The sequence below is a fragment of the Falco cherrug genome, chromosome 13, assembly GCF_023634085.1.
Source record: "Falco cherrug isolate bFalChe1 chromosome 13, bFalChe1.pri, whole genome shotgun sequence".
NCBI lineage: Eukaryota > Metazoa > Chordata > Aves > Falconiformes > Falconidae > Falco > Falco cherrug.
Genome location: NC_073709.1, coordinates 15,903,828 through 16,192,185, shown reverse-complemented (window position 1 = coordinate 16,192,185; position 288,358 = coordinate 15,903,828). Strand labels below are relative to the sequence as shown.

Below are 288,358 nucleotides of genomic sequence, written 5' to 3'. Positions count from 1 at the left end.
AAAACATTTAGTAGAAGCAGACATTTCAAACTGCTTTCACCGATAGGCCAAGATCAGAGGAACTTTCCAGGATTTCAGTTTCACCTCACCCTGGGAATAACATTTTCTGTATTTAAAACAAACTGCACTATAATACAATGACAAAAATTAGAAACACTCTGAAAAGGGAGGAAATGCTTTTTCCTCCCTAATACTATTTCAGAGTAAATTCACCTGTGGTTTCCTTCATTTCTTTCATCTGGAGCTAGATGGCTTTGTCCCATCATCATATTTTTGCAGTACCTAATGAGGCAGAAATCGTTGTTACGCTGGCAGAGGCACACAGGGTGGATGAGAACCCTTTTTGGCCCTCTGTGACCATTTCGTAAAACACAATCAGTAAACCCAATTAAATGTGGCCCTGGAACTGCAGAAGCATCCAGTTACTGAAATAATTATAACATCTGACTAAAGATCAAGTTTTCTGCTTTATAAGCACAATTTACTGTGGTGTGTTCAGAACAATAGTTGGATTTTTATCTTCATGTAACATTTTTGCATTTTTCAAAGGTTATGGGGCTTCCTTCTATATTTGTGTGCTTGGAAGAGCATGGCCCCTTCTCCTGGGCATTGGCAGTACTGCCAACACTTACTTACACTTAGTCTTACTACTTACACCTCACTTCAGGTGAAAATAGTTTACAGCTTAAGTTAATTTGAAAGCTTAAACTTGGGTGGCACTGATGTGCTTGTTCTTTCACAAAATACCAGCTTTCACTGGCAAAACCACAAGCTACATTTAGGCCTGCATTATACGGGTCATTGCCCCTTTGCTATACCTTTCTGATCTAACTGTGGATTGTGAACAGCTTTCAGCTGGAGCAATCTTGGCTTGAAAGAGGAAGATCTGGGAGTCTGCAGTTGATGCATACAACTTGCTCTGGAAGGGTCCTTAAAAAAATATTTTTTGTTTCTTTTTTCCCCTCCCTGGTGTTTAGTGGTAATGAAGGCAAAAACCAAAGATGCTGAGATAGTCTAAGGTTTCATCTGCATATCTTTAGGGTTTGTTGAATAGATTTTTTTTTTTCAAATGCTGCTCTAAAAAAACCTGGGTTTTTTGATCCTAAAGCTGCCTGAGGAGATGTTTCTTACTTAAACTTGCAGATAGAATTAGTTTATATGTAAAAATAAGTCTTTTTATATTGCCAGAGTTCAATCCTAGCGCTGTGTGCCCACCAGTCATTCCATTCCAAAAATTAACCATGCTATTCCTTTGAACTCAAGTTCTGGGTGACTGTTTTTTCCTGACCCTTGGCGTACAGCATACCATCGTCTTGCAATGTATCTTGCCGAAGAAAGCTTGGGATGGAGTTAAATGTTATGTTGGTCAGTGAATAAACCAAGCTTTTCCCAACAATTATTTTTTTCCTCTGGTAATCACTAGTGACTTTATAAAAACAAACTGTGTTTGGATTCAAAAGACCAGCTCTCAGAGGAGTTAGTGTAATGGCCATGTTGCAGAAGGCCAAGTGTTCTTTCCTACTTTAGTCCTTGCTTAACTGCTTTCTTCAAAGCCGAGTACACTTGGATGTATTCTTTGGTATTTGAATGTTAGGAAATGGAAAATTAAAAATAATAATGGAGGAAATTCCCATCTGGGAAATCTGTTGTGTATTCAAAGCACCTTTAGTTGCAAGCTTGCACTTTGTGGCCTTGACGCATATTGTACCTAGAGATCAAGCTTGGATTTGAGCTTTCCCAAGGTTTTTAGTCAGAGGGCAGGAGGCCTGGAAGGGGAGTAATTCAGCTCTGCCTAACTGCATCGCTCTCAGTAGTTCTGGTGCCTGGTCTGTGTCCAGATGTTTCTTTTTCCAAAGGAAAGGGAACACAGACTTGCCCTGACTTTAGATTCAAGCCCAAGACCAGGATTGTCCCTTTGACTCCTGGGCAGAAAATAACCATAGCAGTAAGCAACGGTGAAAAATGGATGGTTCTCTGCCTTGTCTTGTAGCTGATCATCAGAAATGGCCTGTGACCTGGGGGAGGGCATGAATAGAGTCCGTGGAAAAATCAGTGGTAGGAGTTTAGGTGAAACTTTCCTGATAAGTGTAAGAAAGCTATTTGGCTCTCTTCTGGCATAGATAAAGTAACAAGCACCCTTGTCCAATGTATAAGTCTCATGGAAAGCTCAATGACATTGTGAGCTGTGTAGGCAGAATTTATGAGCAGCCAAATAAAAACCGAAACTGATGCCGATTTTCCTGTAGAAGTGTGGGTCTGGGAGAGCAACAGCCAAGGAGAGTCTACAGAAACATCAGCAGATTTATTTGAAGCATGAAGTTGAGAGAAAGAAGGAGCTTTCAGGGTTCAGCTAGCTGGAAGGAGCATCATGAGCAAAGTGCTTCCTCTAGTGCTCAGTAGTGCTCTGCTTATGTATTTTTTAAATAAATGCATATAACAGAAAGAAAGGAAATTAGTAGTGGTATAAAGTTTGTGTAGGGGCAGGGTGGTGTAAAAGCCTTCTCTCTTGGCTAATTAACAGGATAGGTAGTAGGGTGCATTTGTAGTATGCTCCTCTCATAAGCCAGGTGTCCAAGAAGAAGAGGTTCTGCTTTCCTGGCTTCCTGGATGGCAGTGTCATAGTCTGTGCTATAACCCAACCAACCTGGGGCAGCAGTTACAGCAGATCGGTTCTCATAGTCGCTTGTCTGCAGGTCATGAAGAGCTGGGAGTCTGAGTTCACCTGAAAGCAATCCTTTTAGGTAATATTTTACTCCTTTCCCCTGTGATGCCATGCAGTCCAGAAGCAGGTCATAATTCAAGAAGAAGCGAAAATCTTAGCTTTGGCTCTTCTCAACCTTAAGTTCATTTTGTTCAATAATTCTTTGGTATGTCCTTGACCTGCTGCAGGCCAAAGACTTACACTTTTCCCTGAGACCACTGTAAGCGTGTGCACGTGTTTGAAGCTAGTTAAACCCTTTTACAGGCAACATGTCACTTCAGTCTTATGAATTTGTATACCTAAAAGAAAAAAGCCAACAACCAACCAATAAAAAAATTATGCAATTAATCTTGTTCTTACTTCTGCACTGTCAGTCATGGCAGCAGGCCTTCTGGTGGTAGCCAGCAGCCATGAAAGAGCAGTGCAGATTGCAGGCCAGTTTTCAGTACGGTGAGTGTTTTGCTGTTTCTTGTGTTACATTTGGCAATTTTAAACTTCTTTTTCCAAGCCATCACTAGGGTTTTGCCCTCACATTTCTGTGAATTCCTATGACCTTCAGTTTTTCTGTTTCTCCTGCTTGTCAGGTCTTCCCAATTATCAGGCACTTCTTGGATCTGTGCCTTCACATCCCTGTGGGTCTCGTTAAAGTTTGTAAGATCTCTGAGATCAGACACTTTGCCTTTTACCTTCCTCAGAACTATTGAAAATGGACTTGTGCTCTCCTTGAGACTTCCAAGTCATGAACTGTATCCTCCATTCAAACAAAATGATACAATTTCATCAAAATAAATGCTTCATCTGAGGCAAAGTGGTGCCAATCTAACTTTCCCCATTCCCGAAATTATCTTGCAGAGCTGCTCTCAGGGTTCTTGGGCTTCTGGGAGCGGGCTGCTGCTGCTGTTTTCCAGCTGCATGATTCCAGTGATGCTGTCCCTCCTTCCACCCGCAGCCCGCCTGCCAAACCTCAGGCGGAGGCGTTGAATGTCAGTCCAGAGGCCACTGCAGAAAGCTGGCTGGCTTCTTGTCGGCTTTGGGGTTTTGTTTCTGAATAGGGGTGTCTTTTTGGAGCTGGAGTAAATGTGTTCCCTTCATACTAACAAAAACATGCCTTTGTTTCTCGGGGCTTGTCACCTTTTGATTGTCACGCGTTTTAAACATAATGAACTGTTCTGGGGCTGACCCAGGAAACCCATGGATCTATTTCTCTGACTTACAAAAGTCCTACTTCTGCTACCTGAGGTAGAGCTTTGGGTGTGTTCTCTATCACTGCCAAGCTGTTGTCTCTGCTGTCAAAGCATTGAGCAATATCCTGATAGTGGGTTTGGGGAGGGGGGGTGGGGTGGGGGATGGATTTTTACTTTTTTAAAATCTTGAAACAAGTGTACGTTTTCTTCCTTTGTAGTTGAGTACCATAGAATCATAGAATGGTTTGGCTTGGAAGGGGCCTTTAAAGATCATCTAGTCTCAACCCCCTGCAGTGAGCCGGACTAGACCAGGTTGCTCAGAGCCCCATCCAACCTGACCTTGAGTGTTTCCAGGGATGGGGCATCTACAGCCTCTCCGGGCAACCTGTGCCAGTGTTTCAGCACCGTTGTAAAAAATTTCTTCCTTATATCTAGTCTAAATCTACCCTCTCTTAGTTTAAAACCATTGACCTTTGTCCTACTGCAACAGGCCCTACAAAAAAGTCTGTCCCATCTTTCTTATAAGCCCCCTTTAAGTATTGAAAAACCTCAATAAGGTCTCCTCATAGCCTTCTCTTCTCCAGGCTGAACAACGTCAGCTCCCTCAGCCTTTCCCCACAGGAGATGTGTTCTATCTATCCGATCGTTTTTGTGGCCCTCCTCTGGACCCACTCCAACAGATCTGTGTCTTTCCTGTGCTGAGGGCTCCAGAGCTGAATGCCAAACTCCAGGTGGGGTCTCACTTATCTGTAGGCAAAAGTTATTCCCTGTTAATTGTTTTGCATGCAAAGCTACATGAATATTTCCCTTTCAATTTACATGTAACCACAAGTATCTGTAGGTATAGGACTATTGAGAGAGTTAATTCCTTATGGCAGGGGAGTACTGCATTTCTGCAATACCTGTCTTGTGAAATAATTCATAAACCCAGTGTGCTAATCCCACTTCTTGTTTTAAGAAAGTGGCGCAGAATACAATGTGTATCTCACAAGCCCTGTGGTGGGGGCAGAAGGAGCACAACCACCATCCTCTGCAGTGAACCACCTTGCTTGTACTGACTGCTGGCTTTTGAAACCAGAACGTAGGAGAAAAAAAGAGAAGAATACAACCGTTAATCAAATTTTTGGATGTCTACAAGCAACCAGTGTGAAGCCGCAGTGAAAGGCCTAATGTGCTTTTAGGGCACACTAAGCGAGATGTTTTTTGTAGAGGTATCCAAGCCATTTTCTATGACAATGACAGAGTTTCATGTACAGCTGAGATCACCTGGCTTTAACAAAGTTTACCGTGAATTTGGACAGGTGCAGATGAGGATTAGTAGGTTGGTTGGAAGAATGGGATGGATTAAACCTCTTCCTGTTATTCTTTACAAAGAGATAATAGTGCCTTGATTTGTTTCGCTTAGTTGGCAGACACTTCTAAAGGGATAGGACAATCATTTGGAAATGGACTGGAGAATTTTCTATCAAGGATGGAAAAAATCCTCTATGAGAGGATAATATCAACCCCAGATCAAGTGTTTATTATCTGGTTAATTTAGGCTGGAAACTGGAGGGTTCCTGTACGCTTGTAGAGTAAAGCTCCAAACAGGACTGGAGGGAGTGAGAAGTTTAAGTTGTTGGGAGACTGAGCACAATAAATCCAGTGGAAGGGACTGTGTAACTAATTTGGAGAATTCCTGAAGATAAGAATTAATGTGTATCTGTGAGGTTCAAAAGGAAACCAGATCACTGCTTACACTGTATTTATTTTTTTGTAATCCTGTGCTAAGACATCTGCCCCTTTCTTGTAGGGATCAGCAGGGATTTGTCCCCCTAAACCATTCAACAAATTTTGTTTAACCATTTTCTTGCTTCTTGCAGGGATCTAGCACATCAGTGGTGCCTTCAGCTTCTCTTTTGCTGATTGCTGTCTACAACTGTTTTGTCTGAGCTGTTAGTTAGGTCCTTGTGTGGCAGAGGGTACCTGGCCATCTGTCTTGTGCTTTTCTGAGGCTGCAGGAAGCCTGGCTGCAGGGCCTGCATCCCAGCTCCCCACTCCTGCTAAAGGGAGAGCTACCGATTTCTTTTTCCCTCAGAAGGTGCTGGTAATCCAGTAGTGTTCCCCCACCCTCTGTTTATACAGACAGTTTGTGTCTTTAAAGACTATTTATTTTTTTGCTTTGAACATTTCATGAGACACATCACTGTTTATTCAAGCAAAGGCCTGGAGTACAACTGAGTGCTTGTCACGCTGTACTGACTGAATCCAAATTTATTTTGCTTCTGTTATTCATCCTTTCTGGTGCATCATGGGAGAGAAGCACTCTCTGGATTCCTTAAATATTCCTTGTGTCCCAGTGTTATGGCAGAGCTCTGTATGTAACTGTAATGACAGCAGGAGTGATCCTCCTCCTTAGAATGCACAGGCAAGCACAGTTATTTACCTTTTTTCTCTGATGGCTTTTGCACAGGTGAAATACGAAATTTCTGAGTACCCGTCAGACCTTAATCTGCCGGTTTACTTTGCTCAGTAGTTCATAGTTAATTTTTCCTGTAGAGATCACTGTTCAAAAGCACTTGCTGTGTAGCCAACTACTGCGTATGTTTTCACTGATACTGCGTATGTTTTCACTGAGGAACAAAGACATGCTGCCAGCTACAAGGTCTTGCTGCTGTACTTTTCCCTGCAACCTAACAAATTCAGAACATTGTTATTGTGCATAGAGTCCAGCAAGGCTATAATCACCATTAAAGAGGGTGGTTGGTTTATGTTTAGTTTGGGTTTCACTATTTTAGGACAGACGGGAAAAATATTTATGTAATTTTTTTTAGGACAGGAGTAATCTTCTCTGTTTACATTTGTGGACTGAGCACAGCCAGGTCAGTTCAGTGACTGGGACTGTATTTGTGTTATTTCTTTCCTTATTCCCCATCACATTGATCAGTGGATAAGCAGGTTTCATCTGATTGCGTGAGATGCCTAAGTAGTCAGGAACCACTGCAGTAATAAGAAACTATTTTTCTTCTGGTCAGCAGAAATCAAGTTCCCCCAAGTCTTGCATCCTACATCCCAACTTTCTGCCAGTAAAAAAAATTAATAAAATATTTTTTAAAGAAACCTCCAGATTTAACTGTTGTACCTCTTCTGAGCCCCCCACCAATATGTTTCTTCCCTTTTCAGTGTTCCCTGCTTTCTGCTCCCTGCATACATACTCTAATCTTCCTCCAAACTACCGCATGGGCACAAGGCAGTGTGCGCGCTGCCTTGTTCTGAGCTGCATGGGTCCTCTGTACTCGGCTCAGCAGGGAGCTGCTGATCCCCTCTTGCAGCCTTTCCCTCAACAGGGGCGTTTGCTGGTATCTTCTATCCTCATGCAGATCTTCCACAGCATTACAGGAATTTGGGATCTCCTTACCCCATCCGTCACATGTGGCTAAAACTGCCTGTTGTGTTCAGAAGCCATGAGGAAATGCAAGGCAGGACAGATGCACAGCACGTTGTATAAAGTCCATTTAATCAGAAAAGCACCTTAAGACGACTGGATTTCTAATTGCAATATACACAGACAGATATGCATTCCTACCCAGATATGTAACATTAGCTCTGAAGATGTGCTACTACATGCATTCTGCAAATAGATAATTGGAGGGGGAGCAGGAGGAAAGAGGGGGGATGTTTGTATCATCTCACGGCAGGTAACAATGTCATAGCACACCTGGGTGCTGTTGACCTTGTCTCTCATACAAGTGCTAATGAAATATTTTGTGGGTTAAAAAAAAAAAAAAAAAGAGAGAGAGAGAGTTTGGAAAGCCAGTATCCAAAGAGTTTCAAAACTTTATTGTATGTGCCAAATATTCCCAGCTGTTATTGCCTTCCACTTATTTCCCACAGCATCTTGGCCTGAGTCTGCTAGTGATCTTTCTTCGTTGATGGCATGAGATGTTAGCTGAGCCAATGTTTATGCTGCTTAGAAGGATATTCCTCAAGCCTTACTTAATTAATGAATTTAAAGCTTGTTAACCTGTTTATCTTCAAAGGATGGAAGCTTTTAATGCTAAATAATTTGGACAGCATTTATATAGATTTTGATAATGAGTACAATTGGATATCAGACTCCAGTCTGTGTTATAAACTAGGAGCCACCACACATACCTCAGTTGCCTCCTGCTGCAAAGAGTGAGATCAGACTGCATACAGGGGTACCTTAAGCAGCATTCCATCTAACTCCAACCCACCGAGTGTTTCTAATGTATAGCTTCTCCAAAAAAAACCAATTGCTAAGATGTTTGATAGTGGAAAATCTGAGGATGGTTTACTATAGTTTCTGGATCATCCACGGTTGCCTTGTGGGACAGCAAAATCTTGTGAGTGGTTTAATTTAATTAAATCTAGAGCAATAGGGGATATCTTGGATACTGTGGGATCAGCTGCTTTCTATCATGAGACTTTACAAAGTTGTGTATGTAAAGCATTTGCAAAGTCTGTTTAAATTTTCTTACATATCAGCCTACAGTGGTTTCTTAGAGAGTTGATGTCAAGCTACTCAGGTTACTCAAAACCACAGCCTGGTTGATTGACTGCTTTTTGTTGTTGTTTTGGCTTTCAAACATTCATTAGAATGGAAGGAAGTTTTTGCTTTAATTTTATTTTCCACCATTCACATTGGTGTTGCTTGCATTTTACATTTCTTTTTGTTTTGGTGATGAAAACATCCTACTTGGTTGTTAATTGTTGTAAACATTTACTTAGCACTTTGCAGTCACTAATGAATTAATCTCTCTAATGCCGGTAAGCGTTAATGCGCATTTTAGAGCTCAGAAGATGAGACATACCTAAGGCCATAAAGTCTGTCAGTAGTGCAGATGAAGACTTAATTTGAGAACCTTTCTGTGACTCACTATAGTTAATGTGCTGGTAGTGTCAGTCTGTGGGTTTGTGTACGAGCCAGGATTTCAGTGTTATAGAGATTACATCTTCCTTATTGTTTTGCAGCAGCTCTTTCAGGTTGTGTTCGTTTTCCTTTGAGAAGTGGGTATTTTTGAAAGCTTGCTTCTATGTAACTGAAATGGTAACTTTACTTGAAAGGAAGTCTGATTTGCAGCTAAAGCAAAATACTAACTGTGTCAACATCAGCCCTAGAAAGGTGAAAATCCCCTCTCCTTTGCCCAGTGGCTGGGCATAGAGACACAGCCTGTTCTCTTTTCCACTTGCCTGTCTGCAGGGACCTCTGTAACCAATTGTGTTGCTGAACCCCAGAGATGCTCCCCAGTATTGCATGGCAGAGCTATGGGTAGCACAGTCAGGAGGAACCCCTCATCCCATCCTGTGTGTGGTAACGCAGATGCAGATCAAATGGACTCAGGGCTGAGCAGATTCTGGGAGCCAGCACGGACAGACTCTGCCCCAAAGGCCTCTTTGCACTCTAACTCACAATGGTAGCACCTTGCTGCTTCTGCAAAGATGAGGAAAAAACCCCTTCCTTTTATTCCAAAAATAAACAGAAACTCCATGCAAAGGAGATGTCACTTGCTTTGTTACCAGTGGCTCAGAGCTGGTAGAACAGAACATAAGGCACTGCTGTAGCACTGGCCTGTTGGAGGAGCAGCTCACAGGGGTATAAGGTGCTATTATTTCATGTTTGCATTCCAGAGTTGTGTTTCTGTTATTTAAGCTTCCTGACCTCGGTATACCACTGAGTCTACACTCACAGCCTGGACTTTACCACTTAAGTACATGTGACTATGGCATGGGGATTTTGTTTCTGGTTGGGTTTTTTTTTTTCTTTTTTTTTTCTTTCTTTTTCCCCAATGCACTTGATATTGCTTCAGTCTCTCTTTCAGAATTCAAGGTAGAACTAGAAATTCCCTGAAAGAGATACCTGGGGTGTGGGGGGGGAAATAATTTTCCAATCACAGTTACTTTTTCCTCCATTTTTGCCTCACCACCTTTCCTAGAAGTTGCTAAATGAAACTTAGAGCTCAAAAATACAGAGGTGGGTTTTTGTAGGTGAACACCTCGTCCAAAGGCTATTTATTTGAGTGAAGTAACAATGCCAACTAGTGGTCAGATCCTTCATAGAGAAGAGACTGGCCAAAAAAATATTATTTTAATAAAAAATGTATGTAAATCATAACAGCTTTTATGAAAATCCCACTAGTCAGCTTTCTGATAAGGAAAAGATTGGGTTTCTTGATTTATTTTTTTTTTAATAAGGCATTGCAATTAGTAATATAACAAGTATATAATTATATTAATAGTGTGTTGTCCTTTGACCATGCATTAATACACTATTATGCTTTTCTTTTCCTCAGAATTAATTCATCCCACTTTTAATCTGATCACTAATGATCCCAAAACCAAAGAAAAGAGTATATATTATCTCCACCTTATTTCACAATAGTACCTGAATTCTCCTTTCGTAAACTATAGATGTGCAGTGGGGCTTGAATAACTCACTCTGGCTCCTGTTTGAAAGTCCATGGTTATTCTAACAACAAGGGCTGTTCTTCCAACATCACTGAAAGTTTTTTTTTTATCCCCCCTCCCTTCAGTATTAGTTTTAAATATATATCACCATGTCAAAGTCATCACGTGCTGTGCCACAAGTTGCTTTTTTTTTTAACTCACGTTGCTTAAGGACTCTTTTTGTATCAAAATAGTTGGATTTTGGGATGCATATGTAAATATTACTGCCTGTAATCTGTATACCAGTATCTACATTTAAATATAATATTTATGTATTAAAGGGGTAAAACTGTGAAGTAGCTATTTTGATTTTTCTTTTTTTTGGGTTTTGTTTTGGTTTAGTTTTTGGAGCGGTTTTGGAGTCAGTTTTTTTCCCCATCAAAACTGTATCCTTCCTATAGTGTTCACCTAGTACTTAATTGTTTTAGCACACTCGTGCTGGTTAACAAGGAGATTTCACTAGATGATACAGGGAAATGCACAGATCAGGAAGACAGCTCTCCGAGTTCTACAAACTGGGTGAAGTTAGGGTACCTTTTTACTCTGCATCAGCTAGATGTTTTGAGAGTCTGCAGGTGCTGTTTCTTCAGTATCTACAGTTCTTTTGATGCACAGGATTTCTAGCAGCAGTCTGATGTTGGGGTACTCTATTCTTCTAGTGTTAAACTATGTGAGACATTCCCTGGACTTTCTCCTAGAAACTGGCCTGACTACCTACCTGCCTGACTTCCAAAAAGCGAGCTACCTACATGTTATCAGGTACTTGTAATTATTAATTTTGCATTCCTAACAACTTTGAGCATATCTATGCTATTCATTGTGTTTTATGGCTTCTTGAAATGCCAGTGACCTTTTATGTTCTGTGAAGTCAGCTAGTTTGTGTGCGCCTCCTATTCCTGATTAATGCAAGTCACCTGTATTTTATTGTACCCAAAGGCAAGCCCAATTCACTTCTCTGATGCCTAGTGAACTTTGGATCAACACCTTAATCTCATGTGTTTTGCTGTGATGCTGAGATTAGGAGCTCTGATTCACTTTGAGCCTCAAAAAACTGTGGACCACTTACAGGAAATATTTTGGGCTCTATTTGCACTAAAGCTCCAAATTCTTCTTCCCCTTCAGGCAGGCTTCTGTAAATGCTGTCCCTTTCCACTGTGGAATAACGGGGACAGAAGCCCCCCTCTCCTTCCTGCAGCACCAGGAATTGCATCCTGCTCTCTGTGGCTGTGAAGTTGTCCAGTGACTGCTTATGGCACTGCTGAGTGTCAGCCTTGTATGAGCACCCTTATCCAATGTGGTCCTTCAGCTCTGCTTTCACCTCCCTGACAGAGAAATACTGAGCTTCAATGTTCAGTGCTTCAGATCACCATATACTCCAAGGCAATCCTGAAGTTTCCCATGTGTTTTGGAGGAGTGTGGGGATACACCACATTCTGCACCATCACAGGGTTTCTGGCTTTTTCTGTCCTTCTCCTGACTCCATACCCTGGGGTCTTGATTTTTTTCCTCCTACCTTACTTGTTTGGTGCTATGCCTATAGCACCCACAGCTCATTAATTTATTTTTTAATCTGTAAATATTTTGAAGGTCATTTACTAACAACCTTCACAGAACCTACTTCTTAGCATTAGTTCTGAATTTGGAAGTTCTCCATGTTACTAGTTGCTCAGCTATCTTCAGACCCTTTTTTGCTTCTTCTCCCCTTGACTCCAAGCTCCATGGTTTGCACATTGCTTTTATTCTTCACATTTTTTATTTTTTTTTTTTAGCTCAGAGACATCAAACACTAACTGCATTTCTGGATATATGTATTCCTTGCTTTCTTGCCCTTTGTAGCCTGAAGGCAGCCTAAGTTCATAATTAAACTACAGGCAAGATGGGAAAAGAGAACTGTTTGCTCCATGTACTCAGCAGCATTAACCATTAACTATGCCTCTGTTTATTTATTTTTAACAAAGAAAGAAATGGAAACATTACTAACATCTGTCTCTCACCTGTGCTGATACATGGGGTTTATGGAGGTGGGAAGCTAGAGGAGAGAGAAAGTTGCAGCCATTGCTTTCTGTGATCTTTTCTACTTCTACTCCTGGAGAAAGGATTGCAGAACTTATTTCCCCCTACCCTAGTTTCTCCTCTCTTTCTTTCTGCCCTCTCCCCTGACCTTGCATTACCAGCAAGTTTAAAGAGAAGGAAGAGGGAGTAGAAAGATGAAGCAGTTCTCAATCTACCCTTCTTCTCCCCATTGCAGCCTTTCCTCTTCCCTTCCTGGCAGAAGAATGCCGCTTTCTTGCTTTTGGGGTTTCTCAGTTGCTAGGAATTAAAAATATTTGTGGCTTTTTTAAAAAATGAGTTTGGAAATTGCGTCAGTGCTGAGGCCCTGGGGCTGGAAATGCCAAGTGTTACCTAAGTGGAATACTTGGCAGCCCAGCATGGCACTGTGTGATGGGAGACAAACCTGGGGCAAGAGGAGCCAAGCGCCAAGGGTAGAAGGGCCCCCAGGCATTTCTGAGTCAGAGTCAGGCAGAGGAGCGGTGCCCTGATTGCAGAGGGTCAGTTGGCTGCTGCTGGAGCTGAACATTCATCCTTCACAAGAAGCAGCCCACACACAGACCTTGGTGGCAGAGGGAAACCAGAGACTCCACGGAGAGGTGAGCAGATAAGGTGCAGAAGCATTTGCTTGGTAGGAGGAAAGGAGTTTCCTGAAGAAGGACCAAAGCTCAGGGAGACCCAACTAGCCTTAACCTGTCATGCTTCCTCCTTTCCAGTTGCTGTTTGCCACAGGAGACTGGGCAAATGCAATTCCTTTTTTTCCCTCCCCTGTACAAAACTGTCCTACCTAGCAGACTCTGAAATGAATGATGAGCACCCCCAGGACACAAAAAGACTTGTCACAGGAGTCTGTGGACAAAGAGCTCCTCACTGGGAAATAAATGGAAAAAACCAGAGGAGTCGTCCCTCCCTCACATTGGCGTAACATGCAACTCTGTGGAGTAACACACAAACCAAGGGAATCCTGCCATCTCTAGGGAAGGCTTAAGATGTTAAAATTCCTGTTTTCTTTGGCATGTGGGGAAATATTGTTTGTTGTTTTAAAACTGATATTTCAGTAATGCCAGCACAAGAATTTGCAAATCACATGTACAATAATGAGGAGGGAAGTGTCTGTGCACGTGACATCTATGAGAAAGAATCTGGTGTGTTCTGAGTATGTCCTAGCCATTTGCTGTAAATACATTAAGTTTGTTAGTGTAGTGCTCTTTACAATATCTTGATTGTTTGGCTGTTTTGTTTCGTCAGAATTTGGATGCCTGTTGTCAGCAGAAATCACTCCTCTTCAGTCATAGTGAGGAGCCCCTTTCTTCTCTAAGGAACGAATTTTACGTTGTCAAGAAATTCTACTCAAGCAGAAGGAAAACAGGTTTTCTTTCTGTTTTTTTTCCCCCTCATGCCAGCTGTCCTTGCTAACAGTGCTAACAGCTACACTGTAGTTCATGCAGTGGTCCCACTGCTTTGCTCCTCAGCACTGCCTGGCATTCTGAGAAAGTTTGGCTAAACCTGCACAGGATTAGTCACTTTCAGTGGTGGAAAAATGTTCAAGGATATGCTCATAAATATTGCTCAGTACCATTTTGCAACAATATACATGAAGGAATTCTCCAATTGCCATCATAAAGTCCTACAACTAACACTAGGCTGCTGCAGTGCAGTTGTTCATACATAGCTCTGGGGAAATTTTTATGGCCTGTGTTGCAAACTTCTCAAAATCCAAACCAGAAATTCCCCCTGTTGGTTCTGTTACGTCCCCGATGGCTTGCTTCATTCTATTCCCAAGGACTTGGGGGTCCAGGGCCCCATTTCCTTCTGTCCAGAGACAGGGTTGACACGTGATACATGTAGGACAGCTTGAGCTGTGATTCTCTGGATGCCTTGGAGAACACAAGTGTAACACAGACTTGAGGGAGACGGAGATGTCCTGCTCTGACCCCTTCTACCCTTCCAGGGATTTGCTTAGGGGAATGCTGACCTGCCCAAAGCTTTCTGCCCTACTTCTTCCCCTAGGTAAATTCCCTTCTCCAGTCTCCATTCCTATGATGAATTAGGGACAGATACCTGGACTACAGAGACTTTTCTTGATAAATACGACTACCCTACATCCTCTATCTCACCTCACTGTTTTCTTTTGAAAACTGTTTTGTTCTTGTTGACATCTGTAAGTGCAGACTGAGCTTTTGAAATCCTGGATAAAGGAGGAGCTCTGATTCCTTCCTTTTATCCTGCAAGGACAGCCAGGAAAGGGGAAGGCTTTAGCTGACCACCCAGCTACAGGGGAAGAGCATAGCGGATGGGCACATCACCAAAGCTGAGCAAGAACAACTAAAAAGCCGCAGTGGGTTTGGTGATCTGAGGCAAGTGCGTAGGCAGGAAAGGAGTTGCAGATAAAAGAGTGTGTATAGGGTGGGGAGTGAGCTGGAAGAGAATTTGGGAGCAGGATAGAGGACTGGGGGTGATGGGAGGAGTGAGAAAAGGGTGGTAAGAAGCTCCTGGGTGGGTTGCAGGGTCAGGACTAAGAATTTGAAACAGAAGAGGGTTAAGTGAGGAGATGCTTCTGAACTGGAGAAGCTGAGGGCACTGTGATTAACTTACAGGACATTTGAGAGAAGGGGAAGTGGGGTATTTGAAACTGGAGTGGGGAGAACTGGGATTGGAGGAAAGCTGGAAGGAGAGAGGGTGATGAAGACAAAGGAAAGAGTTGCAGAGTGAATGCAGTTAGGTCATTTGAGCTCTTAGTGGGTCACTGCAGTGCAGGGAGGTGAGGGATGGGGCATCTGGGTCAGAAGAGGAAAAGTTTTTGGGGCTTGGAGTGTGGGTCAGAAGCAGGATAGGTTAAGAGGATGCTTAAGGCTGCAGGGACCTCTGGCTTAGCAGGGACTCTGAGTACCAACTGGCAATTCTTGTCCCCACCCTCCTCTCTCAGACACTTTGACATAGGAATCAGGAACAAAAGACACTCAGACCCACTTTCTTGTCTCTCCTCTCTGCCCCTTCCACTTGCTCTAGACTAGCAGAAGCCACCTGTGAAACCCTCCCACCGTCCTTGCCTTCTCTTCTACTTCCATACAGCATAGAGGCTGCACACCAAGCGACGCAGCAGAACCTCAAACTCATGGAGTGCAAAGTTCTTGGTGCTTCCTGCTCCCTGCAAGGGGAGTGTTTGATCTTGGTCTGACTGCTTCTTTTAGGTAAACTTTGCCTTTGAACACATGTTCAAACATGCAGAGCACAGTTCAGAATTACAACAATGGCCTTGGTCATGATTTCTTGTTTCTAAATATAAACCATGGGTAGTGGGAGATAAGAACAAATTCATGCTGGTTTCTGTACATTCCCATATTGTTTGCCATTGCTGCAGGTGCAACGCTACATCAGAAGCCATCACACTTCTATTTTCAGAGTAAATGTTTTTTATTAACAAAGTCTGAGTGTGTTTTAATAAGTCTGTAAAATGCATTCTACAGAAATTACTAAACGCCAAATGAAAGGCATTGCAAACACCGCCTACTAATTTGCTATCAGGTAACATGGGAAAGTATCATCATGCCCTTGCTACTAATATATGATAATTCCTTTAAACTATTATATGTATGTTACAATCAGAAACGAGCACTATGCTTTGTTTTGAATGAACCTGTATTCTTCTTCAATAGGGTGATTTGTTAGAAACATTTATGAAAAGTTGGATAGGATGAAATGTCAGTGTATATGCATCCCCCAGCACATATCAACTCTTCTTGAAAAATAATGTTTATCTTGTTGGAGGGCTAGACAGTTCCCATGTAGGCTGTATGTACAGATATTGCTGTGACTATATCCTTAGGCCAGTTTTAATATTTCTGTTTTGTTTCAATTGTTTCACATTTCAATACTGGCAATTTAAAATAGATAATTTGTAAAAGTAAAGCAAGAAAGTGAACAAAACATGAAATCTTTTGTTTGAGAAGCTCAGCCTGTGAATGCGCCCCGTAAGCAAGCAGCTGTGGAGTTGTTGGTGTTGTATAAAGAGGAATACAAACTCCCGGGCAGAATGTTGATGAAAAATTACTGGTTTACGTGACCTCAGTAAAGTACATCTGCAAGTAAAGTAATATAAAAAATATTGCAATCTTGTTTCCAGGACTCAGAGCACAAAAATAAAGGTTTGCCTTCAGGTGGTATGCAATTACCAGATATGGAGTAAGAAACTCTTTGATGGGACTGAATTAATACAGCAGCCTAAGGTCTATCTTGTTGATCTTACAACAGTTTTCTAAAAAACTGTTAAGGTTCAGGTAACCTCTTGGCCTTGGTTACTTGCCCTAACTGATGCTGTTAAATAAAATGGTGTCCAGAACTGAAAAAATTTGAAGGTGATATTGTGCTCATACCTATGACATACAATTTAGCTACCCAAAAAACTGAGGCAAGACACCTACTTTTCTGTTTGTTTGTTTTAGAATAAAGAGCAAAACTATGGATATTATATTGCTTAGAATGGAGAATTTATCGAATTAATGCAGTGGTAAATAAAATCAGGGAAAACGAAAAATTTCACCTGCAGATGAATTTCAAGACTTACTTGTCTCTCTTCAGTGGATGTCCTCTTGCCTACCCAGCACAGTCAGGCTCATGTTTTATAGTAAATTCATTCCCTGCATTAAGCCCAGCATAATGGAGGATAGCATGGTACTAATTAATCTTCTGTTGCCTTTTTATAAGATCTTCCAATTCAAGATCATTGTGTTAGTGTAGCAATTGTTTGTGTTCCAGTGTCCCACAGTAAGCTGTTGCTAGAATCCAGACCAAGGGACTGAAGCTCTTGATCCAACTCTTGTTATATGGCAAAATTAGTGAATGTTTTTATGAGTGTAACTACCCAAACCCATATTGTTCCATTTACCTTCCAAATATTTGAAAAGCAACCAAGCTCAGGTCTGCAGCTAAGTGAACGCTCAAAGTTGGGGCCCTGAAAGTCCCCGGAAAACACTCACTGACTTCACGCGTCCTAATCTCCTAAGAAATACCCATCTGGATAGCAATTTTGGGATAGCAGATCCAAGTGAAAACATGCACCACTAAGGTAATAAACATCTCTGCTCTAGTGAGAAATGTGGATTAGGAAAAATCTTTCCTTCTTTTTCTATTTTTAAGTTTCCGGAAAGTAAAGCATGGAAAAACTTAAGCTTTTGTTGCCAAATTCTGTCCTGATATGTACAAACATGACTTTCACTGACCTTTTGAGGGAGGGCTATGGACTTCACCGAGCACAGCCCTGAACAGCTTAGGTTTGGAGTGGGAAAGTTAACTAATAGGGGCGTCCAGATATTTATTACCAAGTCAGTAGTACTTGATGAGCAAAAAATGGCCAGTTATCTCAACGTTGGGGTGTGGAGCAGATAAACACAAAGTAAAAAATATAAATCAGCAGGATCAATGCAACATCACAAAGCCAAAGAAATAGGAAAATTATGGAAAAAGCTCAACAAAACCAGAAATGTCAGGAAGGTAACAAAAAATGTGACAAAAAAGGCTTGAAGACTGTGAAGACAAAGCAGGACTTTTATAATTATGTCAGGAACAAAAGGTCTGTGAGAGACTGCTTGAGCCAAGGGGAAGTTGTTCATGGATGTGCTAGATAGTGCTGGGAAACAGAGCAGTTTCTTCACCTCAGCATTTGCCAGGAAGAAAAGAGAGAAACCTGCCAGAACCAAGAAGACGTTTTTGTAGAGCAAAACATGGAAAATTCCTGAACACTATTGTCTGCCCACTGCAGCTGACAGAAGAGTATAATGGCTCGGCAGAGTGGTCCCATGGCAGCTGGCAACCTCCTTTGTTCCCTCAAAAAGGTAAAGATGGCAAGCAGTGACAGGAGGGCTGGCAAGAGCCAACTGCACTATCTGTATTGCCCCAGCACAGTATGGGTCATACCCAAAGAGCAGCTCTTTCTTCCCTGTCTCCGTGCATGGTATGTATGGGTTTTGGTAGAGTCTTTCTTTGGTTTGTGTGTGGGTGGTTGGTTTCTCTGTGTGTGTGCAAAGCCTTTGGATTTAACTTTAAGTCCTCCTGCTTGCTCTCCTTATGGTTTCCCTTTTGGTTAGGATGTCTGCTTGCCCCTACTCTCAGTAACAGCAGCACAGTGTGCTCAGAAAATGTTGGACTTTATGCTCAGGGCCAGCATCCCCATTTGTCCAGGCTCTGTGCTCACCCAAAGGCTCTGGGGCTCAGATAAACAAGGTCATGTTACATTTATAAATAAAACTGTGCATGACTAACTTGTGCACCTGATAGGAGAAAATGAGGTGACACTTCATGTTGCAAGGCTCATAGTCACAAATTGAACAAGGTTAATGAAATTGCACAGGGCAAGAGAGTTTATTAGTACTGCCGCTCCTGGACAATCACCCATGAAGAACATGATAATAGAATACTCTATTTAAACATGGGGTAGGTATGGTTTGGGAATGCAAAAAGGGAACCTTTTTTTCTGCTTGTATGCCAATGCTGGTTTCAAGAAAGCACTGGTAGGCATCAGGACAGAGGCAAACAACTATGACGTGACAAGGGGATGCTGTAGTCACTAGCTCCTTGTTAGCAGGAGGTAAAGCAAAGGTATTAAAGCTTCCATTAGCATGACACCTGCAGCACGTGCTTCTGGTCACTGAATACCCTCACCCTGACAAAACGTAAAGTCTGCTAAATCTGTAAGATACTTAATTGCATGACTTACTGAAAAAGTTCACTTTATTTCATAACTGAGCTGATCGTCTAACTTTAGTTTTTGGTTATTAACTCTTTGGCAAGCAAGGCCAATCCAACTTCAAAAAAAAGGGGCCAAATGGTCTCCTATGCTTTCTAATTTCCCTGGAAATTAGATCAAGATCCTTCAACTCTTGCAATCTAAATTGCTGCTCTTTGACATTTGTTTGGCAACTGAAAAGGGCAGGATTCAAAACAGCATCTTAGAGGTGAAAGGCTACATATCCTGTCAGTGGGAAAACTTTCATCTACAAAAGCAATGGTATTTGTTAAGAGGCTAGAGAATATCTGACATCAGGAAAAGCCTTTGTGATGTCCACCATAGTAACAGAAATGTATTCACCTTGATTTAAAGCATTCTTTTTATGGTGAAATCTAAAAATGGAGCAAGACTGGGTTATAACTTAAATGCAGGAACTGTGATAAATAACAATTTATATGAGGAAATGGAGGTGCCACAGGGATTGGGTTCCAAGGTAAATTTGTCTTGTGAAAAGGATGTGAAGTTAAGTAACAGTCAAATAAGCCAGGGCTATTTCTTTTGGGTTTTAATACTGCTTTTTTAAAAAGAAAAGAAAATAAAAGATAAATTGCAGAAGGGCTGCCTGTCATTCAAGAAAGGCTTGCTTGTGATTAATATACTGAAGAAATTGCTGAACAGTTTATCCCTGTGAAAGTACTACCTCTAGAATGTTGCTAAGATCAAGAAAAAATGTGGATTATTGATTACCTTGCCTGTGAATCAAACCTGCAGGAATGCAGGAATGAAAAGGTAATATAACTGGTCCTGTTTGACTTGGGACATTTTCTGGATTTTTGCTCTTGAACCAATTAATTTTTAATAAAGAGATACTGGATTTGTTCTGTTTGTGGTTTTTTTTTCCTTGCTCTGCTTTTCTCTTGCAGGACAGTAAGAACTCAACTAAATTGCAGTCTGGTGAGGATTTCTCTCAAAAATTTCAAGCTGCTGCAGTTTAAACACTGTAAAGCTGAATAATGGAAAACCTGCATCCTTTCCAGTGCTACTTGGTGGGTACCAAACTGCTGCACAGTTGTTCTGCTACCCTTTCTACTAGGCTCCAGCAATAGTTGTATGTGCACAAGAGGAGGTCAGGCAATATGCTGAGCTTTGCTTTTTCACTCTGGCCTTCCTGCTCCCTTGTACAGAGATGGTCAGGAGTTCCTGGAGCAATTTTCCAAATAAAAGATGCTTTTTTTGTAATCCAAATATATTGCAAGAATGTTTCAGCAGAAGATGTTTCCTGTAGTGTGGTAATTCAGATTAACATGCTGAGAGAGACCTGCAAAGCAGCAGAGGCTGGGCAGAGACAGACCGCATCACTCTGTCCCATGAGGTGACCCAGCAGCACTACCGTAGAGGTCACCATCTCTGGTAAAGTTGCCCTTTGGAATCAAGTGCTTGCCCTGTATCAAACAGGGCTGGGATTTGAATGAGGTATCTTTCTTGGTTTATTTTCTTTCTTTTTTCCATGTAAATACCCCTAAGGTACTTCTTTTGATTTGTTTTCACCAAAAAAAAATTCTCATCTTTTATTTAAAAAATATGAGTTTTTCCCCATATGGAAAACTTCCATGCGATCAGAAGTTTCATAATTTTTCACTAAGCTCCAGTACGAGCAGTGTTACAGATGTGGAGCAGGAGGAGATCAATGTTTGGGTCTTTAAGGTTGTGCCTGCATTGTCATCCCAACAGATAGTTCAGTTAATTTATTAATTGTAGGTATTTTTAAATGAAGTAATAATGTCATCAGAACACCATGAACTGCCTTGCTCCCCTCTTTGACCTCTAGTGCTTTCTCTAGGGTTGGCCTAGGGAATGTATATGTGGCATACCCTATATGTATATATATGTATATGTAGCATACCCTGAAGAAACGAGCTGAACATGGAAAGCTCCACACATTTGACAGCTTGTGTGTGGCCAGCACTGCACCAGAGCGTTCCTTTGCAGGTTTTGGGGCTGCTTTCATGGCCAAAAACCCCAAGCACTCCCTTCTTCCCATATTGTAATTCTGAAAAAGCAAAAATATTTGCTGCAATTTGCCTGCCTTGAATTTTCCTGATGTTTGAGAAGCATTGACTTTTCAGCAAATTCATAGCCCAGGGTCCGTAGACCGCAGCTCTTCAGGGCTCCCCCCAGCCACCCGCCAGGAGCAGCAGCCCGCCTCTCTCCCCCAACGACGCCTTTTTGCTACCATCTAGCGGGGACAAGCACGTGTGATAAAACGCTTTCGAAGGGAGGTGGATGTCAGTGACAGGGAAGGAGCCTGGACAGCTGCGTACAGACATTTCCCCCGATCCCGCGGTGCCGTTCCTGGGCCCTGACCCCGCTGGTGGTCCTGCCGGCCCAGGCAGCTGTGGCATGCTCTTACCTGACATCTGCCTGCCATGACCCTGCAGCTCCTTCAGCTGGTGCTCCCAGGTGCCCGGTGCTTGCTTGTGCTTGGCTGCTTTGAGGTGATGCGTGCTGTCAAACTGCCTGAGACCCCAACGATGTCCCCAGCACTGCTTATATTAAAGGAAAGACCACAGCTGTCTTCTGACCCCGCACTGGGTTTCCTCAGGAGATCAGAGGAAACTTTGCTGAATGTCCTGGACCATGATGAGTGCCACATCACAGGAGGTGTCAGCCGGCAACAGCAAAACACCATAGCAATTTCTCCGAAGGCCAGAGAAGTGTATGTCACATCAAGAACCTTGATTTACGTGCTGTGAAAGGTGGCCTTGGCCTGAAGAGATTACCACCTACCAAAGGGAGAGAATATTTCTGTCTTTGCATGCATACACCAAAACTGCAAGTGCCGCAAAGCATTAGCAGGAGCAGTTACGATGAAGTACTGAAGCACCATTAGATGGAAGTGGCCTTGGACACCTTATGGCCCAGCTGCGTGTTGAGGAGGGAGAACAGAGGCCGTGACCTGTGAACGTGGATTCCACTCTTCTGCAGTCAGCCAAGAGTGGAGAATACAACAGAACAACAGGAGAGGGAACCAACGTGCTTGTGAATTGAGGCTGCAGTGGTAATACGGCAACTACAGCCAGACCCAAACTGTGATAGGTCTGGAGGTACAGCACGAGTTCTTTTGGCCACGTAGTCTGCAGGTAACGATGCACAGTCAATACAACTGTAGAGCAAATGCCATTTTGTTCAATCTCCTGGGACTTTATTTGCAGAAATAAACACAGACACTGAATTGAGCCAACCATATGAGCCTTAGCATTAGGCCTGTACTTTCCATGAGGAATATTGGGCCAGATACTCACTACTCTATGTGTATGCAGCACTAGTGATTTTTACGCACCAGCTGATATCTGCTGAGAACCTAGTTGGTTCTGCCCCATTGGTTTTGTCATTTTACTGCATGCTAGCAAATCTCAGCAATGACATGGAGCAAAAGCAATGCTGGGATAATTACGTGTTTGTTCTCTCTTACTAAAAATTCTATTATTTCATTTATATGATCAGTAGTTACTTGCCATTTCTTAAAATCACTTTTGTTCAAGAATGTGGAAGAGTACTGATACCCAAAGTTTTAGAACCACTACCAGCAGAACAGCTTCTTTTAATGAATACAGGAGAATCTTTCCTAGCACTTCAATATAAAATGTTGATGCTGAACATTAAAAAAGAAAGAAAGAGGACAGAATACCAGAATTCCTCCAGAAAGAAAAAGCAATAATTGGAAAACCTGAAATTGAACTCTGAAATCCATTTAATGAAACAGACGTTACATATAGAGGAAGACTTGATCCATTTCTGGCTCAATACACCACAGAAAGTTTCTAAAGAAAAGGATTTTCTTGGAATTGGCCCAGAGGTCCCTCTTCAGCATCCCACAGTCTGGAGACACAGATGCTTTTGTGTACATCACAATAGTATAAATCCAATATATTTAACTCTGTTCCTGCGTGTAAGTGAATGCAAAACAACTTGAGATCCATCAGATAAATTCTACAGCAAGTATGTCTGCCTCCATAAATACCTAATGAAGGGATCTCTGCATATGTGAGTTTACTTTTATATTAGAACTTATTTACCTCAGAACCACAAACATATGTCCATCACAGAAGGGAAACAGGAATTAGAGAGCAAGGGAGTGTACATTCATCTACTGTAATGTAAATTGTACTTCAATCCCTAATCCTGGAATTAAATCCCTTCAGGCATCTGCAGTAAATCCACAAATATATTTTGGGGAGATCAGCATCTGAATTGGCGGTGTCTGCAGCAGGGAAAAGGGAAATGTAAACTCAACTTGTATTGTGCAGCTTTCCAATGTTAGCTGAATGAATTACAGAAGTGAAGACTAAAGCTGTCTAGTTCTTGGGCTTGTCAGTCTGAGAGTGAGTTTTAGAAAATGTATGCTTAAATTCAGTGTGCACGTGATAAAAAACACACTTACTGAAAGAGAAGGTATATTTTGAAGGGTGAATCCTACCTCACATAAGCAGATGGCATAGATTTCAGATTTCAATTCTATTTAGATCCCAAAAGATAAACTGATATGAATTGTGGAATATTACAGTCATTTACAGAACAATAAAAGAGAAATAGATCACAAGGCAGTCACAGTCTTTCTAACATGAACTAAAAATTATGAACAAAATACTCTGGCAGCTTTTACTGAGGTTAATACAGAAATCTTTAAGGTAATATTTGAAAATGACAGCAGAGGGTGCTATCATTTCTCCTTCAGTTCATGGCGTCGCGACGGGCTCTTACCCCTCCTGTTGCTACTCTCAAGAATCTTGAAAAAACAAACTCTGACATTCAGAATTCAGTGGAAGCTACCCAGAAGGGAGCCAGACCACGGGTGGAGGAAGTACATATACACGGTACGTATTTAGGGCCAGAACTCAACTTCTAAATGTGAAGGCTCTGCAACAAGCACTTTGATTTTACAAAACTAAAATGTAGACATTTTTGCCATTGTCTGTTCTCTTTTGTCTAGAAACATATATGTCAGAATTTGTAATCTGTAAATACTTCTCCCTCATGAATTCATACCTCATCTGCCACAGATAGTTGTCCTTGCTGAAGTGTTCAAACAGAAATAATCGAATAAAATTGCTAAATATTCACAAGGTCCTGCCTATGAAAGCCACTTAGTCATTCTCTGGAAGAACTGACAAAAGAACGTCTTGCATCTTTTGCTGCCCTCTGAGATAAATGAATGACCAGGAAACAGTCCTCAGCCTTTTCTGCCATCTGAAATCTCTGCTTAACCAGCACATATGAAGCATGGTTTCCTTGGATTTGGGTTTTCCCCCCTCCATTTTGAAACCTGATTGCTGATGGCCTGTGAGGCCCCAGACAAGCGAAGTACTTCAACTCTGGGTTGAGTCTGACTGCAGAGACAGCCCAGGCGTGAAGTTACTTGCTGAGCCTGCTGCAACACCGATGCCGAGTGTCCTTCAGGGTCAGCCCCAAAATGCCAAAACACAGCCTGTGGTTTCTAAACCCACTAGAGGCAGGATGCGTACTCCACATTCTCTGATTGCGCTAGAATCAGCCAGATCCAGTTTTGAACTTTACTTGTCCTAAACAAGACAGCCACATTCCAGGTTGTCTTTACAATTCGATGTGTAAGAAGCTGACCTTATTTAGGTCTTCATTGTCCTCCTCATGTAATTTATCTTATTTTAAAAGACTGTATGCATAAGGTGCGAGATTTGTGGGGAGTACTTACAGTATAATAAATAGAATAAATTAACCGGATTTGTCGCAGTAAAAAAAACCAAAACCCAACAACAACAAAAAAAACCCCAAAACCCCCAAACAACAAAAAAAACCTCAAAAACACACCAAAAAAATGTTACCAAGTTTTTGTTATTGTGTTGGCTTGCTTTTCAGGGAAATAATGTGATGGAATTTTGTGTGAGGCCCACAGTTCTCATCAAGCAGAATGTGAGGTATGAGCTCTGTTTGGTCCATCAGGGGATGTAATCCCAACCCCAGTGCAGCGCTGGCAAAGTTCCCACTGACTTCAGCAGGGTCAGGATTTCACATTGCAGGGTCTCACCAGTATCTGAAGAGCTGAGGGTCTGGCTTGGTTTCTCCATTTCTTTCAGATCCACTGGAGTGTCTCCATCTTCACTTCTGCTGTTCTCACGTGAATTCCCTTGCTCTTCTCTCCTACCTATGTGTTCATCTAGTCCCACCTTACTCACAAAATAGATTTACACTTGAGATACTATGTCTTCATCACCAACCAGAGGAGACTGCTGCTGAGTCGCTGCTTGAAATGGTGTTTGCTATGGTTCTGCAAAGACTTGGGTATTCTCTGGGCTCACAGTCAGCTCTATGCCATGGAAATAACTTCAAGAGACAGTGGTAACTGGTGGAAGACTAAGGATTTTCCACTTTTGTCGATGTCAGAGGTAGGCTTCTGCATTATGTATTGGATTGTGGAGTGTTGAGTAGATTTTTTTGGAAGTCAGGGTTGGCAATGTGTTTAAGCCAAAGACTTATTAATCTGTTTCAATAGGCAAAGTTGCTTTTTATTAGCTTTCAGCAGTTAGTAGCGGGTGTGTTCTGTGAGTCTTTTGTGGATTTGAGACATACTTAGTTCTTGCTTCTCTTTCCCATTTTGCTTCACATAGGTTTGCTTCTGGATCTTTATTCCATTTATTAGAATAAATACTGGCATGACAAATACTCTGTCTGTGAATTACAACCCTACTAAATTTCACCTGCAAAGCAAGGAACTCAGACTCCTAAAAGCTCTGTACCACTATTCCCCCTTTTATTCTAGTTGTATCTACTTGAGTTCCTGTGTTTTCTTTACAATCATGAAGATAAATTCATTGGTATTTTGTTAATGAATTAAAAGTCAACATCTGGGGTGTAAGATCCAAAATAGCAGGTAATTACCTAGAGTGGGGCCAAAACCTCCACTAGACCTTTAAACATAGATCAGTTGCACTCCGGACTCTGACTCAATCCATAATGACAGTTATGAGATGCTAGATGAAGAGCAGATGCAGTCACCTAAACATGGGTGAGGGACTTGGACAGAATTTAGATTGCATGCCTGAAATCCAAAGCAGTCATGTACAAAGTCTTTGCCCTGATGATTAGCTAGGCTTTGTCCAGAAAGCTTTCTTGTGTGCTCCTGTGTGTCTACAGAGTGCTGTCATTTTAACTGAGCAGAGGATCCTCGTGTCCTATTTTCTATAAAATTAATCTGGGATTATCAAACTGCTCATCCCTAGGTGTAGTATGTTGCACTGGTACATAGCTGGGATACCTGACAGCTCTGGATTCAGCACAGAGCATTAAAAAGTAATCACCACTTCCATTAGAAAATGAACGAGCACGTGGGGAACTTCGTACTGGTGGTGATGCCCACTTTTTGTACTGTGGTATAACAGCTGGAGTATTTCCCCACTGAACACTAGGTTTTTCACAGCTGATTCTGATGATGCCCCAGTTGATGCCCACAGCTGATTCTGATGACGCTCATTGCATTGCTGGGATACAAAGCTTTCTGCTCCTGCCTTCCTCCCAGGCTTCACAAGCCCATAAAAATTCTTTCCATAACTGGCAGATTAATTTAGGGATTAAGTTCATTACTGGTGTACCTGGTTTTTATTTGTGTGCGTGTGCACGCGCTGTCCACCATCTTTCACTGGTGCACCTACACACAACTTTTGTGCGTCACTGAGGGCAGCTTAGAGCTCAAACATTCTGTTGCAATGACAATCAGCTTTTTGTGCTATTCTGTAGCAGAGTTTGGAAAGGAGTATTTGGTATATTGTATGTTTAAATAGTGATTTGGGGAAAAGTGTTTCTGTAGGTCATGCAGAAAGGCTAAAGTTCTCTGTGTGGATTGGCTAGTTTATTCCTGTCTTTGAAAAGACTCGGGGAGGTCTTATCCTTTGTCACTTGTTGGCTGTGATCTGACTGAGCAGTTTCACTTCATGTGGCAATCATCAAAAATAGTCCAAAATCCAGTGTAGGTGTTGGTGTTAAGAGGAGATGATACCAAACCAGCAAAAAGAGTAAACTGATAGTATTTCCATACAATTGTCAGAAGTAATTTTTCCTGTGGATTACATGGAGACATGCATATCAAATGATTTTATTTTAGGTAAGCTTATTTCTTCCACGTAAAGCTGAGGAGGAATAAGACCGCCATGATATCTCCCGCCTTCACCTTCTGTTCTGCTGACTAATCTATGTGAATTAAATAACACTAAGCCCCAATGCCCGGTATACCTATTTCAGGGGTGCAGGTGCAGTCTCACCCCCATTTGGATTCTTTACAGGCAAAAAATTATCAGCAAGAGCCTGAGGCTCCAGCTAGCTGGCTGGAATGCACGTTGCCAACTGTTAAGACAGCTCAGTGCTTCTCGATGATGATTTGCCTCATTGCATACAGCAGAGATATGAAGGTATGAGAAAAGGTTGTTGCAAAACCTTTCTGGGCATTCTGCTCCTAGAAAATGAAACCAGTCAGTGCTCTGCCACCCTCTGCATTATTGTGGAAGTGGCTGTATAAAACCGGTACTCAATGTGAACCTTAAAGTTTATGGTGCTTCTGAAGACCGAGTATGTATGTCTGTAAGGGGGTAATGTCTTCCTCACTCTTTATTCCCCTTCTGGCATACAGTATTTTCTATATTTTAAACTCCAATGGATTTGAAGGAAGTAGATGTGGAACCAGAACTCAGATCTAGAATGGGTTTTAAGATGTTCACTGACATTCTCTTTACTTCATTATCCCTGTCTGTAACATGGGGGAAATGCTGCTACAGCACCTAGTTAGACTGTTGTGGTTAAACACTATGCAAACCTAGAAATAAAAAATACTGATTTCAAGCCCAAAGAGCCTTATGTATGTCCAGTCTCACAAAAGTGTTTTGACGGTTAACTTACAAAGTAATTTTTTTAAGAAGTTTTGAGAAGAGTGGACTGGTTGAACCCAACTTAACAACGCTGACAGCCAGGAGAGATGAATCAGGCTTCCTTTCACTTACGTTATAGTGAGTTTCAGGTGGCAGCTGCATTTTTTTTCCTCACTCTATGATAAAAACCAAAAGGCAGTATTCTGATCTTTTGAAGTTTTAGAACAGTTTTAAAAACTTTAACTTTTGAGTCAGATTAAAGTTATGAATATGGCAAAACAATCCTAGCTAGAACTCTTATGGAGTGTTATCTTCTAAATGTACTAAAATAGCTTATCTTCCTTTTCTGTTACAATGATTTCGCTAAATAACTGACATTTACAGCTGACGCTGTACTAGTAAGGGATATTTACTGTTTTCTTTTCCTCAAATGGAAGTTTGCCATGAAATGATAAGGAATGTTTCAGAGTTGTGACAGAAATAACAATTCTGCTTTGCCCATCTTTTAATGTTTTTAGACCATTTCAGAATATAAAGCAGTATCATTTTAGCATGCATTGCTGAATATACAAATGTACACATTTTGAAACCACACAGATGTGAAAATTTGCAATTCAGAACTTAAACTAGTCCAATGAAAAGACAGACAAAATCCTTTATGTCCACAGCCAAAATACCCTGCTATTTTGGGAAGGAAAATTAATGATAGTTTTTTACAAAGGAAACAGCTCAGAACTGATTAGTAAATGCATATGCAGAAAGCTCTGTATGGAATTAGACAAGTGTGAGTCTGTGCACTTCAATCTATTTTGTAAATGTTCTCCAAGACCTCAACAACTAAAGCTAATGCTCCCTCAGCTCCATTGAACTAATTAAGCTAGGCCATTATATTAATAATGGGTTGCCCTTCTGTCTGCATTTATGGCACTTAGCAAGTCAGTGTGTGTGTGTGTGTATGCTTATCTCATGAAGGAGAAAGCTCCTGTCAATGAATTAGATTAATCCATCAAGAGAATTAATGTGGCTTGATTACTGTTGATATCTGAAAAAGCTGGCGTGCATGATCAGATATCTGCAGCTGTAGGAAGTAAGCAACAACACTCCGAACCACTGAGCGAAGGCCCTGAGCCTGTACTATTGAATAAAGAGGTTGCTGATGCCAAGACGTGGTGATGGGCTGCTGGTGGGATAAATGCAAAGGGTGGCACAGGATCCGAATGTTGCTATCAATGCTTGCTTTAACTCTGGCTGGTATTTTGCCACCATAGTTCTAATGCCTTCTGTCACGTAAAAATATTTCCCCAAATCAGTTTTCAGTTCTCTTGCTTCCTTAAGGAGCATGAAAGAGCAGAGACACTTGAAAATGAATTAAGAACATAAAGGTGTGGAATTGCCCAGCACTTCTTGGAGGAGCTGTTCTTGTCAGCAGTAGTACAAGAGGAAGAAAGAAACCACCCGAAATAAAATAATGTCCCGTGCAGGCTATCTTAAAACATTTTTTACTGTTATTTCAAAATCAAATTTCCACAAATAAAGAGAAAAATGTTGTTCATTGTGGCACTTTTTGCAAAGTCGGAAGGTTAAAAGAAAGTTATTTTGTAACCAAGCATAAAATAGGCATTTGAAAAATGATTTAGCTGGAAAAAACACAATTTTTTCCACATTAAGATAACTTAAGAACACCCAAATTGATTTTTATTAGACTTCTCATATTCGCTTCTGAGCTGACACATGCATGAGATATTCAGCCCTAAAGGTCACTTCTGAGAAAGCTATAAGTAACTGGAAACAGCACTGCAGGATGAAACGATGTTTCATTGCTAACTGTTACTGCTGGAGAGTGATAAATCTCTTACTCCTGAGGCTAAAGAGCCAGCTCCTGTAAATAAATTTCTATTTCTCAGCTGTACCACCAGCTGAAAGATGATGTGACAGAGCTGGTTTCCCCGATTTCTAATTTTTGTTTCAAGAGCAGGCGGGACAGACCAGGCCGATTGCAGCAGACACTGGTGCTGAGGGACACCGGCAAGGCCCGTGGCCTGCCTGGGCGGGAGCCCACTGCCCTTCCCTGCGGCCGCCAGCCGCTGGCACTGGGCAGGTCGCAGCTCCTCTTGCCCCGCAGAGCACAGGCCACGCTAGCCGTGCCTGCCACGGGTGCCCTCGCCGCCATGCTGCCCTTCCCTGGCCACTCAGCGCTTTTCTAAAATGGCCGCCCCACTGCCTCACACAAACGCCTATTCACCCCAGCTGCTAACACCTCACTCCCGTCTCCAGGCTTAGGTCACCCCGCCTTTTACTCTCTCCCTCTCCTTTTCTTTCTTGTGTCAACATTAGCCATTAAGGTTTAAATATGAAAAAAACCCAGCCCCAGAACAAGGGCAGGCCTTTGTCGATTCTCTAGAGCTTTTCTCCAGAGCTAATGGGCAGGCTTTGCTATCAGCTCAGGACAGGCGGGGGGCACCCGGCTGTCTGCTGCTCCCTACGCGGGGGCTACGCCTGTGCGCGCCTCCCCAACTCGGGGCTCGGGCGGCCCCGGCCCCTCGCCCCTTCCTTCGCCCCGTCCCGCCGCCCGCTCGGGCCAGACCGCAGCGCGCTCCGCCTCCCGCCAGCGGCTGCCCCGGAGGCGGGGCCCGCCCCTCGCCCCGCCCCTCGCCCCGCCCCTCGCCGCGCCGTCACAGACGCGCCGCCGCTGCCGCGTCGCCCTTGCGCAGGCGCGGGGCGGCCATGTCGGCCGCGGTGGAGCGGCGGCTAGCCCGGTTCCGCGCCACCCGTGGCAGCACCGCCGCCGCGCCGCGCCCCGCGGAGCCGCCGGGAAGGGCCGCGGCTCCACCAGAGGCCGCCGAGGGACAGCGGGCCGTCGCGGCAGGCCCGGGCGGCGGCGCTCAGGTGAGCGCCGGGGCGGGCGGGATGGGGGCGTGTGGCGGCGGGTCGGTGCCTGACGCCGCGTCTCGCTGCCGCCTCCAGGCCCGTCCCGGCGGGGTGGCGGCGCCGGTGTGGGCGCGCCCGCTGCTGCTGAAGGTGCTGCTGTGGGCCGTGCTGCTGGCGCTGTTCGCGGAGCTGGAGCTGGGGCTGCCCTACTTGGTCCTCTCCGGGCTGTACTGGATGTACGCCGGCACCCGCGGCCCGGCCGAGCGGCGGCGGGGCGAGCTGAGCGCCTACTCCGTCTTCAACCCCGGCTGCGCCGCCATCGCCGGGACGCTGACGGCCGAGCAGCTGGAGCGGGAGCTGCATTACCGGCCCGCCGCCGGCAGGTAGCCACCGGCCCGGCGGCGGGGCGAGCCGCGTTGCTGGGCCGGCCCCGCTGCCCCTCGCCCCACGGCCCCGGGGGTGTGCCTGCGCAGAACGCCGCCTGCGCCGGACTGGGGGCCGGGTTCCCCGGGCGCGGTGGTCCCGAATAAAGTCGTAGCAAAGCATGTGCTCTGGTCTCCTTTCCTGGGGGGGCCAGGCAGCAGCCCCCGCGGCCGGTTTGCCGAGGGGCAGCAGGGCCCTTGCGCTGCTGTAGCTTTCGGCCCGGCGGGGGTCAGCTCCCTCAGACCTGGGCACTGGTGACGGGAAGGCTGGCGCTTGATGGCACCTGTAGTACAATGACGAAGTGCTTCTCTTCCCAGCACTGGCCAGGACCCTCTTTTTGAAGAAATGGCGTGAAGTGTGCCTAAAACAGGCTGCTGCCTCTGTTTGGCACTCATCTGCCGCAAATAGCTGATCTTAAAATGGGGAACTTGTATTGCTTCATATTACAGCTTCCATCTCTTGTAATGGAAGCAAAAAGGACTTCTATTTCCTGGCAGGTAAAACATATTTTTCTTTAACTGTCATGTTAAAAAACCCCAGGGTGAGTGTGTAGCTGACATGGGAATGCAAGAGGCCTTCAGGTGGCAGGGGCTTTGCCCGATCAATGGGTACAGTCCTCTTAGCACAGCACAGCTGATGGTGTATCTCACCACCATCCCCTAGATGTCAATGGACTTCTTGTATGATCCACCTATATTTTTAGTCTATAGGTCATTGTAATAAAATAAATCATCATTATTAAGTCATAGTGAAGAGCAGCTGGTAGAACTTGTGCCTCTGAGGTGAGAAGAAAAGTCACAGACTGGTCTTTCAAATCCGGTTTTGTTACACCTTTTGTAATGTAACAGTTACAGTGCTCAGGTTTGACTTGCCACAAGTTTTGTCATTGGTTGGGGAAACATAAGGAACTGTTGGCTTGAATTTAATTGCTGTGGTAAGAGAATCATAGATTGAAGCACAAGTAATATGTTTAACACTACTAAGCGTCTTTCAGTAGCTCTCCGCAGCACTCTCTTGGCTTCTGTATTGGTCTGCTGTATAAATTCCAAATGCTGCTATTTAAAGGCGAGGACAGGATTTTGGGATTTTCCGGTATTTCACCATCCTCTGGTAAAAAGCCTTCAGAGTTTGCATTATTCTTACTGAGTCCTTCCGACTTTAGACAAATAACGTGCTGCATTTTGGTTTTGATTAACATAGCCTCTGCAGGTTCAAAGGCCTCTTTGTAGTGGACATGAGTTGTAAATAAAAAGCTTTGTTACCTTGGAAGAACCATGAACTGTGAGTCTTTCCGTTTTTAAAAAGTATTCTAATTACAGAGTAAGAAGTAGTCAGGTGATACTTAAAGTAAATACACCAGTAAGTGATAGGATTTTGAGAGTTGAAACTTTATTCACAAGGATAAAAATAAACATCAGCATGGTGTTTATGGGGAGTTGATAATCTGACATCTCAGTTTGATTCTGTGGGTTTTAAAACAAGGAAGTACATGCAAATAAATATTAAATATCAGGTGACATCCATGAAATTATAAAACTTTATAGCAGCAGTGCTGGAAGTAAAGTTTTCATTTGCTATAAACTCTAGTTACATTATGTCCAGGTGAATTTATAGGCTTCTATTTTCTATTTAATGCTTCATGAAACAAGTTACCACAGTAAGTGAGCATGAAGCTGAAAGGCACAGGAAAAAAAATCACGCGGTTTGTATGTTCCAGGGCTTTGTGTTGGTTTGCTTATTTCATGCTACTCAAATAAATGCACATTATAAATTCTGAAGTAGAGCTGGCATGAATAATAAAGGCTTGTAAAAGGTTTTACTGAAGGAGATGAAGTGCGATGGGGAAATTGGTGATTAGGCCTTGCCAAAACTATTTCCCACAATACACAATTACTGTAATTCTGCTTTGGTGGCACTTGCTTTCACTGAGATTTTCCCTCAGTACTTAGAGGGGATTTAACAAGGTTTGAAGAAGTGAGAGCTTAATCAGAGAGAGAGAGAAAAAAGTTCCACCACAACCCTCTGCTTGGCTAAGATCTCACTTTGTCATCTTATTTTTCTCTTGTATTCTAACAAGGCAGAAGTTACCAAGGTAAGTTTGACACCTGGTGTTAGAGCTATTCTTGTGCACCAAGAGCCCTCAGTTCTTAGGAGGGACAAGAGCCTAGTAACTCAAAAGCGTGTCAAACTGTTGAAAGAATCTTGTGACAGCAACTAAATACAGGTTTGTTATATGTGTGTAAATACCTTCTATTCCTGCGTCGGTCCTCTTTCATTTGTTACATATACTTTTTCCAGCATAATAGTGATTTAAAACAGTTCTGTAACTTCTTATTGTCATAGCAAAACTCAGCTTGCTGACAGCTGTGCAAGTAGCAGAAACTTTTTTTTTTCCAGGTTTGCACACAACTAAGTAGAGCCCTGGAAACTAGCACCCGCTCTTGAATATTCATAAGTTAAATTATTCCCTCCAGTGTGCATTATCATACGGCTATAAATTTCATCTGTCATCATGCTGCCCTTTCACCTACCAGTGACTAACTTCATCAGTCTTTTCCTATTCAGAGCACTTAAGGGTAGATGTTAAATAGAAACATCAAGCATACTCTACATACAGGAAGCTAATTAATTAAATTATAGGACAGCAGTTAACATATGGGTGTAGTAGTCGGGTGGTGTATTCATGGTCACACAACATAGAAGCTAGTTGTTAAATTTACAGAAGAACCTGAGGTGCTTTATTCCAAGGTCAGCTCTGCAGCTGTTAGAAGTAAAAGCCTGGAAACGGCCTGCACAGAAGCCAGCATGCTAAACGTACGTAAGCCAGCCTGAGAACTGTGGTGGATTTCTAAAACACATCTGACTTTCCCACCTCCCCCTGGAGCTCAATTATAAGCATTATAGCAGAAGAAGGTAACACATCCTCTCTTGATTCAATTCTAACCTGATGATTGCAAAACTAATCCAGCCTGTTGGCAATTTGGATTCTAATACAATGATTAAATAATCCCATGCAAAGCAATCTAGCTTCAGGCAGGGAAGATGTTGAATGACAGAATATCCAGTCCACTTTCTTGGCAATGGGGCTGTGGATATAAGTGCAAAGAGAGACTTGAAAATCGGGGGTGGTGGTGGTAATGTCTGCTGAGTAGTCTTCACTGCTATGCCATGGAAGTTACTTATTACAAGAAATGTATGGAGAGGGCTATTCTCAGAGCTAGCCTTTGGCACCTTGCCTCTTTGTTGTAAAGGGAGGCTGAGTAAAAGCTGAGTAAAGAGATGTAAAGCTTGTTACTAAGTGATGCAGTGGATCATGTCCTGCTTGTAAAGGTACTTAAGGTTTTTTTCCTCAGCAACTCTTGTGAGCATCAGGGAGGGTAACGCAATTAGCAGCGCAGATGCATTCACTGCAGGAGCCCTGGCACTTTTAAACAGACCAAAGCCAGCTGAGCTCAGGGCGGTTTGGGGGATGTTGGGGGTCCCGCTGCCGGCAGGCTGGGGGGGCGGGCGGGGTCCGGGAGCTGTCCCGCGTGCTGAACCGCAGCGCCCGCCGCCCGGGGAGACGGCGCAGGGCGGGAGCAGCAGCGGGAGCAGCAGCGAGCCCGCGCTGCCGCCTGCCCAAGCTTTTCCAAGCAGGTGAAAGCCCAAGACCACCTATGGCTGCAAGCTGACTTCTGCATGTTTGCACCCACAAGCAGCAGAGTACAGCTTGGAAAGAAAATGTCCTCTTGAGGCACAAGTCGTTGTTCTGTCCCTGTTATCACCTGTGTGCCAGCTCCAGCTGGAGAGGCAGAGTACCACAAAAACGGAAGGGCTGTGCCTTCAGGGGATATTTCCATCCGTGTTGATATAATGCATACTTACTAATAACGGAAGAGGCCCCTACCATATACTGTTTTTGGTTCTTTCAAGTGAAGCTTAAAGAGCATGAAATGTACACCACCCTACCTGCTGTATTGATAGACCTTCAGGATGCTGTTCTTCACCTACCCAGAAAACAGGTAAGCATATTTTCAACTTTAGCTTTGGGAAACTACTACTACAAAACTGATTCTTCCCTAAAATGCAAGTTGTGCCTCACTAAGTGTTTTTTTTCTAAAACTGGTTTTACCTCACCCTATCTCCATAAAGGTCTAAGTCTACTTTTTGGCAATAATGATATTCTGTATCCTTGTAATTCAATCGGTCGATCAGTCAGCTCACCCACTCAACAATAATAAGCCATTGACCCTGTGGTTTCAGACCGGATCAATGCTATGCTTAGGTTTTGGATACCTGGAGGCCTTGTGTGCAAATAGGAAGAAACTCTTTTAACTTACTTTAGACATGATCAATTTTTCCTCTGATGTGTTGATTACATTAGCAGATTGCTTTCCCTAGAAACCTTTGTCCAACAGCCTGCAGGCAATGAGCAGCATATGCTTAAGTTTCTTGCTGGAGATGGCATACTTAAGCCACTTGCTTGGGTATTTGAGGGTTTCCAGGTATATTATACAGTTCATTGCTCTCAGTCTGATTCACCTGCAGAAACCTTAGCTGAATGTGGCCTGACAAGTGGCAGCGTAGACACTACTGCCTACCGTGCCTCCACTACTGATGCTGTTGGCTGGACACTTCAGAGGTTTCATACTGCTGTCTCTCTGAACATAGAAATGTTCCAATTTCCAGCGCTCCCAGCTTTTTCGAAACTCCATCTGAACCTAACAGAAGCAAAGAAGGAAACAAAAGGAATTAATGTAGAACTAATCAGATCTTTAAAATGACTCCATTAGAAAAGAGCAAGGCAAAAATAAAGATACCATACTTCTGAGAAAAGCTGGCAGTGCTTTAAACTTGTGATATTACTGCTTCAAATTATCCAGTTATCTCATTAGTCCATTGTAAGGTATTCGCTATTTAAAATAACGACAGCATTCTCTTTCCCTTGCAGAAATAAAGCTCTTTGATGCACCAGGAAATCTTACCTTCATTATTTTATTCTAAATTGTATTCAGCTGCAATACTAAATGTACTCTATGCCCTAGCAGTACTAACAATTAAGTTGATTTTGCTTATCAGCCATGAAATGATGGAAAAGACTGGCTTCCTGCTCAATACTGTCTTAAGATGTTCTTAACAGTTCTGTTTTAACTTCTGGTTTGGTTTAAACAGTATCATGTCTTGAACTATCTTTGTTCTTTGAATATTTTTAAAAAAAATTGTAATTACATAGAAAAATGAAGATTTATTCAGAATAGCAAAAACAACAATTAAGCACGTTAAAGACTGTACTTCTCTCCCCCCCCCCTTTTTTTTTTTAAATAGAAATTACAATATCTTATTCCAGATACTAGCTTTTTCTAAAGCTAGGGAATATGCTCACCCAGTGAGAGGTTCTGGGTTAAACTGTGTAACCTCTACTCATTCGGAAATTTATCCAGGGTCTTGTAACTGCTAAACAAGAACAGCATTTAGATCTGCCTGTTCCATGGGCAAAGTTGACTGAAGTAAGAACCTCCATTAGCTTTTAACACATAAGGCAGAGGACACAAAATTGAACAAAATTGAAATGATCAATTCATTCTAGTGTGTTCTTCAGCCTGGAAGTAAATTCACTATAGGTGTGTCACTCAAGTGAGCCTTTTCTGGAGAGCTCTTTTTTTGTTTCCTTTTAGGGCTGGTACTGGGTCCAGTGCTGATGACCAAGAAACTAAATAGGTTGATGGCAGTTCCAGTACAGGCTTGTCATCATACCCGGGCTGCTAGAACCTCCATACTCTGAGGAAAACTTGCTAGGGAACCAGCTGCTGTACGTCTGTCTTCCCTGCTTGTTCATTGTGAAATACTGAGTCTGGGAGACAGCCCTAAAAAACCACAAGCAAAACCTTGTATAATAACCAATTGTCTTCCCTTGGTGGTTAAGATTCCCTAGAAATAAGGTATACAGGGAAAACGGAACCAGGAACAAAGCTCCCATGAGGAAGGAGAAGAAGGAAAAATTTTTGTGTAGAGTATTTTGAAAGAGAAGAGGTATGGGAACTTTGAAAAGATGGTTGTAGAGGTTAAAGGTGGAGAAGACAGACAGCAGCTGATTGAGCTTAATGCAGCTAATGGGCGAGGATGCTGAGAGTGCAGCAATGAATCTGGAATCTGATTACAAAAAAGTTACACCAGCAAAAAGAAAATCTCAACAAATCATAGTGAAAGGAATGTAGCTCTGAAATGGGATGGGATGGAGCTGGTGGAAAAGTTCAGTGGATAGTCTGCGTAGAGAATGATAAGAAATGAAAAAGGGAAGACTGGGCAGTAATTAGAATTCCGGAGCCCTATAGTTCAGGACATACTCTTTAACGTAGAAAAGAAGTGTACTTCCATTGTGATAGGAAGGAGGAAAAAGAAGAAGCAAGACTACAGAAAATGAAACCTGAACCAGCTTAAACTAGTTCTGGTGGAAAGAGGCAACATCTCTGTGGTTTAGAATATTTCTTACAAAAAGCAACTGCAGAAAAACTGGTCATATGTATGCCCAGCTCATTTTCCAAAGAACACCGGTGATAACAGGCAATCTCATGAGACCCTGCTGTTAGCTTCAAAGCAATATCAGAGCAAATCCAGGATCTTTCAGTTGAAATATGACTGAAACATGAACATATTTTAATAGTTTTCCCTAAGCAGATTCTAGAAGAGGACATTAATTTAGCTTCTAGCATCATTTCTACTCTTGATCTGGCATCAGGACTGGCAAAAAAAACTTACATTCTGTATGGTTAAGGCAAAAGAAAAGGAGTCAATGAGTCACAGATAAAAATATAGACCGGATTGCAAAAAAGGATAGTCTTCAGGTACGTATTGTCTGTCAGAAGAAAAACAGTTTCTCACTTAGTTTAGGAAAAATTCCGTGTGTAGTTTAGGAAAGAAATAGAAGAGACTTGACCTAATCAAACTTTTTACATGGATTTATTTTATGGATACTGATGACTGGGCTTGACAAAATCCTACTCCCTTCTTTTAACATGAGTTAGAACAAGCAAAATAATTCATCCTAAATTGTCTGTCAGCTTTCTGTGAAGCTGAGCACATTGTGGTTGAATTTTGTCAATTATATTACAGGGGCAAGAGAGCTATAGCAACAAGAGATTTGGAGGACCTCTAAGAAATGCAGGTAGGCTACTTCACAGTAAGTTCCCTCAAATGAAACAGGCCTATCTGTTTCAGGGTTTGTAATAAAGTTTGGGCTGTGATGTAACTTTGCCCATGTATCACATGGAGGAAATTACTGGGCATTCCTCATGAGAGGCCTGGCTGCGGCTGCACAGGGGGTCTATGAGCAAAGGCCCCAGTGAATCAGAAGAAATACATATGTACCAGCAGACGGTGCTGCCTTTCAGGATGAAAGTACACCTGCAAAGCTGTACAAGGGATTTGAAACAAATGTTCTCTAACTCATGCTTGAGCAAAGCCTGCTGCTACTACCTTTGACTTTCGTAAGCAGTACAATTAACAAATTCACTTCAACAAAATCTTACCCACAAGCTACAAAAGTGAACAGTCTCCTGCAGGGCTTAATTCAGGATGCCTGCTGCTTGTCTGTTGACTCCAGCCTGGCCATAACGACACAAGTAGAACATTTTCTATTTATTCCAATTCCTCTATGAGGTCTATCTCTAAATTGCTCTTGATTTACCGTGTCATGTTTAAAAGTAGATTTAGCATGACTGTAAAACACATTGATGTGCATTAAACGTAATAATGTACTGCCAAATTAGTAGTCTTTGCTTCCCTTGCAAACCTGGCTGCTGAATGAATGAATAATCACTTAGGTGACATGAGAGATTCCTGCAATACTGAAACAAAAAAACACCCTCTCCCACAACAGGGCTGCGATTCAGCAGAAGACACAGAGGATGGTACCTGCGATCAATTAACTAAAAGCCCTTGCTACGTTTCTTCTGGGTTTGTGGGAGAGGTTGCCACTCCATGAAGGTCAGCCTGAATGAGAGAGAGGTGATGTCTTCAGGTAGCTGGGCCACAGGGAAACCAAACAAAACCAAACTGTACAGGCATTAGCCAAGAGGACTCTCCAACCTCACCAGCCAGCTGAGCTGAGTTTCTCAGAATAAAATGGGCTCTACTCCCACATTCACCAAAACAAGGAAATAAGCTGCACTGTGAGACAGATTAAGAGCATCAGCTGTAATTCTTAATAAAAGAAAAGCTCCAGCAGTGCAAACTATATATAATTGTGAGCAAGGCAACTTGCAAGATTTCATGTCTACAAATAGTGGCCATAAATTATACTGCCTGAATTCCTTCCAACAACATTTGTCTGAGGAGTTATCCTGTATAGCTGTACAGAGGAGGGTCTGTAAAAAAAAAAAAAGTAACAATCCTGAAGAAGGATAATTCAGCATTTCAAGACCATTTTCAATTTTCTTTTCCTACAGTGGATGCTGATAAGGCAAATTGGAAGAACTAGTGTCTCTCTTACCTCATTATTGATGAAACAGTAGAGAATTGCAACCATCAGCCCCTGATAGAAAAATAAGAAACAGAAACAAACAGAAAAGCAGTGAGCAGAGCAGTTTCCTTGCTTTGCCAGACAAACTTGCAGAGGGCTAAAGTCTCCACACTGGCATGTCCCATATAAGACTGAAAGGTGGAGACACCCTGTGGTCCCTTCTCAGCTCTGATGGCAGAGGAGAGATCTGACCAAACTATGTCTCAAAGCACACAGTCTTAGGAGAAAGGTGATACTCTTTTCTTTAACCTGTTTGGTTTTTTTTTCTAGATTCCTTTCCCCTTCTTTTTCCTTACCTGATTTCAAGTTACAAACACTTCCGAAGAGAATGATTCACAGTAATCTTAAATACAGCTCTGTTCATGATAAACAAGGGAATGAGTTGGTAGGCAGGGAAACTAGAAAAATAATTATTCCATTCCCTTAGACAAGGAGACTCTTTTGAAATGGGCAACAGCTACAAAAATCACAGTAAACCTACATCCTCCTCACGTGCAGTTACAGCTGTAGACAGCTACCTCTCACAGCCCAGATTTTCCAAGGAGTATCAGAAACACTGGAGAAACCACAAAATTTGCTTTCAGCAGTGCCACAATACAATTACAGGAAATCACAGTTAATTTCATTATTGCCTTGAAGTGTCCCAGAGGAAGTAGATATTGATACATGGATAGGAATACCGGTTTATTGTGGTAAATTTAAGACTTTGAAAATAAGAGTATGTGATACTAACATCTAAGTAGGCTGTTAAAAATTAGTCCTTATACTTTCCCTTCCACAATCATAATGCTGTAATATCCACGCTAAATTAAGAAATATAAAGAACAGGGAACATGCAATGAATGCAAGAGAAAGCAGGTCCCCAACAAGAAGTTTAAAAACTTCTTAGGGACAGGGGCACAGTGCAAGTGCTACCTGGAAAGAAGCAAAGGAGAGTTCAGTAAAAAGCTTCACAAAGCGCAGCATCCCTCTGGCATGCTCATCAGTAATAAAGGCAAAGATGACCTCATGGGTCCCCAGCAGCGGGATCAGAGTCAACGTAGACTTGGCCAGCCTAAGATCACAAAGAAAGAAAAAAAGCAATGCCACTGAGTAGATCATTGTTGATCCCAATGATCACTGGGAGTCACTGTTTCTGCATTCTGCTTCTGTCACAAATGGCAGCTTTGGTAAGTCACTGCACCACTTTGTGTCGCAGGGTCCTCCTTCAGAGGTTACAGAAAAAAAACCCCACAAAAAAGATCCTCAAAATAAACTTAGCAGATATCCATATGTTTTAACTGCCCCTCCCAGTCCACTGCAGACTGTTTCCTGCTGAAAGCAAAACACTCTCTTCAGCTGCTGGCTGTATTTCACCTGGAAAATCTTCCAAACTCGGGAGGAAGCCATGAGCTTTCTTGTACCTGGGATGTCATCTTGTGTGTGTATCCTTTTTCCCCATCTGTAAGCGGGAAAGATGACCAAAACCTACCTTGCTGATGGCCTGAAAAAAATAATCTATCAGTAATTTTTAAAATACATAAAAAATTATATAATTATATATATATGCACACACACAAAACATATAAAATAACGGAATTTTTAAAAAAATATCTTGGCAAAGGAAGGAGTACTTGCCATTCCTTCTCACTGCTGTAGTGTGTTAAATCTCCAAAACATCAAAACTAACCGTAACTGCAGATGACTTTGTAAAAGCAGTTAAACTGTCTTAAAGTGAGTGATGTCTCCATGATATAAACGGCAAGTTCAAAGACACAGCTAGGAAAGGAAAAAAGACAAACTGACCTGAAATAAAACATGTTTCACCTGTGCAAGAGCAATGCTCAGGGATAGAACCACAGGAAAACATTCACAAGAATCATCCTGAACTCTCTTGATAGACATACAAGCTAGCCACCCAGCAGGATAACGAAAGATGCTTGAGCCTCAGACAGGAGTTTATAGGGCTATCCTGGGCCACAGAACCTATCAATGCCTCACAACAACCTTGTCTTGAGATAATTGAGCAGATACAAAATCACTCAATTTTCAGGGCTGTCAGTACTTAGCAGGTCTTGCGTGCCCTAGGGCTGTTGGCTGCTGTTCTGAATCATGTAATCATCCAGGTTGGAAGGGACCTCTGGAAGTCTTTGGTCCAACTCCAGTTCACAGCAGGTTACTTGGCTGTGTCCAGCCAAGATTTGAATGTCTCCAAGCTCCTCCACAGCCCCTCTGGGCCCCTCTTCCAGCATCAGAGCACTCTCACTCTGCATTTTTTTTTTCCACCTCTGACAAGTAATGAGAATTTCTCTTGCTATAACTTATGAACTCTGCCACTTGTGCCCTTTGACTGTGCACCTTTGACAAGACTCCAGCTCCACTCTCGGTATAACCACCGTTGGGTAGCTGAAGACTGCAATTAAATCCTTGCTTAGTCTTCAGTTCTCCAGACTGAATAAACCTAGTTTTCAGCACCTCCACCTATGTCACCTGGTCCAGGCCCTGAACTAGCTTGGTGCAAAACTGATGCAAGTCCCATGGGGCTGGAGGGACAGGACACAGTGTCTTCCTTCTACTGGGGTGCCTCAGCCTGGACACCAGAGGCAGTCTCACAAGTGCTGAATAGAGGGGATCGGTCACTTCCCTTGACCTTCTGGTTATGCTCTTGCTAGTGCAGCCCAGTATGCAGTCAGCCTACGCTGTCCTAAGGGCACACTACTGAATCATGTTCGACATGTGGTCCTCAACATCCCTGGGTCTTCTCTAAAGTTGCTTTCTCCCCCACCAGTGCCCATCCTGTATTGTTACACAACAAATGCAAGGCTCCTGTCAGCCCATCCACTGGCCTGCCAATGTCCTTGATACACAAGGACCGAGGAATGGTGAATCAAAGCAACTATTGAAATTAAATAAATAAAAAAAGTTATACATACAGGTAAACATAAATGCAGACCTCTAGTGGATGTAGGCAGACCACTGCATTAGGGGATAGGAGGCTTGTTTAAATGAGCAGCTTATCAGCAAGTCTTGTGATGAAGGCTCTGCTCCACCACCACCTGCCTGAAGCTGATGCTGCAGACACCGCCTGGGTAAAGAGACCGGAGTTGTGTAGGTGTACAGCAGTCCCCTAGCTTATTTAGTGAATGCTGGTTGTTCTGGATGGGACATTTGGAGAGCTCTGCCTTGAACAGGAAGCCATGCAAAGTCCAACGAAAAGGCTTCCTGGGTAATTAAGACCTCCCTAAAGAAAATCCTTTCCCTGAGCAAGGGGAGAAGTTTCTCCACAATTCGAGATTTTCTGTAGAGAAAAGGGATTTGCTGCCATACTGAACAGTTAGCTCTCTCTTTGTCAAATGAATGGGCAACAGGAGAGAGGTGAAGGGAAGGCTGGCCTGAGAGCAAACCACTCTTTTTTCCTTTCCGTACACAAGCGTACCTAAGCTAGTGACTTTATAGGGCACCTAGACTAGTCCTTGTTTAAAATAACATATTTCGACGTAGCAGTTCTATCTTCCCTCCTTCCAAAATCTTTTCTAGTGTCCTTGAGCAGAAAATAAGGCTGAGAGAGGGGGGTGGGAATTCTGATACAGGAATCTCTGGTTACTGGTCTTGTTATCATCAGAAACATATCAGTGCACTGAACTCTTCTGGGGAAAAAATCTCCCCAAAGCTTATGGCTATAACCACCAACTCCAGATGGACCACCAAGACCATAGACTTCATCAGTGAAAAAGACTCTGTTGCTAGGCAAATCCTTTTCTGATAAAGTTTTGCTGTTTACACAGCAGATTTTTTAACACACAACACAAAGAAATGAATGAACGTGCACCTCTCAGATATGGCTCAACTGCATCAAACCTTCCTGTTGCTTGCAGAAGCCATGAGGGCAAGGGATTTCTCCCTTGACAGGGTAAATTTACAGTCAGGCTTTTAAATAGCTTCAAGCCATCACAATTTTACCCTGGCAAATAGAGGTCACATATATTAAAAAAAACAGTAGGCATGAAAGCAAAGCCTACAGGTTATTAAAATGAGTCCTTTTCTCTGTTTGAAGCTCTAAACACGCATTAGGATTTCCAAAAATCTCACGTGAGGTAAAAAAGGTAGGCAACATAGAAAGCAACACTATACTCTGACGAGAATGCATCAAAATACATGCTGTGTCTAGCTTAGAAGGCTGCAGCATTGAAATATCCAACTTCAGACTAAGTCAACTGCCAGGAGCAGTCCAGCCACCACAGCATGTAGCTCCACACTAGTTAATTCAATAGCTAACTTGTTAGATCTACTTATTTTTCAGACTGCAATACAAAAGTATTCTCCAAGATGCAGAAATGAAGAATGTGACCATGATTCTTAGCAAGGTGATTAAATAACAGGAATAATACAGACACAGACAGGGTGAAGCCTGCAAAACAAAAATTGAACATTTCTCTGATAACCCTGACATCTTTCTTGGAACATCCTATGCATTCAAGATTGAAAGCTTGTCTCGATAAAATTAGCAAGAAGAATAAGGAGCAGCACTCTAAATGAACCCTATCTTGATCTTCATTGAAGCAAAATTTTTTATTTCTATTACTCATATTATTTTTTTCAAATTAGACTAGACTAGAATAGAATAGACTGTTTCAGTTGGAAGGGACCTACAATGATTGTGTAGTCCAACTGCCTGACTGACTCAGGGCCGGCCAAAACTTAAAGCATGTTATTAAGAGCATTGTCCAAATGCCTCTTAAGCACTGACAGGCTTGGGGCATTGACAGCCTCTCTAGGAAGCCTGTTCCAGTGTTTGTCCACCCTCTTAGTAAAGAAATGCTTCCTAATGTCCTGTCTGAATCCACCCTGGTGCAGCTTTGAACCATTCCCATGAATCCTGTCACTGGATCCTATCCTATTCTGATCTTATCACTGGATTCCAGGGAGAAGAGATCAGGACCTCTTTCTCCACTTCCCCTCCCCAGGAAACTGTGGAGGGCGAAGAGGTCACCCCTCAGCCTCCTTCTTAGCTGCTCCTCATAGGATGTGCCTTCCAGCCCTTCCACCTTTTGTCCAACTCTGGACACATTCAAGGACCTTCACATCCAGTACTTGCATATGCTGCAAGTATTTAAAAAATATATGCTTAATTAATATTCATCCAATATTACGGAAAACTGTAAAGTAACGAACTCAGAGATCAACCCTTCTGTTAATCTGTAACACAGGTGTACACCTGCCCTGGCTTTAACCAGGAGGCTTTTGCTTTTCTGGAGACTGACTGTCCAAGTAGTCATAATAATGCACGACACCACACCTGGGCATTACTCGAGGTTTGTGATCTTCAACCACCTTTGTCAATCCACTCAAGTACCTCCTTGTCTACTTCCATTTTGATGAGCATGAAAAGTCTCAGATCATACGACATACCTGCATTTTATGTCAGTTTTGCACATCAAATTAGCCTGTAGTTTGGAGATGATGATGCATATAACTCTGATAAAGATCAGGAAATTTACCTGGAGAAATGAAAGAAGGATTTATATCATCATCAAGAAACACATGTGCATAAGTCTTCAAAAAAGCTGGGCTGTGTATGCACGTGTAGGTCCCTGTGCATGCTGCTGCTGTGCAGCTGCAGAATTTGCCATGGATCTCAACTCCTTGCTAAGGAACTGTGCTCTAAATACATCCTTTGTGAATGCACCAGCCAACTTGGAAAACACAGGCAGTTCACCGAAAGCAGAGGAAGTCACCTACGTCTCTGGGGAGGGAACACAGTAAAGGTGTGAGTTGTCTTTCTGACTCATCTGGAGGCATGACTGACATGGTATTGTGTGGCTGCAGAATGTAGCATTTCTCCACAATGAATGCCACGCAATTTGATGCTCTTCTGTAGCTCAGTACCTGGAATATTACCTCCCTGTACTACGTTTCTGCACACAGGGGTGTTAAATTGGATTGCTGTGGCATGCTGTTTTGTTATCGTGTGCTGCCACTACAACATGACAGCATGTGGGCAAATTAAACAAGCAAAACACTAGTTGGGAATTCCAGTGACAGAAACCCATTCGGTTTCATAAAAATCACATTTCTGAGTGAAAATGTCAATCCCTTCAAAGGTTATTCCTTTGGACATGGCACAACAGCCATGCCCACATCTGGTCTTTGTACTGCGTCATGTCCCGTTCTCATGGAAACCTGCCAGCTCGCTGCACACGTGCCATACTCACCCCAATGGCAATGAGAATGGGCAGCCTGATGATCAACCAGTAATTCATGTTATAGTTTCTGGTCCAGCAGCTAGGAAGATGGCAAAAAGAAGGAGACAGAAGAAAAACTCTCAGTCCACTACTAAAATCTCCTGTTTTTCATTCTGTCACAACAATGCAAATGGAAAACACTACTGAGGACTAGATACCAGGAAAGCATATCATGCTGACATAGAAACAGATGCAGTTGCTTCTTAGAAACACTGAATGCTTTGTACTATTGCAGCTATTAATCCAACTGGATACTACTTGCTGGCTTTTCTTGCTCACTAATGGCCAGCTCTCCCCCACATATTGCTATGAATTATCATCACTTAATTATGAATATTTTCTCCATTAAAACCAAGGTCAAATTTGTCATGTGGCTGAAAGGAGAAGGGGGGGAATCTGTTTGAGTCATACCTCGCCTTCATGATTCCTATCCTTCTCTTTCTGCATTATTTTTTATTACTCTTCGGCCTTCACTGTCAGGTTATCTTATTATTTAACTGTTTGTTAGTTCCTTATCCCATTACCTACCATCACTTTCCTTGCATCAGTATTTAGATCAGTCATCTATTTTATTTGTCCTTATTTTCAAAAAGGACCTACTAATTTCAACCAGGAGATAGCAATTAAGGCAGCAAACTCCAGTTTCTTCAGTATATATGTACAGGTTTCAGGCCCAAAGGGAGTTTTAAAGGTTATAAGCAAGTAAAATCAAAGATGGGAGCAATAGTTCCCAACTTTTGTTGGCCAGCTAGTCCTTTGCCAAGTAACATGCTGCAGGCAATATAATACTTAATTCTCCCCATAAGTCTCATTTTAGCTTTTTAAATTCCTATGTCCTTGAGCAACATTCGAGAAAAATCACATGAAAAATGATGCCTGAAAGCCACGGTTTGGGGTCACTGGTTTGAAGTGAACTTTACTCTCGGGCGCTTGTACATCTAGTTCTTTTAGGTCGCACTCCGGCCCCAGCCAGCCACCCCTGACTGTGATGGGCTGTGTGAGTGCACAGTGCCCATGTGTTAGGGCAGTGTTTACATGCCACTTCACTTGCCGCTGCAGTGACAGCATTCTTAATATTTCTATGAAATAACTTTTGTTAGCCTCCTGCCATATTGCTAAGCATTACTCAAAAGCAACAGTCAGTAAAGCAAGCAGGTTTCTGAGCTACACAGGCTGTGAAACATAAACTATGAAACAGCACTGCAGAAAACAGGTTCCTTCACAAAACACGTTTCTCCATCTCCAAATCTCATCCGCCCAAACATATATATGCTCAATTTTCCTTAAGTTTTCTTAACAGGTCTATGAAACTTCAGCATGGGCGATGCTGGCAGAAAGCAAACCCTCCCCAACCTTGTAATGGGACAGTCAACTTGAGAGAAACTAGCAAACCGTGCAGCACGTGGTAGGGATCCACGCTACAACAACACACCCACGTGCCCTCACATACTAGAGAGGAAAGTGGAACAGCTTGGAGGTGGCAATTCTATATTCCTTTGCAGATACTGCAAGCCCAAGAAGGTCTCAGGATTTCATTTTTCCTTGCAATTTCAGTTTAATGCATATAACAAGCATATTATTGCAACCAGCAACTCCGCAACCTACAGTTCAATTGTATTTTAGATACTGGAGAAAAAAGTGTGTGTACTGTGTGCAGTCAGTGTACCTGAGCTGGAACCTGAGTAACAGAAGAACTTCTTAATTGGTACGTGTGACTGGCAGCCAGCTTCATGGAGCCTTTACAATTAATTTTATTTGAACTCCTCAAGACCGGCAGGATAATAGGCATGGCTAGAAGTGCAGTTCTAATTTTCTGACTAGCTGCAGTGGAAGCAGAGGCAATTTTAGAATTTCCTGATAATGATGGAGGCTGAAAAATGATTCTTTACATTAACTCAGCTACATTTCTGTGTGTATTAATTTACTTCCTGTGGCACAGAGCAGTTTAACTACTTTTAAATTTATACAAATATGTGCAATAAAAATGTCATTACAGCTCAAATTGTCACAGCCATTAAAGTGTCCAGAAAATAAAATTGATAGATCTGTGCCTGATTTCTTGTCCATTTGTGCTTTCTGGGATTGCCACACTGATAAATACATCACCCTCTAGTGTGTTTAGGGTCTGTCCCTGCAGTTTGCTCAGCGCCACTCAGAAGATGCTTGGCCTAACTAACAGCCTCAGAGCCACAAACGGAGAACTGGCCCAGTGAAACAAATGTACTGGGAAGTTTCTGCCTTTGCTTACCGATCTGGTATTCTTTTTCTAAAAATGAAAACACTGAATTTTTACCTTAAAGATGTACAGCTGTATGACTCCATTTTTTTTTTTTTAAAAGGACTGTAGGCTTGCTATCTTGCTCCCATAATTAATTGCGGATAGAAACAAAGATGTCTAAGTATCAGCTCTTTAGGCACAGTCTAATAACTAAGAAGCACAGCTTACCTTTAATTTTATTTTTAATCCAGACAAAGTCTTTTTCAGTAGCCCACTTTTTAAAACAGCAGCTCCTTTGTAAGCCACACTTGCATGTGTAAGGAAAGGAGCCAGCCTGCAAGTATGTCTTGCAGGCTTCAGTGTTTTATCCAAAAAGCTACGTAGCGTTCACAGGACTCCCACAAATTTCCAGTCCTGACCACATTTACTTCCCATTATTCCTCATAGTCAGGGAAGTAGTTAAGTCACAAATTAAATTTACAGCCCACTGCACATCCATGGTGACAGTGCTATGACAAACAGCATGAAAGATATCCCTGGCTGCTCCAGCAAATGCCCGCCCAAGGCACAGAAATCTTGCCTTTCAGAGAAGCTGCTGCACGTGGTTATTTATGGGCTGTATTTTACAAATATTTATACAAGATTTAGAAAATTCAATAAGGTGCAAAATTACCCCTTTTTAAGGTCCGCTGAAGGCAGTGAGTGACAGTTTTCCTTAATAGAAAATATAAATCAGCTCTGAGCACTGCGTAATGTAGGAGGCTCAGCATGAGCACTTTGAATACATTTTCTGCATCAATGGGAAGATATGCCCATGGAACATCGCCTGTTCAGAGGCTGCGTGTTCTCTATACCTAGTCTGATAATTTCAACAAAACTTGCAATACATCAGTATGGCCCCAATCTTGCTACAGAATATTATCAAGTCAACCTTGAAAAGGAAAGTCAGAAAATCCTAGCATTGCTTAAGCCAGAAAAGGCATCTTTGACTGAACTGGTTCAGTATTATGAAAGACACTTTAAAAAAAGACATTTCTTAATACTCATGAACATCAGGAAAAAAATCTGGAGGTGGCTCTGACTACACTGAATTTTCACATTGCAGCATCTCTCCAGCAAGGATTGTGTCTGGGTGGGGAAGAGGAAAGGACCCTCTACAAAAGTGCTGGCTGGGTTGTTTGGAAACCAAGTAAGAGGAAGACCCCATAAATAGTACACTTAGAGTAAAAAGGAAATAGAATAAAGTTATTTATTTCATCACAAAGAAAGTTACCCGAATTTCCAGGCAGTCACTGTCACTGAGAAGAGGAAGCCACTTTGCTCCCTTTTGCTTAAAAGAACAAAAACAAACAAAACCCCACAACAAACTACAACGCTATTTGGTACATTAAGCATATATAAAGGCAATTTTTCAGAACAGCCACTATTGTAAAAGTGGATGAAAAGTATTTTGAGTTTTGCCAGTCTTGTGCGTGGTACAGTTGACCAGCAAGACTAACGTAAGCAGGCAGAGAACTTGCCTTTGTTTTAAGAAGATCTAAATAATGGAAACTTAAACAAGAACAGGCAGTCACGTCTCCGCTGCTAGGCATAAGCTAGTCACTACAAATCGCAGGCAGAATCCTGTGGGAGGTTTTTGCCTTCCTCTGAAGCATAACTGTAAAGGCTACTGCCAAAGGCATAGTATCAGGAGTGGTCTTGGTTGGGTATGTTGACTTCTACTGTTGATACTGTAACTACAGAAAAACAAAACATACCTTTCCTTGACCTGCAAAATGATAGATTCATTCAGACATGCAGAAAATTCTGATCAGAAAGAAACATATGCTCCTTTCTGAAATGTTATGCAAGACCTTCAAACAAAACAGAAGCAATTACGTGAAGTTTCAGCACATTGCCAAAGCAAACCACACCGAACGCAAAGCAAACAATGACCTGCTGGCGCACACATACAGCACAAACGAAATCGCTAGAAAAATCAGAACTAAACCAACCCCTCATCTTCATAAAGGTACTTGACAATTCCCCAGAGGATAACAAACAGCATTGGCACACCTGGGAAGAGAGGAGACAAGGTTGACACTGACATTAAGAGACAGGGAAAGGCAGAAAGGAGGATAAACCCCCCACATAATGATGAGCAACATAATTGTCTGGTGACAGGGTTGCAGCTCCTACCCAGCACAGATGGCTGTCAATGGTGGGATGAGAAATCCAGCCTGCAAGTAACTCATAAATCTAACTCATTTTGCCTGGGTCCCCATCTAGCTCCTAACAAGCATGAAAAATGAACACCAGACCATCACCACCATACTCTGTATATACCAGCTTTTCTGTAGAAAGTTTTACAGAGGTGACAAGGGAATGAAATTCCTGGAAACTCTACTAGCCTCTATATTCACACGAGAGAGGAGCACACTGCGCTCTGACCTGAACATTTGCATCCACATTTCTGCTTGTGGGTCAGCCACACTGTGTTGGGCAGCACCAAGCTCAGGCTGTCTGTTGGCACACTGAGCCCCATGTACCCCCAATGGCCAAGGGGACTGTGGGCGCACGACACAGAGCAAGTGTGCCCAGCACCCGCCCCACCCCCCCCCCACCCCCCCGAGATGTCCCAAGTTTGCGCTGTGGCGCTACATGGACCTGAGTGGCTGCAGCAATGACAGCAGATACATCTGGTCTTGAGAACAGGCTTGCTCCTATGCTTACCTGACTGCATGTGCTACAGCTGGTCAGTTTTTCTGGGGTGTAAAGGGAAGACAGAAAAGCCACATAAACTGTCAGTATTACTTGCTTTACAATGTCAAAGGCTCTCAAAGTAATTTCTTTCATTTATGAAATGCTTAGGTCTTGCAAAATAATTTTAAAGTGCATCTACCAAGCAATACTTAGCACAGGGAATGCCAAAAAATCCCACCGTGAAGGAGAGCAGGTTTGAGACTCAGCGAGCAGGATGAGGAATTTCTGCCTAAGGATGGATCAGGATGTTCTAACTCATATATATGTACGTCCTTGGACAGTGCCCGATGCTGTATGGACATTGTATAGGAAAGGCAACATTTAATGTGCTTTGTTATTGCATTTTTAAGAACCAGTATGGAAAGGGACCATAAGAACATCAGCGTGCAGCAGTAAGCACTGCACAGGGCACACATGCAGCTCCACAGGGAATCTGTGATGTCTTCCAGTCTAAGCACTATCTATAGTGGATATTATCAGCAAAAACCTTCTCTCTTGTTGTACCGTATTCTTCTCCTGTCAGAACAGCTAAATACTACAGACCCAAAAGACCAATTATTCTCCTTAATTAGTTAAAAAAAAAAAAAGATAACAGAGAGCAGCAAGAAGAAAAACCCAACAGTCAGAATAACAGCAAAGATAATGAATTGAGTAAAGATTATTGGGGCAAGTAGTTGAACATGTTCTATGGATGTACCTGATATGTAAAGTATACAATATTTTGGGAGCAAAGTTACCGAGAGCTCCATGCTGCTTTGATAGCAGCATAACGGATTAAGAACAGGCTCATTGCAAATCCCCTCCAAATGCAAATGAGCCTTTGATTCATAGAAACGAAATATAGTTTGAATCATTCCTCTCTCGACTTTTCTGAGAATTAAGACTTCTTAATATGAAATTTACAGGATAAGACATGAACACTGAGAGCACAAAGGGTGCATGTCAGTGGAGGGAACTGATGTATCAAGTGATTACAATGATGATTTTCAGATATCTCCATCTTCTGGATATATCAGAAATATCCCCATATTTAATCACATTACCTGACATTTGAAATGTGAATCAGTTATTAACATTATATTTCAAAAGAGCCTGGATAGAAAGAGGCCAGTATTATTGAACTGCACCAGCATCCTGCTATGCAAATATTTTACAAATTGATAGGTAACATGTACAAGGTGACTTGTTCAATACCTTCTGCCCACTCCCACTTGTAACACAGGCCCCTGGTGCCTTAGTGTTGCAACACTCAGTCACGTTATTTTCCATGCTAGCAATACACATTTTAATATGGCATACAAAGATTTAACAGTGCAACACATACACGTCAGCTTTGAACATCATCGCATATTCTACGTGGACAGCATCTGACATCTACCAAACTGACAAAGCCTTGCCCTGAGAAACGGGTGGCTCTGAAAACTGTCTGGGACACAGTCTCAGCAAATGAGAATGCATCCAGTTTTCCAAAGCCCTAGTCAAGATCTAAAGAGCAGACTGCCCCAGGAAAATTCCCTAACCCACCTCGAGTCTGCAGAAGTCATTCACAACAGCAAAAGACACATCTCTGCAGTAGCTGTAGTTTGCAAGGATCACTGAGGCTCTCCACAGATTAATTTACAATCTTGATACCTAATCAACCTGCATTAACTGACACAAATACAAGTATTATTCTGGTTACTTCACTCAGTCAAGAAAAATACGGCTGGCTTGAGCAGGCAGTGGAAATGAACTGTATACAGCTCCTTGAATAAACTATAGGTGACTACCATTCATTAATAGAATCAGCACTGTAATCCAGTCCTGGGCTCCCAACACGCAGCTCTTTTGGTGCATTTGAGTTTCAGTCCTACACCTCTTTCACTTGCTGCTGCTATTGAAAGAATATCAGCTATCTGAGAAAAAAACTGCACCCACTTATAGGATGCGCTTATTTAAGATACAGGCTGAACTCTTTCTAGTTTTGCCTTTTGTCATACAGAAAGCTCCAAAGTTGATCATTTCCCAAATTAACTGACCACAGAAAGGTCTCTGAATTCTGGAAAAGGTAACATCTACACTTTTGTCTGTACTGTATTACTGCTGAAGATGCAGAAACTGCAACAGCCTGCTCGTAATAGTCTGCCATGTTAATTCTTGCAGGCTGACAACTGACCAAAAATCTTTGAACACTACATAGTGATTATGAAATCTGTCAAGTGTATTAGGAAATAAGCATGCTGACAGCTCAGCTAATAAAGTTCAACTTCAAATGACAGAGGACAGGGCACCTGAATTTATAGGCTGCAATAATAATATATATATTAGACGATGAGAAAGTAATGGAACTGCCAAATCAACATCTTAACACCCCACGGCATAAATAAGCAGCATGTCCTACTTATTTTCACTCTAGCTTATATATTCTACACCTGACCAGGTGTCTTCATACCAAGAAAAAAGAAGTTGGAAAACCAGGCATTATCCAGAAGGATAATGGGATGGGATACGTCAGAGAAGAAAGCTGTGAGAAATTCTGCACAGGAACCACCATTTGGTTGACATTGTCACAACGCTCCACTGTCCCTAAGGAGCAGAGAGGAAAGCAATTTGTGGAGCTGCTAATGGAAGTTACCATGTTCTGATAACAGCGTGTAGAAATCAGTGTCCGCATTTAACGGGTCTGAGATATTTTGGTAACGGAGCAGAAAAACTCGGGCTCGTTCTGGAGCCCACCAAGTAGCAGTTACCATGAAAGGTGTCACCAGGTGGCGCTATTCCATGCGATCTTTCCCTTCCCTTGATGTGCACGCAAGTTCCCATTCTTACAGACACCGTATTTCTAGCTTTGCATTGTACCACATTTTACGTAACAGCAATTTCAAGGAAGAAAGATGTATGAGGAGCAAGAGAGGCTCCATTCGTCCTCACGTACTGATTAGAGATTCTTCCTGAAGTAAATTTTTCTCTGTAGGACCACAGCACTGCCATCCGGCAGAGACCCTTAGATAAGGACATATTCCAAATACAGCATTTTAGGACTGATGAGTTTGTGTATAAGCCCGTATTTCAGATGTAACCCGACATCACTGATTTCCACGTGGTGAGAAGTTCGACCTCCGAGACAATCAGGCCATCAAACCAGAAAGATGCTGCTGCTGTCAGAACTCCAGTCGCCTCTTGCTGTCTGACACCATCCAGAACGGTCCGACTTGATCAACTGCTTGATGTATGAACATATGCGATAAGGAACTGAAAGAAGTGATAAATAAATATGTCTAGATATAGAAAGAGTAAAAGCATTGAAGATGTGAGAAGAAAAGATGAAATGTTTTCCTTTCCTGAGGAAGAAAAAGCATGAAAGAGTTTAATCCACATGACAAAGAGTGAAGAGAATTAGGAGACACTCCTGACATGCATTTCCTACCAAAAGCAGCCTGGACACAAAACCTATTTTCACATCCTTGTCTGAAACACAATTTTTATTTGAAAACAAAAAAGAAGTGGTCAGTGCAATGAATGCACCCTGTTGCCACACTGAGTTCACACTGGGCTTCAGAAGGAAGGTTTCTTACTGGCTCTGTTCCAGTCAGATCTTCCTTGCAATCAGGATGTAGATTTTGACACCCTAGCCAGGCTTCCTGCCTTTAATAGCTCCATTCCCTCAAAGCGCTCTTCCTTAGAGCAAGTCTGGATTGCCAATGTTTGGAAGGAAGGGGATTATTTATTTTTTATGGCAGTTTCCCTGCTGCAAATGCAGCTGGGTGTAAAATTGCCACAGAAGCTCAGAGAATGTTTAGCTTTTTTATTAACATTTTCTTCTTAGCCTTTAGTGCTGAAAGTTGTCTCCTGCCATTCCTCCTGCCTGGACGTCGCAAACAGTCACTGTGGGATGTTGCTGTTGTTTCCCCATTCCTCCCTCCTCCCTGCTCCTGAATGTGAGCAGATCATTTTTTCACTAAAAGCTGCTGGTACAGCAGTGTTACAGTATAAACTGCTCTTCTCCAGAGACTACTTTGTACAGCACTGACACATCTGCTTCAAGTCAATGTCAAAGGTGTCCTGGACACCCTGATTAAGAGGCTGCACAACCTGAGAAACAAATCAAACCCCCAAAGTAATCATCTTGATCTCCATAGTTACGTGGCTTGCTTTCCTTCCTTCTTCTGCAAGTGTTTTGCTCTCTCTAGAAGGTGAGACTGTAGGCAAGGATTTCTCTTACGCCAGAGGAAGGACGCACCAGGTACCAGCAATGTATAGCAACAGATATTTTTTTTCCTTTTTTTCTGCAAGTGATAATGACTATTTAAACCAACATCCTGTTTAGCTGCTGTTGTGCTGACCTCCAGACTGAAGGGAACAACTCATCTATCTGCTCTGCCATCAGCTTAAGAATTTTGTTTGTTGAAGCTGTTAGTGTTTCTGCCTTTTTTTTCTTTCATCAGCTTTGAAAATAGCACAAACCATTGTTTTTGCAGTAAGATAACTGGCACTTGGGGTTGACGTAAATGTATGAAAGTCTGCTTTTACAAAGGAAAAGAAGGCATAAGCACAACATTTTCCACATTAAATGAAACAAGAAAAATTCAGCGCTGCCATCTCAAAGCTTAGTGTGATGTGAAATCTCAGCAAGCAAGTGGCCATTACAGGAATACAGTTACCTCACAAGAAACCAGGAAGGTTTATAGAATCCTATCAATATACATGATGTTGTATACAACTCCCAGTGACTCCCAAAATGACTCCCAGTTTGTGAAACTACATTAGCTTCCTTAGGTCTATCAGGATTTTGTAACTTTTCCAGTTTTTGCAAAGTACAGTAACACAAGATAAACAGATTTTTTCCCTTATACAACACTTAAACAGCAAAGAATAATTACTCATTTGAACTGATACTAAATCAACTACTGTCTAGTAACATCAAGAATTGACCTGAAATTATCATATAGCAAAAACATATTTGGGGAATATTTACTCATTTGTCTTTACACTCCTCACTGTATGCTAACTGTTCCTAGGAAAACACAGACTGACTATGGTATCTTTTACATATTTCTATTGGAAAAGCAGGTTTACCCTTTCCATGTTTTGACTTGAAAAGAAACAATTACGATAGACATAAAATAGGAGAAGTACTTTTTTTGTATTTACACAATTACATGGACTTTCCCCCCTGTTATAAGAAAATGCAGCAGTTTAAAAGCTTGGAGAGAAATAGCTATTGGAACAGTCCTACCTATTTGAAAGCTGGCCATTACATTACAGTTTTGCTTGGGATTACCTGAGGAATTAAATTTGCTCTATAGTTAGTTGTTCTGAGACCTTTTGTTCCTCGAAAGAGGTACAACAGGGCAAACATAACAACCAAGAGTATATGCAAACACTCAGGTGGACAAAAACATTTGAGGCGAATACACAGCTTTATTCGTATGTACATCTGAGAGAAGTACAAGTGCAAACATATGTGATCACATGGGGGATTGCAGAAGCTACTCAGACAGCAAAAGCAATACCATATGGTCTGTGAGTGATCACAAATTTCAGTTAATTAGAAGAAATAACAACATGAAATGACTAACACCTGCTAAGTTAGTGAACAATACATATTGAAAAATCTAAAACATAAATATTTTTATCAAATGATGAGTAATGAACAAGTTAAAAATTGTCCTGTAAGAATCACAGAATGGTTTCGGTTGGGAGGGACCTTAAAGATCATCTAGTTCCAACGACAATTCATTAACAGAACAAAGGGTTAGGGTAGTAAATCAGCTCTGAAAATCAACAAGATATTTATTTTTTGATCCAGCTTTATTTTTACAGTTGATAAAAGATTTCAAAGAACAGGACCCTCTCAGCTCAAACAGGAACCGCCTTGTCTCTCTGAAGCCTTGGCATTATGCTGAGGCCATCGTGCTGCTCAAAAAAAATTAAATCTCCTTGCGTACAGCAGAAAGGCACCTGGTGAGGGACCTGAACACCCAAAACATGGAATTGCCAGTGAAGAAACAAGGAGGACTGGAAAAAAATAATCTTCGTAACTTTCCACTTGTTAGAGATGAAACTGATCTCGTATAACTAATCTGGGAGCACTGAAATAGCAGACGTGTCTGCGTTTGAAGATGGAGAATCATTGGCAAGGTTTGCACATGCAGCCATGTCTGGAATAGCAAGAAACTACAGATGAGGACTGAATGGCAGGGGCAGAGCTTTTCTAACCAGTGCCAAGTTCTGGCATTGCCACTCATTTCCACAAACTCATCCAGAAATTCAATATACAGTAGCAAAACTGCCATTGTAAAGGAAGAACAAAACCAAAATAGTATCTTCTGTTTCTGCCTTCTGCTTTTGCAAGAGACTAACTAGAAGTGATTCAGATCAAAACCAGCTACTATCCTTTATTTATAAAACACCACAATACCCTCAGTATTTGGCTAGATATACTTTCACTCTAATTGCTTTTCCAGTTCCTTTCAGTCAGTGCTTCAGGATAGCACCCCCCCCCCTTTTTTTTAATTGAGGGTATGGCTATTTATAAAACATGATTAAAACATATATAGTTGAAATGTTATACCAGATGTTGTTGCTTCTGCTGCATGTCCTATATAAAACAATAATGGAAGTTATAGAGCTTTTTAACTAAAACTCTCCAGCAAGAAACTGCTATTACTTGCACTTATTTATTCCCATCAATATACTGGAAAGCCTTTGCTCCTCATACATCACTTTCAGTAGAATTGGATAATTCACAGTAAGCCATTTATGTGCATTTTACCAGTGAACTGATTTGCTAGAATATTCACAGCTGGCAAACCCATGGAGAGAGAAGGACAGTCAAAGCAATTTAAATGTTCAAACTGATATTTATGAAAGCGCTGCTGTATCTACTTGGATTTACTTTCAGCTTTCCAAAAATCACCTGATTTCCACCAAAAGGGAAGGGGGAAGAGGAGGAAGGGAGAGAATGCAATAAAAGCACAAAAGAGATCATTCAAAAAATAGAATTAATCTTGAACAGTAATATATTTTCAGGCTAACTGGACAGTGAAAGAATCAAAGCTTTAGCATTTTTACAGAAGGCAACTCTGGCTCAAACAACTGATTTCAAGGCACCACACTCGATCTCAAGCATACACATGCCCATGGCACACGCACCCTGACCACTCTTTTGTCCGACAGTCACCACTTGAGCTGCTCTGCCCAAACAACCAACCTGACAACTCTGTGCTAGCAGCCCCTTCTTCACCAGCCCCTTGGCAACCCCCTGGCTCATACTGTCACCACATCTCTGCTGCTACACCCAAATACAAGGTATCATTGTTATTTTGCACCACAAGTAGCTAACACATCTTTGAATGCAATGGGGAACTTTCAGGAGGTGAAGCAGGGCAGTCCAGGAAAGTCCACGCTCACCTGGAATCACCCACATGAGTTCTGTATTGGGAAGCTGATGTCTTGCAGGAAAAGGACCATGGCCTGTCACTGGTTTGGGGAGTTTCTGCACAGCCCCTGCCTTATGAACCCACAGCCCCTACACTGCGAGCATCCAGGAGCTGTGCTGGTCCAGCACCCTCCAGCTCAAACCACATAAGGGATTGGGAACAAAAAGGGAATGGAAAATGTAGGATTTGAACTGGGCAGCACTATGATAGACACACAGTATTTTCCTATTATACCATCTGCTGGAGCAGGCAGACACATGGAAAGATCAACTTACCCCAGCCAATGCAGAGATACAGCCGAAAAATCCTCTGCTCAGAAAAGACTGAAAGTACCAGCAGCGTGTACAGGTACATGCCTTCCACCAGTAACCAGTAGTAGTTTGCAGCCACACAATACTGCATCATCACAAAGACCAAGCGGCAGCTGAGCGATTCCTGTGACAGAAGAAAGCATAGCTCAAAGGGGCTGAGAATAAAAGGATACTAACCCAAAAGACGGGTTCCCTATCCTGCTCTTGCTCCTCAAAACAACACTTGCTAAGTTAATCACATTTGACTACTGAAGGGACCAGAAGCCAGTAATAGGAGCTATACACAGTAGATAGCTGCTTTCATCAACATCCATCCTTTTAAAAAAAAAATAATTAAAGTTACATGTTCTGCATCTTCTCTCAATAAGCAATGGACTATAATTTGAAAAGCACAACACAAAGATGAAAAGAAGAGCAAGTGAAAGGCACTGTATCAGCTACAGTCGGCGCATCTTTTTGCTTCTCCAGATACTCTATTCTGCAGCTGATAATTTCTCTATTAAGGCACAAACAGCGTATGCCATAATGTTGACTATTTTCCAAATCAAAAGATTTTTGATAGAACAGCAATATTGCCCAGTGCCTCACATTTAGTGCAAAATATCTCTTGGCTGGTAAATTACAGAGAGCTGGTCAGCAGGGCTTTAGATAAATATGAAACCTGATTACCTAATTAATATACCCATCGGATCTGATGAAACCACTATTGGATTAACCATGTGTGAAAGCATAAAGCCTAAGATTTTTTGGAAGGAGGGAATGACTACCAATCCAACGCGAACATTTCCCAACCATTTAAGATACATATTACGACGTTATTTTCTGCCAATTTATACATTGGAGATGAAAAGGAATCAACCACTGTATGAGATTCACTGTGCGATATTAGCTCTTCAGCCTTAGGCGGAGTATCAGAAAAGGATGGTACTAAGTATGCGTCAGAAGACGTCCCTTTACGACCCTGACCCTGCATTGCAGCAGCAAATGCTGTAGCCATGTTCTAGGCTCACAAAAGCTATACAGATAATGAAAATCTCTTTCTTTGACAATTCAATTACATTTTGTATTCCAAATCTGAAGAGGGAAATGCATGCTTTCATCATATTCACAAAAAGAGTTGTATATCCTCTCCCTTCGATCAGAAGTTTTTAATTAGCCTGTTCCTCCAAAGCTTTTCTAAATGCTTTCAAATTTGCATTTTAATCAGGTGCTTCCCTTTTTCCATCATCAACAGATTATAAAAATCTCTAAGAATGACCAAATAATTTGGTCGTTATACAAGATGGGCAGTCCTATCACAAGAGGTGCTGGCTTAGGGAAATGAATGCTCTTCTGTCACTGCTAGAAAGAAATGAACCTACCACACGGAAAGAAGACAGGGGCATTTGTATATACATCAAAAATCCACCTTTTCATGTTTCCTCTGTCTAGTAAGGGCAAACTTCCCATAGGCAGAGAAACATGCCACAGCATCAACTACTTGCCTGTACCAAGCCCCAGGTGGCACAACCACAGCTGTATACATTGTGCTGCAAGTTTCAGAGAAACTCCGTGGACTGAAGAACAGCATTTTGTACAGCCCCCATTGTACAAAATTAAATCACCTGCTGTCACACAGACACACAACAGTGATGACTCCAATATCCTGAGAACCACCACGGCATCTGCCCCTACCTGGAAGGAGATAAGTCCTTCCCACTGGTGCTCTTGTGTGGCTGTGCTGTACATCCACTTCACCACTGAGTCTTTAATGAAGACAGATATAGCCCGGAGGATAAAAGAGGTGAAGAGGTTCAAGTGAATATAATTCCTCGTGCAATGCAGATGTCTGTGAAAAGGAAGAACCAGTTACAATCCGCTAACTAAGTAAAAGCTGCAACATTACACATAGGACCGAGGGAGGGAACAATGAGCCCTGTGGGAAATCAGGAGGTACCCTATAATTTGAGAATGACTGTAGGGATGTCAAACCACCTCTGGGAAGAAGTCGCTATCAAAGAAGAGACATTCAAAATGTCAGCCCTAAGTGTGAATGTTTGGGGGAAGAAAGGAGATCAGTGTGTAAGGAAAAAATATTTTAAAAGTTGAAAAAAGTGTAAAAATAGTAATTTTCAGAAGACATATCTGAAAGGACTAAAAAAGGTCAAGTTTTGTGTAATGTTGAATCTAATCTCCTTGAACTGACCCCAGTGTCAGTGCACAGGTTTACCTTGGCAAGGCCCAGGAACTGGTAGGCAGTACAGCTTCTGTCTGTGCTCAAACCCACAATAAAAAAACATCCACCTGTAAATTACTGCTTTGACAAGAGAAAAATCTGTATTCAGATTGCCTCCTGGGCGAATTATAAATACTTTCTGTAGAATTAAAAGGACCAGAATTTTCACCTCTGCATTCAGAATTTAAAACAAAACAAACAAAAAAAACCAAAAAAACAAAACCCCAAAAAAAATCCAAAGAAAAAAATCCTCTTAAATTTCAGCAGCCAACTGCAAAGACAGTACAATTGCTACTTGTCAAAAAAGAGCATGTTAAGGGATTGCAAAAGAAACTGAAGTCATGGAAATGGCATCCAACTGCAGAGTGCTGCCAATATTTTACCAGCCTTACCCACAAACGCTTTTCTTCCAGCACTCCAAGGGTACACACTTTGCTTCAAAGGAATTTACACTGGGTATGATTCCTTTTTGATGCTAAAAAGATATAGGTAATATATGATAAGCAGAAATTGTTCTAGCAAGAGTTTCAGTGAGCTTATGCTTGACGTGTCTATTTTTACTGCTCTATAAATTTGGATAGAAAAATAGACTTGGTCTGAAAGTTACCGGTTTTGCACTGAAAAGGAAGGAGAATTTTCTTCACCGGTCAAATAGAATTTTTTGCATTAAGTCACTGCTTATGTCAAAATTTACCTAAGATTAATATTAATTTTCCTTTAACTCAAAATTTATTTCTTGCTACCCTTCAGAACTGCTACACATTTAGATCTGATTGAAAAAATTATGTAAATTGGCCAATTGAAGAAAATAGGTTGCTAGTAGCTACTGAGTATTTCTGCTACAGGCGATGCAAGTTATTCAAATTGTTTCAGTCATGAAGTTATGGGCCTAATTCAGCTTCCATCACTGAAATTACAAACTTTCCCTCTATTTTTTTTAGAGGATGCAAAATTGGATACTAGAGATATATTGTTTCCTCTGTTGTATCATCATTAAAAACAAATACAAAGGTTATTATGTAGTTTAAAAACTTAAAAAGGCTTTCCTATTACAAAAATGGAAGACGTTAGCATTTTGGTGCCACTGAATTAGATTTTGATCCTGATTTGCTGAGGTCGCACAGCTACTGGGACAGAGGCCACAAGTGGAGCATCCAGTCAGGATCCAGCAACTGCAATCCACGTACGGGTAGGTCTCATGTATTTCCTGAGATCCAGGACTAGGTTGTGTCCAGATAGACAATTTAGACAGGAAAGCACAAAATGGATTGATGGCATAGCTTTAACAAGGCTCTCAGTCCCTTTAACAGCTCTGAAACCTCATTTTCAAAATCAGCAGCACACACTCATGTACACTTCTCAAGTCCCTGCTTCACAGTTAAAGGAAAAGATGCTAAAGCATCTCTCCACAAGTCAGGACATCAGAATTCCCTCTCTTGGGTCTTCCTGACAAACTTACTCTTTGTTCCCTGCCAAAAAATACATGCATCCTTCCTTTGTTCCTTCAAAAGTATATGGTTGTGCTCTGTGACCTTTGGGCTGTTAAGATCATTCAAAAAGCATCACTGATGGGTGAAACAAGGAGAAAGCACTTATCCTGGCAGACATCTGGGGACTTCAAGGCTACCTGGGGTTTTGTCAGATGAGTACCAAAGTTGCACAGGTACAACATGTATAACTCATAATTACCACGTGGCATTCACAGACGGTGAGCATGCCTCGCCATTTCTGTAGTCATTGTAAATCATCTTTGAGACTGCTAGCCTATGCTTCTCCACTGGAAGGAGGAGGGATGCTAATGCTAAAAGGTGTGGGACAACATTAGAAGTCTTGTGTCATTTCAGTTTTGGAAATTAGAAGCTAAAAGGCACGACTGATCTTTTTAAATACAGAAGGGGTATAAACACTTAGGAGGGAGGAAAGGAGAGGGACTCCCTTGCAGTGCCACACTTGCAGAACGTTGGCACCAGAGCAAATGATAACCAGCAATGATAATTATTTAGCCAGGAAAGAAAGTTTCTTAAGGATCAGAGCACTGAAAGTTCCCGACCTGATTTCAAATAACAGTACCAGAAAATGGAGAATTATACTTTTTAGGAGGCAGCCTCATCGGCATGTAATAGGGATGATGGGACCTAGCTACATACAGCAGCAGGGATCAGGACTTCATGGCAGAGCTTCCTTCTCCCAACAGAGCAGGATCATGTCTCCTGTGCTCATGATCCCCAAACTGCAGGAAAAACTGGCTGGAATCAAAACACCTCTTGCATTTACAGAGGGGGGAAAAAAGAGAAACAAAACAAAACAAAACCAAAACACAAACCCAAGATCTCTCTGTTGGGAGTGCAAAACTGTTTGTTTGTGTTCTTTTATTTTTTCCTCTTGTTTTGTTTTGGTGTTTTGTTTTGGGTTTTTTCCCTGAAACCTACACAGTGTAACACTGGCATGTGCAACCAGTAGTCTCTTAATTTCAATGCACTCCATGCCATTTTTTGGTGCATACCTGGATGAACCCAATACGCCAACCTGACCAGGTGACAGTAATGTATTTACAGTCACCTTTAAAGTTTCAAAATCAGGTTCTCTTCCATATTGCAAAAGAAAAATGAAAATTTCTGAAATTTCTCCAAGAAGAGAAATTGTGTCAAAACCCCATTTCTGCTCTGAAATACACCCTGTTGGGAAATAGACCAGATTAAGCTTTATGCTCTATGTAATTCCAAGCAAGGCAAGATGAAAACTTCTGTCCTAAATGTCATCTCACACCCCAGGCTAGTGCCTCATCTGCAAGGTGACACCACGAGGGAAAACTGGAATCTCTCTTTTTCCATCTCTTCCAGTGGAAATTTCATTGAAATAAAAAATACCACAACAAAATACTGCAACTAATAAAAAGCATCTGTTCCACACATTCATACAGGTAACACTGCAAAAATTTAGGAATTTTACTTGCATTTTGAGAACAAATGATTGTAGAAAGGAACACACAAGTGACATAAGGTAGAGAAATATTAAGGTGATGAAAGAAGGGAAAAAATAATCAAATGTTTCTGTCAAAGTCCAATACTATCATATAGAAAAGCATAACACCTTTTCTCCACTCTGTTCAGAGCTTCACCAGTTACCTGAATCCAAGCAGAATGGCAGTTGCTATTACAAGGGCAGAGAAGGAAAGAGCATATCCAATGGTGTATATGATGGACGAATGCAGGAGCTGTTCTTCTGGTGCATCCTGAGAGCATGTAAAGAAGAAAAAAAAAAAAAGGGTGTGTGTGTGTGCAGGGGAAGACAGAGCTCATGGTCTTCAGCTCTTTTCTCCCACCTGCTTTCTAACTTTTCTTAACAATAACCAGTAGTCATTCTCCTACTTTCAAGTTTAAATAGACAAATCAGTCTTTCACTTTCCGTATGCTCAAAAGAAATAAAAATTTAATCATAGTTCCCCAGCTGCTCCCAGGTGTTCACTCAAACAGTTGGGTTCTGCAGCCAGGCTAGAAAATAGATAATGTGACGCTATTTCATAATAAAGTTGGAGAGGCATGAATTACCATACAAGCAAGTAATAAACAGATGGCAGGAAGCACAGGCACAACTCAACCCTGTAGTAAAAATGGCAAAGCTGACGTTTTCAGACTTGTACACTTAAAGCAAGTGTCCTTACTGCTGCAGCGAGGGGGGTCCTTTGGCTACATCGATACTTTGAAATAAAACAAGCCAGGTCCCATCCACTGACTCTGAGGCACAGCACACCTTGCATTCATACAAATAAACTCTTTTCTGCCCCAAAAAAGCCTCTCTTCTGCCTCAACCATGCAACCTCCTGGTAACAAACCACAGCCCAACACCATCTTGTCACCCAGGTGTCACAGCACTGCCTGGGAGGGAGCGACCCAACATGGGCCAGAGCAGCAGGGATGCTCACCATCCCCCCCCAACCCCGACAGTCCCGGGCTGTGGCTCTCTTCAGATTCATTGCTGAAGGCACGACCACTGAGACCCTTGCTTGAAAGTTCTGGCCAAAAACTTTTAGGGAGAAGACAAACATTTCAAAAGCTACAGGCAGATCTGAATTATAACGCAGCTTTATTGCTCACCCTCTGAGGCACATTCACATTCTCTGTCCTGGTTCATTTCTAAGCATATATCATATATCTTTGTCTAAATAGACTCACGCATATTACTTCCCTTCTTCAAGCTGCTAATTCTGCAATTGACTCCTGAGACCTGTGCTGTACAAAGGAATACATTTATTGTACTTCAGAAATAAGTACAGCTATTCAGATGTACTGTGCACAGCCAGGAGGATTTAAGATGAACATACAGGCTGTTCCTCAGGGATTTGCTGGGTTAATATTTTAAAGGGAATGATATGAGAGCTGCCTTACGAAGAGAAAAGAAAAATCTCTTCAGTACCAAAGCTCAGGCAAGCTATCAAGCCCTGACAACTTAAAATATCTACGCAGATCAAAACCATATCACACGCTTAAAGTAAACAATGTTATTTTAAAAGGATTCACTCGCGAACCCTTTGCATTTTGTTTTAGCAACAGTTGTAACATAATACACAGCAAACTTAGCAAAACAACCTCTTGTTCTTCTCATGTTCAAGATACTTAAGCCAAAGTAGGTTATTAGGGAGCTCTGTATACATTAGCTGGAAGCCCAAACATGGCTGTTCACATTTCAGGGAGCAGCACCATGCTCTCAGGGCTTCAGAATCCAGATCAGTTCATGGGAACTTGGAGGGAGGTGCCAAATGACCAAGTGTTACCATTAGGTATCCCTCCTTGGCATGTCCCAACACAGCTCTAGAAGAAACCATAATGGCAAACAAGTCAAATGAGCAGACTTACACTTTGCCTTAAGGTAACATGCTCTGCTGGGATACCCCAGAACATGGAAGTTACAAGGAATAAGGCTGCGAATTAAAGGGAAAAGCTAAACTTAACATATTTGGAGAATTAGAAACTATCCCTTTTTCCATCTCCGTCTAATCTGCAGCCATTTATTTCTTCTAAAGAATGAGGCACTGAGCAATGGGAACTGCAGAGGACACAGATCCCACAACACCTGGGAATTTTGTATACTTGAACTGTTTCGGCTAGGTGTGTACTAGTTCACAGTACCCAGGGACAGAGAGAGTACGCTTAGTTTCTGTGAGGAAAAGCATCGCCCTTGGAGGCTCACAGCAGTAATGGTATCACGTGTCATGGGAACGCACACAGTGCTCTAGCTGACGCCAATGGCTGAAAAAAAGTCCCTGGAAATCCCTACGCTCCCCTTCATTTGGTGCCAGGCGTCTCAGCTCCCTGCAGAGTATAAAGCACTAGGGCAAGAAAGTAACACTGACAAGCCTAATTCCATCGCCCACAGCAAATTAAGGTAAAAAGACAAAACCACCCCAAACAAACAAAAAGCAGGTTTCTGCCCAAAGGTGAAAAGCAAATATCCTTCAGTTCAGTTCATCTTAATCACCTTAATAACTACTAACAAGACAGAGAGAACCAACAGTCACTTTACGTAATGATGTACCAATGGAAGAAAAGGCAAAGGAATAACATGAGGTCACTCCTCTGGTTCAGGTGGGCTGCAGCTGAGCCCCCTGCACCGCACCGCAGCTGGGGCTACCTGGTTCACTTTTCTTGGCTGCCTCACGTACATTTAAGCCCGCTCTCACCTACCCTCCATGCTCCCTTTGTTGAAGGGGAAAGCCTTGATGTCCCTTACCGTTGGGCTCACTGAAGCGAGGCACCCAGGAGTAAAGATTACTTTGACAGGACAAAAATGCATGGACACCAATGACTATATGTTTCCTCTCTTCTGATGGACACCAATGACTATATGTTTCCTCTCTTCTGTTTTGTCCTAGACAACAGCAATAAGACATGGAAACTCTTACCTGGTCCGAGGCCTCACATTCAGACAGGTTCCTCCAGGGCAGGGTCGAATTCTCCTTCAGCAGCCATGTGCCCTCCAGGGTGCAAAACCGGTACACTTGCCCATGCAGCACTGCCAGAAGCGAAATGAGCCGCAGGGTTAACAGGAGGAGAGCCTGCTCCTGGGGCAAAGCGCACAGAGTCCTCTGAGGCTCTGCACAACCTTCCTCCCTCACCCATCACCCTCCTGGCTGGAGGGGGAAGGAGTGCTTTGCCCACTCCCTGCCTGCGGCAGATGCTGCTGCTGCTCATCCTCAAGGCCAGGGAGCGGCTTGGGAGGATGCGGCTGCAAAGGGATCAGACAGCACGTACTCCAGGACAGCTGCTAACCGCTCAGCAGCAACAACAGTCTCAAGCAGTTACTGCCATCTTTGTATGGATTTTACAATGGGCATGCATTCCAGCTCACTGAAACATCAGTTATTAAGACACACACATCTTGGAAATGTTTAGCCTCAGCTACAAAATTCACAGGGAAAAGAAGGTGCAAAAAGAGCAAATGTGCTTTTTCTTTTCTGAGATCATGCAGACCCAGAGACAGAGAAACCTCAGAACTAGGTAAGCTAACACAAGATCCCCAAAATGTAAAAATGTAAATGCTTATGCAAACATCTGTGCTACAAAATGAAGCAGTAAATCTTTGCCTAAACTACCCATGTACTCTTTTTATTTCTTCTATTTTGTTTGAATAGCAAAACCAGCAATAAATAAAACACCATTCTGAAGCAGTTAGCAGCCTGATCTTGTAAAAGCAGGTATGATGAAATGGGTCATAATAAAATCACATCAGACCGAAGCATCAAAATAAAAGCACAAAGGGGAAGGAGCACGCAACCACAGTGTAGCAAAAGAAACCCTCTCTCTAATGTCTGGAGCACTGGGGAAGTCTAACAACTTTTAAAGCTGTACTTAAGCAACCTGGAGGTGCACCTGTATCAGAGCATAGCTGGAGTGATAATGTCGGCTGCTTTGCAAACAAAGTTTCTTGCTAATCACATTTCTGACCCAATAAACTGACCTATTCTATGTTATGAATCTGCTCGTCAAAAAGCAGTGCTGGGTCAGCCCCTCAACCAGGCTTAGCCTCTACTGAAGCAATGTTCGGAAATAAACGCTTGCAACATTTTGACATGTGAGAAGCCAAGTTAGGAGGATTCAGTTCTACATGGGTATTAACATGCTGCTCCATTACCGCTTTTGCTCAAAGCCAGCCTTGCCTGCTGCAGCCTCATCCTGTTGTCAACTCCCTCATTACTGCAAACTGGAACTCATTAGGATGCAGCACTTCTGTTCAACGGGAAAATAGTAAAACTTATTTAAAATTATAACAACCCAGTAAGCTATTTGCATATTAGTTGGAAGCTGGTAATTTCTTTGATAATTGTCAGTGGTAGACCAGCAGCAGGTACCTTAAGTGAAGAATGATGTTTAAAAAAAATAATATAGACATTCATATTCTAATAAGCCATTTCTAATAAGTATGCTAAATGGTAACTGATAATGGTTTTGGTAGGCAGAGTCTATGTGCTTTTGTAATTGGTGTACTGAATATACCAGTAAGAGATAATATGAAAATGATATAAAAATTGTGTTATGCTTACTGGAGGTTTTTCCATACTATTAAGAATATCTGTTCACATATATTTACACAAAAATAGGAGATTAGGTCAGCATATGCAACAGATACATTCACATCCACTAACTGCTACAGACATTTTGTCACCTACTCCATCTGCTGCCAGTGCCAAACACTTCCTTCAGTCGGGATGTTGGAATAATGCTAAGGATCTCACACCTGGTGGAAGACAGTAAGTAGGAAAGCATCATTTTTCTTTCCCCTCGAGATTAACGGACCACAGATTAAAGCAAACCATTCAAAATGTCAAACGCAGCTCTAGGAGTTAGGAAACGTTATATATTAGAAGCCAATGAAGGTGAAATCCAGGGGGTTAAAGTCCAGAAGGTCACAGGACTCAGAAATTCAGTCTGACTGCCACTGCATGAGCTGTAACCAAGAAGTACCACAAGACAAAATTAGTATGAGAAACAATCTCACACAGAAAGAAATTCCACTGTATTCCTGAAAAAAAAGAAAAACTTGCTAAGAAAAAAATGATTAAAAAAACTCCCAAACAACCACCCCCCCCTAAATCCCCAAATAGATTATTTCACATTCTCTGAAATTCTTTGTGATTTTTTTTTCCCCTCCAGTATTTCTTACTGTCAAGGTCTAACTGGGATAAAAGCTTAGCCTCAGTGTATTTATTTTCTCTCCAAATCATCATGACACGTTTTAATTTTCTTTTTCTTGATAACACTTCTTTCGAAATAAGGAGGAAAATCTATTGTATGCTGAAGCCTGGCTTATACTGGAAAATGGAAGAGTTTACAGTAAACGAAACATGAAATTTGCCATCAGACAGAAAGACAAAGCAATTCATTTAGATATGAAGAAAACCAAACGTAACCCTATTACACTGGAAAGGAGAGCTCCTGCAACATCTAGGAGTCACAAACACTCAAGCTGGACTGACAGCTGTGGTGGACCTCTGGGTAGCCACAAGCCAGCTGCATCAGGTTGCTGTAGCCTCACTGCTTGCCAAAACAGTGGTGGCAGTGCAGGACCCAGAGGCAATCAAAGACCAGCTGGGCTGCCTGCATCCAGGAAGAGCCTTAAGAAGTAAAAGAATTAATCAAACCAAAAATCCAAATAGATGAGACTGTGTATGAGAGTGCAAGAGATGTCTGGTCTATGGAATCATTTATTAGCCAAAATGCTGATGAGATAGAAAAAGTTAAAAAGAAAACTTAGACTTTAAGGCAGAATTGAGGTTCTGGTTGATACACAGAGAGATGCTCATGAAAGAGTCGAGAGACTGCTCAAACCACGACATGAAGAGAGTGCAGGGCTGATGGACTGCAGGCAGCCAGTTACTGTCAGGAACGTGAAATTGTCTCACCATTGTGGAAACAGATTATTTTCAGTTATGTGTTGAACACCACAGAACCCACGTGTCATCAGCAGAGGTCTACTGTGTGGGCTGTGGCTGCGAAGGGCTCCGTGATGGACGTACACCATGTGTGAGACCCTTCACCCCCTGCAGCTGGGCACATCCAACACCAGCACCCCGCAGACTTGTGAGGCAAACCCAGCGCACGGGTGCTGACATCTCTGCGGGCTGCATGGTTGGCCACAGAAGGCCCCCAGAAAAGAAGGTCCAGGGCCACAGTTCTGTGAGCCCCAGCCTTCGTGCCGCATGGCTGCTGCAGGATGCGCCTTTGGAGCAGACCTCTCCTGAACTGCATCATCCTGCAGCCGTTCCTGGTTTCTCCGTTTCCTAGAAGCACAAGGCAAACAGCCTCCATCCACTCATCCTCCGAGCAACAGGCTCCAACACAGGCAGCCACCTGCCCAGACACAAGAAAAATGCTGTTAACGACTGACAGCTTAGAACAAATGTTACCTTAACCGAGTGCTCTTCCCTGGTCTTGCCTCACTGAAGAGAGGGACAGAGAACAGTCTCAACATCAGAAACTGGTGCGTCTCCAAAATAACAGATAAAAGCCTGAAGTGGAGACTTCAGATCTTTTTTGTTTTGTACACAAGCTAAATTCTGTTCCAACCGATTTCAAGGAGATCCACTGGCTATTAATTAGGGGCATTTTGATTCAAGCCCTGCAAGTATCTTACCACTCTTATTGCTCAGAGGAAAGCATGTGGTTTGCATTAAAGCTACCTATAAATGTTCTTAAAACAATTTTTTCATCCAGATTTTTTATGACTCCCTCTCTGCATGGCTGGTCATGACTTAGGATAGCAGAGATCTTCAACCTCCCAAAATGGATAAAGGGATAGTATTCATACACACCCTTTCCTTGCTGTATCCCTGATCCAAAGCTTGCCAGGAATCTCATTTCCTTCAGCTTTCATATGAAGCTGTTGCTGAAAAAATTCAGCTTATTAATATGTACAGAGGCAAACTAACAACGACATGCTTGGAGGCTGCCTGTGTGCCATGACAGAAGGCAGGTGCACACAGCTTCCCCTCAGCTGCTGAGCAATTTCAGCTTCTTGCAGGTAGTTTAGTTAGAGGTGACTCACATTTGTCCATGCCTGAATTCTGCGGAGTGACTCAGGTCTTCTTACCTTTAATGCAGTGAAAATACTAAACATACAACGATCAGCTTCAGTTCTAATAGACCAGCATGATGAACGACCTTTTTTGAATGTTCGAGTGGCTGCTGCCTCCTTGCTATCCTGCAATACTTTTTATTCCTGTCTTGCAATGGTTTTTTTGTTACCATATAGTGAATGTTTCAAATCACACTGATGATTACATTCTAAAATTGGCTACCTGCAAACAAAAAACCCAAACAAAATTCTACTGCAAGTGTATATAGAATCTGATTTTATTTAACCTGTAAGCTAAATGCACTCACTCACAAAGTTGCACAACCTTTGAACAGCAGCTTAACGACACAGGTTTATTTGGACAGTGTCAATCGCACCTCATTAGAATTACACATCAAAACATGGATTGATGCCCAAAGCTCAGTCTCTATAAACTGATAAAAGACAGAGAGAAGAGTCTAAGAGTTATCACAGAAGTTAATAATATCTATCTAGTTCTCTGATGAGCCTGTAAATCAAATCAAATACTATAACTAAAGTACTTTTATATATGGAAAAAATATGTTATCACATGTACAGGAGGATCACAAATATTTCTTTACTACCCCCCTTTTACTAGAAAAAAAAAACCCACAAAACAAATCAAATGATTTCTCTGCTTAAAACAACCAACCTGCTCTGAATTTTACAAGATCAGGGTGTCAAGGTCAGTGTGAGATTACTCACCCAACTGTCCCTAAGGACAAACTGGAACATTATTCATTGTAAAAACAAATTACAGCATGTCCTATCTAATCAATTCTACACAGGCAGAGAGATGAGCAAGAGAATGAGGAAAAGAACAAAAGAGACCTGCAGTTTTGTCTGGCTGCTGTGTGTCAAGTATTATAGACCTCTCCTCTGTTAATACCTACTCTTTATTTCCAGCAGGGGAAATGTTTTGGAAAAGGTAACAATTTTGTCCATAAATCAGGGACTCTGTAGTATGAGAGGCTCACAACAGTCTTAAAAACAGGCTGGTTTGTTCCTGAAATGAGCAACTTGCCCTTTGATAGGGAGAGCAATTTATCAGAGTTTAGGAGGTCGCGCCCCCGTCAGCAGCTCTGTGCAGCTATCATTTGGTGTGACCTGGGCACTGCTCTCCTGAAAGGAGCTGCTCTTGGCTGTAAAAGCTGCTGCATAAGTGTCACTCTCCCAATCCTGGTGCTGCTTACAGCGAGGATGTCCTAAACCCAGGACTCGCCCCTAAGCATGCTGCTGGAAATACAACACCAGGGAGCATCCTGATCCCAAAGCCCGCGGGAAGCAGGAGGAGCTCCAGCCTGCACTGCTGTCCCAGGATCACATCTATCAAAACGTGCATTTACGCTGGGCTCACTGCCACATTGTCTGGAACTATATTACCTCAACAGGCAGTTTAACTATGAGTACTTTATTTAGTATCCTTTCCCACTATTCCTCCTCCCTCACAGAGTATTAGTCATCCCAGCTCCTTTGCTTCAGTGATGATATAAAAAACTGCAAAACAGCTGTATCTTGCATTTTGCCTTGAAGGCAGAAAGGTTGGTGGCCACTTTAAGTTCTTGCAGTGGGAAGAGAGTAACTTTCAGTTATATTCTATGTTTTGGGTGAGAGGTGGGGAAACAGATCCAAACACCCCTACTGTGAATTTTCCCCATCACTAGCTCCTAGCTTGAAAGATCCAAGAATACTCCAGCCTGCTCCAACAGAAAAAATGATTACTGCGAAGAAGAGCGACAAGGGAAAAAGTCATGCATCCACACTCTACCAAGAGATGGATGTGAGCTTACACAGACCTAACAGATACCTTCAAATGGAGCAAGGGGAGACCCAATAAAGCCAGCACAGGCTGTGCCACAGGCTGCACAAGCCCACCCAGCATGCCCTGCAAATGCTCAGCGCCTGAATCCTCTCCTGTGCTACCAAAAGCACACCCGGAGACTGCATATGGAAATGATGCTGTTTGGCATTATCCAAGGGATATTGCCTGCATGTAAGTTGTTATTTAAAAATACTCATCTTGGAATGAAATTAACACAAAAAACCCCTAAATATTCAAGAATTAGAAACCGTTAAGCTAAAGCTCCTTATGTGGGTTTTAGTTCCACCCATTAACACTGTTGCTACGTACACAGTCATACATTTTTTCCAACAGAATCCACTGTTTTATTCAGGATACAGAATAGAGGAAAATAATTTAATGGGAAATTATTCGTCCTTACCATTATGAGATGTCAAGTCATATTTAAGCATACTGAATTAATTTTATATCAAATACAGTGTTTTCTGATTTGTATGGTCCACTCAAAGACCACTAATTCAGCTCCCACATGATGACTAAGTGCTGTTATCTCATACGTGTACACAGATGATCCAAAAAAAGGAAAACATATTCTAGTCACATAGTAAAGCCAGTAAATTATGTAACCACAAAATTTGTTCCACATGGGCATTCAGTTCTCCTAGCGCAGAGATCACCCTTGCCAGGTCTGCAATATCTTGACCCACTCAACACAAACTTCCACAGCTAATGAGGTAATGGTCCTGCAGAGAAGAGCCCCCCTTGCTATATATCTCACAAGCAGATCCATTCTGCATAGCGAAGGAGAAAGAGACCTGTGGAGAAATTATAGAATACAGCTTCATAATTAAAAACTACTTGCATAATGGTGGCCAATAAAGGTTCTGTGAGCAAAGTAGACGATGCCAAATCATAAAGCATGAATTAAGTTGCAACCTTATACATTGTTGTGTTGTAGTTAATGCCTCATAAAAATTAAAGTATCTTCCTGAAAAACAGTACTGTGTTTTAACAGAAAGTATTACCCTAAAAGGAGCTACGCTCTCCAAGCAATCCTGCTGAGTAACTTATACCAAGAGCTGCATTAACTATGCTAGACCACAGTGAAACCTAACAACTTTTTGAAACACTTAAAAACTCATGAAAACGCATGCATTAGGTTGAATAGAGAGTGTTTATGAACTATAAAAGACATGTGAATTAATGTAATAGAAGAAGGTTGTTTATGAAAAACAAGTATTTATGATAATGGTACAGCTTTGTGAAAGTTTGGTAAGATACCAAAAAGCACCATTAAAAATTTTGTTCAGAATAAATGAAAGTGGGTTGGAATAAATTTATTGCAACAAAAACCGTGATTGGAAGTTTAATGCATAATAAACTTGTAAAACCAGTGCTAAGAGGTTTGGTGTTTTAAAGTTATTGGATCAGTTAGAAGACATCTATTCTTACTAGATCAATAGAATACATCTCATTAGAGGGTGTTAAAATGAAGCAAAAAAAGTATGCAATAAAAAGTTTTCTTAAAAGGCTGCAGAAGACACAATTGAAGTCTTCCCAGGGCAGAGGAATAGGGGTCTATTTTACTATGCCCATGCTCCAAGGACTTAGAAAAATAAGCAAAACCCACAACCCAAATAAACAAAATATGCAGGCAGTGAAAGAAAAACAAGCTAAAAGTAAAGGAAATAACTAGGAAAATCATTAGCATAACACTTGCTGAGCTAAAGCAAGGAAAAACAATTTTGAGAAAAGCTAACAGATAACAAGCATGTTAAATACGCATAGCTAGGAGGGGAAGGACACATGCAAATAGACACCAGTTGTTTGATGCAGCTTCTGAGCAAAACAAGAAGCTCCAGGAGACACAAGCTAAAATCAATGCCAGGTGCTGCAAACGAACTGCCAATCTTTGGCAACAGAGAGATTAGTGATATTTAGTTATCCTCAAAACCAATAGTAAAATGAATCAATGACTCAATAGTCCTTATTTATCCTTTCTCACAGGACAGTTATAAAGATAAACAAAAAATCCTAAACAACTAGAAGCTTTCAGCACAGGCAACTGCAAAACATACCATAAAAAGGAGCCCAGACCAAACTTCACTTAGAGATGACTGTAATTCGACAGGTATTAACCACTAACTACAGAAGGTCAAGGAAGTGGATACTTCAAAGCTGAACAAATACAATGAAACATCTTCTGTATTTCAGAGAATGAAGACATAGATTTTTATTGAGCAAGCTATGCATTCTGGCATTGGTTAAAGGCTTATTACCTCTGTATGCGTAAGTTAAAGCATCTGAAGCTGTAAAGAAAAATTATACCAACTGATAAAGACTTTCCTACAGACATTGCACTTATACTCTCTGCAGGCCTAGTGCTACAGATATAAGCTGCATCTACATGATAAGATAGTACTACGCAATAAAACCCCAAACCCAGCTAGCTCAAGTATAAGAAGAAATACAGCTCTTGATCCTACCACTCAGGACACTGCCCGTTGCCACATCAATATATCCTCCTGCTTTGCCAATGGATTCCTCTGCTGCACAACAAAGGGATACCGATAAAGTTTCAAGCTTTGTAGCAAATATACCCTAACACTAACATTTCTCTGCTTTCCTCTCCCAACCCTTTCCTCTTCTCTCTGCCTCCTTTGCCCCTCTCCCCCTTTTAGCTAGTCACACCATTCCTCTTTCTCACCTGCTTGCATTTCCCTCCTTGGTTCTCCTCTTCATTTTTATTCCTCCAGCCCTCCCTGTTGCTGCAACGCGCACTGCTATGCTGACCTACCTACCCACTGCTGGCCATTCCCCTTCACCCCGCACTTGCCTATTCCTCTCTCAGCTCCTAATCCAACTTGCCATTCTCCAAAACCACTGTAATTAAACAAAATTGCAACCTGACTCCAGCTTCTCACATCTCCTTTCTCTCTAATGCATCCCCCAGCCCTCCTCCTCGCACCCCAGCAGCTCCCCCTGCTCCTGCCATGCAGTGAGTGGGGTGACATCACTGAAGCACCTCTGCTCTCCCGCCTGGAGCCCACTGTGGCTGGCAAGGGCACAAGAAGTCCCGTGTGCCTAAAGCACATCTGGCCTGACAGTCACATGGAATTTGAGGAGAAAGGACCAGTGCTCCACTGTCGCATGGCCTCTGGAGACTGTAGGTACAAACTCTAGAAAGTCCAGGGAGCACAGGTAAAGAATGCAGCCCCATGAGCAGCAAGAGGCATATCACCACTACCATAGGAGCAGTATTCCTCATCCACATGCTGAAATGCAGAACAAGGTTTTTGACAAAATGTGCTAGGAAAACGTCAGCCTTAAAACAGACTTCTATAGTGTTGAATCCTAGTCAAGTAAAGTTCTGCAAACCTACAAGCTAGTAAATATATGTTCTTACAAATTCAAAAAGCATCAAGTGCTTTTATTATGGAAACCACCTTCTTTCCTATCAATAATGACTAGAGGCCACTAAAGTTGCAGTTATGTCTGATATTACTTCCCATTACAAAGCCAATCTTTACACCAATCTCCGATTCTTAGTCTCCATCCCAAAGTTGGGACCTACCCCAGATCTAAAAATCAGGAACTCTTAGACCATTATACTAGTAATCTTCCACAGATTTTCCATTCCATTTTTATTTCCACTCGGTTTTCATTGCTTGAAAGTATTTGGATGGACATATAATCTTTTCAATTTAAACTTTTCTTTTCTTGCCAAGGTGCAATCCTTCCCTTGAATATCCATTGCCAATGCTACCTCACATTTTTAAAAACTTAGAAAGACCCACTGTCACTCATCAGCCACACAAACACAGCGTTTTCCACATTTTTACCCATATTTTCATTCTGTTTAAAGGAAATTGCTGACCCCCTGCTTCATTAAGCTCCAAGACAATTATTAGGCAGGTTTTGCTATGGAAACCAGGTTTTTTGCTTTCAGAGGAACTATGCTGATGGGCACTTGATCCTTTTCTTGCCTAATTCATTTCTACTCATTCCAATTGTCAAAAAGTAAATTAGTTCCAGAAAAATCAGATGAGCATGGCTGGGCACCAACCACCTGTATCATTGTTATTGCCACGGAACTAGTCACAGACCCGGGTTCTCTTGTATACATGTTGCCCAGAAAAAAACTTTGTTCTTATTTAAAGAACATTTAAAGTGATGTATGGGAATCCTAATAGTTAACATTTGGAGGATGTCTGACAGGCAAGGATGAGACATACTTTCAAAATTCATAGCAGGGACCTGGGTCTCTCAGGGAAGATCTAGTTTATTACAGAAAACTCTGGAGGGGAAAGTTACCAGCAAAACACACAAGCAGAAAAGGATAATGCTGTAAAGTAAATAAAACCGTGCGCATGATTAACAAGTGTAATCGTTGTATAGCTTAGCACATTTTCAAGTTAAAGCTGCATTTGTGAAATGACATGGAAAGGAAGATGTTCTATAATCAGACTACATGCAGACATCTTTTAAGTCAGTCCGTACTTTTCACAAGACTTTTCTGTCAAATGAAATTATTAAAAAAAAAGCAAACACAGACCTAATAACTTCAAGAGGCAAAGAGTGTGATTTGCCTTTAGCATTTACTTCTATAAATATATAAGTGGATTGAGTTGTATCTTCACCGAATCCAACTGAGGGTCTTGGGAGACCAAAAATAACCTTTAAGTTCACTATCTCAGCAGAAGCGTATTTGTTATGTGAGAGAACACAAATAGGTTGGATGTGAGAGGACCATTTCCCATCACCTAAAGGTGAAGCACAAGGGATTCCTGAAAAAGGGAGAAAGAAATGGGCTGTAGGTCACAGAGCTCTTCTAGCAAGTTGCTCTCGACCTATGCTGTTTTAAGATCAGGTATTCTTGTTTCATCCCATCTTTGGGACTTGGGGGTGGGTGGTGGTGGTATAGATTTACTAATTAGAAACAGTTAAGTAAGCCAGAAAGATAATGAGCTGTTTTCAGCAAGGCATTTTATTATACAGCACACACAAGCACTATGTTTATTCAGTCCCTTAGTTCAGTTTACCCTTTGTCTACTGTAGTTAAAAGCTGCAAGTTTTTAAGCGCAAGTAACACGAGGAAAGGTTTGAGGTCCCTCCACTTCACAGAGTATACTGGTAATATGAGCAAATAAGAGCGGGTAGATAATATATACTTCAGTTATGCAAGACCTTAAGTCAGAGCACAGATGAAGTTCAAGGCAACTGGTGAGCTCAAGCACATCCAGCTACCTGCTAGACTAGGATGGGCAAGGCGCAGAGGTAGTCCAGTCGCTTCCATGCAGCTGGGTGTACCGGTGTTTACTTCTCACTTAAATATCCTATTCAGTCAGATCAGCTGGGGGCAAATTCTCAAGCAGTTGCAGGACAAGGCTCAGCTATGTCTCTGCAGAGGTGTGCCTTGATATCCTTGACAGTACATGTCAAGAAATTACTTTAACAAAACAAAACCCTTATACAGTTAGAGGTGAAAAATTGCTGGAAAACACGCAATCCTGCCAACTGCTCTAACTCCCACAGATGCAGTCACAGCAAGTTGATATCCTGCAGGCAAGGCTGTCCAGCATTTGTGCCATGTCTGGCAAAGCAGAAAACTAAATTCTTCCTAGAGAGCCTCAGGCAACCAGATCTGTACCCGATATATAAACGACATGCAGCTGCTCCCACCACCCATATATGCACTTCAATAGCTGGCCACATGCAAAGTCTCCTGTTCCTATTGCACATTTGATGAGGAATGTCCATGTTTTGGTTGCAGCAGAAGGGGAATCACAGCATTTAGCTTTTCACTGCCCTCAAAGGAATTCACATCTCACCCCAGCTGAAAGTTCATAAGCTATGGCCCTGTTGCATGTACATCCATCTAATGATTAACCAATTCATTTAAAAATATTTGTTTAAACAAAACTGATAAAATGTAGAATGGCATTGCCACGTGGCCCACAACAGATAAGTGTTAATATCTATCTGTTCAGGATTTTTTAAAATTATTTCTTGCAACAGTCCCTGTATGTACCCTTGAGATGAGCAGCATATGTTCTGGAGTTCTCTGGTGTACTACCAGATGGAGACAAAGGCAGAGGTGAACTTGAAAGACTAGGATGTTTTTCTGTCAGGGTTGTTGGGTTTGGTTTTTGTTTTTTTTTTTTTTTCAAACTGAGATTGCCAATTAGCTTGAGACAGCTTTTAGTACAAGGAAGTATAAATTTTGAATTGCTTATAAGTTAGAAAATGCAAAGCAACATCTTTTTCATTGAAAAAAGGTCACATTCCTTTCCAGCATTATGGACCTTTCTGGAAACTTGGTTTAATTAGAGCAAAGAAGGGAAGAAATGCAATAAATGTCTAATCATCTTCACCGTGTCCAGTATTTGAAGTGAAATTTATTTGCTTGCATGCTGAAAGACAAACAGTTTAGCTGTATGTTCACACAGCCATCTGCTAACTATCTTGGTTTTAAGAAGATCAAGCTATGAAACGGAATGATTAAACAAAAAGTGAGAGATTAAACCAGACAAGGTTTAACCTGGTCCCCAGAACCAAATGTTCCAGTCATGCATATACTTCAAAACTCTCTGAAGAAAGACTCTCACACAAGTGTGCTTCCTCAGCTGCAGGGCTTTCCACAGACCCCTCTAGAAAGGGACATAGATTATTTCCTATGGTCTGTCTCACACAGGTGACAGTAACATTTCACCATCCAAGCACTACCCATAGGAGAGCTCATATCCCATTATCATTACCCATGGGAGGGCTCGCAAACAAAAGCGAGCATCTTCTTTCTGTTTCTGCATTTTGCTTGTGGCACTATAGCACTCTGTCCCCAAACTTCCTTCCCATGAGTCTGAACAGTGCCCAAACTCAGGCAACCCTGGGGAAAGGGAAGAGGACCAGAACAGTGGATTTAATCCTGCAGCACAGCAGATGTCCTAGGGTGCAGCTGCTCGAACACAAGCCCTCCATGATCATGTTTCATTGTGGGGGAGGAAGGCAGCACTACATCACTTTCAAGAAAAAGTTGGCTGCAGCAGCTTTCCCAGTGGCCTGCAGATGGTGGAACCACATTGATCACAGGACAACAGTTAAGCAAGATTATAGATACAGATAGATGAAACTGGTTCTATCACTCCCCTGACACCAAACCAGTGCTTACCACCCGCCTGCTCCTCACCACACTGCCACCTGCCCAGCATGGGAGCACTCTGCTGTGGGGAGGGCATTATGCTACTGGCCACCCCCACCATCGGTCAACAACCCATAACCCCTGCAGAGCCAGAAGTCTGCTAGTAATCCTCTCTCACCTGGGTCACAATAGGGCACGCCATGGACCCATAGCACGCGAGGCAACACCTTGACAAACACAAGGTTCTCTTTCTTTTTTCAGCCCTTCTCCCCAGTGGGCACAACCAACACAGATTAATCTCTTCAATCGTAAACATAATGCATCTCAACACTTATGTTTCTGCTGCTTGTGTCACAGGAAATAGGATCTGCAGCATTGCTCTGCATGATGCTATTGCAATTGTAGGAGTCTACAATCACAGCTTTTGGGGAGGGGAAGATACCACACAGGAGGGAAGTGTGAGGGTTTGCTGAGTTCATGATTTAAACAGTAGACAAGACTAAGCTAGACACTAATGCCGGGTGGCGACTGTGCAGATGATTTCCATCATCTCTGCTGCACCACAAGAAGGTTTGCCTATACCTCATAGCCCTAAGAAAATCACTTTTAAAAAGAGCGTAAAACCCTCATAGTCAGACTGGCAACCTCCGGCACTTGGCAGTTCTGAGGTAATGCCCCATTTCCACCCAAAGCCTCACACAGAGCCCACACCTACCTAAAGACCCATCTGGAAAAGCAGTTTTGTCACCAGAGGGGGAATAGGGAGTGCTGGAAAAAGGGTCTCAAATGTAGGTTACAGCAGGTGGAAATGGAAAAGAGCTGACCTGGACATGTCCTTGCACCTAAAGGTACTTTGGAGCAGCAATCCAGTCTCTGGCCTCTGCATTACTGCATTACCACATTCCCACACAAAGCTCAGTTCAAGCAATCTCTGTGACTGGCCAAAACTACTGTGCGACGTACAGCTGTGGTCCCAGATCTCCATGACTCCCTTCAACTTATTAATCAGACTCTGCATCTGTAGTAATCAGCAGCAGCCACAAGGTTATTTACTACCAGAGATCATCTGCTAGTACTGCTGGGTTATTCTGCCACCAGAGAGACTCGCAGGTCTTTCACATCACAGGCTGAAAAGCTATGTTGTTCCCAGGGGTCCCCAGGCTGTGCTTTGCCTGCTCTTCTGGGAGAACAAAGGCGCAGGTATCACCATTGCAACACATAACTTAGTAAAGAGAGGATAATACAGAAAATAAAGGGAATTATAGGAGACAAGGGATTCAAGCAAAGGTGAATGGCAACAGAAATCATTAGTTAAAGGAAAGGATTTATAACTAGGAGAAAGGAGGATCTAGAGAGCACTTGGAATTACAAAGCATTGAGGCCTTATGGTCAACAGCAGTTAAAGGCATACAAACTATTTGGCCTCTTACGTGGCATAAGAAACATTCCGGATTTAATAAGAGCTTGGTAGTTCAGGAGTCTTCCAATGGCCTGTGTAAGGTCGTATTGGAAGACTTCACAGCAGTACGGAGCAAGTCTTTAGGTCTTATGTCTTCACCCAGGACTGAAGAGAATCCAACCCAAAACTGTTCTGACTCAGTCACAGCAAGTAGGACAATCACAGGGCTGCTTCAAAATTCACTGCAGTGCCAGAACAAGATACCAATACAGATACAGACCAGCAGTCAAGCTAATTTAGGCATCAGATGCCTCAAAACCAGACAGGTTCTAAGCTAAAACAAAAGCAAAGAGTTCAGAAGATTTTGAGCTGAGATCTGAAAAAACAGCTACATCTGTGTTAACACAAGCTTGCGGCTAGCCTTTGTGCAGCCCAGTGCATATAGGAGCAACTGATGTAGCTACTATTCACGCAACTCTTGTCTGAAGCTAGTACCTCTGGAAGGTTTTTTTAATTAAAAAGGATTTAGTGCTATTAAACAATAAAATATCAGAACCCCAAAGGAGGCATAATTGCAAGATGAATTGTGCAGCTCCACAGTTTCCAAATCCACATGGTGTTATTGGCAGCTGGCCTTCAATTATAAGAAGGTAACAAAGAAAAGCACGCAGCCAGTGACAGTAAGGTGAGGTACCCGCTGTCCCTTAAAGGAATACTGCTCCCCTTGGAGGTTTCTGCACTGACTGGACTTTGAGACAGCCGCTGCCTTAGCATAGCATATAGTAATCTCACTGGCTACAACACGGATAGCAAGATGTGCAAAGTTTACCTGGTGTAACTTCAACGCTACCAGAAACTGAGTAGCCTTTCTCAGTTTTCACCAAAGGCAAGGTTTGGCCCAAGACACATATGGGAGAGAAAGCTTTGACTCAGGCAGCCAAGAAGTACGTGAAATTTGCCTTCAACAGGCTTTGGCCATGGTCCAAAATCTGTGCTGGCACCTTCACAGAACAAATCCTTTTAGCAAAAATCTCCCTCCTGTGACTTCAGCATCTCCCCATGAAGACCTGCCCAACAGTGGGAGTTGCATAAAAGCAAATAGAAGCAAAGCAGAGCTGGAGTGAAATAGCCCATACGGGCTTGAAATTGTTGTAATTTGCTCTTTCAAACATGTATAAGCAGGCTAAAAAAAATAAAATCAACTTTGGTTTGGTTTTGGGTTTTTTGAGGGTGGAGAAGAAAAATTCATGGCAGAAACTAAGCATCTGTTTGTTTTGATAATCCAGATTTCACTTCATATTTTCAGAGCATTTCAAAAACACCACCTCAAAAAGTCTTTCCAAAGAGCAAATTTATTAATTTCACTACAGAGTCCTGAACAGAATGCTTTGTTTGACCAAAATTAGATTCCACTCCATCTTCTGTTTGCCTCAATGTCACTGCTTCTCATTGTCCCAAAGGGCTTCACTACATGCACAAAACTATATGGCACTAGAAGGACACAGATGACTATAAACTCCTACCATGTACTTACAGCCCAGCAGTGTATGGGTTCCTCACTTGTTATGATACCAAACCCCTGCACTGTGCTGTGAGACACATTAGCCACCTATTTCTCATTCCAGTAATGATGGTTTAACCTGCATTGAAGCAGAGGCTACTCTAAACCGCAGCTCCTTTGGCTTCGGTGTGATACTTATTACCCAGATGCCTATAAAATCCTTATTTCACAATCTCCTGTTAATTAAAACAATACTACAATGCCCAGTATACTTGAAGCAGATGACTGCTAATACTGTAATGCTGTATTAGCATTCAGCTGCAATCACACCAGTGAGGAAACTGATCTGCATGAGGCAGGTGGGGGGGAGACTCAAAGGAATGAGGACAAAACCCCACATTTCAGCCGGATGAAATTCCCAGTGTAGTTTGCTGCACAACTACAGAAGGCAAACAGGCAGTAGTGAAGTGCCATGGAAGAAACATGTAATAAACAAACCTTTGGGCCCCATCCCAAAAGTATACTGGCAACCCAGTGCCCAGCATGAGCTATGAAACAAAAAAATCCCTAAAAATTCAGGTTTAATTCACTTGCCTGTCACAAAGCAAGTCTGTAGCAGTACAGGGTTACGTGGTTTCAGACGTAAAATCTTGGTCTAATGTCACTGTCTTTCTTCTATTCAAGTATCAGTGGCACATTCACAGCCCTCAGAGTCCCATCCTTGCAGACAGCACACCAATGCAGAGTTTGGCAGGAATGCTGACACGCAGTAGGTGACAAAAAACCCCAAAATGTCTCAGACTTAGCATTTCTCAAGAGATCTGACACACAAGTAGGACAGTATTGATTGTCCCTGCTGTACTTTATAGGCTGCCTTAGCAAGCAGCACTTTGAAAAAGGCCAGAAGAATAATGTGATCATATGGCAAGTGATACTGCAAGATAAAACCTTGCAACTGCATGAATTGCTTAGCACCAAAGACCTGCAGGCCCATCCTCCATGGATTTGTTTGTGAAAGACAAGTCTTGAGTCTCTGTACACAAAGTCTGAATAGATGTACAGCACTGAGAACACCAGTTTTATTCTCGAGTTTTTCAATTAACAGATTCCCATATCCCTGCAATTGCTCTTGTACCTTGAGATGAGCAATCCAAAGACCTGGAGAAATCTTTACTGCTGAACCCATGCCCAACAACGTAAGCAGTAATTCAGAAGCTGATACATTAAGGAAGAAAATTACACGTTAGTGAGCATCTCTGTGGAAACAAGTAGAGACAAGAACCTACTAACATCACGGGGGATCAGACCAGTGACACAGCACATACCTGCTGAGCAAGTAAAAAGTTCTCCGTATCATTTTCGGCTTACCACTCTGCTAGGCAACCTGCTGAGCTACATCTGCTGCTGAGATCTGCAGAAGGGCAAGCTCACAACTGACAGCTACTAGGGACAAGAAGAGTGGAACACAAACAAAAATAAAAGCTGTTAAAGTATAAGGTTTGAAAAGCCTGTAATTGATCAAGGAATTCTCCAGCATTACAACCCCTTCCATGCAAATTTGTTTCCTATCTCCTACTCTGGCCAACACCAATGGAAATTAGTAACACCTGACTGACAGTATCTACTTATCAAGAATTTTCATCTTAGAAAAAAATTAACAGGAGCAGAGAATCACAAACCAGCCATGATTGGAAGAGGACTCTGGAGATTCCCTAGGACAACACCCCACTCAGAGCAGGGTGAACTAGGGCAAGTTGCTCAGGCCCATGTCCAGTCAGGCTTGACCACCTTCAAGGACAGAGACTCCAAAACCTCTCTGGGTCACCTGGTTCCAGGTGTTTGACCAACCTCCCAGTAAAGTAATTATGTTTAAAGGAAATTTCCTGTATTTCAATTTGTGACCGTTGATAAGATCCCCTCTGAGCCTTCTCTTCTCCAGGCTGAAGAATATCAGCTCTCTCAGCCTTGCCTTGTGAGACACTCCCATCCATTAATAACCTTCATGGTCATTTGCTGGACTTGCTGCAGCATGTCCGTGTCTGTCTCATACTGGGGAACCCAGAACTGGACAAAGGACTCCAAGATGTGTCTCACCCCCCAGAGTAGAGGGGAAGGATCATCCTGTTGGGCTGCCAGTGATGCTCTTCCTAATACAGCCCAGGAAGCTGTTGTGGTTTTTGCCTCAAGGGCACATTGCTGCTCATGCCAAGTTTGGTGTCCACCAGGACCTCCAGGGCCTTTTCTTCAAAGCTGCTTTCCAGCTAGTCAGTACCGGTGCATGCTGCTATTCCTCCCCAGGGGCAGGTCTTTGCATTTCATTTTGCAGAACTTTGGTGGATTCCTGTCAGCCCATTTCTTCAGCCTCTCAAGGTCTTTCTGAATGGCAGCACAATCATGTGGTGTATCAGTCACTCCTCCCACGTTTTTATGGTCTGCAATCTTGCTGAAGGTACATTCAGTCTCGTTATCCAGATCATTAATAAAGATGTCCCTTGGTGGTGGGTACAGCACTAGGGATCAACTTCCAACTGGACTTTGTGTTTCTGACCACAACCCTATATGCCCCGCAGGCTGAGCCAGTTTTCAGTTAATTTCATTGTCCGCTTGTCTAGTCCACACTTCACTGGTTTGTCAATAAGGATGTTATAAGAGACAGTGTCAAAGGCCTTACTAAAGTGAAGATAAAGACATCCACTGCTCTCCCCTTACCTACTGAGCTAGTCATCTCATCAGGTTCGCCAAGCATGATTTCACCTTCATAAATCCATGCTGACTACCCCCAATCACCTTCTTGTCCTTTATGTGTTTGGAAACAGTTTCCAGGATTATTTGCTCTATAACTTTCCCTGAGGACTGATGCAAGACCGATCACCTATAGCTCCCAAATTCTCTTTCTTGTGCTGCTTGAAGATAGTGGTGACAATTGCTTTCTTCCAGTTCTCAGGAATCTCCCTCAGTTGCCATGACCTTTCAAAGATAATCAAAAGCAGCCTCACACCAGCATCAACCAGGTCACTCTGCACTTGTTAGCGCATCCCACCAAGTCCCATGGGCTTGTGTATATCCTGTTCAAGTGATCCATAATCTGATCGTCCTCCACTGTGGGGTAAGTCTTCCTTCCTCCAGACTTTACCACTGATTTCAGTGGCCTGGGATCACTGAAGGCAAGTTTTACCAGTAGCAGCCATGATGAAGGCAGCATCCTTTGTCACAAAATCCTCCTGCCCCATTCAGCAGTGGATCCAGATTTTCTCTCGTATCTCTTTAGAAGCCCTGTTTGTTGCCCTTCACATCACTTGTCAGATTCTGGGTGGGCTTTGGCTTTCCGAATCCTGTCCTTGAATGATCGGTGTCTCTATATGCCTCCTGGGTCACCTGTCCCTGCCTCCAACTCCTACACTTTTTATGGAAATGTCCAGGTCATAAAAAGACTTGCACTCAATGCTTGCTGCATTTCAGTACCCTATCATAAGCAGTATTCAGTTTCAAGTATTTATTTCCCAGGGGACTTCTGGAGGTATAGTTTGAAGTCCCCCAGTAAACTTTTTACCCACTTGAAAACCTGACTCCTAATCAAAGGAGCAGCAGCCTTAAACGAGCAAGCTTGGCTGAAGCACTTCATACTTCACTGAACATGTTTTGAAGGTACTTCCCAAACAAGTTTTTATCTTTTCATTTTCTCCATTTTCATCAGGTGAAGAGATAGAAGCTCTGTAGTGCTAGAATCTATTTCAAGTTCCAAGTAGGGGGCTAAGCAAGAACAAGTAATAAGCACGTTTTAGTGATTACTGTAAATCACAGGGTGTCCAATTTCCTATTGCTCTAGATCTTCCATTATAAAGATGTTACCTTTTCATCATGGCAGCACATTAGCATTCACTTTGAACATGACTCCACAGGATGTCATGAAATAGTACCAGGTCATGGTAATTCAGGCTCCTAAACTGTGTACCTGGCAGCAATACAAACTTCTTGGTTTATATTAGGTAAAGGGCTGCCTCCTTGTTCCATTCTTATTCCTCACTGATAAAAGGGAGATTGAGGTATACACGCAGTACGTACAACAAGTAACATGTCCAGTGGTTTAATGACTTTAAGTACTTCTGCAGTCCTCCCTAGCAAGGTGTTATACAAAATGCTGCTATTCTTTTCACCGAAAACAAACACTGTTTTTAGGATAATTCATTTTTTAAGACTTATTTTCAAAAGTACGAAAGATATTGCACCTTCCAATAATTTATTAATCTGCAGTACTGTGTTAAACCTTGACTTTCTTCAGCAGTGATGTTTCAAGTGCAGTTGGAAGGCAAATAACTGTATCCAGGGTCTTACAGATTGCAAGTAAACAGGTTTAGAGGAAAGAAGTTTAATCCTGTGAAGCATTTTAGATATCCAGAAAGATTAGCATTATTGGAAAAAATTCTGCAGCATCCAATAGTTTTATGCCAGTTAATTATGAAGTAAATATTAATTTAATATAGTTCTAAAAGCTTTTTTACCCATTCTAAAAACGTAACATCTTTTTTAACAATCTGAAAAGGTTTAGCAAGCATTTAAACTTCCAATGTTGTCAAATTGGCAGTTACTACCAAGACAGTTGAGATAATACTAAAGATGTGCAGAAGTTAGAAGTATGGACACAGTAGCGTAATATACACCGAGTAGAATACAAAGCAAGACATCTGAAAGGGGGGCAGGGAGAAGTCACTCCAACATAGATGTTCAGCACAAACAAGACAGGAATAAAGCTGCCAAAGCATGCAGGTCACTTAGGAAAGCAGTCAAGGCTGAAGAGGTAACCAAGAGGCAGCAGGACCCTAGAGCATGGTGACAGAAAGAGCGGAGCAGATCATCTCTCCCACACACCACAGATATCCCTAAACACTAAGTACACTATTGAAACCTTAATGTAAAAGATGCACCAAGTTAGAGTAAAACAGCAATCCAGACTCCATAATTTTGTTCTAGGGACTTACCTCTGAGACAAGCTCAAAGGTAGCCAGACAGTTAAAGGGTTGCAAGAGTTGACCTGATATTTCCCCACACACACCATCACATTTGTACGTTTCCAAGCAGGAGCTGTTAAGTGCTACAGCAGGTTACCAAGTGTACTGGGCATCTGTCCAGATGTTGGCAGCAGGGGACTGCAGGGTGGCCTCTGAGGAGAGCTGCCCCATCCTGGACGGAGCCGGTTCCAATGGACCCACTGCAGGGCAGAGCTGAGCCCCTCCGCCAAGATGGTGCTGCCTCAGGGGAAATGTATGTAAGAAAGGGCCAAACACTGCTTGTCAGTGAAGAGTCAGAACAACAAAAAAATAAAAAAAGTGCGAGAAACAGCCCTGCAAGCACTGAGGTCAGACAAGATGGAGGTGAGGAGGCACTGCAGGCACCAGAGCCGAGACTTCCTTGCAGCCCCTAGATGTACCGGGTGGATGCAATGAGTTGACCTTGGCCAGCTGGCAAACGGCCACCCAGCATCTTTCCCTCCTCAACAGGATGGGGGAGAAAATAAGATGGGAAAGCTCAGTGGTCAAGATAAGACAGCAGCTGGGAGAGGTAGTGGGCAAAACTGGTATTGGATGTTGCCAGAGGCACGAATAACTTTAGGGAGTATTGTAAAGCGGTAAGGGGACGAGGGGTCAAGTTTTATTGTGTGTGTAGTTTGTCCAGCTTTGTTAGTGTTCTGACAACATTTTGATTTTGATGGGAGGATTTACGCACACACACACACACACCCCACCACCCATTCAAGATAATGACAGTTTAATGAAGGAAAGCAAAAGCTGCATGTGCAAGCAAAGCAAATTAAGGAATTTAATCACTGCTTCCCATCTGCAGGCAGATGTCCAGCCACTTCTTGGAAAGCAGAGCCTCAGCACACATAACCAGTACTTGGGAAGACAAACACCATATCCATGAGTGCCTTCACCCCCTTCTTCCCCCTTTTCCCTGAGCTTTTATTGCTGACCACAGCATCCTATGGTAGGTAATATATCCCTTTGGTCAGATCAGGTCAGCTATCCCAGTTGCATCACCTCCCAAGCTCCTGCAGACCCCCAGCCTACTGGTCTTGGGCAGGGCACGGGTTGAAAAGAAAGCTTTGATGCTGTGCCAGCACTGTTCAGTAACAGTCAAACCACTGGTACATTATCAGCATTTCCAGCCATAAATACAAAGAACAGCACCATACAGGATGCTGCAAAGAACATTACCTCCATCCCAGCCAGACCCAGTACAATGTCCACCCCTTATTCCATATCATTTGCATCATGCCTATGCCCCACACTATCCAATACATCTAAGTACCCTCTGACCATCCCATTCCTTTTCTTTCTTATTCCTGAAATTCCTCCATACCAACACTTACAACATGTAGTGCACACTTAAACCATCTTTATGTCTAGCAGTCAGATTTATACATCCTCAATTAACCGTATCCTCTGACCCTCGACAGGGGCAAAAGCCAATTCACCACACCAAGTTAGCTAGCTAATAAACTGTTTCATTTAGGCTTCAAAACATAGTAAAGTCTTCACAAAGAAGAAGCTATACAAGTCATTGTTTTCAAACACAGAATACTAAATGATCTAATATACATTGCCTTCAAGTGGCATCAAATGTGCATGTACATAAGAGTGTAAAATCTAAAGGCAACATTCAGTCCTTCAGAGGCAAAAAGTGTCTTTGCAAACACTGACAATGCCGTCATCTTGCAGCATTTTGAGAAATACGTTTATGTCAGGAAGCAGCACAAAACACTTGCACTTTAGATTTTCTTGTCTTTATTTACCACAGGACAACCTACTGTCTAGCTTTACTACTTCTATCTCAGTTTTCAAACTACACCGTTATTATCGTTAGATAATCTTCAACAACCACCACAGTTCTATTTTAATAGTCACCACTATTCAAGCAACAAAAACAGGTGAAAGCAAAAAATTCCAAACTAAATGCAACCCTTCAGAACAGTTTATTCTCTCATTTTAATTTTCTCCTGCTAAATGGAGATAGAGTGTATCATACTAAGCCTCAGTCCTATTTATACGTTGCAGCAAACTGACTGCACTCATAGCCATTTAAACCAATTTCATCATTGCTAAGACTGCGCAAGAAAACAGTGTTGGTTTGAGGCTGTGCTTGTAAGGAAAGGCTCTTACCTGTGTCAGCCCAGGGGAGATACCAGGGGCAGCTGACATTCACATAGGTACCAGGCAGCCCGTCTGGCCAGCAGGCGTAATCGTCAAATGTTCTGTTGCAGAACTTGCCTTCTGCAGAGAGATGGAAGAGGGGGTCATGCCACTGCCTTGTATTAATAGTGCAAGGAGGAAAAGACTGAAGAACAGAAGATAAGAGGAAACATGGACACATGCACTTAAGCCGTAACAGCATTATGCAATTAAGCTCTGATGGGGAGTTAGACAAGATTTATTTGTCCAAAAGAGTTTATCCCCACACAACAGGAAACTGTCTTTTCAGGGGGGAACTGAAGAACACATTAGGGCCCTTGACTAAATCAAGGAAGAAGAAAGGTAAATCAATACTGATCCATCCTCACCTTTTGTCTTTTACCCCCTTATGTGTCTCAGTTTAAAATCATTTTTGCCATGAATACTGTAGATAATCATTCATGAGAATGGTTCATAGTCATGCAGTTGGAAAGTCTAGCCTAATATATAGATTGTTCAACAACATACCCACACACAACCATAACTCTGCGTTACAGCTTAATCACCATGAGAATACTTCCAACTTCAGATTTATTAAACTGTCGTTCTCAGAAGGCAGCACTCAACTGCTCAACATGATAACAGAGTAGAGGGAGATTAACGTTTCCCTGCCATTGTTGTCATCAGCTACTGCTCTTACTCTGCTATAATAATGTAGTTAAGAGAAGGAAAATTAACGGTTTTGAAATAATTCTTCACAGACTCAACTTTAGACCCATCTTATCTTTCTCAGTGTGTCGCAAAAGCAGAAGAGGCTGCACCACATCCATTTGTGAGCACCACTGACAAGTCATCAGTGTCCTCTAAATACCACGATGCTGGCACATCACAGCTGCTCTCAGCACACTACAGCAGCTCAACTGCTATAGACAAGCTGCATTCTCATATTTATTAAGATATATATATATTTTTAAAGCCTTTTCAGCACTTTACGATGCTCAAAATAATTCATGGCAACTTGAAGGCCCACAGACTGCTAGGTCAATGTGAACAGCATGGTCCCAGATTTCCCAGCACCTGTGTGGCTCTCTCAACCCTGACCCCTATAAAGTTTCAGGGTACGCTGGTTTGATGTGCTACAGCCACCACTTTCCACTGAAAAATACTCTGGACCTAAAGACTAACATCTTTACAATTAAATTGTTCTATAAAATGCTTCCTCAGCAGAGGAAAGAGACCCACAGAGAACAGGCGGAAGCAAATGGGATAAAAAAGAAATGGACTGGAAAGCAAGCTAGAGAAGAATTTTAAATTTCATAATCACTCCCTTGATGCTGTTACGATGCATTTTAAAAATTAATACAACCTATCTCTTACCTGTCGCAATGGGGGGTGCCTCATACAAGTATTGCAGGCATTGGAGCTGATACTCCTTCCACTTCTGCATAACCCCAGAGAGGGAACCATCTGCACTCTGAAAGAGAAATCATGAGCCTCAGACATTGCAGGGATTTAAATGCTGTTTTTCATGCAGCCTGAGTAGGCAGGCGTGAAAATGACGACCATAAGCCAAAACAGCACTGCTTATCATATAGGGAACAAGATGCTGCTATGCATTTGCCTGATTGCAACTGAAGAAATTTCTTTCTATTTGTACCACAAAGAACTGAAAACCCCCTCAACTACACCATGTCCTCACTGAAACTCAAACTGAGCTAAGCCTTACTCTCTTGAACATGCCCCAGTTGCGTGATTTATCTCATTAAAAGACAGGGACAGCAGCGAGTCCTTTCAGGAGCGGTTTTCTTTCCCACAGCAGTATTTCTGCTCTCCCATAAATGAGACCAAGTTAATTCATTGTATTCAGTGCATACTCCCCAAGCACTTCCAGAACACGGATGAAACCTTTTCCAAGTCAGCTTTCCTTCCATGAGCAACAGCTTTTCCCTGCATCCAGCGTATTTCTCCTGAAACCACAGAAAGGGCAAGGACCTCCTTTTTGTGTGGTTTCACAGGCTGCAGGTTCCACCACCAGCTATCCCAAGTACTAAGGAGATGGGGGAAACGTATGTATAAACTCTGGCTGAGCACAAAGGAAATCAGCTGTTCTTAAATTGCCAAATTTAGCAGTGGCTGCTCACTCAGCCCTGGGGGATGCCCTCCTGGCTCACAGGGACCCAGTTTACTCACTGCAGTTAAGTAAAGAGACATCAGTCCTTCTCTCCCCTCTCCGCAATTGTATAAACTGAACTGCAAGTGTCAGGATTAACAGGTTGTAACTGATCAATAACGCAGATAATTCAGCATTTTTTCCAGAGAAAGGCCCAGCATGGATGCCCCAGATACACAATTAACAGCATGAACCTAATGGTACAATACATTGAGTGGTGGAGGAAAATTCATTTAATCCCAGCTGTTGATCAGTTTATTAAGTGAAGCATGAGAGTAAATAACCCTTGTAGAACCCTCAGTTTCAACTGCTAATTTTTATTTTCCATTTGTGCTTCTAAACCTTTTTACAGATGGTTAGAAGGAAGACAGGGCATGTAAAGGATTGTTTTAAAATGAAGAAGTAGTTTTAAACCTATACTGCATTTCAGGAAAGCCAAATTGAATGCTGTCCACTACAACCAACGTGACTAAAATTTAGACACCAGTGCAATCACCCTGGTGTAAAACAGAAGCAGAAATGGCATTTTTTGACTACAGACCTCTCAAGTCCTCTTCTCTCGTATCCTTCCAAATAAGAGGGAAAAAAAAAAAAAAAAAAAAAGTGTTTGAAAAAAACACCACACCACATGCATCACATTTCTGCCTGGATTAAGCCACCACTTAATTACAAAGATGCTCTTGTACACATGATAAGTACAGCATTTAGTAGATATCCATGTTGCATTTCAAGAATAACTGCCTATATTTACATGCAACTTAACTGTAGCTAAGACCCTCATAGCCATAATAATAGAAGAATTTAGCCAGCTCACCCTGAAGTCCAAACAAGCACAAGTCTGTGGATCTTTGAAACTCTGACCCTTGTGAGCCCGATTTAAATCACCTTATCTATGCCAATAAATGCTGTCAAAGTCTGTCTGTGCTGAAGTCCCTAATGTAAAATGAATGTGTCCTACTGAAAGTTAACCCCATGTGCCTATGGAAACACTCAAACCTATAGCGTAGCGATCTATGCTCAACATACCTGAAGGAGAAAGAAAACATCATCAGTTAAATTAGGCCTACAGGTGTGTCTAGAGAAACACATAACCAGTAACTCAAACTAAAATGCCATCTACAGATCCATGTAGGCTGAATAAGGATGGATGACTTGAGTTCAGGGAAAGGGGGGAAAAAAAACCAACTTTCAAACCTAAGCTTCTCTCAAGCAGTCTTTAAAAAGTAACTTCCAGGTTATGCATTGTTTAAAAAGTCTTAATTTTACAAGGATGGTTATGGAAGTTATACAGGACTGTTTCACCACCCTCTCACCACCAGGTTAACACTTTAATAAATTAATTAGAAAGAATATATTCAGGATGAACTCTTAAATTATTATTCAGAATAATTTCAGAAGCTGTCATACATCTTCCCAAAAAAGTAACTATTGAACATGCATGCAGATGACCACATCAAGTTAATCCAAATTCAGCTTTTAAAATCATTACAAGATAAAGATGCATACAGAGTTTCATTTAGAAACAAGACTCTACCTTTTAAAATATCCTGAAAATATCCTAAAACTGCTTGCATTAAGAAAATTAGCTCTTTTGGAGTCAGTAAGCCTTAAAGTATTTTCTTCTAAATTAAGTTTTCATCTATTGCCTTCATGAATGTAGGAATAACCAGCCTTAATTACAACTTCGGAAAAAGCAAGCCTCTATCCCTCCATTTAATGAAAAAGTAGAAACATTCTACTTATATTAGTTTCTCATAATGTGAAAAGACAACCAACAAGGAGATTAGCAAACTATAACAGTAAAATAATTAGACATGCCTTTTTGTGAAGTGACTGATTTGGTAGACAGGTTTTTATTATCTATAGTCTGTGGCAATAAGACAATCAAATATAAATTCCAAGGCTACATAATCTGTTCTCTCTACACAACAGTTTACTCTGGTTCAGCTAAACAGCACATCAACTTAAATTTGATTTTAATATATGCTAATCCCCATTTCCCAGAGATTTTGGCCCATGTGAGCAAGAATCACAAGCTATACAGTGCCACAGATTTACAATCTGAGTAGTTATTAAAATAAGAGAGACTATATTTTCTTGAAAAGTGATTTAATTTCTTCTGCAACATCAAAACACTAAACACATATATATGATGACTAGGTTCCTGGGTCAGTACCCAAAACTTGCAGCAAACTGCAAAAGTTCAAATAGCTTTATTAAACTCAGGACTGCATGTTTGTTGCTAAAAGCACTGGGTGTTGCATTTTAGTTGCAGGTTTGGTTGCTTATTTTTCCCCAGTTATACTCAACGATTGGAGGAAAAATAGCAGTAGTTTTTCTGTGGTGAAAATATTTCACAGAAGGATAGTGGAGAAGATGGAAACACGTCTGACTGGTTATGGGGAGGAGTCAGAAGGCAAGAATGGATGAATGACATTAAGGGGAGAAGTAATGGTGCAGCCTAAGCAGCATAAAACAGATCCAGAAAAATTAAGACAGACAAGAGCACAGAGACTGGGAGCCTTTCAATGTATGTATACAATTAGGTATAATTAATCCAGTGATAAATTAGCTCACTCAACAGGCAGAATTCCTTACAAATCCTTAACACCTTTTAGAAAGCTCCTTTCTGTAGCTGTCATTTATTTGTCTTCATAGACTCTACTGTAAAAAGGAACCATTTAAATCACTTCCCAACATCTTTTAAACTATCCCTGCTATGACAAAAACCACATCGACACAGATCCATGGTGATCAATGGCTACAAAAGCACTATTCTAACGCGATGAAACCTGAGCACGTGGAGTATAAACCTGCAGGCGATTTGGAGCCAGACAAAACACGCCATTGAACTGCATCATCCAGAGTGGAAGGGAGGATTCTCAGGGCTTCAGAAGCAGCTGGCAGCTCCTGGGGTTACCTTCTTCTCTTCTCCATCACCATATAAAAGGTCTCACATGCAAGACAGTGAGAATTTCCTCCTTACATTTGTATTTCTTATGTCTTTGGTTGTCTGTTTTCAAACGCAAGCACTTACCTCACAGCTTTTTCAGACTTTTAACATTTCAGGATAATAAGCAAGACTTCAAATGCTGCTAAAGGCTCACATACAGCGTTACAACCACTGGGACCTCCAAAATGCTAATCTTAGTCTTCAAATGAAAAACCTAGGCAACCTGGCATTGAAGCACAATTTGGTATGGCCTTGGTATTCTTCCCTTGGACAGTAACGATGACATACCTGCCTCCTGAGAGAGGGGTTCAAATCACATTTACTGCCTTTTATCTCAGAAGTACAGTGAGTTACTTTTAAATTATACTGCCCTTTTTCAACAGTCCAACGTGACACATTATTTCAAGGCTATTCAGCTCAGGATCAGCACAGCAACCAAGTCCAAAATTGGTGAAGACTGCACCAATTACAAGAATTACTAGCTTTATGCTCATTCTGACTTGACATTCTCTTCTGTGTAATACGGATTTTCTTAAATCACCTGTTACATCAGAATAAGCTATAGGTCTGCATCAATAAAGGCAAACAGAGTGGAAGCTAAGCTGGCCACCTAACTGGTTTATTCAATTGATAGCGTGGACATAAACTTGAACTTAGGAGAGAGTTCTGTCTTCAGTTCAGAGCCCGAATGGGGAAGAGCACAACACTGCTAGCCCAGAATGCTTTGCTGTGGCCCAATATCACCTTGCATTTACTGGGATAAGATTCCAAGAAATTTGCCTTTATTAGGATGTAACCCAAGTCCGAGAAAGAATGATTTCCAGGCTTCAAACCTGAATGAATGAATTCATGTGGGGCTTAAATACAGTCACCTTCCTGAAAGAACTTTCCCACCTTGCAAAATGCTTTGACTTGCCACAATAGAACCTCTGGGAACAGAAGTTTAAAAACAGAGGCTGTAGCACAGCACAGTGCTGCAACAGGTCTAGCCATTCACAGAACACTCTTATCTCCCCCTGCAATGCCATCACTTCACTTCTAATTTGAAGTAAATCTGAAAGCATACGAATGGCAGCATGCTATCACTGCCTTGCCCTAAGCCAACCAGTGAAGATCCCATTTCTCAACAGTTACCACAAATTTATCAAAAAAGTCCTGCAAGTGATGCTCCAACCACCAGCTCATAAGAACAGTTACGTTTCTTTAACTGATGCAGGAAAAAACTCACCCCAGCACTAAACTAAAACACCCAACACTGAACTTCATATGAATAGAGCCCTTTGACACACCCACTGTTCACCCCATGGCAAAGCAATCCTGTTGAGGATAAGCCTTTCAAGTACAATGCTTTTTGAATCCCAAAAGAGATTCTAGAAAGGTGTTAGTATGGCAGCAGGCTTGTTGTTCAAGAACCAGCTTCCCCCCCCCCCCCCCCCCCGAGATGAGATTTAACCTGATTTTATTAACTACTTAGTTCAACATCTGTGTAATGAACTATTCGGAATCCATTACAAGCAACATCTCCAACAGTCCAGTTACTCTCCTTTAAGCACTGAAGCTATGTCAAAGAAGAAAGTACATAAAAAATTACAGTGCTGTCTCTACTATAGATAACACAAAAGTAGTATCATTAAAGATACCTGAGCTATACCTTTCCCAGAGAATCATAAAATGAGATCATACTTTAGGACATCTGACACCCTCCAAATTTCCATATTTATCACATTCTTCCCATATTACAATGCCCAGTATTGAGTTCAATGTAGTCATTTGACATTAGGCAAGACTAAGCAACCCTCTGAGGTAAAGTCATTATCTTCGGTCCCTTCCGTAGGGCTACTTGACTTATCAGCTGCTGTAACATTAATTATGCTTCCCAAGTCATATTTTAAAAGATATTTTGTCAGCAGTTGGATCATTCTGGAAAAATCCCTCACCCTTCAGAAAAAACAAATGGGATCAAAACAACTTTTCTTTCAGAGAAAAGTATATTGCCAGCTTTGAGGGGTTTTTCCTGTAAATGCTTCTGTTCCCTAGTAACTAACGAACCAACGACTTCAGTAGCTGAAGAGGGCCAGAAAAAGAAACCTTTCAGCATCCTTCCTGCTAGTGAAAAACAGCAAACGAGCTCCCACAAAATGAGCTACCAGATTCAGCGAGAAACTCCCGGGTGACATCTGCCAGCTGAGTTTTCTCTTCGGCTGCAGCAGCTTAGCACTTACGAGACCTTCAATAAAATCAAAAACTCCCAGGATTTTGATAAAGGCAAAACTTGAAAACTGTGTTTCACCAGCTGTCTAACCATGGAGACCCCTCTATTCTGTCACTGTTTTAAGACTTCAAGTTTCATGAGATCAAGCTTTTGAACTCAAAGCTACAAGAGCAAGCTCTCATCAGGCACTTACATCTGATCAATGCCCAGAAGAGACACTCCTCCTCTGCCTTCCTCTTCAGAGCTGCTCAGCCCAGACCACCAGCACACCTCCAGTCCTGAACAGTCACACTGGGCTTCCACCAGCTTCCCAAAACACACAAGATCCCGCGCCCCCCCCCCCCCCCCATTCCATTTCATCCTTTGCCTGAGCAGCTTTCAAAACAGTATTTCAGCTCATACAAGGAGCATCCTGAAAAAGCAAACAACACTATTAAAGACAAGAATATGTATAAGAACACCTGTGTGGTGCTATCTGTTTTGTTGGGGTTTGTGTATTTTCAGTGGTGGTCTTTTGTTTGTTTGTTTTAAATCAGCAGCTGGATCTCAGCATTCCTCTCTCAGCTGAAAATAACTACTGCACCACATCATCCCTCATCCTGCCCTACCTGCGGGGTTTTTTTTTGGTTTGTTTTTTTTTTCTTCCCCCCCCCCCCCCTTTTACACACCTGCACAGCTTCAGAAGGAGGGGTTGGTTGTGCTCAATCCCACAGCAGCCTGGAACAGCGCACTGATCACCAGCCCCCTCTCCTCATTCTTAAGACCTGTTCTTGCTAGATTAAGGAGAAAAGGGTAAGCATATGCATCTCCTGAAGAAGGTTTGGAAATGCAGAGTGCTTCCTCCCAGAGCTTCAGATAAGGCATTTTACAAAACCAAAAGTGACCTGAGGCACACTCCTGCTTCTCAGTACTTCTGTTGACTAGGCACAGGCAGCTCCCAGTTCAGCTGAGTTACCGTTTCACAAATCATTCCAAATACATAAGCTGTCTGAACAGGCAGAAGTCAGCCCTGACCACAAGGGTTTCCACTGCAAGACCAAACATCCCAGGTCTGTCTTGGGATACTTCACTCGTGCTTTGAAACTGACCACTTTTCACACCCATCAATCTTTTTGTTCTGACAAGTGCATTTCAATGAGAATAATATCCCTTTGAACCTATCATTTTCTGGATCAAGGCAAAGTATTTGGCATTCAGAGGCATAGATATCAAAGTAAACTTTCTTTAACACCTAAATCAACTTGCATAGCATACAGTCTAAAAATCAAGGGAATAAAGTACAGCCTAATATTTCATCATGCTGCAAAACTAAGTATCATCTTCTAAAGGCACAAATAAAATTCCTGTAGGCCAGGTAGGACAGATTGAAAATGCGGTACAAACCTGTGTTTGAGGGGTTATTCTATTGTTTCTGTCTTCAGTGATGGACAGACCTGGGATGAGAAGTTACCTACAAAGGTTTTCTGCTCCATGAAGAGCTTTCCCAGCCTGGAAAGAAGTTTCTTCTTTGGTCACTGTAAGACCCATGAACCTGCATGCTTACAGTTGAAGCAGACACATGTTTAAATTGACAGCTGTTTTTACCAGAAAATGTTATTTTCATTACAGTGTCTTTCATCTGTTCTGGTAAACGTTCCTGTCAAGGATGTGTTACATCAGCCAGTCAAACGTGACAAAAGAAACTAGTGAGCAACTATGCAGAGACACAAAAGAAAACAAAAGCAAAATCCAAAAGCAGCTATAACTCCCAGACTCTTGGAGAGCGGAAAGCAATCTCACAATTTTAGCGAGAGACATAGTGTGCCAGCACTCACAAGAATTATTATCATAGGAGTCCTGTACAAGGAGATTTTACTGTGCATTGCAAAGCTAGAAATATACTTTGTGAAGTGCTCTTTAGAAAAAGACTTTTATTGACGCAGTTATACAACAGAGCAAGCAAAACAGCAGACTAAAGAGTTTAAATTGCATTTTTAGACAGATACAGAAGGTGTAGCACTAGAAGTGCTATGGCACGAACAAAGGTAAAGTTGAACAGTGACACGGGAGCAGGAGACACTACAAAACTGAAGATCAAAAGAGCACTTCAGATCTACCCTCACAGATTTAGAGACAAAATGCAGCCTATGCTACTGGAAGAGGAACTCAGCATTTCATTAAAAATATTGTAATTACATAGAATAATTTGGGTTGTAATGGACATTTAAAGGTCATCTAGTTCTAATTCCCCTGCAATGGGCAGGGACATCTTACACTAGATCAGGTTGCTCAAAGCCCCATCCAGCCTGACCTTGAACATTTCCGTGGATGGGTCACCCACAGCTTCTCTGGGCAACCTGTTCTAGTGCCTCAACACCCTCATATGAAATTATTTCTTCCTGGTATCTAATATAATTCTACCCTCTTTTAGTTTAAAAACATTACCCCTTGTCCTATCACACTACAAGACCTGATAAAAAGCCTCTCTCCATCTTTCTTATAAGCCCCCTTTAAGTATTGAAAGGCCACAATAAGGTCCCTCCAAAGCTTTCTCTCCTCCAGGGTGAGCTACCCAAGTGCTCTCAGTCTTTTTTCATAGGAGGTGTTCCAGCTCTTGGATCATTTTCATGGCCCTTCTCTGGACCCACTCTACAGGTCCACATCTTTCTTGCACTGGGGGCTCCACAGCTGGATGCAGCACTTCAGGCGGTGTCTCACAAGAGCAGAGGAGGAGAATCACCTCCTTCAGCCTGCTGCCCATCCTTATTTGTATGCAACCCAGGACAGAGCTGGCTTTCTGGGCTGTGGGCACACATTGCCACTTCATGTCCAGTTTTTCATCCACCAGTATCCTCAAATCCTTCTCTGCAGGGCTGTTCTCGATCCATTCATCACCCAGTCTGCACTAATACTGGGATTGCCCTGATCCAGGTGCAGGACCTTGCACTTGGCTTTGTTAAGCTTCATGAAGTTTACATGGGCCCACTTCTCAAGCCTGTCAAGGTCCCTCTGAATGTCATGCCTTCCCTCAAGCAAATCAACCGCATCACTTGGCTTCGTGTCACCTGCAAACGTGCCAAGGGCACACTCAATACCCTTACGTCATTAGGAAAGATATTTAACACTACTGGTCCCAGTACGGACCACTGAGGAACACTGCAATCACGTACTGTCACACTGGAGTACAGGAACAGTGAAAGGTATATGGGATTGAAAAAGTAGGAGATTCAGGGTGGAATCCAGACAACTGATCAGAGGCACGTACATGTTGAGAGGAACAGTAGAAGTGCCTCGCTATGCCTCCTGCCACAGCTGCAAAGAGGTGCAGGTTGCCCCTGCACCCTACATCAAATCTGTTAGTCCCATACAGGGTCTTGGATACTGCAGAAGTTTTGAGCAGCACTAGATGCCTACATTTGGGCAACTGACTCATCCCGAAGGTCTCTGAGCTGCTAAAGCAAAACAAAGCAAAGAACATCCGTCAAAGCTGGACTTTTGGCTCCTCTTGCTGTGGTTTAAAATGCAATTAGTTAAGCTGGCTCTTTATGACATACAGAATCAAGTGCATTTAACAGGATCTATTTCTTAAGCTTATAACTGACTGTTTTTTCTTTAACAGCCAGCAATGGTCTGGTCCCACAGCTGGCTGAGCAGAGACATAGGCAGAGCCTGCAGTCCTATAGAGCCAGGGAATTGCAACATTTGAGTTTCCAAGCACAAGAAAATAAACAGGACTTCACAAAAGAGCCTCCCCAAAAATAATAGTCATCACAACCTCAAGGACTGAGTGAATGTCACCATTGCAAACCTGTATTTTCAGTAGGCAAGGGAAACTAAATCTTTTCACCTTTCACACCAAAGCTTCCCAAGGAAGTTAAGCTCCCCCCAGCTTTCAAACAACTACGTAACAGTCACTCTTAAAGAGGCATGGTGCTGGATCAGAAAGCAAGGTGTACAGTTAGCTATTTTTCCCAGGATCACAAATCCTATAGTAACATAAACCCGGTGGCCAGCCTGCCATCCCATCACCGCAATCCCTGCGGTAAGCTCAATACAAAGAAAGAAACCCCAAATAAATCAGACAGATTGACCATCACAGACTTTTCTCATAGTCAATGTGTTCCCATTTACACTTAAAACAAACTTAGTTAAAAAAAAAAAAAGGGGGGGGGGGGAAAAAAAGGGGGGGGGGGGGTGTTAATGGAAAACCAATACCAAAAAGCTATTTAAAAAACAGCAATACACCAACCCAAAGACTCCAGTATATAATTTCATGGGTGCTGCAAATACTCGTCTAGAGATTGCTGGAGAAGAACGAAATCAAGCCTGTATGGCTTTTGCAGTTCTAGCTGAGGGCAGTAGTATATTTTGGTTTAAACTGAGAAGAATTAACTCCCTCAGCAGCTCATTGTCACAGCGGCTCAAGGTCCACCGTCCCGTTCCCTGCCATGTTGCTCTTTCCTGCCTACCCATCGCGCTGCCAAGGCAGTTACATGTAGCGCCTTCACAAATTGCTAGCGTTTTCATCAACAGTTACGACACATTTGAGAACAGAGCATACAAGAGAAGTTCTGCCAGTGAAGCTCGTTCTCTAGACATCATCTGTTTCCCTTCCAAATATTAAATAAAAGACAATGCTGAACTACACCTTTGCATAATGCAATGACAGGACAGAATTTCTACAGTGACGTTCTTGCAGTGAGGTACCATATACAGCAGATTTCACATTTACTTGGCTGGCCGCAGTGTGGTGTTTTACAGCCTGCATAGAATCTTACAGTTTTCAGCATTCATCCCATACAGCTGCCAAGCGTTATATTCCAAGGGCTTGATTTGTCAACAACAAGACAGAAGCAATGTTCCATAAAGGCTAGAGTCTTAGCCCAATATGGAGAAACATTAAAATGAACAAAAGAGAGTAACAAGACAAACAAAAAGGTGTACTGAGATGCCACCCAGGGTCTGCACTCTGATCACGTGAAATACAGAAGTAACACAGGTTGACAAAGAAAGACCAAATCAACGTGCTTGAAGTTAAGCTCTCATGGGATTGATCATGTTATTTTACCCAGTGTTTGAGAGGTAGATCTTACAGTCCCTGGACATCACAATCAATAGGGTACACAAACTAGAAGAAAAATACCTGGCATTACACTCTACTGCAGCAGCATCCTCAGAGCTGTGCTCCCAGACAGAGGGAGACAGATGATGTTACCACTTCCACAGACCACACAAACATGGAACTTGCGTTCCTGCCTTCATCCCACCTCCAGTGCCCTTTTTCTTCTACCTTCTTTTAGAACAGAAGGGTGTATCTTCCCTGTACAGGGGTAGGGTTTGGGTTTTTTTGTTTTGTTTGGGGTTTTGGTTTTTTTTTTTGTTTGTTTGGTTGGTTGGTTTTGGCTACGGTCCTGGAAGCCTCTAAGCAGAGCATCATCTTAACTTGACAACAGCCTGCTTTATTTGTGAGGTTTTGGTAGCTAAGGCCACACAGTCATTTTCTTCAGATGTGATGTTACAAGCAAGAGTCAACAGCAGATATGAGTGCACTACGATGTTTGCTTTCACATCTGCACAGTTTTACATTTGCTTTTATTTGAAGAAGCCAATCCAGCTTCCTTGAAGGCAAAAAATAAAACAGCTCCAGCCTGAAACTTGAATTTTCTGCTTTCTCATTCTCCAAGGACAGTCATCACCATCTTCTACAATACTTAAAATTACAATCAGACAGAATTCATCTAGTTACAAGACACAAGAATGAAAGCCATAAAACCCAGAAGCTTTCATTAATTCATTCATACATTAATTGACATTAGTGTTTTCTCCTTTTTTTTTATTTTTTTATTTTATACCTTTAATACAGGACTGATGCTTTTAGATCTTTTCATAGGACTAAGGAGGATGAAGACTCTGAAATCAAGATATTCCAAACAATTCTTAGCTGTTCAGTATTTCATCTTAACAACATTTGTTACCACCTTCGACTCAAATGATTTCGAAGGTCAATAACACCCTTCTCTCCTCCCCCTTTACAAGTATCTTTCAAATTTATCCACAAGAGATTTACTTCCCAGTTTTCCTACAGTCCCCCTCAGCCAGGGAAGGAGACTACAGAAATACAGGCAAGTCAAGTTTAATCACAGACTACTTACTCTAGGACTGCAAAGCAACTTACGAACCACACTATTACTATAGGAATCAGATCACACTTTTCCTCTAATCTAATTTAGTCTACCACAACACCTCTTTCAAAAAGAATAAGTTAGTTTCTTCCTTTTAGCAGCATGGCAGAATTATGAGAGATGCCAAGCATAACAGCAAGCAAATGGGTGACCAGGACACAAATAGACCTAGGAGTTTTATCTTTTCCTAGTTCCCCAGGGAGATGACAATAGTATTGGTTCTCTGAAGTTAGTAGCACGACAGCTGCATGTGTAGATGACAGAGAAGTTAATTAAAAATCCTTCTGTATGCTTAATCCGGAGATCTTGCTTCAGTATACCCTTTCCTCAAGCTCAGGGGATTTTGTAGTTTAAAAATTAACAAGAACTAATCCTCAAACACTTATTTAAATAGTCAATATTGGGCCAGCCAGTTTATCAGACATTCTACACCATGAACCTCTCAAACAAAAACCCCAGCAATTTTCCCAATTCCCTCTCCAGGTATTTTGAATGGGTATGAAATAAAATGAGTAAGCAGCCTGCAACCCATTTCAGTACCATGCATGCATCAGCTCACTGTTCTCCCTATTCCTCTACATTCTTACCTCTGCTGCATTAACCTGGCACACATAATATTCAAATACTAATACTCAGTCCCTCTTCTGCCCAGAGATTCTGGCGCCGACTGCTGCCGATTCAATTTGTGCAAATAATCTATGCATTAGTTCTGCAAGGCAATGCCATACGCTGCCATGCTTCTGCCTCTCAACAGCAGCACGACAGAAACTCAAATGCAAGATGTAACCACAAGTTTTTCAGAAGTTTATCCCTACCCCTATCTTCAGGGCACTTCTAGCATGCTTTAGTCTTCGTCAGTTGGAGTCTCACCACATCATTTTCCAAATATGTGGAAAAATTGGTGGATTTTCTTCATTCAGAATCCTTACCCGCCCCAGAGCTGGATCTTTTCTTTAGGTGGATATCGCAGCCTTCAGCCCTGCAGGACTGTGGCAACAGTCAAAGACAGTCATAACTCAGCACAGAAATCAGCCTGCCTCACCCTCAGTCCTTCTTTCCTTTCCGTACGCTCACAGAGGTACACGGAGCTAGAGAGGTTTGTGGCTTCAGCCACCGAACTGAACTGCGATTGTGTTGACGGTTAAGCTGAGTGGACTTACATTTCTTCCCACCCTTCTTTGGGAAGGCCTTCAAAAGAAAGGGGAAAGCAAGCAACAGAGGAAAACTGCTGTTCAGGCAGCAAGCACGCTGGTTTTCAGAAAGCAAGAGATAGGATAAAGCCCAAGAGCAGGGTGAAACAACTTCATTAGCCAAGCCAAGAAAAACACGCAGAGACCTTCCCAAGAAAGCTGTTCAGCCTGGACAAATGGAAACACAGACAAAAGAGCTGCCCCTCCAGTCTAGTCTGAACTTTGTCAAAACAAATATTTTAAGTTCCGCACAAAGCTTCCCCTCTCCCAGCTCCAGTTTTCAAAGCACTGAGGGAAGCAGTGACCATACAGTAATAAAGCTGAAAACGGATAGGTCACTTAAAGGAATTAAAATAATTCCATTAGTTCCATGTAAGTAATTTCATAGTCACATATTTCCCATCTGACATTAACCTTAAATCAAGCAGCGCTTGTAGGTACAGAATGGATTCACCGAGGAGGCTAGAGAAAAAAAAAAAAACACTTGTGAACTTCAATAGCAGTGGCTTTATTTGATATGTGTTTTCTAAGGAAAACTGCTCTCTGAACTAACTTACTCTGCAAGGGACTTATGTTTTACATCTCAGTTCATCCTTAAAACATAGTTCTGGAGCACAGAGACATCTTACAACATAACTATCAGCATTGAAAACAGTACAAACCAGCACTGCCGTTGCAAGAAGTCGTTTCTCCATCCCTGGAGAAGGTTGGGATCTCCTCCCCCACTGCCTCGCTCCCCTCTTCTCTTTCTGCCACCACAAGCACTCATGCCGTCACACTGTGAGGACAGACAGGTAAACTTCTCCAGGGTGAAATTAAACAGGCAAAATGTTTAAGAGGGTAAGAGTGGCTGTGAAGCAGAGACAAAAGCAGCACAGCTCACAGTGAGACATAAGAATAATCAATTATCCACCATCTTAGAACTAAGATGAGCCTAAAAATCAAGCCCACTACCTGTGCAAAAATGTTAAGCTAGGAGTCAAATGGTTATTGCACACAAAGCAGCAAAGACTTGAGGACTTCAAGCTCTTGGAGAAATAGCCCTTAAGGCCTCGCCATCTTACTTACGTTACTGGACAAGTCATGATTTTTCACCTTTTGCCACTAGGAAAGGTATATGACAACCACAGTGACCTTGAGGCCAGAAGGACCCATGATGATAATCTCATCAATTTCCTGGATAGCACCTTCTAGAGCCCCACACTAGCTGCAGCATCCATCTCACACATGCTAGCTTAACCAGCAAATACCACTCAGATACACACCTAATCTTCACTTGAAGACTCCAAGTGACAGAGAACCCACTGCACCCTTAGGCAAGCTGCTACTGTGGTTGATTACCCTCACTATTGAATTCTGCACTTAACTTGCAAAACATGAAGTAGGTCACAATGGTTTTAATTAATGAAATGGGACTGATGTAATTAAAATACATCTGATTCAATTTTCCTTAGATAGCAGGTTGGCTAGTATTTGTAATATTAACTTTTATTAAATATAAAAAATGTAATAGATAATTTTTCAGCCTTTTCACAATACTGTTGGATGAGTATCAGATTAAATAGCTAGTAGTCACTAGTGAAAGCAAACACAAATTTAATTTTTCATAGCATCGCTGCCATATGGCATTGTGCTAACACTCTGCTCTGGAGCCCTGTGGAGCAGCCACCAGGCTCCTCTACTCCACCACTGTTGAGACCAAGTTGGTTTCTGACAAAGGAGTCAGCTGTCCTTTAGCCCCAACTGACACAGACTTCTCAGATACTTTAACCTTCATTAGCTTTTTTTAAACTCTCGGCTTGTAGTTGTTGCCATCATCTTCCTTATCTTCTTGTTATATCATTGCTGGAGTTATTTTAGCTGCCACTTCTATTTCTTACAAGAATGGTTTACGTCATTGCAGAAGATGACGACACAGCTGGAGGTACTGGGGACACTATCTTGAACACCTCAGAGTTAAAAGTATTTGTACTTTTAGACAGTGATTTTTTCTTTTCACGTAAGTTTTACTCTTTCAGCTTTGCAGCTGCACATGGTAGCTTACATTTCTTTCTACTTTTCCAATTAGAAGAAGGAATGGATTTAGTAAACAAGTCAAAATCTGCAGATGGAAGTGCTGCAGTATCAGCACTGAAGATCACATCTGCTTCTAGAGATTGGTAAAAGCTTTCATGCCTGACTACCTTGCCCCAAAAAAATGTTTGTTCCTCATAGCTAGCACAGTAGCACTCCAATATACTACAGGCAACAGCTCCTCTTCCACCTCAGGTATCTTTTTGCTTTAGCAGCATAGATTTTGAGGACAGAAAGTTCACTAAAACATTCAAGTTTAAAATAGGCAAGTTAGCCACTGTACGTGAAAGTCCTGCTCAAACATCTCACCAGCCACACATGCACACGTGTGCGTACACACACACACCCTTACACCCTTCCAAGGCGCCCACAGAATACAGTATTACACGTCTCTTTCCTTTCTTGCCATCTTCTTTCCTCTTCCTCTTGTGCATGTAGAGTCTAGGAAAACGTGACTCAACGCACAAGACCTTAAGTGGATTCACAGTATGGAAGCATTAATAGCCTCCAATCACTTGTTAACTTTCATTACTGGATTCTGCCTAAATTTCTTAGCTGCCTTACCCTCCTTACTTACACATGCACCCACGTACAATACTTAAATCCAGTTTTATGTCATATGTTATGCAAATACAACAAATCTCAACCCAAGATCAATATCTCCAAAGCTGTCTGAGATGCTCTTGCATTTTTATTAGAAAAGCACATTTTAAAAGCAGCTCACTACCACAGCTTCTCTTTCCGTGTCTTATTACTGTGTCACACCTAGCTCTCAACAGGCTGAAAGCCATCACCAGTATTTCTTTAAAAAACAAACAAGACCAGCAAAAAAACCTAGCCCACAAAATAAACCATTATTCTTCATCACTAAGTAATAAAAATCACAATTTTTAAACCCTATGAAGGGCCAGTCAGCAGATCAGACAGACCTTTAAGATTGCCATGTGGTACATAGACACCATAGAATATGCTGCAATTAAGGTTGTACCTAGTGAGCCAAACATTCTTATTACCTATGTAGAATTAAAAGTGCTAAGTACAAAGTAAAGGAAAGAACGGTCAGCTTGGACTATATTCTTAAAGTCCGCAGCCAAAATCAGGCTACAAATGGCAGGTACATGAAAAACCTTGTGCTTCAACAACCTGCAGGAACAGCTTTTGTTCAAGTCACTTTAAAGGTGCATCCTCCTCCCATATGGTAGCCAAAATTTATTCAGATTCTGTGAATAACTCTTTGTGCATGCAAACCTCTCTCAAAAACCTTTACACTAGTTTCCAATTATTAAAGTCAGCAAGTCATGAATTCATTGAAGTTTCATCCTTTGCACTTCCTACCTCCAAAACGAAGACTCATTTACCTATATAGAGTGTTTAAAAATAATATTTTTTTTTTTAGAAAAAATTTATTAGCTTGTAAAAAACACAAGAAACACCAGTGTTTATCACAACTTAGCAAGACTCCAGTTGTGTACAGGATTTCACTAGGCTGATCACTACACAAACAAGCGTTTCAAGCAAAAGAAAAAATAATTCTAAAACCCTTAACTGGAGTTGTTCATAAGTGTCCATTCCGTGGAATTCAATCAAGGAGAGAAACAACGTAACTGAAACAGGCAGTAACTCACTATATGGAGGACAGGAAGACAACTCCTGCCAGAGCTGGGACACGCTCCCTGGAGGAGCCCATTAGATGAGCAGCTTGGGCAACCAGACAAACACAGCAGACTGGCCAGCTTGTCTGCTTTGTTTCTACCAAAACTTTTAATGAAAAGGACAATAACCCACAGAACATTTCTCTTGTCAGATTACTTGGACCAGAAATGGTCAAAAAACTTAAAAAGGCGCCAGGGTGGAGGAAAAGACAGATGACAGGGAAAAGACGACTAAAGAAAGTGATTTAGTCAAGACCAAAATAGGCTGACACTTTCCATTCCCAACTGTTCAAACAATTTCTTTTCCAGTTTGGATCATAAAACTAAATAAAAGACAAGCATTGCAAAATAAGCACAAAGCAGCTAACTCACAATGGTATTGGAAGTTGAATATTTCCATGTCGGCTGCCTGTCAATCCCATACCTGGCAGTGTTCCAAGCTTGCTACATATTTGCTATGAAATTATCTTCTCATTTCCCAGTGACAGCCTGCTGTCCATGCTTCCTTTCAAGAAACACTTTTCTTCTGTGCTGATCCCAGCTGTCCATTGAGCAGGATACAGACACTTCGACCAGCGTAATAAATCTGGGTTTTTTTCCAGAGCTTGATATTGCTCCAAATATTTCCAGCATGACAAAGATAGTGGAAAGAGGGAAGAATAAGAACAGCTATAAATTAAAAAAAAAAAACAAAACAAAAACAAACAAGAAACTCCAGAGACCATAAAGTATCATCAACGTAAAGATCATCATCTCAGATGTAATTTGGAGACAAGAGAAAGCATTTGGAATTCATTTTTTTTCTTAATGCAAGTTCTTTCTAGCACACTAACTGGAAATTTAGTTTCTCTTGGTCAGCCACTACACAGGCTTTCTCTCCCTCCCCTTCTCTGAAGTACATTAACTACCTGAACATATGAATTTTCTTTAAAGCTTTATTTAAACATTATGCCGCTCGGATCGAATGGCGGTGCCAAGATTGAAGAGGACTGTAAGTCCTTCTGTTGAAGACAAACTATGAAGTATTTTCAAAGACAACAGGGGAGAGCACACAGCAAAGAGCAAAGCCAGGCTGTGAACCAAGTTGCTGAACCCGGGAACTGCAAGCACGGGGCAATACAAGGGACAGACATGACTGAAACTAATTATCGAAAGCTTGAGCTAGTAGAGAAAGTTAACCTCATGAACTACAAACAATGTTTACATTAGCTTTGTTCTCTCAATATTGCAGCCTTTAATTAAGCTCCCCAAGTACTATGTGTAGCAGCAACTGACAGCTTAGTTTGCTGTTAAGTGCCTGGCTCTAAAGAGTACTGTTTAGTAGTACAAATAGTCTGATTGATTAAGACATCTACTGTGCAGCTGTAACCCTTCCTCCCCTCAAAATCAATTACACAGGAACCAAGAACATTTTCAGAAAAAAAATATAGCCCTTCAACCTCAACTCAATATAAAAAAGGAATCATGCTCTACTGCTTTCTGTAGCTATTACTGATATTTCCAAGGCACCCATCATACTAGTACCCAAGCACATAGATTTGGTATATTTAGTCCACACTGAAGAAAGCTCATCCCTACACCACTCCTTCCCAAAACAGCTATTTGGAAGGGGTCTTCTTACCACATGAATTAAAGCAACATGCATGTGTGGTCGTCCCACCTTGTTATTAAGAGTGTAGAGTGACCACTTCTATTTTCTATGCAAAATGCACAACAACACTGTAACCTGTTCCCCTATTCAATAGTTAGAACACATGTCCACAGGCATGTTAATCACCTGACAATCTACCTAAAATGCAGGGAGTAAGATACTAAAAATTTACATCTTTCTGTGCAAGATTGCCAAGGGAAAAAAGCAAACCACCCCCAAGCCCAAACCTGGACACTCCTTGTCATCTATCAGTCACAAGATATTCCACCAGACTTGCGCAGGGGCCAGAGACATTTAACAGATCTCCAGCCACTTCCGTTTCTTTCCTCACCTGAGTATTTCATTCTGTTTCTAGAATCATAGACTGTTTGGGTTGGAAGGGACCTTAACGATCATCTAGTTCCAGCCCCCCTGCCATGGGCAGGGACACCTTCCACTAGACCAGGCTGCTCCAAGCCCCATCCAGCCTGGCCTTGAGCACTGCCAGGGATGGGGCATCCACAGCTTCTCTGGGCAGCCTATTCCAGTGTCTCAGCACCCTCAGGTGAAAGACTTTATCTGCAAGCACAGGCACTATGTAAGAGAAAAAGAAAACTTAACAGACAACAGCTTGTGAATGAACCACAAGTTTCAGTTTGGACAGACCCCTTGCCACCGACAACCACTGTCCTGGTTGGCACATGTCCCTCGATGGCTCAAGCTAATCACGACTACTACAGCAATAACACAGACAGTTTGTTACCCATTTTCACTTTCCTTTCCCATGTCAGAGCCTTGTCCCCAAAAAGGACCCCAACTAATTTTTACAGCTGAAAGTATGTACATCCCACCCATTCCCACACAGAAATTTCAGTTGAAAACAAGAAACATTTTATCCTGAACAAATTTTGAAAGTTTCCCCACAATACACCACCCCCCTGCCCCCCACCAAAAAAAAACCACACCCAAAAGTCAAAACCCCCTCTCTATATCTTCTTTCTGGGAAAGGAAAGAGCATCCTGAAAGATCACCATAAAGGTCTAAAGAGGAGACTGCTGTTCACATCTGGAAAGCCTGTGACACTCTTTCGCCAAACCCTAGTAGTGAAAGCTGCACTAACTCAAGGCTTCTTTTACAGAAATCTAACAGTCTACAACTGCAACAGCTTCCTCTAAAATGAATATGTAAGGGAAGAGATTAATCCAAGTAATTGTGCACATTTCCCTACTCATAACATTTAATTGCTGGTGCAATCACATAAAAATCTACGAGTCCAATCAGGTGATCATAAGTCTATTGTACAGAGATTTAGTAGACCTTTGCACCTTGAAAAAAGTTTTGAATGGTGAAATACAATATATAAACTCAGTTCTCAGTTAATTAAGAAGAATGAAGGGTGGCAGAGTGTAAAAGAAGGTAGGAGTGAGGAGCAAGATGAAAGGTTTCTTGAGTTACCAGAGGATGTCCCAACACTCACTCACCATAAGCAGCAAGGAAGTAGGAAAATAAATTAGGAAACAGAGTGCTCTTTGGCTGCTCAATGACCCATTGGCATGGATGCCATCTTACCACACAAGTAAATAAATCGGTAATTTTTTTCCATTAGAAGGCCAACTGTAGATGTCCTTGCTTGAGTATGGAGGTTGGAGAAGATGACCTCCAGAGGTTCCTTTCAACCTCAGCCATTCCGTGATTCCAGCCCCAAGACACTAATGTAGCTCAGACATCAAAACAAGTAAGAAATCATGAAATGCAGTTTCAAACTCCAGTTTTGCCTCCTGCAATTTACAACCCTCTCTACTATTGCAAGGCCATTAAGTTAACAGTTCAACTATAAAGCTAAGATTCTTTTATCCTTACATCTCATTAGTAACAGAATCAGTTTTATTCTAGAAAGCTTTAATAGCCTTATTCATTACTACCAGGTGTTTTAATCCCCAAAGAGCAATGACGAGACTCAGAACATACTGAATTACTTTACAGGTATCTTCTAATGCAAGTTTGTCCTTTAAATAACAACAGCTGCCCCTTGGAAGTCCACAAGGAGCTAAGCTGAATGGGACTGAATGCAGGGGTTTTTTTTTCTTAAAAGTTTCCTGTGATAGCTTTTAGCTAAATTCAACTAAACAGGAGTGCTGAGATCTAGGCTTAAAGCACATCTCTCTCAAACTGTGTTGGAGCAGTTTTCTGAAATACTGTTTGAACAGGGTGTTTCTGACCACCTTTATAGCATACCATCTCTGTGAGGCTTGGTATTTCATTGAGAGAAGCTGTACGTATTAAGGATTTGAGGCTTTTTGAAGGAAGCCTACTACAAATACATCTTAATTTACTTGATGTGCAATTTATAACTACACAGTGTCACTGTAAACACCACATAATAGCTTCCTGTCTATTTTTTTTTTTCCCCAAAGTGTACTCTGCTTGCAGTGTCACTGAGCTTAAAAGGAACGGACTTTTTTTTTTTATATTCTTATAGTGATGCATTTCAAATGGTACTTGATGAATTTTTCTTTACTAAGAAACGGTAATGAGAAGAGCAATAGATTAGAGGACACCACAACATCTGACAAACACCAACAGCTATTTCAAGTAATTCAGATCAAATACTATACCTTTCATTTTCCCTTCTCAAGGGGTAAAAACTAAAAGCTTAATTTGTTTTGTGTAACTAGCTGCTGTACAAACACCAGAGTATTTTTATTTGGGAGGAATAGGACTGAAGGAGGAAAATGATGATTGACTTAACTGAATATCATTAATCCATTGATACAGCACTGCATCTCTTATCTGTAGCCCATGCGCAGCTGTACCAGTATCCACAACACTTTTATAGGTGACTTGCGTGGAAGTGTTGTTCTTTCCCCAGGATCTGGCTCTTTCCACAACAGCAGTACCACCTCTAGTGGCATCAAGGCACGAGGCAGGCTGTCGCCTCCCTAGACGCTGCTGTTCCCTTCATGCTTCCTCCTCGATTTCACTCACTGAAAGACTGAAAAATCCAGGCAAATGCCTAAATTCTCACAAAAGGATTCTGTCCAATAGGCGCAGAGTTCAGATTTCCGCATACAAAACTCCCCAGTGCAATGATCAGTCAGTCTGTAGAGGAGTCACAGCCAGACATAAAGGCACCAGGCTCCTGGACCTCCCAAACCAGGCGGGCACCTCAGCCAGCCACCCTACTCCAGCTCGCAAGGGGCTCACTCCGAGTCTGGACAACACAAAGAAAAAGTCTGGATGAGTAAATCGATTAATTTCATAAAGTAGTAACTCGAATAGAGCATTCTATAACTTATAAACCAAGGATTTTGAAAGTTTCCTGGTTGCCCCCCTCCAATTTGCTATGAAGGCACCTGATGCTTGCCAATGCTTCTGTACATCCAACCCTTTCTGTATCCCAAAAAGTCTTACAGCAGCTCTTCAGCAGCTTCTGTACAGCTCTCTAGGCATGACAGAGGAGCAAACAAAGTTACCAATTTCCATCTGGAAAAAAGTTTATGAAAAGACTACTGCATTGCTAGGAGTCTGTGCATGTCAGGAAACAAATCTTGCGATAGCAGCCCACAGGTATCAGGCATGTCAGACTCTCCCAGAAGGTCTGAAAGGCAGCAATTACTACCTTTTCACACCACAGCTTGGTAGTTACAACAACCCTATACTTCAGAATTTCTACCAGGTACCTGCAGAACCAGAAAACTAGACAAGAAACACCCTCCAAGAGGGATCAAGGCTTCTGCCATTACTTTACCTGTAGTAGTTCTGAGTTAGTCTCCTTTACAGGAGGGAGCAAAAAATCCCTGCTGGGTTGCTGACAGCACGTATGGCACACTCTGCTTAGGATTCATTTTCCACTCAGCAAAACACTAAGAGACAAATATCACTGAGAGACAAAAGTCAAGAGAAAGCTAGTCTAATGTCTCCAACCTCTCCCCATAGATGTGGCTTTAGAGATGAACTACAGCACAGAATACAATCTTCAGCCACATCCACCAAGGCTGCTGCTAACATGCACATCAAATACTTTCTCATATGCTTTGTGCATACATGGCCTCAAATCTAACAACTAACTTAAAAACAGAGTCACTCCATCTAACTGAGAACAGACCTTTGTCTTTTCTTCTCTCTGTTAAAGGCCGACTATGTCATCTTGAAAAAATAAAAGATTTGGTGATGAGATCTTACAACGGCAGGAACATACCATACCCTCTCACCTACTATCCTACTAATGACTTCAAAGAAAAAAAAAAAAATGTTCTACAATGCTACGGAAGTTCAGTTCTGTTTTCTGTTTTATGGTGGGTTTTGATTTTTTTTTTTTTTAAGTGGTGGTGGGTTTCGACACCTAACAAGGTAATCCTCTGATTTATTTGCTCTAAAAGATTCTTAGAGGACTGAGTCACACATGCTGCAGTTAAGAAGTCACCTACTTGCTGTCCCTCCTTTACTCACCCCTGTCACACCCTACATTGTCATGCAGTCCAATTACACTAATTTTATGAGGGCTTTCTTCAGCTACAGAGAAAGACTGGACTGATGAAAGAGATGAGCAAATACCAGATTTGACTCATAATCTGGTCACATTAAAAACAAACTCTTTGAAGCTTAGTTGCAAAGAGTTGAGCTGCAATGAAACAACAGGAATAGGCTTGAGAAAAAAAGGTTTTCCAGTTTCCAGAACAAAACACTACTTAAGGATGAATATTGCATCCAGGAGATGTTGGTCAATACCACGAGCAGTGCTGATATCTACAGAATAGAAAGGAAGTAGGAATATTATAAAATGGAAGAATAAGACAGTTGATTTCTATGGGAAAGAAACACATAGAAGTTTATTGCCAGCAGAATTCAGAGGAAAAGGAAGACTGATGCCACATGTCCTGAAACATCCTGAGTCTGATTTTAAGAGGTGTAATCCACACACTCCTCCGGAAGGAGTTTTTTATGTCTCCCTCAATTATCAGAGCTCAGTAGACAGCGTGGTAAAGCTTGGTTATAGCGTCAGCTGCCATTCCTCAGCTTGCTTCAACACAGGACATGCTCACAAGCAGCTGGACCACCTTCCAAAGCATCGGAGAAATACCCATTATGAACAGAGCCAGAGCACTCCAGAGGCAGCTCTTCTGATAGCTGAGCTTCTTGTCTGCATTTGGCTTATCCACGTGTAAGAACAAGTCAAGTCTAAACTAAGCATGCTGCCACAAAAGCGTGCTCTGGTGTAGGACTGTTCCACAAGCTTCTGCCAAGCACCAGAGATGTTCGCAATGCAAAAGTCTCAGTGCCCACCATCCCTCCCACTTAGAGAAGGATATATATGACAGCACGCGTTTTCCTCCATCTTTTTACTCAGGCTGGCCTTTCAGCATGGCTGTTCTCAGACTGATGTGCCGAGCAGCACCAGAACTGCAGATGTCAGAGGGGTTACCAAAATGTCCTAGTCAGAAATGTAAGTCTAAAAAGAGAGCAAGATCTCAGAGATTGTCCTATGCAGATACGTCCATACGCACCCCCCCTCCTGTTTGCCCTGAAGATGTTTGCTTAACAATTGGCAAGAAACTGCTTCATGGGTAACACAAAGGGGGGCAGGTGAAAAATCAGTCTGAGCAATGGTAAGAGGCACGAATGGATGAGAAGACAATATGCCCCAAGTACAGCAAAATTTAGATGGCAAGCTAATTCATGCGCATTGTCCTTTAAGGAAAAAGGAGGTAGCGAAGAATGCAGGACACCAAAAGAGTTCGCAGATGTGCTCAAGGAGTTCATAGTCTAACATCTGCAGAAGGCTGTTCCACACAGATCTTGACTCTTTAGCTAGTTCGAAGGCACAACAAGAAATCAGGTTTGCTTTCCTGAACCTCTCCTGTAGTGCAGCAGAGAGAGTGCATAGGAGCGGCAAAAGAGCAAGGAAAAGGGCAGCAGCAAACCACAGCTAAAACTACATCAAGACAAGAAAGCAAGTTTCAAAAATTGTCCCAAAGGCATCAAAAAAGGCACTGAGACTGTGGCAGGGCATGAGTGAGACCAGGCAACAACAGAATAGGAGAATGCAGGTGAGCTCAATGGACAGAATAGCACAAGACAGAAAAATACGGTAATTAGGAAAGCCAGCATAAAACAATTCAGGAGAAAGATGGCGAGAGGCTGAACTAATAGTGAAATGCAATCAATTGCAAGAAAAATAGCAGTCAATACCAGACTGCACTAAGAGGACAATCCATTAACAACCAATTACAGTGAAAGAGCAATAAGATGTCGTCAGTAAAATGACCAGCTGAACGAATTCTTTTCCATGTGTAAACTACAATTTCCTCTATCCAGTTACCATTTTTTAATTGTTCATTCAATTAAATGAAGCCTGTGTCTATTCCATGCACAGCTGCAGTATTTATGAGACTATTAAGAAGCCACACTTGAACCTGGGGCAGAGGGTTGCTCACAAGGTTTTCACATAAGCATCTGGGAATGAGATTCTTATGCCATCATGTCTGCGCTTAGCAAGCTGCATCGATTCATTCACGTACATCGGAGGGCAGGGGTTACTGCTCATTGCTTTAAGAAGGTAAGACCATAAAGATTAAGGGGAAGGTAACTGGCAGAAATCCACTCGTTCTCCACAGAGTTCTGTCACACTGCATCCCCAGAACATGGTCTGCAAGGCTTACTGAAGTCCTGATAAAAGCGCAGGGAGTCTCCCTTTGCGTGCGTCCACATTTGTGGCAGTAAGAGTAGAGTTACCTGCTTCCCTTGAGCAGTGAGAGAGGCGGACTTCACACACGTATGCTAGCAAACCACAGATGATGCTGTTGCAACTCCGCCTGCAGATTCTCCTCCTACCTGTGAAGACTGGCACGCGTTTTATAAGCTCCTTCACGTTGACACCAAAGGATCACTGGAATGCAGCAGATCACAGACCAGCGTGGTTGCAATTGACAAATGCGAGTTTCCAATACTGAACAAAAAGAGGCATCAAAGAACAGCATTCCGCCACCAGCAGCAAGCCTGTATTCTCCTATCGTAAGTTCAAGTTTGCTGCATTTTGTTTTAAACTATGACATTTGAAGGGACTACCTCCCATTTGGCAAGCTAGAGATGCCTAGATACTTTTTACTCTATCCCTCTTCTGATGGGAAGCATTGAATGCAAGCATTAAACTTGTTTTTTTCTTGTTTAGCTAGGCTAGGAAGATCTGATTAAAAGAGTTCCTGCCCGATGTTTTAATTCAGCTTCACAAGAAAACAACATTGTAGGGCTTAAATAGAAGGTCACTTATCTAATGAGCAGAGAACTTTTTTCCAAGGCAAAGACATATCTGCTATTGTGTAAACCTACTTTTGTCAAGACATAAACTAATAGAACTGGTGTGCTGTGCCAAGGAAACTTGAGCAGACAGCCTTGGCGGCAGTACATACACTGGTTTACCACAGAGGAAGACATGCAGAAGTTTTTAATGAAAGAAGCCGAACACAAAGATAATAGCTTTCTTTTCACTACAGCATTGCAGAAGGAAACAATCAGTTTCGCAAAGGACTTGGATATCCAAGTTGTAAAGTAGCAAAGGCCCCATGATTTCAGAGATAACAACTCCTCCTGGTTTGTCCTCTCAAGTAACTGGTGATCAATCAGTGCAGCAAATTAAAGCTCAAATCAGTTTGACAGGCTAACAGAAACAGGATATGATACAATACCTTCAAAAATCTGTGTGACAGCTAGCAGACAACTGTTTATGTTTTGCATATCAGGCCCAGTTTCACTAAACTTTATTGCAGCTGTAGAGCTACAACTTCTGGAAGACAGGAGTTTCAGTTTTGCAAAGCTCTGTCACTTCCCTCACTTTATGAGTTTTTCTTCTTGGAGAAGAGAGCTACAAGTGCTTCCACTGCTGGCACAGCCACGGAACATGTCCTTCCATGCCCAGCTCTATCTGCCCACACTTCATCTCAAACACTTTTGTCCAAACTCTTCCAGACTGCTGCCTAGTTTGGTGGTGGGGTACAGGAATGGCACTAGAAATACGGGGAAGGTAGAAAGATTTGACAACTGTTTCACTAATTTAAACTTGCCCAGACCAGACATTAGAGCTTTAAAACAATGCCAAAGGCCAAGTCTTTGTTCTGCTGCATGAAATACAGTCCCTTCCTTTGGCCCTTGGAGTTCTTGCCCCTTAAGCATGACATGTTTGTTGTTGTCCCGCCCCCCCCCCCCGTAGGTTTGGGATATTATAACAAGTAAACACATATCTTTTTAGCTTCTATAATCAGATCTGCTGTGTTAGGCCATCTGGCTTTATAGCACATGTACAGTCACCAGCTTTACACAGTTTCCAGAAAATTAGAGTTGTTTCTAAAAACCAACCAACCAAAACCACCAAAAGCCACCACATTATTTATGAATACATAAAGGTTTCAGTAATTTGGGACAATTTAATCTGTATTAATTTAGATTATTGTATTATTAAGCAATTCAAAGTTTTACACCGTACTAATATAGTCATCAATTTAAGTGTCCTACAAATATTAAGTTTTTAAGAACCTGGCCAGATTCCTGGTAAAGAAGCCCATTACCTAGAAGCCAGCCAAGAATCCTTTGATAACTACAGCAAGGTGGCACAGCGTCAGACCTTGTCTGTTCACGCTTTCTATACCACCACTAGTACGTGCTGCTAAGACTGGTCTAACACTTTTTGATTTTCAGAGTGCAGGCAACACGAAAACCAGCTCCATGCAAGCTTTCGGGAGCAGAAAATAAGGGGGGTGGGGGTAGGGGGTGGGGGGTTGTGCGACACAGGGAGAATAACTCAGAACTTCCAGCCAATCTAAGTATGGAGGGATTTTTCCCCAGGTACAAACCCAACTAATCAAGATGCAGTCCAACCTCCCAACCTTGCTTCTGCATGGAGTCACTTGTGTCCAGGTCACTTTTGTATCTGTTTTTCAGCCAAGCTCTACAAACATTTTCCCACCCTAATCCTTTCTAAAGAACACAAATCTACAGGACAGTGGTAGTCAGGAGCCTTAGCTAAGTTCTCCCAGCATTAGGGCATGCAACAGAAGGCAAGAAGTCACAATAGGCACGGTCTTGCAAGCCTGTGCTGGGACATTCACACAGGAACCCCTGCCCTATCAAGGGCAGAGTACAGCAGATTAACGAAACATTCAAACCCACCCCCTCACACTGCATCTTTTCATCATGGCCAGCACTCTCAGAGACAAAAACCTGATCCTAGACACCCACAGTTAAAGAAGCGGATGCTGCAGAACTAGAAGCCGACGCAGCAGGCTTCAGAACGGTGAGCAAGTAGCGGTAACTATATGCACCCCTAACAACTGCAAGCTAAGAAATCATGCTGACCGTTGGTTTGGGAAAGAGATTAGCACCTGTATCCAAATAAACCCGAATAACACCATAGTAATTGAGAGTGCCAATTATATACCCATACCAAAATATCCATATGCTCTAACTAATGTTGATATTGATGAACTTTCTATTTCCATACAAGAGCACTTCGGAAATAAGAGCTGAGGAAAGCAAAAGATCTGTAACCTTTTCACTGAATTCAACTGTTTGTACTTCCACCCAGGAGCCTGTATTACTCACATTTTAGCCTGTGAACAGAAGCACCGGGGTAGTTTGAAGAATAGAACCCCCGATTAAGAACCGTGGCACAGTTCCTGTCTGCTCTTCACTAGCATTAAAACGGCTTTCTTCAGGATTAATCAAACCTTTGAACATAAGTACTACATGGAAAACTGGAATCTGAAATCCAAATCCAAGAGAGAACCCGATGGTAGGGAACCAGGGTCCAGCTGTGTGTCAGCTCTGTCAGCAGCAGGACGTTACTGCTCAAGGCCAAGCAGGGAAAGGACACGGGCTTGTCATTACTAATAAGATTCTGCAATGCAGCCGTGTGCTACCAGCTCTTGGTCATTTTACTACCCTCAATGCAGTAGGGAAGATCTAGACACTTACTAAGTAACTTCTAGTCACCCTGCATTTAAGTTGATGGCAAGTAAGCAGCACCACCTCAAATAAAAACTCTGGACTTAGATTTTCATTCCTTCAACGTACATTCTCAGCTTTATCCTTTCCCTTTCTCACTTGTTTGAGGGGCTGGGGGAGAGAGCGGGAAGGTCAAAGCAAAACAACAGTCACAGCACCAATAAAATACTTCTTCCCCCAACACTGCATCAAATCATTCTACCTGCCTTTCACACCTGTCTCGCCCATTTAAACCAGAAGACCTTGCAGCTAATTGTGGTCACCTAGATTTTACCATCCACTACTGCCTAAGCAGTGCTATTTTCAGTTTATTTTGAATATTATCTTTAAAACTATTCTGAACTTAACCTGAGAAGAGACTCCCGACAGCAGAAGTCCCGTGCTTTTGTGTACTCAGGACTGAGCAGAGCATTTTGTACATTTTCTGAGCGTACAAGCACAATCGCTGCTCCAGACAAGTTGTCAGATAAGACCCTCTAGTGTCAGAGAAGGCTATAAAAGCACTCATTTTACTGCAAGACTGAAGTCAAAGGGTGACCATAGTGCTGAGACCCAAGAAGCCTTTCTTCTCACCTCCCCCAGTTCTGTCTCCAGCTAGAGACCCCTTTGCTAGGGCTTTGCTAGGCTTTGGTCCTCCACCCCTGGCTGCCCCATCACTAGCTGGGCTCAGTGGTACAAGCTCAAGATGCTCAGTGCCTTATCCTGTCACGTAGCAGCTGCCTCCATGGATGGAGGCTCCCCAGCCTCTCTAGAGCCCCATTTCAGCACCTGATCATCTTCACAGCGAAGATATTTTCCTGGCTGGCATCCTCCCTGATGCAGCTTGTGCCTGTTGCTTCTTTAAGGGCCCAATGTTCATAGCAAAGAAAACAAAACCACCCGACCCCCCCAGAAGCCAATACCTCAGAAAACCCTACAGCTGGAGACCTAGTTGGGAACTAAACAGGTGACCTTAGCGCTGCTCCGTGTCAGCCTGTCACCTCAAAAACTTTTGGCAGCTGAAGAGAAACCTCACAGACGGTCAGGCTGGCCCGCCACCAGCTTCACCGTCCCTTCCCCGCCCTCCGCAGCCCTCAGCTCGGAGCAGCCCTTCTCCTGCCACCTCCGGCGCTGCAGCCTCCATCCCCGCCCGCTCCCTCTGTCGCTCTCTGTCCCCAGCCCCACCAACCCGTACCCAGCCGCCGCCGCGCATCGCCCCTTCCGTCTCCCGCTCCCGCTGCTCAGCGCGGACAGTTCGTTACACGCCGCTTCCCCGGCCCGGCGCCCCGCCGCGCCCACGGGCCCCGCGACGGAGGGACCCCCGGCCCCTGCCCGGCGCTGGGGGCAGGCGGCGCTGCGCGACCGCCTGCCGCGGTCCCCGCTCGGGGGCAGTCACGGCGAGCCCCCCCCTCGCTTCTTCCGCGCTCGCCCCCCGCAGCCGGCTCCGCGCCCCCCCCCCCCCCGGCTCCCCCCGCGCCCCTCTGGCGCTACGGACGAGCGCGGGGCTCCCGCGGGGGGCCGGGGGCGCGACCCCCGACGGCAGCATCCCGGCGGCGGCGCTCCCGCGAAGCCCCAGCTCGCCCCCGGACCCCGGCGCGGGCGCACGCGGTGTCCCCCGCCCCAGCCCGGCGGCCACGTCCCGCCGCGAGTGCCGGCCGGCGCGCGCACCCGGTGGCAGCCTCGGCGCGTCCCCCGGGCGCCACGAGCCGCGTCCCGTTCCGCGGCGCGCAGACACCGCGGGCGCGGAGCTGCCCCGGCCGGGCAGGGACGGGGGCAGGCGGAGCCCCAGCGGCGCGCAGGCCGGGCGCACGGCGCGGCACTCACCCGCCCGGCCGGGAGGGACCCTCCCGCGGCCGCCAGCAGCAGCAGCGCGAAGCCGAGCGGCGCCGCCGGCGCGGAGAAGGGCATGTCCGGAGCGGCCCCCCATGCGCGGGGCCCGGCCAGGCTGCGGCTCCCGCTGCCCGCGGAGGCTCCGCGGCGGGGGACGGCGGCGTGGGAGCGGGCGCCACGGGGGCTCCGGCGGCCGCTTTTGTAGCGGCGGCGGAGGCGGGGACGGGGCCGGGGCCGGCCCAGGTGCGGTGCGGTGCGGGGACGGGGTCGCCCCGCGGCGCGCAGCCCGGGCGCTGGTGCCGTCAGCGCGGCGGCTGCCTCGGGAGGGGAAGGGAAAAAACAAAACACCAAAAAGCCGAGAAAGCGCCTCTGAGATCCCGTCCCCGCCTTTTTAAAAATTATTCTATTCTGTCCAGGCTCGGGCGCCTCGGTGGCCTTCATGCTGTTCGTGACGTCCACATTTGATTAGTTTTTAATAACAGTAAATGCAATTACTCATGTATAACGTGAATTTGCAGAGCTGCATGTCAGGTCTGAGCTGGGTTTCCAAGTTGAAGTCGGGGCACAGGTCAGCCCTAGCATGATGTGTGAATTTGGAGGGTTTAGAATGCTTCTCTGCCTGGGAAAAGGCGACTAAATCTGCCTTGCACTAGATTTCTGTCATTGTCCTTATTCTCTTTGCACTGACTAGTAAAACTAAGCCTTCCCTAAATCACGTGTAATTGGTGAGATTATACACCAGAATCTGGAAGAAGAAAGCGTACAGATCCTAACAGATTATAGAAGAAACGTTCAAAATTGAACTGGGGATAAGATTTCATATCGGTCTGTTAAATGCTGCTGGAATATATAAAAAAAATTGCTTAAACATTGATGATGTCTATTAATTTCAAATACAACACAGCACCAGACTGATGCTTTGAGAAAGTAACTAGTCACAGCATCAATGCTGTGAGATCATAAAATCATTAAATTCCTCAGCACATGAGCTGCCAGGACAGCAGTTACATCTCAACAGCTAACTCCAGGCAGAAGGAATTTGCCATGGTTGTTTAGTTGACTGAAGGCCAAAAAGATATTTCCTTCAAGTTTTCTAAAGTGAGAGAAAAAGATTGAAGGGGTGGGGTGGGGGAATTACTCTCAAAGAGAGAAAGAACATGCATTTGGGGTTGTTCAAAGAGACGATCCCAAACACCCTGGGTTAGTTGAAACCCCTAATATCTGCCTCAGGTGATATTTTTTATGTTGCTCGTTGAGATGAATTTTTTTACTATCCCAGTAAAATAAATACTCTGTTCCTGTAGAATAATTATGTTTGCTACAGATATTACTGAAGACTTGGGGAACAGTGAGAAGGAACGAAGAATGAAGATCTAATTGAAAAAGCATGTTCAGCCACAGCGGTGTCACCAGGAACAATGAAAAGACTCTGTGATGTTTAAAGAAATCAGTGATCCCCTGGATTTAAAAGATTAAATGCACACCTACTGTTTGCCTCAAAGGGATGAAGATAAAACAGGAAAAAGCCTGCTTATTTTACCTGAACCTGTATTTGTGTGTGCTAGGACAAATTACACATAGATATAAGAAACATCAGTAAAAAACCTGCATTTCTCTTACCTGCAGTTATCACGCGTCCTTGAAGGAAGCAACCAGAGAGCACCTGCAATACCAGACTGCTGAGAAATGTGGCCAGGAAAACTAACAGGTGGCTGCTGTTTGACGTGGTTTGACTCAGCTGAGAGGCTCCTGTCCATGGTTACACCTCACAGAAATGTTTTGCTTGAAGCCCAACACCTGATCCCATTTGGAAGTGCCTATGGGTCGGCCTTTCCTCCTGGCACCTGAAGACCATGCATGCTACATCTGCTTTCAAACCAACAAAACCACCGGGCAACCGAGCAAAATATCTTCCAGCTTCCTTCGGGCCAGGCAACAGAAACCTTTAAATAAATGGAAAGAAACCTTTTCTACCTGGATAGCACCACCAGCTTCAGCGGGGTGCACCTACTTCACATGTAAATCTCTACTGCTTGCTGTTGTTTCCAGGTGTATTAATTACATTTTTTAGTTAGGACTTCTGCTCCGAAGATGACTCCCAGCACCTGTGTGCCAGCAGTCAACTGCTTTCACTAGTGTTATCTACATGAATTTTTTGGAGAGGAAAAAAAAAAGGATCAGAGTAAACTGAACAGGTATATTTTCATTGTGCCCATTAAGAAGCTATTAGAAAACTGAACAAATACTGTTGTCTTAAATCACTGTAATGAAAGGGAGGTTATTTTTCAAGAGATGGAAAGGTATTCGTCCTATAAATCCAAGTCTTTTGGGGGGGAAATACCACTGAAAGTAGTTTGTAAAACCTGGGTCTGCTGCATTTTTTGTAATATTTATTCATGGTTCTATTAATACTAAAATTTAACCTGATCTTTTATCAGTGTTAGTGGATGAAAAGAACAGTTTGAAAATAACCAAGTGAAGCACTAAAACTATCCAAATTTGAAAGGACCTGGGGTCCTTTCAGTTTGAAAAAAAATACAGTGCAATGAGTTGAGGAAGCTTTGTTCAGCTTAAGGATTTTGTTTGCTGTGGCAAACACCTCTTTCTGTAGCCGAATGACTGCAAATGCTATTTAAAATGCAGGACTCTATAGCTTCTTTCCTGTTCCTTTACCTCTAGGCTGGACCAAACCTCTGAGATGTATTAAGGAGAAGCTACCTTGCAGTTACACTGCATCACAGACATTATTATACTCCTATGACTGTTGAGCATTATAAATGCAATTTACTATATTTTGAGGGCAAAGGTGCATTTTGGAAAAGCTCGGTGTCTCTTTTAATAACCTCCCCTGACAAGCCTTTTCTGTGGGAACAGCATAACCAGTGGCTCACCACGGGACGTTCCTGTGGGTGAGAGACAAAGCCTTCGCAAGCGTTTGGGCTTTCTGCTACCTGAAAACGATAACCACTAGCCTCGTATATGCAGAAAGTAACATCTGTGATTTGTCTCTGAAACTTTCTAAAGAGAAAAATCTGTTTCATGGAGAAATTGCATGTTTCTGCTATGACATTTGCTGAGTAACAGACATTTTCCTAAGTTGTCTTAGGCAGTATCCTAAAGAATGTTATCAGTTGTCAGTGCAAGTTACACACATCATGCCGCCCCATGACCAGTGATTATTCATTTTTTTATAAAATGAATTTTATACATTTTATAAACATAGTCCTTTATAATAAGCTTGTTTATGGGATAGAGACAAACCTTGGAAACTGCAGTGCAAAGAGATCTAAACTCTTAGTGAAATTTTATTCGTTTCTACCTTGTGTATGTGAAGCTGCAGGGTACAGGGTTGCTGAGATGTGAAGAATGACGTGTTGTACCTAAACTCGGGATTTAGATGAAAAATGGAGGGAGTCGCTGCCCTGTATAGTGGCTGTGTAAGAATTGCCTGTGTGCCTGACAGGCACCTGGCTATTTACACTTGTGTTTTGAAACGGCGGTGTGCTGCAGCAGTGAATACACTTTGGCTCATTTTTTTCATTACAAAGCCAAGAGGAGCTGTCAGTAAAGATCTTTCCAAGCTCAGTAGAGGCTAAAGTGTCTGAGCTGAGGACCAGCACCTACAATGTTATTCAAATAAATCACTTAAAAGATTTGAAATATGCGTTTAGGAAAGGAAGCAGAAGAATTTTAGTGTTGAATCATTGAATGTGGATGGTGTCCATAGAATTCTAATTCATATAAGTACCTACTGAACTGAAATAAAAGTTCATCTAAGCAGAATCCTTCCATAGGCCTTCTGGAGATAAGAAAAAAGGACAAAAAAGGTAGCTCTGAGCAGTATTATGCAAATGAGACTTACACATAAGCTACAACTGTGATTGCAAGCACATTGGTGTTTAGAAGAGAGATCTTGTCTTGGAGCTGCATATACTGAAATATCTTTGGAAAAACTAAATTGTCTGACTTGCACCTTGAAACCTGGACTTTGGGAAGTGGGTAATTTATGCATCTTAGTAATACTCATAATGATCTTACAGTATTTTGTATGAGAACATGGCTACAGCAAATGGTTATACGACAGATCAACATACAAAATTTTTAAATGTGTTGTGCATTAGGAAGCAGGAGAATTTCTTCTGATAACTGGCCATAGTACACATTTACACATTAAATCTCATTATTTTTAGCTAAGTGCTTATAACTGATAATTGTCCTGTTTCTCAAGTTACCTGCCTACATGCAGGAGAACGTGCTCAGTGTAAGAAATGTCTCATGGTAGCTGCGCAGTGCTGGAGTGCAGGTTGAAATCACCCAGTACTGTAGATGCAGACTTGGAATTAATGAGCATAAGTTGCTGCTAGTTGCAGTTCCAGATGTAAGGGCCTGGCTGTAAATATACAAAAAGAACGACTAGTACTTGAGCAAAATGGACAGCTCCATTTTTCAGCTGTCATATGGTACAGCTTGTATACTTTGGGCTATGCGTTTCTTGATGACAACAAATAAATGAGTGCAAAGATTTGGGTTTTTTTGGTTTTTGTTTGGGGTTTGGGGTTTTTGTCTGTTTCATTTTTTGGGGGGTGTCTTGGTGGGGGGTTTGTTTTGTTTTGTGTTTGTTTTTTTTTTTTAACTAAAGTTTTGTAAACTACTTAATGAACTGAAATAGCTGTTTGATTTTTGAGGTCTAACTGTCTCATGGAACTTATTCTATGTAATGATTCTATGGAGGGAATGGTTTAGATAGGTTTTTTTAATTTCAATACAGAGCTTACATTCTCTGTCTTATAAAGAAGAAATTGCTTTAAATCTTTTCCATAAAATATTGTTGAATGGTTCATATGGCCCTGTGTTTAGTGATTTGTGAATGTGACCCAGACATTCCTATATTTAAAAGTCTTAGAAGTACAGAAATGTAATGGTTATTTGCGGCCAAGTAATATAATAGGAAACAACTTTTTTTTTATTACAGTTTGAATTTCTTACAACAATCCCTGACTCCTAATTAAATTTCCTAAATAAAAATCCCCTGTTCAAGAATGTTTTATTAAGAATTGCATTTTGGACTATAGAAGTCTGCTATGATGAACAAAATTAAAAGATCCCAGCACTGAGGAAACGATGGTAAGAAGCAGACAGTAAAGAATTCAGTTTTTCTGCTCGTTTTTCACAAGGAGAAAGTAGGAAGCTATGAATCACAGAACAAAGAAAGGAAAGAGTAACATCAAATTATTCTTTATAAAGTAGAATTGACAGAAATCTCTCTTCTGTAGTGGTAGGTTTTTCTGTGAGGAAATCTCCATTGAATACCTTCTCACCAAGGGAAACCTTGATACAGAAAAGGAAAGCTGCCTTGTACGGTCTGATATACATCTCATCCAATGATCATAATGCTGGACTTTTTCGAAGAGGCACAGATGATTTCTGTCTGCTCTGCTGCCAGGTGCCTAGTAGGTAGGACCTGAATTCCCTCAGTAAAAGGCTTCCCAAATGCTGAGACAAGCATTTAGTATCTTGTCTGCAGCATTTGGGGTTTTTTGAGAAAAACAGACTTTGAAGAGCAGCAGGATGTGTCTCTTGAGAAAGAGGTGATATTTTATAGTCTAGCATTTTGTATCAAAAATATCCCCTGGATGAATCAATGAGATGGGGAACCTGTTTCATGGGTTTCCCATGTGCTATGACTGAAGAGAGAGAGAAGGGTACTGTTTGGATTAAATTCTCTAGACTATAAATATGCAGGTTAAATCCTTCCCATTTACATGGCCAGCCATTTACATTACAGTAATTTTACCTTTTTTGTGCTCGTGCCCAGTGAGAAGATCACAAACTGTTAATTCCAGTGTCTTTTGAGGCCATAGCTTTTTGCATCATAAACATCCCCCCAGAAAGAGGGTGACCCTAACCATTGTTCATTTCCACGACCATACAGCAGCCTGATCATAAATCATCTGAAGCTGCAAGAATGAAGGGCAGTTGTCTGTTTAATGCAGTTCTCTCAATTACAGTGTCTGTAAGGCAAATAATCATTCTGCCTTTGAGTGTCTGTTCACAGAAATCCCGCTTTCATGATTAGCCAGCAGACTCTGAGAAATTAATATTAAGAGTTTTAATTAGCTAACCTCTTGAACAACCACTTCACTAATCTGAATGTCAAATATAAACCTTGGTGGGAGGAATTACTGGTTAGTGAATATATGCAGGAAGCTGCAGGCAGTTTATCTGTTAAGATGTGCTGCCAAGATCGCTTTGGAAAAATGAAGTGCAAGGTGAATTGGAGGAGTCAACCTGTTGATATTGTAAGACATTAGAAGTTGCAGATCCACAAGGAAAGTCCAGAAGTTGGGGCAGGGGTGACGAGAAAGGCAAGGGGTCAGAGAGGACCTTCTTTAACATCATATGTATCATTAGAATGATAGATAGGTCATAGAAAGAATAAAAGGTAGTGTTTTCCTAATACCCAGAGAGTGGAATCACATTTCCCTGGAGCTGAATGATGCTTGGGGAGAAAAATACTGCTAACTGTATGTTAAATAAGGTAAATATTGGAACTGACATTGAGGATAAATTATGGCTGAGATCTCAGTATTTATGAAAAATGATGAAATAATTTTGTTAAAGATTGAACCTCATCTGAATGCTGTGAAGAATATCTTGATTAATAATAAAGAATACAAAAATATAAGGCAAATGATAGGTCTATCATCAAGATAATAAGTCGAAGTCCCCAAAAATGGACTTTCTAACTAGCAGAACACAACCACCAATCCTTTTAGACATTTGGGAGAGTGAAGACAGTGGAAATTCAATAAGTCAGGTCTTGCATTCTGGATATCCATTACTAGTCATGTAACTAATACCTTAGTTGAGTCATTCCTTCATTAAGTAGTCGATGCAGTAAGTCAGAGACTTAGATATCCCTAACAACCTTGCTTAGCATATATTTATATGTAAGAAATGAGAAATTGTAATGGAAATAAAGAGGCATAAAAATAAGTCGTGCATGTTAGCCATTGTTTATTTCCCCATCCTAATCTCTGCTAGATAAGAATCATGGGTTATTTCTAATTCCAAAGTCTGGTTTTGGATTTGACCTTTATTGTGAACTGTTGCTAAGTTAAAAAAAAGTAAGTATTCCTGAATTTCTAAAAGTTAATCTATGAAGGTTTCTCTAATGCTCTGAAGGCAGTATTAATCACTGGAAAAGGCATCTCTTGGCTTTTATACCACTAGACTTGCCTCAGGAATACCCTGCTTGTATGGCGCAGATACAGGTGCCGCATCTTACAATGTTCAGTTTAGTATGTGTGATGTCTGCCCAGAGCATAAATAATACTGGCAGCTTCTGAAAAAAATCTGATCAAGACACTTGTCACAGCTTTGCAATTACACTCAAATGTTAAAAAATCAGCAGAAACATCAATATACTTAAAACTGCAGCTTGTATATACCGCACATTCGATTTTCAATCAACAGAATTATACTTACATGCTGCTGCCAAATGTTCTTCCAGAGCATCAAAAAATAATGAATTAAATATTAAGAATAGATATGGTCTGTGAATGAAATTACTGAACAAGAAAACTGTAGGCCTTTCCATAAAATATAAATACTCTGAATCTCTGCTGAACACTTTTTAGTTATAACCAACCAGAATCTAGAGGCAGAAACAGAGAGTGTGGAGGAAGAAAATTGTTTCATGGCATTAACAAATCTTTTAATTTAAAGTTTAGCTGAAATATTACTTTCTTGGAACAAGCCCGTTCCAGTCAGTAGTTTTGTGAGATATAGCAGCCTGACCAGAAAACAAATCTCAGATGCCACCATTTGCAAGTTTTTTTCCATGGTTTTTATAAACTCTACCCATTGTTATATAAAAGCTCACCATACAGCCGTGCTCCGGACTTCTCATGAATCATCAGCTAAGAAGAAACGCTTCTGTGACAAGTGAGTATCTTTTGGCATACCAGCAGATCAATGAAGCTCCATTAATGTGCCCAGTCTAAAGCAGCAGGAAAGAATATGCCTTCCCTTGCCTCACCTGCTTGAAGTTACCTCCGAAAATCAGAGGAAATGGGTAGGAAAATTCTTCCTGGTGACAGTTCCACCAAGCGAGGAAAGAATAATACAGACTATGGATGCACCCTCTCAGCTAATTCTGGACATGTTCTTTATATTCTCAAACACAGATCTTCATGAGCTAGACCCTTGCTTTCACAGAGACTACTTAAATGTCCAATTTCAAGTATTTGCCTTTTTTTGACCATCTGTTAAATATTTGTGGTTTGCTGACATTTGTCAATTCAAGCACCACAATACCATTGCAGAACTTGAACGGCAGTATCTCAAACTTGAAAAAAACCTGTTAGAGTTAATTTAGGAATTTGAATGCTTGTTACAATATCTTGGATGTATAGAGCATTCCTGGGAGTGAAAGGTATTCAATTGAGGTCTTGAATTTCTGTAGATTATGTCAGCTGGGAGGAATGACTTGTGGTGATTCAAGTAATTAACTGCACCTCATTAGATGTTTGAAAAGCTGCCTGTAAGCAAATTAATTGCAGGAATACTATCCCACATATGGCTCAGACAGAGAAATACTTTGTGAATATTCTTAAAGCACACAGAAACAAAAAAGGAACCTTCTGAATAGATAGTGGATTGTTGCTGTTACAAAACATGGATTATTTCCATAAACTAACTGCAAAACTATATGGAAATTAACATTCATTGTAACCTGGAAGTAATGAACTAACACATGGTATTGAGGAAACAGAACAAACCCATAGACGGGCTCAGAGAAGATGGGAAAGAGTGACTAGACTGTGATAAACAGAAGAAAGAGATGCTCTCAAGAATCTGTTGCAGTGTGTGTTGAGATATAGCAATAATAGTTCAGCTCAACAATATACTATTCATCTCTATTCTTGATATCATACAGAACAGAGAGTAAAATCGTCTTCATTGTAAGTTATGTAACTCAGCACATTACTAATTTGCACCTTCCCTGGTATTTTCCCATAAAGACTTTCAATTGTAAATGGAGCAATGCACATCATCCACCTGTGGAGGCATTCACAGGGTTACACATTGTTTCCCCATTGTAATGTAGAGTGCATATCTTGCTTAGTATTACATGCATGGAATTAGTTTGAGACTAATTACGACTGCAAAAATTAACGGATGTTCATCAGGTTTATCACAGAATAGTGCTGTGATAGCCACTCCAAGGATTCCAGCCTATATTTTAGATTTAAGACGAGATGTAGGAGAATAATTGTACTTGCATGTAATCTGGCTCTCTATTTTAATTACAAAAGCATCCATATTAAGTAGTTAGCACCGTACTTCTGTAGCTATGCTGCCACACAACAAAACTGGACAAAGAACGTACTGGTCTCTGCCAGATATTCTAGACACAAACATTCCTAATGTAGTTTTTCTTAATCTATATAGTCTAACAGGAACAAGTGCACCCTGAGAAACCACAAGAAAAAATACGAATCAAATATACTTTTCTGTTTTAACTAGAAAGTTTCCTGCAGAATCAAAGGAAATCATGCGTAATCCAGGAATATTTTAAAACTTGTATCTAGAGATTTTGTTATATTCTATATTCTGTTGTCATTGTGTGTCACTGGAACACAAGCTAAAAGCTGTATATGAGAAACAATGTGAAAAAGCTAAGGTTTTTAAGTTTTAACAACATTTTATTTTACATTAATTGAATTATTAAACCAAATAATACTTTTTAAAGTAATATAATGGAAACATCAATGACTACAATCAGTGAACTTATTCTGAAAACTTTACTTTAAAGCTATCACCAAATAGCCAATAAAAACTGAATTTACTTGAAGCAGAGAAAAAAATCTGTTAAGCCAAGACTGAAATGAAAGTTCTAGTATAATAAGCAATGGGCACAAAATAGAAAGCAGTAGAAGAATTATGCATGTAATTGGTTACATGTGCCATATATTCTGTTTCTGTTACGGTAAGAAAAAAAAATTATTTTATGTCACACAGGAGAGCGACTCCTCTCAATACCCAGTGGTCTGGAGACACTACCGTCCTTAAATACATCGCTGTAATATAGTTTAGATCTGTCCTCTTGGGCTTCTTGTAAAGAGGACAAGCATAAAGCTTGGGATCCTCAGGACTGGTTTTATTAACAGCAAATATATGCACCACAGGTAGCTGGACGAACAGAATCTTTGGTGTAGATTCAACGAGTCTTCTATTTCGTCTGTCCCAGCCGGCACCTTCCAAGTATAGCCCATAGACATATACTCCTTCCTGTGTGGAAAGGAAGCAGATATATCACACAAAATAAAGCATCTGTTTTGTAAAATGACCAATTGACTTAACCATTAAAAGGAATATATTTTTTACAGTAAAAAATATCTGACATTGAATCCTTTCAAACTATTTAATTTAAAAATATAATATCATCCTTTTTCAGAGGATAATGCTACTGAAATGGATGGCACTAAAAGTTTTTTAATAAAGCCCAAACACTACAAAATTTGATCTAAAGTTTACTATAAATTCCAAAAATCAAGCGGTGGTACAATGAAATGGTTCTTTTAATAAAATAATTTTGTAACTGCAGAAAAAAAGATTAAAATGTTCATAATTACTATTATCTTCTATGCTGAGCAAAAACAAATGTTGTGAAGAAAATATTAACTTTTTTCCTCTAGCAATCCAAAATCACTGAATGATGCACAGTATAAATTAAATACCAAAATTAATACTGAAACATCTTTGTATGCCATACATACAGAAGGAGGTGCTGTGATTTCTTCTTTGTTATCCTTTAGCACTTCATTATGTGTTGTAACTGTATCTAAAGTCCAGCCTTTATGTGCTCGGGTTGCTTCTTGTTTCATTGCTGTTAGGAAGCCTTGAGAAATTAAACCAGAGATTTAGTATATATCTCACATGACAAAAAGAAAAGTAATCTTGCTCGGTTATCTGTGTAGTTCTGCAACAAATGTTATAGACAGATATTCAGAGTTCCATGGGAACCCAGACTAATGACAGCAAACTTTGCTTTGGAGCCAAAAGAAGAACAAACAGCGAAAGTGGCATAGAATGCATTATTACACTGAAAAAAACCATTTTTAAATGGCACATAATTTTTTTTTTCTATTGAATTATTCAGTTAACAAATGTGTGCTCAGGATACTGACTTATTAATTGTCTTAGGTGGTCAAGTACAGGATCCATGGTAGAGGTGTGTTTCAAGAAGGAATTTGAAGGCAGACAAGATATCAATTATATGAGCTGGTATTCATGTAGAGGCACCTTATGAAAAAGGCAATTTTTTAGGATGACAGAAAAATAAAATAAATTTCACTGATATAAAACAGAAAAGGTATGTCTGAATGTAATAATAAAAATAACTATATGAGTGTGGGGAATCTAGACAAGGCAGTGCCTACAAAGGATGAAAAAAATCTATGTTTTGTTAGTGAAGAAAAGGGAGTCCTAGACAGAAATTAAGGTATAGGATGACATAATCAAACAGTAAGACAGGTGATTTTTCAAGTATTGTTTTGAACAGACTTTACAGAGGTTTGCAATAAAAAAGCTTTGAGAGAGCTGAATAGAATAAGCACAAGATGACAAATAACTGGGCAGCAAAGACTTTGGGATGTGTTATAAATGAAAAAGCTACAAAAATTGCACACTTGTAGCGAACACCTGGTTGTTTCTGTATAAGTGTCTCAGAAGATGACAGTGCAGTCACCAAAAAAACCAACAGCTGCTATTTTATGCTACTGGATGAAGAACTACTTGGAGTTGTCAGGAAGAGATTGTGGCAAAGAGAGAAAAGTTAACAATGGAGAACTGCATACTTCAGAGTGATTACTGGAAAGACTTAAAGGTGAAGTGGCATCTGTTCTTTCTTGATAGGGCATAAAGGAAAAGAGGACTAGCATTTTGTGGGCTGTCAAGTATCTACAAGGAGAAGAAAACCACTGAATGAAATACTGACAAACCAGGGAGGAAATAATGAAAGTACATGGGCATGCAGTAGAAGACAGCATTTCAAGATTTAAGAAGTGGTTTAACATGCTAATTAGGACAAAACCAATGAGAAGCTATGATATTTGTCACAGCTAAAATACTCATATGTGATATAAATACAATTAATGTAGTACTTGAACATGTTTTCATTTCTCAGATATTATATATTCTGATAAAAATAAAAGTGTTATTTAGGCTTCTAAATTTTCCTAAAAATTAATTATATCTCTATAATGTGATATTTGTTGTTTTATAAGACTGTTCATTCCAAGTGCCATGTGTACTGAATGGGATATTGCATGACCATTGACATACATTCTCCCTTAATAATGATAGTTTATAGGAAACAAACACTGATGATACTAAAGAATCACAACAGGTTTAAATACAATTATTGGTGATAATTTATAGTATTATAAATAGATCTTTCCACTAAACTGATAAAATCCATTCCTCATGTTTTAACATTATAATGTATTTGCCAATGTTATGATAGATTTAGAGCAATCAGTTTAGATTTTCCTGCAGTGGCAGTATCGGGCAGTACAAGTTCTGATTTGCCTCACACCAGTCATTTTTTAAACTTTACTGTATGATTTGATTTACTCAAAAAAAAAAAAAAAGGTAATACTGGTAAGCAGTTTTATGAATACAGTAACTATACTTACCTTACCCCTAGCCACAGCGCACCTTTTGTGCTTAGTAGACTTCTTTCTCCATCTACAGGACTAATTTTTTTGGAACACAGAGGCTGAAGCAATTATCAAGTTCAAGACCATCTATGTCTTGGGTTTGTTTGGTATTAGGTTAAATATTGTTCCAGTGAATGATTGCTCTTAAATCTTTTATAAAAAAAAAGTCTTTCTGTTCCTACTGTACAGCATATAAATAACATCTTGCTTTAGATTAAAACTCTTCTATACGCGCAACTTACAATTTGGAATGCGTTAAACAGTGTGAAACCACAGGGAAAGAATATTTTCTTTAAAAATATCATTATCATTAAGTGTATTTTCTTTAGAAGCTGCATCATGTCATGCTACAATATGTCAACAAGATATAGCATTTTATTAGTTAACTACATGTTTTCCTTCTTGTAATACAAAAACTGTGCTTACGGGTCAGACTAAAAGACCATCTGTATACACACATCCTGTCTCTGACACTAGACAAAGGCAGATGCTTGGTGAAATAATATTACAACAGGCAAAATGACACATAAATCCTTTCCCTTCTATGTTCTTCCAGATTCAGGCAATCTGGAGTTTAGGGACCTCCAAACTCAAAGGTTAAGTTTGGACAGTCATGTTTATTGCCATCATTGGACCTGTCTCCCATGACTTTATCTAATCACTTTTTTTGAACTCATTTATCATCTTGGCTTCTATGACATATTCTGATAGCTGTGAAAACATCTTTTCTAGGTGCAATATTAAGCTAGATATGTAGTAAAACCCATTAAATTGTGATCCAATACATTATTACTAAAGTCCTTTCAGTACCTTACCTTGTGGATTAAAGAATCCAGTCATCCAAAACACATTTGGTCTTCCTTCATATATCCAAGTAGATAATTGAGTATTTCTTTCCAAAAGTTCAGTAAACCAGAAGCCAAGTGTTGAAGAATCCCAAGACACTCTTTTCCATACTTGAGGAATTCGAGCATCATACATATTATCAAGTATATCTCTCAAACTCTGAAAGAATTAAGTCATAACACATGAACTAAAGCAATCAAGGTCATAGTCTAAAATGCAGTATTCCATACATAGCAAATATGCTTTACTTGCCTCACTCATAACAATAGTTCCTTCTATGGCTAATTTAAGATCATTCAAACTGTTGCGGAGTATTGTGATCACCTTTTGCATTCGGTCAATTTCTTGCTGAAGAAATATATTCATAGAGTTAAGATGTCCCATTTTAACTAAATGAGATTTTACCTGAAATATAGGGACACAGAAGGAATTTAGATAAATCTGAATTGTTGAAATACTGTTTTCATATAAGACGTCTTAACTTTCTTGTGTTCAGAAAAGTAAACAGTAGACTTGTATTTCACATTATTCAACTAACATTTATCCCCTTAAAACTATTGCAGTTTGGTTTTTTTGTTGTTGGTTTGTGGGGTTTTGTTTTTGGGGTTTTTTTGTTGTTGGTGGTTTGTTTGGGTTTTTTTGTTTGGTTTTTTTTTGTGTCTGATACTACACAATTACTCATGATTGTGCTAGAATAGGACTTCACCCAGAAGGCCCAGAGGACTGCTGTCACAAAAAGTCAAGACTGATCTTTTTGTGTTTTCACATGCAACTTTGAGATGTTGGTTCCTTGCCTGAATCTGCTACTAGCTATATGATCTTTCTTTACATTTCAGGGTTTCTTTTTTGGAATGCCTTATGTGAAAACTCAGCAGAGAGAACAGAAAGAAAATAACTAAGATTAGCTTGCCTCATGAGGTATGTAATCTGGAGGAAGTTTCTCTAGCATGTCTTCAGCTAAATGATAAACAACTGCTTCACGAGTTTCTCCAGGTCCTATACCACTTTCTTTAGGTTGAATGTTGGTAATAGTATCTAGAACATCAGCTGCTGTATTACTCTGGTATCTGAGAGGATAAGAATTATAAATTACATAGGGATTTTTAATAGTCAAATGATACTTTGTAGAATGCACAACTTGAAAGTGGAGAAAAAACATGCTGTCAGGTTAAATCAAAACACCTAAGAAATAGTTTTCCCTCACATCCTGCCCCAGGCTGAACACATTGATCATGAACATTTGTTTTTTCCATGTCTGTAAAGAATATGAACTTCCCCCACACACCCCCTGTTATATACTTACTGTTTTTCTCATTCAGGGCTAAGAAGAAGTTCTGCAAGCTGAGAATGTGAGGTGGCAGAAAATCCTGCCATGATTTCTAGGGATTCTGAGGAAAGACAAGAAAATGGCATATGCCTGACAAGGACTTCTAAACAGTCGCAGTCTTCCTTGCTGGGAAGAAGCAACAAAGGTTTTGTAGCAAGGAAAAATATTTCCCTCATTTAGTTGCTTCTTAAAAGTGGAATGGAGAAGATGGAAAAGCTGGAGGCAGAATTCTGGAAGCTGCCCCTTTATTAATTAATTAATTAATTCTACTTTGAGGTATTTCAGTATTAATAATAAAAGCTGCTAGATTTACAATGTTGGAGATTTAAAACAAAACCTTCTATTCCATAGTACAGCATTGGCAGTGCTAATGTAAATTTATGATCCAAGTCAATACAAAAAAGTGAATTAAATTAATGTGGCATTTGATGGTAAATTACAGTAGACCACATCAGTCCTTCAACACAAGCAGAATTATAGGAGTACTCTTCTTGCAATGCTATCTAATGGCATAGAGCTATGAAAGGCAGTAAGAAAGGAAACATAACAGTATGTTGGTACTGCCGTGCTGGCATTGCCTCCTTTTACCTTATAGGATCGGCTACATAAGGAACATACGGCATGCATCTGACACAGAATATAATTTTGCATGTCAGTTTTACTTTTCAACCTTCATACAACACCTGTCTCCTCCTACGACAATATACTTTGTCATACCTAATTATATAAGGCATGAACACAAGGATTGTGCTGCAGGATAGAACACATGAACTCCTAAAACATCAGAGTTTTGGGGACAGTATCATAAGACTTCAGAAGCAAGATACTGCAGCATTTCAACACACACTGTGAATGCAATTAGGAAGACTATACATCAGAAAAACAGAAGAAATCCTACTGGCAGTTTGCGTCTCAGAGGATACAATTTCTTCCTGTGAATGTAGGAGTGGTGGGGCTTTCGCAGTTTTTAATAACCCTTGACTTCAGACTCAGAACTCTCAAGCTTTTTTTTCTATTTATGATCCTATTTAATGAATGAGAAATTTATTCAAGACCACATATGAGCAGAAAGGTTGGATAAAATCAAATTTCTCTTGGACTCATGGCTTCATTCCTAATTTGGATGACAAACTGGTAGTTATAATCCTTACTCTGGGTCTTGTGATCTAACTACTAGTGATAAGAGACATGTGAACCTTCCTCTTCACACTGCAAATACTGTCCTTCCAATACCACTGTCAAACTATTCTATGTGGAAGGGGTAGATCCCGTGATTATAACAGCAATTAAATTATAAAATATTACAGAATTATAAAAATGGTATTTCCCCAAATCTAAACAAAAATAGAAACAATTTAAAATAGGCAATATGTAAACTTTGGGGAAAAACAGAGAACAATTTTTGAAAAATAACCAGAAAGGAGCAGAATCAAAGGTAAGTAATACTCCTTTCTTCAATGACACAAGCTAGAACTCTTCTGGAGAGGAGAAATTATTGCCTGAATCTTGTGTAAAGAAGCAAACATGAATAGCAACAGTAGTTTGAACAAGAAGAGTTTTATATAAAACCTCTTTTTTATTTAAAAAAAAAAGAATTTTAAATCAAAAATAGAAAAGACAAACATGCAACTCAATGTGTACATAATTAAAAATAATATTCCAGCATGGAAATGAAAAGAAAATAGAAACAAGAAATTTCATTCATGTAACAGTGACTGTACACAATGACTGTAAAAGACACTCTGAAACAAAATTTTTCTGGGCTTTGGAAAACCTGACTTTCCTTTACATTGCAAATAAAATGTTGAAGTATAGATGCAAATAATAACGAAAAAAAGATTGCACAGGTTTGTAGAGTAAAGGAAGTCTTGAGTAATGGTAAAGGAAGCTAAAGCAACATTAAATGAATCTCATTTACAGTGTCAATGTTGCCTAAAAGTAAGCATGTAAGGTAAAGCACTGTATACCTGTTTATATTGTTTTTTCCTGAAGCCCTATTGAAAAGCAACTTGTGTCATAAGAAGAAAAAGAGAAGGAATTTTCTGTGGATTTTTATTTGCTCCAGAAACTATTATTAAGAGTATTTTCTTACAGCATTTGGATTCAGCAACCTATTATAGTATGATAGCTGGAGTCTGTGCCATTAGGAATTTTCTGTATTCATAGTTAAAACTAAGAACAAATGCAGTTTGACCGAAGCATTACTCAGTATTGGGTAGAAAACAGCAATATCTATTGCAACATGCAGAACCTTACATTCACCAGAGGACAATGGGAGATTCTGCTCTATCTCCAGTTGGTTAATAACAGTTTGCTTTAGCTTTACAAAAATTCAGTTAGATTTAAGGCTTCAGTATGGAACCAATTGGAGAAGGGGTTTTGACAAGATGGTCAGGATATTCCTTGCCCGCTCAGGTGCCTGTTATCTATGTGCTTTAGCAGAGCCTATGATTCATATAGCAAGTTAAAACCAATTGCAGTGATTTCAGGTGTTAATCCCAGGTGGATGAAGTAGTGACATTCAGTGAAGTCTTATAGCTTCAATGGATCCAATTCAAAGGAACCAATGGATCGAGCTTTTGGCTGAACTGGTAAACTGTCCCACTAAACCAGTGAGAGATCTGTCTTGTCCTCAGTAATAGTAACATGGAGAGGTCCTGGCTGTCTCAGGGTTCCAATTCTAGCAGTTAGCTTTCTGCATACTCCAAGATTACTTGATAGGTTATTTTAAGGATAATTTGTATGCAACTTTTATATTGTATGCGATGCTAACCCATTTGGCGAGTGTGTCAAAGATGAAATTCAGACAGACACATGCATAGCTGCCTATAACAGACTGTGACATGGAAAAAAGCATGAAGATGTTGAACATTTCCCCCAAAACTCTAAAGAAATACCTACAAAAGAAAATCTCCAGGAAAAGGACTAAAGTAGAAGGAATATGCTGATGTACCAAGTAGAAGGAAGATTCAGTACTAGAGAGAAATGAAAGAGCTGTTCCAACTCACTGAAACTCACCCAGCACTGTTACCCTCGAGTTTTCTTTCTGTAAATCAGCCCTCCTACAAGCCTAATTTGGATCCAAATTATCTCTCTCTTCAGGACTTAGTTTTCTGTTAAATCTTGGCTGTGCTCTGATCACTTCTGGAAGGGAGGTCTTGCAGGTATCACAGAATGACTTGAAACAGAACCTACTCTTAAGTATATATTTACAATGGTAGGTGCTAGGCAGAACTGACAATAAAACTGTACTGTTCTCCCAGCATGCTTAGAATACTGGGATTTTGATATGGCATCAGACTCTGAAATCTGAGACTGAAAAATTTTGGGAAATTATTGTTTTGTTAAAAAATTTTAGAAGATACTAGGTTTCCACAGCAGCTGGGCACTTGAGTAACATCTGTTTTGTTTAAAAATACAAAAAGATAAGTTAACGAACAATGAATGTGGGCATAATGAAAATGCAATAATTCATTGCAGAATTATTAAGAACATCCATGAAAAAAAATATAATGATGATTCATATCCTTTCACAGGGCATATAACACCAGAAGGAAATAGAAGTCAACTGTTACATACATTGGAATGAAAAAGTGAATCAAGTCAAAGATAAAACTTTAAATGGAGATAGTACTTAGTGTGGTTGAAAAGCCTCTTTTAATAATGGAAATGGCAGGACTGATGCCAACAAAAGATTGTACTTACATCCAAAAGCATACTTGTAAACCAAATGACAATTCAGAGAATCATTTAACAAGTGTACACAGAAAAATAATATACTACTTGGATCAGAAGGCAGATATTATAAACTTTCTCTAGTTGCACTGTATAGAAGCTTGTATCATATCTTCATATAAAAGTTCTATAATGCTTTCAGATGTTAAAAAAAATAATCTAAAACCATGGGGACTAATAAGAATTCCAACTGCTTTAAAAGAATATGTAAAATGTAGCTGAAGATACTGCATTCATAACCATGTACATACATGTCAAGTGTTGCCATTCAATAGTGAAATTCACATGAACCCTAGCCTTCCTATGAAAAATATACTTTTCTTGAGTATTTCAGAGGGTTTTGTTTCCAAATAATAAAATAAAAGGTTTCTGTTTTCAATATGTGTTGGGACCTACTTACGTAATATCAGCATTGGGATGGAGACCAAAGACCTTTGGGCTGTCCACAGCAGGGAGTGACAGGATGCATTCAAAATACTCTTCCAAGGTTTTGCATGCTGGAATGTTATATCCAGTGTAAAAACAGAAGGCGCTGTCAAACATCTTTTCATTAAACCACAACTGTGAAAAATCCAGAGGAAAAACCCCACAATTACTTTGCTACATAGAGGTTTTTTAAGCTCATTTTTATTCTTAGGGAATAAAATATTTTGGCTACTATATTTAACTTTACTTGAATACACGAGTAAATCATTAAGAACTACATATTCTAAGTTTGACTTCCAGCTAACATTTTACTAATTGCTGATCCTCACTAAAAGGAAACGAAGGGGAAGAACCTCACTGCCAAAGAATGATGTTTTGAAAAAATCAGTTCACTCCGAGGAGTCTTCTAAACTGTGAAGACATGCATATTCAGCAGAAAGGAGGTCTTCGATTTTGTATTGCAGCTGCCAATAAAAAATTACAAATAACTGTATTTTCAAGGTCTCCTACCTTTACAAAGCAATTAAGAAGACGCTTATCAAAGTAATCTGTGACTTGGCCTCCATATTGTACTTCTCCAATCATGTAGTGTACTGTCTTCCATGATATCCCCTGGATGAAAGTAAAGCAAACGAGAGACTGTAGTTATACAAGAAGAAGGTATCCAGCCTGTAATTTCAACATCATCTGAAGCTCATAAGGCTCTGAAATTTAAGCTGCAAAGATCATTGTTGGAAGGAAAAAGTAACACTTTATTTCCAATGTATTTTGTGAGCTCAGCTCTACAATTCTACAGTAGTTGGGCTTGATCCCACTATTAGAAATATATCTTATTATTACTCGTGTGACCTAAAATTACTTTCAGCTGCTATTGCTTCTCCTATTTCTTTTTTTTGCCCCTCTCCCCCCCCCCCCCCCCCCCCGCACCGAGTTTCTCATCGTTCTTTATTGGCAAAATGCTGCTTTGTAAGGAATGGATATTCTATTACGTTATTCCCTGATAAATAACAGAAGACCAAATGGCATCCAAAGAGATATTTGATTGACTGTCAAACTCTGTAAATATTTTAGCTCCCTTTCCAAAACAGATATTCTATAGACCTGTCAATATTTTGGATATGGTACTGAAAAAACCAAGATTGAATGCAGAAGTTCTTAACTATTACATATTTTTACGTGGAGGATAGGCACCCAAAATATTTCAGCTTGACTCATACAGAGAATCTGAAACTTTGATCATTAGAAGCTGCACTGAAAGAACAGCAATGGATGCACTATTATAAATAGTAACAAAAGAAAAAAAAATTACAGATGCTATACAAAGCAATTAAATATACTGTATGCAAATTTTAGTATTCACCTTCTTGATGTCACATTCATCTAGGTGATTTTGTATAAACTGAACACTGGCTGTGAAGTCTGCCAAGTTAAATTCATAGGGAATATTCCAACCCAAAGGCCCAAACTTGCGTCGTTCCTTAGGAATACAATAAAAACCAAACATGTTTACGAAACAACATATAATTTTGTTTTATTATTAAAGTTCAATAATAGTAATAATAATAATAGTGGAGTAAAGAATTGAACTGAAGAAGAAAGGTAGCCTAGGAAACCGCTATGTGCCTCATACATATCAGTAATAAACAAACTTTTTTATTTACACCATCAGGGATAAATCAATGTCATCAGTCATAGGTTTGAAATGCCTCATGTCTGTATGGATGATCAGATTTCTATATTAATTAATTTAAAGATTTGCCAAATCTCTGCATTTTCAGCACATTCAACAATTCTGATTTCTATAGGTTTTCATTTTTTTCTACATATACTGCCTACTAATGACAGTTTCCATTTTTCAAGCTCCTGTATTGGTGCTCAGTTATCCAAAGGCTTCTAGGTTGCCCCTTTTGACTTATGGTTTCACTGTATTTTTTTAACACGTATTTTTCATAATTCACAACTTTATAATAAGGCTGCCACCACTACATTATTCAAATTTATTATTGCATACCCATTTGAAAATGAAATTATAATACTTGCAGTAACAGTAAAACAGTTGACTGTTAAAGAGAATATAATCTGAGATGAAACATTTGAAACCTCCCAAACTATTAGATTTCTTACAACTTGGTTTTAGCCACCTCAGTTACATCACTCAATGATTTTTTTTTTTTCAGAATGTAGAACAAACTAATCCAAGAAGTTAAGAATTAAATTGTTGAATACTGCTGACATTTATTAAATGAATAAACAGCATAATACTGACATTCTAAAATTAACTAAGTGATAACATATTTATTAGAGTTTAAATTACTGGTTCAATAATGACTGACAGTCTTTGCCATCTAATTAAGTAACATTTACGTGCCTTAGTTACAATATTTAAAAAGAACTAGAACTGAAAAAAAACTTCTCTTTTTCAAAATCAAGTATTGTTTATAAGCAGATGAGACAGCATTTACCAATAATACCCTGCAGAAAGGTATAATGATTTTCTGCCAAATTCTCTGAATTACTACTTAATCTATATTTATCATAGCAATCTTATCGCCAAAGGATGTTAGGAATTGGTCAGTTTAATGTCAGGGCAGCGTATATATATTGCTTGCTGATCGTAATCCATAAATAAATTTTCTGAACAGATGAATAGCTATAATAATTTTTAAAATTACTGATGGTTGAATAAACTTGGGTCTTCTAGTTTCACAAGAACAGTGTAATCCTGAGGCAGTGCACAGAACAACTCACTGTTTATAAAAAGGTAGAAGGAGGAAAATAATGCAGAATACCAGAATACTGTATCTTAATAGGGACCTCCAACAAATTGTCCTTCTCTCACCATCTTTGCAACACTGAAAATAGGAGTAGCTCAACAGACCCTAAGGCTTAAATGTATTCTGTAACTATTTTGACATTCTTGATCAAAAGGTGTATTCAGAGAGCTCAAAATGTTGATATTTATTGTGATCTTAAAACATATATCTTTAAAGTACAAGGTATCAATATCATTTTTCTCACTTTGGAATTAATGTAGAAAACACACTGACATAGATAAGATAAAAACAAGATGCTAAGTGAGAGAATTTTATTTAATTTTAGCATTCTAGAAAGTAGACAGCTACTCTAAGCTAGACATCTGGATTGCCTAAAATCAATGGACAGAAAGAGTGATATATCTCTAGAAAATAATTTGCTCTCTTATAGAGAGATAGCCAAGACAGATAAACTGATTTTTTCAGAGTGCCTCTCTTATTTCTATTGACTACAGAGAGAGATTTTTGCCCTTACACCAAATTACTATCTCTTGGACAGATAAAGTTAGGTGAGAAAGAAACTCATTCTAAATGTCCATAGTATGAAAATTGTGTAAAATTTATAAAACAATTACGAGAATAAGGAACCTTGCAGTACAGATTATAGAAATTAAAACTTCAGCCCTGCAACATTATGCTACAAGAAATATCAGAATGTATATTTCAGGAACCTCTGATAAAGTGACTGCATAAATTGTAACACTATTTGCAAACCTTATAAGAAATACCTGAACAGTAGAATGCAGGAAAGCTACAGTGTAAAGCAAAGGTTTCCACATGGGCATATTGCTAACATCTAACAGGTCTTGATTAATTCCAGAAAATGTTCTTTTCAATCCAGCACGTATACCCTGGGGAGGTTCATTTGTGAACTTTATAGAAATCTGTCATGTGAAAAAGATAAAGGAATTGAATTTGTTTACTGAAACAAAAGCAGCAACATACTAACGTCACAATTATTAGCTGTAAATAAAATGTAAATATCTGAAGCATTGTAGATACAAAGTTGATATGTATTTTTACTATAAACTGCATAAAAGGAGCACATAGTAGATTAGACCAACAAAAGATTTTGAACATAGAGCTTTAGTTCATGTTGGTCAGAACCATCACTGTCACTTGTCCATGGATCTAAGATTTTTCATCAACAACCTGGAAGCAGTTGCCATGCTTATCAGAACACATCATATGGCTCTCTACCCCTAATTCAATGATTGATGGAAAAGAGCTACCCAGAGTAGATGACAAAAACTCTGTTCTGTCTGGCCCCAGGATTTCCCAGTAAATAAAAAGAAATCTCACCTATCCTCAGCTCAGATCTATGTGTTCACAGTGGCTACTCTAGACCCTGTGGCTATGTCTGCAGCAGTAAATTAGATTTACAAGAGAATGTTCTTGACCCCTCTGGTCAGCAGGCATGGAATTCACACTTGTGGTAGTAAACTGCTACAGCCCCTTAGATTCATGCGAACTGCCTAATGGGAATAGTTGCTACAAAATTTTGGTTGTCAAACTATACCTGCACATTACTTGGGAGAGTGTTAGTTAACACAGGTTTTCATGTCAGAGAACTCCAGTGCTAGGTAACAATCATGGGGCACACGTGAATCTGTTAGTTCAGACACAGACTGGCCTTACCAGAATCTTTCCTTGAGACACTTTGGAATGCTGGAGAAAGCCAAATAAACAGTAAGTATTTTTCTACTCCAACAGTAAGCACTTGTCTGGTTGGCTTGGGTAACACGGCAGCATGCATTGAAAGGACAGCAAATGCCAGGCTGCTCGTGGGCTGAACTCAAGAGTGACTCTGAGCTGTTTCTACTTCTGAGACCCTTAACAGAAGGCATTAATGAACAAGTAATTCACCTGGCAGTTTTACTGTCTGCATATTTGTGGTAAAGAACTTCAAATATTTTTAAGGAATGACTTTTCAACTTCAGTCTCTCAAAATTATTTTTGGGCTCCAGAGCCCAAGCAAGCTGTCTCAGAGATGAGCTCATCTTCTGTAAGGACTTATCTGCACATGAACACACTAGAGTGTTGGACTGAATGGGAACACTTGCTAACCAGTCTTTCCACATTTCAAAGCATATCCTGTTCAGTGTTTGATGCGTGTTCTGGATTTAAAAAAAAGCAAATTATTCTCTCCTTTCCTCTGAGAAGGAGCTGACCTTTGATTTGTCAGTTATTCATTTTCTGGAATCCCTAAATATGTTAAGATTTTAACACATAATGTGACACTATAGACTGGCAAATCACGTGTGAAACATTTGAGATAAATGCAGTGAAGATTCATCTAGTGACCCGCTCAGTTCTCTATTCTCACTTTTAGCAAGCTGTACATTTATATACCTCACTATTCATAAACCCCCTGAAGATGTAGGGTGATTTAATTTTCTGTTGAGAGAATACAAAAGAACGTAGGTCCATACAGCTAGCTTTTTACACACCGTGGTTTTCCATGGCAATATAAATTTCTTAGCGAAGGTTGTCTCCTAGATTCATTCAAGAAAGGAACCCTTCCTCACCTTCACATCCTAGATATCAGGTATGGTATCTATTTTTATTTAGAAAGGAGGAGAACCAGTAAGATGACTTCCACTGTTTTTAAGAGGAAAGGGGTCTATGAACACAGAAGTGGCAACACACAGCTATTACACTAGATATTAACTAGCATTATGACCAGGTGTGAGAGTGCTAGGAAGCATCGTAAATGACTTAAATGCACTTTGTAAGAATTTAGGCAATTTTCCTGTTTTTTACCGATTTTACCGATGAAAAATGTCTCCTTGAGACCTACAGAACAACCATTTAGATTTTATCCAAATTGAAACAAGTTACTTCTTGGTAGATGATGTTCTTTGAGATGTGCTGTCCATGTATGTTCTGTCCCCTTTATCCTTTATTTCAGATAGGGAAATCTGGTGAAAGAGTCTAAGAGCAAGTTGTGGGCATTAATCTGTTCACAAGGCATCTGGCTGGGAAAAAAAGGGTATCAGGTAAAGCCTGATAGTTTTGATGCAAGTGTTTCTTATTAGTGTGAACTCACACATACGCAATGCATCTTTGAGAACTTCCAGTACTGGTAAGTAACCTTCCTGTTTAAAGTAATATTTGCATTGTAAGACAGGTTCATTTTTTCTTGAATTCTAAGGTTTCCCCCCCATTTATTTAATTTCTGTTTTCACACTTAATTCAAATAATTTTGATGGCATGAGGTACCAGAGTGAATTTGAGCAAACCTGTAGCAGTGTAATTGGGAATTTAGGATGTGGTTCAGTAGTTATCCAAACTCGAAACGTCTCATCCTGTATCTCAGCAGTAAGAAGCATCTTTAGTAGTTCGTCCATGAAATCCAGTCCAAGATGACAATTCTGAAGTAACACCCAGCCTCCCTAAATAAGAATATAGACTATTACCATATACAATTTAGAACAAGTTATTCATGGTGCTAAAACCAACTGTCTATATTTAGAAGCACATTTGGTCTTGCAAGTAATTATTCTTTGTTTGGTTGGGTTTTGTTTTGTTTTTTACTTTTGATCTGTTCCTGAATATGTATTATCATTTGATTTGGTATGATATTGGCACAGTTAAAGCAAATAGGAAAAGATAGTGCAAAAGTTATTTCCACATCTGATTGTTCTCGTTGAAAATAACCAGAACCACTATTCTAAGCAAAGTATCAGTGCTACCTAGTGGCAAAAAGAAGTAATTCCTGTCCTCTCCCAGCAAAACACCAGTGATGAGCAATCCTGCCATCAGATCCAAAAGAATGTGAGTGGAAAAGTAACAGCTGAAATCTAAGAAACACATCTTTTTTAAAACTTCGTAATAACATAATCTGAAGTAAGTGTAAAGAGATAGCAACAAGACTCTAAAACTTTTCAACTGCAATTCATTTATCTGCAATAAATCCAATTGCATGAAATTCAACCTCCACGTATTAATCTTGATCTTATTCAACTCTCATATTGCATGAAAGCTCTATTTTTATTATTATCTCTCTGCAATTCTTCTTATGAAATTAAATTCAATCAGCTTTTGTGGCATCACTTTAGAAGCCTGATGAATCAGAAGCCTGATATTAAAATGGGACATTATTTAATCAGCTCTAAACAGTGATGTGTGGATTTCATTACAGCTTATAATTTCATTTTGGCAATTTTGTTTTAGCTCATTTAAAAAGGAATAAATAACATTTAGCCACAAAATACAATTGAAATATTTATGGTGAATTGATGGATATTAAAAAAAAAGATTAAATGAAGGCATATTTTTCCTTCTTTTATGGGGATTCACTTTTTAAAGGAAGATCTTTAATCAACTTGTCACATTTCCGAATGGATCAGGGTCAGTTTTTGAAATTTATCTATCTGTAACAAGCACAGCAGTTTTAATCATATTATATACTTTTGGCCAGAGGTAGGAAAAAACCCCATGTATTTGTCTTCATATTCACTAATTCTGTTTTGTTCTTTCAAATGTGATGTTCACATATCCCTCTCTCTGTAAAACATGTGCACCACCAAGTCATTTAGTTCAGAAATTATTACTAGTAGCTCTCCTGGAGTGCTGGTTTTGAGTATCCTTCTGCTTTTAATTAAGGGCAAAAGAAAGGCAGGGATGCCCCAGTTTTCACCATTACAATGAACTGGAAGTTGATGATGACCATTCTAGATATACAAACACAAAGAAGTATGAGATACACATGCATTTGCACATCATTAAAAAAACCGTCTTCTCTAAAGGGATTTCTTTTTTCTCTTTTTTCAAAGTGGTGTACATCTATATTCCAGTACTGTCACAACATTTGGTAAGATTTGAGAGGTTACTGGGATCCAATATAGAGAACTTCCACAACCAAGGCTGCATTACCTAGAGAACCTTGGATTGTACAGTAGAAAGTGTGCAGTAAAGGCCATATGCAAGTATTATATGTCCATAATAGAAAACAACAAATGAAGAAGACTATACTATGGTCAGATGAATTAATATCATCTGAAAAGATTTTATTTTTGCCTCAAATGAAGTTATTTTACAGATAGAATGCAATGATCTAGTTGAAGATGTCCCTGCTCATTGCAGGATGGGTTGGACTTGATGATCTTGAAAGTCTTTTCCAACCTAAATTATTCTATGATCATAGAACGATTCTATGAATAGAATCATAGAATCATTTGGGTTGGAAGGGGCCTTAAAAGGTCATCTTGTCCAACCATGAACCTAGGACTGCTAAGTCAACCACTAAACCATGTCCCTAAGCATTGCATCTATGTGGTTTTTAAACACCTCCAGGGATGGTGAACCCACCACCTCCCTGGGCAGCCTGATCCAGTGCTTCACCACCCTTTCAGTGAAAAACATCTTCCTAATAACCAAGCTACATATCCCCTGATGCAACTTGAGGCCACTTCCTCTTGTCCTATCGCTTGTTACCTGGGAGAAGAGACTGACCCCTCCCCTGCACCCACAACCTCCTTTCAGGTAGGTGTAGAGAGAAATAAGGTCCCTCCCCAGCTGCCTCCTCCCTTCATGCCAAACACCCCCAGTTCTCTCAGCTGCTTCTCATAAGATTTGTGCTCCAGACCCATCACCAGCTTCAGTGCTCACCTCTGGACATGCTCCAGCATCTCAACATCCCTCTTGATGTGAAGGTCCCAAAACTGAACACAGATGTGGCCTCATCAGTGCCGAGTACAGGGGGACAATGATTCTATAATACAGTTGGAATTCCTTGAACCGATACCCTGACCTTTTCTCTTTTCTGTATGAAAGGCAAGAGGTCCTGAAAAGGCTCTGAAGCACTTCAGTCTATCAGATTAAGACAACAGGACTTTGTAGAGGTCTAAAGAAGCATTTCCTCATCCCATTATGATTAAACATTGGAGAATCAAGTGACAAATGTTTAGTTCAGATGGAAATCTGAAGTGATCTTGATCATGGACCTGCAACAGTCTCAAAAGTACATTTGTTCTTGCAGAGTGTTCTGTGTTGCGATCTCATTTTCACCATTTGTGCTTCCAGAACCCTAATGGGTGAGGACGGAGACCCAGGAAATCTAATGAATGTCACATATTCTGAGGAGTTTTTACCTTCATAACGAATCCATCTTTAGCTTTTTATCTAATTTTTGATGAATACTCCCACTGTGGGTATGAAAGCATATACTGCTTAACAAATAGGTAATAGGGTACCAATTAAACTTTTACTGAACACAAGTCAGTTCAGGTTGTTTCTTTAGTTGATATATTAAGTATATAATAATAATTATTATTATATACACAAGCAGTGCTGTACTCCTGGTTTAGTAAGGACTAACTGTTGGTAATGGTCATGTCACAAATGTGTTTCATTTATCAATATAGTACTTGCAGTCTTCTGCTCTCTGTTAGTGGAGATATTCTAGGCATTCAGAATATTGGCATAAAACTAATCCCTGAATATTTTGAGTTTACAGGCAACTATGGCTGTATGTCCTTATTTGCAACATTGTCCACAACTCTTTGAAAGTGTTCAGCTCACCAGACTGTGTTACCTTCACACTGTAACTTTTATATTGTATCTGATGCTTCAGTTGCCATCTTTCTGTGGCTACTCCTTAGACTTCTCATGTTTTTACTGTTTGAGAATATAATCTGCCATAACAAAGTACAGCAAAGTACTTCAAAGAAAAATTCTTAAAATATTGTTTAGCAATTCTTAGACATCCTTGGGACTCAAAGCCAAAAGGACTGGCAATTAAAGAAACAAAGAATGGAAAACAGTTGCTGGTGAGCAAGGGGCCCTCTCATTAGCACAGATGTGAGGGAAACGTGAGGTGGTATTAGGAGCCAGCACATCCTTCCCTATCTACAGCTTTCAGCTATGTGTGTACTCACCATTTTAATATACTAAACTATGTAACATCTAGGTAGCTCTCATAGGGGAAGTGGGTGGGGAGGGGGGAAGATTTCCAGCAGAGTTGAGATCTTCAAGTCCTGCAGGACAGAACTAGGCCAAGATGTCCTTTTACCCTTGGTTAACAGCATAGTGAAAAGAATGGAATGTGCTACCTTTGAAAAGCTGCTTAATATCACTGCTGCCAGGAATATTGACTTGGACTCCACAAGCACATAAATATCCCACAGGGGAATGTTTTTAAGTTCAGACACTCAAGGAGACTTGTTTACCCTGAGATATGCCTGATGGTATGGTGAAAATGCAAAATATTAAAGATGGCATGCAAAAGAGGCGTAAAAGAATAATAGAATATAAAATCAACTTATATTGCTATGATTTTTTCTCACCTGTTGCATTGATATCTTTATGAATTTGTGTGCATGAACTTCTTGTCCTTGACCCATAGAGATGGTCCTGCATTCTACAACATATTTAACAGTATATAATGAACTTACATTCTTGAGAAAAAGAATTCCAATTCAGTCTAAAACCCAGTGATATAAATACAGCACAATTAAGTATATTTTATTCCAGAAATATATACTTAAAGTAGAATCCCTTCACCGTCATATGATATTACTAAGTATAAATTTTCTAAACGTTGAAACGCTGTAAAAAAAGCATTAAAATACAATATTTACAGTGTTTTTAGGAGTGAAAGACTATGACTAATGTTATTGCCAATGGGAATTTTTGCCAAGTAAGCCACAGCATTTGAAATACAAACCTAGTTGTTGGGTTTTTTTTACGTGTAGATAACACAACTACATAAATGAGCACAACGCTTAATTGTAAAATTGCATTTGTAACATATTAATGTGAGTAACATCATGAATATATAAATCTACTTCCAACTCTGTATGCACATCTTTTCAAAGTTTCCATATAACACAGACATAAAATCTAGATTATATAAATGCAGATCTTGTGGGTATTTTTTGTTACAAAGTAATATTTTAAGCAGATTGCTGATTTTTACATTACCTTCAGTTAAGAGTTAAAACAAGAAAACAGTATTGTCACCATGCCAGAATAAAAAAAAAAAATAATTGTCTTAGAGATAAGCATTAAAAAAATATAATCACTGGGATGGATGATAACAATTTATAAAAAAGGAACTGAAAACATACTGTCCAACGGTAACAGAATGATTCTCAGAATACCATCTCTTATTTAAAATATTATTTTATGTCTAAGATGATAGTTCAGGTACAAACAATAGTGCAACAGAATTTAAGAAATACTTTTCAGAAAAAAAATAAATCTCTGAAATCAGTTACATTACTCTTCTGTATCTTAACACAAGGCAACGAAGAATTACTTTCATACCCAATTTCAGCTTCCTAGCCAAGGAATCAATCTGAAACGTTGGGTCAGATCCCATAGACAAGAAACAGATGAGAGGTGTTCGTGTGTCACTTTCTTCCCAAGTTTTTTCCAAATTCAAAATGACTGGTTCAGTATATTTCTCATCCAAGGAATTTGCAATATATTTCCTGGCTTGGGAAAGCATTCGGTCTGGACACCAAGACCTAGAAGTTAAAATATATACTAAGATACAAATTCACTGCCTCTTCCTGTTGAAAGATCAGAATTATATTAGAAATTCCATTTTTATCAATAGAGATTTTTGCTTCATAATACGCATATACACACACACACAAATATATATGTGTGAGTTTGTAGGTTGTCTTTACAGATGTAATAACAGACAGAGCTGGTAGTCCTTTCAATACTTTTCAGTTACTTACAATTTAAAGTAAACTATTTGCACTGAAATTTTCTGTTCTGGGTACCTTTACCAGGTTGGGTCATTTTTAATTTTAAACAGAGCTTTTGTATCTGAGAACACAAGTAGCAAAATGTAACATTATTTTTGCCCTTTAGTGAAATTCTGCAGATGTTTCATTGCGTCTGTTAGTCTTTTAGGGTACAGGCTGAACTCTCTTGCACTGAATTGCATTTGTGTTGGGGATGAGTTGTTATTTTTCCCATGGAAAAAAAAATCCCAAACAACTACTTTTGGATAAAGTTATGACCTTTCAAAACTTCATTTATAGGCATATTATTTAAATGTTTAGGACTTAGATGCTCCCCTCCCCTTTCAGGGTGCATAGCCTATGACAATACAGTACTACTTCCATCAGATTCTGGCTTTTTTTACTGCACAGGTTGAATCTGCTCCAAAGACAAATCATGGTCAAGTAATTAATGTTGTTGGGTTTTTTGTAGTGTCTCTGATTTATTTGTTGCAGGACTTGGAAAGTATACAATGAATGTAGGAAGATATGATCTCATGCATCAGGCAGTTGAATACTGCTTTGGGGAAATCCATTCTATCCCAAGCCCTGCCACAGAGATCCTAGCTAGTGCAATAAAATAATTTATACCACACTTTTCACAGGGGGCTTTTTGTGCTGGTTTTGGCTGGGATAGAGTTAATTTTCTTCATAGTGGCTAGTATGGGGCTATGTTTTGGATCTGTGCTGAAAACACTATTGATAATACAGAGATGTTTTCGTTACTGCTGAGCAGTGCTTACACAGCCAGGGGCTTTTCTGCTCTCACACCACCCAACCAGTGACTCATCTGGGGGTGCACAAAAAGTTGGGATGGGACAAAGCCAGGACAGCTGACCCCAAAGGACCAAAGAGATACTCTATACCATATGACACCATTCTCAGCCTATAAAGCTCTGGGGAAGGAGGAGGAAGGTGTGGACACTTGAAAATATGACGTTTGTCTTCCCAAGCCACCATTAAACATGATGGAGCCCTGCTTTCCTGGAGATGGCTGAACACCTTCCTGCTGATGGGAAGTAGTGATAGATTTCCTTGTTTTTATTTGCTTGTGTACATGGCTTTTGCTTTACTTCTTAAACCGTCTTTATCTCAACACACTAGTTTTCGTACTTTTCCAGTTCTCTCCCCTATGCAATCAGGGGAGTGAGCCAGTGGCTGCATGGGGCTGAGTTGCCAGCTGGGGTTAAACCATGGCACTTTTGAATACCTGTTTTGCATTATCTTTTTTTTTTTAAATTAAAGTTATTTAAAATAACTCATTTTAAAAGATTTTTTTAAAAATAATTTTGAAAACAATCTGAACTATTCTGTATTTTTAGTGTTTTTTTGGAGGAGGCTGCAATGTGGTTCCCAGTTTCCATTTGCCATGACATAAGAGCAAAGCTATAAAAAATGGTTTTTTTAGATTCCTCAGAGTTTAACTCTGAAGTGAGCAAATTAAGTCATATTTCATGTGAGTGAATTAAATATATCATGTCACCCAGAAACTAATTTTAAATTATGCTATTATCATAATAGCATACTGATAGACTGAGACACATGATGGAACCAAGTATGTTATTTCCCAAATTTCTGAAGATGCTCACCTGATGAGTAAAAGCTTGCGAAAGGTATCAAGTGAACCATTGTATCCATCAGGTATAATTTCTTCCTCAGGAGCCTCCGTATCAAACCAACGTTTCCATCCCTTTTCATTATGGTCTATCTAAATTTATTACATTAACACACATATAAATATATTTCAGTTGTAGTAAAATCCTGTTGTAAATGTATATTTTAATGACAGTCTGTTATTAAATTAGGATATATTACAAGTAACATTAAGAATCTACAGCATTTAAGACATATGCCATGTGAATTGCTATTAGGATATGACAACCAGAAATTTTAGTACTAAGATGCAGGCTCTTAAGCTAATCAGTTATCCATGGATTCCCCTCCCAAACACATGAAGCTACTGAAGAAAAATCAGTCATTAGCAGAAGGATTCTATACTACAAAAGGAACATACTGTGATAAATTTATTCCCTCTGATCACAAAGTACCAAGAGGAATAGAAAAATCTGTACCAGTACTGTCCAGCCAGCCAAAGAATAACAAAATTAAAAATAATAGACTCTAGTAAGCTTTTGACTTGAGAAAGAATAAATCTGACCACAAATATAATTATTTAGGCATCTCTTAGAATCCATGACCTAAGACAAGAAGGGATATTGGTGGACAGAACATAGTGAAAATTGCGATGCAGTTGAACCTTCTATGCAGTGACAGATCGATTCAACTACCGCAATATTCTGAGATCACTGGAAAGAGAACAAGGAGCACACCGATACCACCTGTTCTGAAATACAGTCCCACCAAGGAGCTCTGTCCAGGTGACTGACTTGGTTTCAAATAGATGTAGTTTCAGAACAATGTACGCCAAGAATGGACTGGTAGAGGACTGAGAAATGAACATACAGGGACCTCTTCCAACCATATATTTCCTATAATGAAACTCATTCCAAGAGTTTCCTTATAAAACTTTCCTTATTAAACACCAAATACTCCTTTCTGAACTATAAACCAAGTTTGACAAAATAATATTACTTTATAAGCAAATAGCTGAGTTCTACATTAACTGACATCAACCTGAGCAGATGCTAGGAGAGTATTCAGAGGAGGTACCTTCCCAAAGCTAAGCCACAGCCAGAGATAGATTACTGAGCTAAAGGATCTTTTGTTGACTCAGTAAAACCATTAAGCTTTCGTTACATATTTCTTTGTACCATCTGTCACTCAAGCACAGCTGGAAGTAATAATATTGTGAAAAGTAACAGTGTCATCTAAATATTTAAAGAGGAATATGCCCTTGTTAAATTAAGTTAGGCATCTGGGACCAGAGGACTTAATGTTTAGAGAAAAAAAAATTGTAACAGGCAAAAAAAGAAAAACACAGGCAATCTCTTGAGAACTGGGCATACCATTTGCAAGCTTTTTTTTTTTCTTACTTTAAATAATTATCTGTTTCTATCTAAGTAAATAATGAAACAGTTGTATGTAATATGATGAGCCAAATAGAATGGCATATCTAATGGAGGCAAATAAGTAATAAAAAGATGTTATTTCCATTTTTTATTGTAACCTAGTTGGCACTCTCCCAGATTCCATCTCTATCTATTACTAAAACCAACTAATTGTCACTTCAACTTGTAAATATATGGCAATTTTAAGTTAGTGCTAAAAGATTCATAAAAAGAGAGGCCTTTTGGGTAACATAATCTCCTAAGTATTTTGGAGTCTCAAATTTTGTTTGCACCAACTCTAGAAAAGCTCTATAACAGCCCCATTACAATCTACAAATTAAAAGGAAAAATACATAATTCATAACCTCATGGTTAAATTTAAATAATATTAGCAAGTGTACAGTGGCATTTTGAGTTCTTGTGTCCTAACACCCCAGAGTGAAGACCTAACTAGAATTCTTCCAACTTTGTCCTAACTCAATATTCTGGTTTGATACCTGCAGGAACCAAAACCTGGAGGGAATGGGCTGGTATGTATCCAGATCTTGCCTTGATGCAGAGTTAGAAAACAGCCAGGACCACTTCCAGACACACCCTTTAGATAAAATCTCTGCTACCCTTCAGGACACTAAATGCCATCACAAAAGGGACTTGGCTGACCAATGCTGTAACCACAAGAACTTAGTGTCCTGGCTATCAGCCTGATTAACAAGGAGTGGTTAGGAGGTACAGAAAAAGAAATGCTTAGGGAGTGTTTAACTACACCAGCAAAGAGATAAATTTACCAATGTAAACATGGCACAAGCCTATGTACATACAAGTTCATGTATATGCCAATAAAATAAATTGTATTTGTGTAGCTAGTTCATCATACCTTAATTAATCTTGTAATGGAAATGAGTATTTAAAACCAAACAGCAAACAATTTGTTTGTAAAATTGTCAGACTCAAGACAAAACATTGTAATTTAAAACCTGACACTCATAGATTAACTTTCTGAGCCTTTTTGATACCTCTACTTTTTTATGCTTTCTCCTTATTTCTGTCTCTCTGTCACTGACTTCCTTTCTTGCTAGTTCTTTGCTCCTGTTCTCTTTCTATCACAATGACTAGAATACAAAATACAATAAAGCAGATAAAAAAATATAGAGCAAATAAATATACCCCCATTCATGACACTTAATTGTTCATTTCTATGCCTTTAGTCTGTATTGTCTCTGGCCTTGTTCTTAAGTACACCTCTCATGCATTCCACAGGTAAAATATGGGAGCACAATTATGATTGGGAAACTGGTTATTAACATTAAAAAGATAATTTAGTAGATATCACCTGATTCAAAATTTCTGCAAACTGTGGAAGTTTGCTCAATTCCACTAGGTTTAGCCACCTCATGTCAAGAATCCAGTGGAATGGTTTGGGTGGGCAAGCCTGTAGATCCAGTGCTGCACCTCCTGTAGATGAAAACATTCAGATAAAATACACATGACATTCCAGGGGTCAAGATATATTTGATATTTCTTTTTAAATTATGTTTTCTTGGCCATATAATTTTCATTGGGTAGTAATTGCACTCCTGTGTGCTTTGCATTTGTTTCGTAAGATCATAGGATAATTTAGTCTGGAAGAGACCTCAGGAGGTCTCTAGTCCAACCTGTTCAAAGTAGGGTCAGTTATGAGGTAAAACCAGGTCTTATCCTGTCTGGTCTTGAAAACCTCCAAGGATGGAGACTGTACAACCTTTCTAGACCATATATTGTAATGTTTGTTTGTCCTCATAATGAAAAAAATCCCATTACATCCATGTTGAACCTGTATTTTTTTCAGTTTATTTCTGTTGTCTCATCTTCCTACTGCATGCCACTATGAAGAGCCAGGTTAATGGCCTTTTCACAGGTTTTAAAATACTATGATTGGGTCTCCTGTAAGCCTTCTGTTCACCAAGCTGAACAAGCCCAGTTCTCTCAGCCTCTCATCTTAAATCATGTGCTTCATATAGTTAGTTTGTTTTAAGTTTTTACAATGATATTGATTATATTGGAAGTAAGGAAAATTCTTTAAGATTTTTTTCCTTTTCATCTGTGCTGATAATACAGCAAAGATAATTTTGTATTTATCTGAAAGATAAAAATATTCCTCTGAAGGCCCTCCCTTAGACAGTCTATGTTTTATCCCAGTATTCCTAAAAAGAAAAGAAATTGAAAAGAAAGACTTATTTTCTCAACTGCAAACTTCTACCTCTTCTCTAATGAAATGCATAATTTACAATATCTCAAGAATGTGACACGCATTAGCAAAGTAATCTCCTGGGATCACTGGAATAAAAGACCAAATACATCAAGAGAAGAAAGAACCTCTCTGGACTGATGGAATTAATCAGTCAATCCTAGAACAGCCCAACAAGTGCAAATCATTTTAAATAGCATATATAAGGCCATATAGCCAGTAGATAATACACGTGTTTCACATGCTCAGATATGCAATTGAAGAGGAAATACAAAGGAACACCTCTGGGATAAGAGTGCAATCCAATTTTAAACAGACTGACTTTTAACTTTTTATCATAATTTCCTTCTTGTAGTTGCCTCTTCCCCAGTCCTCCACAAATTAATTAATAGCACTTGTTGGGAAAAGGTGTTGTACCAGTCATCTGCAGAACCGAGATCATTTATTCATTTAGGTCATTGGTATAATGAATTTCAAGAACTTGTTACAAACTGGCAAGAAAACCACTTTGGAATAACTACTACTATTTTTAAGTACTTGTATGTATCTGAGCATGTATGTGTGTGTGTACTTACTCCTTACATTTATGAGCTGTAATTATTTCAATACTTTCAAATTATACATACATGCTTACCAAAAAATACATACATAAAGATGTAGTTCCATTTCTATTAATTTATTAAGAGTTTCACAAACTGTGTCTAATTGTTGCATACAATATCAAGAGGGAGTTTATTCCATAGAATATCAAGAGGTTTTAACAAAGAGATCTTTCTTCTTATTCTGCACCCACCTTATCCTCAAATTCTCTACAAAGATGTAGAGAAAATGAATCATGAAACAAAGAAGGAAAAGAAGACAAACTTACCATTGGAGTGAAAAGGAGATTAGAATATTAATGTATTAAGTAAAGAACAAATTTTGTTATTTAAGAAATTACTGGGAAAACATTATACATAGTATTTTTGATGCAGCTAAAGAACTAAGACTTTAAAGTTCTAACATATTATAGGGAAGAGTTTATGGTGCTGCAAATGCTGTTATGCAACAAGTTCTTTCTTATTTTCTGAAGCCTATTCTGCTTATATTATAGACTTTACAGGGAAGGATTTTATTTTTTGAGATGTTTTCTTGCAGGCTTCTGGGATGCAAGAATTTTATTTATATTATCAGTGATGATTCCAGGAAACAGCAGGTTTTCTTCTTTTAAAAGAATTAACACATGATTTAGAAATACTAGCTATTTTCCTAGCTACTTAAATATCCTTAGGTAGAAACACAAGAATCACTATGTTGAATCTGGATATTAGTAGGCCAATGGGAACAATTAACTTCAAAAGAAAGCAAAAGCTTCAGTGAGTGGGCAGTAAACATCTTAGATTTGGCTTTTGGGGAAATTTTTAAACTTTAATTTTTGAGGCATACTTATTAAATGAAGAATGAGAATTACAAAAGTATAAACAATGTATTTGTCATTGTAATACTTGATATTAATGCTGTTAATATGCATACCTAATCTTCTGATAAATCCTGCTAAGTTCTTACGGTTAGTCATTTGTTATGTTAATGAGTTAAATATGCAATGCCTGAAGTCTTTCGTTAGTTTTCATTTTGCCATTCACAGGCATATATTATAAGTTCCAGCATCTAGAAAAATTTGTGCATTGCTTTCCTCCACATATGGACATTGTTAAGGTTTCCTTCAAGCATACTCTTGAAGTGTCTTTGGTGTTAGGACATATAGTTTGAAATAACTGCCTGGGTTGCATGTATGGAAGCCAGAACTTCCTCTTAGTCTCTGCAAACTGAAATAATGGAAATCAAAAAAAGGATAAGAAAAAGTTTACAGATCTGTAATCCGCTATTAGAACTTTTATTACAAAGTGATACCCTGTTTTAGAATCACATCTTTTGCACATTTAATACAATAAGCCAACGGAATATTTTTGCAAACTATTTAATTCTGTGAGAGACAATCACAATCACTTTAGGCAAGAAGACTTTTCTTTATTTTAAAATGCAATCATTATTTGTCCACAAAATAGCATACTTGACAACATTTCTGGCTTTTATTGCAGTCAACAAAGCCAAAGATGTTGTGAAACATGCTTTGTGACATGCTTTCTAATATTTATAGAGCTTCTTAGTAAAATATATTTGCTGCTGGAGAAGGTCATATTCTTCACTTGTGCTAGTCCCTCACTTTCTACTGGTAAAGCACATGGGTTACCTAAGTGTCAAGATACCTACAAAATCATCAATGAACTCCTTAGATTTTCTCATAGCTTTGAGATATTTTTTTTCTTCTTTCTACAGTTTTAATAAAAATTCTTTGCCACCATAGTGTGAGGCTGTTTTCCCATAATCTGGGGATCTGCTTTCTCTGTTTTGCTGACTTAAGGTTACCTCCAAGCTGTAGCATTAAAATATTCAGGAAGGGCTTCATGTTTGGCTTTAATGGAATACAGTAAACAGAACAAAATTCAATTTATGTACTTTAGCAGAAGGAAAGATTTAGAGTTCATAATCTCCTAAGACTAGCTGAATAAGTCTAGAGACTTTTTCATTTCAAAAAATAATGCTTATTTCACTGAGACGTCCCCTAATAATATAACTGATGATAAACCATGAAAGCTCTCCCAGAAAAGAAGTAGAAAAAAGAGGAAGAAAGGTTTATTTTTGTAATAAATCCTTTAGCTGCCCAATGGTGTTTGGTAACACGGTGTTCATTTTGCACCAAGAACTGCTCATCCAAGAAGGAAAATTGAACAACTCATTCATTGCAGAAGATACCCAAGAGTCCAGGACAATTTGGCTAGGCATCTGCCCACTTGCCAATCTTTTTTAATATACTGTGAAAAATTATAGAAAATCTATTGTTGCTTTGGTGTCATTTTATACACCAGAAGAATTTCTCACTATCAAATCAACTATAGTAAAGCTACGCAGGAAACAGCAATCATATGTTCTAGACAAAAAAAGCTAAAAGTACTCTATCACAGATTCTCACCAGGTAAAAAGGAGTAAGTGATCACTTTCTGCTTCATATGCCCAAGGCATATTTTCCTCTGCCAAAACAAGAATCTATGAGCTGAGAAGCCAAGAAATATCGTTCCTTGTCTAATGATTTACTAAAGCAGACAGTTCATTTTGAAAGTATTTCCAAGCATGCCCTGCCTGACATCAGTGGTAAATTGGTAGCTGGATACCATTCTTAAAGGATAAAAACATTGCAACAAACTGGAAAGCAAAACAGAAAGTGAATTTTATCTTGTTTCCTATCCATTTTGTTCATTAAAGGCAGATAATGATCTTGAAATCTAGGTTCACTACTTTGATATTAGAACTTTGCAAGATTCATTTGAACATTGGAAATTCAAACAGGTCCTATATGGACCTCCAAATAAGCAATCCTGATAACATTTTCCAGCAGAGACAGAAATTTACAGAGCACAGAGGCGGCACAGACCTGGCCAGCAGAACCACAGAAACACATTGTGTTCTCTGAAAGTGTTAGCTGGTTGGCAAAAGTCAAGAGAAAGCTCGAGCTGAAACTGATAAAATATTGTAATGCCTCCTGTTCTGGTGACTTAGAAGACAGCTTTATTTAGCTCCATCAAAGCAGAGAAGCAAAGGAGCAAGCAGTCACCTAATTTATAAAAATAAGTACACAATTAAACACAAAAATATACAATTATTAAACCAATTGATGGAGAGAAGCAGAACTATCATCTTGATCTCAGGATAGAACACAGCCTGGGTAAATGGCAGAGGTGGAACTGAGATGGAGAACCGCATCTAATTTCGCTGAACAATGGCAGGGATAAGGACAGAAGCAGCTCCCACAGAGGTATTGGTAGAAACCATGCAGCCAAAAAAATCAAACTTCGAAATTGTATAGAAGTTTTAAAAGTTGAAATTAATTCTACATATAACACAATTTCTTAAACTTACCCCTAATGAGTGCATGGAACTCACTGGTGTTTACATGTCCTCTCTCAAGATCAATTTTTAATGCCAGGAGGAGGGTAAAGAGTAATTTGTGGTTTTCATGCAAGCCTCTAACAGAATATGAGTAAATTTCAAAGGTAAGATACTCAATAATATTTGAGATTCTTTCCTGAGGTAAAGGAGACTTCTTAGACCTGAACCATGAAAACAAAGCAGAAAAAAAGCATGTTAACAGCAACACATTGTAAAGACAAATATCTGAATAGTAGAAAAATCTCTGTCTTCCTACTTGGCCATGGATTGATCAAATAACTTCAAGAACTGAGCCAGTGAATTTTGATACATATTATTGACCATGCTCATTGATGTAATAAGAAAATAAAGAATGCTTCCACGTGTAGCAACGGGTCGATATTCCTCCTGAGCTGTGTTAATCTTCAATTCAGTTTCTGCTGCCACAGACAACTTTTCAGCTACCTCGGTAGCTGTTTGCTTAGTTGTTTGCAGAACACCAACCAGGGATTCATCATCTACTAGTGAACCTAAAAAGTCAAATATCGGATTTTTTAGGACATTTTTGTAAGAAACTTTTCACTTCATATATGTAAAAATTGAAAGGCCAAATTACAGGCATTATTTACAACAAATGGAAATTATTTACTAAATTGCAGAAAGCTTTTAAAATGAAGACTGAACAGGATATGTAATAGTAGAAGTTATTTTTAAATTCAACATGCTAAACAAATGCATTCAACCTATGTCAATATGAATGTATCTATACCAACACCTTTGTGGCATGTACTAGAGCAGTCAACTTTTTCATTAACATCACATACATATTAATGTGCAGTGCTTCAATTATTTAAAGTCTGATGATTGGTACATTCCAAGTCAAAAAGACTTGGGGTCCTAAAGGCAATGGTCACACAACAGTATTCATGCATCTCAAGTATTTACTGATCAATTTTCTGGAAGTTACTACCTTCTTTTTCCACCAAAGAAATGGTAATTGATCATGTGCAGTCTCCTAATATACCGCAGAAGGCTTTCAACATCATTTAAGCTAGCCCGTTTTACTTTGCATTTTCAATGGGTCAAGGATTTGCCTGTGATCAGATACCTTATCTGAGGGGCAGAAAGCTCTCAAGAAATTGATTTGATTCACAAAACTTGTTCAGGTGTTAAAAATACTTAGTGACTAGGGTTGTATATAGTGGCATACTGTAGTACCAAATTCCTCATACCCCAGTAAATCACCGTACTTCAAATTTCTACCACTGGATGTTCTCTTATTGTACCCTGGATGGATAAATCAATTTCTGTATGGAGAGCTTTTAAAGTGAATCAGCTTAATCTGCCTATTTGCTTAATCCTTTGATACAGAACCTCTGGTTGCACTTAGTTTGTACAGAAGATTGTCTTCCAGTTCTTTCATCTTCCTCTTATTAAAAGTTACATCTTCCGTGAGTTTAATTCGTTCTGCCTCTAGTTCCTATTGTTAAAAAACCAAGAAAATGGCATAACACTTTATGGACCGTAACTACAAGTCATACTTAAAATTCAGCTGCTGATTTTTTAAAATCATGAAATGTGATTGAAGATATAGGTGAAGAGTTGGATGCCATCATGAAATGTGCATTTTACTTTTTTGGGTATCTAAAATATGTTTTTATAACACCCTTTCTATTTTTAAGCAGTGTTTTTTCTTATGAAATATCAATGCCAAATGCTTGTGTTTAGTTGTGTCACACTGACAGTCATATGTAGAAGATCCTCTAGGTGCATTTTTGTTATTTGGAAATTTCTATACTGAATCTGAATAATTTCTTAGAAAATGGCTGATGTCTTTCTTCCATTTAAACATTTCTTTTTCCCTATGTACTAAAACCAGTTAAATAATAAAAAAATAAACATCAGTGGTTTGTGTGTACTCTTAGGTTACCTGTTTTTCAGTAAGGATTACTCTTCTCAGTAACTGATTCTCAAGTCCTTTCATTGTAACAGTAAAATCAATAATTGATGTTTTTGCATTAATTTCAGGTGTGAAAGCAGGATTGGGTAGCTTTGTAGTAATGTACAGTCTAAATGAACTCATAACATCTACTTCCTTATCACCAACTTTCACCTGTGGAGTAAGTTAGAATAGAATTAAGCAGGGGAAAATGAGCTTCATTCGACTCAATCATATTGACCAGGAAAAAAAATTACATTATTTGAAATGCCAAAGAGAAGAAGTTTATTTCACAATTCAAGTTTGTCATGAAAATAAAAAACGATGACCAAAGGTAGAAGTTAGGGTACATTATAGAAGAAGCATTCTCACTCCAGGTAAATATAGAGATTAGTTCTACTGTGAGTTCTAATTAATGGTTCAGAACCATTTGGTTTAGGTTTTGTGCTACTAATAACACCCCAGATGAAAGCGGTAGAAAGGTAGAAACTAATGACCTTTGGAGAAATCATTGATTGTGCTCAGGGGAAAAAAGAAATTATTTGATCCAACAATGGAACATATATTATTGGAATTAATTCTGTATTATTTAAGACTAAGCAGATCTTAAAGAATCTTTCTAAAAGAACTATAAATTTATTCAGAGTTTTCCACAGAATTTTTTACAGAAGCTAAGATATTCCAAATCAGCAGTCTAACTTGAAAACTGCATGTGCTCAAGGAAATCTGATCACTGTGTATGAGCCTCCAAGGCTACTTCAAATACCTAGCTCAAGAAGGAGTAGGACAAAACCACTTCCTTAAGCATATTGTTTGCTGTGACATTCAAAGTAAAACTACTCCACAAAAATAGTAAACACTTTATTTTCATTATCATCAACAATCTGGTCTACCATCTTTCTCATAAACCAGCCAGTTAATTAAGATTCTTCGAGAAAAATACATATGGAAATAGACATGTGCATGTGCAGTCATTTTATTTCAGGATGTTTGAAGGGGGATTGTTTTTAAAATTTGGGAGTGATTTCTTTATTTAATGAAGGTCAGAAAGATTCATGATTTTTCAAGGTTAGGAATATACTTAATATTATTAATAAAACTTCAAGCTTTTTGGCTTTCTTTGTCAGTAAACAGCTTTACTCCAAATTAAAGATTTTGCAGTTTCTACAATCAGTGATCCACAGTCGGAAGAGAGAGATCTTTCCAATTCTATGAATTCTGTTAAAGGGTATAAAATGAAATTGTTCGAAAAATCCATAGAAAGTATTGTAAGCTTTCAATACGACATACATAACTGGTTCAAGTTTGGAATCTTCAGTAGTTAAAGTGCAATTTTAGACTCATGAACTTACTACTTATCAGAGGCTCTGCCTCCAATATTTTATTAGTTCAGTTTGATTCTCCACACTACCCTACTGAATACAAAGTTTACCTGATTCAGGAGAGGTTTGGAATAAAAGGGCAAAATATCATTCATCATAAAGTTAATTATTTATTCCACATCTTTTGTTTTATTACTAACCTTAAAAGAAGTTCCAGATTTCATGAAATTCTTTTCTAATATATTATCAAGGACTGGATCCAGCTCTTCACCTATATCTTCAATCATGAGTGATCGCCCCAGTGAAAGACTATCTTCTAAGTGTGTGCGGAAATACTTGTCATTCAAAGTCGTTACCTAAAAATGTAAATTATAGATTTATGTAAGGACAAAAAAATTTCTTCAAAGCCTTATATGAAAACCACAGACCTAACTATGAAAACGTCTTCCGTTGTTTTAGTTAGTTGAATTTTAAACAAAGTAATAAATGTTGACCATGCAGCAATTTATGCAGAAATACTTCTTGTGTGTACAGTGAAAGGTACCATCAAAAGGTGAATTTAAAGATTGGCTGTAATAGAATACACAAAACTTCATTATGAGAGTAATAATGTAACAAATTAAACTGGTACAGCTTATTGGGAATTGAAGATGTTACATATATTTTTGAAATCAGAGACAGCTAACATTTTTTTATTCTATGTCCTGAGGACTAGATTTTTTTAGTTTTAGCTTTGAAGTGTTGAGAAATTCTTTCTGGAAACCTGAATTCATTCTAACAAATGAATTGCTGTTACAATATTATGAACTCAGATGCTGGAAATATCATTAATGGGATTCAATATATGAAATCATTAAAAAACCTGGATACAAAATAAACCACTAATTTTGTATTTCTTCCTAGATTTTCTTTCAGAAAGTTCTCATATTATTTTCAAGATTTTCTCTGCAGATATATAATAGGGGCATTCTAGTGGAAAACAGCTTTGCAGAAAAAGACATCAGTGTCCTGGTGGACAACAGGTCATGCACAAGCAAGCAATCTGCCTTTGCAGCCAAGGCCAACAGCACTCTGGACTGCATTAGGAAAAAAAATTACTGACAGGTTGAGGAAGGTGATCTTTCCCCTCTGCTCAGTACTGGAGACACATATCTGGAATCCTCTGTCTAGTTCTGGGCTACCTGGTATAAAAGACACTGAAGAGAGTCCAGCAAAGGATCACTAAGATTATTAAGGTATCAGAGCACTTGACATATAAGGAATGCTGAGAAAGCTGAGATTATTTAGCCTCAAGAAAGCTCACAAGGGTATTTACCGATGTATATAAATAGCTGGTGCGTGAGAATGAAAACAGGCAGACAGTCCCCTCTTAGTGGCACAGAGTAACAGGAGAAGGTGCAACGGGCACAAATTGAAATATAGGTAATTCCACTTAAACATAAGAAAAAACCCAACTAAATCTTTATTGTGAGGGTGACTGAACACAAAACCAGGTTGCCCAGAGATGTGGTGAAGTCTCCATCCTCAAAGTATTCAAAACCCAACTGGACACAAAGCAACCTCCTTTGGTAGATCCTGCTGTGAGCAGGGAGGATGAACTAGATGACCTTCAGAGGTCCCTTCCAACCGCAGTTTTTCTGTGGTTCTGGTAGTTTGCTTTGTTAATGATAAAACAATAAGCATGAACTTCATGTTCACTTTATTCCAACACTTAAAATCTTCAAAATCTAGAGATCCTAAACCCCCAAATATTGAGATTCAGGAGGACATATGAGATTTTGAAACATTCAGGTTAACGATTTTAAATGCAGATTCCTTTTCCCATGCTACTTCAATTTGTGAAAAATTCATTTGTGTGCAGGTGACACATGAACATCTTTGTATCATACTTCATGAGCAGACATTTAACCCTATTGGCTTAAGAGCTATTCAAATTGCAGTAATATATAGGATAGACAAATTTGTCTTGGGTTTGGTTTAAACTGGCTCTCCTCAATTTACTTTTGTAGCCATAACTTCATGTATGAGTTTCATCTCGGGTTCTAAATTCTGGACTGCACCACTTCAAGTACTTTGCCTATGTTTTCAAAGCTGTAAGTTATTCTGCCTTTGCCTGTAATGTTACTAATAGTTCCCAGATTTACTCCCACTTAATAATTTCATATTATGCTCTTTTACTACACTTTTCACCACTTTGCACTCTGTATAGGGAACACACCAATTTTGAACAGAAGGCTACTTCTTTCTCTTTCATAGTTCTTGCTAGATTTCATACCAGTGTATACTTATATATAATCTTTTCCAAGTTCCTGAATGGGATTTACAGCTCTTGTCAAGTTCCCTGCTGATGCATCTACACCATCATCAGTCTCCATACAATCTGAAGTTATCTCAGATATGTATGTATGAGAGTTACACTGACTCAAATGCAAACACACCCTAAAGCAATGTTTGAAGGAATATAATACAGCACATTATTCCTTTAACACTCTTCACCTGTAATTCATTATCCTGTTCTTTCTTTTTAATCCATGATTTCCCTTGAGTTTGTGGGTCTACCAGAAGTGGATATCTAGTTGCCTTAGTGACAATGATACCATTCTGAATTGAGAGATAATCTCCAGGCAGTCCTTGAAGATGCCACTCACTAATCTGAAGAATAGAATAAATAATAATTAAAAAAAAAAAAGTAGTTTGGAATAAAACCTCACTGGAACTATCCTTCAGTTATGATTTTCCTAAGAAATAATGGGGACATCAAGCTAAATGGGATGCATACTTGAACTTGCTGAAAAATGATTAATGTAGATGGAAAAAATTTTCCATTTGTTTTTATTTTTATGGATGTTTTTAACATTTATATAGTATGACAAAAAATAGATTTTAAAAATGTAAGAAAGTCGAAAGGCAGCTTGACATCCAAATTAAATGTTGGGATCAAGTATGAGAAACCCAGGCTGAGAGCATTTTGGGGGCTTAATATTGACTTCAGGAAGCTTGAAGATTCTGGCATTGTCTCCTGTTTGATTTTTCATATATTCACAGTGAAAAGACTTTATGAATTCTATTTTAAATGTCCTCTTTAATATAAAAATTTTGAAACTAGATCCAGATAATACTGACAGAAAAAGCTAACAACCAAACTCACAGCTTTAGTAGATGTGATCTATAGCTGTGGTGATGGGTTTTCAAAATAAGGTACTTGAAAGTGCACTATATTATTGTACTATTATATAATTGCCAGTATGTCACCTGTTTATCTGTCTAAAATGACTCAGTACTCAAATTTTTAGTGGTAATTGCCAAGAACATTTGTAAACCACTGAACTACACTGCACAGAAATATTGGGGATTATAGTTCTGTTCTAAGCAAGCATAACAGTAAATTGGCTAACAGTCACAGAATATATTAATTAAAATTAAAATGAAACCTAGCAAGCACCAAAAACTTACTGTTGGTGGATCTACCAACATAGAAATCAGGTTCAAATTTTCAGAAAAGGGAATTTTGTGGGCTCTCATCTGTGCTTCCCATAAATCTTTAAGCAAAAGCTTCCTGAAGTTTTGATTAAAAGGTCCACAGTATGAAAGAAAACCTGTGCAGAGCAGAACATCTCCCACAAGTCTAGAAAAGGAACAAAATAATAATTAAAAGGTGATGTACAACTTCAGTTTCTATTGATGTAGACAACCAGTTTTTGAAACATAACATTTCTGTTCTGAAGAAAATTTAAGGAGAGAACTGTTGCTCTTTGAGAACAACAAATAGTTTCTTTGTGTTTTCAAAATATTTTTGTGGCAAAACTTGAGTAGTACTGTATGAAAATATTATCTTCATCCCTACAAGTTAATAAGGCCCTGACGAAAACTATTCCTTCTTTCAATAATGAAGCAGGAAATTGGTTTATTTCTTAAAAATATGCCTGCAATACAATATTTATCAGAAAAACCAACTTAATTTTCTTGGAATGGGCAGACTTTACCAGAAATGCCCAGTTTCCCCATAGGAAATTTATGGGAACAGATGTATTCCACAGAAGCTAAGCCCAAACTTTCAGGGTTTTTACCTTTAGCAACCATTTTGACACATTACCTGTTTTCTAGACAGCTAGGACCTCTGCTCCTAGGCTGCTCAACATTTTGTCATTTAGACAGCAACACACTGGGGACTCCCAAGTTTCTCAGAATAAGGCCTACAGTCCAATGTGTTTTGACACACGGACTACAGGACAAGAGTCTGGTCTCCAAGCCTCCTCCTTTTATTCAAATATGTCATAATTAAAATCAAAATGGATGCTTCTTTTCCTATTCAGTATTAGGCTAAGAATCTTTCCTTCTTCCTTCTCAGTTCCACCCTTAGCTCATCTCTACCTCCCGCTTATCTGAAGGTTTCGCTTCCCCAGTAACATTGGAAAAAGCTGCAGTGTTAGGGGGACAGGAGAGGCAACTGTAATACAGGCATATTAGTGTACTAAAAATAATCCCTTTGGAAATAAGTTCCAAAATCAGAGGTACTGTTCTGAACTGAAATACAAGCACTCAACACTCAGGTATTCACTTATGAAAAATAAAAAATTCAGGATATTTCACTTAATTGTGTAACTATATCAAGATTTCCAGGAGGAAAATTACGTACAGCTATTAAATCTACTAAATTGCTTACTAGGTCTTCAGTTTTTACACATTTTTTTCCTCTGATGAATTTGATACCTGTTAATCTGAGATTTAAATTCTTTACTTTGCTGAGTCCACCTAACTTTCTCTCCACTCAGTCCATATATAAGTGCAGAGGCTGCTTGCATCTTTCTTTTGCATGTTTCTGCATCATTCTGTAAGTCCTAAAATGGAATAAAAATGTTCTACATAATTTTATATTAAAGGCAAAAATCTAGAGTTATTTTATATATTTTTTTCATTCTCTTATGATTATTTTATTTATTTATAACTCATTCTTGAGAACTCTAAGTGCATGTATAAACTATTGTCTACTACGTTTTTATTTACAGAAAGAAGGAAATACAGGAGAACACAGATTTAAATCTGTTATTTTTATATCTGAACCTTATCCACGTCATTCAAGGCAGAAGGCCCTAAATGTGTGTTTGTATCAATTCCTGATTACATAACAGCATTATATGCAAACATTTTTCATAATACTAAAATACTTTTATCTCACCATTTTCTCCTTCATTGCTGCATCAAAATTTGCTCGCACTTTATCCAGCTCAGCTTGCTTTTCATCGAGTGCCTCCTGAGCCTTTGCTAATTCTGCATTAGCTGTTTTCAAGTAGCCTTCCTGTTTTGCCAAGTTAGCCTGCAAAGAGAAGAAATATTAAAACAATAATCATACAAGATTTGAATATACTTTGATGAATTGTTTTAAGCCTGTTTAGCTTTTAATCATGAGACAATAATATAAAAAAATCTTTTATATTAATATTTATATTAAAAATATTTAAACTGAAAACTATGTTATATATATACTTCAGTTATGGGTTTCTTTGTTAAGTAACAATGTAGTACTTAAGATTCCTATTATATATTGGCAACTTTATTTCTTTTAAAAAAATTTACATTTGAAGAAGCTGATTAGGGAAGTAAGGTTTCTGATCTGTACATATTAATTAGCTTAGAGGAACAATCACTCAATCTTCTTGCTTGATTGTATTCTTTATTATTCCTTTTTTATTTGTATATTCTGTAGCAATCAACAATCACAACAACAGGAAATTGGTTCTGTATCACTAATATAGCTTTTACTCACTAGAAAATCAGGGTCCAAAACCAGTGAATCATTGCTCCTAAACTGATATTTATGCTAAACATGGGAAATTCATTAAATAATTTTTTTGAATCATCCACCTGCATTACAGTTGCTTTTGTAAATAACACTTCTACCAGTGAACAAAAAATGTGGAAAAGATTTGGAGTCACTATTCAGATCTTTTCCTCTTTTACTACTTTTTTTTTTTTTAAGCTGTGCTACATGTAGGGATTAAATACTTGTTTTAGAATCCAAAAAGTAACAATTACTGCCTTAGAGTTTTTATAAGGTCTTTACCTCTGATAAAATTCTTTATTCAACTGTTCACAAACATCAAAAAGAACACCCACACTAAAGTAAAAATTACTCTTAAAAATGTTTTCCTCAGTTTGGTTGCTGCTATCACAACATGAATCCTTTACCAATGCGAGCTCTGAATCTCTCTAGAATGCCAATATTTACACAAGATCTCAGTCCTGCACTCCCTCTAAGTTATTGTCTGAAAACAAAGCAGATGAAATAGCTGCAAAGCTGTGTTTGCAGGACTCTAGAAGAGAAATGAAGACCCTCGTGCAAATTTTTGAAAACAATATAAAATAATTATAACATAATAAAAACAAAGACTGAAAACACCGTTCGCTGTACACAGTAAACGAGAGCACATAAATTTAATCTAGGCTAACTTTTTGTTCTGTGTTACGTCTAGAATTAAGAGTAGGAGATGTGGTTTTTCTGCTTTTGGCATCCTTAAGTCACAGGCAATTATATCTAAATAAAATTATCTAAAAATATTTTTTACATCCTACTAATATTAAAGGAAATTAAATTAAATTGCATGGAAAGGAAACACAAGGCAAGAAATTATGTATTACCTTAAGAGGTAAGACTTCTCTGTGAATACCATAAAATGCTACCATGGCTTGTGTCCAAGAGAGGAGTCCTGCCACATTACCGCACACCTTTTTACCATGCTCCAGTGTATAGTCTTCCATATTAAAGTAAGGCTGAAGTAATTCTACTGTCTCTTCATTGATTGTATCCTTAGGAAACTGCTGTAGACTTTGCAAGAATGGGCCACTCATAAGCTGCAAAAACCAACACAGGATATTTATAAGCTATTTACACATTTTACATTCAAAAGCTTGTTCGTAGGTGAGTTGTTGAAAAAAAGTTCCTAAAATTCTTCTGTAAAAAGAAGTCGTTCATATAGTTAATATTATAAGTGTGCTATTCAGTTGTAACACCTCCCACATGCCTTCAATTATTTCAGTTTTAAGCAGTTACACTCCAGTAACAAGGCTTGAAAGTTAGTGATGTACTTTCCATATTCCTGTGTTGCCATTTAAAAAGCATTTAAGAAGCAGCATTTCATAAAAAACTTGAACAAAGATAAAGCCTCAGAGATACATATCTAAAGAATACAAAAAAAAACCCTGCTTATGCATTTCTGAAATGTGATCTAAATTCTTCCAGAAAGGGAAATCATTGGTTTTAACTTTTTTCTAACAAATGTTTTACAAGTTAAAGGCAACTCATGGAATAACTGCTTATCCCATTTCATTATATTAGTGGAAAATTTAAAGTTTTGATGATTTCTTAGTTCCAGGAAAAGGCTAAAGAAAAAGCAAGAGCTCTATTCATACCCCAAATACATATTTTTTCTTTATTTGCATGACGAAAAAAATGAGGCAATAATATTGGCAAATTATCACACTAATAGAGGTAGACCAGGATTTAAAGAATGGCAGGAGAAGGCATGGAAACAAAGGGTTTCCTAAGAGAAGATCAAAGTCCAGAAGGAAGAGATGACTGTCTGACCACAGAATATTGAAATGCAGAATAGGAAAAGTGACTATCTCTTAGTCAGTCAAATAATCTCTCAGACAATCAAGGAGCCTTAAAGAATCAGAAAAGACTGTTTAAGTGTAACATACAAGTTACCAAGGAAAAAGAGGTTTTATTTCCAGGATGCCCTTGTCTCATGTATGGTTAACATGTTTAGTATGACTTATTTCTTTACCATCAAGTCATACGCCAGGAACAGGACAAGGAAAATCTAAAGCTCCTACGGCAAAAGTCTCTAAGCAAATCACCTACTACTTTGCTACCAAATAAACTCTGTTTATATACTATGCTTATCTTAAAACCATGTATTTGCCTTTTTAGAAAATTCTGTCCTGTTTTAAGCAAAGGGCATTATAAATTCTTTGATATGCAAGTTATTTCTGATGTTTAAGAAACAATGTTTGAAAACTCTACTTACTTTCAATGATTCTCCCCATGATGGCTTGCTGCAAGGCTTTTCTGGATCCATGGTAACTGGGTCCACATGCTTTTGGAATAGTAGCAGACAACAGTCCATGACCCTCATAATCAGGTGAGGAGGTTTTGCAAGTTTTCTAACAGTAGCGATATCCACTGGTTTGATGGTCTATTTGGCAAGAAATGTAACAGAATCCTGCATCAATACCATTAGTCTACTTTCCCATTCAAAATCTTGATTTTAATGTTTGTTTGTCATACCCTTCTCTGAGGCAAATTTGTACTACACACATACAAAAAACTGAGTAACTGGACTTTAATAAATTTCATAGATTCATGAAACTTTATTAATTTTAATTAATACATATTATACAAGAATATTTTCCCAGTGCTAAAGACATCACTCAAAATAAAATTTAAATACATGGAACAGCAGCATTAACTTAACTTGTCAGTCTAAGTGTCTGAAGAAAAGTATGTTGTAAAATTGCATAGGACTTAGTTAAAAGCAGTTTCCTTGGTAAAGTAGTAGTATTTGGGATTTTTAAGGGTTAAGCGTCATTTATTCTGAGGTGGATTTTATTGGTTTTGATGGGGTTTAAGTTGTTATAGATATGAGATACAGGTTTTTTACTTCATGTTTAGCAGCATCACTGACACTTTGCTTAGTTCAATAACCAACACAAATAAATGATTGCAAACTTCAAAACTAACATATTAATTTCTGTCTACAAAATGCATGCATGCTACTACCTGTCTAGAAGGAATAATTACAGACACATTATAGAAAACACAGAATGAGTCCACACATTTTGCAAGTGAATTTTGTGACCATTTTTTGAAGTTTCATTTATCTCATTATCTAAATGTCAGTGTAAGAGCAAAAAATGCTCCTTTTCTGGCTTTTCCCACTCAATATTTTTTGCCACAAATTCTGGTAACTGGAACAGAAGGCTTTAAAAATTTAATATATAATTCTTTACTTTTTAATTGTCCAGAGCAGAATAATGAAATCTTGTAGTACAGCAATGCCTCCAAATTTCTTAACCTAATACTGATCACCACAAATCCCCTTTGTTTCCTGTTTCCCTGCAAAGTAAGGGGTTTTTGGTGAAGGAAGAGGCAGCCTTTCATTGGTCTTAAAAGAAAGACTAGTGGTTAAGTATGAAGAAAAACCATTTTTTTCTTAGCACAGAAGTACTCTCCTGTATTCAGAATAACATATTCTAAATGCATCTGTAACTTTTGGAAATTCTTCATAATGATCAAGTATTAGGGTGGAAGCAGAACAAATACTTTCAAATACTCTGTATCTGTTTAAGGAAAAAATGTGAGGTCCAGAAATATTCCTCAGAGACATGACCAATAACTGTGAAGAGCTGGTGACAGCAGTCAAACCCAAGTGACAGCCGCATGTTGGTGGCTCTAGCCTTTCTTTCACAGGTGACTCAAGTAGTATTATACTAAATAAAATGTTGGGAATTTTACTCACATTCAGTGCAGCTTCTGCTATTTCTAATGCTGGTTTAGCTGCCTCCAGTTTACTCTCTGCTTTCATTTTTTCTGAATCGATTTCATCTACAATTTTTTGTGCTTTATCTTTCACGCCTTGGACTTCATTTTTTACTGTAGCTGCAGCTTCAGCACTTTTTGTGACTTCTGCAAGTACCTGAAATGATTATAAACACATAAAATATATAAATCAAAATGATGGAACAAGTGATTAAGTTATCAGACACAAAAGAAAACCAGTACGTAAAGGCTATTATATAGAAAAATATAAAGCTAACCCTAACAGTATATATGGCATTATATAAATATGGAATAAAAATTAATACAATTTACAGAATCTCTACAGAGAAATAGTTTATGATTCTCCCAGCAGAAGTTGGATACTAAAAAATGAATTATTTTTATAATGGATAGAAGACCTTTGAGTGGCTTTTACAGCCAGGTTTTTAGCCTATGATGGATTTTTATCCTATTTGAACCTATACTTTTTCAATAAAATAAGTATTTTCTTTTTTCACTATTAATCTGCAGATAACAATAGTATAGCCAATAAAACTAATGGAAGATGGCAAACCATCTGCACCAATAGTCAGCCTTTTATTCCTTTGGTCTAAAAAGCTCACTTTTAATAAGCCTATTCAAAGAACAGCCCCATATGAATTCACAGAATGAAGTTATCCATTTGTGACTAGTTCTTCAGTAAATATGTTTTTAATTTTCTTGTACATGTGTGACATACAGTTGGTGTCAGAATGTTTTTGGACCAGTATCAGCTATAAGGTCAAGGCTGACACTTTATGCATTTACAAGAACATAAATAATACTGTCAAATACCAGCGGAAAAACATGACAGATAAAATCCCAAAAAACCCTCAATATTTTTTTTTAATATTTTTTTTTAATTCAATTTTGATTTCTATAGGACTCAGTACTAAGGACAAGGAAGAAATATACACAATGTGAACAATAATATATGCAGTTCAATACATGTATGTTATTTTATTATTGGTCCTACTACTTCTGATGACTCATAAGTAGTGCTCTCTTGAAAAAGTTGACAACTAGGAGGCTATGTGCATGAATGCCGGAAAGCTATTTCAAAATGTGTATCAAATATAAATATTGAACAAAGTGAGCTCCAACAGCATATCTGTCATAATCCTGTAATGTGAGAAGTGTGATTTCATCCCTTTCTGTCATAACTTTCTCTTATGGGATTAAAGGCAGACCCTTTAGCCATTGCTGGCCAAAAGTTTGCTCTCGGGTGCGTACTAAATAAGCAACATCACAGCATTATGGTATCTTTCAGAAAACAGAATGCCTATATTAATACATTCCCTAACATACCTTTCCGGAGAGTCATTTTGGAAACTAGATTTCTACCAGACCAACAATCTCATGAACACATGGACACCTTGTTAATGTAAAAGACAAAATATGAAACTGAACTGTGATGAACTTTTTTCTAAGCAATTTTTAAACAGTAAAGTCCCGTTATCATCTGTTAACTTCTTATCTGCAAATAAGCGCACATATAACCCCAAATGTAACAAATGTCAATGAAGCACAAAAACCTCCCATGAAATAAAAAATGAAACCTGATGCTCATAGAAGTGGGTAAGAAATGGGAGGAAAACAAGGAAGGCACTTAACCTCTTGCAGTCTTAAAGTACCTTACTTTCAGAAGCAAATGCTGAAATAACATGCCACAGAGATAGGAGTGCATTTTAGACTGTGGTACACATTTTTTGGCTTGTACAAATTATGAGAGGATTCTGCAATAGCACTTTACTATATATATCCTGGGTGCTATCAGCTGTTTTTTGCTCTTTAACACTTAAGTACTTACTTTATCTGCCTTAATAGATGCCAAAGCCAGTTCTTTCTCCTTAATGGCCAGCTCCTGAGAGAGTTTAGCAACGGATTCACTGGCCTCCATCAGCTTAGAGAGACCTATTAAATAAAAGATAAAATTCAGAAAATTAAACGCGTTCTTTTCCTAGTTAGATAATACAATCCAGCCCTACATCCAAAATGCCTTGTACCTTGTGTACTCATTTAATTTGTATAAAGGAGAGAAAGTGGGTATAAATAGTTATGCTATCATGATTGTGCCTACTGTTCACTTTTCATGGATATAATATATAAATATAAATAATCTCACAAGGTGCAAAATTATTATAAATAAGCTTGATTCTTCAAAAAAGAAATCCATACTTCTTAGTTTTAGTTTGTTATAGCTGTAAACAGTACCTAGAAGTGTATAGCTGAGATATTATTTGCAACAAAATATATCCTTATGCTCATTACATAGATGTCCTGGGAGGAAAAAAAAAAAAAAAAAAAAAAAAGGGAAAAGAAAGGAAAAAAAGTAGAGACAAGGAAAAAAGGGGATCTGTCAAGGATATGTTGTGTTATGAAGTCACAGGACAATCAGAACAGCAGACTGATACTGCATTTATATGATTGCATGAGGAAATGACACAAATATTAGGATTCATAACTGCCTTCCATTAAGGAGTTATTTCTGGAAAGAAGAGGGAAGAAATGGAGACAAAAGCGAACCCAAAGGTCACAGCAAGATTATGACCTCCAGCTCCTGCATATTAAGTTTACCCTCTCGTCCCTGGTGACAGAGTGCAGAAAAACACATATAAGCCTCTGCACCCACCTGGCTTAGGGCCAGTCCCATTATAGCTTTTATGTGTGCTGAAGCAACCATCCAGAGACTGTTCAGCCTTACGCTGTTTCCCAGAAAGAGGTAAGTTTGCTCCCTCTACAATTATACGTATAGTCTTTCCCATGCATTCATGCTGTCTTGCTTATAGATTTGAGCACAGATCTTTGGCTGATCCTGAGCTTCCCATTGCATGCTGAAGGCTCTCTAACCTCTCCTCTCTTCTTCATTACTGAATCTTAAAATCTTACAACTTGCCTGGAAGCACTCCCCTTATATCCCTCTCTCCCTGAGAGCTAGAGTCAGAGAGAGCCCATTTGCAGTTACACATTTGATGTGTGATGTTTCGCTGTGATGACTCTCCACTTATCTGTTGCCACATTTCACACAGATGAGCAGTGTCTCCTAGAACATTTCTTGTTCTTCTGACACAGCTGCCTCATGATCAGGCTATGGCCATTCTACGGGCTTTTTATTACTCCTCAAAAAAAAAAAAAGGTTATTTTGCCACTCTCAACAATAAAGTCCAAAGGTATATTCACTGAAAGACATTGAGTGGGAGATGAGAGATGTCTTAGAATGTTTCCTTTTCCCAGACATATGACACTTCTTAAAATACTGTAAGGGATACATACATACACACTAACATTCTACGCCTACCTCCCACTCCTCTGACAGCAACAATTTTCAATATGGTTGTTACTTCACGTCACTGTAAAAAAAGTTCTGAAAGGGAAGCTATAAAAGGGAATGATATAATAGCCTTTGCTCTTTTAACATTCTTTGCACTCTAGGATTGTAACATGGAAAGAAAGATGGCCAAAGAATGGGAACATGCAGAATAAGAAGAACTGAAGAATTTCTGCTACAAATAAAAAACTTAATAGCTTTTTCAGGTACCCTGCATACTTCCAATCACAAGAAACATTTTTTTTTTTTTTTAGTGCTTGTAGTAATAAATGAATGCCTGATTTAGGCATTAGAAATTGGAACTGTAATTTTCAGAGGGATATGTAGAACTCCAAGTAAGAACCTTATTGATATCAGCTACAGCTTATCTAAGCAAGTTAAAAAGGCACCATATATTTTAATCCTATAGAGAAAATTGAAGTAGTCTTCATCTTTTGTCCATGTCTTATGTAACTAGCAAAAAAATAGAGAATATAGAAAAAATATAAAAATATTTAGTAAGATACTAAGCCACAGTACTCAGCACCTCAAAGATGAAATTTCTGACAATTAGCAGATCTAGCAACAAGTTGTTCAAATGGATGACACACCCAATTTGTCGAAGCTAAACTGAGGTCTTCTGTAGAACCACAGTTCTATATGAAAAGATGCTATCTACACATGTGGTGCTCTACCAAGGATTCCCCAGACTGATTCTGAGACAGCATAAGACATGAAGCATTCAGAAATAATGGTATTTGTCATTGGATTTCAGTTTTCCCTCATCTCTTTTACAAGATTTCTCACCCAAAGTGACAAAGCAGAAAAGAGATTACTTCTATCTTTCAAAATAAGTTGCTCATAAGATACTACAGTGCTGACAAGCATACTTTCAGTGTGCTCGCACCAGGGACTTTTCTAGAAATCAGTATTGATTGAGCTATTTCTTACAATTTTGTTGCAATACAAGCATCCTGAATTGTCCCAGACATCCAGACATACAGGAAAAATATTTCAACAAGGAGATGAAAACAGCGATGTTATCTCATCTGAGTTTAATAACATAAAATTTAAATCTCATATCAGGATAAACTCCTAACAAATTGAAACAACTTTCAAGGTTACTCTTTTTAACCTTCTAAATCTTTTTGACATTAAGCGATGAAGGACTAAGGATTAAAGGAGGGATGTGTGAGATGATAGCAAAATAATACATAACAAACTTTTTGAGAAAGTTCCTTAGAATGCAATAAACTTTATAGTATATTTGGAGGCAGGGATAACCAGTATTTTTGCTGGTTTGTAATACATCTTTTTTATGCAAGTAAAACTATTTAGAATACCTCCTAACTGGCATGAGTATTGCCCATAAGCTGACAGACATGATTTTCTGAGCATCAATGATACAATGTACATGTACCTCATCACCTGTTTGGAAGACCGTGTAAGGAATTAGAGACAAATTCACTACATGTGAAATATTTTTTACAAAGCTGAAGCTACTTTGGTTACTTCTTTTAAATTATTTTTGAAAATAGAAGAACTGGAGAAAGACTAAAAAAACCCTACTCATTGTCAGAAATCTTCAAGGTTCTCAGACTTTTTTTGCATCTCAAGCAGGACTGATGATAAGTTCTGACTTCTAGAAATGGCAACAGATCCATACAGGGAAATTTGCATAATGTGAAAATATTGAGGATCACTTACTCCTCTACAGTCCACTCTAATTCAGTAAACAGTTTTTGAATAAATATCTACGCATTCTTATTCTATTATGTTCTTCATGTGAAGTGTACCAGTTGCATTTTTAATAGTCTAAATGCTACACCTTTTATCTTTGTATGAAAATTCTTATGTAGAATTCTCTGTTCTTTTAGATTGATATACAATATCTTTTCCCAAGAAGACCAAGTTTTCTAAGCTGTTCAGTTGCTTTTGCAGATTTACTGAAGCACGTCTAGATGCTAACCGGAGAGAATTTGAAATGTATACTGAACTCAAGAAGTACTAATCTAATGTGAAAAATTGGGCCATTTCAAACATATATCCAAAATTAGAAGGACATTTTAATCATGCTTTTCTGTATTTCAGATTCCTAGTTATAAAGTGACCACAAATAACAGCTACTTATTCTACAGTAGAAATCTGAAACAAATCGATTCTGAAGTGCTCAAATTGTACAGCAAGAATTTCCATAGACAAGTCCAGAAGTAAATTAATAACTGTTTAGAGATACCTCACTCTACAGTAGTAAATCAGCTGCTCTCTCTGGCCATCTCCAGGTTCTACTGTCTATTACAAATGCTAAATTGGAAATAATAAAGTTTAATATATTGCTGAGATGAATGATTAAAAGCTGGCACCTTCTCTGAGGCATTTTTATAAGAGAATCGTTGTGAGTTGGTAAGAGCTAGAAGGCTTTGAAATGGTTCTCATAGGCCGCTACTTTTGGACTGATCCAGCAAAACTGATTTTAAGTGATTACTGAATAAGACGACTAATATTAAAAACACAGATCATTGGAGACCATGCATGGAAAAACACATATATCCCTATATTGCTTACCAATTTGCATACGTTCAACTTGTTCGCTAATACTCTTTAATTTTTCAGTATAAACTTCTTTGTAGCCATTGATGAAAGCGAGATAAGACTTAGGTGTTACATAAGCTCTTCTTCTATACCTAAAATATAGTATATTGATAACATCAACTTCATACATATTTTTGGAATGTACAGCTATCTGATTAATTCCAATCCAAAAGAAGATTATATAAATCAAGTCTTTCATTCAGTCAATATAAAATTTCTTCAGAATGCAAATCCTTACTTCCAATTACATTGCTTTGTATCCACAAAAGCAACATTAGATTGCTGAGTAGTGGGAACTGAGATAATTAATTTGCAACATAATAGTAATTATTTTTCATAGCCTTTGCAAATATGGATATAGCAGATTTATTTTTGTATTAGCCTTTAAAGACATTTATCGATTCATACAACATGAGCTTAAAAAACTCTATCAGTAGCAATACTTTGGGGATAAATTATTCCATTTGTATAAAATATTACCTTCGGAAATAATTCTCACAGCTTTCTGAAACTATATCATGAAAGAGACCCATGGTTTCCACTACTTCTGTTTTAACTGACGAAGAGCAGATCATATTAAATTCTGAAAGAAAATAACTGGCTACAGCTACAAGAGCTTCCTTGGGCCATGGGCTGAACCAATCAATGGTGCATCCTGATATAAGACCAGGAAATTTCAAAGTACGTGCACGGAACTTCTCACCAACCTAAAGAAAGTAACGCTGTTAATTTGTGATATGATACTTAATAATGTCCATTAAAATATTTAATTTGCATAAATCACTAAACAGGCTATTTTTTTGTGCTAATTTTCTGCTTAGAAAATCCTGCAGTTTTTTCTTTTCTGTAAGTATTTTGCTAAATTTCCAATTTTCCATATTTTCTGAAATTTGAAGAAAGAAGTTCATGACAAACATAAATATGGCTTAATATTTTAAAACCTCAATTAACTTATTTTAATTTCCATTAAATTATTGTTTTCAAGTAACAAGCAAGAATTTCACAAAAATATGTTCATTGATTTGTATTAGGATGTTCATTAATTTGTATTAGGAAAGAATAAGCCAGGAGGAACAAGTGAAAATTACTTTGACATGTAAAGAATGATCTAATTTTAAAGTATTTTGGTTTTAAATTCTGACAACTGCACTATTACTTTTATTATCTCAGCAATTATAATTGGAATTCAGTAATATTTTAATGTGTATTAAAATCTCACTAAAAATATAAAGCTTTACTAATCCTGTCGCACCTTATAGGATAGTTTGCTAATGGTAGCAAGCAAGACAGATACGAAGAAAAAACTTACTGGAGAAAAGCAGAGGACAACATGCAAGTTTTTCTTTGCCCGGGTTAGAAAATATTCATAAAGATTATCAAAGGTAGGAGGGCACCGAGGCATCTCTTTTTTCATCACAGGTATTAATCCTTGGGTGATTTCATCCAATTCATCCCGAGCAATTAAATTAGAAATCTTTTTATAAAATTAAAATTGATAAGAAAATAAATTGCATGGATGTAATTATTATAGAGTTTATAAATATTTTTCTACTTAAAGCTGTATTTCTTTCTCTGCATATATACAGTTTAGACACAATAAAACCAAGATTCGTCTGTGATTTAGTCTTATGTTACTCCATTAAAAACTAGGAAGTCTTAACTCAGGAAGAGTATGGATCTTGACTGGCCAGTGAATCCTCCTTTAATAAAGGCTACTGAAATACCCACCACAGCTCCTTATCTTTTTCTGGCCTACCTGAAATAAAGAACTTCATACCAACATAACTCCTTACTTTTAAAGTTCAGATATTTTAGAGCTAATCATTATTGATTCTACAATTTATTACCAAAATAAATAAACTAGTGGAAACAAATTCTGCAATTTCCTGCTTCTAAAGTACATTGCCTGGCATGTTGACACTCTTACCTCGCCTGAAGACAGGAGATTATTTATATATTCTAAAAAACACTCCTCTTTTATTTCATTATCAGTGAAGATAAAAGTGATGCCTTGTCCTTCTACTCCAGCTGTTCTATACAATAATTTTAAATCATCTGACAGATTGTTTATGTTATAGGATCTAGGAGGAATAAGAAACATTACTTGTTAATTCAAAATAACTTAGAATAATGCTATCTTCATATTATAGAGTTTTATAAACGATAGTGCAAACATCCTTTGTAAACACATGTATTTTGGCTCAGGAATAGCTAACTCATGGTCCAGCTTTTTCAGCTCAAACATAATCCAATGTTAAGAATTTATTGTTTTCCACATTTTAAACGTGGAAAAAAACCCCCCAACTGTTAAAAACATAAGGTTATGACTGTGTAAAGAGAAATTAATAACATAAATTGGATTTATATATTTCTATTTCTTGCATTGCTTACCTGGTTAAAGTGATCTGAAATATTTTATAGCCAGCAATAAAGGAGGCCAACCTTGAAAGACTTTGTTTTCCAGAACCACCAACTCCAACAAGTAAAGCATTTCCATATGCTGTCCGAATTATCCGGGAAATCTATACATGAAAAAATAGAAGCAAAGCTCATTAATACATTTAAATTAAAATGTTAATTAGCAAAATTAAAAATTTGTTATAATCTACACTTTATTTACTATGGTACAATGTAAAATTATTAAAAGGATGCTTGCAGAAAATTCTTCCTCTCAAAAGAGCACTTGTACATTCTTCAAGAATTTTGTGTAGCTAATGAAGAAGCTGCATGGTTCAGATGGTTATAATCAGTTACCCATAGGATTTAAATGCATAAAGGGAGACATTTTAAGCTTCATTTTATGTTGAAGGTATGATCCTAAATATGTTTAAAAATTGCAATAAAAAAATAGGTGGAAAAATAAACACACTGCATTAATATTTTTAAGAGTCTGAAAGACCCGGACACATTTAACTATCAGTGTTATCTTCTATTTTATTTGCCTTCAATGTTACCTTTGAAACAGTTTTCTTAACAAGTCTCACAGATACAAAAGCAGGATTACAAATTTACTATCTTATTGCTTTTTTACACATCTCCTGTGTATATATCACATCTTGGTTTTATTATATGCTAGTGCACCATTACTTTTAAGATGTTAGTTTGCTTTGCCTTTGGTCCTCATGTAAATTAAGTATAAAATGCAAAAGACTTGCATCCACATCAAACCTGTGAATTCTGTTCAATTTTTCCTTCGAAGAAATTTTGGTTTTACGCACATCTCCCTCTCAGCCTATCCAGATAACTATATTTAAATAGAAGTCTAAATGTGCAGTTATGAGGGTGACTATATTTATTGTCACCATAATGACAGCAGGGCTCCTTTCTACTACCAAACTTCATATTCCAGATATTCTGGTTAAAACTTGACTATGGAAATGGAGTATTAGAGATTTCAAGGTCTTCTGAAAATCACCTAGCATCACATGAGCTGTAATTAAAATTATTTTCTTCTGTTTAAATGCAAAGCAAACAAAATAATTTTGTTCACTTGAGGTCAACTAGAGAACCAACCATCTCCTGTTTTGGTTTCACTGTGGCTTCTATGTGTCTTTTGCCTTTCAGTGAACAGATCATGAAGTTAAAATAATTCCTGAGATAACTAACACAACTTCTTAAACCTGAGGCACAGCACTTCAAAGAGATCTTATGCTTAGCTGAGCCCCGCCCCCCCCATGAATTGGATTCTCATTTCAGATGAATTCTTTCTTTATATCTTCCTTTCCGAATAGGCATTCAACTGATTGTAAACTGAGACTTTCCTCTACCCTACATACTGATTCTACTGCAGCCCCGATTTATGTTTCTTTTAATGTCTCTCACCTAATCAGATTCTTTCTCACGTTGTTTTGGTCAGTTGCCAGGTACAGATGCCTTTGGACTGAATTCTTAATGATTAAAAATCATTCTACATACAAAACTTAAACGTGCCTTTTTATGACCTCAGCTTTCCTATCAAGGAAAATCTACATACCTCTGAATACAGAGAAGCTTAAACAAATATATAAAATAAGGTATTTATTGCAAAACATGCAAACAGGTAAAATGACTGTAGTTCTTTACTAGTTCTTTAAAATGACTAGGCAAAGATGGCAAGCAACTTTGGGGATAAGAGTAACTTTTCAGAATGTGGCCTCTGATCATAGCTTGCCCAAATCAGGAATACTGTTGCAACAGTTAAACTAATAAAAAAGTAAAAATCCCCAAACCTTAATAAGATGTGTCATAGCGTCCTTAAAAAACACCAAATCAAGAAATGATCCTCTTACAGATTCATTGTATTGCCTCTGATACATTTGCAATTTTTCACAAAAAAATTCAAAGCTTGGAATCTAGAGAAAATCAAATCAAATAAAATAAATCAGTAACAATACTAGCATGACCCTTCAGAATTTAAAACTGCACTGACATTCTTGCACAAACCTGAGCTCCTGTATTGGCCACACACAATGAGATTATCTTGTTAATTCACTGCCGTGATTGTAGTTGTGTTTAAGCAGAACTTTTCTGCTAATGGTGGGAAAAAAAGGAGCAAGGAGACTAAGAACAAATAAACTATATTTATATGGCATTATTAACTTTAACATTACTAACATGATTTCTTGCATACTAACCAGAAAAATCTAGATATACCTTTACAAAAAATGTGGTAGGTATTCAATAAAACTTTTTGTATGATAGGAGTTCAGCAATATAATATACTTAACAATTAAAGGAAAACTTTGACACCTAGTATTTTAGGTCTAAAATAAAATACCTTCTCATAAATTTTTGGTCGTTCAACCACAATATCTTCTGGTTCATCACCAGTTGGTTCAGGCATCTCCCGTAAAAAATCTACAAAATATGGTTCAGCTTGGAGTACTTTTGTTAAGTCTGTATCCACATATTCCTCAATTGCTTTATTAAGAGTTTTATCAAACCAGGCTGTATCTTCAGGAGTAATAAATCTAAAAATCAAAATTAGTACAATTTTTAAAAACTTATTTGTAATTATGTAGGGAGAAAAACAGCTAATTCAATACTAAAAAAACCTTGTAACTTTTGAAAGAAAACTGCACATTAGGCAGTACATATTAAACAATAGTTACAGAAATTAATTAGGCAATATTCACAGGAATTAAATGCTTCCATACTTTAAAGTATAATAGTCAATCACATAAAACATAAAACATAAAACCAACTTGACTTTCCAACTTTCACCTAGAACTAGGCAATGACAGATCATTTAATTTCTCAGATGAAAAAGGATGAATGATTTCTGAAAAAGACATTGCTGAGTGACCTTTTTCATCTTTCAACCTGCCACACAATAGCATAATTTATGTTATTACAGTACTGCCTATGAAACTGCAATGAGACAAGGAATAGTGAAAGGAAGATAATGTATGTCACTACAACCCGACTTCTTTCTCAATCCCTCTTACATCAAAATCTATAATTAACAGAGGGGGATAAACACTGTGGGGAGGAGGGGGCCGGGCAGACTACTGCAAATTGAAATAAAAGACTGCAAATACAAATACTAGTGACTACATTCCATTGTTTAAACTGTATCATCCTCACTTGATTGGTTCAAGACTATTTTAATAAAGATCAAGATCTTTGATGACTCTAATTATCTATGGCTGTGATTATCTGAGAAGTAATCAAGAATGATACTCAGTAGTAACTGATAAACATAAAAGGCGATAACCACCTTGACCCCAGAAAAAGGAAATGCCAACTTCGAATGTCAAACTACAGAAAAAAGAAATTTTAATCTTTACTTCTTTTCCTTTTCAGTTATACAACTTAGAGGAAAGTAGGCGAAACATTAAAAAGATGTACACAGTGCTCTGCGTTTTCAAATAAGACAAAGAATCCTGAAGAACTGTGGTATAGAGAAAGCCTAGATATATATTATATAATTGTTTGAGGTTCTTAGTGATGACATTCTAATACTAACCACTATAGAATCTAAAAGCAGCATGGAAGATGACACTGGATGGCAACACTCTCCCCCCACCCCCCAATATAGAACATAACTGTACAAATACATATCTTTCATGTATTTTTAAATTCCCCAGAACAAATACAAAAATATAAGAACATTTCAGTAAATGTCAGTAATATTGCTCCTAACTTGAAAGCAGAAAATTAACTCTATCACAGCTGAAACCAGAAAAAAGGGTTATCATATTAAGAAGGCTTACAGTTATACAAATTGATGAACATAAATTAAGTAAATGTCTAAACCTATTAAATATAAAAAGTTATAGTTATTATACCTGTCAGCAATTACTCTGGTACATTCATGTTTAAAAAGTGTTAGCAGGACAGCGCTGCTGTTGCATTCTTCTGCCTTTATAGTTAACATTCCCTGCCAAATCCTAGAAAGGTCTCGAAGGTTGAAGATATAGTGGAATTTAGATGGTGTAGGAAGCATCTTTGTCTAAAGAAAAATATTGTTAATATTAAAACCCAGTAACATTTAGAAGGAATCAAGAAAAATATAAATTATAAATGTATAATTAATAACATAAAATGTATACATAACAAAACTACTAATTTTCACACATAATACTGTGGACAAACTAAGAAGTCATAAATATATCTCATTTGTTTGGAAGCAGGATCTAGCACTAAATTTAAAACTTCAACTCTTATAACATGTAATTATTTCATATGTTGTTCTGGGCCTTATAAATTAAACATTATAATTTATAAATAATTTCACTGCCTGTTCCTTAGCAATAGTATTTAAAGCTTTGGGTAACACGAATAAATCTATAGGAAAGAATGGATTGATATTTCCATTCATCTGCCTTGTATACTGAAATCTGATTTTTTCCAGATTATATCTCCAAAACTTTCTCAGACCATCTTTCTCCTGTTTTTTTTTCTCATTATAGATACATTGTCAACGAGTATGTGCCTAAATTGCATTAATAGGTACTCTCTTTAGACTGATTGTGATAAACTTTCTCTGTAATTTATACCTTTGTCCACTGCCACAATATTCTGCCTGTTGGGACTAATTTTTTCACCATATCACATACTTCAGGGTTGAATTTTCTACAGGAATGAAAGTATCCGCAGCCAATAATACCTGAAAAGAAAAAAATGCCATATAGAGTTAATCTCAGATTGTAGGATATAATAAACTAGGTTGTGAGCAAGACATGTAAGTCCTTATACAAAACATTAATTTGCTTTCAAATTACAGATTAAATAGTTTTGTCTCTCTTGTCCGTGGCTTTTCTGAAAAAGAATAGAAACAGCTGGCAGCAAGTGCTGGGTTTTTTAACAATATGCTATATTGACAAAGTTAACAGAATTGAGAACTTTAACAACAGAAGGCATTTCAGACAGCACAGACATTAAAGTATAACCTACATAGTAATAGCAGTGCTCATATTCTTCCAGGAAATGCCATTACTTTCTTAGTAAATATTTTTCTTGTCCAAAAGTAGAAAAATAAGCATTTCAAGGGGTTAATTTCTCCTCCACAGCACTATTTTTGCTGTAATACAGCTTCAGTTGTTTTATTAGAAGTACTCTGAATTTGCATGGTGGAAGTGACAAAGAGAACAGACTTTTATACATTTTAAGCTAATTATGAAAAAAAATAATTGTACTAAAATGAGAGAAAGAAGTACCAAAAATTTTGTCGATGGATTCATTGGATGGCAATGTACAATTGAATACACAAAACTGTCTTTTTAAACGCTGGGGAATATCATTACGGCCTCCTCCAGGATGTATCATTGCTGCTATTAATTGTACATCTACAATTATAGTGAAGTCTCCAGGTTTATCCAAGCTGTACATTCCTTTCATTTCCATCATCTGACGAACAATTTCATTTGTTACCTGTAAGTTTATGTAATTTGTACAGATGGAAAATCAAATAAGAAAAAAACATACCCTGATATTTTAATTTCTTCTTGTAACTGTACCACTAATCCCTAGAGAGAGGTTTTAACTTTAATCTAAACTCAGATTAAAATATCTTCCTTAGTCATATGGGACATCTTGGTTTACATGATATTAAGCAACAGGAAAATTCTTTCAGTGTTGTACTACTATCTAATATCAACAAAATGTGTTGGTGTTCCTTTTAACTAAATAAAGTTAAGGCAATGAACTGGAAAAAAAATTGGGTCTTTTCCAAATTTTGGTCCTGGACATTCAGCTCCAGATTTTCAAGTTATGCCTTTCAGTTCTTCCTTAGGCCTCCTTTGAAGCAAAACATTAACTTTTTTTTTGAAACAGGAAGCTGTTTATCCTCAAAAGTTTATTCACTCCACATTCCACTCTACAGCATCTGCATGTATCAGGAAGCATCAGGGTTTGTCCCCATAGTAACTGTTCAAATGATATTCAAAAAGCCTCCTGTGCTCACATACCCCAACAAAGCCACATGATATGCAGCAAGGCACCAATCACAAACCATCATCCCTTTAAAAATATTTCAACAATGTCTTGGGGCTATAACAAAAGACCTAGAGGAGGTCCATAATGGAGATCATTCCTATCACTGAACACTGCCTGGGCCTGTGAGGGTTTTTCCTCAAACACAGCCACCTATGATCTAGACTATGGTCAAGCAGCTCAGTGTTGTGACTTATTCAATGCTAGTTTCAATTTCAATAAAGAAAACCATTAAAGTTCTTTCAAGTGAGACCACACAATGCAAATCAAATAATAGAAACATATTGGCATTTAGGTAGAAGGCCAGGTTCCACTTCAGAGACACTAAAAACACAGGCTTGGCTTTCGTTTTGACAAAAATAGCCTTCTAAAGTCAAGAGGATGAACTATTCAGTCTACATAGATTTATTTATATTCATACTGCTACGTAAATACATGCCCAAGACTACTGTCATGACTAGACCCACACTGTTAACAAACCAGTTCAATGCTATGAACAGCTTTAATCCGAACTGTGAGCCTCACAGAAGCCAGAGAGCCTGAGCATCCAAAAGTGTACAGAAGCCCCAGGTTTCTCATTTATTATTTACTCTGAGCAAATTAAAAAAGTCATGTAAGTATACTTGGTCTTCATGTTAGAATAGACATTCCAGAAGACCTAGCATCCTGGGCTGGAAATACTTCCGACCTACTATGGGAAGGAACTGTGAGACACTTTTGCCTAATTTTGGGCCTGTACAGGCATATGAATGTTACACACCCAGACTGTAGATGGGCTTATCAAAAGCCAAAAATCTTTAATCCAGTTTACAAGTCAGTGTGTTACCCTTGAATTTGGACACAGACTTTATTACTTTCTCCAAATCATTACACTTCTGTTTTGCAGAAAGTTTGTTTTCTGTTGCTCTCAAATGAATGCCAATCTTGAAATTAATAATATGGTACTTCAGTACAGTGACACTTTTTATTTAGTCTTATGAAAACATGAGAAAGTAGAGATAATGCAAGATATGATACCATTATCCTACATGTCTCTTCAGTAAATCTAATTTGCTCTCATTTTTTCTTAATTGGTGTACCATAATTAGAAAGTATTTGCAATAATTAGTTAATTAAAATATTGAGGGAGTCCACTGATTTGTGTGTGTATATATATATAAAAGCACAACAATTTAAGAATAAGTCATATTTCTTAAAGTTACCTGATCTCCCCATTCATTGATAAATGGCATATTGATATCGTCAATAAAAACAGTCATTTTTCTGCCTCCAGGAGGTCCATAAGTATTTCCAATGCGTTTGTCCACATAACTCTCTATTGCCCTCTAAAAATTAATGAAAGTTTTTGGTTTGCATCTAAAGCAACAATATTTAAAATGTATTATTAAAAAATGTGTTACTGCTTTCTGCTATAACACTTATCCAGTGGTTTCCTCTTTTTGTTGGTAGTTTTGTCTTTAATTCATTATTAAGGAACCCTATTCCCCCTGTTCCTCATACTCATTCCTACGTAATTCCCTGGCCTTAGGACTGCAACTCACCTCTGGCTACCAAAGAAGTTTTTTTAAACATTTTCAAACTTGAACATTATTTAATTATTAGTATTGAAGCTAATTATTATCATGGAGTCAGCAAACAAAAATGACCTTAACTTTAGTATGATACCCTACGTCTGTATGAAATATTACATCTTCTTGTGAATTGTATTTCAGTTTTCAAACACATCAAGATTAATGCAAGAGAAATTGCTAAAAGAAAATTAATAGATCAGAAGTTGTGAATTTTATTGCACATCTTGTTTTCTCTTTTGCTTCTCAAATCAGTAAGAAACAGTGGGAACATAGCACACACAATTTGAGAAATGAAGGATTTATCAAAACTGTATTAATTATGGGCAAGTTAGAATATCAACAAGCAGAAATAATATTTTCATTATCTACAGCATAATTTTTATAAATACTGGACTTATTTAGAAACTTTTAAAGAATCTCCTTTCCAAAGGGTAGCTCTGGAAAGGAATGGAATCTACTTTCAGACACTTTGTCATGCACTGTCTGAAAATTACGATTGCTTTGGATTTCCCCTAGCTAAGCTCAGTTCTTTTATATTTGCAGTACAACTGCAAACCATATATAGGCAATTTAAAAAAAAAAACATTCCTTTTACAATGATTTCCCAGGTATGTTGTAAGCCAAGTAATGCAGTATTTTAACATTTTGGTGGCAATAATCTTTTAAGACTGAGTTTTGAATTAAATAAGAAGGAGAATGCAATAGACAAGACATTGAAATACATCTTCAAAGCTCTACAGTCTTTCTAAAGGTACTTGGAACATAAACAATGGAAAAATAAATACCTTACAAGACAGTAGCAAGTCTTTCTTAGAGAAATATTTTTTTAGTTTTACAAGCATAAATGCCACCCTATATGAGGAATGTGGCATATGCCGTCATAAAAATAGAAGCACGAATAGCCTTTTTGAAACGGAAAGATACAAAGTTTGTCTAATGCTTCTGCCCTGTCTTCTCACAACAGAAAATAATTATCTGAGTGTTCTAAGATAAGCACATATAGAACACTGTTAGCATTAATGTGCCACTTTGGAGATATGTGATTAAGGTGAAAAACAGAAACTGCTAAGAGAAAGTGATTATATAAGAAATCAAGAACTTTGTAGCACATTTAACACATCCAAAATCATCCAGTCTTTCAAATATCATCAGAATGATGACTCAAAATTAAAAAGCTATTTTAAATGTGTCTTTCAAGTGTTTAGAAGTATTTCAAGTGATTTTCTGCTACATCTCTTGGAAATGAGCAGAGTGAGCTATGTATTCAGCTAGCTAGCTGAAAAGAAAGAGCATATCTTCTGGGGTATTACAGGACTGTAGCAGAGACAAGACACAGTAAGATACTTCCACAGACTGTACCAGAGAGGATGAAGTCTGGGTTTTGTTTTCAAGACCGTAATGTTCTAGAGACCCATAATACACTGTGTAATGGACACTGAGACAGAGATACTGACTGTTCAGTTGATCTTGCATGCACGAAAGGATGCCTGGCTTATTCTATCTCACAGTTTGACACAAACCACACCATGAGATTTTATGCACAACAGAAGAGCTCAGCAGATATTCCATTGGTTTGGAATTTTAAGAAATAGATGTTCAAGCCATTATTTTTCACCATTTTCTTAATAACATTTACATCATCTTTTCAAAAGAGACACTAGATTTTGGAATAGAGTTTGCAAGGCTTGCTCCATGAGCAGAGTTTTCAATCAAGAAATATTCCAAGATGATTTATCTTACTGGAGGACTGTCACCATGAATTCATTGCTTTGAGTTTGTAATGAAGCCAATTCAACTTACAGGATCACATTCTAGCAAATTAGTAGTACTGAACCATACCAAAGTGGCATAAATCATCCTTTCAATCACTTGAAAATATTATCTGTAGTATTTTTTTCTATTTGTGTAGATTTTTAGCAGTTATATTGGGAAAGGGAAATCTCAACAAAGTTGCCATGCCAGGGGACCTTAAAGGTTGGATTTCTGAGGCTGTAGTCCCTGCTGAGCTGAGGAAAAATAAGAGGATCTATGAGTTGAAATCTGGTTTTATTCAACAAAAATAAAATTTACAGTTATAAAAGACAAAATCAAGAAAAAAACTGAAGAAGTATAACCAAAAATTTTGGTTATTCTAAAATGAAAAGGAAAGATCTTCAGCAAAAAATGGATTATTAGAATTCCACAGCAATCATAAATAGATGTATCTCTATGTGTGACTATTTTTTATTCTGATCTGCAAAATTTATTTTTTGTGGAACATTCTGAAGTGTTTAAGTGAGTTAAGGAAAAAGAGGGAAAAGGTCCTTTAGACTTTATATCTAAATCACTTCTTTTATGATCAGAATTAAGTACACTTTAAATACTTAGCAAGGAAATTTTATGCAGGAATTGCTTAAAATCTACATTTTTACCTGAAACATAAATGGTTCTGTGGCAGATGAAAAGCTTAAACATTTTGACAAATGTTCTTCTAGGTCATATTTCTTCAAATAGGCCTTAATCATGACTGTCTTTGCAGTTCCCTGTTCTCCTGTGAGCAAAACTGCCTGTAACAGATATTTACATCGCATAAGTACTGTCAAAACTTAAATACATATAACAGACCTTTTCTAGAGAAAAGGATACTTTCTGTGTCTACTTTTGAATGATACATTATTCTGTTAGGTTTTTTGTGTCTCCATATGCAGTGACACAGTTTGTGTTTTTCATCCCACCCAGATTCTCCAAGAACATTATTTACAGTCAAAAGAGAAAGGGTGAAATGGGAATGAACTAGAGGTTTTTTTTCCAGTTGCCTAACTTTGTCCACTTACCAACACAGTCACTACAGCAGTCTTTTGTAGTGGATGACCCTGAAAAAGCTTTCTTTACTATGGAAAGTAGTCTGTGACATTTAATTTAAATATAAAATTCTGCTGTTTGATTTGGCTATAGGTATCCTTTTGACACATGCTTGTAATAGAATTCCTTCTTCCCAGCACTGTCTTTAAATCAACAATACAGTATAGATTAGGTTTAGCTATATCCCCTCTCAAGCATATTACTAAAAGAGGTACTCTACAGGTCTGTAAAAACATGATGTAACAATAATTACAAATAAGAATAACAGATACTGAACTGTGTACAGAAGTCTTAGCTGACCCAGAAACATTTATAGCTTTGTGGTGAATGTTAGTAAAGTTGGGAAACAATTAGATTAATAAAAAGCCGTTGCTTTCCACCTCTGGAAATGCAGTCCTTTTTGAAGCTCCTCTTATGTTTCTATATATTGTCTGAAATACCTGACCCAATCTTTTTCTCTAAACTGAATGTTTGAGGAGATACATAAAATTGATTTGCAGTGATATTATACTGCTCATGTCCCTTGTTAGAAAGGCCCATGAAACTCGTAGGAGAGGAAACAATTTAACTCTGGAATGTGTTTTATGCTCCGCTCACAAAAGGAACTGAGCAGCACGCCTACTTAAAAGCAACAAAGGCACATTACCTGTTTTCAAAGCTGGCAGTTATTCTTCAACGTTCCTCAAAAGAACACCATCCTTCCTTTAAGGAACAGTGGTCCCTATCCACCCCTCCTCCTAAACTGGAATTTTATGTCTATTACCCAGGTTCTCCAACCTAATTACACTGACATAAACTGACCTAGCAAGAAAGGCCTTCTGGATCCTTAAAGAGTCCATGTGTCTTCTAACAGAAGTATGTTTTTCAGAATTTGAACCAAATTTGACCTGTGCTTTTTGTACTGAATTTCGCTGCCTGCCTGCTCATGGACGTGCCTCTTTCTGTAAACAGCCATGCAGGAATATGAAACCAATGCGTTTTTTTCAGAATATTTTTAACAAGATGATTGCTCTTGCATAGGGCCTTTAGATCACTCAGGATATCAAGCTTTGACAATGCAGATTTTGGCCAAGGACGTTCACAGAACAGTTAGGAAATCTTGGAATTTTTCTCAAAATTTGTTTCCCCTTACTGATTGTGTTATTATCAGAAACAAACTCCCTTTTGATGAGAATATAATTATTCTGTCTCTTTATCACTGCAGTACATACGACAGGAGCATTTGATGCTTCTGATATGGTACTTTTTTCTCTTGCAACTCACGATATCTTAATGTATGCCTCACTATATATATTTGTATTTTTCAAAGAATTTTTACGCTTCTCTGGCAGCTTATTCCTTATAATTAAAGGTGCAGAAAATTCTTGCTTCAAGCTGGTATTTTTGATAGCAGGTATTTCATTTCAGCTTTCTCTTTACATTTAAATATATAATATTATAGACCTTTTTTTTCTGGTTAATCTGTACACTAAGTATCATTTCCCTGAAAAAAAATATGTGTTGAGAAAGAAGAAAGTCTTTCCTCATTTCCTTATTGTCTTGGTAAAATCTGAATCTAAATCAGAAAGTTGCTGAACCAAAGGATTAATACTTCCTTCTTTTCTCTTAAGCCTTTTATAGAAATCACCAACTTAATCTCATGAAAGTGAGGTAGATAAGAACCTTGCTCCCTTTTCTCGTTTTCAGACACTTAAGACTCCTCCATTCTTTTTTTGTAGCTCAGATTTTCATCCTACCTTTTTGACAGATGGTATTATCTTAATTATTATATCCACCCCATAAAAGGAATTTAAACAGTTTGCAAAAGTTGATAATGCAGATTTGACATGCTCAAATACTCCTGACTGACTAGATCCTGCTTTAAATTAATGCTCTCCAACAGATAGCCACAATGATACCACAAGGTCTTATTCTTCATCCTGTTTTTGAACATCCAACATCATAGCACAGATGATAGTAAGAAACTCACAGAACCAACAAAGGAAGTCAGACCTGTAAAACACCACTTTGGTTTCATCTAGTGCATGTAATTCAGCTGTAGTTAGAAAGAAAGTTCATGCTGCTGTGATCTGATCCAGGGGAGAAAAAAAAAATAATCTAGATATTTCTCTATCACAGTTCAATATGTGATTAAATCAAACCTTACCAAATGAAAAAAAAAATGCTTGAAAACAAAGCTGACTGCTTCCTTGAAGGGGAACATTCTGATCAACAGCGAAGTACAGACAAGTCCAACTGCACACTGAATACTGAAACTTTTCAACTAAAGAAAGTAAGATATAAACTGTACACCACAGAAAAACTAAATTGTGGAAAATGCCAGGTTTTAGGGACTCTTTTTGGAAGATGCAAATGTTTGTTATTTCTATGGCAATGGTGGCCAAAAGAATGTACTTGGAAATACAACCAATATCTCCCAAGGCATTAATGTACAAAGATTAATAATGTGTTTCCAAATACAAAGATTTTGTGCGTTTTCATAATCTGTGTCAGATACATCAAAGACACAGACACATTATGACCTCTGGAACAGTTTCATCAAACCAAATCAACAAGTTTTCTGTCCAAATCCTAGAATTTTACAGAAAAAAAGAGGTTCCAGCACTGGCTCATGCACTTGTGGTATTTCTGATATTGCCTCCAGCTCAGTAGGAGGGAGCCCATTGACTTCTGTTTCACAAGCTGACAGAGATTTCCATAGGAAGTTTCCAGGGTTATTAAGAGCACTGTGCTAAAGCAAAACATGTATTTTCCAGATCTTCCTCTGCTTGAAAATAGGCCTATATATGTTTTAATAACTATTGTTTAATGTGGCCTGAGTCAAAAGCCACGACACCAGATTGTTCCTTACTAGTTAAAGCTGTATGAGGAATGTTCTCTCCAATATGTAAATTATGAATGCACCTGGCAAGCAATGACTAAAGAGAGAATATGGAGAATGACTGCAACCCCCAGTTACTTTAAGTTTCTATTTATTTCGTATAGTAGGTATATACTTAAATAAATAATCTTGTACTTACTTTCTGTTGTTTTGCAATTGTGTTTATTAAAAACTGAGTTCTGACATTATCAACATTTGGAACAAGAATAGATGCATAGTCTGGGACATGATCTGTTGGATAAACGTATTCCTGAACTCTTTTACTCCAGTGCTCCCAGTCACCTGAATTGGCCAAAAAAAAAAGAGGAAAATATCTCACCATATTTTGATCATGTTCTTGTTAGCACACAAAAAACCAACTTAATCATAGAGCTAATGGAGGAAGTACTAGAAAGTATAAAAAAGGATAAATCTTCTCGAATCTAGATAAAACACATCTAACAAAGGATGTACTTAGTCATGAACTCTAATCTACAATCCTACTGAATATACACATATTTCTTGAAGTTATATATAGCTATCTAAATTTAAAAAAAAAAACAAAACAACAAACAAACAAACAAAAAACCCCAACCAAAAGGAATGTTTACTTAGAAACTCGTTCTCACACTGCTGGTGAAAAATTATAGGACATGGGAGTATGGATTGCGTATATGTACACTAAATTAACATGGCTGGCAAAAAAAATAATAACCTGACTTTTGATACAAGAGAAATAGATATATTCAAGTGAGAATATATTCTGAAAGAACAGCAAGATCTTTGTGACGTTGGTTGTGTGTGTGTTACTTAAGCTATAAATTCATTATGGAAAATACCTACACACTACTCAAAATAATATTCACAATATTCAAAATATCACACTACTACAGTTTATAAAACTGTAAGATTTATTACTGATTATCAGGCATGGATAAATAATAATTATTAAGTGGAATTAAAATCAGATTATATTTTTAAACAAAAATATTATCTGTGAGAAAGTTAAATACAAAATTAATGTTAATTTAGACTAAATCAGCTTAAGCAGAAATTATCTAAAAATTGTAAGCTTGTTAGGTTCATAGGAAAGAAATGTGCAAGAATGAAATTAAAACCAAAAGAAATAAGAAAATGTTACCAATGAGTACTCTATCCCTTGTTTCTGAATTCTCACATCTGCAGAGCCATTGCACACAGAATCTGTGTTACTACTATACTGTCATCAAAAATCTCCACTCATATGACTGTATAATAAGGACTAAAGGAGTAATTTTAAATTTCAAAGAAGCTATAATAAATTTTAAAATGCCACTATAAAACAGAATGTTAGCACTTTTACTTACCATAATCAGTAACATAAAACTCATACATTGTTTGACTGGTGCCAAGGGAGATTTCTGGTAAGTCTAATTTATTATCATGAGCTCTAATGAAGGCTTCAAGTTTATCTCTACTGTCCAACTCCAGAAGGGCACCTAAACTCCACATTATTGCAAAGCAGAACAATTTATGCAGATGAAATATACTTGATAAACCACCTTCTTCCTTTGATGGAATCAAACCCTCCAGAAGATTAATAGACTGAAAATACATTAAAATATCATGCATTAAGAATATATTACATAATAATTTTTAAATTTTATGCATAGGTGCACATGCATTATTTATATGTATTTAAACTTTAAATTCTAATTTGAAAACCAATACAGGGTACAAAGAATAACATAAAATTCAGAACTACAAACCAAAGAAAATGGGTTAAAGATATGTATAAAAAACTGGAAAAATTTTTAAAATTATGTAAGTAACTTGATCATCAACTGTCCTTTAAAATTGTGACTATATAATAAATATTATTTAAGAGCTAGGGTATCAGAACAGCTTTTCAAGGGATTTTATAATATTTAGTCAGATATTCAGAACTCCAAAAGTAGGTGGGGCCTATCCATCTCTTTCCATCTTTAACCATGGAAGAATTTTCCACATCTGTCTATTGTATTCATCTCAATTACAGTCAATTAAAGTATCTATCACATTAACTTCCATTTTGTGTTTTTAAAAATAGATTACAATATCCTATTTTATGATTGCCTCACTCTATGATTCTAAGGAACTAGATTCCATATTCCAGAAATCTAGTAACTTGCTAGCTACAATTTTGTGATGTCACTCATGAAACCAGATGTTTGAATGTCTTAGATAACGTCACTAATATTCCCTTTTCTATACAAGGCAGTGTCAAGGACTTTGCTTCAAAATATGTTTTTTTAACAGTGAAGCAGATTTTCAATCAGCTCTTGGAATTAGTGTTCTTCATGCTGTCTTGGATCTCATACTTAAAGTAGGAAGTAATGCAGTAAGATATACTTTCAATGTAGCCTAAAGGACTTAGAACACTTCTGATTACTTTAAAGTTCAGTATAAAAAGAAATATTACATGTCACAACATTACAATAATGTCACTTCTTTTCTTTAGAGGACAATAGAATTATTTATTTCCAGGACAGGCTGTGTCCCAGCTTATCTGAACAAAATCTTTTTTCTCCCTCAAATACAAGCTCAAGTCCAAAATTTCCCATGATCCTCTGGGTCTTAGCAATGTTCTGTAACAAGTTTTTGAAGAAAGAAAATGGAAAAAAATTAAACTGACTTATAAACACACACAAACGTTTGCCACAAATCAGATCAAAACTTCAGCTTGCCCAGCATCTCATCTGCAATAGTGACCAAAAGTGGACCCTTAGAGAAGAGTAAAAACAAAGAAAAAACTCTTTCAGCTTGTGGTGGTACTAGGGGTGGTACTTCCTGCTGGTAATCTCTTCCGAGTGGGGTTTTCTGAACCAAATACACTTTTCATGGGTTTAGAAATCCTCTACAGACTTTTCCACCCTGAAAATATCAAGACTGGTCTTGAACCTACATAAACTTTTATCACCTATAACACTGTCTGGCAAGATGTTCTGTAGGTTTGCTATTCATGGCTCTGAACAGTTTGTTTTTTCCCCTGTGTGAACCCCTTTATGCTTATCTACACTGAATTTCAATTCCCATTTTATTACCTGTTTATTGAGTCTCATAAAGTCTGCCTAGAGTTCTTCATGGTTAGCTGCTTTGTCCTTACTTCTCTAAATAATTTAGTATCATCAGTAAACTCCTTAAACTAAAAGTTTTCCAAATTGCTTATGAACATTTTGAACAGCATTGGTCCCAGCAAAAGTACCTTCGGATCAATGGTAACCTCTGTCCTTCCAAAGAACTGATGCTCCAGTCACACATTTCCTATCTTCTAATCAGGTATTTATCTAGAAATGAATCTCCTATCTTCTGCTATGACTGCTTAGCTTCCATGTAAATCTCTGGTAAAGAACTTTATTGAACACCTGTGTTCCTTCATGCAGACCATATCTATCAGATTTCCTTCAGCTACACATTTATTGACTTTTCCAATAGGCTTGTAAGGCAGGATAACTCTAAGAAAAACATGTGTTGAATCCCCTATGGTAAATTATATTTTTCTACCTAAGGAGGTGGACCAGAGGATAGTAAACAGAAAGTCAGTGGAAGTTACACAGAGGAAAGCAAAGGTGAGATCACTTTTTATATAAAACCATTATGAAGCTGTTGGAGATGGAAAAGCAGCTTAAATAGTGAATGCTAAGAAATGGCAGATAATTGGGTACATGTGAATGTTTGGTTGTACATCCAAAACTGAACTTTGTAAGTCAAATACAAGTCTGCTATCTGCTATACGCAACAGATTTGAGATGGTTATACATTTTGAAAACACCTGACCTACAAAAAAGCAGGACATCCTGAACACCACAATTGATAAAGAGATACAGAAAGGAGCCAGCAGTCAGGGGGCTGATAAGGTACAGTGCTTCTGCACAGAGACCATTTATGGCAAAACCAGGATCTTAAAAGGAGAGGTGGTGTGGAAGAGTTTCCAAAAGAAGTGGTCTTAGGGAAAAAATGGGGCCCAGAAATAATTTGGTGAACATTCTTGTTAGAGGAAAGATCCAGGAAATGGGGGAAGATCCTTGAAATCAGACGTATGTAGACTAATGCAGAATGTTGTCAAGAAACCTTGTCAATTAATGCCCAATCCTGGTAGCTGCAAGCAGCTGCACAGCACAGAAACCAACATGACTTTCTGCCCTACTTCACCACACCAAGAATAAAATCCTTGATGGGAGAAGAAATCAAGACTAAGTGAATATAACACTGGAGGTGGGGGAAGCAAGTGAGGAAGGGAATCTGCGCAATGATCAAGTAGGGTAAAAGCTCTGGTCTCACAGGTTCTTAGGTAAGCCCCAGAATGGAGATCCACTAAGGGTTATTTATACTGTAAATAAAAAGAAACTTGCTAGAGATTTTCATTCACAGGAAGAAACATTCAACAAAGGTTAAATCAGGAAAATATTTCCCTGACCAAACAGAGTAGAACACTGACTTGCTCACACTTCCTAATAAGCCCTAATCAAAAATAACATAGAAACTTCTAGTCCCAGGAAAAGTCTTCCATGAAGATAACATCAATTCAGTCAGAGGTTTCACAGATAACAGAAGTAGAAGAAAAAAAATATCTTTCTCTAAAAATTTTGTGTATAGCATGTCCATCCTGTTTATCATCATAATTGGAAAGTTACATACTTTCTGCCTGTGGACTTCAATTCTATAGATATCCTAATTCCGTTTAATACTGCACAGCTAATCTTTGCAGCATTTACTGTGAACATTATTTGCAGCAATATTTTCAAACTGTTGAAAATCTGAAACTAAATCCCTAATAAATAGTAAAGAAATACTGGGTGCAAATTGACTATTATTAAATTGAAGTCTTATTCAAAATATTACCTTGTCTAGCCTCTTATTCAAAGGCACCACTGGATTTGTTATGAGCATGTGAGTATAAAACAGATTACATGGACAAACAGAAATTCTGGTGACTTAGAAACTGCAGATGACAACAAACTTATTAACAAATCATCTGGAGACATACAGCATAGGACTGAGTCTTGCAAAATCTGCCAAAAACATAATGTTATTATTAATAATTCACTGATGAAGTTTGGACTCCACTCAAGGTAGAATTCCAGTTGATAGGAGGAGACAGGCAAAAATAACTGCATTGACCTTGAAGACCTGACTGACAGAATCACAGCTATCACATCTGGAGACAGAAAGATAATTAGAATTATTCTTCACACTCACTGCTGACCCTACCTGTAGGGTTAGACTGACCCTTACCACAATTTGTTTAATATTGAAAGAAGTGGAATGAGACCACTAGCTTATCAAACATATGCTTCTGAAAACTTACTGAAGCCTGCAAATTCCAGTCATCAGAACACTAGCCTACATAGAAAGCAATAAAGAGAAGTAAAATTTTCTTCTGCACATCTGTAACAGTTCTTCTTATAGTGCCTTAGAAACAAATGCTGAGTTGGAGGTTTTCTTTGTCAGGAAACAATCTTTTCAAATTAAATTTTGTTGATATTAGATGTTCTATTTGCTATTTCTACATGCTTACTATAGTCAGTCACCTCATACAGACTTGCACAGTATTGTTTTACCTGCATAATGTAGTTACATTCCAGAAGCTCCATTTTTGGATTAAGGTTTAGTTTCATATATCTATATGCTGGTTCAAAGATTCTATCATACAAACTTTGTAAAACTTCAGCTTCTTGAGAAGAACGTTTTTTCAGCCATGCCTGAAAAACATCCACAATATTTTTCTGTATGAAATGTATAATGTAAAGTTAGGAGTACCCAGAAATGATCATCTTACTTGCAATATTGGTCTCCAGCCGAGGGTAGAAGAACTGATATAGACCATGCCCATTCGAGAAACTGTTGCTGGAGAGGCATTCTCAATGTTGTGGACCTCAAATAACAGTTTACATGTAGGAGACATAGGAATTCGATCTCCATTTGCTAGAGTGAGGGTTTTGTTATCATCCAAAACTGAATTTAGATTCTCAATCCAGATTGCATCTACAGGACCATCTAAAATCAGAAACACATTTTCACCTGAAAAAATAATCAAGAGATACAGTTCATATCACCGTGCTGAAAAAGCAAGAAAATAAGTTTACAAAAGATGGTCTAAAACTTAAATAACATATAAAAATGTATTTTATTTATTGTAATTTCTGCCATCTCCATGGATGCTTATTACTGTAGAAACTGCATACTTGAGTAACTATTTTTGAAACAATTAGCAGCAAATGAGGGCACAAGTATATCTTTATAATGTTGGACATCTTTGGTGAGATTACCTTGGATGGCTGCCTCACAGACACTGCACCACTCTTTCCCTCCCCCTCCTCAACAGGACAGAGGGAGGAAATAAGGTGAAAATGCTTGTGAGTTGAGGTAAAGACAGATCACTTATCAATTACTGTCACAGGCAAAACAGACTCAGGGAAAATTAATTTATTGCAAATTAACATAGACTTCGATGACGAGAAACAAACACAAAAAACTAAACCACTTTTCCCCCACCTCATTTCTTTTTCCAGACTCAGCTTCTTCCTCCCCAACCTAATCTAATTCCTCCTTCCTCCCTGCATCCCATCCTCCTTAACAGCACAGGGTGAATGGGGAATTCAGCATTTTATTGCTAAAATAAAGGTTCTTTGGGCCACTAAACAAAAGCCGCTGAATATTCACATAACAGGATGGTAGTTAAGTTAATGAAAACTATCATCACTCATCAACTCTGAAAATCTAGCTGCTTTTCTGTTGTTTTGAAACATAAATATAGATGAAAATGCCTAAATTTTGGCTATCAAATTTTACAATTCTGGCTTTGTTTTAAATATAGAAGTTTCCCAATAGAGAAAATTCAACTTTCTTTAAAAAAGAACCTCCTTCTAGGAATGTTCCCTACAATAATTCCTGTTCTTTAATATAAATGTTCTTTTTCAGATACAAATGAATCACTGTGAAAATGAATTTCAGTATCCCAATCCTAAAATACTGAAATATATACATGGGTAATCAATGTATGAAAAACCATGGGAAAAAACCCACTATCTTAAAACTAGTGCAATTAGTACAAGTAAATCCAAATTATACTTCAACAGCTTCCAAAAAACACATCTTTACTGTAGAACTGAAGTACTAGGAAATGAACAAATTTTTTAATGATGTACTACTGAAATAATAAATTTTTAAACTGTTGCCTTTTCTTGAGGATTGAACTGTAACCTCATCCATGCTCTCTCAAGGGGGAACTTCACTACATTTGCAAATTCAAGATGCTTTTTTCAACATATCATTCAAGAGGTATGTTTACGATACTGTAAAGAAAGTATTTACATACCCTTTTTAACTTTCAGTGTTTTTCTCCACAGTGCAGAAAAGATTCCATCTGTCCAATCATTAGTTGCAGCATCTAGTTTTCCAAACAACTGAGAAGCAGTAATAGCTTTAGGGTTCATACGCAGTTCCCTATGAGGTTGGCCACATTCTGTCAGTGCTCTCATTAATATACTTATGACCATTGTTTTTCCAGATCCACTAGGTCCAAGTGTCATCAACCCATGACGTACTAGAGAAGTTTCATACAACTATTAAAAAATCAGAATATTTTAAGAAATAAATGTTTTGGGAAGATTTTTGCTTGCTTTTAATACATTTGATAGTGATTATAAATGGATTAGACATACAAATTATATGCTCAGAACTGAAATCAGCATTTGTTTCCTGATTTCCAGTATTTTGTGGAATAGTACATACCTTCACATCCTGATCTTCTAAGCACTAAGCAGGTTTACTATAAAACAGTTTACACAGCTAAATCTTGCCTAAATTTTTCAAAGAAACTGAAAATAAATTTACCAGATTTTAAAAAGGATTTTCTGCATTATTCCAATGGAAAAAATGAATGGTTACCAAAATATTAAGGCAACAAAGGAATGGCTAATCACCACAGTACTAAAACACCAGAGTATATAAAATAAACACAGGGACCACACTTCCTCCAGGATTGCAGATGGGTTTAGGTTCAGGAGAGTTCTTTATTGAATTTTCTGTTTTTCTTTTACTATTAGCTATAGGCTTGCTATGGAAGTGGCAGTCTGCCTACACAACTATCTCCTTTTGGAGCAACCGAAAGGAACCAATAAGTGGTAGTCCTCCTGGATGACAGAATGTTGTAAGGAGAAGCATATATAGCTGCTGCTGCAAGCTGAATAAAGGCTTGTATCAGTCCAGGAAGATCTACAGGCACCACAAATCTACACTAAGATCAAATCCACCATGAACTTGACAATTTCAAACTTCTTAGTCCCAGTGGAAGATGGAATTTGTTAAGTATTGAAATATTGAATATTAAATATTGAAATATTAAGCCATGAATAAAATGGTGAACATGACTTTAAGCAGGATGGCCAAAAATGTTTTCTGCCGTGTAAAAATTATGCTGGCCATTAGTGTGAAGCTATGTGAAGGACAATATGGATCCAGCCTGCAGAATGCGGAGCAAAACCTTCTGTAAATTAGGTGGAGTCTGAGCAGAGCCATAAATATAACTCTGCTTTGATGACAGAGACATGATATTTTAGTTGCTGTGAAGTAACATAAGGAAGAATGTCGCACTTTTTAGAATACTGTAATGCACTGTATCTTTTGCTCTCATTCAAAAAATCATGTGGCAGGGCTTTTTTGTTGGTTTTGTTGGGGTTTTTTTGGTTTTTTTTCTTTTTAAGGTAGACAAGTTTGGAAATTTCAGACACCTGGTAATAAGCACAAAGGTCAGATTGCTTTTCTTGGTTTACATCTAGTTTCTTTTAAGATACTTAGTTTGTAAGAGCCAATGATGTAGTTTCTAATTTATGACTCTACAGCCAAGAAACACTCCTAGGACTTCAAGGCCTGTAGTTTCAGAAAGTGTCTATTCTGAGGCTGTGTTTCAAGAAAATGCAAACATATTTCGACAGGGTAAAATGTTCTTAAGTGTCAGTTATTGTAGCTGTACTCTTAGCTTGGCAACCAGGAAAATGACAAATAAATTAGTCTAAAGCAATATAGATTTCAGCCACTGGAAGTGGTAAAGGTTATTAGTCTTAACCATTAACAGTGTTTAACAATTATTCAAAAAGTAAGCATAAGTAAAATATGAATATTTGAAGAAAACATAGTTCCTCTTTAGCTGACAAATTTTACAAACCAAAATCAATTTGATCAATTAATGAAATTAAAAAAAAATACATTTCACTAATTAAGGCTATAAGCTTAATCTCAATGAGTAATACAGCCAATAAAGTAAAGCTGATCCTTCTTTAAAGCATGGTATTACAAGAAAAAGCGTTCACACCTTGTTGCCTGCATGCAGAAAAAAACAAGGAATCAGAGAACACACGAAACCAACAAACCCATAATGTTTAATAGCATCATTATCACCAATAATTAAAGTGTGTTCTCAAAAAAGAATAGAACAAAAAGACAAAAGAGCAACAATGCTCTAGTTACCTTTCCAGCTTGTCAATTTACAGTTGTTAATGACTGTCTGATCTTTTTTTCTTGAGTTGTTAGTCTGCTGCATTTGAATGTTTGTGTTTTTTTTAAGAAGGTTGTGTATAGGGAAATGTGTTGGCATAAAGCTCACCAGAACATGAGTTAACTGTCTTTAATAATAAATTCAGTTAGTTTCAAACATGATTGCATGTCAGAAATACAGCTGTCAGCCATTTAAATGTTATGTCAGAGTACATGTCCAGAAAGCCATTTAAGCATCTTTTTTCCTTCAAATTAAATAAATACATATTCATTAATCAACAACACATCATAAAGATGATCCCACACTAAACACAAATTATCATAAACCCAAATTACAGTTCAGTCATCAAATCATTAGTTTACTAAACATAATGTTTTACAAATATGCTGAAATCAAAAGAATTTCTTGCAACACCTTAACCATTTTTTCTTTTTTGCTTTACAATCAGAACACACCCCAGGTCTAAAAAGCTTGCAACATAAGGTAAAAAAAACACACTACGCTCCTAGCAAACTGCCAGTGCACAAGGTCTATTTCAGTATCCCTCAAGTGCCAATAACCAAGTGTTTTTCATGTCAAAAATAAGCAACTTTTTGCTTTATGTAAACAACGTTGTTTGCAACAACTTTTTGCTACAGTCTCTCACTCAGGTTCCATGTATTTTCTTACTCGTTTTTACTAAAACTTTTACATGCAGATAACAAAGGGATACATAAATCCACCTGGGTGAGATCTTTCTACAATATTGAGGTTGGTTAATGCACTTCAGAAGGATACTTGCTTTGAACATTACGGATACAAATTTACAGCAGCTGGGCTTGTTTACATCCTTTGTAGTCCAGAAAGCCTCTAAATCTCTTTATAGCTTTAATCTCTCAGTCATGCATGTCCTTGAGAGAAACAGTTCCCTGTGCATGACAGTGTCACTCCTGTTACTGACACTATTTTTGGTTCTTTCATATTACCTACATGTATGTTCACTTGTCATGCTTAACCTTGTTATAGGTTTCCATAAGTTTGTCACAGCATATGCTAAGACATATATGGTGTATGCGTCCTTATACTTTAACTCTTTCAATTTAGTACAGGTAAGCTGGATCATTACCTGATCAGTGTATAGGTTCTCAAAACTCACATGAAAAAAAACTTTGTTTATTGCAATGTCCACTCAAACTCATGATGAAGACTCTTCTCCATTACAGAAACATATTTAAGTCAGAAATACATACCTCTTACATTTTTCTTTGCCCTTATAAAAGTCTTTTAGCTCTCTCCTCCTACTCAGCAGGAGTTGTGCCCTGGCTGTGTTTCTTCTCACTCTATTTACAGCTTTGGCCTTCAAAATGCCTCCCAATCTTTCTTATGCCCTACTATCCCTACTCTAGGCTATGAAACTCACGTTAGAGATCCACGTAGGTGCCTTGCTGCTTCATTCAGATAACTTAGATGCACTACCATATCTGGAAAGACTAAGTTAATAGCATGTTTTAACTTTTTTTTTTCTTCTTCTTCTGCATAATTTAAAGAAATAAATCCACAAGTCCCTTGGATTGGTCTTCCTTAGTGTGGTGTACACACAACCTTTGATTTTTCCCATATTAGAAGCACAGGTCATTGAGTGAGACAATGGTTTAACTACTAACATGGTGTTCTGACTCCTATTTGTTAAAAACGTTTTAGAAAAAAATGTTTTACCTGAACAAGCTTAAGATTCCATGATGGATGGTTAATCAATCCTGCCTCTTCAACCTGATTAGCTACTGCAGCCTGAAGCTCAGTGTAAGTACTGCCATCCAACTGTAACCCCGGAAAGAGATCATTGATAAGACTGAGAAACAAAGGCTCATCTTCATCTATCTGAAACCAAAAAAAAGTTACTAAGTACTTAAAGCATGGTTATCCAAAGGATGTCCTCAAATAAAAATTAATCTCTATTTTAAAATAGCAAAAATTAAGAATATATATTCTAAATACAGGCACTTATGTTCATAAACACAACCAGCAAACAGGACAGCTCACTACAAAAACAGCATTTTTAAAATGTCATCCATATGCCATGTGAGAAATAAATTCAAAACTGAAAGAAATTTCCCACAGAGTAGACACTGGAATCTATTTTTTAAATCTATTTGTAAAACACTTGCAGCATATATTGGAAAGAACATCCTGTCTGGAAAGAAACCTTTAAAAGTTTAATTTAGTGGACACTCAAATTGTTCAGATTACTTACAGTACAGTAATCAGTCTGTGCACAAGTCAGTACAGTAGGCCACTATTAACCTACTTGAACCTTTTCACCTTGAGCACTGTTTGCAAGTCTAATAAACTCTCATTGCTATTTAATGATAACATGATGATTATTATGTTTCAATTTTAAAGAAAAGGATGTTTGAGTTTTTTCATAATCTTCTACAAAACCCCATGAAATAACTAGTAGACTTGCCTCTACGTGGTGCTAAAATTAGATTCTTACCAGCTTAGAAAGATTCATATCTCTTATCCCTCTCATAACAATGCTTGATTCACTTTCATTTGGCCTGGCCCTCTTCTGAGATCCAAGAGTCCTCAGTACTGAAAGGATATTCCTCAGACCAAAATCATAATGTACCTAAAGAGTGGGAAAAGGCTTATGCATCAGTGACAAGTTCTCCAGATTTATTTCATAAGTACATCAAACCTTATTTGCATATTGTATAGTAAAGTTGGCCTGCCTGGAAAAGGTAGCTAAAATAGGAATTGTTGCTGTTGTTTAGGAATTATTCTATTATAATAAATGAAGAATAAACAGCTCATTTTCAGGAAAGGGGGAGGAGGTTTTTTTCTTTTCTAATTTAAATTTAATTTACTTGAACATTTATAATGCCATATAGCAATTATTTTGTAGCTCTGTATAGCAGGATTCTAAAAAAATAACAGTTTTATTCCAGGTTGGGTCTTACCAAATAAGGCAGTTTAAAGTCAAGACTTCAGATCAAAGCAGTGCTATGGGAAGAAGGGCAACTTAAATCAAACTTAAGATGTTACCCCTGTGGTTTCCAACTTCCAACTACTTTCTCCAGCCCTGGATAATTCTTACATCACCAGCTCAATTTTCACTTGGCTGCCATGTTCAGGTAGAGAGCCTCATGCACTTGCAACTACAAACTATCATTGTTTAACAGACAAATGCATGTATGTGACTACATATATGTGAATTAACATGGATATTTTTTCAAAAATTTTAGACAAATACTTGTTTGAATTATATCTAAGCTACTTCAATATTTTGTAAAAAGCATAAAAGTGATACTTCAAAAACAATCTGCAAACCCAAAACCTAAGGGGTTGTATTACGTAAATATAAAGACAAAGAGGAAGGGAATACATAACACTACCTGCTTAGAGAGCTGCTCCTCACAAAGTTTATAAAGAACAAAGAACTTCTGAGACAAGATCACATTATGACTAAATCCGTAACTTGCAAGCTTAACTCTTATAATTATCTGAAATACAATTTTTTTAGAAATTCCATTAGTTTTTCTAAAGATTGGTAAGCAAAGTAAAATACTTTTCTTTTAATTCATTCAGAAACTGTACCTGTTTATCTGGAACCATCATTGCAACAGTTCTAAACTGAATTTTGAGATTTTCTGGTAGTTCTTGACGTCCAGCATATCCAGGATTCTATATAAGAAAACAGAATGCATTATTATTTATAACAGTCAAAATAACATACTTTTTATTGTTCGACAGATTTATGCATAAATACCTAGATCTGTTCAGAGTTAGAACTCTTGTCTACTTATGATTAAAATGTAAAGAAAACCCATCAACCATAACTAAGAATTAGTAACCATTGCATAATTACCAGACTAATAGCTAATTTTTTTTATCATAACAAGCCAAAAATCAGAAAGTTAAGATTTCATGGAATACAATCTAGTTGGTGGATTTCTTTTAGTGTATTCCCAATGTGAACAAAGTTTTCATTATTATATTGCAGAATAGGGAGGGGTTTTAACATATTAAAAATCCAGTGTCTAGCAAGACCCAAAATAATATTATTTTTTTTAAAAAAGAGAGATAACAAGCAGCCTGTGGTGAAGAAAATTAGGATGCCCTTCTCTATTTCTTGTGCCTGAAAGGCTAGCCTTAAAGTACAAAATCTCACTGAATGTTCAATAGTTTATGAGTGAATCCTAGCCGCTGAAGTAAGAATCATAGTAAGAAATTGTAATTCCCTTTTATTAACAGAACTGGTTTTAATAATGGCTGAAGAACACCCAAAAATATGTTGCAATGACACAGTAAAAATAAGAGTCAACAAAATTTAAACATAAAACTTTACATCAAAATCATATGAAATAAAATTTTAATGCCCAAGAAAGTCTGACTAATTGAAGATTTCCAGAAACTTGTTGCCAACATGAGGGATAACTCTGACATCACACAGGTGACATTTACAAAATGAGAAGCACTCAAAATATATTTATGACCTCCTCTGCTACTACTCTGCACTCAAACATGCCGATGAAGATTTTAATTTCCCATAAAGTCATCTTGGACTGCCTTCTGCCTTGGCATTAGGAAACACACACTATAAAATTCCCTGCCCATGAGATTACAGGAACTAGTGCTATGAAGCCTCAGGAACCCTATGGGAACAAGGCAGCATGCTCAGAAAGTTAATATTCTAAATCCAGGAGTTTGTGTTTCTCCTTTGGGTAGTGGTAACTCGTGTAAAATTATAGGTGTTACCTTGCATATCTTTTTTGCGCAGATTATCCATTCAGCTGTGGGACCTAACTTTGATCTATATATGCTGCAGTTCTTTTTAACAAATAATCATTATAAGACAGGGAACAATGTATCTCATAATACCCATAAAAACTTCATGATATAAGAAACATGGTTTTGTCATAATGCCTGCACTGATTCCAGTATTGATGCACAGAACAGAATGTGCCCCTTTTGCCACAGAAGAACAAACGTGGACATGCAGCATTGTAGTTACCAGTTTAGACACATCCTGTAACCACCAATCAAAGGATCTGATAACTTTTTTTGCACGGGTTTTGAAAAGACCTGTTGTCACCACAATACAAGGAGGGTGGTTTATTCCAGAATCATGCATGTCTGCTGTAAATCGGCTTAAAGAATTCTTTTCATAAATCCATTTAAAGCACCCATTAGATATGAAATATGTCACTGAAAAATATCTTTCCTGTATCTCCTGCTGGAAGTGAATGTTCTTTTGTTTTTGCTACAGTATCTTCTTCACTAATACTGTCAAGGCATTTCAAGCTAACGTAGTAATTAAAGTATATTAGTGTTTCAGTTCTCTTAGTGAGCACAGAGAATTCTCAAGGTTTGGTCAAACTCTTACTCAATGAATTGCAATACAGTAATAAAGGGACATAGTCATGAACCTTTTCAATAATCTTAAAGTAAAAATGAAGACGTGCAATTCATGAATATTCAGATTATTTATGTGTTCCAGTAGTTCAGTCTAATTCTATAGCAACAGCATCACTTAATAAAATCAGTTATTTTCACCTTGCCATTTAACTGTTTAATTAATAGCATAATTTGTCACTTCTCTAGAATTATTACTAGATTTACCATTGTTAGGAAAACGCCAAACTCAGGATTTAAATCTACACAGTCTCCATCAGAAAAAATGAACTGCCTTTTCCTTTCTTTTCTTGCTGCTAAAATAATGTGGATTTGTTGTGCTGCTACTGACAAGACAGGCAACTCAATTCGGTTGAATTCATCAAAACATCCCCAAGATCCAGACTGTGCAAGACCTAAAACAAGGACAGAAAAATTCATTATCTGTTGTTCTTCATGCATATTTGAGATATCTGAATTAGATTACTTTTGCCTCAAATAATTAAATAAGATTATTTTTATTTATTGCCCTGTGGCCAAGGCCTATCTTCACCCAACCTAACTGACTATTTCAATATCAATCTGAATCAATACTTGCTGATGTATACAAATTGCTTAAAAGTGAATCAGAAAAAATCTGTGGATGTCTTGGGGCATTTGGCAGATCTTTTGTCCAGATCTTCCTGTGATTGTACTATTTTATTTTAAAATGACAATTCAATTATTTACAAAAAGCTGTTAGTCTAAAAAAATAAAAATATGTGCAGAGTACAAAATACTGGCCCCAAATGTTACAACAAAAAAAATCACTTTTTATTTTCATTTGGGTCTTCCAGCCTTCACAATACCTTTTACTTCCCTCTTATAAATCATAAAGGCTAAAATTATGATTATTTTTTCACTAGCTAGAGGTTTAAATAAAACTGAATCTCACAAGGTAGAAAATATTAATCTTCAAGCATATATCTCTATGTCTAAGCATTACCATTTGAAGTCCACACTAAAATGCAAGTTTTTCATGTAATGGTATAGGACATAACAACATAGAAAGTGTGGACAATGCTCTGTGTGAACTTGTCTATGAATGAAAAAAGAGGACAACAGAGAAAGAAAATGAAATGGGAAGAGAAATCTAGAAACACTATATTGATAACAATAACATTTTCATGAAGGAATAATTTCACAGTTGCCTAATTTCAGTTTGGAAAAGTAACAAGAGAATTGTTGTACCTTTAGCAACACTTTATGAGAAAATTTGTAGCAGCATTCTTTTCCAAATAATACTAAAGTACCAGTATGCAGTGCTTTTCTTTCATGCATACTGGAAGACAGCTATTTAAAAGTAAAAATTTATACAATTAATTTAGGGCATGTTATTGTTATGCAGTGAAGACTAAGTAATTTTAGCGGGATTCTGTCATGTACTCCAAGATCTTTTAAAAATATGAATAGCTTTAATTTCAAAGGGGTAATTACATTTAAAACCCACAGCTTTAGGCACTTTTATGCCATAATTACTTGCTTGCTACAAAAAACCCCAAACAAACAAACAAAAAAACCCCAAACACAACAAATTAAAATTAGTAGTTTCACTCCTTGCTTCTCAGTACATGCAATACCATAAATTTGAAAAATGAGCTGACAGAAACCTTATGAACTTCAGGACCTTCATCTGGAACAGAATAACTCAACGCAGCAGTACTGACTTGGTGGTGACTGACTACAAAGCAGTTTTGTAAAAAATGACCTGGTGTCCTGCTTAACAACTAATTCAGCATGAATCAGAATTATGCCCTTATATCAAAGGAAGCCAGCTGCAGATTGGACAAGAGTGTAGCCAGCAGGTTGAGGAAAATGATTGCTTGCCTCTACTCTGCACTTGTGAGATAGCACCTGGAGTACTGTGTTTGGTTTGGGGCTTACAAATAGACATTTATATACTTGCATGAGTCCCACAGACAGCTGCCATGATGGTCAGTGGCTGGAGGACACGACACAGAGGGAGAGGCTGAGGAAACACGATTTGTTGAGCCTGAAGAGAAAGCTAAGGGGAAAGCTTATTACTGTTCACAACTAGCTAACAGGAGGCACTGAGAAGGCCAGGGTCTTCTCAGAGGTGCAGTGGAAGAAGAGGAGAGAATGGACAGAGGTTTCAATGTGGGAAATTCCAAGTCAATGAAAGTATAAAAAAAATGTACTATGAGGATGGTCAAACACTTGCATAGGGGCTCAGAGGTGTTGTGGAATGTCCATCCCTGGAGATACTCAAAACCTAACATCAACAAGGTCCTGAGCAACCTGCCCTAACTGCAGCTGTGGAGGTCTCTCTTATCCTGCATGAAGAAGTCTTACCTTTGAAAATTCTACCCAGACCTCTGAAGTCCATCTGATCAGAGCAGTTAAAGACAACTACATATTTTCCCAGAGCCTTTCCCATGTCTTTCGTCGTTTCTGTTTTACCAGTTCCAGCTGGTCCTGCTGGAGCTCCTCCCATGTTCATTCCCAAAGCCTGCGCCAAAGTTATATAGCACCTATAAATGTTAATTCATATTAATTTATTAAATCATATGAAAGATACATGTGTAATATATATAAGATAACAATGAGTTATGCGATAGATTCTGTAACTCTTATGTTGAAACATTACTCCTTCATAAAGCAGTTCCATTGATTTCTGTGAGTGCAGGAGGTTCACAGTGGTAAAAGTCACAAAACACAGCATTTAAACTTTACTTATACAAGCAAAAACTTTTATCTTTTGTTACTCTAGTGTGTTAAAAACTGTGAATATTAGACAAATTAAAAAATTAATGTATGAGAAGATTTTCATGAATGACCTAGCCCACACAGGACTTAATTCAGAATGTACCATCTATTAAAAGTATTCATTATGTATAATTGGTTTTTCTAACCTGTCTGTAAGAGGTGTTATAACCAGACGATCAGTGCAACCAAGAAATTCATTTTGGTAGACAAAATCAACATCTGTAATGGATACCAAAACTTGATCGAAATCCTCTTTAAAGTAGAATCTAGACTGCTTTAACCATTCAAAATCAGTCGGTGATTCAATGTGCATTTTTACCTTAAAAGCAAGTAAATAAGTGTATAACTGAGCATCAACTTTTATTGTCTTTGATAACTGTGATAAAATGCCTATTTGTATGAGAATAATGAGTGATTACTCAGGTTAAAGTTCCTGTAGTAAGTTGTAAGTAAAGCTTCTGCAAGTAAACTGAAATACATATAAGCATCACATATGTTTAGATGTATGCTAAACTGATATTAAAAAATTTCCTGATCACTTAACCTGATTTTTACAACACCTGTGTTAAATAAATATTAAATTGCTTTGGTAGTGCAGCTCACATTCCAAGTGAAATTAGCAAACACTGCTGAATCTGCCAAACACATTAGGACAAAAGGCATGATGAAGGAAGGATCTGACTGATGCATCGAATGCAAATTATGTAGGATCTAATAAGCTGGTGTCAGCAGTAAAAATACGTGAGAGATGTAGTGTTGAGGGATGACATTCCTCAATGAATAATGGAACATAAACAATTTAGCACAATCTAAAAAGCTGAAGTAGGATTGGCGTTATCTGTTGATTTCAGTAGGGGTTTTTGTTGTCTTCTATGTATTCTCCTTAGGAACCAGAAAGAGAAATCCCAGTAGCCTGCTCTCTGAAGGTGTAGGGGAGACAGAAAGAAGAAACCAATAGATATGGAAGATATTGCCATCATTGCTCTAACTCTGGAATAGGCGGAGCTAAAGTCCAGCCTAGTACCAACTACTAAGATTCTGTAACAACCTATGAGGAAATTATCTATGATAATAAAGCTACAAGACCCGCAGCCAACTCAACTTGTTTAGTTATGCAAGTAAGAGTAATACAACAGTTTTTTCAAATGAAGGACACATTGGAACATTTTTGTCTATCAAAATAGTTTTGCAGGAGGAAGTGGAAAATTAAAATATTCTAAGAAAAGTGTAAAAAAATGGAGCAAATATTGAGATGGTAGAACTGATGGGTTTTTTTCTAGTGTAAGCAATTATGTGCTATTTTTATTATGTTGAGATTATGGACATATCTGTCTTACAAACACACACATACACATGTAACTGTAGCTACCACATGTAAGAAAAATTATTATGACAGAAAATGCATTTGCCAGAAATCAAAATATATACTTTACCAAACAATCAAATATATCACACTGATGCACATGAATTGTAATAAGCGTTTCAAATTTCACTCTGTCAAACTTGGAAAGATCACGTGTGGTCTGCTTAATCAACATATTCAGAATCTCCAGAAATCTCCCACTGGTTATTCGCATGATTTTTCTGTCCTCTTTAGCATTCTGTAGAGCTTCTTCTGAATCATGTGTCCACAATATTTGAATTCCCAGTAATCCAACCTACAAATTTAATATGTGAAAAAAAAATACAAAACACTTTTTGAACACTATCCTTATTATAGAAGTCTTAGGTGTAACAGGGACAATAAATTATAGTGAAGAGACTCCCAAATTATCACTACATCCGGCACGATGCTCTCTCAACAGGATATTGTGCCTGAGTTAATTGGCTCTGCTGTGGTACTGGAAACTCCTGAGAAAACATTTAAAAGCTTTTATGAAAATTTGTCACATAGTGAGATACACACAGATTACGGATGAGTCTCAGATTCACTTACAGTCCCTTAGTGTACTCCAGTATCGCAAACGTAAATAGGTCTTGAAGTGTGGGGAGAAGTCCTGAAAATTTCTCATTGCCAATTTTGTAGCTAATTGAAGAACATTAAAAAAAATTCCTGTGCATTCCTACTGAATATGGGAGGGATCGCTATCTTTCAAACATGCTGTCACAACTGAAGTACAGCCTAGAGCACACTGAAGTACAAGTTATTTTGCTTCCAAATATATCTAGAGTTACAGGATGTTGTGTGTAAACTACTGCCTCAGATCATTTTGATGATCAGGCATATCCATGACAAACGTACCAATACCATTTTTTGCCACATTTCTATATACACAAACTGCCAAGACCTAAAAATTTGACTTAACCACTCTTTTTACATTTCTGACTCCCTATACCTGTAATGAGTTCATGGTTAGAGACTGTAGCAGGAAATATCCCCCCATTTTAGAACCATTAGGCCATCATCATCAGAATCTAAACAAAATTTAAAAAATTATCTTAGAGTGACCAATTAGCAGAGGAAAAAAATAAAAATCTTTGAATGTCACTCTTTCATTCAACCTAATAACAAAAGAGACAAGAAAAAAGCAGTTTGAAGAAAATATTTCAAATATTTGTCAGTATTTTGCCCAATTCTTTCTCTGTCCTATAACACAGATTTTCTTTCTCTGTACTTTAGATTTCTGTGCCAAAGACCATTTTCTAGTTCACCCCCAACCCCCACCCCAAATAATTGCACAGAAAACATTTGGATTAGCAGGACATGGGAAAGAAGATCTTTGCAGATGGTAATAAAGCCACTTCAAAATGTCTGACATGCAGACAAGACAGAGTCCTTATCTGTTAAAGGAAAAGTAAGAGATTTTTAAAAATAAACACTGCTGAGATAATACATAATTACATCATAAATATAGCTTTAAGATTGTATTGGCCAGTTTTAGTATTTGCAGAATTTCTGTTAAAAGAATAACACCTGGCACTGTACAGATTAGAAAATTAGAGAGTCAGAATTTGTACAGGATGGGAAACAATTTATTACTTGTTAGTGAAACATACATTATCAGTATGATTGAGTCTGTAGGCAAACTAGAATTCTTCAAGGTAGGCTTCTACTAGGACTGCATTATCAGGAGTGACAAATATATGAACTATAAGGTAAGTCTTGTAAATTAGGACATAAATAATCATAACTGTAGTTCTTGCAATCTTAAACTATGAAAGAGAAATCATTGTATGCATAAAATTTTATTTGCATCTGAAAGGGGTTCAATATCTATCATAGCAGATATAAGATCTACTTCATATTCTCCAAGAGAAGAAAAAAGTCATTTTAAAGTAGATTACAAGAAAAATGTTATGCTATATATAGGATATCAAAATTGCAGTCATTAAGGATTGACTTTTACTGAGTAGATCCTTATCTTTGTTTCCTCTATGAAAACTTCCTCATATAGACATTCCCATATGCTTTTTACATCCCACCTCCCCCCACACACCATCCAGACTGCACAGAAAAATCCACATCCTGTAATCTCACCTGTGCTGGGAATTGATTAAGAAAATTCAGCAACTGATATCCTGAGTCACTAATTTGGTAATATGCTGCCCTAATTATGCCATGCAATGAAGTCTGCTGCATATGCAATAAATCCTGTAGCCAAAGCTCTACTGGTCCTTTTGCAATCACTGGAGCATCCAACTGAAAAATTAGTAAAAGCAAAAGGTACAAAATAGAACATAATTACCAAACTGTTCAAGAATGTTTGCTGCATTTCTATTCAAGACAATTACTGATTTAATTTCAATAAATCATACTAGGAATTTTTAATGAAGATTTATTATAGTTTTGTGACACAACACTGTTCATTTGTAATTAAAAATAATACAATTTATTGCATACTTTTATGTTCAATAATAGAATGATTTATCTATTAACAACATTTCTGGGAAAAAAAAAATAATCAGAGAATTACTGGAATTTTTTCTCCTTCTCTTGATATGACGGCCAGTATGCGATCATAATCCTTTGGGTGAAAGTCCGCTTCATTTATATTGTCAGATATGGAAGGCAGGTGTGGCTGTAAGGATAATTCAGAAACCATTCATTGTAAATACATAGCATTATAAAAAAAAAAAAAAGTCAAGTTAGGTTATCCTGCAAAGGTTCATCTGAACCTATAGATGAATTTTTGGCCATCTGTAGGTAATAATTACAGAAATGGTTGTGTACAATTTTATCTCCATTTGCTAGGGTGTTGGGTTTTTTTACAGTTTCCATAAGGTGATCTAGCAGAGCAGAGATCAGCTACTGTGTAATATCAATGCTCTTATCTCAATCAATCCCTAGGAACAACCCAGACTAGTTGGATTAATTTTTAAATATGCAAAGCAGGAAATTGTCACAGGGTCCTTTCTGTTAGTTTAGTTGTGAGAAGAGTCACCAGCAAATCACTTGATGGGACCATATTCTAGGGTTCTGAATTCTGAAGATTTTTTTTTTTTAATTACAGATATCCATTTCATATTTTGTTAAAGACTACAGAGCAAGAAACAAAACAAACAAAAAAAAAACCTCTAGCAAAGTTTATAAGAAGAAAATGTTTAAATTTTAACTTACTAAATGCTTCTCCATATTCTAACATTTTGTTATAAGCAGGGGGAAAAAAAATAATCACTAAGGTTGTACCTGAATTGTATGAGAATCACTTGCTTGTCCAAGAATTTCAAGAAGGGCAGGATCAGAAACAAAAAAGAATCTAGGAAACAGTAGTCTTTTCTTCTCTAAGTATCTTTAAAATTGAACAAGATTTTTATTAGAATATTTCAGCTCTTTGTTTTTTTCTACATAAGAGTGAAAGTAAGACTGAAATACTATTAATATTTCATATAAACTACTTAGAAACAAAAAATGCATTAAAAATCAAACAATTCATACCCTGCAAGTGATTTCTGACATACTTCCAACTGTTCATGTAAATAAGGGAGAAGCTGCTTCATAGTCCCGTCCCCGACACAGCAGTTAATTACATTTGGGCTTTCACGAGCTCGTTGCATTATTCTTACCCATGATTTGTCAACATTCTGAAAAAGCTTTTCTTCCTATATATAGCAAAAACATAAGTATTTTCACAACATAATCTGTTGGAATTATTATTTTTATTATATATATAATATAATGATTATTATACAGATACCCTTTAATACACAATAATAGGCAAGCATTTTAAAGTTTACCTGGGGTAACTGTTTTGCGATATCTCCTCCTACAAAAACAGCTTCAAGATAAATCCAGAGATTCTGCACAACCAGCCATTTTTCAATTATGTCTGTAGAGCTGCTAAGCTTACAAATCCAGCTCTGAATTTCCTTTTTAAATGGTGTATTGTATCTAAAAAAGGATGAGAAGCAGAAATTATTTAATTCTAAATAAAGCTATTATAAGATAGATTATAAAATAAATAAATGGTAAAAAAAAAAAAACACCACAAAACCCCCACAACTGAACAACACTTGTTTCACTTAGAGCAAGAAGAATCTCATGGAAAGTTTCTACCAGCTCAATTACATTCAAATATATTGAGACAATAGTTTGCTACTGATACATGAAAGCCTTCCACCTGGGAAGCTGCTTCATTGGACGTTGTAACATTCTGTTTCATTAAAAAATAATATTCCATTCAAATTTACTACTGATTTAGCCTAATAATAATACAGTTTCTATCTCAGTGTGTTTCTGAAAACACCATACACAATCAACTTAGAAGTACCTATTGGTCAGTAAAGAGTCAAGAATCATTAAACTGTCCTCCATCAACATTATAATTTCTGATGATTCAGTTCCTTTTAACAGTAACTCTCCTCTCCCTTTGAATGATGAAAAGCTCAGAATTTGGCTTTCCCAAATGTCAGCTATTTGAGATAGTTTGGCTTCTATATCTTTCTCCTTTGTAGCAGATAGACATATATCCTGCAAAGAAAGAACCATTTTTTTAAAATCTCCATTCTTCAGGAATAAAATCTTTCCTTATAGTACACATCTAGTAATAGAGTATTTTAAAACAATATATTAAATTTTATAAAATAGTACAGAAATGTGTCACACATGCAGAGATCACGGTACTAATTTTACTCACTCAAATTACATGTATATATAACTGAAAAATGCACATTTGGAAATGCATGGATATACCATTTCTGAGGCTTCATATTTTGTTATTTTTGCATAACAAGATTTCTGAATTGTCTTTTTTACAAGGTTTAGGATAGTGATGTAGGCTCATCAACAGATGAACTCTTACTCTTATCCCATTTCTATTTATAGAATCACAGAATTTAGGTTGGAAAGGTGACCAAGTACAATATTGTATTCAAACCAGAGCTTAATTCAAAATTAAGTGGATCACCTTGGAATGCTTCCATATAAATCAACTACGAATATAAGACTAGCTTTTGCATGCATATTTACCCTATGAAACTTGCAAACTCCATTGAGAGTTTTTTAAGGTTATGTGAGGATTCTTTTGAAGATGTGTGGTTCATGAAGTTGTATGTATAAAGATCTAGAAAAGCATTAATATTAAATATTAATAAACATGGACCCTTCCTCAAAAATTTCTGATTTATTTACAAATTTTTAAAGCAACTACAGAGTTCAAAAATTAGGTGACCATGATCATTTGAAGTATTCTTTGGGTTTTTTCCCTGTTTAAAAAGGGCTAAGAAAATCATAGAAAATAGGGCCAGCAAGAATGTGAAGAGATTACCTAGAAATAAGAATCCAAAGATTTCAGCTGCTACCTCTTTGTTCATATGGATAAGAACTTCTAAATAAAATATAAATTATTTTAAACTAGCATAGTCTGATTGAGAGTCAGGGACTTTAAGGAATTAAAACTTTTTTTAAAAGGTGATAATTTTAAAAGCAACCATATTATTTTTGCTGACAATTTAAAATAAACAAGGAGGGGGAAAAGATGTATGTACCTACCTCAATATCATCTTTGTGTTTAAGAATTGGTGCTTCCATGATGTTTTGAAGGCAAAATGAATCAGATTTTATATCAAATTGATGTCCTGTTGTTTCAGCAATACGATTCCAGTGTCTTTGCTTCATTGCTTTGTTGGTCATAATTTCCAACAAATTACAAGACTCCCTAAAATCATCAATTTTTTTCTTGAGATCTAAAAATGCTTGCCAGTGTTTGAGTCCTTTAGGTAATCTACAGCACCTGCAGTTGAGTTCAATTGATGCAGTAGTAAATGCCTCTTTTGTCAAAATAAGAATCGTTTAAACATTTTAAAAATAGATGAGGAAATATGAAGTAGCTTATATAAGTCAACATTTTCTATGTAAAATTCCAATTTGTGTCAATTAGTCTACCTTTTTAGAAAAAAATGCAAATGCCCTACTAAAACCACATAATATTTAAGTTTTAACCATTGATATATTCTTTGTAAATAAACAGTAATATTGCTTTTTGCATGAAAACATAGCTTATGTGTTGCTTATCATCACAGATACTATTGACAAAAACCCAAGCCAAATTGTTAAAATTCACATAAGTGATCCTTGTACAAATATAATATTTACTTCAATTTACGATACCAGTAATACACGTGGCACATACTAACATACACTTCAGACAGATGTGAAAATTGGAAAGATATGACCACCTTCTCCCTCTACCTTCTGTTAGTAGTCTTGAAACGATTCCAAAAGAAAATGAAAATTTTATACTTTTAACATGGAAAACCCCCCAGCGAAATATTTAAGTCAATATTCACCTCTTTGAACACATTTTTACAGAGCCTACACACTAAGAATTAAGCAGTTGACCCACCACAGGAATGTCTTAATGTAAATGATAAAGTACATCCTTAGCAAAAAAAGTAATAAAGCCTGAATCCCATTTCCCTTGGTTTTGCAGCCTTTGTCACTTACGTCTCTACCTCCCACTGATGTAATTTCATCTTTTCTGTAGCGAGTACAATACAGCAGCCTGTGTCTGGTTTAGAACTATGTCAGTGCTGTGTGGTTGCCAGTACAGTCATGCTGATTATGTCCCTGGTTGCTGTCAAACAATGTTTAATACCTGCCTGCCCTTCTCCGAGGGGGAAAAGTATTTTGTGTGGGTTTGGACTACCGTGAAGTTTTAACTTTTACAAAACTCATAGGTACTTAAGGTTATTTTGTAAGAAATCTGCCTTGAGAGTTGAAGCTAGCTGATAGATTAATGTCAGGTTCAGTGATTTGGGACAGGAATCTGGCACAGCAAAGAGGCAGACTTTGAACGACACTGCAGGGTCCAGAGCAGGGAGCCCTCTTATTCTTACTGATTCTTGTGAACCAGAAGATACTGTTTTACCCAAAGACCAGATACTGCCAATTAGATGTCTGTCAATGTCTTGCTTCTTTGAGAGACTCTTAATCCCTGAAATCCTGTCAGCATATGTAACCTCAAATTTGGGAAAGAATACTCTTTGGCACGTATTTCCTTGAAAAGTTATTAGTCTCTGTTTAATGTTTTCCACTTAAAATTTCAGAAATAATGCAAATCTATGACCCAATCTTCAACTCTGTCAAAAGTGCAATTTCAAAAATATCAAAATTTTTCACTTACCAATTTTATGCCTTATAATGGCGTATTTTATAGATCTGTTAACCTTCAGAAAAACATGTATTTACTAGACTACCTTGACAACACGTACTAGAAGCTAATAACGAAAAAAACCCCACGCATTCTGTACTACAGATCCTCTATCCCTAGTTTAGGAAGGTTATGCTACTATTTTCAATTACAGAATGCGTTAGTGTGATAAGCCATGAAAAACTGCCAAAGTAAGACCAAGAGGTAAGATATATTGACAAAATGGAGAATGGAAGGAAATAATGGGTAAATAGGTGGGATAAGTACTTAATGGCCTGAGAACAAACTATTTATATTGAAGGCTTTTCACTGCAGTTACAAAAGTAATTGCCCTGTTATACACTTCTAGTTGAACTACACTAAACAAATGTCAATTTCAGAGACTAATACAATGTATTGCTCTTATGGAACTCCGTGGTGTTTGAACACAACATAATTTGGAACACAAATTAGGCTTTAACATTATCTAAGATTGATTTACAGGTGCTATAACAGGCTGGCACCACTCTGTAACTGTAGTATAGATATACTCTAAAATACCAAATACTGGCACAAATAAAAATGTACATCAATTAGCCATGCCTTTATTTTGGAAATTAATAATGGAAGTTTCTAGAATGTTGTTCTAATAGGAGGATGGGGGGTGCAAAGATAGTGCCGAGAAAGCTAGAGTTGTTTCAGGATGGACTTTGCCAAGCTTATAACAGGACTCTAATAGGTAGCTGGAGAGCTGGCAATTGCACTCGCTGCTGTTATTCTGTTGTAAAATAATCTTTGTTCTAGTCTTCTGTATTATATTTCTTCCTAAATTCATGTATGTAATTTAAAAAAAAAATTAAAAATACGGTTAAATTAAAAGGTCTGAAAATACTTCTGAACCCTAAGAACCAATGAACTTAAAATCAATGGGCTAATCTCCTGGCTGAAAAACTGAAGAACTTACCTTTTACAAATAAACTTTCAGCTCTCCTAACCTCTTGGTTGGTTTAGCTAAGGAGACTGACTCTTCAACTGAACGTATGCCCTTCAGTTATCAAAACTGCAGGTTAAAAGCTGGTTAACTACAAGTATAGTGTTACTCCACTCTTCCCTGAAGAATCTTATTACTTTATGACAAACCTTATCCATGGAAGTTTTGTATTTAAAGGTATCAAAAAAGCTTTACTGAAATCATCTAAATCTTAATGCATTTAACATCAGTTATAAATTATATTATGAACATACCTGTTTTGAAAATCCAGAAGTTCAGCATTAATTTTTTCAATGTCTAAATCTGTCCACAGTATCTCATAATAACCATTGATAGTGTTTATTACAGTATCATATAATCCATACAATTTCTGAAGCAAGCTTAACTCTTTCCTGTGGGGAAAATAAAAAATTATCTTAATAACAATTTTGATCAGCTATTTGGATATCTCTCAATAGTTAAATAGATGGCATATTCAATATTACTACAAAAAATTCAGGTAGATCAATTACATTACGTTTCTTAATGTAGAAAAGAACACTTCATGAATAAAATCAACAAAAAAGAGCAGACAGTTGGTGCTAAAGACCTAATATACACACTAAACATATTTGGGGAAAATTTTCCTTTAGTCTAGTCCTATAAAACTTCCATTTATCCAAAATTAACCTAGATTATATACCCTGAGCTGTCTCTGCGGTGCAAAGCAGAGCATGGCAAATAGGGACAATTAGTCGATTTACTTTGGAAGCACTCTGAATCCAAACAAAAACAATGATCTAAAAACAGCCAGAAAGGGTCAGATCCTCATCTGCTGTGAATCACCATCAAACCATTGAAATGGTTGGTGCAAAAATGTCAGAATCTGATTCTGATTTGTACAGCTGCTCAAAAAATTCAGACTTTCATAAAAACTCTAGTTATATTTTTCATATATGACACACTGACCTTTCCTTGCCTTTTCCTTACTCATTATTTGTACCATATCTTAATACATAATACTATATTTACTCTTCTACTTTTATATATATATTTCTGGGGCATAGTGTTCTGCTCTTTTATATAGTATATACATGTACTAAAATAATTTGGTATGGTCCTGTTACCATAATAAAAAAATACATTTTTTTATATGCACACCATTAGACCTCTAAAATTATCATTGATTTTTTATATTTTTTTTTATTTTATTTAAGGCAATGGAAACCTTCCATATTGAATTATTTCCCTTTTTGGTGTATCCTAAGCCTTTCTAACATACTTAAACACCTAAGCCAGCTGTATTCCCACAGTTACCTGACTTTATGCAAAACTCCATAGTCTGTGACAGGCAATCCAAATAACTGTTCACCAGCTGAGTATGTGATATACTTTCTCCACAGCTCATCAAAGTTAGCCTGATGAAATTAGGATTCATACAGACAAAATGTATGTTTATAATCTCGGTTTAAATTTAAAATTGTCTAATAATAAATTAAACAGTTCTAAACTTGTCTTAGAAGAATTCTATTAGGATCATATTTAAATGTCTGAAAATACTTTTGATCTAAAATTTTGAACAGGGCTCATGTAAGGTAATACTCAAATCCATATATTGAATTCAGATAGTGAAAGTTTATGTAAGAAGCAATAATTTGAAGAAGCATTTTATAAAAATGGGATGTGAAATGAATTCCACATTATCAAGGGAGGGAAAAAAAAAAAGAAGAAAATATTTGCATTGATAAAATATACAACCTGAAAACAACTACTGAAGAGTGCCAAAAAATACAATTACTTTCATAGTATAACTGCTATCCAAAGAATATGATCACCACAGAAAAATGGAATGAAGAATGATTTTGGCAGTTACTATCCATAAGCACAAAGCATTCTCTTGGCAAAATAATAAATACAGTAAATTCAACCAAAATCACTTCATTTTCAGTACATATTAGATGCATTAGGAAGTTTAAACACCTTCTGTTAGTTACTTAGTGCATTTCATAAACTCTGACTTTGTTTTTTACTGAGTCTATACGATATGTAAGAGACTGACAGAAGTCTTGCTGAAAAATAGTCTTCAAGGTACTATTACATGCAGAGAAAGGAACAAGGATTAAAAATAGATTAAAAACTGGTTACGGACCTATGAACTAAGGTTCATAGCAAATAAGTATCAAATTGAAAGACAATTATCTAATGGAAAGTGTGATCTTTAAAAGATTAAAGGATTGGGTTATACTTGACTTTTCCCTCTTATACTGCTTGTATTATTTCAAATCAATAATTTATGCTCACAAAACATGAAGAACAAAGCAAGGTTACACATCAATCAATCATCAGTCCTTCCATGTTAAAAAAAAAATTGTCTGATAGAAACTATAGTTAACATAATAATACACAAACTATCCACCAAGACACATTTATCAAAGATTGTAGAAGTGTCTTTTTCTAAAGTTGTTTTGATAAGAAACCACAGATTAATTTTAGTTATTTGGAAACTCAACAGTTCATTTTCTTACCTGAAAGATCTGCAGCCTATTACTGGCTTCCTGAGGTGGAATACCAGGAACCATAGGTCCTTCCTTTTAAACAAGCAGTTAACAAAAAATGAATATTAATTCTCAAAGTGACTGAAAGCTACTGTAATTTACAGGTCATCATAAAATGCATATTTTTTGGTAGTCAAATTCCAATCAAGTTTTGTATCCTGGTAATGCTATTTTTATGAAATTGAAAAATTCTTTAGCTTAAACTCAATAAGATTACACTTCCATTTTTCAGTTTTTGTTCTTTTGCTGAAAATAAAATACTCGGTGAGTGGGCCAAGATCATCTCTTTAATGCTGATGTGCAAGCAAAGGTGCCACAACATGTGTTACAATTTCTAAATCAATTTCTAAATTAATTTCTTAATTAAGATTTCATGGTGATTTTTACCACCAGGGATTCTTTAATTTCCTTACAGATTAGCGTGCACTATTATTTCTTTATACTGAAGATTTTGACCTATAATGATGGCTGCTTAGCAACCACTGCATCAAAAATCCAGTAGCTGAGTAAAATAAAATTCTGGCACCCAACTGCTTCAAACCAAAAATATTGGAAACCTACGTACAAGTCTTACAGGTAACTACTAAATTCATTTACCATTTCATATGACATTTCAAAGTTTGACACATCCTCCTGAAAAACTGCGACTGATTCTAGCAAATGACTCTTAAATTTGGGCTGAACTCGAACCAGCTCATCTTGAACTCTGGTCTGACATACAAAAGATTAAAATCAAAGTTATTTCTTTAAAAAAAAACAAGGAACAGATATTTGAACTATATATAGAACAAAATTATAAATAAAAACTATTAATTCTGAACAAAAATAATTATTTTAAGCTAAATAGATTTTCTTTCCTTTTATGGTGCTGTGTTCAACTTTTGATACAAAAAGTGGAAAAAAAACCCCAACGAAAACCTGTTAGAAAATCTCCCCTCCATCTTTAAGTGAATGTCTTTCATTACAAGGGGGTGGGGGAACAAAAGGACACAAAAAGGGGGGGTGGGGGAGTGGAATATTGTAATCTCTTTCTCAGTTTCCCTCACTCCAAAAGAACTCACAAAACCCAAAATGTTACAATACTCTTCCTCAATGGATGGCTCAGCCTTCTCTTTAACAACTTCCTTATCCTTTTTTAAAAAGCTTTTGGGTTTTTCTCTCAAGCTGGTTGACATATAAGTGTAAAATACATTTGAGCTTGAGCCCTTTCCAGAGTGATTAATCCTAATTGTTCCAACAAAATATGTATGTATTTCCATCTAACCTTCCACATTACAGAATATATTCAATAAACATTGAGCTTTTGAGGGATATGAGGCTGTTCTGAGCAATAAAGGTAAAATGCAATCACCACCTAGGGGTAAGGGCACTGACAAATTATGCACCTCTTAAAAAGAGGTTATCTAAGGGTAGTAATCTTCCTGATCAGACAAATGACACAAAAACTAGAAATGAGAAAGAGCAGAAAGAGCAGATGGACATAATAAATGTCTCATTTTCTTGCATGTTTTAAGTATATATCTAAAATGTACAATAATACTTAAATATTGAAGAGTTCTATAAAAATAAAATTAGAAAAAGAACACACTAATAAAAGCTGTAGACACTAGTGTGCAAATGAGGCCGTGTGAGAAGACGGAGTGAAGTCACAATTGGTCCCACATTGTCATTTATAATCTGGAAAAAGCACATGAAGACAAATGGAAAGTAACAGTTTTATATACTTACAGCTTTGGTCTGTAATTTATTTAAAGAATATCTAAGTGTATCAACTCCTTCTGATTCCTCTTTTGTAATGTCAATTTCAAAAGTATTTAAAATGGCATAGGCTTCCTAGATGAAAAAGCAAAACCTTAGGAATGATGCATTTAAAGTTCATTTCCAGGAACACAGATCCAATTTGTAAGAAACATTTCAAATAAAATCTGTTAATGTAATTTAGGCATAATTACTATTTTTTTAAATAAGGATGATGAATGAAGAACTAGGGAACAACAGCAAAACGTATTTCTTCAAAGATGTATTGGATGAAATGCTAGGAAAAAAATCTACAAACAATTTTAATATTAAAAATACATAAACTTTATCATCCTAGTGGTATTTTTATTCTACTGATCTACATTCCACCTGAATGCAGATTTTGATGATTTTTTCCTGACTTTGAATAATTACAGACACTGCATATTTTTAAATGTTTTGCCATTTATACATATTTATTACTATGCTTGCCAAACTGTCAAATGCCTGTGTAAGTATTTGTTACAGAATGACCCTTTCTTATCGCTTGTTCTCATTTGCAATTTGTTTGCATATCTTCTGCTTTATTATCCTCCTCATACACACATGGCATTATTTAAAAATAAGATCATTTGCATATTTTATAATTTTCATATTTTATAATTTCCTAACTGGTAGACAATAGATTTGTTAATGAAGACAAACAAAAGTGTCTAGCATAGTATCTGATATCGATTCATAATTTATAATAAAAATAACAGCAAAAATCTTACTTTCTTTCCCATTTTCAGCCTAGATCCTTCAGGACAGTAAACTCATTGTTTGGGTTCTCAGTGTCATCTTATGACTCCTGTTATATAATATAATTATCAAGATACTAATTGAGATTAAAAAAATAAAAATCATCTTACTTCTATAGGTTCCAGAGTCATATCCATTTGTATTTTATTATCACGAATGATAGATAAAGCTTCCATTGCAAATCTGACATCATCTAAGTCATGCAGAGGTCGAGACAATTTCTTTAAATATTCAGTTATAAACGACATCATGTCTGTCATTTTTTTTTTATATTCCTCATGTAAATAATGACAGAGGAGCATCTTCCAGGCTTTGGCTTCAATTGCTAAAGCTGTTTTCAGTGGTCCTGATTTAAAATAAAAAATTGAAAAAAACTTATTCAATCTACATCTTAATATTTTCTGTAAAAAAGCCCCACATCATCACACATGGTTCTTTAACAGCAAATAGGAAATGTAGACAGGCAATCCAATTACTGCATTTTAAAACAATTTCAATTACACTTAAATATATTTCTGTTGGTTTATTGTACATTATGATATCTGTAAAACATGTTGGTAAGCTTATCTAATAGAACATATAGAGAAGATGAATAATGACAAAAATGTTTATTTATTAATGTAGATTTTCATAGAATACCTTGGATATATATTAACCAAATGCATAAAGTTCAGTTATATTTAAATGGTTTATACCCATTGAAGAAGTGGCATCTTTGAATTTCAATATTGGGATCTGGAATACTTCCCAACTAAAACTGTGAGGCGTCATATGCAGTTAATGTATACACACAAACCAACACTGAACAGACAGAAAAGCCAATCACTGGCACCGTAACTTATTATCAGAATATATTAATATTTTAGTAGACAGCATTTTTCACTCTGGTGAAAGACACCAAAAGATACTAACAGCATATAGCCTTTCTGCTCACAAAAATTTTAGAGCAGATAGAATTTCTTCTTTAACGATGGGGCTATTAACATTAAAATCTGACTCCTAAAGGCCAGGGTAATTCAGGAAAAGTACTGTATCCGAATTTCTTCTTTAACGATGGGGCTATTAACATTAAAATCTGACTCCTAAAGGCCAGGGTAATTCAGGAAAAGTACTGTATCCTGTCCAGAAGCGAAAATACATAAATGATAATAAATCAATTCTCAAACTTGAGTCAAAAAAAACCCCATCAACACAAACAACCCAACAAAACAATCCAAACCTGTTTCCCCAGATCATAAAAACATTTAATATCCTTGCTCCTGAACCTGGAGGATTTGGCTTCCTCTGATGCAGTGATCACAGATGACGGAGTAGTGTGACAAAATCCATACTCTTTGCAACACACTTTTTCTTACCACTCTTGGTCACAGAATAATAAACAGCAAGAGTTTTCCAGGGTGAATTAATTGGCTCCAGAGTGGTTTCATTCATAAGAGTTGTATCCAGGAACTGGATGAGGATATACAGTCTGACAATTTTAATTATTCACAGAAAAAAAGCTAGGGATAGCATGCCACCAAGATTCTGAAATGAACTCTAGTAATGGAAGTGTGTGGCTTCTGTCTTCTCTAATGTACGAGGAAGACAAATTGCGCAGAGATTATTTCTCAATCTAATCTCTCAGACAATGGGGTTGCTCACTAGAAACATGGCCACAATGATATTTGGAGAGTTTCTGGGGAAACATTTTCTACTTGTCCCTAGATAGCAACTGTGAAAACATCTGCCACAGAAAATCAAAAACCAAAAGAAGAGTGACATTGGTTCAGAGAAGACATTAGCTATGTAATAATCTGTCAGGTGAGATGGATAATTGCCATTTAAATCCTTGCTTCTTTGTCAGCACAAACAGCTTAATTCTTCAACAAGCAGTTGTCTGGAGAGAAAAAAATTTTCCACCCCTAACTGTTCTTTAGAGTAACATGATCAATGAGTACACCAGGTTGTCACGGCCACAGAAGGCCAGGTACTGAAACATGGTGCAGTATAGAACTGAGGAAACACATGCTGTATGAGGGAATATACTCCAACACCAAGTCTTGGTGCCAGCTTTCTCTTACTTTAAAGACACTAGAGGTGGACAGGAAAATACATGATACTCTGAGAGCTAAGGATGCTAAACAAGGGAATGGCTAGAAGCCATCTCCTGCTGAAACAAGCACCAAAAGTGAAAAAGAAGATAACGCAGCTATGTGCTAGTCTTATGATTTATGCTTCCAATGCTCTTTATGATCACTAGCTGACCTGGTGCCAGAGATGACCAAATTAAATGTCAATATATATTCATTAACACTTTAGCAAAACTCCGTGATAAGTTCACAACCATGCCAAAACTGAATTTCACCACTCCAAAGAGGAGAAGGCAAGTGGAATGGAGGATTTTTTCAAGTCAGATTTCTTAGAAGGGTGTGAGTGAGCTCTGGCTGATTAGAGTGGTCTCTTTAGTAATTTCAAGTCATATTGTATACATGTATTTCTGAGAACAAACCAAATAAGATGACTATTATATTCATTATTTTTCTGTACATAAAATGATAGGAAAATATCATACCTGTATGCAGTTCAATTGGACCAAGAAGAATAATGGGTTTAAAATCTTCCATCTCTTGCTCAAACATAACATAGTGAAGTATTTCTTTTTTAATTTCAGTCAGACATGGACAGGTAGCCAAAAATTGCTGTGTGTAGTTTAAAAAGTCAATCAACAAATGTCCTTTTTCATATTTTTGGTTAAAAAAGTGGCAACAGTTATTTGGGAATTACTGGAAATATATACCAATATTATTCCTGGTTTTAGCCTTCTGTAGCCTTGCTAACATAGTATAATGCATGTGATAAGGCATCCATTATCAATTTCTCTGTCAGTAATTCTCAAGCTTGTTGGGAAATTCCAATCAAATTTAACAGACATATCTAAGACATGCTAAGTGCCTACTGCCTTTGGAAAACAGATGACAAAACAGAAACAAAAAAAATACATGCTCACATTTACAGAAAGACTACCCCATTAGACCAATTACACGTGAAATAATCACAATAAAATACATCTTCTAAGTAGTTCCATGAGCAGAACTCAACTGTAGAAAGGTTCTGTGATTCTGAAAAGCTGCATTTCGGAAATGTCACACAACAGCTGTACTCAATGTGCCTAAATTTCATGAGCAAATAATAAATGCCAAAAGGTGTTTCCCACTTAAATTCTTTTGTCTAGGAGTACCCAGACAGGCAGTGGAAGAGTCATCATAATGCTAAAGAAAGAATGTAGAAGCTCGAGCATGTGTGTATGAAACCTTACTGCATTATTATTGAGGCTTTCTCTGTAGCAGTATCCTTTTCTTCAGTAGTAACTAGATCAAACTAATAATATTTGATTAGACTTAAAATTTTAATTAGACTAATAGTTTTTCAGGTCTGCATATAAAGTGGGGGGGTTTAGTCCACATAAACTGCACAACTTGTACTGTGATACTGAAAACATGATGTGATATTCACAGATCTACATATATCTAAGGTAACGTATTAAACAGAAAAGGTAAGAACAGAAAACTCAGTTAAGGAAAGGCTCAATAAAGTAGATAAAGAAGCCAGATTTCTTCTACTGAACCTCTAAATTCAAACTTAAAATTTCAACTCCACTGTAGAAAGACAGCGTGAAATATTTGGAAGCAAAAGCCGGACCTCCAGTTCCTGGAAACTAACTTTTTCTTGCTGTAGTAGAAAATACTTTTTTCTACTACACCTGAAAATTCAATTTAGAATTCAAACAACCAAGAATTGAATAGAGGATTCTTGGACTAGAGAATGCAGAACTTGCCTCCTAAAATAACTACAGGAAGGGTGGTAAACAAAAATATGTATTAAACTCAAAGTAAACACTTTCCATAGAGAAAAGCACACAATTGCCAGCACCGATCTGTGGGAGTTTCTGTGGGTAGTGGTATAGAATCATAAAATAGTTTGGGTTGGAAGGGACCTCAAAGATCATCTAGTTCCAACTCCCTGCCATGGGCAGGAATACCCTATTCTCTCAAAGCCCCACCAACAAACCTGGCATTGAACAATTCCATAGGTGGGGCATCCACAATTTCTCTGGGCAACCTGTGCCAGTGACTCATCACCCCCACAGTGAAGAATTTCTTCCTTTAATCTAAATCTACCTTCTTTCAGTTTAAAGTCATTCCCCCTTGCCCTATTACTACATGCCCTTGTAAAAGGTCCCTCTCCAACTTCCATGTAGTCCCCCATTAGGCACTGGAAGGCTGCTATAAGGTGTTCCCAGAGCCTTCTCTTCTCCAGGCTGATCCAACCCAACTGTCTCAGCCTGTCTTCAGATGAGAGGCACTCCAGCCCTCTGGGCATCTTCATGGCCCCCCTCTGGACTCACTCCAACAGGTCCATGTCCTTCTTACACTGGGGACCCCAGAACTGAATGCTGTACTCCAGGTGGGGTCTCATGAGCAGAGTAGAGTTGTGTTGAGCTTCTCATCAACCAGCACCCCCAAGCCTTCCTCAGGGCTGCTCTCAATCCATTCATGGCCCAGCCTACATTTGTGCTTGAGATTGCCCTGATCCACATGCGGGACCTTGCACTCGGCCTTTTTGAACTTCTTGAGGTTCGCATGAACCCACCTCTCAAGCCTGTCAAAGTCCTTGTGGATGGCGTCCCTTCCCTCCAGTGTGTCGACTGCAGCACATAGCCTGGTGTCATCAGCAAACCTGCTGAGGGTGGGCTCAATCCCAGTGTCCACGATGCTGACAAAGATGTTCAGCAGTGCTGGTGCTGAGGAACACCACTCATCACTGGTCTCCACTTGGACATTAAGCCATTGACTGCAACTCTGAGTGCGACCTTCCAGCCAATTCCTTATCCCCAGAGTAGTCCCTCCATCAAATCCATGTCTCTCCAATTTAGAGACAAGGATGTCATACAGGAGAGTGTCAAATGCTTTGCATAAGTCCAGGCGCAGATGACACGAATTGCTCTTCCCTCATCCACCAATGCTGTAAACCTGTCATAGAAGGCCACCAAATTTGTCAGGCATGATTTGCTCTTAGTGAAGCTGTTCTGGCTGTAACCAACCACCACCTTATTTTCCATGCGCCTGAGCATAGTTTCCAGGAGAATCTGCTCCATGATCTTGCTGGGCAAAGAAGTGAAGCTGAGTGGCCCGTAGTTCCCTCAGTCTTCCTTATTTCGCTTGTTAAAAATGGGGGTTATGTTTTCCCTTTTCCAGTCCTTGGGAACTTCACTGGACTGCCATAACTTCTCAAATATGATGGACAGTGGCTTAGCCCCTTCATTCACCGGGACCCATGTATATGCATCTCATCAGGTCCCATGGACTTCTGCACCTTCATGTTCCTTAGATGGTCTTGAACCTGATCTTCTCCCACAGCGGGTGGTTCTTCTTTCTCCCAGTCCTTGCCTTTGCCTTCTGTGACTTGGGCAGTGTGGCTGGAGCAAGTACTTGCCGGTGAAGACCAAGGCAAAGAGTTGCTGAGTACAACAGCCTTCTCGGTATCCTGGGTAACCAGGTCTCCCATTTCCCTCCAGAAAGGGCCCATGTTTTCCCTAGTCTTCATATTCCTTGTATCACTGATGTATCTACAGAAGCTTTTCTTGTCACCCTTGACATCCCTGGCCATATTTAATTCTGTCAGGGCTTTAGCTTTCCTAACCTGATCCCTGCCTGCTCAGACAATTTCTCTGTATTCCTCCCAGGGTACCTGTCCTTGCTTCCAACGTCTGTAGGCTTTCTCTTTGTGTTTGGGTTTGTCCAGGAGCTCCTTGTTCATCCATGCAGGCCTCCTGGCATTTCTGCCTGACTTCGTCTTTGTTGGGATGCATCACTCTTGAGCCTGGAGGACGTGATCCTTGAATATTAACCAACTTTCTTGGGCCCCTCTTCTCTTCAGGACTTTATCCCATGGTACTTTACCAAGCAGATCCCTAAAGAGACCAAAGTCTGCTTTCCTGAAGCCCACAGCAGTGAGCTTGTTGTGTGCCCTCATCACTGCTCTAATGAACTTGAACTCCACCACTTCGTGGTCACTTCAGCCAAGGCCGCCCTTGAGCTTCACATTCCCCACCAGCCCCTCCTTGTTGATGAGAACAAGGTCCAGCATAGCACCCCTTCTTCTTGGCTCCTCTATCCCTTGGAGAAGCTATCGTAAAGGCATTCCAGGAAACTCCTGGGTTGCTTATGCCCTGTTGTGTTGTCCCTCCAACAGACAATGGGGTGGTTGAAGTCCCTCATGAGGACCAGGGCTTGTGAATGTAAGGCTACTTCTCTCTGTCTATAGAGGGCCTCATCTGCTCGTTCTTCCTGGTTGGGCAGCCTGTAGCAGACCCCACGATAATGTCACCTGTCCCTGCCCTCCTTTTAATCCTGATCCATCAGCTCTTGGTCAGCTCCGCATCCATCCACAAGGTGGAGTTCCATGCACTCCACCTGGTCACTGACATAGAGGGCAACACCCTGTCCTCATCTCCCCTGCCTGTCCTTCCTAAAGAGCCTGTATCTTTCCATTCCATCCCTCCATAGTCTTCCCACCACATCTCCATGATGTCAGTAAGATCATAGCCCTGCAGGCACATCTTTAACTTGGCTTGTTTATTTCCCCATGCTAAGTGTGTTTGCAGAGAGGCATACATCATGTCAGACTGGAGTAGTTTCTTGTGGACTAAAATCCAGAGTTCAACAAACCAAAATTAAAGGAATTAAAAAAATTAGGACTGGTTTATCAGTATCTAGAATGGCACAGAAGCAGGAAAAGTCAAACCCCAACACAAAAATTAGGTAGCATGCTATTACTTCTGCTTAAGAAATACACTGCTATTACTACTAAAAGACAAAATAAAAATTTCAGCTGTTAATGTGTTTTCTACATCTTTTTGCTTAATTTTATTTTTATCAATATTTTCTTATTTCAAAAGATAAGATTAATGAAGAACACTCCTGTAGGTGATCATCACTAAACTCACCTGAACTTTGGCATCTCTATCTTCTGTCCACAGTACCTTATATTTCTGAAAGTCCTGCAGAACTTCACTAGCTACTTCTCTTATGGAATTCACAGAAGAGGAGAGGAGCAGAACTAACTTAGAAATATCTTCATGTTCTGCAACAACTGAGTAAAAATTTCTTAGCTTTCTGATGACTACAACATCCTCAGCTCCTTCTGTAAAATAAAATTATATGTAAATGAATGAACCATTAGAAGTCTGATTAGAATTCTCTTCTAAACCTATGCATACCAAATTAAGCAATGATGCTTTTCAGTAAGGCTGAATATCTTTCTTCAAATGTTTGTCTGACTGCTTACTAGAAAAGTAACAAATGCTAGTTCAGGTCAGATACTACACAGCTAGAGTAAAATCATTCTAGAGTGAACATTTCCAAATGGAAAGAAAATCTTAATTCACAAACTTAATTTTCTCCACTGTAATGTAATGGTTACTAGAAGGTGACAAGGCCTCACAAACATTCTTTGTTATTTTATTGTTTTTCAAATTCATATAATTAAAGGTTTTTTTAATGGTACAAACCCCTTAAAAAATGTAAGCTTCTTGAACTCTGACATGCTCAAATAAATAACTTGTTATTCTACCTAGTGGGTTCAAAAAAGATGCAAAACTTTGCCAAGTCACATATTGATGAGTGCAGAAATAAAGTTTGTCATGTTTTGAGCTGCACTTGTCACCTGAAAGGTTAGAACTGAATGAAGAACAAAATAAAGGACAAAAGAACAAAAGAAAAATAAAGGAAAAAAAAAAAAAAAGAAAAAAGACAATCTAACAGTTCAGAGGTTTTCCTAAACCTCTGTAGGCAGTTTAGAACACTGGTAGCTGCTGCTTCAGTTACATTATGGATGTTGAAACAGGAGCCCTGTCTCCTTTAAGAACTAAACTCAAATAGAATGAAAATACACACAATGTATTATGTCTCTCCTTCATCTTTGATGAATTACTGAGACAATCAGGGTCAACATAGACACCAATATCCCTGAGATCTAATAAGCCACTTCTGTCATAACAATGCCTGAGCATTTTCAACCAGATTTAAGAGAATGGAGAAAATAATCCACTCTTCCCACCACATACATTGTTTAATGATAGGGATTTATTGCAATTCCAGGTTCTCTTTTAGACTGAAGACCTTTTCACAGATCTGGTCACTGGAAACAAAGCCTCAGATTGATCCATCTTTATCAGTGTACTCCATAGATCTCTTTAGCCAAATATTAACATACACTCCCAGTATAGCCAAGGAGTAGTTTAAGGGTGATAAAAATGGTTACTTGCTGATGTTGTGTTTTGACACAGCAGAGGGAAAGGCCATGATTATCTGATGAGGATAGTTTCCTGCCACCCTCCTTGAAGCCCATTAAAAGAGGTTAAAGTCTTACAAAGCAGCAGTAGAAGAATGAAGTCTGAGCTCTGGACTATCAACAAGAAAAACTTTCCAAGATGTTAAAGACTTTCCAAAGGATTCACAACAAAGATAAAACTGTACTGCAGATCACTGGCTGAGTCAAGAAGCTGACAGAACTTGATGGTAAAAATGTATTTGGGCTTTTATGGCTGCTTGCAAAGCATACGGAGAGACACTTAGAAATACTATTAAGAAAAAAAGTATCTAAGGTGGATGCAGGTCTGTCTACAGTCTGAATATTCACATGAACAAACACTTGAAGCGTTTCATAATCCATCCTAGGAATGTAGCCAGCCATTAAAATCTTTACTGAAATCTAATTATTAAGCTAGCTCTTGTTCTATCTCAATATTCCAATGAGAGCTATTCTACAATCATTGTTTATGGTTTCAACTATATCATTATGACTACATTCCACAGTAAGTAGGTAAAAAGATAAATTAACAAGCTTACTTTGCCTCAGATTAAATAGATATGGAATCTATCAATTTTTCTGATTAATTTTTTACTTGTTGCTTCTCAGAGCTCTAATGCTTATGTAAGCCTGAAAAGCTATTTCTGAAAAATAAACCTAACAAATTAATTCAATTTCAAGAAAACTGAGCTTATTCACAAATACTTTTACATGGCATTTTTATTAAAGTAAAAAAAACAACAACAACAAAACAGCCACCACTTACTTTCCCCTTCTTTGGCTACTTTTTGTGGTGATCCAAAGCCTGCTGATGATACTTGCTGTGTGCTTGATTCTGCTTGCAAACGAGAATTTTGCAAATGTCTCTGTCCCCACTGAGCGACTCCACGACTTACTTCCAGTATTAACTGAATCATGCGATTGACAGCTTGCTGTATTTCATCTAAACTGGGAACCATTACCTATTTAAAACAGTTGAAATATTGTTGAAATAAATGCAACTGATTGTAATTTTCTAAGACTTCAGCTTTACTCCACCTACAGTGGATTGTGGAACTTGCCCCAGAAGACAACCTGAAAAATCTAACAGTTTGTCTGGCTCAAAATTGCCTGTAAAGAAATGAAACATACTGTACTGACCTAGTATCTATTTGTACAGTCATACTTTGGGTAAAATGACAAGCAAGTGTGTAACTAGATAATTGTAAAAAGCCCAATACATCTCTTTCTAGAATTCCTAGTGTATTTTAAACAGCATTTCTATAATGAATTTTTATAGTGTGTGGGACTACATTACAAGCCTTGTTTCCTGCATTCTAAAATCATAAAGCATTAAAAATTGTAGGCCAAGATTGTTCTCTCTGTTGCTTTTAACCACTGGATCCTAAATTCTAAGACAGAGAATTGTTATGAGGGATGGTGATAAAAATATATATGGACAGCTCATTTTAAAGATTTACAGCTATATAACCTCTTCTAAGCCTTTATCCGTACATATATTGACTCCATGACTAGTTTCAGGCAGATTCAAATAAGAGGGTATATTTAGATTAGATATAAGGAAGAAATTCTTTACCTTGAATGTGGTGAGACACTGGCACAGGTTGCCCAGAGAAGTGGATGCCCCATCCCTGGAAGTGTTCAAGGCCAGGTTCCAGGTTGGATGGGGCTTTAAGCAACCTGTCCTAGTGGAAGGTATCCTTGCCCATGGCAGGAGGAGTGGAACTATAGATGATCTTTAAGGTCCTTTCCAACCCAAACCATTTTATGATTCAATGAAAATCACCTGGATCAAAGTGTCAAAGGTCCTAGTTGAATAAATGCTGAATGCTTTTCTCCTAAAGGTAGCATTACCTCAAAAACTTTTGCAAGAGCACAACACTTAGCAAATTAATGGCACTTGATGCAGTAGCCCTGAAAATCTCAACTTGTATATTTGGCAATGATTTTGTATCATATTTCTGACAGCCATCTAATACCTGAGTCAGAAGAGGAAGAGAACTCATGTTCAACTACCAGAGTACATGGTAAAAAGAACTGGAAGGAAAACAAGGATTCTTGATCTGAATCAAAAACAACTGGCAAACAGAATAGGGTCAAAACACAACCTCTGGTTTGCCATCATCCACACTGCATATAAATGCTAGGATGCTCCCTTAGCATAGTTTGGGATGATGCAAAATAAGCACTCTCCCAGAAAAAAATCAGGCAGTTTAGTGCATAAAACATGACAGTGGCTGTTCCTAACTCACAGTTTGAATGCAAGCTCTTGGATTAAGGATGAAAAGCATTTATTACTGTGGATACACACCATTTCACGTTGGCTTATTTTGAGGTCAAAGAACACCCTCTAATTTGTTTACTTTTTAAACTGTATTGGGAACAATAATGCTAATTGTGACTTTGTCCTGTCCTTGCTTGAAAATAATTCTATATAGAATAAGATGGAGTAAAGGCACATATAATTTTCGCCAAAATGCTGAGCAGAAGGAAGAACCTACCTGAGAGTGATCCCAGAAAAAATAGAAAAACAGCGTTTCTTGTAAAATCTCAGAAGATCACTCTTGTGATATACTCAATCCTCAAATATAGTCCTTAGAACATCATCTTACAGCTTTCATGTGCAAGCCATCATTTTAAAATGATGAAATCATCCACAGGAGTGTTCAGAACTGGGATATAAACTGTTTAAAAGTGACTCTGATGTTTTATAAGTCAATTTCACAGACTTAGCAGTTGCATGCACAAAAGCAAGGATCTTGCAAAATCCTATCAGTGTTAGCAAAGTGGGATTTTACCTAGCATTACTTGATTACTGCCCTGGATCAGCCAAGCATTTCAGAGGACTGGAAAGACAGATGCACTTCCCTTTGCAGTGGGTGGAGCTTGGGGTTTTATGCTTATACAAATACCAACAATGTAAAAATTATAGACTTTGACAGACCTTATATTTCCAATGTACACAGAAATAGTGTGAATGTACAACAGAATGCCAATATGAACACCAGTTCAATGTCAAAGGAATATTACCTTAGAATAAAAAGCTTCTTTTTTTATAATTTCATTAGCTTTTATTCAATATATTAATTCAATATAATTAATTATAATTTCATTAATATTTTACTATAAGAACAATGAATAATATTGTTACCTTCTCATACAGAAAATAAAATACATATTGGTAACACAGAGTTATCTACAAAAGAAAAACAAATGCATGTATTCTTTGCAATCAAGCTGCCTTTTTGATCTCTGCACACAGAAATCCACAGCCCTTTTCTTGGTTTTGAACACTCTCATTTTTGTCCAGCGATCCTCCTTCTGGTCATCTTACTTCCTATTGAGATGACTAAAGCCAAACTGAGTAAAGATTTTGTTCATTATTTTTATTCAACAAAAGTTTTAAATCACACAAAGAACAGAACAGTTAAAATAAAAAACGAACATGAAAAATCTATTCCAGCAATGCAACTACTACACATAAAGAAGAACTCATTATTCTGCAAAGAAACCTGATGAACAGATTGCAGTATAATTGCTGAAACACACAAGAACAATAAAAGGCCAGGTTCTGCAAGAACCACTAAGACAGGAACCAGGAACACTAAGAGCATGAGCACATTTCATCAGTGCTCTCAGTGCACTGAATGGCCTGAACAACTGTTCTCCTTTGGAACGGATGTTGGTTCAGTGCAAGTGCACCCACATCCTGTGCTTGGGCAAATGCAGAGATAACAAAGGCACATATTTTACCTTAACGATATGACACGTAACTTACCACATTGGGAGCAGCAAGGTGTACTTCTGCTTTTAGAAAAGGAGCAACCTCTTCAGATCTGTTTGGATGAGCAGAAAACTTTGTTCTCCCAAATGTCATTTTGCTGAAAATTATTTTGAAACATGTCGTAAATACTTCACCATGAAATCCTCCAAAATTATCTTAGAAATATAATTTTGAGCTACTTTTTCTGGGCAAACCTTCATGGAGAATTTTCACATTGAGTTAGAACTACTTGACAAAACTTATAGGAGCTTCTTGTTTAAAGGGGAAGATAATAGCCAGAGCTCCATCATTCAGACAAAGGTTACCTTGGATCCAGCCATTGTTTTCATGATATTTTTTTTAATCCAGAATATTTTCTGATTCTGGATTTTAATATCTCAGTTTAATAATGATGGAACTCTGCTAGTGCTTTGACTAGGTTATAAGAAGGTTTTACTGACAATTTCATGCAGCAGCCTATCAAGAGTAAAAGTTACCTCGTTACATTTTAGATATAGTCAACAGAACAGAAAAGGTTCAAAGATGACAAGCTGTTGCAAATTGATAAATACATGCCCTGAACCCACTCAAAACTAAAATTAAAAACAAAGCGCAAAGTACAGTTTCTAAATGCTATGACAAGACACGGTGACCAAATAAGGGAAGATTCAACAATATGATAGCATAGACAAATATAAAGGACACAGCCAAATAAATTCCTATTTACTTCAGTAAGATCAGGACTTCAGTACATTATCTATGAAAACTGTCCTTAGAAAAAGAAAAAGTAACACCAGCTTCAACATACATTAATCACAAAACACCGTCAGCTTCACCTGCTCTTAACAGAATTCTAAGTAGGCTTTTCAACATAGAATGTATTATACTGAAGCAATTATGTCTCTGAACTGTATGCCTCTTCAAGCAGAGAAGAATCTATAGAAATTATACTGAATATAAGAGAATGATAAAATTGTATGGATCTTGCCATTATCATATGGAATGCATAAAGAGTGCATGGATGATCTTTAATCCATGGGAAAGAACTCTGAGTGCATAGTCATGCTTGCAGAAGTAATCTGAAATGAGATGAATATATGGGCTCACTGCCATACATGACCTGGAATGGTCATTTAAGTTCTACTTGTTTATGTTGGACTATAAATTGTACTAACAGCAAAAAGCAATCCCAATGGAAATATATGGCAATAAAAACAAAAAGGTGCAGGCAGTGGGGAAACAATAGTAGAAACAAACTTCATTTTTTGTCCAAAACAAAGTACATAGACTATAACTGACAACATAAAGAATTAAAGCTTAAAAGAAAAGTGTGGGCCCAAAGCATCGCTGTAACAAAGTGAGTGCTCTCCAGGTTTTGGCTGAGCTAAAAGGGCCAAAAGGTCTGGAACTGTTTGACTGATGATACATGCGCATGTATCATTACACGTGTGAATGTGTATTTGTATTAATATATTAACACAGTAGTTAAATAACTTTGCTCTGGTATTACTATTGAAGGCTTTCATTTGCAACTTACTTTGAAACAAATATTCTTTTTTTAAGACTATTCAAAGACAGTTGGGTGGCTTTCTGGAGGCTGTCTAGCAGCTGGTGACTGAAATAAGCAACTATCTCTTTACAGTTCTGTAATGAATAAACACACAGTATTTAATATTGTGCTCAGACAGGAACCTGAAAATTATGTCAAAAGGTTTTAAATCAAACATAATAGTTCTTGTCCAAAGGAATTTATGCTGTAAGCTACGTAAGAAAAACAAGGGGAGAAGCTGGGGGTGGGAGGAACAGCTTGTAAGTAAGTAAGTAGAAATTGCATGAAAAAGAGAGTATAGCAACTGAGGAAACTCAAATTGTCTATTCAGAGACAGAATACCAAGATCTGGCTGAAGTTTCATACTCCTTCAGAGTATTAAAAAATACCTTTTTTAAAAGGTATTAAAAAAACCTTTCATGAATCATTCAATAATATTGGTGGATACTTGCCCTTTTCAAAAAGAGAGGCAAATACAGTAAAATCTGACTGTACTGGATTAAGAAGAACATAAAAATACAGCAACATGTACTGATCACTAGCACAAAATAACAGAATGCAACCTTGTACCATTATTGCATTTGTGCTTGCAAGTTTGTTACTCTTTGTTTTCCATTTCCACTTCCCTTCTCTGCTGAATATGAAGAGATTATATTCTTCAAGGAAAGGCGAACTTTCTGGGTGAATTTGGAAAAGGAGGACAGAAAGGATCAGTGTTTCTGCCCACCCAAGAAAGAAAGCCTCTCCAAAATTTTATACTTTCCATATATCAAGAATTTTTTTTAATAAAGGTGATAACTGTAGTAACATGGAATATATTTTTGAAAGCTAAAATCCACCCCAAACTAACTTTTTAAGGAAGCTATTTCATCATTTTTTACATGACATCCTATATTCTCTATGTGATGTCTTTCTGTAACACTGATATCCAGCTACCAAAACTCAAGATACTGTTTACTAATCTGATTGACCTGAAAAAAAAATACCATCTTATCACAGAATACCTTTTTAAACTCATCGTCTTTCTTATTGCCCTTGTTATTATCACTATGAGGAGCTGCAGAAGTAGTATTTTCTCTCTCTCCTGCGTTATTTTCAGACACTAGATGTGTTACTTTTGCTGTAAATTTAAAAAACATACATTCAATTAACTTTCTGTTAATTGAACACTGTGTTCTCCTTTGAAGCATGTTGTCCCCCCTCTTTACAGGCAAAAAAATATTGATTTTTATTTTAGTAGTACCTGGATCAGCTAATTGGTTGTATTTCACACCATTTTTTTCACACCAGGAATCTGGTTAAGAGGCCAGTTTATAAGCCTCAGTCTAATGAACACCATGCACAACACATATGTTATTAAAGACAGGTAGGCAGACATGGATGTATCAGCTGGAAATAGCCCCCCTCCCCCAAATCATTAAAAACAATTTAACAAAACACAGAGAAGTATGTTATCATCATTTTTTTTCTGGTTGCATCATATTGAACTACCTAAAGTGTTGACCCTGAGTGTGCCTCTATACCTGGAGGAAACTGAACCCAGAAGGAAAATAAAAAAATCCTGTGTAAGAAAAGGAGCTCCATTACTGATTAAGCTTCAAAATTTTTCTTTAAAACAAAATATTTTTCTCCAGCTATAAACTATTTCTCCTCTAATGGTAAAGGACTTCCTAAAATCTTAGTAACACACCCCAGAGCAGCGGGAACCAGCCATATTGATCAGCTGTGAGTCTCGTACACGAGCAGTTATTTGACTATACTAATTTAAAGTGATTGGCGAGCAAAGCACAGGTATTTGAGATACAATTCTGCTGTGGCAGAAAAGTCACAAAGAGAAGGACAGTACCAAATACCTGAGATAGCTAAGAAGGAAACACTGTATTTCACTTATGGAAAGGAAAAAAAAGTTACAATGAGTGCCTAAGAGAAATGCCGCCGTAACATTTCTCCTCTAGAGCAAAGATCTTGCTAATCTAAGCAGGACAGAGTTTAATTCTAGAAACCCCACCAATACTGGATTACCTCTGTATTTCATAGGCTAGTGGTTTAGTTTAATAGCAGTAAATGAAGGCAGAACTGAGACACAGATGAAACCTTAATGGGAGGGAGAAGTCTGAAGAAAATTAGCTAAAACAATTAAATTTTTATATGTGCTAGCTAAATCTGCATAATTATGGACAGAAATTTTTATTGAAATATTCAACATTATCTACCTGGTAATACATGTTTTTCTGAAGTTTTCTTAGAATATTGAATTTCATAATTCTTTTCAAATATAGATATTAGTTCTTGAACAGCATCTTCAATGTGCATGCTTTTGTAGTTTAATAACTGGGAACATTCTTTAGTATAAGCCTGTTAAATAAAAATATCAATGAATTATCTCAGTATCATTGATTGTATTATTACTGTTCTTCATGGAAAGCCAGAACATTTCCCTGAATATTGCATTCTTCAGACTGAGACTATTTCAACAGAACAACCACAGTTTTAAAAGAAAATTGAGAAACCAAACCAATAATCTTTATTCAAAATTATCAAAAACTTCTGTTATATTATCACTATGTTTTTAATGCTGCTTTTTTTTTTTTTTTAACATTTCCATCTTTGAAATGCAATGATATTCTTAAGGGTCAGAAGAAAATCATGGATATTGAAGGAAGGTCACAGTCTGAATCTGAAATCACCCAAATATTCTTTCAAATGTCCTTAATAATTTTATTTATTTGCACCAATGTACTAACTAAATACATTTTTAGCCTCATTCGTATTCTCAAATGTACTTGCTGGAAAGTATTTTTTGCCTTCTCCCTTAAAAAACAGTTTCGAAAAAACAGGGGGGTGAAAAAAGGCTGCATATGTCTGAGTAGCTTCCTACAAAGAAAAATTATCTCGTTTAATTGTGAAGCAGTTAAATAAAATTTATCTATGAAATATTACAGTTTAAGTATCTCAAATATCTAAGTACCAATTTATCTTCATATAAAATATTTTAACCAAAATATTTTAATGAAAAAAACTGTAATTCTACAGTTAGAAGAATTCTCTTATAGGTTTATATTAATTTACTAAGGCATTTTTTCTAACACACGCAAGAATTAAAATTTGAAGATGTAAAGTGGCACACACCTCATTGGAGATCAACATATTCTCTACTTTGATAGGACCATCTACTGGTAAGGCAATTAAAAGAGTATTTGATATTTCTTTTAATATTAAATCAATACGCACTTCACTTAAATCATTGACCTAAAAATAAAAAGTTGTATTAATACTGTACATTTATGTTTAAAGCATAACATATTCTATTTCAGAGAGCTCTAACAGGTATACAATGGTTTGCAGAAAACAAAAAATTGTACCTCTCTACCCAGTGAAAATGCAAGAATGTTACAGTACAAAATCCTCTAAGAAAGTAAACCATAACAGAAAAAAAACACACCAGGGTATAAGCACTAACAGTAAAAACTTTAATATGAGAAAAGCACAGAAAAAAGGAAGCACAACAATGCCTCATGGGTTATGGTAACTTAGTGGATATTTACAATGGCTAAATATAGTCTACATTTATTGTGAATTATCCTTTTTCTCCATTATCTACAGAAGGGATTTAGGGAGACAAGTACCCTACAAAAAATTTATCTTTTGCTAACATGTTTCATTGCAGACAATCTGAATACAAACAATAAAAAAAGAGATATAAGTCTGGAAATTATATGGTTACTATTGCCACAGAAGACATGAACTCAGTTGCTAGGACTCTATGCATTTAAATCTTGCACAGTGTGATAACAGAATTCTAAAAAGATTAGTAGTGTGCACAATTTCATTTCAGGCAGTCCTTTGAAAACAAAATCTTGTAATTTTCTAAATATCTGCTGGTTCTGTGTTGGGAAACTGAGACGTATGAATCCTTGAGAAAGTGAAATCCTTAGAGGAATTTGGTGTTTCCACACACTTCACAGATTTCTGGTTATCAGAACCATATTTTTAAATTCACTGTGTAACTGAAATTATTTCACAGACAGTATAAGTAGTTTTCTACTTCTGCACCATAACAGCAATGATCTAGCTGTTGAATGAGCATCTCTTGAGAGCTCTTTCAGCTGATCAGTCTTGAAGATTATATGAATGAGTAACAAAGAAAAAAAATATCTCCTATACCCCAAGAACTTCATCAGAAAGCGGTCCCAAGACTAAGAGTAGTTTCTTTAAACTTCTTTTACTTCTGTCCTGAAAGCTCAGAAACTGATGGAGTAAAAGAGAAGTCCTGCTTCATTATTTCATCCATGCTAGAATTCCCAAAGAATCCTTGCTGTTTTAAGAGCAGTTTTAGGCAGACAGGCAGTAATAGTAAGTTAGACCCCAGACCATTCCAGTTATGCAGGATACACTGCTGCTAGATTAAATAAAACACAGCAACAAAACAAGCTATGCTGATAGAAGATCATTAGATCCTTGCTCATGATCTTACTGGCCATGAGTCTAGTTGCAAGGCAAGGCAGTCCCTGCAATAACTTGCTTGATGTGTAAGTCTTCAGTGCTTCTCCTTCTTTTAGTCAACACAGCTTTTCACTGAGTTTTTGATTCTAAAATACATTATCAGCATTCAGTCATCTATAGTGAAGTGGCTTTCTCATGGCAGAATCCAAATAAAACCGAATTCTGTCCAATTTTTATTTTTTTTACCTGAAATATTCTGCATCTGCGATATCCCATCTCTGGGATATTTGTTATAATATCATTCATGCTTCTGTTTTACATCCCTTTTTCTCTATTTGTTTACAATATCCCATTCACAGTAATCAAGGATCCAAGAAGTTTTACACTTTTTTGCATTGATATGTGAGGGGTAAGAAAGCAAAAAAAGGTACGCAACCTACAAATTTAAGAAAAATACCTACAAAAGACATGGTTATTTCACATATACTCAGGCTCAGAGAACTGTTAATTTCTTGCATAGCCAATCCTTGTTTAAGCAGCAAACAGAGCTCTTGACTATAACTATGTTTTTCTGCCATACATATACCCAACAGGAACTACCAATCTCCTACAACAGGAGACAAAATTTATGATATTGCTAGGAGAGATCATAGCCGTACAGTTCAACCGTCAAGACAGAAGGATGACCTGACTGCCAACGTAAACTCTTGAAAAGAAAAAGAACCAATACAAGTCCTCAAGCATGTTAATGGAATGAAAAAAATTCAGAATCATGTGGCAAACTCTGAGAGGAAAAAAGCTCGGACTCAGTCAGTATGCAGAAAATTGTGAGGGAGAAGCGTGCTCTCCTTCATTATTTTATGGGCTGCTCAAAGAGGAGACAGTTTCAAGGCGTGCCTGCTATGAATACAGTTAATGCTAAGAAGTTCTCCACTGGACAATGGAGGTATCTTGTGTGCAATTGCACTGAGGGACAAGCACTCAAAGAGAATGAGAGGCTGACTCAAAATCAGAGTGGCAATCACAGAATCTGAGGATGAATGGAAATATATTCTACTGCAAGAACAGAAGCAAAGGTCAAACATTTGAGGGCAATAATGGCAGGGAATCATTGTACATATAATTCTTAAAAAAAACCCAAACCCCACCATACTTTAAAAAGCAAAGAAAATTAAAGCAGTGTACCAAAAATGATTTCTCTAAACTGTCATTTAATTTATACAGTGATCAGGTGCATACCTTTTTCAAAAGCTGTTTAAATCTATTCAGAACTCGATCAGCTTCTTGAAAGAAACTTTCGAGTGTCACAGATGACCAAGTCAACATGGTAAGTCCTTGCGTCAACACAGCTTCCATCTAAGTATAAAAATAAAATTTCAGGGATTTTTTTGTTTTAAAGAAAATTATAAACAAATGTCATTATTAGAATCACTAATGTCACTGATGAAAGAAAGAGCTACACCTAAGTTTTGAAAGGAAGGTTATGGTTTTTCAAGGAAAACGTCAAATAAATTTATGGAATATTGGGGAAGGAGAGGATAGTGCATACTACAGCTTCTGTCTACAACTGTCAAGCATACACACTCAGCAAAGATCTTCCCCTTCCTGTTCTCCCCGATAGTCTCTTTCAGTAGTTCCCACTCCTTCCTAAAATTAAAATCAAGTCCACTACTGATCTTACAATTGCTCCTTTAACATATATCTTGACCATTCTCAACAGTATAATTACATTCTTTCAACTTCAGGTACATATCTAATGACATTTTTCATTCATACCCTTTTGAATAACACTGATCCTCTCCAAATTTTTTATAGCTTCAATGGTTTTTTTTAAAAAATCCTCTCTTCCGTACCATTTCCCTTACTGATTTCTTGGTTCTCTGTGGTCTGTTTCTACTGGATTTATCATCAAGATGTTCAGCATTTAGCTGAAATCAGCTTGTTACCCTGTCACTGTATGATCTACACCAAAATCCTTCCTTCACTGCAGAATCTGTACCTTCAAAGGAGGTGGGACGCCGAGGAAAAGGAAGTCTTATACTACCACCAGGCTATGAAAATCAATCTTTCCAGACTCTCCCACAGAGTTCCCCTGACATTTTTGCCTAGCACTCCAAAACTTCTCACTGATTGCCAGGTATACAACCACCACAATTTTATATTTTGCGAACCCCATCATCCTTGAAATGACAGAAGTTTAATTTTGCTTAATTGCTGAAGAAACTCTGAACCAGTTATGCTCATATTTAATTTTAAATAGCCACCTATCATATCTGCTCTTTCATCTTGATGTTTACCAAGTCACAGCCTGGACTCCACCCTCATGCTTCTTTTTGCTATGTCTATATCACTGCTAAAACAATGAATTCAACTCAAATAGACACACAGCTATTTGAAAATACAGCCATTACTATCACCATAATATATATGTTTTGGGGAATATATTTGACTCCACAATGCTGGGATGGTACTGTTACTGGTAACCAACATAGCCAATCTAGAAACAGTTTAAGGCTCTACATGAGTTGCTGTCCAATTATGGCAGCAATGTAGCCATAGATTAGATTTTCTCATTCCATCTTTGGATTTGTGCTTTCCTCTTCTTATACACTGAAGACTTCTTCAATAAACATTGCCATCTCCTGTTGTTTGTACTATATTCATCCTTCTCTTTTGTCAATTGTTTCCTCTAAAATACAGAGGTGTGTTATTCCCTCTATGATACAATCATGTTTACAGTAGTATCACTACAGTGAAGACTACCATCACCTTATCTCTTGGTCTTTTATTATTTATCTATTAAGAGCAAGGACAAGTTTTTTGTTTCTCGTACTTCAGTAAATGCCAACTATGTAGTTACAGAAACTTACGCAAACTCTTCAACCTTCTAATGTTATTATTTAGAACCAAAAAGGGAAGAGCTACCTAAAACAGCTACATACATACGCTTGCAAGTGTCTGGGAAAAAAAAAAAAAAGCTTGTAGGATAGACATCCTGCATCTCCAATAAAACTGAAAACTGTACCTTTACTGCAGTATATAACCTTTCCACATCACTGATGGGACTGACTCAATAATTCTCTCCATGCAATGACAAGAATCAAGACATTTAGTATTTCAGCTAAATGAAAAGCACAACTTCCCATGAAAACCTCTAAAACTGAAATATTAAATGATAATTTACTTCCATGCCAAAGCTGGAGATTTGTGTAGATAAATAGACCCACAAAGTGCATATTCTTTGTTCTATGGGGTTTACATGTCATAGGTACTAAAATTATTCTACTGTAATACACATTATTTGAACACTGTATGAGGGTTGCAAAGAGTAAATTTTTGATCTTAAAAGATTTGAGTGAAGTTCATTAAGTTCACAACATGCAGATCCATCTAAGTATTTTAAAATTATAAACTGTTACTTAGTTATTCTAGCTTCTTTTGAGGTATATTGAAGTGTATTTTGCAATACCAACCTTTTCTATTTCTGGTGCCATTAGATTTACAAAAATCATTGGTATTTCTTGACACAAATCTTCATAACATTGGAGAAGACCCTGTTAATTTTTAGAAAGGACAGTATCAAGAAGAATATTTTAAGTGCTTTCTTTTCTGAAGTAAACGGCCTGTTATACAATAAAATCATCAGAAAAAAACATGGAAAGCAGTACAAGACTACATTTGAAAACAACTGTAGAGTTTCACACAGACATTACATACCTATGTACATCGTTTCTGGCATGTAATGAATACATATCAAGCTACACAAGGAAGAATGAAAGCAGCCTTCATGAAACACATTCTTTATGCACAAAGCCAGACCAAGTATGATATTTATCTGGAGCTAAAGACAGCTCAAGCTTTAGTGACTCTAAGTTACAATATCCTATTGAAACTGAGTATCACATGCTTTAGATAATTCAAGTCACATATTAACTCAGTTTTAAAATTTCCTTTTGTCTTATGCCTTAGGCACACAAAAATCTTGTATGGTACACCTCATCCCCAAGATACAAACTTTTCAAAATACTATAACAATAGCAAATACTACAGGTATCAGAAATCTGACTACTCTGGCAGGTAACCTGCAAAATTCTTGATGTTTTTGTGGCTCATGGTATCTTCCAATCCAGAAGAATTCCAATCTTTGTTTCTCAAAAACTCTGTAAAACTACGTTTTATTGATTTTCAGAGAGTGAACACTTCTTGTTTAGCTTTAATTATTTCATCACCAGAATATACATAGCATTCCACAGGATATAAGAATTATATATGCTTATATTTAAGTATATACTAGCCCATACAGAAGTTAGTAGAGGTTTTTCAAATGAGATCCTCTATGTCCACTTTCCACTTGTGCATTCCACAAATTTACCTTAAAGAACTTCATACCAATCTTTAACCTTTATTTAACCATAGAAAAATTTCTATGGTTAATCAGATATTCTTTTTTTTTTTTTTTTTTTTTTTTTTTCAAACAGCAAACGTGATAATTTTTAAGTTTACCTCTAAATGCAACTTTTTTGACTTCAGGTTATTTTCTATTTTCACCAACTTTTTTGCTTGCTCCGGTACTTCCAGACCCAACTTTATCATACATTTGGTCTCTCGGACAATCTCTGGAATTTGGGCATCAAAATTAATGAGGAACTTCCCAGTTTTAGGATGGCGTACAAATATTGTGGTTTGTAAGGCTGTAAAGACATTTTTATATCAGTTTCTAAGGCAACTGTTTCTGCTACATGAAGTATTATGGAACACAGATTCTAATATTGCTATATGGTGATTAAATATGTATGGTTACTTCTGAAATATCTTCATGTTGTTTTCCATTAAGGAAAATGTACAACTGACATTCACCGTATTAGCTTTCTGCCATATATAACCTTTCTCCTCATAAGCTAAACAAGCGTCAGATCCAGTCTTATTTGTGGCATATCTTTTCTTAGGTCAAGTTGGAAATTATGAAATTTATTTTCTAAGGACCTGGAAACAACACTATTATGAGATGCTCAGTATCTTGAAGGATGATGAGGATGAATGCTTACATAAGGATATTGCAAAAATCCAAAAGAAAAGTCCAAACAGCAATACAAAAGCCTCTGTTGACTGTTTGATGATAAAATGTTATTCTTACAGATCTACTCCTAATTTTAAAGCCCACAGATTGTCTACAATTTACATGAAAAATCTACTCCTTTTTTTTTTTTTTTTACTTCAATTCTCATTTAATCTTAAATGTTAAAGCTTGATTATCATACATTTTTTCTAGGCATAAAGCAATAATTGTGCTGAGAGGGACTGAGATAATACAAGTGTATAAATTATTATAGTGGGAAGAAAACAGGAAGAGTGGTATACATAAAGAGTTTCAATACAAAAAAGAAAAACTGTGTGCTTTTAGATTTTTTAGTGTTTCCAGTCACCTATCAGAGTCTACTAAATCACAACCGAGTTTCAAGGTCAGTAAGGGAGAGAGATTTGTATTATTAGGCGCCTTTATTAGATCACTATTATTTTGCAGATTTTAAGGGTAAATAAGGCTTAAAACTTATTTGATTTGTGTCAACTTAGCATTTAATGAAAGTTTAAAAAACCCCAAGTTCTTATTTAATTACTTACAATATTGTAATTGTGAAATTTCCTTCATCCATGCATTATGATAGACTACCTCAAATTCCACCAATACAAAGGCAATTCTGTTGTATAATCGAACAACTGCTTTACCTTCTGGACTTTCCAAGATATTTGACTTTTTCTATTAAAATACAGAAATACATTCAAATTAAAATCATATCAAAAGAAAATCATACTATTTGGGTTTTTATCAAATTAAATACTTACTATATATTATATAAGTTATTATTATAAATTATACTTGCAGAGGTCTTAAAAACTGCAACAAATATTTATGATTCAAATTTATAGGGCAATGAAGTCACTTAGAACTTGTAATAAGTACTAAATATTTAACACATGTAAGAGCAATTATTATACTGTGATAAACATCTGTAATTCATAGTAAAATGGTTACTCAGTTCTACTCCAAATTGATCAGTAACTAAAAATGCATTTTTTAAAAATGTCCTTTTTTAATCAGTAATTATATTTATGCTTGTTTTCTTTGGAGCAGATTTAAGTGATCATTATTCCCATCCAAGGGAAACAGGAAAGTGAAAACCTCCCTCATACAGAAGTTAACTTGGCAAGAGACCCTAGATACCTTGTAGGAAAATCATTCAAACATTTCAAGAGTAATTATTGCTATAGTGGATCCTAGTATAGCAAGATGCTGACTATTCCAATGAAGGAAGGAAGCACAATACCAACAAATTCCTAAGGGCCATAATGCTAACGTTCAAATGTCTGGTACCAATCTTCATTTGTATATTAAATGGTACAGAAAATATAGAATGAGATGTTCAGTAATGGAATTCCCTGTTCCCAGACTAGTTCAGAGATCATCTGCAGTAAAACTGGTGACCAGATTCTCAGTTACAGAATTGCGTGGGTCCTAATAATAGACTTGCTTTTTCATTGGTACCAGACACATATACCAAACAATTTCAGGATGTCAGGCAGTCCATGTTTATGCCTTAAGCTACTTCTAGAAGCCACTTGGTAAAGAGACATGATTATCCATAGAGAACCGTATGGGGCTAGAGGAACAGAAGAGATCGTTACTCTGTTAAAACCCAGGACAAAAGTCTTATGTAAAAGCCTTGGTCTGGTCCATTTAAAAAAGAAGAAAAATGCCACTGACTGGAATGATTAAATAGTTCTTTGGGCAACATGAAGACAGACATATGAACAATTCACTGCAGATTTCCAGCTTGGGGTTCTAATTAAGTGGTAAGTAAAAGAAATAGGTTTTCTGGAGTTTAGTAAGGCTTTTGATATTGTTCCTCACAGCATCTTTCTGGAGAAGTTGTCCAGTTGTGGGATAAGCAGGTTTACAGTGCACTGGGTGAAGAACTGGCTGAAGGGCAGAGCTCAAAGGGTTAGAGTAGTGCATGGGGCTACATCTGGCTGGTGACCGGTCAGTTCTGTTCAATATATTGATCAACAATCTGGATGCAGGAGCTGAATGCGCCATCAGCAAGTTTGCTGATGATACCAGACTGTGAGGTGCTCTCTTTGACTCTCTTGAGGTACAGGAGGCCTTGCAGAAGGATCTACACAGATTGAAGCATTGGGCTATGACTAATGGGATAAAATTTAACAAGTCTAACTGCCAGATTCTGTACCTAGGAAGGAGCACAAGTATAAATTAGAGGAGGAGTAGCTGGAGAGCAGCCATGCAGAAAGGATCAGTCAGCAGAGTCAGCAGGGTGCCCTGGCAGCCAAGAGGGCAAACCACATCCTGGGGTGCATCAAACAGCATCACCAGCCGGTCAAAAGGGGTGGTTATCCCACTGTATTCAGCTTTGGTGCAGCCCCGCTTGGAATACTGTGTGCAGTTCTGGGCACCATAATTTCAGAAGGATGTGAAGGTCCTTGAATACACCCAGAGAGGGCAACAAAGCTGGAGGAAGGGCTGGAAGGCACGTCCTGTGAGGAGTGGCTAAGGACTTTGGGCTTGTCTAGTTTGAAGAAAAGGAGGCTGAGGGGTGACCTCCTTGCTCTCTACAGCTTCCTGACGAAAGAATGTGGAGAGGGAGGTGTTGATCACTTCTCCTTGGTATTCAGTGATAGGATTCATGGGAATGCTTCAAAGCTGCATCAGGGGAGGTTTGGATTGGACACTAGGAAACATTTCTTTACTGAGATTATGGTCAAACACTGGCACAGGCTTCCTAAAGAGGTGGCCAATGCCATTTAAGAAGCATTTGGACAATGCTTTTAGTAACATGCTTTAGCTTTTGGTTAGCCCTCAACTGGGCAGGCAGGTAGACTAGATGATCATTGTAGGTCCTTTCCAACTGGAATAGTCTATTCTATTCTAACACTACATCTTTGATCTACAACAGTCGTTACTACAGAGCATATTTTTTTAACTAGGTATTCACATACAAATAAACAGGTTGCCTAGCATATGAGAAGTGACATCATCATAGCCAGAAAGTTCAATGTTACACAAAACCCCTAATTTTTCCTCACATCAACTTACATAGAAATAGTTGATTGGTTCATTTATTCTTCTGAATAGCTGTCTCACCCACAGTATCTTTCCTGCAACAGGTGGCATGTTTCGAGCAAGAGGAGGGTCATCTTTCTGAATTTGGTAAAGCTATGATAAAAACAGTATCATTAAACACACAGAAAGATCTGTTGAAACGTTAAACGATTTTTTTCTTCTGGTATCACAATTTCTGCCTCTCCCAAACAGATTAAATTTGTGGGGAGTTACACAAAAGTTCACCAAGAGAAAAATGTATTGCTTCCCCCACTTGCTACACTTCTGAGACGTGCACATTGTTACCATCATGTCTCCTGTCTTCATTATCTCAAGCTGCTTCTTAGCTGTGCTTACTTATGACAGAGCCCTGCATACACCAAAAGGCCTTGCAAACCTAGGGGCTGAGCAGCCCGTGTTCAAGGCCAAGCCTGACAGGTGTAGCTGTGTAACTTTGGAGCCATCTGATGAGAAAGCAAGCTGTGTAAGGAAGTGTTGTGAGAACCCTTCAGGCTTTTCCTCCTTTGCTTGGGAACTGCCCTTAGAAGAGGCCTAAGCTGTATTGTTAACTGAAAGGCTTTAACTGAATAGAAACATCAACATTGTTCTTCAGACATGTATACTTGACTAATAGCTAACATTTCAGGAGATGGACTCAATAGTTCTTGTCGGTCCTTTCCAGCTCAGGATAATCTATGATTTTCTGATATGCTCTTTTAACTTCTCATCAACATGCATATAGACACTCTTGGGTACACAGCCCATGGTGACCAAAAAAAAAAAATGATGGGGCCTGCTCACTGAACAGCTACATTATAGTAAAGAAAAAATTGGCTTAGAAATATCACATACAAAATTTGCATTAACAAATTATTCAAGTATGTTAGAACCAGTATTGCAGCAGGAACAACTTTTTATTAGAAAAAACTTGCTTGGCAAGGATAAATAGCAATCCATTAATATCTAATAAATAGTTAGAACTACCCAGTATATTGACAACATTCTTCAACAGAAGAAAGAGGAATATTTGTATCCACCCAACTTCAGGCACACAAACTTATGCTGTGATAACACAAACAGCTGTACTGCTTAAGCAGACACAACTCTTCACTTACTGGTATGTCTTCTTACCCCTATACTGTCTCCTGCACAGTCCCAACACAAGAAATTAAAGTAGCTTCATGGTGAACTTGAGAGGAACTGGCTTGGATGAAACCCCCTCAGAAAACATACCTTTTTTTTTTCTTTGGCTGGGAAAAGGCAGCCAAGGGTGGGGTCAGTGATTTGTTAAACAGGCAGTGCTGCTGAAAACATGTTTATCAAATTAAGCCAGTAATTAGAGGTTCAGGAAGTGTTATATACAGTGAGTAGATAGGGAAAGGACAACTATGACGAGTAGTTCAGAGCAACTAAGCCAAGCTACAGTTTTAGGTCACTTTTTGGAGAAATGGTTTTCTAAGGAAGTGCAGTTTACAGATACTTGGCTCCTCATGTAAATGTCTCTAAAAATATATATTTGCATCAGTCTGGATGATCAAACTGGAATCAGTTTCTAAATTCCCTTTATACTCATTGAAGCAAAATGGCCATTTCAAGGGAATTATTTAAATCTTCAGGTTAGCAAGTAAAATAGATCAGATTAATTGTCTCTAGAATATTTGTTTCTTTCTTGAGAAAAAAGGGAGTATGAAAGTCTAGTTCTGAGGCAGATGTTTATTTTGCAGACATATAAAGTCAGGTTAGATGACTTCCTCTGTAAAAGTTTAAGGTCAAGTGCTATGAACAGTCTCCAGAAGTTAATTCTCATTTACGCTACAGTCATGGTATGCTACACAAATCATGGAAAATTATAATGAACATAAACACAATTTACCTACACTTTATATCTATTTTATACTGTTACAGCATTAGATAATAGCCATGTACACATGCAAATTAACTGTAGAGGCCTCATATAATAAAAAAACCAAAAGGTATATGCAAGTGATGCACACAGCCAGTAAAGAACATACTTTTTTTTTCTTTAGTTGATGAAGGAGTACAGAAGAGATTTTGGTTAAAAAAAATAAAATTGTGATGATTCATTTGCCTGCAAAAGCATGTATATCATATTTTGCCTACACACTAAGGTCTGTTTTCTGTAACAGGAAAACAGAAGTATGACTGAGCATTGACAATAAATGAAATAGAATAAATAAAACCTATTCAAATATTTGCTCATATTTTAACATTATGTTTAAAATGTATTGCAAAGAAATGAAATACCTTTTTAGTAGCTTCAAGTTCTGCTGCATATTGTTGAAGAATATAACTAACCATATGTACTGTTTTTTCTTGAAGGCACGGCAGTCCTAGATTTTGAACCCTGTATTAAAAATGAGAACCCCAAATGATATTTCTAAACCACAAATATTTTTTTATTATTCTTTTGGGGTAAATGAAAATTACATAAAATGAAAGAAGCACAAATCTAGGAAATGCTTCTGGATCTGGGAAATTTTTTTGCTTTGAGCAAGATTCAGAAAGCTGAAAAGTTCTGCCCTGGTGGGTTATTTTGTTGTTGTGGTGGGGGTTTAGGTATTTCTTTTAGCATCCTCTTCAATATATGAAATAAACTGTAATAAAATTAAAAATCAGAGGAATATATTGATTCCCATAAGAAAGCTAAAATATGTCTTTTACAACAATTACATGGTTCAGAACACCAATATTCAAAAATCCTTGATTACGCCCTTTGTTCTAAAATTAGCTGTGCTATTTAAATTGTGCCAATGAGTAATTTGAAGGTAGTTTAAAATATTTCAAAACATAATTGCCAATACCTTTGAAGTAACTGAAAAGCATGCTGTGAAGACAAAGATCTCCCAAAACAGCTACGCATAAACGTCTGTATCCGTATCTAAAGAGTACATAATTTAGTATAGTTTTGCTGGTCATATAATACTATTTTTATGTCTGATAGTTTCTTAACATAGTGGCATTTGAAATTGTTACTGCTTAAAGCACAAAATAGCAGCCTTCATCAGTCTATGCTAATAAAATCAATAGCCAGTGTCAGTCAAGTAATCTCTTAAAATGCCAGACAATTTTAGTGAAGAATTATATTGTATTAAAAACAGTTGCAGCTTTGCTCCATGCAAAATCTAACCACCAGTCTCCAGGCTAATAAACGACCTTCACATAGATCATTCTGTCAGGTCTCATAATTGTTGTTGTTTTCGCTGCTTGAGTGACAACCTTCAGTGACGACTTTATGATATATTTTACAGCTCCCTTTGGAAGGAGAAGAAAGAACAGAGAAAGCCTCCCTCCAAAATAATACAAACTCTATGTTCACTGGAAGAAGAACAATGTAGCCTAATCACATTCCAAAGTCTAAGTGACATTCAGTATCAGGGAGATACTGAATAAGTAGTGCAGATTTTTCCACAAGTAAATTATTGGTAGCAATATTACTTACCTCTAAATCTTCAATCTTTGTCATGAAGTCCACAAAATCCACATCAAATTCTGTTTTTTGTGGATCAAGGATGTCATATGGTTTCTTTTGAACACTTTGGTAGATACTTTTGAATTCTACTGCCACATCTATCCCTTCGATGGCAGACAGGCTCAGGGTACAAAAAGTTTGTACTACAGTTAACATCTCTGTAATCTGAAATATAAACATTATATTCAGGCTTATAACATATTATTTGTTACTTCATCTATAAACTAAAACCTGAGTAAAAGAAAATAAACAATAACCACTTCTCTGCTACATTCAGAAATGTGTTGCTTCTGAGCTTCTAAGTCAAGTATCTTCAACAAAGCATAGCTAATTCCATTTTCACTACCAGTTCTCACCACAACCCAGCACAAGGTAAAAGAATCTTCATTTTTCTTGACGATAAAGCATTTCTTTTTTATATTTGACTGCTAGATTCAATAGGGTAATATGGAAAAAGAGTTAAAACATGACATACGCATACTGATGGCACAAAGAGATCTCACAAAATAAAAAATTGCAGCCATACAGATTAGTATATATACTGCATAAGGAAAAACATCAAAGATTTACAGAATTCCTACCCTGTGATGACTGTCCCATTATCCTCTTATCTGTCATCTGACCTTATTCTGCACCAAGGAGCACCTATTATCTTTTCCAGGCAAACTCTATGAATGCTAGTTTAAAATCCTTTCATCAGGTTAGCAAGCTAAATGTTAAGACCACACCAAGTAGCAGAATCATCTGAAGAACTGTGTTTGGCAGTAACAGGAGTTTTTGATGCCTTAGGACACCATTCAGAAAAGCAAAAGTGCATTATTTTTCCATGTAATTTTAAACCTCCTAAAATAATGATCTAAATCTAGATCAATTAGGTCATGTCTTTCCACACTAACAGAGACAAACTGACAAATTCAGAAAGACATAGTGCAGTAATTGCCTAAAATATTGGGATTACTTTGTGCCAGTGCCTAGTTTATCTCAATAAAGAGTTAAAAACTCCTTCATAGGATGATTAAGAGCATGTATGTTGACAAGCATCTACCTTGAAAACTGTTCTTTGGAAAGGCCCCCCCTTCTCTACTGATAACAACAGGGCACTGTATACTCACTTTTTCTAATCTCCTACAAAAAGCTTCAGATTTTCCAAAAATATACATTTCTGATACATCAAATGCCTTTTCTCCTAGAGTTTCCCAAACCTCTTGCTTTGTTTCATGAAAGCATTTCTGATATTCTTTCAACAGAAACATGCAGTCCTAAAAAGTGAAGGGACAAATACTGTACTCATTATGCTACTCTTATGGGTAAGAGACTGGAGAACTCAAACCTACTGTCATTCCAAAGTGATTAATTGTCATTGAGTCTAGTTTCAGTCATCAGGTAGTAATGACTTACATGTAGTGGTTTTCTTCCAGTACATGTAGCAAATATTTACAACATATGAACACACAACAGTACAGTACAGTGAAAGACTGGGAAATGAGTCACCAAAAAAAGAACAGGAAAATTTTAGTTCATGTTAAAATACGGAGTGGTTTAGAGGCCAGCGAAGGTGATGACTCCTGCTCTACAGGAGACATTTGAATATTAACAAAAGCCATTAGTTTAATTAAGAATGGTCAGATTGTCCTCTGGATAAGGACAGAATTTGGCATAACAGGGTAGTCTGTCTGGAACTACCAGGGGACTTGGAGGAAATTGGTTATACAAAATAAAGTATGTTGACAAGTCTGAGTTAAAGTGAGATTGAAGAATAATACGTCTTTCTTAGTCACTTATTTACTTAAAATACTAAGACCTTATCAGATGTAAAAATAATGACCGGTGAGAAATGTAAGGTCTATAATCATTGGAATACAAAATCTTCTGTCAGTTCTTGGAAACCAGCAGATTTTAATCACAATATAGCAGCAGTAACCAGACTGTCTGCATATATAGATACATATAACAATTGGTTATGAATGACAGGGAATTAAAAAAGGTCCTCAATGAAAGGAATGTTCAGATCTTCAGGAATATACGAATACTAGAATGAAGACTGATCACCATGATTAGAAACTGGGCTTATAGTTCTCTCATAGAATAATGATGGTTTGTCAGCTGTAGAACAGCCACAGGATAACCTCAATTAAATAGATGAATTATTAGAATCATATCATCCTGTCAGTTCAGGAGAGACACATTCAATACATATACTTTTGTATTTCTGGACCTAATTTTTAAAGGACTATGAAATCGTATGTCTTTCTGGGTAAAACAGGAAGTCAGTAGCTGAGGTGTGATAAAGGAGAAGGTAGAAATCAAGTCAGCACTGGCAATCAGTAACCCACAGCTGGACATCTTTTACCATAGAATATTGCATGTGCTTAATTTGTTCTTAATATGTCACCACCAGCTGAAGAAGACTCTCATAGCACTGAACTTTCATGGTGTGCCAAGAAAATCTGGTATTGGAAGGAGCTATGGTAAGAAAGCAGGGGTCTATTCAAATACCAGGTTTCCCATGGTAGAGGAAGATGGTACCATATCAGATACTACCAAGAGGGAAGAATGTGGGTTATGCTGGATGACAAAATTCCGTGGTAGCACATACAGCAAAGATGCCATTTCCAAGATCAGCAATGGATCACTCTGATAAAGATGAGGGCATTCTAAGTTCAAATAACATCCATGGGCTAAAAAATGGAAAAACACTCAAAACCACCATAACATAAAACAATAAAGAGGTGCGAAGTACTTGATACATATTGATATGGACTTCCTTGTGCATATCAATAGGTTTGATAGGTAAATAATAAAATGCCACCATACAAACCTTAATTTTTCCAATGACTGTTGATGTCTCCTGCTCCCAGACAGGAGACAAGCCACCATCTGTAATATATGCTCTACATGTTGTGACCATTTGATTTGTAACCTGGTGCAGACAAATGAAAACAAGTAGGTCTCAATTTTATAAGGAAATTTACCTGTTTTGCAAAATCTAACAACATTTTGACAGCATGTATTAGTACTAGAGTTCAGATAAATTTCACCAGTGGGTATAACAGTGGTTAAATAGCATATATAACATACATGACACTTTATAAAAAGTCTTAAAACACTTCCAGAAGTGTATTTAAGTCCCAGGAAGTATTTGTAAGTACTATGAGTCCAGCAATACATATGCATAAACACAGAATGTCACCAACCATAACTCAAGAACAAATAGAAGTTATAGAACTCTAACTGTTCTACACTTAACGCTGCCATCTTTACACTTTGTAGTGTGTGCACCTTAAAGACTGCTGTTAAACAATTTTCTATTCTAGTAGTATGTCTTTACCTTGGTCTCCCATGGGTATGAAAAGGGGAGAACATACTTCTACTTCTCAACCACAATAATCCAAAGTTTGTAATGACAGAAAGAGAGGAGTGTGAGAGTGAATACAGATACAGAAAACACATCTTAGAGAACAGCTACTGGCAGCCAATATTTTTGTCTATTAAATAACATGCACAATTCGACACAGTTCTCCTGACACATGAAAGTACTGTAAGCAGGTCTTAAAAATCCTTAACTGAGTAGACTGAAAACTGCTGCACCAAAGGCAGCCTCACACTGTAACACAATGACTGGTGAAGCTGTAGGTAGGACCTCCAGTGTCACATCTGATGAGCTTTAAATGGAAGCAAACAGTAAAGGGGACCTTAAGCCAACAGAATAAAATATATCCTTTTCCCTGCTCTTTCTTAGCACAACTTCATGTAACCAGTTTATTATTAGCCCCTGTAGGGAAATGTTCAATCTCTTAGATCATTCAATAATAGACACTAGCAAGTGTCAATATGTATCAATACACAAACATATTTTTAAAAATTACATAACAGGCAATGTAAACATTGCTGCATAATCCATACCTAACATCTGATGTATGGAGAACAGCCCCAGCCCTGGATAAATATAGCCTCAAAAAAGTACATATTTCTTAATATCCTAGTTCAAACTGAATTGTAACAAAACTTTACACTAAAATCTGGGATGTTCTTATTCAAAAAGTGGTGTAATGAGGGTCTGCTGGGAACTTCCCCTATATGCTTACTGGAGGTGTGTATTTTAGTTATGAAGGGATTTCTTTGTTCTAAAACCATTACACAAACAATCCTCCCTTGCAGTGAATACCTGGATTCCGGAAAAAGACATTGGTATAATTACCCAGCTGGTCTTAATTTTCTGTTTAAGGTGGCAAAGTTTATGACCTAAGATTCAATTAACTTTTCAAGTTTGACTTGCTTCTGAAAACAGGAACCTTTTGTATTTCATACCTTTTGGAGGAATAGCCTAGTCAGACCAACAGCCATCTGCTTAATAGGTCTTCAAGGCAGATGATAAAATAATCTTTATGGATTCAGTAATTTATGAAACAGCAGATTAATTCACATCAGGAGATTAATCAAGAAGGTAAGAAAAAATTAATTTCACTGAACCAAGAATAACAACAAAGTTCCTTCCAGAAGACAAGACTCTAACCCAAGTTCAATCCTCCCCTGATCAACAGGCTTCTCTTCCTTTCCCATGCAGAAACCCCCTAATTATTACGATTTTTTTAAAAAGTCCTGATTTAAAAAAACTCATTTAAAGAAAATGAGGGTTTTTTCCTGAAAAAAACACCATCATTTTTATGATTAATACTATAGTGAATGTATTTACCTTTCTAAACAACGATGTCATTCTCTCAGAAGTATTATAGTATCTTGAAACACGGTGAATCATTTGTATAGCATTTATCAAGTTTGGTATTCCGTGTGTCATTGATACCTTAAAGTGGAGTTTTAAGAGAAATTTTACTTCCTATTCTTACCAGCTCTATTTCTGTTCTATTGACAAATTCTAAATTACACTTTCCCCTAAATCATAAGAACCAATTTCAAAATGCCATGGCATGTTACCAAAAGGTTTCTTGTAAAAAGAAAAAAATAAAAATAAAAAGTAATCATGCTCAATAATTTTTTAAACCTCAAGTAATAAAAACAATAAAATGCAGATGTTCTGGTTAAAAATCAGATTAAATATATTAACATGAATATTGTAATATGCTATTTTGATGATCAAAATCAAACATTGATTCAAAATGTATAGGTTGCATTTTTTGGCACAAAACCAAGTATTCTTCTGGCAGCTGACAATGGTTGTCTGTGATTAATACTTCTGTTCTTCAATACAGCTGTTAAATGTAGTCTATGAGATTACATTGTGGTAACAACATTACATCAAATGTTTCATTCAGACATTTCACAAAAATCATTAAATAAATGTCACAATGTTAATTTCATTAATGAGTCTCTAAATCATTCTATCATCACATGAAACATCTATATTTTTCACACATTTAAAGAAATCATTGATCATATCATTAAAATCAAACTATGGTATTACAAGCATTCTGCAATTCAATCAATTCCAAAGTATTTTGGAAAGAAAGAGTGGGAAAAAAGGTAAAAAAATGGTAATTCATCAACATTATCAACGTCTTATCAGAGTTGCAATTCAGAGCAACAAGAAAAAGTAATTCTGACTGTCAGCCCTCAACAACAAGTCAAGCTCCTGGAGTTAATTTTGGTCTGCAGACTCAAAGTGAACACACTAATATTGTGGAAAGACATAGCAGGCATTTGCATTTGGCAGGAGTGTGAAAGAAAGGCTATGTGGTATAAAACCAAACCGCAGTGTCCACATTTTGTTCATTACTATCACCACCCCCAAAATGGAATCAGGAGATTCTGAGTCTACTGGTTTTCTTTTTAATCCTTGACAAAAAATAAAACCCTGAATACTGGCTGTCTACAGATTTCTCTGATTCTAAGTCCAGAGTTAAACACCTAGTTCATAACCAACCTCAGCTACAAATGTGACTGTGCAATACTGCATGTACTAAATGCCACATTAAATATCATATTACACCTGCATGTACATCTTTCTTGATCCACTAATACTTAAAATACTTTTCAATATCAGATATTAAATTCAACTCAATCCAGAATGTAGTTCTTTTTTAAAAGAGGTTATATTTAACTTGGATGTAATTATTTTAAAGCTGCATACCATAGAAAATCCCACCTAAATTATCTTCATCTGTGTAACAGTGCTCCAAGTGAGTAAACAGAAATTCAGATGTATCCAAATTATTTCAGATTAAACAAAGAACTATACTTAACTATCCTGTATTAGTAAAATGATGAACTATTTAAAGACAGATGACTGTCTGTCTTTAAGATAAAAGAATTTTTCTTCACAGCTCCTCTGAAGCAGCTCATCATTATGTCCTGGTACCTGGCACCCTCTAGTGATACTCCGAAGAGCTGAAGATGTTATCATACTCTTCTACTATTCCATGCAGTATCAGCTCTAGGTCATAAATTATCAGTGTCTTTTCACTTCCCCTCAGTTAAAACTTTGTAGTAGGATCCTAAGCTGCCAGAAATTCAAAAGAAATGCAACACCTCCTGACAAAGAACAGGAAGCATATAGGACCAATACATGGAGGACTTAAAACCAGAACAAACAATTTTCCCCACAGTATTTCCTCCTATCACCCTATTTTGCAACAAACATTTGAAACATGTACCTGTTATAATAAGTAATAGTTAATATATGTAATAACTGGTACCAACTTGAACTAGGGCTGACTAATGTACATGGACAACAAATTATTTAAATTCTGACTGGCTAGTACTTCTGCAAATAGAAACAGCTAATACTGTTTTCAAAAGCAAAATATTATATTATCTATTTAGGACCTCATTAGGTTTCATTTTCTCTATATAACAGATTTTTTGGTACTTTGGTTACAGCTGTGTGACTATTTTTTGACACATGGAATCTTCAATGAAAGACATATTTTAAGATTCTTGCACTATAAAATATGTACCTGTTTCAGCTCATTTTCAAAATAATATTGGCAGCAGGACTGACTTACTAGGCAATCACATGTATTTATGTTTATTGATAAAATACATATTTTAAAATATTATGTTTTATGTAATATAATAAACTAATGCTTTAACATCTAGCTTGACAGGCATTTAGAAAAAAAATCAGAAAAATTACAAAAATAGAAAAGTAAACTAGAAAAACTTACTCTTAGGCAATACAAAAAGGCTTTCTTTCACTCTGGGCATTCTGTGTAAAGGAATACTTACAACATCATAGTTATGAAGTGGCTGACAAACTTTTGCAAGTGTGCATAAGTATTTCACATTATCTTTTGCTTCATTCGCTGCATCTGTGATTCTGGCATCTAACTCCTGCCACATCTAGGGAGAAAACAGTACTGTTAAAAACTTCATACATAGTAAACAATTTCTGATTTGCCAGAAGTAAATCTTAGGAAATGAGTTTTTAAAAGGCATTGTCAAAGCAGGTAATAAAACTTAAGCATTTTTGATAATTTTTGTCTGTCTCTCTAAAAATGTCTTGTTCTTTCTCTTAATATATTAAGCGTAACAGCACCATACCTATTTTCCTCTCAATTCTCCTCAGAAAATCTCTTAGATGCAATGAAACAAAATAAATAACAGAAGCTTTGTCTAGCATAGTAAAAAACAACATAAAAAAGGAAAAATAATTACCCTTAGTAGTTTAGAATGTCCAACATTCAGAAAATTAATGACAGCTTTGCAGTTTGGTCTCTTGATCTGCTCAATAATAAAATTCAGTTTAGCAGACATACATTTCCAATGCTGTAGTTCAGTCAGTGGACCTGAATCATCAGCTTCTTTCCTCACCTGCTTACTCTCAATCAGAGCCTGCAACCAATTTGAAAAAAACAAAACCAAATGTCTACTATAAAGAATAGACAAATCATTATAAGGAAGAGGAGAAACACTCTGAGGATACTAACTTAAAAAGGCACAAGCCTGCAGTTTATGACACGTGAAAACAGTTCAGATTTGGAAAAGAATGCTAAGTCTGAATTGTACTTAATCATATTCTTAAATGGAAATTAATGCAGTTAATACATCTGTTCAACTGCTCTCATAAGCTGTGTGAATCTCAGCATGCACTCATATTTTTTTCTTTAATCAGAATTTATGAATTGAAATACACCAAATGTAACTTCATTTGTAAAAAACTTGAAGAACTATTTTAATAAAAACATTAAATATCAGGCATAAAGTCATAAACATACTCATTTGTATGTTGACAAATATTCAATCAGCTCTTTTTACATGTCTTTTATATTTTCATTCTTGTGAGCTAAACACACTAAACATGGTATGACTTTATCAGTAGAGCATGTCCCAGTTTACACAGATTCTGTATTTTGACAAAGGGTTCTGTGCTTTATCACGGAAGCCTCAGACACTAGTTTGTTGGATAACTGAGACCTTATCATGTAAGATTTACACAGGATAAAAAAATGCCATACCAGCCCTGGTCAAAGACCTTTCAAAGAGTAGTATCTCATACCATGACCGGCAGCAGAAACTTAACGGATGTAATGTGTAGAGTATACCTAACTGTACATATATGTGGTCCCCCTCAGTGTTATTACTCCTGCATCCATCTGTTCTCACCTTCTTAATGTTTGTGTATTAACTGTTCAGAAACACTTGTTCTTGCTAGACTGAAAGTTCCTTCGGATAAAGACTAACCACTTCACTTGTGCGTAGAAGTGAAGTACTTGTATTATGCAGGAGGAGATGCAGCTGAAGCCTTCAGCTAACTTCAGGCAAGTCTCATATATAATTTATACATATCCAGCCATATTCATGCTGGATTGATATGTTAAAACAATAGTTTACCTGTTCAATCTGTCTATACCATATCATAAGTACTTCCTCTAGCTGGTGAATCATGTCAGGATTATCAGCTGCTGCAGTTACTTTCTCAAAGGACTGAAGTATAGAAAAATCAATGTAATCTATTTTTTTCAACTCAACAGTTCCTTCAATGCTTATTGCAGCCCCTGAAAAAAAAAAAACAAACAACAAAACAACCCCTGTAAAAAAAAACACAATACAGCACCAATTAAGACTTTAAAATCAATTTCTAACAGTGTAAGCAATTTAAATTTGGGAATATGTGTCTGTAATCAATGCTGTTTCAATGTAATAGCCATTTTACTGCACTCATATAAAGCAGAAAATTCTTATTTTAAATAGTGTTCCTCCTTAAGAAAATACTCTAGTAGTATGTTACTTTTAAGTAACTTTTAAGTAAAAAATCGACCCAAGTATTTATTATGCAAGTGATTGATGATTTTATTTTTCCTTGCTTATGTGATACTTAAGTAGAATTCTTCTAGTTTGATTGCTTCCTAAATGCAATGCTTACCTTCTAAAAATGAAAGGTATCTGTTAATTGTTTCCACCAAACTCCTTTTGTCTTTTGTATCTTGTTTGGTCTGCCTTAAAGCACCCCAATTATTTGTTGTGAGGATAGCAGGGAGAAAAATCTTTTCTATCATATTCCTAACACCACGTAGGAGTCCTTCAGTGGCATCCAAAACACCAAAGAATATATCCTGCATCATAACAGAATGATTGTCAGTAATGCAGTAGCTCAGACTGGAAACAGTATTATAAAATCAGTGTATTTTTTTTACAAAGGCATTCCAATATGCCACTGAAAACCTTAATTTCAGGAGACAAAATCTTTATAAAATACTGATACCTACAACATGACAATAAGATACTGCTTCCAATAAAAAGGGAAATCAACAATGATTGAACAGAGTTTTAAAAGGCTGCCATGTTATATTTTTGTAATTTCAGTTATTTCCCTATCATATAGAAAGTTTGGAAATTTTTAAATAGTACAGAGCAATTAAAAATATTCTAAATGTGCCCATCTACAATTAGGTACTATCTAATGATATGTGAATAGCAAAAATGTTCTGAATGTCCATATCTGAAATTACATTAGAAGCAGTTATTTGACTGAACGTACATTACTTTGGTTCAGATGAAATTTCTGTCTGCTCTCCAAAACTAAACATTACAAGTTCTGACCATTTCTAATATTCCAATATTATAAATATCCTTCAAATGTGCAAATATTAACAGACTTCATGTAACAAACTTCCTTGAACATAGATTTCCTTTTCTCATCACTTCAGTAAGGAATTTGATGCAAAGGCAATATTTATGACCAATATTAAGACTCTTGATAAAGACAGATCTTATATCTTCTGATAGTGCTTTTCCTCCCTTCAGCTTTTTAGCTCTCAAAAGCAATAACACATTTTAATATAAAATAAAAAGTATATAAATTAATAGTAGATTTTCTGTCTGAAGAATTGGAAGTCATATTAATTAGAAGATACATATGCAGCTCTGATTCTTACCAATTTACAGTCCCTTGAGCACTGCCCGAATATTACGACATGTAGCTATAAACAAGAATGAAGCTCACGCTTACCTAAGGATTTGTCTTATAAAGCAGAAAAATTCATGCTACATAATTTGCATAGGATAAACGCGTATTTCACACATTCAAAGACAGGTAAAAGAGAAAGGTATGAGTAAATTTTTCATCTGCTGGTATTTGCAACAGCCTTCTCAGCAAGGCCTTCTAGTTCAGAGATTTTTATCACATCTAAAATTTAATTAGTGGCTTTAACCTCTTCAAAACCAGCAAGGAGAATGAGAAATTTATCTAAATTCTGCCTTATTTAACAAGAGTCCTATAAGACACTGAATCCAAAGATATCCTGAGTGTTCGATGAAGTAATACAGCTATTCACTGTCTACCCAAAACAGAGCAAAGAACATGCTAAGAGCTTAACATTCAAAAACACAGTTACCAGTAACTTCGTGACAATAGTGAAACAAATAATGAAACAAAAATAGCTACTTTTAAAGTTTTTAGGTTTTAAAATATATGAGAGAATACCTCATGTATAGATTTTGCATTTATACGTCTGTCATTCTTACAACGAACAAAATGTAAGCATAGTCCTACAAATTTGCCTGGTGTGTTGTCCACATACAATCGCATCATTTTACTTCCTTTTTCAACTCCTGGAATTGTCCGACCACACTCTGAAAAGAATTTCACAGGTGTCACTTCTTTAAATCAGTATAGTCAAATAAAATGCAGCACAGAAATAATCTCTTTTCTTCTTTTGTGTGTAAGATTACCAAAATCAGCAGAATTCATGGTTGTAATTAACCACGATTAAAGATCTACACTAAACATATGTCTTACAAATCAATACTGGTGCATTGTACTGCACTTAAAAAGGAATTTGCTCACGCTTGTGATTCTGGGTTAATTTGCTGGTGACTGAGGTACTTTGTTTATTCAGATTCACACTATCACACAATGTCATGTGTAAGTCAGAAAATAGAGAATATGAGGTACTCTCAGGTCCTCTGTGGATACCTTTTCCTGGTGCTTCTCCTTCCTGATAGAAAACTTTCAGACTTTTACTTCCCCCTTTGGCAAAAAAAGAATCAAAGGCTTCCAACTGTTAAATCAAAAAGTGAATACTTGTTACTCAAAATATATTTATGTGCCTTTAAGACATGCAAAATAATTTGACCAACCATGCCACTGTTGAAAGTTTTGGTGGCCTGTAATGTTTATCCTCAAATATTGTGAGGAGTTACAAAACAACGTAACAGATTTTTCAAATAGTGCCTTCAATTACTGAACCTGCACACGCAAATGACCTAGCTCCTGATAACTGTATATCAAATGTTTATAGTCTTGTCCAGTAATGCAGAGACAATGGAAGATATTCTATCACTCACAGACATCTGTAAGTTCAAAGTATCAACTGGAAGTAACTGGTCATAAGAGACTTAGAAACATACACAGCAGATTTGCATGTCTTGACATACCCTGCTGTTGCTACTCTACCCCTGATAATTTGTAAAAGACAAGTAACATAACACATGAGGATTTTATTTTGGAGACATGAATTGGCCACATTGGCTCCAAAATCTTTTAATGATGACAAAGATTTTGCTGACTTCTGGAAGGACAATGAGATCATATCTGAGGGAGACCATGCTGCCCCATAATTAGCTTGGTGTACCCATCCATAAACTGGTCACCCTAAAACACTACAGGTCTCTAGATGGTCATTTTGATTTTGTTATTTTATACAAATTACTTTGGATAGCAAGGATGCAAAGCTTTGAAACAAATGCAGCTTGTGTACAGATTATCATTCTGAAGAATTTGCCTGAAATTATCACTAGGGATTCTAAAATCTGAATTTTTCAAACGACCCTGGGAAACTTGCATGTCTTGGTAAAGCCAGGGTATGTGACTTAGGAGGAAGTGAACAATGCTCTGAAAAGCACTGAAAGGTTTGGAGGAGATCAGAAGGTACCGATCTCATCAAAATCCAGCTTCTTTCACAATCTCTGTAGTTATCTGCAAGGAAGAGTGACTCAACAATATGTTACTGGGCATTCAAACTGTCCAACTTCTCAGCTTCAGTAGTGAGACCTCCTGTTTCCTCTCAATCAAAAAAAAGTCAGAAATTCAGGTAGCAAGTTTGTTTGGAGATGCGTAAGCTGTTTCAGCACAAAGCATACACCTCTAGATGTGGTACATTTCTTATGAGCATGACCTTTTCCCCCATATAAACAAATACAAAATCTGAATCAGAATGGTGATAGGAAAATGAGTGACACCCAGTAGGACAGAATTTAAACCCACTCTTCTGAGAAGACAATATTGTGCAAAAATAAAAGAAATGAAAGCAAGCTAGCTCTAGAAATGCATGCTGCGCTTTTACTTTGGTTAATAGGCACTAGTGAGTAACAGGGTTAAAACTGAGAAAAATACAGAAAAAATCCCCCCCCAAAATAGTGAAAGAAAAGTTAGTAAGGTACTGAAAGGACAGTGACAAAAATCAGAAGAAGATTCACTACTAGAAAAAGCACTCCAGCTTGAAAGGAAGAGAAAAGCGAACAGTAACTTTAGGGCTTGCATGCCTTTACACAGGAAGTGGGATGGGAGCTGTCCCTGTGGCTGCTGCTTCTGCACACAGCTTCTGGTTCAAGTCCATGTGGTACAAACACTCACTGTGCAAATCCATATATAGGCTAATGCTTTAAAGGGTAAAAATTAACTCACGTATGTCAGAGACATGTACGTATATCAGAATTTACTTAGGACAAATTTGTTAAAGAACAATGTTGACATAGTCCCAGACACCTAAACTGTTTATGAATAAACTAAAACGGGCACCTTTCCAACCATAAAAAATGTTCAGATGGTCCTGGTGACAGCAAAAAAAACAACCCACCCAAAACCAAAGCAAAACTAAAACCCAAAAAGCCTAAAAACCCAAAGGTTCTGAATTAGTCAAACTCAGTGTAGAACAGCAGTTTTACATGAAGTCAGGAACATCTAACAGTATATACCATCTAGAAATTGTAAAAAATAAAAGAAATGTTAGTTGATTGACAACACTTAAAGCACCTCTGTGTGTGTAAGCATAAGACAAACCAGGGCTGTTTAAGTACACTTTATGATATATAAATATCAGTAATCAAACAATAAACAGCATATTTGGATTGGGACTAAATCTGGCTTGTAACTGAAGAGCTGAAGTTCTAACAATTGATTTGTTTGATCAAAGGAGACAATATCTGGCTGAGTTTTTAATGCTAAGTTCAATTTTTCTAACAGACAAAAACAGCATCATGCAATCAGAGAAGGCCAGTGCTGAATCTTTTCACATACAGCCATACCAAGTTTTGATACTCTGCTAAAAGAAAAGTTTGGCTGGTTGCTCCTGTTTGTTCAATCTCTTTGAAATACTATGAAAGATACACAGAAATGACTGAACTTTCAGAAGTTCCACAGGTCTGGGATCTACTCACTCTACACTTTATCCCATCTTTTAAACATTCAAAAACAAAGCAAGCACACAAAACTGGAAAGTATTTAATGGGTCTTTCCAAATGTAATTACAGTAATTAAATGGTGCAGGATTAATCTTCCCTCATTACTAAAATAACACTCTTAATTTTCAAAATATTCCTATGAAGTTACACATATTTTTTGCAGAATCTTTGGCATTTCAGTAACAACTTGTTTAGCAAATAAAAACAATCATCTTTAGAATATAATAATGTCAGTCTGAGATGGATGAAACTTTTGGAACTGGTGGATGTGACAAGAATCTCTTGGGTCCAAATAACAACAGTAATTATAACTTCCCTGAGGTGAGAAAGATGAAAAAGCCACAATCAAAAAGCTTGGGAATATTTTCAAATCTGCCAGGAAACTAAAGAGAATGATTAAGTCAGATATCATTTTAGATGAGTTGTATGCCTTATTAATCAGATTTTCTGGCAGAAGCAATCAAAATGATGAATAACACTTCATATCAAAGGGGCAATCTGCTACATATTTTGACTAATAATTGAAATCAACAAACATACAGAACAGACTCACCGAAGGGGCATCCAAAATCATTTCTTCCACAGTTATTAAGTCTAAACCTAGACTAACACTGAGAACTTCAAATATGTATTTATATGAAGCATCAACTTTTGCTCTTCGATATTCTCTTGCTTCTTTGTATCGAGCCTAAAACATCAAACATGCTTTTCAAACTAAAAATATACCAAGTGATCACAAGAATAACCTGCTACTTAACTTGCAACTAATGCTGAAATCTACTGTCTTGTACTATAAGACTACATAACTGCCCTGCTGTTTAAAAGGACCTCAATTTTCGGAAGCTGACAGAAGAACAAATTATTAAGAATTATTATAAAACATAAAGTTGCGGATATGTCAAGGAAAAGCAAACATTAAATTTATTACACCTAGAATTTAAGATATTTGTGTGCCACACTAACGTTTTACTTTTCATAATCAGTATTTCAATTTATTATATTAATACTGAAAGGTCACAACATTAAATTTAAAACTGAAGTAGCTAGAGTGGGTAAATATTTGCACAAACTAAGATGAGTACAGCTTTGCTTCAGTGTAAATTATCCAGTTAATATCGCCTGCTTCCTTCCTCTACTACTTTAAAATAAAACATTAAAATACTGCAAACATTGAAAACAAACACTCAGTCACTTTCTACCAGGAATAATTCAATAAATACCCTGAGTTTAAACTAAAAGGAAAGGGGAAAAAAAAGAAAGGAAAAAGAAAGAATTAATATAACCTTGATTTAATCATGTGAGAAATGAAAAAGAAATCTATTTCAAGAACTAAGGTTGAATACTAAACCTGTTTTTCTTTTAAAATTTCTTGCAAGGCCAGGACTCCACTAGTGCTCCGGCAAAACTTAGACAACCTTTGGCTTGCAATAGAAAAAGACTCTTGCGAAGAGGACAAGCTTGCTATTTGTGGAGCAGGGCAAACAGATTTGGCTACAGCATCTTCTGGTGTTACAGGAGCAGGCACTGAACTCTCTGCAGTAAGATTAGGCCCAGCACTATTTGTGGCAGCAAGACCGGGCCCAGCATCTTCTCCAGTGTTTGAACTTTCTTTATTATTTTTTTGTATTCCCTCCATTCTAAAATCTGGAAAAAAAAATAATTGTGATTGTAAGAATCCAGTTTGTTCAAGTCTACCTTTTCAAAAAGATTGGAAGGAAGAGCAAGGTAGGGAATAAAACCACAAAACCCAAGAGCATCTCAAAATTAACTTCCTATGTATATAAATATACATAGTCTCTTCAGGTCCTCTTCAGATTTTTAGGGCAAGAGACATTTATATACATTTTATGGTAGCCTACAAATGTCTGAAGATGATTACAGAAAGATTTTTTAAAAATAATATACCATGCATTTATATTTTGTGGAGTGAACACCTTTCTATATAACAAATTTTTTGAAATATAAATAATTTCACTGAATTTATGATTACTGAGAAATATAAATAGTTTAGAATATAAATGATTCATTTAAATTTTAGTTTGCAAAATATATACACATATTCAACAAGTGACATTACAAAAAGACTTGATACACTTCCATACCAGGTGTCAAAGCATTGCTCACATAAGCACTTACACATGATTTTTATCAAAATGCCTCACCATGCATAATATTCTCAACATTGTAAGTTTTGCAGAAGTAATGCAAGATTGAGGGTGCTTGGTAGTGTTTTTCAGTAGAAAACCTTTACTTTAGCATCAGTCATCCTCAGCATAATAAAAGAGTTAGACTTTCTCTTAATTCTGTGCCTAAGCCCTACAACACTGCAGTTCACAGGGAATGGATGCCATTCTTCAACAGCAGAAAACAATTTCTCAGTCCATCTCCTGTGGCCAGGGACCAGCAGGTTAATCATTGTAGATGGCGGTTTCTAAAATGGAGGAAAACGAAGTAAATTCACAGCTGACTGCTAGGCAGTATGCTGTTATGCAAAGGTGAGTCCTTCTATTTTCTTTCCCTTTGTACTCCACTAGAACATAAGCCTAGGCAAAATTTAGTCTCTGAAACCCAAGCCCATAATTCAGGGCTACAAAGAAGCTCAAAATCCTCTCTCCATGTTTCCTATTATGGGGCATATTCATCCCCTTGCATTTGCTGGCTGCCATCAGTCCCACTCAATAGATCTTATCAGTCATAAAAATATACAGAAAATCGAACATTTTATTCAACGTGCTCAAATCTACACATGGATTGAGCAACTAGTTTTAAGGTGCTGTAACCATCAGTAAAGCTATATCTAAAGTCCTTACCGTGTGTCTAGTTTTTCTTTTAAAAATAACTTGTTCAGTTTCACAGGGATGTTATAATAGAGAAACATTTTTTAAAACGAATGTTAAGATATGCCATTAAGGTCATACCTAGTATAACAGAAAGAACCAGAAGTATGGAAATTGCTATTCTACTCAGAGTATCATTAACATAACAATTAAAACAACCACCAAGAACTACTTAGTAGTTCTTATGATACCTTAGGGCAGCCAACCATTATTTGCCTTGTTCAGGAAAAAGAAAATCAGGAGTGAGGCTAACATGAAAAGCAACACCTGGGTGCTCCAGTACTAGCTCCCTATTTTTGACCATGATTAGCAAAATAGCCACTGTTATATGGACTTTGGCATACAATCATGTTGCAGAAAATATTCACTTCTTTCTTGCATTAAAAACACCAAAAAAACCCCAACTTAGGAAAGCAGGGAAGAAAAAAGGGAAAATGTAAAATCTAAATTAATTCTTTTCCTTCATGTTTAATCTGACTTGGCTGGTCATATATAAGGTCAACATGGTGCTTTCCTCCTTGACACTCACTCAGGTGGAACAGGTTGGATGTTAATTTCCTAGCCTTTTAACTGCTGTCTTCAAGTTGATACCTTCCCCTGAAGGCCAAGATGAGAGGGGTGGGGGTCTCACAGCTTTCTTTAAAAACAGAGTACATTGTGTGCTGGAATTCTCCCTGAACTCTCCAAATGCCTGCACTCAAGACACCTGGTGGGTCAGCTGAGGTTTTCACCTCTTCAAAAACCATCATGAACTCCACCTAGCTACCTATCCCAATCCTAGCAGCAAACGTGCTTTTACGTTAAAAATTTTTCCTCCCCTCCAGGGTGCCCTACACCCTGTCTACGGGACCTGTTCATGCAAGAAAAGCGAGTCTGGTTTCCAGCACATGACTTAGAAGGCAAGATGAGGTGAGGGAGGGAAGAAAAAGCCGTGGATTCCCGAGCACAGAGCATGAGTGACACTGACGTTTGGCTCTCTTCTGAAAAGCTGACGTGCCTTAACCGGCACCGCTGCTTTGGCAGAGCGATGCAGGCGAAGAGCCTCACCGACCTGACTGCAGCTACACCTCACAACGCGGGGAAGGGGAGCGGCCGCTGCCCCCTCAGAGGGCCGAGCGAGCGTTGCCTACGGCCGCGGCGGCGCGATCCCTCCGCGCCGCCCCCCCGCCCCCGCGCGCCGCCTCGGCCCCGGGGCTACACAGCGCGGCGGAGGGCGACGGCCGCGTGCGAAGGCTGAGCTGTCCGCGGGGCCGTGACTGCCGCGGCCCGGCTCGCGCCCGGGAGCCGCAGATACGGAGGCGCCGCTGCGGCTTCACCACGGTTCGGTCCCCAGAAGCTGAACCGTGATTCTGTCGTAAAGATTGTGCTGGCGACCCAAGAGCTGTGTGCAGCGACACGCATGGCTTGATACCATAAACTGCCTGGCGCGGGGCTTCGTTTTAAGCCATAGAATCATTTAGGTTGGAAAAGACCTTCGAGATCATCAAGTCCGACCATTAACCCAGGGCTGCCAAGGCCACCACTAAACCATGTCCCTAAGCATTGCATCTGTGTGGTTTTTAGTCACCTCCAGGGATGGTGATTCCACCACCTCCCTGGGCAGCCTGTTCCAATGCTTCACCACCCTTTCAGTGAAGAATTTTTTCCAAATATCCCATCTAAACCTCCCTTGGCATAACATAAGGCTGTTTCCTCTTGTCCTGTCCCCCATCACCTGGGAGAAGGGACCGACCCCCCTGCCCACAGCCCCTGCCAGGAGCTGCAGAGAGCGATAAGGTCCCCCCTGAGCCGCCCCCTCTCCAGGCCAACCCCCCCGAGGTCCCTCAGCCGCCCCCCGTGAGCCTGGTGCTCCAGCCCCGTCCCCAGCCCCTGCCCGGCTCTGGACACGCTCCAGCCCCTCAGCGTCCCCTCTGCAGTGAGGGGCCCAAACCCAGCCCAGGGTGCGAGGTGCGGCCTCACCAGGGCCGAGCACGGGGACGGTCACGGCCCTGGCCCTGCTGGCCACACAGTCTGTGACACCAGCCCGGAGCTGGTGGCTCCCTCGGCCCCCTGGGCACACGGGGGGCTCATGCCCAGCCGGCTCTGACCAGCCCCCCAGGCCCTTTCCCACCTTCCCACCGAGCAGTTCCCAGCCCCTGCCCCAGCCTGCAGCGCTGCCCAAGTGCGTGCAGCTGTGGAAGTCACTGAAGTAACGCAGCCAGAATTCTGCACTGCAGAAGTGCTTTCCTCTCAATTATCAAAAGTGTATTTAATTTCCAGAGTATTAAATCCCGTTTTTCATGCTGAGTTTCTAAAATATTATTCTTGTCTTTCAGACCGGAGATAGTTGTTCATATAAAAGTCACTGGGTAACTGAAGGATGCCAAACGCTGCTCGAAGTCTTTCAGCCAGCGCTCGATGGCAGGGGCAGCAGCCCACACCCGCCCGCACCAGGAGCGCAGCGGGGGGTGTGTGTAAGGGGGGCTGAAGGTGCAAGGCCAGGTTTCCAGAGCACCCCAGGACACCGCCAGTGGGAAGGATTTACAGAAGCAGCCCCGTTCCATGGGAGCCGGGTAGAGGTGCGCAGGGTACCCCCGGGTGCCAGCGGCACGCTCCGTCACCGCCGCGCGGGGCACCCACGGCTTCATTCCGCGCCCAGCTAAGCGACGCCCCGGCCGGGGACGCCTATGGGAGCGAACAGGCAGGGCTGACCCCGATCGGGGACATCCCCCGGCTCCGCGGACGGCCCTGCCAGGCGGCTGCCCGGCTGCGGGCGGAGCGGAACGCAGCACCACCCTCCCGCAGGCGCCGCTGCCACCTCCTCCTCCTCTTCCTCCTCCTCTCCCGACATGGCGGCCCCGGCGGAGCTCAGCGGCCTTACCGACGAGGCGGCCTACGGCGCCTGCTCGGAGCCGGATGCCAGCACGAAGGTGGGGCGGATGGGGGGGACGCGGGCGCCCCGGGTGCCCCTTTCCCCCGCTTTTTGCCGGGCGGACGCGCGGTGGACGGGAGGCGGCACGGGGCCGGGAAGGGTCCCGGCGTGCGGGGGGGGAGCGAAAGGGGGGGCCGGGGGCTGCCCTGCGGGGGCTGCCCTGCCGCTCGGGGAGCGCCGCGCCGCCTGGTGCGGGGCAGGAGCGGAGGAGGGCGAGCACCCGCGCTGCTGCGCCGCGGGCAACCGGGGGCTCCTCGACAGGCGTGCCAGGGGCGCCAAAAAATATAAAAAATTCCCCAAAACATCCCAAAGATATATATTTTTTAAATTAGGAGAGCCTTGTCATTACGTTTCAGTTGTTCTATGTCTGTCTTTTTAATTTTTTTATTTATTTTTAGCACACCTGTCAAGGCTGCCCTGCCATTCACTGTTAGCCACTTAGATGTTCCTTAGCCTTTGGTATATAAAATTATCCAGTGGCTTGAGGAAAACAGCCTTACAGAGTTGTAGGCTGGTTTTGCTGCCTAGGTATCATGGAGCTTGATAGAAGTTCAACGCCTTTGCAATGGAAAAATAAAAATAATGAGTTCAGGAGTTTAGCTTTATTCAAATTCTGTGCGGTGAAGCCCAATATGAAATATTCACGTGCCTGGTGTGCTTGCGTGCGGACTGGTTCATATGCAGCACAGCTCTGTATAAGAATGACTGATACCCTTTTTTTGATACCACTGATAATATAGATCTAATGATTCCAGTGGTGGTTTTGTTTATTTGTTTTAAATATTATGTTACAAGGACATATTTATTTAACACAAACCTGTATGTGTAGGAACAGGACAAAAGGTTTTATTTACACTTAAAGCAGTACTCAATTTGTTGCTTCTAAACCTGCTAGGTTTAGATTTGTAATTAACTGGCATCTTTGTTTATACCCATAACTAAATTCCGGTTGATGTAAAAATCCTAAATCTTTTTTCCCCACAGGATTTTTTGTTGCAGCAGACAATGTTAAGAGTAAAGGATCCTAAGAAGTCACTGGATTTTTATACAAGAGTTCTTGGAATGACGTGAGTAGAAGTTGTATGCCACAATGTTAGATTTTTCCTACTATTCTTCTGAAAATAAAAGGGTTTTGTTATTTTGATGTAATTATACTAATTGGTGTAACTACACAAACAGTGCTGGCCCATGAGCTGATGCCCAGCTGGACAGTCTGGCAGTCTTTGCAAACTCCCACAGCACAGTTAATGACTAAGCTGCAAATGAACTAATACTGGCCTTGACTAGAAATTTCTTTTTTTCTTAAATACATCATTAATTATCAGTGTACAACTTGCTTACTTCCTGTTCACTGAGCGTGCAGCTAACGGGTAACTTTTATGACAGTGCTTATACTCAGGAATCATTACCATAAGCCTTGAAATTAAGTTTTTTACTAGTTCTTGGAGGTGGCTTATGACCACCTCCGGTCATAGGAGACCAAGGCAATGGGAGCTGGAGACAAGGTCCAAACTCAGTCTCTTGTAGGAGGCAGATGCCCTGCAGTAGCCCAATACATTTATGCTAAGGCTCTTTGCATGTTCTTGACATGTGAAATTAATTGTTTTAAAACAAAATTCCAGCATATTTTTAACATTGAAATGAGTACAGACTAAAGTAAAATAAACTACTTCCACTTTAGTGAAGATGTGGGTGTAAGAAAAAAAAACCATAAATCTAGTAAGCCAAAAAGAAATTAACTTTGCATGCCTGCTTGTTCTGGTTAAACGTCCTACATAAAAATGTATACCTCAAGTATTTTTTAGTTGCTTAAAGTGTCACACCTGAAATGATTTTATTATTATACTAGTTATCAAAATTGTAAAAATATTTCATCTAAAAGTATGTTTGTTTTTAAACCTGCTGTGTTCTTAAACTTTGTCAGCAAGCTCCCCGTAATGAATAAGTTTCAAAGTAAATCTTTTTATTTCTTAGTGATATTTTAAAGCGAATAGACATAAAGATCTTCCTGAGGAAATACAGACAGGTAACAGAAAGGCAGCCTTAAGACATGAGCCTTTGTACTGGCTTTGCTATTCCGTTACTGATAGTTTGGCTTGTTAAGTAGCTGATTCTTCTCATTTGTGTAGGTTTGTAGTGTGTTCTGGAGTGTTTCTATTTGATAGTTCAAAACGTAGCTACTTTAAGATGTGGGTTACAGGCAGAAAGGCAAAAAATCAGTGATAATTGTCTCGTGGGGGAGGCATCTTGGTTTATTTGCAAGCTACCTGATGACCTTTATAAGTTACTATTGCAAAATAATTGTTGCCATTTAGCCTGCTTCAAAAATTTGACTTTCCTACTATGAAGTTCTCGCTCTATTTCCTGGCGTATGAAGATAAAAATGATATCCCGAAAGATAAAACTGAGAGAACAGCTTGGACATTCTCTAGAAAAGCTACACTTGAACTGACACAGTAAGTATTAATATAATGAGAGATGACATTTAGCTAACAGCGATTAAACAGAAGTGGATGAGTGTAAAACCTGTTGGATTGAATAAAAAATGTAATAATTACTGTGGAAACATCTTGGCTGTCATATAGCCTTAAAATACTTGGCAAGCTTAATCTTTGTCTTTTCAGAGCTCTTTCAAAGTGCTAGGAGAACAGTGGTACGTAAATATGAAATAATGCTTGCTATATTTTGTGTGTGCATGCTGTCTGCGTAGGGAAGCCACAGAATTTAGGAAAACCCAGTGTGGTTAGAGCTTTCTTTGGATCCCCAGAGCATCCTCATAACAGATAACTATTGCTTTTGGAATCTAATCAAAAGAGGTATTAAGTCAAAACATACCCTTCCCGTAAACAGGACAATTTGGTTAATGCTACTAATGATTGTAATTGCAGGAAAAATCTCCCAAATACCACGATGTCATGCTTAGCTTCAGGACCTACTACCCTCACTGTTTGTTCCCTAGTGATGGGTAGATAAACTGACTCATGCAGCACAGCCTGCTCTCTAGTCTGAATGAGACAGGAGTGTTTCTGACTGATTCGGAGGTAGAACCTGAATACTAGTGAAGGGCTGTGAACATGACTGGATTAGCTCCGAGACTATCACTAGGACCTGTGACTAAGGAAAATCTTGATAGTTTAATGAATACAGCCAACAGCTGAAATTCTCTGGTTTCTTAAGAGAAATCCTCCTAAGGAAATTGAACATTTAGGATTTGTTAATTTCAATGCTTTTCTTCAATATGTTATAATTGCTTCTTACAGCAACTGGGGCACTGAATATGATGAAAATCAGTCTTATCACAATGGCAATTCAGATCCCCGAGGATTCGGTAGGTCTTTAGTTTTTGTATTTGTAGTTTTTAAGCTTTGGTTTATTGTGATTACATTTTTTCCCTCGTATTGGGGAAAATGGAGTTTCAGCTGTTTTTTTAGAAAGCATCTATATAAATTCTGTGCAAAGTTTATTGGGTAAGTATATGCTGTAGGTGTTTTTTTTTTTTATGAGAACCAGCAGAGAAAATATTTGAAGCCTGTATGGATGAAAAGACTTCTCCAGTAGGTTGCTTTGAAGAAAACATACTAGTACTAGGAAAGAAGGGAACTTGTATCTCATCCTTTATCGCTTTCAGCATGTATGCTTTGAAAGACAGTGAAAATAGGTAAACAAATGTGTTTCAGAGTAATGAGGCACAGTTATAAAGAATCTAATCCTTTGGCAAGCAAACACATGCTAATATTAACTACTGAATGAAGAATAATTGCTCTTGTGTATCTGATTATCACGGTGTTTAGACTGATTTGCATTTGGATTTCTATTTTATAATCCACTGACTACCCATTTTAAGCTAGAAGAATTTTGTTTGTAGCACTGAGGATAGTATTTATGTGACTCGATTTGATATTTTGAATGCTTGATAGGTCACTGGCTTGTGAAGTAAGTTTCGTATTCAGTCTAGCCGCTTGACATTTAAAGCTTCTGAATTGATTTGTAAGCTCAGGCCTTGCATAGTGCTAGTGTTAGTCTCTACAAGTGCAGCGTTAATGATAAACTCCTGGTACTGTTGAACTGAGCAAATGCAACAAAATGCTTTTACGTGGGCATGCTTGGAGAAAGGAAATACAGATAAAACAGTTTGATTGAAAATCTCATTTTCTCCTATTGAAAATCTAATATTCTCCTCTTAACTGGATGAGATAACTTTAAAGTTCCTGTTTTAAAAGGCATTATCAAAAAGCCAACTTTCTGAAGGAGTATAATGTTAATACCTGAAATGCTGGTTTTTTTCTGGAAGCAATGTTTTTCTTGTATACCGTTACATCTTATGTGGACTACAGCATGTAAACTTTTTGCACAACATGAAATGCTGAGCAAACTTTTTCCTGTAACGCCCAGCAATACTTACAGTGTACTTCACTCTTTTTACCTTGTTGCACAGGGCACATTGGAATTGCTGTCCCTGACGTCAATAAAGCTTGTAAGAGGTTTGAAGAATTAGGAGTGAAATTTGTGAAGAAACCAGATGATGGTAAGTCTTGATCAGAAATGCAAGTCAATTGTTTTCCTTGTTTTTAATATATTCTATATAGTAGATCTTCTGGGAAGCTGGGTAATACGTTTCTAGTAGTTGTCACTGCTCAGAAGGTGCTAGAACCAATTATCCCTATGCCTTCTTACACAGTGGGCAAAACTGGCAATAGATCCATCTTGATAACAATACTTAATCAATCCAGTTACATGTCTTCTATATGTAGTCTGACCTTCAGTAAAATTCACGTGCTCTGTTGTTATCATAGTTCACTGTGTATGCTACTGTATGAAGTTAGCGCAGAATTTACTTTGATGTGGATCAAATTCACACGTCGCATCTGTTTGGTGCTTTTCGTATGAAAATAAGATGATTCAGAAGACATAATTACTCCCACCCATTAAAACTGAGTAATTCTTAACTTTTCTAGCTACTCTCATTTAAATCTACCTAATGCCACCTACTAGCTGTTACCATTTTAACTGGTTTGTCAGCTTTGGTAGAAATAGCCTCACTAGTCTGTATCATATTTGACTTGTATAACTAGGTAAAAAATGTATAATGTGTAACTCGTATATCTAGAGGTACATAAACAAAGAAAGGCTGTGTCAAAGTAGCCTAAAATGCAGAAATCAGTGGTGAGGAGTCCTTCAGCTGGATTCTTTTTCATGAAGAGACCTCATGAGTTTTATGACTGATGCGTTCCAAAATGGACATCTAACACTCAGTAGCATGCACAAATCTGTGATACTTCTTCCTTCAGGCTATAGAAACTAGACTGTTGCCTGTACTAACGATGGGGGCTTTTTTAGTTTGGAAATAACATTAGTACATGAAGCTTCAGTTTACATATATTGGAACTGATCTGCTAGATTCCTCATTAGAAGAATAAGAACAAGTTAACTGAAAAGAGACAAGTGATTTTCTTCTTACTCACTGTGTTCTCAGCTGAAGCAAATGTAAAATTGTAGCTGAGAACTTAACTTGAACACAGATTTCTTAATTTAAGAAATTAACTTTTTCTAGCATTTTAGAGTTTCTGAACCCTTTTTAATTTGTTCAACACCTGTTGAACCCTGAGAGAGTTGAAGTGAGAGATCCTGACTTTCTGTATCACTGCACACTCTTAAGTATGTAGGAGGGGAAGCTTAGACTGTAAATGGAATACATCACAGGAAAGAACTCTGGAAGCGGTCAAGGGCCAGGGAGACAAAAAGCTGTTTTTTAACATTAAGAAATAAAATTCATGCAGTAAATGCCAAGGAGGGAGGAAGTTTTGGACTTCACATTTGGGTTTTGTGGAGCAGGCTGAGATACCTAATGTTAATTGTTTTTCTTACATTACTGGATCGAACATCTACTGTTCTCTCAGAAGTTTTTGCAGCTAGAATATATTGAGAGTTAGGTTGGTTCTGTTACAGTAATTAGCTTAATAAAGCAAGTATAATTAAAAGTGTGTGGTTAACACTTTAAGATAACAGGTTAAGCTCTGCTATCCTGATCTACTGTTGAAGACAACTTTTGGGAACCCTGTTTTAATGAGTAATATTTTTTCCAACAGTAATATTTAAAACAGTGCTGCCCTGCATTTCTGTGTTCTGTGAAGTGATGTAAATGTGTACTGTGAACCACACTGTGGGGGGAAACAGACAAAACCCAGGAACATAAAACTTCAGTGTGGACGCAGGAATGATGGGGTATGAATAGGGCAGGGGAACAAAGGATTTTGTACTGGCAAAGCCAGTTTAGGAGAATATGTCAAAGCATCATGGAGCACAAAAATATTTTTCTGAATTTAGAGGATGAACACTTTAGAGGGGCATATGCAGAAAATGTCAACCAACAGGACGTAGAATATCAGAGTGGCTTTAAACTATAGCTTTTTTTAGAGAAGGATTGACAGTATAGCATACAAAGGTCTAATGCTGGTTAAAACTTGATCTGGTTGTTTTCAGATTTAGCTGTCTAAATTTGAACTAATTCTCATGCAAAAGGAAAAGGAAAAAAAAATCCAAGTACTCATATTTGATGTTAACAACTAGTCATGTAGTCTTAACTTCATCTTTTTTTTTTTTTTTTTTTTTCCCTAATAGGTAAAATGAAAGGACTTGCCTTTGTTCAGGATCCGGATGGCTACTGGATTGAAATTTTGAATCCTAAACACATGGTGACTCTCACTTAGTTCTAATAAAGTATATTGTATAAGAGATACACACTCTCAGCCCCCTGGAGAAAATTTGTAACAGTGTTTGTGAAACTCTCATGTAATGGAGAGGAATCAGTCATGTTCACACTCTCCTCTAAAGCTATCTCCTGGGACCTCACTGTACTTAAATTCCTTTTTTCTTGCCCTATGATGCCACTGCAATTAGTTTCCGATTAGGAATACTCAACCATTTTTTTGGAAGAGCGCTTACACAGATTCTCCTCTTGAACACTGATTATGTTAATATTTCAATAAACACTATCACAACATATGCGACCAGAAATTCACTGGATTTCATGCTGTTTAGATGTAAACTAACAAGAAAAATTCCTGTATTACTACTGATGAGCTTCAACAGGGAGGGGAAAAAAAAGCCCTTCAGAATATTCTTTTTTTTTTTTTAATAAGTCAAAAGATCCTGAAGGCTTCATGCACTGTTTGTAGACTAGAAAATAAAATGTCAGGCTCACTTTGACTTGAGTAGTAGCATGTTTATGAAAGTCCTAATCTACTTAGTATTATACCAGGCAAAACTCTTTTAAGGGGCAGCCTTAAACAGCCTTGCCTGGAACAAGAAACTTTGTGGAGGCAATAAATCATCCAGCAGAAAGAATTCAGTCTTTCAGCTTCTGGCTGCGGATTGAGAGCCAGGATAAGAAGTCTCATAGTTGCTAACTTGCAATGATCCTTCTCATGTCTTCCAATAATAATTTCTGCTTCAATGAATGTCTGGAGCTATATTTAACTAAAATGCTCTTTACATTCTGCATTAGGAAATGAATCAGAAAGAGTATTTTAAACAACAGTTTCCTACTAGCAGATGTTTTGATCTACCTTCTCAAAATAAGTGATGGTTACTGAAATGGTACCTCTAGACAGCAGGAAAACGTAACATGTATTATGTTACACAGAGTATTTCACTTTACACTGTTTTCCGTTAGACAGTGGTAAACCATTACAAGCTTTGAAATCCTGTTGGTCGTTCCAAGAAAGAAAAAAACCCTCTGTCCCATCTTACTTTGGTTTGAGTAGCACTTAGCTCCTGCTAAGTCTTCGTTTATGTGACCTGAATAGTGTAACGGCATTGCAGTTTACTTCCAAATAAAGCATTGGTGAAAACTACAAAATAATTCTAAAGCAGTATGACTTGTTGCTTTGCTAGTTGTTGAATCCTAGATAACTGAAAGGCCATTGGTTTTGGTTTGTGGGTTCTTTTTTGAGAAGAAATCTGGGGATAAGAGTATGAATTGGGAGTACAGTAGTGAAGATAACTGTGTGACTTGATCAGCAGGATGTTTTAGTAACTTAACGATAATGTGCGGAGTTAATAATAACTGTCAACGATAATGTGCGGAGTTAATAATAACTTTCAACTTAACGATAATGTCTGGAGTTAATAACTTCCTGGCCTATAGGTTAAAACAGAAATGTAGAAAATACTGCATTTGATTTCTACTATGCTAATGTAGATTTTAATTACTTAAATGCCAAGTGTTGCTGTCCTGTCACCTTATCTGAAAAATCCTTAATTCTGCCTGCCTCATTTTAACAAGGTATTTTATATGGACTCATTAATTTTACAGTTCCACATGAAAAAATATTTCATAAAACTTAATCCAAGATAATTTTGTTTACTCTTGGAAATGAGTAAAATAGATTATATGCTTCATCTGAGCCTTAGGTGTTAGAAAAAGCAATGCGAAAACTATTGCTCTGCTTAATACCACCTACGGATGTGCAAGCAATCATAAATTCATTGGAAGGTAGACATAGTAACTCAAAAGATAGTCTTTTTTCAGTTTCCTGTTTGTTAGGGAAGCAACCCCGATATTTCAAATTGTCATTTGTATGATATTTTCTGGCTGGTCTCTACAGTATCTACAGATACTGTGTTTTAGGTGGTGCCTTGTCAGTGTTATTCATATAGAATAGATTCTTTCCCTTCTTGAATATTTTCCAGGTTGCCTTTTTTCTACAACAAATAAACACTGTTGGTTCATGGCTCCAGTCTCTATTTCTACCCTCCTATACTTCCAGAATTAATACCTAGCCTGTTCCTTGTCTTGTGCCTTGTGTGGTTGATCAGTTTCCCGTATGTTAGGTCATTTTTATCAGGGCCATATAGTTACCACTGTGTGGAGTGAGATCTGAGTTAAGTGAGCTGTCTTAATAGCAGTCACCACATGATCTCACAGTCCTCTTCCTCCCAGATGTGGGGCTTTTGACATTGCACACCCTGCCCCAAGCAGGCTAATTCAGCTTAATAAAGTAGCAAAGATTTTTCTTGAGTGCTGTTGGTTTTATGCCAAGTTTATTAAGCAGAAATAAGGAGCCAGTTTAAGGCTCCTTAATTTCCTGAATGAGTAAAGCTGTTAGTTTTAGCAGAAGGGTTGGCTCAGCTGACTTATGAAACCTCACCCTACTTTTAAAAAAAGGTACACAATATTGCAGAACACCTCACAGCAGCAATTAAGAGAAGTTCTAATTTGAAGACCACTGTAGCATAACTTTAGTATGTTATCTTCTGAAATTGGTAGGATGAGAATAGGGCCAAGAAGCACGAGAGCTACACCCATGAGACAGAACAGTCAGTTGATTCCAGCTTACGTAGGTTTTGATGGCTAAACTGTGTTTTCCATATACATCCCTTCTGATGCTGGTGTTCTGAAGTAGGAACTTAAAATCAAGTAAAACATCTGAAGCACAAGTGCTAACTACACTTATAATTCAGAATCTCTCATTAGATTGTGTGAGTATAAAAATTAGTTAGACTAAGTGACATTGTCTAAAACTTTTTCTGTCAATACAGAGGTATCATCTAAAGCTTTATGACCAAACCATTGGCAAGGAAAGTCTCAACATTTTACAAGCATGTAACTTCATGTTTTATCAACATGCGGTGTTTCATTCAGACTTCGCTATGCTTCAAAGTACAGGTGTGACTGGAAAAGCTATTGACCCAATTGTATGGAATCCAGTAATTAAAACCGGGATAGTTCGTAAATCAGATGAGTAAGTCAAAGGGTGTGCATGGTTAGTTCACTGGGTAAGTACATGAGGAGCAGCAGGCTATTGCTGAAGGTTCTCTGCTTAGTACTCAAATCAAAGTTACTCTAAGCAAGTTTGCTAAGCTTGGGATAGCTCTTGGTTTTTTTTTTAGATGCTTGACAAAAATGTACACAATGTGATAGATGCTGGGCTAATAAACAGGGAACTAGTAAAAACCCACTGGGATCGACAAACTAGTTACATTATTATCGTGAAATGGGCAAGGTATGTTTTTCTTACAAAAACAAAATTACTGCTGCTTGCCATACTGAGAACTAATCAAAACCCGTATTCTCTGTTATGAAATCCAAGAACAGACTACTACAGAAAAACTTAGTGATTCTTGTAGCCTGCAAAAATGTTAAAAGATTTTAGATGTACAAATTAGTGAAAAATTATTTTAAATTCTCACTGATTTTGGACAACGCAATTTTTACTTCTTTCGAGGCAACATTTAATTTCTGCTAACTAAAGCATGGAATTAAATAGCATGTAGCACTTTGCCACTCAGAGGGCCTAACTGTAGCTTCATGCAGCACAGCAGAAATTAATGGTCACGCAGAGACGAGCCCGTGCTCCCCTCGCAGACGCCTCATCCCGCTTGGCGAGGGCCCGGGAAGCGGCCCGTTACACTTGGACAACGGGAACGCGTATTGTGCACGCAGCCCAGGAACAGCAGGTGGGAGCAACGGGGCAGGTGAAACATCAGCTGCCGTTTGGCGAGGGCCAGGCAGGTAACTGTCCCCGCCGCCTGGGCCGGTGCCCGGTCCCTTACAAACGCGGGCATCGCTGCCGGGGCGACTGCCGCCTGCGAGCGGGCGGGCGCAGCCGTGAAGGGCCGGCGCAGCGCCCCCGGTTCCCCTCCTCGCGGGGCGCGCGCAGGGCGGCTCGCCCCTCACTGCC

At 38.3% G+C, this 288,358-nt stretch overlaps 4 protein-coding genes across 4 annotated transcripts; 2 read left to right on the top strand and 2 right to left on the bottom strand.

Moving 5' to 3' along the window:
* Nucleotides 1–30,683: 30,683 nt before the first annotated feature.
* On the top strand, nt 30,684–31,408 carry SAYSD1 (SAYSVFN motif domain containing 1). The gene is made up of 2 exons (XM_055726041.1): nt 30,684–30,879; nt 30,958–31,408. The coding sequence occupies exons 1-2, from the start codon at nt 30,718–30,720 to the stop codon at nt 31,246–31,248; spliced, it is 453 nt and encodes a 150-aa protein (XP_055582016.1). The 5' UTR covers nt 30,684–30,717; the 3' UTR covers nt 31,249–31,408.
* Nucleotides 31,409–32,202: 794 nt separating this feature from the next.
* GLP1R (glucagon like peptide 1 receptor) lies at nt 32,203–91,471 on the bottom strand. The gene is made up of 12 exons (XM_027801207.2): nt 91,381–91,471; nt 89,995–90,105; nt 66,809–66,918; nt 64,035–64,141; nt 60,369–60,522; nt 58,659–58,818; nt 50,215–50,275; nt 45,973–46,042; nt 45,170–45,258; nt 40,697–40,835; nt 39,752–39,793; nt 32,203–35,984 (listed from the first exon to the last, which is right to left on the bottom strand). The coding sequence occupies exons 1-12, from the start codon at nt 91,448–91,450 to the stop codon at nt 35,817–35,819; spliced, it is 1,281 nt and encodes a 426-aa protein (XP_027657008.2). The 5' UTR covers nt 91,451–91,471; the 3' UTR covers nt 32,203–35,816.
* Nucleotides 91,472–131,854: 40,383 nt separating this feature from the next.
* Nucleotides 131,855–269,073, bottom strand: DNAH8 (dynein axonemal heavy chain 8). Its single transcript, XM_027801181.2, is given in 89 exon segments — nt 131,855–132,142; nt 132,631–132,752; nt 135,390–135,579; nt 135,673–135,825; nt 136,331–136,487; nt 140,883–141,043; nt 141,419–141,520; nt 142,269–142,385; nt 144,450–144,605; nt 146,964–147,116; nt 151,011–151,084; nt 151,993–152,195; nt 154,052–154,170; nt 156,801–156,922; nt 161,649–161,839; nt 161,935–162,187; nt 163,032–163,137; nt 163,588–163,770; nt 165,119–165,274; nt 167,415–167,570; nt 168,372–168,543; nt 169,629–169,756; nt 170,095–170,232; nt 171,555–171,767; nt 172,946–173,113; nt 174,437–174,613; nt 176,306–176,409; nt 180,368–180,486; nt 180,875–181,101; nt 181,704–181,868; nt 182,322–182,475; nt 182,786–182,916; nt 184,603–184,725; nt 185,151–185,343; nt 186,664–186,827; nt 187,375–187,484; nt 188,035–188,248; nt 190,012–190,134; nt 192,792–192,926; nt 196,242–196,384; nt 197,428–197,665; nt 201,661–201,801; nt 201,879–202,120; nt 203,418–203,664; nt 207,291–207,452; nt 208,069–208,203; nt 208,970–209,077; nt 209,172–209,258; nt 211,197–211,384; nt 213,321–213,499; nt 213,881–214,053; nt 215,168–215,392; nt 217,213–217,374; nt 217,649–217,753; nt 218,362–218,464; nt 218,611–218,774; nt 218,910–219,063; nt 219,443–219,642; nt 220,663–220,903; nt 223,547–223,684; nt 224,589–224,689; nt 225,797–225,859; nt 226,424–226,537; nt 227,555–227,659; nt 228,475–228,710; nt 230,916–231,042; nt 235,350–235,546; nt 237,480–237,675; nt 240,492–240,569; nt 242,010–242,120; nt 243,030–243,145; nt 244,239–244,380; nt 245,155–245,274; nt 247,708–247,824; nt 249,942–250,022; nt 250,972–251,159; nt 252,088–252,223; nt 254,576–254,695; nt 256,847–256,946; nt 257,404–257,480; nt 258,042–258,236; nt 259,184–259,330; nt 260,890–260,991; nt 262,765–262,872; nt 265,254–265,367; nt 265,683–265,859; nt 266,859–267,022; nt 267,391–267,580; nt 268,951–269,073. Coding segments are annotated over 89 exon segments (13,485 nt in total). The 5' UTR covers nt 269,059–269,073.
* Nucleotides 269,074–277,517: 8,444 nt separating this feature from the next.
* GLO1 (glyoxalase I) lies at nt 277,518–286,408 on the top strand. The gene is made up of 6 exons (XM_055725372.1): nt 277,518–277,674; nt 278,661–278,743; nt 279,992–280,132; nt 280,937–281,004; nt 282,112–282,201; nt 284,295–286,408. The coding sequence occupies exons 1-6, from the start codon at nt 277,594–277,596 to the stop codon at nt 284,381–284,383; spliced, it is 552 nt and encodes a 183-aa protein (XP_055581347.1). The 5' UTR covers nt 277,518–277,593; the 3' UTR covers nt 284,384–286,408.
* Nucleotides 286,409–288,358: the final 1,950 nt, after the last annotated feature.

Bases quoted from the DNA above. Each gene is read 5' to 3' on its own strand.
- SAYSD1 (XM_055726041.1), top strand. From the start codon at position 30,718: ATGTCGGCCGCGGTGGAGCGGCGGCTAGCCCGGTTCCGCGCCACCCGT. The intron at 30,880-30,957 runs GTGAGCGCCGGG...TGCCGCCTCCAG, and splicing joins GCCCGGGCGGCGGCGCTCAG to GCCCGTCCCGGCGGGGTGGC.
- GLP1R (XM_027801207.2), bottom strand. From the start codon at position 91,450: ATGCAGAAGTGGAAGGAGTATCAGCTCCAATGCCTGCAATACTTGTAT. The intron at 64,142-66,808 runs GTAAGAGTTTCC...ACATGCTCTCAG, and splicing joins AATGTGAGGCCTCGGACCAG to GATGCACCAGAAGAACAGCT. The intron at 45,259-45,972 runs GTGAGTATGGCA...TCATTTCTCCAG, and splicing joins CCATTCTCATTGCCATTGGG to GTAAATTTCCTGATCTTTAT.
- GLO1 (XM_055725372.1), top strand. From the start codon at position 277,594: ATGGCGGCCCCGGCGGAGCTCAGCGGCCTTACCGACGAGGCGGCCTAC. The intron at 277,675-278,660 runs GTGGGGCGGATG...TTTTCCCCACAG, and splicing joins AGCCGGATGCCAGCACGAAG to GATTTTTTGTTGCAGCAGAC. The intron at 280,133-280,936 runs GTAAGTATTAAT...TGCTTCTTACAG, and splicing joins GCTACACTTGAACTGACACA to CAACTGGGGCACTGAATATG.